Source organism: Oncorhynchus gorbuscha, unplaced genomic scaffold (genome assembly GCF_021184085.1).
Source record: "Oncorhynchus gorbuscha isolate QuinsamMale2020 ecotype Even-year unplaced genomic scaffold, OgorEven_v1.0 Un_scaffold_360, whole genome shotgun sequence".
NCBI classification, from domain to species: domain Eukaryota; kingdom Metazoa; phylum Chordata; class Actinopteri; order Salmoniformes; family Salmonidae; genus Oncorhynchus; species Oncorhynchus gorbuscha.
Genome location: NW_025745215.1, coordinates 538,714 through 780,676, shown reverse-complemented (window position 1 = coordinate 780,676; position 241,963 = coordinate 538,714). Strand labels below are relative to the sequence as shown.

The 241,963-nt window shown below is 48.3% G+C and overlaps 6 protein-coding genes across 7 annotated transcripts; 3 read left to right on the top strand and 3 right to left on the bottom strand.

Annotated features, from left to right (window-relative positions):
• Positions 1-39,272: 39,272 nt before the first annotated feature.
• Positions 39,273-108,505, bottom strand: LOC124017976 (centrosomal protein of 192 kDa-like). Its single transcript, XM_046333220.1, is given in 39 exon segments — positions 39,273-39,946; positions 43,095-43,153; positions 43,258-43,384; positions 43,469-43,951; positions 45,924-46,039; positions 48,559-48,678; positions 52,046-52,218; positions 58,435-58,654; positions 59,426-59,531; positions 61,465-61,591; positions 61,754-61,935; positions 63,054-63,219; positions 65,229-65,255; positions 65,258-65,337; positions 65,563-65,684; positions 66,863-67,123; positions 69,652-69,831; positions 70,397-70,487; positions 70,819-71,019; positions 76,104-76,222; positions 77,190-77,282; positions 77,463-77,602; positions 78,228-78,291; positions 78,389-78,529; positions 80,175-80,300; positions 82,088-82,318; positions 90,599-90,747; positions 90,895-91,804; positions 96,667-96,835; positions 96,952-97,078; positions 98,622-98,820; positions 98,906-100,001; positions 100,264-100,516; positions 101,048-101,189; positions 101,431-101,720; positions 104,278-104,421; positions 107,013-107,250; positions 107,980-108,129; positions 108,390-108,505. Coding segments are annotated over 39 exon segments (7,860 nt in total). The 5' UTR covers positions 108,495-108,505; the 3' UTR covers positions 39,273-39,813.
• A 4,574-nt stretch (positions 108,506-113,079) lies between these two features.
• LOC124017975 (centrosomal protein of 192 kDa-like) lies at positions 113,080-123,244 on the bottom strand. The gene is made up of 8 exons (XM_046333218.1): positions 123,054-123,244; positions 122,341-122,560; positions 121,528-121,638; positions 120,618-120,772; positions 116,179-116,240; positions 114,263-114,404; positions 113,523-113,643; positions 113,080-113,089 (listed from the first exon to the last, which is right to left on the bottom strand). Exons 2-8 carry the CDS (start codon positions 122,505-122,507, stop codon positions 113,080-113,082), a joined length of 768 nt encoding a protein of 255 aa, XP_046189174.1. The 5' UTR covers positions 122,508-122,560; positions 123,054-123,244.
• A 4,559-nt stretch (positions 123,245-127,803) lies between these two features.
• LOC124017991 (nucleoporin SEH1-like) lies at positions 127,804-143,223 on the bottom strand. Its single transcript, XM_046333241.1, is given in 11 exon segments — positions 127,804-128,361; positions 131,947-132,100; positions 136,706-136,860; positions 137,100-137,240; positions 137,938-137,978; positions 140,427-140,444; positions 141,270-141,281; positions 141,720-141,959; positions 142,143-142,289; positions 142,580-142,630; positions 142,979-143,223. Coding segments are annotated over 11 exon segments (1,293 nt in total). The 5' UTR covers positions 143,090-143,223; the 3' UTR covers positions 127,804-128,138.
• A 3,384-nt stretch (positions 143,224-146,607) lies between these two features.
• LOC124017988 (tyrosine-protein phosphatase non-receptor type 1-like) lies at positions 146,608-162,889 on the top strand. The gene is made up of 8 exons (XM_046333239.1): positions 146,608-146,815; positions 153,966-154,056; positions 154,182-154,282; positions 155,571-155,669; positions 159,130-159,267; positions 159,357-159,566; positions 162,534-162,773; positions 162,852-162,889. The coding sequence occupies exons 1-7, from the start codon at positions 146,759-146,761 to the stop codon at positions 162,729-162,731; spliced, it is 894 nt and encodes a 297-aa protein (XP_046189195.1). The 5' UTR covers positions 146,608-146,758; the 3' UTR covers positions 162,732-162,773; positions 162,852-162,889.
• Positions 162,831-166,446, top strand: LOC124017974 (tyrosine-protein phosphatase non-receptor type 2-like). The gene is made up of 3 exons (XM_046333217.1): positions 162,831-162,851; positions 164,198-164,352; positions 166,116-166,446. The coding sequence occupies exons 1-3, from the start codon at positions 162,831-162,833 to the stop codon at positions 166,303-166,305; spliced, it is 366 nt and encodes a 121-aa protein (XP_046189173.1). The 3' UTR covers positions 166,306-166,446.
• A 10,506-nt stretch (positions 166,447-176,952) lies between these two features.
• LOC124017980 (centrosomal protein of 76 kDa-like) lies at positions 176,953-212,253 on the top strand. Of its 2 annotated transcripts, none has more exons than XM_046333229.1 (12): positions 176,953-177,216; positions 177,522-177,677; positions 178,572-178,659; positions 178,750-178,974; positions 181,447-181,632; positions 181,982-182,079; positions 198,500-198,625; positions 200,984-201,178; positions 202,471-202,637; positions 208,440-208,773; positions 211,178-211,395; positions 212,007-212,253. In XM_046333229.1, the coding sequence occupies exons 1-12, from the start codon at positions 177,154-177,156 to the stop codon at positions 212,143-212,145; spliced, it is 1,995 nt and encodes a 664-aa protein (XP_046189185.1). In that variant the 5' UTR covers positions 176,953-177,153; the 3' UTR covers positions 212,146-212,253. The 2 variants fall into 2 exon arrangements, with proteins under 2 accessions (XP_046189185.1, XP_046189184.1); XM_046333228.1 differs by having other exon boundaries at positions 198,497-198,625.
• Positions 212,254-241,963: the final 29,710 nt, after the last annotated feature.

Here is a 241,963-nt window from a genome sequence, read left to right as displayed (position 1 = left end):
TATTCTGCCACTCTCTGTTTAGGGTCAGTCACAGTGGTCAGGTATTCTGCCACTCTCTGTTTAGGGTCAGTCACAGTGGTCAGGTATTCTGCCACTCTCTGTTTAGGGTCAGTCACAGTGGTCAGGTATTCTGCCACTCTCTGTTTAGGGTCAGTCACAGTGGTCAGGTATTCTGCCACTGTGTACTCTCTGTTTAGGGTCAGTCACAGTGGTCAGGTATTCTGCCACTCTCTGTTTAGGGTCAGTCACAGTGGTCAGGTATTCTGCCACTGTGTATTCTCTGTTTAGGGTCAGTCACAGTGGTCAGGTATTCTGCCACTCTCTGTTTAGGGTCAGTCACAGTGGTCAGGTATTCTGCCACTCTCTGTTTAGGGTCAGTCACAGTGGTCAGGTATTCTGCCACTCTCTGTTTAGGGCCAGTCACAGTGGTCAGGTATTCTGCCACTGTGTACTCTCTGTTTAGGGTCAGTCACAGTGGTCAGGTATTCTGCCACTCTCTGTTTAGGGTCAGTCACAGTGGTCAGGTATTCTGCCACTCTCTGTTTAGGGTCAGTCACAGTGGTCAGGTATTCTGCCACTCTCTGTTTAGGGTCAGTCACAGTGGTCAGGTATTCTGCCACTGTGTACTCTCTGTTTAGGGTCAGTCACAGTGGTCAGGTATTCTGCCACTGTGTACTCTCTGTTTAGGGCCAGTCACAGTGGTCAGGTATTCTGCCACTCTCTGTTTAGGGTCAGTCACGGTGGTCAGGTATTCTGCCACTGTGTACTCTCTGTTTAGGGCCAGTCACAGTGGTCAGGTATTCTGCCACTCTCTGTTTAGGGTCAGTCACAGTGGTCAGGTATTCTGCCACTGTGTACTCTCTGTTTAGGGCCAGTCACAGTGGTCAGGTATTCTGCCACTCTCTGTTTAGGGTCAGTCACAGTGGTCAGGTATTCTGCCACTCTCTGTTTAGGGTCAGTCACAGTGGTCAGGTATTCTGCCACTCTCTGTTTAGGGTCAGTCACAGTGGTCAGGTATTCTGCCACTGTGTACTCTCTGTTTAGGGTCAGTCACAGTGGTCAGGTATTCTGCCACTCTCTGTTTAGGGTCAGTCACAGTGGTCAGGTATTCTGCCACTCTCTGTTTAGGGTCAGTCACAGTGGTCAGGTATTCTGCCACTGTGTACTCTCTGTTTAGGGCCAGTCACAGTGGTCAGGTATTCTGCCACTCTCTGTTTAGGGTCAGTCACAGTGGTCAGGTATTCTGCCACTGTGTATTCTCTGTTTAGGGTCAGTCACAGTGGTCAGGTATTCTGCCACTGTGTACTCTCTGTTTAGGGTCAGTCACAGTGGTCAGGTATTCTGCCACTCTCTGTTTAGGGTCAGTCACAGTGGTCAGGTATTCTGCCACTGTGTACTCTCTGTTTAGGGTCAGTCACAGTGGTCAGGTATTCTGCCACTGTGTCCTCTCTGTTTAGGGTCAGTCACAGTGATCAGGTATTCTGCCACTGTGTACTCTCTGTTTAGGGCCAGTCACAGTGGTCAGGTATTCTGCCACTGTGTACTCTCTGTTTAGGGTCAGTCACAGTGGTCAGGTATTCTGCCACTCTCTGTTTAGGGTCAGTCACAGTGGTCAGGTATTCTGCCACTCTCTGTTTAGGGTCAGTCACAGTGGTCAGGTATTCTGCCACTCTCTGTTTAGGGTCAGTCACAGTGGTCAGGTATTCTGCCACTGTGTATTCTCTGTTTAGGGTCAGTCACAGTGATCAGGTATTCTGCCACTGTGTACTCTCTGTTTAGGGTCAGTCACAGTGGTCAGGTATTCTGCCACTCTCTGTTTAGGGTCAGTCACAGTGGTCAGGTATTCTGCCACTCTCTGTTTAGGGTCAGTCACAGTGGTCAGGTATTCTGCCACTCTCTGTTTAGGGTCAGTCACAGTGGTCAGGTATTCTGCCACTCTCTGTTTAGGGCCAGTCACAGTGGTCAGGTATTCTGCCACTGTGTACTCTCTGTTTAGAGTCAGTCACAGTGGTCAGGTATTCTGCCACTGTGTACTCTCTGTTTAGGGCCAGTCACAGTGGTCAGGTATTCTGCCACTCTCTGTTTAGGGTCAGTCACGGTGGTCAGGTATTCTGCCACTGTGTACTCTCTGTTTAGGGCCAGTCACAGTGGTCAGGTATTCTGCCACTCTCTGTTTAGGGTCAGTCACAGTGGTCAGGTATTCTGCCACTGTGTACTCTCTGTTTAGGGCCAGTCACAGTGGTCAGGTATTCTGCCACTCTCTGTTTAGGGTCAGTCACAGTGGTCAGGTATTCTGCCACTCTCTGTTTAGGGTCAGTCACAGTGGTCAGGTATTCTGCCACTCTCTGTTTAGGGTCAGTCACAGTGGTCAGGTATTCTGCCACTGTGTACTCTCTGTTTAGGGTCAGTCACAGTGGTCAGGTATTCTGCCACTCTCTGTTTAGGGTCAGTCACAGTGGTCAGGTATTCTGCCACTCTCTGTTTAGGGTCAGTCACAGTGGTCAGGTATTCTGCCACTCTCTGTTTAGGGTCAGTCACAGTGGTCAGGTATTCTGCCACTCTCTGTTTAGGGTCAGTCACAGTGGTCAGGTATTCTGCCACTGTGTACTCTGTACTCCTGTTTAGAGTCAGTCACAGTGGTCAGGTATTCTGCCACTGTGTACTCTCTGTTTAGGGTCAGTCACAGTGGTCAGGTATTCTGCCACTCTCTGTTTAGGGTCAGTCACGGTGGTCAGGTATTCTGCCACTGTGTACTCTCTGTTTAGGGCCAGTCACAGTGGTCAGGTATTCTGCCACTCTCTGTTTAGGGTCAGTCACAGTGGTCAGGTATTCTGCCACTGTGTACTCTCTGTTTAGGGCCAGTCACAGTGGTCAGGTATTCTGCCACTCTCTGTTTAGGGTCAGTCACAGTGGTCAGGTATTCTGCCACTCTCTGTTTAGGGTCAGTCACAGTGGTCAGGTATTCTGCCACTCTCTGTTTAGGGTCAGTCACAGTGGTCAGGTATTCTGCCACTGTGTACTCTCTGTTTAGGGTCAGTCACAGTGGTCAGGTATTCTGCCACTCTCTGTTTAGGGTCAGTCACAGTGGTCAGGTATTCTGCCACTCTCTGTTTAGGGTCAGTCACAGTGGTCAGGTATTCTGCCACTCTCTGTTTAGGGCCAGTCACAGTGGTCAGGTATTCTGCCACTCTCTGTTTAGGGTCAGTCACAGTGGTCAGGTATTCTGCCACTGTGTACTCTCTGTTTAGGGCCAGTCACAGTGGTCAGGTATTCTGCCACTCTCTGTTTAGGGTCAGTCACAGTGGTCAGGTATTCTGCCACTGTGTACTCTCTGTTTAGGGTCAGTCACAGTGGTCAGGTATTCTGCCACTATGTACTCTCTGTTTAGGGTCAGTCACAGTGGTCAGGTATTCTGCCACTCTCTGTTTAGGGTCAGTCACAGTGGTCAGGTATTCTGCCACTCTCTGTTTAGGGTCAGTCACAGTGGTCAGGTATTCTGCCACTCTCTGTTTAGGGTCAGTCACAGTGGTCAGGTATTCTGCCACTGTGTACTCTCTGTTTAGGGTCAGTCACAGTGGTCAGGTATTCTGCCACTGTGTACTCTCTGTTTAGGGTCAGTCACAGTGGTCAGGTATTCTGCCACTCTCTGTTTAGGGTCAGTCACAGTGTTCAGGTATTCTGCCACTGTGTACTCTCTGTTTAGGGTCAGTCACAGTGGTCAGGTATTCTGCCACTCTGTTTAGGGTCAGTCACAGTGGTCAGGTATTCTGTATTCTCTGTTTAGGGTCAGTCACAGTGGTCAGGTATTCTGTATTCTCTGTTTAGGGTCAGTCACAGTGGTCAGGTATTCTGTATTCTCTGTTTAGGGCCAGTCACAGTGGTCAGGTATTCTGTATTCTCTGTTTAGGGTCAGTCACAGTGGTCAGGTATTCTGTATTCTCTGTTTAGGGCCAGTCACAGTGGTCAGGTATTCTGTATTCTCTGTTTAGGGTCAGTCACAGTGGTCAGGTATTCTGTATTCTCTGTTTAGGGTCAGTCACAGTGGTCAGGTATTCTGTATTCTCTGTTTAGGGTCAGTCACAGTGGTCAGGTATTCTGTATTCTCTGTTTAGGGTCAGTCACAGTGGTCAGGTATTCTGTATTCTCTGTTTAGGGTCAGTCACAGTGGTCAGGTATTCTGCCACTCTCTGTTTAGGGCCAGTCACAGTGGTCAGGTATTCTGCCACTGTGTACTCTCTGTTTAGAGTCAGTCACAGTGGTCAGGTATTCTGCCACTGTGTACTCTCTGTTTAGGGCCAGTCACAGTGGTCAGGTATTCTGCCACTCTCTGTTTAGGGTCAGTCACGGTGGTCAGGTATTCTGCCACTGTGTACTCTCTGTTTAGGGCCAGTCACAGTGGTCAGGTATTCTGCCACTCTCTGTTTAGGGTCAGTCACAGTGGTCAGGTATTCTGCCACTGTGTACTCTCTGTTTAGGGCCAGTCACAGTGGTCAGGTATTCTGCCACTCTCTGTTTAGGGTCAGTCACAGTGGTCAGGTATTCTGCCACTCTCTGTTTAGGGTCAGTCACAGTGGTCAGGTATTCTGCCACTCTCTGTTTAGGGTCAGTCACAGTGGTCAGGTATTCTGCCACGGTGTACTCTCTGTTTAGGGTCAGTCACAGTGGTCAGGTATTCTGCCACTCTCTGTTTAGGGTCAGTCACAGTGGTCAGGTATTCTGCCACTCTCTGTTTAGGGTCAGTCACAGTGGTCAGGTATTCTGCCACTCTCTGTTTAGGGCCAGTCACAGTGGTCAGGTATTCTGCCACTCTCTGTTTAGGGTCAGTCACAGTGGTCAGGTATTCTGCCACTGTGTACTCTCTGTTTAGGGCCAGTCACAGTGGTCAGGTATTCTGCCACTCTCTGTTTAGGGTCAGTCACAGTGGTCAGGTATTCTGCCACTGTGTACTCTCTGTTTAGGGTCAGTCACAGTGGTCAGGTATTCTGCCACTATGTACTCTCTGTTTAGGGTCAGTCACAGTGGTCAGGTATTCTGCCACTCTCTGTTTAGGGTCAGTCACAGTGGTCAGGTATTCTGCCACTCTCTGTTTAGGGTCAGTCACAGTGGTCAGGTATTCTGCCACTCTCTGTTTAGGGTCAGTCACAGTGGTCAGGTATTCTGCCACTGTGTACTCTCTGTTTAGGGTCAGTCACAGTGGTCAGGTATTCTGCCACTGTGTACTCTCTGTTTAGGGTCAGTCACAGTGGTCAGGTATTCTGCCACTCTCTGTTTAGGGTCAGTCACAGTGGTCAGGTATTCTGCCACTCTCTGTTTAGGGTCAGTCACAGTGGTCAGGTATTCTGTATTCTCTGTTTAGGGTCAGTCACAGTGGTCAGGTATTCTGTATTCTCTGTTTAGGGTCAGTCACAGTGGTCAGGTATTCTGCCACTGTGTACTCTCTGTTTAGGGTCAGTCACAGTGGTCAGGTATTCTGCCACTGTGTACTCTCTGTTTAGGGTCAGTCACAGTGGTCAGGTATTCTGCCACTCTCTGTTTAGGGTCAGTCACAGTGTTCAGGTATTCTGCCACTGTGTACTCTCTGTTTAGGGCCAGTCACAGTGGTCAGGTATTCTGCCACTCTCTGTTTAGGTCAGTCACAGTGTTCAGGTATTCTGCCACTGTGTACTCTCTGTTTAGGGTCAGTCACAGTGGTCAGGTATTCTGCCACTGTGTACTCTCTGTTTAGGGTCAGTCACAGTGGTCAGGTATTCTGCCACTCTCTGTTTAGGGTCAGTCACAGTGGTCAGGTATTCTGTATTCTCTGTTTAGGGTCAGTCACAGTGGTCAGGTATTCTGTATTCTCTGTTTAGGGTCAGTCACAGTGGTCAGGTATTCTGTATTCTCTGTTTAGGGTCAGTCACAGTGGTCAGGTATTCTGTATTCTCTGTTTAGGGTCAGTCACAGTGGTCAGGTATTCTGTATTCTCTGTTTAGGGTCAGTCACAGTGGTCAGGTATTCTGTATTCTCTGTTTAGGGTCAGTCACAGTGGTCAGGTATTCTGTATTCTCTGTTTAGGGTCAGTCACAGTGGTCAGGTATTCTACCACTGTGTACTCTCTGTTTAGGGTCAGTCACAGTGGTCAGGTATTCTACCACTGTGTACTATCTGTTTAGGGCCAGTCACAGTGGTCAGGTATTCTGCCACTGTGTACTCTCTGTTTAGGGTCAGTCACAGTGGTCAGGTATTCTGCCACTCTCTGTTTAGGGTCAGTCACAGTGGTCAGGTATTCTGCCACACTCACAGTGGTCAGGTATTCTGCTCTCTGTTTAGGGTCAGTCACAGTGGTCAGGTATTCTGCCACTCTCTGTTTAGGGCCAGTCACAGTGGTCAGGTATTCTGCCACTGTGTACTCTCTTTTAGGGTCAGTCACAGTGGTCAGGTATTCTGCCACTGTGTACTCTCTGTTTAGGGCCAGTCACAGTGGTCAGGTATTCTGCCACTCTCTGTTTAGGGTCAGTCACAGTGGTCAGGTATTCTGCCACTGTGTACTCTGCTGTTTAGGGCCAGTCACAGTGGTCAGGTATTCTGCCACTCTCTGTTTAGGGTCAGTCACAGTGGTCAGGTATTCTGCCACTGTGTACTCTGTTTAGGGCCAGTCACAGTGGTCAGGTATTCTGCCACTCTCTGTTTAGGGTCAGTCACAGTGGTCAGGTATTCTGCCACTCTCTGTTTAGGGTCAGTCACAGTGGTCAGGTATTCTGCCACTCTCTGTTTAGGGTCAGTCACAGTGGTCAGGTATTCTGCCACTGTGTACTCTCTGTTTAGGGTCAGTCACAGTGGTCAGGTATTCTGCCACTCTCTGTTTAGGGTCAGTCACAGTGGTCAGGTATTCTGCCACTCTCTGTTTAGGGTCAGTCACAGTGGTCAGGTATTCTGCCACTCTCTGTTTAGGGCCAGTCACAGTGGTCAGGTATTCTGCCACTCTCTGTTTAGGGTCAGTCACAGTGGTCAGGTATTCTGCCACTGTGTACTCTCTGTTTAGGGCCAGTCACAGTGGTCAGGTATTCTGCCACTCTCTGTTTAGGGTCAGTCACAGTGGTCAGGTATTCTGCCACTGTGTACTCTCTGTTTAGGGTCAGTCACAGTGGTCAGGTATTCTGCCACTATGTACTCTCTGTTTAGGGTCAGTCACAGTGGTCAGGTATTCTGCCACTCTCTGTTTAGGGTCAGTCACAGTGGTCAGGTATTCTGCCACTCTCTGTTTAGGGTCAGTCACAGTGGTCAGGTATTCTGCCACTCTCTGTTTAGGGTCAGTCACAGTGGTCAGGTATTCTGCCACTGTGTACTCTCTGTTTAGGGTCAGTCACAGTGGTCAGGTATTCTGCCACTGTGTACTCTCTGTTTAGGGTCAGTCACAGTGGTCAGGTATTCTGCCACTCTCTGTTTAGGGTCAGTCACAGTGTTCAGGTATTCTGCCACTGTGTACTCTCTGTTTAGGGTCAGTCACAGTGGTCAGGTATTCTGCCACTCTCTGTTTAGGGTCAGTCACAGTGGTCAGGTATTCTGTATTCTCTGTTTAGGGTCAGTCACAGTGGTCAGGTATTCTGTATTCTCTGTTTAGGGTCAGTCACAGTGGTCAGGTATTCTGTATTCTCTGTTTAGGGTCAGTCACAGTGGTCAGGTATTCTGTATTCTCTGTTTAGGGTCAGTCACAGTGGTCAGGTATTCTGTATTCTCTGTTTAGGGTCAGTCACAGTGGTCAGGTATTCTACCACTGTGTACTCTCTGTTTAGGGTCAGTCACAGTGGTCAGGTATTCTGTATTCTCTGTTTAGGGTCAGTCACAGTGGTCAGGTATTCTGTATTCTCTGTTTAGGGTCAGTCACAGTGGTCAGGTATTCTGCCACTCTCTGTTTAGGGCCAGTCACAGTGGTCAGGTATTCTGCCACTGTGTACTCTCTGTTTAGAGTCAGTCACAGTGGTCAGGTATTCTGCCACTGTGTACTCTCTGTTTAGGGCCAGTCACAGTGGTCAGGTATTCTGCCACTCTCTGTTTAGGGTCAGTCACGGTGGTCAGGTATTCTGCCACTGTGTACTCTCTGTTTAGGGCCAGTCACAGTGGTCAGGTATTCTGCCACTCTCTGTTTAGGGTCAGTCACAGTGGTCAGGTATTCTGCCACTGTGTACTCTCTGTTTAGGGCCAGTCACAGTGGTCAGGTATTCTGCCACTCTCTGTTTAGGGTCAGTCACAGTGGTCAGGTATTCTGCCACTCTCTGTTTAGGGTCAGTCACAGTGGTCAGGTATTCTGCCACTCTCTGTTTAGGGTCAGTCACAGTGGTCAGGTATTCTGCCACTGTGTACTCTCTGTTTAGGGTCAGTCACAGTGGTCAGGTATTCTGCCACTCTCTGTTTAGGGTCAGTCACAGTGGTCAGGTATTCTGCCACTCTCTGTTTAGGGTCAGTCACAGTGGTCAGGTATTCTGCCACTCTCTGTTTAGGGCCAGTCACAGTGGTCAGGTATTCTGCCACTCTCTGTTTAGGGTCAGTCACAGTGGTCAGGTATTCTGCCACTGTGTACTCTCTGTTTAGGGCCAGTCACAATGGTCAGGTATTCTGCCACTCTCTGTTTAGGGTCAGTCACAGTGGTCAGGTATTCTGCCACTGTGTACTCTCTGTTTAGGGTCAGTCACAGTGGTCAGGTATTCTGCCACTATGTACTCTCTGTTTAGGGTCAGTCACAGTGGTCAGGTATTCTGCCACTCTCTGTTTAGGGTCAGTCACAGTGGTCAGGTATTCTGCCACTCTCTGTTTAGGGTCAGTCACAGTGGTCAGGTATTCTGCCACTCTCTGTTTAGGGTCAGTCACAGTGGTCAGGTATTCTGCCACTGTGTACTCTCTGTTTAGGGTCAGTCACAGTGGTCAGGTATTCTGCCACTGTGTACTCTCTGTTTAGGGTCAGTCACAGTGGTCAGGTATTCTGCCACTCTCTGTTTAGGGTCAGTCACAGTGGTCAGGTATTCTGTATTCTCTGTTTAGGGTCAGTCACAGTGGTCAGGTATTCTGTATTCTCTGTTTAGGGTCAGTCACAGTGGTCAGGTATTCTGCCACTCTCTGTTTAGGGTCAGTCACAGTGGTCAGGTATTCTGTATTCTCTGTTTAGGGTCAGTCACAGTGGTCAGGTATTCTGTATTCTCTGTTTAGGGTCAGTCACAGTGGTCAGGTATTCTGCCACTGTGTACTCTCTGTTTAGGGTCAGTCACAGTGGTCAGGTATTCTGCCACTGTGTACTCTCTGTTTAGGGTCAGTCACAGTGGTCAGGTATTCTGCCACTCTCTGTTTAGGGTCAGTCACAGTGTTCAGGTATTCTGCCACTGTGTACTCTCTGTTTAGGGCCAGTCACAGTGGTCAGGTATTCTGCCACTCTCTGTTTAGGGTCAGTCACAGTGTTCAGGTATTCTGCCACTGTGTACTCTCTGTTTAGGGTCAGTCACAGTGGTCAGGTATTCTGCCACTGTGTACTCTCTGTTTAGGGTCAGTCACAGTGGTCAGGTATTCTGCCACTCTCTGTTTAGGGTCAGTCACAGTGGTCAGGTATTCTGTATTCTCTGTTTAGGGTCAGTCACAGTGGTCAGGTATTCTGTATTCTCTGTTTAGGGTCAGTCACAGTGGTCAGGTATTCTGTATTCTCTGTTTAGGGTCAGTCACAGTGGTCAGGTATTCTGTATTCTCTGTTTAGGGTCAGTCACAGTGGTCAGGTATTCTGTATTCTCTGTTTAGGGTCAGTCACAGTGGTCAGGTATTCTGTATTCTCTGTTTAGGGTCAGTCACAGTGGTCAGGTATTCTACCACTGTGTACTCTCTGTTTAGGGTCAGTCACAGTGGTCAGGTATTCTACCACTGTGTACTATCTGTTTAGGGCCAGTCACAGTGGTCAGGTATTCTGCCACTGTGTACTCTCTGTTTAGGGTCAGTCACAGTGGTCAGGTATTCTGCCACTCTCTGTTTAGGGTCAGTCACAGTGGTCAGGTATTCTGCCACTCTCTGTTTAGGGTCAGTCACAGTGGTCAGGTATTCTGCCACTCTCTGTTTAGGGTCAGTCACAGTGGTCAGGTATTCTGCCACTCTCTGTTTAGGGTCAGTCACAGTGGTCAGGTATTCTGCCACTGTGTACTCTCTGTTTAGAGTCAGTCACAGTGGTCAGGTATTCTGCCACTGTGTACTCTCTGTTTAGGGCCAGTCACAGTGGTCAGGTATTCTGCCACTCTCTGTTTAGGGTCAGTCACAGTGGTCAGGTATTCTGCCACTGTGTACTCTCTGTTTAGGGTCAGTCACAGTGGTCAGGTATTCTGCCACTCTCTGTTTAGGGTCAGTCACAGTGGTCAGGTATTCTGCCACTGTGTACTCTCTGTTTAGGGCAGTCACAGTGGTCAGGTATTCTGCCACTCTCTGTTTAGGGTCAGTCACAGTGGTCAGGTATTCTGCCACTCTCTGTTTAGGGTCAGTCACAGTGGTCAGGTATTCTGCCACTCTCTGTTTAGGGTCAGTCACAGTGGTCAGGTATTCTGCCACTGTGTACTCTCTGTTTAGGGTCAGTCACAGTGGTCAGGTATTCTGCCACTCTCTGTTTAGGGTCAGTCACAGTGGTCAGGTATTCTGCCACTCTCTGTTTAGGGTCAGTCACAGTGGTCAGGTATTCTGCCACTCTCTGTTTAGGGCCAGTCACAGTGGTCAGGTATTCTGCCACTCTCTGTTTAGGGTCAGTCACAGTGGTCAGGTATTCTGCCACTGTGTACTCTCTGTTTAGGGCCAGTCACAGTGGTCAGGTATTCTGCCACTCTCTGTTTAGGGTCAGTCACAGTGGTCAGGTATTCTGCCACTGTGTACTCTCTGTTTAGGGTCAGTCACAGTGGTCAGGTATTCTGCCACTGTGTACTCTCTGTTTAGGGTCAGTCACAGTGGTCAGGTATTCTGCCACTCTCTGTTTAGGGTCAGTCACAGTGGTCAGGTATTCTGCCACTGTGTACTCTCTGTTTAGGGCCAGTCACAGTGGTCAGGTATTCTGCCACTCTCTGTTTAGGGTCAGTCACAGTGGTCAGGTATTCTGCCACTGTGTACTCTCTGTTTAGGGCCAGTCACAGTGGTCAGGTATTCTGCCACTCTCTGTTTAGGGTCAGTCACAGTGGTCAGGTATTCTGCCACTCTCTGTTTAGGGTCAGTCACAGTGGTCAGGTATTCTGCCACTCTCTGTTTAGGGTCAGTCACAGTGGTCAGGTATTCTGCCACTGTGTACTCTCTGTTTAGGGTCAGTCACAGTGGTCAGGTATTCTGCCACTCTCTGTTTAGGGTCAGTCACAGTGGTCAGGTATTCTGCCACTCTCTGTTTAGGGTCAGTCACAGTGGTCAGGTATTCTGCCACTCTCTGTTTAGGGCCAGTCACAGTGGTCAGGTATTCTGCCACTCTCTGTTTAGGGTCAGTCACAGTGGTCAGGTATTCTGCCACTGTGTACTCTCTGTTTAGGGCCAGTCACAGTGGTCAGGTATTCTGCCACTCTCTGTTTAGGGTCAGTCACAGTGGTCAGGTATTCTGCCACTGTGTACTCTCTGTTTAGGGTCAGTCACAGTGGTCAGGTATTCTGCCACTATGTACTCTCTGTTTAGGGTCAGTCACAGTGGTCAGGTATTCTGCCACTCTCTGTTTAGGGTCAGTCACAGTGGTCAGGTATTCTGCCACTCTCTGTTTAGGGTCAGTCACAGTGGTCAGGTATTCTGCCACTGTGTACTCTCTGTTTAGGGTCAGTCACAGTGGTCAGGTATTCTGCCACTGTGTACTCTCTGTTTAGGGTCAGTCACAGTGGTCAGGTATTCTGCCACTGTGTACTCTCTGTTTAGGGTCAGTCACAGTGGTCAGGTATTCTGCCACTCTCTGTTTAGGGTCAGTCACAGTGTTCAGGTATTCTGCCACTGTGTACTCTCTGTTTAGGGTCAGTCACAGTGGTCAGGTATTCTGCCACTCTCTGTTTAGGGTCAGTCACAGTGGTCAGGTATTCTGTATTCTCTGTTTAGGGTCAGTCACAGTGGTCAGGTATTCTGCCACTGTGTACTCTCTGTTTAGGGTCAGTCACAGTGGTCAGGTATTCTGCCACTCTCTGTTTAGGGTCAGTCACAGTGGTCAGGTATTCTGTATTCTCTGTTTAGAGTCAGTCACAGTGGTCAGGTATTCTGCCACTGTGTATTCTCTGTTTAGGGTCAGTCACAGTGGTCAGGTATTCTGCCACTGTGTACTCTCTGTTTAGGGTCAGTCACAGTGTTCAGGTATTCTGCCACTGTGTACTCTCTGTTTAGGGTCAGTCACAGTGGTCAGGTATTCTGCCACTCTCTGTTTAGGGTCAGTCACAGTGGTCAGGTATTCTGCCACTGTGTACTCTCTGTTTAGGGTCAGTCACAGTGGTCAGGTATTCTGTATTCTCTGTTTAGGGTCAGTCACAGTGGTCAGGTATTCTGTATTCTCTGTTTAGGGTCAGTCACAGTGGTCAGGTATTCTGCCACTGTGTACTCTCTGTTTAGGGTCAGTCACAGTGGTCAGGTATTCTACCACTGTGTACTCTCTGTTTAGGGTCAGTCACAGTGGTCAGGTATTCTGTATTCTCTGTTTAGGGTCAGTCACAGTGGTCAGGTATTCTGTATTCTCTGTTTAGGGTCAGTCACAGTGGTCAGGTATTCTGCCACTGTGTACTCTCTGTTTAGGGTCAGTCACAGTGGTCAGGTATTCTGCCACTCTCTGTTTAGGGTCAGTCACAGTGGTCAGGTATTCTGCCACTCTCTGTTTAGGGTCAGTCACAGTGGTCAGGTATTCTGCCACTCTCTGTTTAGGGTCAGTCACAGTGGTCAGGTATTCTGCCACTCTCTGTTTAGGGTCAGTCACAGTGGTCAGGTATTCTGTATTCTCTGTTTAGGGTCAGTCACAGTGGTCAGGTATTCTACCACTGTGTACTCTCTGTTTAGGGTCAGTCACAGTGGTCAGGTATTCTACCACTGTGTACTATCTGTTTAGGGTCAGTCACAGTGGTCAGGTATTCTGCCACTCTCTGTTTAGGGTCAGTCACAGTGGTCAGGTATTCTGTATTCTCTGTTTAGGGTCAGTCACAGTGGTCAGGTATTCTGCCACTCTCTGTTTAGGGCCAGTCACAGTGGTCAGGTATTCTGCCACTCTCTGTTTAGGGTCAGTCACAGTGGTCAGGTATTCTGCCACTGTGTACTCTCTGTTTAGGGCCAAATAGCATTCTAGTTTGCTCCGTTTTTCACATTCTTTCCAATGTGTCAAGTAATTATCTTTTTGTTTTCTCATGATTTGATTGGGTCTAATTGTGCTGCTGTCCTGGGGCTCTGTAGGGTGTGTTTGTGACCAGAGCCTAGGGACCAGCTTGCTTAGGGGACTCTTCTCCAGGTTCATCTCTCTGTAGGTGATGGCTTTGTTATTGAAGGTTTGGGAACTTGTCTTGTCTGGATATTTATAATTAGTGGGTATCGGCCTAATTCTGCTCTGCATGCATTATTTGGTGTTCTACGTTGTACACAGAGGATATTTTAGCAGAATTCTGCGTGCAGAGTCTCAATTTGGTGTTTGTCCCATTTTGTGATTTCTTGGTTGGTGAGCGGACCCCAGACCTCACAACCATAAAGGGCAATAGGCTCTATGACTGATTCAAGTATTTTTAGCTAATTGGTATGTTGAATTATAATATATATCTCATATCCATGCTGCAGTGTGGTGCAGTAGTCCAGTATTCAGGCCTCTCTCTCTCAATTTCAATTTAATTTAAAGGCCTTTATTGTCATGGGAAACATATGTTAACATTGCCTGAGCAAGTGAAATAGATAATAAACTAAAGTTAAATAAACAATAAAAATGAACAGTAAATATTACACTCACAGAGGTTCCAAAAGAATAAAGACATTTCAAATGTCATATTATATATATATACAGTGTTGTAACGATGTGCAAATAGTTAAAGTACAAAAGGGAAAATAAATAAACATAAATATGGGTTGTATTTACAATGGTGTTTGTTCTTCACTGGTTGCCCTTCTCTCGTGGCAACAGGTCACACATCTTGCTGCTGTGATGCACATTGTGGTATTTCACCCAGTAGATATGGGAGTTGCTTTGTGGATCTGTGTAATCTGAGGGAAATATGTCTCTCTAATATGGTCATACTTTTGGCAGGAGGTTAAGAAGTGCAGCTCAGTTTCCACCTCATTTTGTGAGCACATTGTGAGCACATAGCCTGTCTTCTCTTGAGAGCCAGGTCTGCCTATGGCGGCCTTTCTCAATAGCAAGGTATTTCACCTGATCTCTCTGTGATGTCACACTGTGGTATTCCACCTGATCTCTCTGTGATGTCACACTGTGGTATTCCACCTGATCTCTCTGTGATGTCACACTGTGGTATTCCACCTGATCTCTCTGTGATGTCACACTGTGGTATTCCACCTGATCTCTATGTGATGTCACACTGTGGTATTCCACCTGATCTCTCTGTGATGTCACACTGAATGGTACTCAGACAGGCTACATCATCTCCTAATGTGACCGACCCACTGAATGGTACTCAGACAGGCTACATCATCTCCTAATGTGACCGACCCACTGAATGGTACTCAGACAGGCTCCTAATGTGACCGACCCACTGAATGGTACTCAGACAGGCTCCTAATGTGGCCGACCCACTGAATGGTACTCAGACAGGCTCCTAATGTGGCCGACCCACTGAATGGTACTCAGACAGGCTACATCATCTCCTAATGTGGCCGACCCACTGAATGGTACTCAGACAGGCTCCTAATGTGCCCGACCCACTGAATGGTACTCAGACAGGCTACATCATCTCCTAATGTGACCGACCCACTGAATGGTACTCATACAGGCTACATCATCTCCTAATGTGACCGACCCACTGAATGGTACTCAGACAGGCTCCTAATGTGACCGACCCACTGAATGGTACTCAGACAGGCTCCTAATGTGACCGACCCACTGAACGGTACTCAGACAGGCTCCTAATGTGGTTTCAGCGTTGTTGTGGACATACAGAGTCATATCCCTAGACTTAGTCCATATTTTATTGTATTACAGCCTGAGTTCCATTCTTGGCCATGTTCTGTTATAATCTCCACCCGGCACAGCCAGAAGAGGACTGGCCACCCCACATAGCCTGGTTCCTCTCTAGGTTTATAATCTCCACCCGGCACAGCCAGAAGAGGACTGGCCACCCCACATAGCCTGGTTCCTCTCTAGGTTTATAATCTCCACCCCTCATAGCCTGGTTCCTCTCTAGGTTTATAATCTCCACCCCTCATAGCCTGGTTCCTCTCTAGGTTTATAATCTCCACCCCTCATAGCCTGGTTCCTCTCTAGGTTTATAATCTCCACCCCTCATAGCCTGGTTCCTCTCTAGGTTTATAATCTCCACCCCTCATAGCCTGGTTCCTCTCTAGGTTTATCCTCTCTACCAGGCACAGCCAGAAGAGGACTGGCCACCCCTCATTGCCTGGTTCCTCGCTAGGTGTCTTCCTAGATTCCTGCCTTTTTCTCAGGAGTTTTTCCTAGCCACTGTGCTTATACAGCTGCATTGCTTGCTGTTTGGGGTTTTAGGCTGGGATTCTGTACAGCACTTTGAGATATCAGCTGATGTAAGAAGGACTTCATAAATGATTGATTGAATTCAAAATGACAAAAATGTAAAACTAAAATGTCCTGGACGGGTGGGAGCAGGATGGCAGGATGTGACTGTAGACAGGCAGGATGTGACTGTGGACAGGCAGGATGTGACTGTAGACAGGCAGGATGTGACTGTAGACAGGCAGGATGTGGCTGTAGACAGACAGGATGTGACTGTAGACAGACAGGATGTGACTGTAGAGAGGCAGGATGTGACTGTAGACAGACAGGATGTGACTGTAGACAGACAGGATGTGACTGTAAACAGACAGGATGTGACTGTAGACAGACAGGATGTGACTGTAGACAGACAGGATGTGACTGTAGACAGGCAGGATGTGACTGTAGACAGGCAGGATGTGACTGTAGACAGGCAGGATGTGACTGTAGACAGGCAGGATGTGACTGTAGACAGGCAGGATGTGACTGTAGACAGGCAGGATGTGACTGTAGACAGGCAGGATGTGGCTGTAGACAGACAGGATGTGGCTGTAGACAGACAGGATGTGGCTGTAGACAGACAGGATGTGACTGTAGACAGACAGGATGTGACTGTAGAGAGGCAGGATGTGACTGTAGACAGACCGGATGTGACTGTAAACAGACAGGATGTGACTGTAGACAGACAGGATGTGACTGTAGACAGACAGGATGTGACTGTAGACAGGCAGGATGTGACTGTAGACAGGCAGGATGTGACTGTAGACAGACAGGATGTGACTGTAGACAGACAGGATGTGACTGTAGACAGACAGGATGTGACTGTAGACAGACAGGATGTGACTGTAGACAGGCTGCATCATTGTTCAATGTGAGGAGGGAGACAGACCTTCCACCGGAGACTCACATTGAAGTGGAGAGTTTCACAGCCCCCGCCTCTCACCCCTCCCACGGCTGTTTGTTCATTTCTGCCTAGCGTCTCCCATGGCGATGGTGGAGTGTGAGACTGGATGTCTGTGCTCACCTTCCAACCAATCAATGAGCAGAGCAGCAGGGTAACCGTTGTTGCCTGTCTGCCTGTCTAATACAGCTCCTGAGAGTGGGGGACACCTCACCAGCCTGAGACAGGACTCACTGCAGCTGCAGAGTGGAACAGAACAGTGTCCTGCTCTGACTTCACATAACCAGGACAGGGCCAGCTGCAGAGTGGAACAGTGTCCTGCTCTGACTCCACATAACCAGGACAGGGCCAGCTGCAGAGTGGAACAGTGTCCTGCTCTGACTCCACATAACCAGCACAGGGCCAGCTGCAGAGTGGAACAGTGTCCTGCTCTGACTCCGCATAACCAGCACAGGGCCAGCTGCAGAGTGGAACAGTGTCCTGCTCTGACTCCACATAACCAGCTGCAGAGTGGAACAGTGTCCTGCTCTGACTCCACATAACCAGGACAGGGCCAGCTGCAGAGTGGAACAGTGTCCTGCTCTGACTCCACATTGCCAGCACAGGGCCAGCTGCAGAGTGGAACAGTGTCCTGCTCTGACTCCACATAACCAGCTGCAGAGTGGAACAGTGTCCTGCTCTGACTCCACATTGCCAGCACAGGGCCAGCTGCAGAGTGGAACAGTGTCCTGCTCTGACTCCACATAACCAGCTGCAGAGTGGAACAGTGTCCTGCTCTGACTCCGCATAACCAGCACAGGGCCAGCTGCAGAGTGGAACAGTGTCCTGCTCTGACTCCGCATAACCAGCACAGGGCCAGCTGCAGAGTGGAACAGTGTCCTGCTCTGACTCCGCATAACCAGCACAGGGCCAGCTGCAGAGTGGAACAGTGTCCTGCTCTGACTCCACATAACCAGCTGCAGAGTGGAACAGTGTCCTGCTCTGACTCCACATAACCAGCACAGGGCCAGCTGCAGAGTGGAACAGTGTCCTGCTCTGACTCCGCATAACCAGCACAGGGCCAGCTGCAGAGTGGAACAGTGTCCTGCTCTGACTCCACATAACCAGCTGCAGAGTGGAACAGTGTCCTGCTCTGACTCCACATAACCAGGACAGGGCCAGCTGCAGAGTGGAACAGTGTCCTGCTCTGACTCCACATTGCCAGCACAGGGCCAGCTGCAGAGTGGAACAGTGTCCTGCTCTGACTCCACATAACCAGCTGCAGAGTGGAACAGTGTCCTGCTCTGACTCCGCATAACCAGCACAGGGCCAGCTGCAGAGTGGAACAGTGTCCTGCTCTGACTCTGCATAACCAGCACAGGGCCAGCTGCAGAGTGGAACAGTGTCCTGCTCTGACTCCACATAACCAGCACAGGGCCAGCTGCATAGTGGAATAGCGTCCTGCGCTGACTCCACATAACCAGGACAGGGCCAGCTGCAGAGTGGAACAGTGTCCTGCTCTGACTCCACATAACCAGCACAGGGCCAGCTGCATAGTGGAATAGCGTCCTGCGCTGACTCCTTAAGGAAGAGCACTGCATCATACGTGGGTGACGACATGTTTCCTGTTGCCTTGCTTATATAGTTGAAGGGTGATCCTGGCTAATGGTACCACACTACAGAACGAAGACAGAACTACAGACAGACAGGCGCTGGAGCTCGTCTCTGTGGGTGCCCACACACCACAATACAGTCACTTCCCCTTGGCAGGGATGTCACATGCCTCTCCCCTTGACCAGGCTGAGACACAGCCTCCTGCAGGGATCAGCCTCTCCCCTCTAGCAGGGACCACAGCCTCTCCCCTCTAGCAGGGACGCACAGCCTCTCCCCTCTAGCAGGGACGCACAGCCTCTCCCCTCTAGCAGGGACGCACAGCCTCTCCCCTCTAGCAGGGACGCACAGCCTCTCCCCTCTAGCAGGGACGCACAGCCTCTCCCCTCTAGCAGGGACGCACAGCCTCTCCCCTCTAGCAGGGACGCACAGCCTCTCCCCTCTAGCAGGGACGCACAGCCTCTCCCCTCTAGCAGGGACGCACAGCCTCTCCCCTCTAGCAGGGACGCACAGCCTCTCCCCTCTAGCAGGGACGCACAGCCTCTCCCCTCTAGCAGGGACGCACAGCCTCTCCCATCTAGCAGAGACGCACAGCCTCTCCCATCTAGCAGAGACGCACAGCCTCTCCCATCTAGCAGAGACGCACAGCCTCTCCCCTCTAGCAGAGACAGCATCCCAAGCCGCGTCCTCAGAGAATGAGCAGACCAGCTGGGGTCCAGCTAACTGGAGAGTTAAACCACAGCCTCTCCCCCTAGCAGAGACTGCATCCCCATTTGCGTCAAGATGTCCACCATTTACATGTAAAGGGGAAGGTTCAGCACCAGGGTGGTTCAAGGTGCCATGCTTCAGGATCAAATCTAAAGGGGAAGGTTCAGCACCAGGGTGGATCAAGGTGCCCTGCTTCAGGATCAAATCTAAAGGGGAAAGTTCAGCACCAGGGTGGATCAAGATGTCCACCATTTCAAATCTAAAGGGGAAGGTTCAGCACCAGGGTGGTTCAAGGTGCCCTGCTTCAGGATCAAATCTAAAGGGGAAAGGGGCCAAATCGTCACACAGTGTCTCCTGACCCCTCCTGTCTCAGCCTCCAGTATTTATGCTGCAGTAGTTTATGTGTCGGGGGGCTAGGGTCAGTTTGTTATATCTGGAGTACTTCTCCTGTCTTATCCTGTGTGAATTTAAGTATGCTCTTTCTAATTATCTCGGAGGACCTGAGCCCTAGAACCATGCCTCAGGACTACCTGACATGATGACTCCTTGCTGTCTCCAGTCCACCTGGCCGTGCTGCTGCTCCAGTTTCAACTGTTCTGCCTGCGGCTATTGAACTCTGACCTGTTCACCGGACGTGCTACCTGTCTCAGACCTGCTGTTTTCAACTCTCTAGAGACAGCAGGAGCGGTAGAGATGCTCCTAATGATCGGCTATGAAAAGCCAACTGACATTTACTCCTAAGGTGCTGACCTGTTGCACCCTCGACAACCACTGTGATTATTATTATCTGACCCTGTTGGTCATTTATGAAAATTTGAACATCTTGGCCATGTTCTGTTATAATCTCCACCTGGCACAGCCAGAAGAGGACTGGCCATCCCTCATAGCCTGGTTCCTCTCTACCCGGCACAGCCAGAAGAGGACTGGCCCACCCCTCATAGCCTGGTTCCTCTCTACCCGGCACAGCCAGAAGAGGACTGGCCACCCCTCATAGCCTGGTTCCTCTCTAGGTTTATAATCTCCACCCCTCATAGCCTGGTTCCTCTCTAGGTTTATAATATCCACCCGGCACAGCCAGAAGAGGACTGGCCACCCCTCATAGCCTGGTTCCTCTCTACCCGGCACAGCCAGAAGAGGACTGGCCACCCCACATAGCCTGGTTCCTCTCTACCCGGCACAGCCAGAAGAGGACTGGCCACCCCTCATAGCCTGGTTCCTCTCTACCCGGCACAGCCAGAAGAGGACTGGCCACCCCACATAGCCTGGTTCTTCTCTAGGTTTCTTCCTAGGTTTTGGCCTTTCTAGGGAGTTTTTCCTAGCCACCGTTTCTGTACAGCACTTTGAGATATCAGCTGATGTACGAAGGGCTATATAAATGAATGTGATTTTAAGTGTGATATGGATTTGCAGTAGAATACACATGTGACATGTGGTCAGGTTGATGTGGTCAGGGTGATGTGGTCAGGGTGATGTGGTCAGGGTCATGTGGTCAGGGTCATGTGGTCAGGGTGATGTGACATGTGGTCAGGGTGATGTGGTCAGGGTCATGTGGTCAGGGTGATGTGACATGTGGTCAGGGTGATGTGACATGTGGTCAGGGTGATGTGGTCAGGGTGATGTGGTCAGGGTGGTGTGGTCAGGGTGGTGTGGTCAGGGTGATGTGACATGTGGTCAGGGTGATGTGGTCAGGATCATGTGGTCAGGGTGATGTGACATGTGGTCAGGATGATGTGGTCAGGGTGATGTGGTCAGGGTGATGTGGTCAGGGTGATGTGGTCAGGGTGATGTGGTTAGGGTGATGTGGTCAGGGTGATGTGGTCAGGGTGATGTGGGTCATGTGGTCAGGGATGATGTGGTCAGGGTGATGTGGTCAGGGTGATGTGGTCAGGGTGATGTGGTCAGGGTGATGTGGTCAGGGTGGTGTGGTCAGGGTCATGTGGTCAGGGTGATGTGACATGTGGTCAGGGTGATGTGGTCAGGGTGATGTGGTCAGGGTGATGTGACATGTGGTCAGGGTGATGTGGTCAGGGTGATGTGACATATGGTCCGGGTGATGTGGTCAGGGTGATGTGACGTGGTCAGGGTGATGTGGTCAGGTTGATGTGGTCAGGGTGATGTGACATATGGTCCGGGTGATGTGGTCAGGGTGATGTGACATGTGGTCAGGGTGATGTGGTCAGGGTGATGTGGTCAGGGTGATGTGACATGTGGTCAGGGTGATGTGGTCAGGGTGATGTGGTCAGGGTGATGTGACATGTGGTCAGGGTGATGTGGTCAGGGTGATGTGGTCAGGGTGATGTGACATGTGGTCAGGGTGATGTGGTCAGGGTGATGTGGTCAGGGTGATGTGACATGTGGTCAGGGTGATGTGGTCAGGGTGATGTGGTCAGGGTGATGTGACATGTGGTCAGGGTGATGTGGTCAGGATGATGTGACATGTGGTCAGGGTGATGTGGTCAGGGTGATGTGTCATGTGGTCAGGGTGGTGTGACATGTGGTCAGGGTGATGTGGTCAGGATGATGTGACATGTGGTCAGGATGATGTGGTCAGGGTGATGTGGCCAGGGTGATGTGGTCAGGGTGATGTGACATGTGGTCAGGGTGATGTGGTCAGGGTGATGTGACATGTGGTCAGGGTGATGTGGTCAGGGTGATGTGACATGTGGTCAGGGTGATGTGACATGTGGTCAGGGTGATGTGACATGTGGTCAGGGTGATGTGGTCAGGGTGATGTGGTCAGGGTGATGTGACATGTGGTCAGGGTGATGTGGTCAGGGTGATGTGACATGTGGTCAGGGTAATGTGGTCAGGGTGATGTGGTCAGGATGATGGACATGTGGTCAGGGTGATGTGGTCAGGGTGATGTGGTCAGGGTGATGGACATGTGGTCAGGGTGATGTGGTCAGGGTGATGTGACATGTGGTCAGGGTGATGTGACATGTGGTCAGGGTGATGTGACATGTGGTCAGGGTGATGTGGTCAGGGTGATGTGGTTAGGGTGATGTGGTTAGGGTGATGTGGTCAGGGTGATGTGGTCAGGGTGATGTGGTCAGGGTGATGTGACATGTGGTCAGGGTGATGTGACATGTGGTCAGGGTGATGTGGTCAGGGTGATGTGTCATGTGGTCAGGGTGATGTGTCATGTGGTCAGGGTGATGTGGTCAGGGTGATGTGACATGTGGTCAGGGTGATGTGGTCAGGGTGATGTGACATGTGGTCAGGGTAATGTGGTCAGGGTGATGTGGTCAGGGTGATGTGGTCAGGGTGATGTGACATGTGGTCAGGGTGATGTGGTCAGGGTGATGTGGTCAGGGTGATGTGACATGTGGTCAGGGTGATGTGGTCAGGCTGATGTGGTCAGGCTGATGTGGTCAGGGTGATGTGGTCAGGGTGATGTGACATGTGGTCAGGGTGATGTGACATGTGGTCAGGGTGATGTGGTCAGGGTGATGTGGTCAGGGTGATGTGGTCAGGGTGATGTGACATGTGGTCAGGGTGATGTGTCATGTGGTCAGGGTGATGTGGTCAGGGTGATGGGGTCAGGGTGGTGTGGTCAGGGTGATGTGTCATGTGGTCAGGGTGATGTGGTCAGGGTGATGTGGTCAGGGTGATGTGGTCAGGGTGATGTGGTCAGGGTGGTGTGGTCAGGGTGGTGTGGTCAGGGTGATGTGACATGTGGTCAGGGTGATGTGGTCAGGGTGATGTGGTCATGGTGATGTGGTCAGGGTGATGTGGTCAGGGTGATGTGGTCAGGGTGATGTGGTCAGGGTGGTGTGGTCAGGGTGATGTAGTCAGGGTGATGTGACATGTGGTCAGGGTGATGTGACATGTGGTCAGGGTGATGTGATCAGGGTGACGTGGTCAGGGTGACGTGGTCAGGGTGATGTGGTCAGGGTGATGTGGTCAGGGTGACATGGTCAGGGTGATGTTACAGACCCTGTAAACCTTCACAATGTGTTGACACCAGCTATAACACAAGGCTTGTGATAGACAAGGAAGTCTCATACAGATGAAGATGGCTGACTGTTGTGTTCAGTACAAGCTGAGTCCCGGTACAGGGGGGGGGTGATGTAACAAGCTGAGTCCCGGTACGGGGGGGGGGTGATGTAACAGCCAGGCAGAAGAGAGACTGTTCACACTACATTTCATCTGCCAGAGCAGAGAGAACAAAACAGCACTCAGAATGGGAATGAATGTGGAGCTGCTTACAAACAGGGGAACAGTGTAGTCTAGCAGACTGGGTAGTCTAGCAGACTGGGCTGAGGGGTACTGGGCTGAGGGGTAGTAGTCTAGCAGACAGACTGGGCTGAGGGGTAGTCTAGCAGACTGGGCTGAGGGGTAGTCTAGCAGACTGGGTAGTCTAGCAGACTGGGCTGAGGGGTAGTCTAGCAGACTGGGCTGAGGGGTAGTCTAGCAGACTGGGCTGAGGGGTAGTCTAGCAGACTGGGTAGTCTAGCAGACTGGGCTGAGGGGGCTAGTCTAGCAGACTGGGCTGAGGGGTAGTCTAGCAGACTGGGCTGAGGGGTAGTCTAGCAGACTGGGCTGAGGGTCTAGCAGACTGGGCTGAGGGGTAGTCTAGCAGACTGGGTAGTCTAGCAGGGGGTCTAGTCTAGCAGACTGGGCTAGCAGACTGAGGGGTAGTCTAGCAGACTGGGCTGAGGGGTAGTCTAGCAGACTGGGGAGGGGTAGTCTGAGGGGCTAGTCTAGCAGACTGGGCTGAGGGGTAGTCTAGCAGACTGGGTAGTCTAGCAGACTGGGCTGGGGGGGCAGTCTAGCAGACTGGGTAGTCTGCAGACTGGGCTAGTCTAGCAGACTGGGCTGAGGGGTAGTCTAGCAGACTGGGCTGAGGGGTCTAGCAGACTGGGCTGAGGGGTAGTCTAGCAGACTGGGCTGAGGGGTAGTCTAGCAGACTGGGCTGAGGGGTAGTCTAGCAGACTGGGCTGAGGGGCAGTCTAGCAGACTGGGCTGAGCTAGCAGACTGGGCTGAGGGGTAGTCTAGCAGACTGGGTCTAGCAGGGGTAGTCTAGCAGACTGGGCTGAGGGGTAGTCTAGCAGACTGGGCTGAGGGGTCTAGCAGACTGGGCTGAGGGGTAGTCTAGCAGACTGGGCTGGGGGGTAGTCTAGCAGCTGGGTAGTCTAGCAGACTGGGCTGAGGGGTAGTCTAGCAGACTGGGTAGTCTAGCAGACTGGGCTGAGGGGTAGTCTAGCAGACTGGGCTGAGGGGTAGTCTAGCAGACTGGGCTGAGGGGTAGTCTAGCAGACTGGGCTGAGGGGTAGTCTAGTCAGACTGGGCTGAGGGGTAGTCTAGCAGACTGGGCTGAGGGGTAGTCTAGCAGACTGGGCTGAGTCTAGCAGACTGGGCTGAGGGGTAGTCTAGCAGACAGACTGACTGCTGAGGGGTAGTCTAGCAGACTGGGCTGAGGGGTAGTCTAGCAGACTGGGGGTAGTCTAGTCTAGCAGCAGGCAGACTGGGCTGAGTCTAGCAGACTGGGTAGTCTAGCAGACTGGGTAGTCTAGCAGACTGGGCTCTAGCAGACTGGGTAGTCTAGCAGACTGGGCTGAGGGGTAGTCTAGCAGACTGGGGGGCTGGGTAGTCTAGCAGACTGGGCTGAGGGGTCTAGCAGACTGGGCTGAGGGTCTAGCAGTCTAGCAGACTGGGCTGAGGGGTAGTCTAGCAGACTGGGCTGAGGACTGGGCTGAGTCTAGCAGACTGGGCTGAGGGGTAGTCTAGCAGACTGGGCTGAGGGGTAGTCTAGCAGACTGGGCTGAGGGTAGTCTAGCAGACTGGGCTGGGGGTAGTCTAGCAGACTGGGCTGAGGGGTAGTCTAGCAGACTGGGCTGAGGGGTAGTCTAGCAGACTGGGCTGAGGGGAGGGGTAGTCTAGCAGACAGGGTAGTCTCTAGCAGACTGGGCTGAGGGTAGTCTAGCAGACTGGGCTGAGGGGTAGTCTAGCAGACTGGGCTGAGGGGGTAGTCTAGTCTAGCAGACTGGGTAGTCTGACTGGGGTAGTCTAGCAGACTGGGTGAGGGGTCTGGACTGGGCTGAGGGTAGTCTAGCAGACTGGGCTGAGGGGTAGTCTAGCAGACTGGGCTGAGGGGTCTAGCAGACTGGGCTGTCTAGACTGGGTAGTCTAGCAGACTGGGCTGAGGGGTCTATCAGACTGGGCTGAGGGGTAGTCTAGCAGGCTGGGTAGTCTATCAGACTGGGTAGTCTAGCAGACTGGGCTGAGGGGTAGTCTAGCAGGCTGGGTAGTCTATCAGACTGGGTAGTCTAGCAGACTGGGCTGAGGGGTAGTCTAGCAGGCTGGGTAGTCTAGCAGACTGGGCTGAGGGGTAGTCTAGCAGACTGGGCTGAGGGGTAGTCTAGCAGACTGGGCTGAGGGGTAGTCTAGCAGGCTGGGCTGAGGGGTAGTCTAGCAGGCTGGGCTGAGGGGTAGTCTAGTAGACTGTGCTGAGGGGTAGTCTATCAGACTGGGCTGAGGGGTAGTCTAGCAGACTGAGTAGTCTAGCAGACTGGGTAGTCTAGCAGACTGAGTAGTCTAGCAGACTGGGTAGTCTAGCAGACTGGGTAGTCTAGCAGACTGGGCTGAGGGGTAGTCTAGCAGACTGGGCTGAGGGGTAGTCTAGCAGACTGGGCTGAGGGGTAGTCTAGCAGACTGGGCTGAGGGGTAGTCTATCAGACTGGGCTGAGGGGTAGCCTAGCAGGCTGGGTAGTCTAGCAGACTGGGTAGTCTAGCAGACTGGGTAGTCTAGCAGACTGGGGGGCTGAGGGGTAGTCTAGCAGACTGGGTAGTCTATCAGACTGGGCTGAGGGGTAGTCTAGCAGACTGGGTAGTCTAGCAGACTGGGGGGCTGAGGGGTAGTCTAGCAGACTGGGTAGTCTATCAGACTGGGCTGAGGGGTAGTCTAGCAGGCTGGGCTGAGGGGTAGTCTAGCAGACTGGGTAGTCTAGCAGACTGGGCTGAGGGGTAGTCTAGCAGGCTGGGTAGTCTAGCAGACTGGGGGGCTGAGGGGTAGTCTAGCAGGCTGGGTAGTCTAGCAGGCTGGGTAGTCTAGCAGACTGGGCTGAGGGGTAGTCTAGCAGGCTGGGTAGTCTAGCAGGCTGGGTAGTCTAGCAGACTGGGCTGAGGGGTAGTCTAGCAGACTGGGTAGTCTATCAGACTGGGCTGAGGGGTAGTCTAGCAGACTGGGTAGTCTAGCAGACTGGGTAGTCTAGCAGACTGGGCTGAGGGGTAGTCTAGCAGACTGGGTAGTCTATCAGACTGGGCTGAGGGGTAGTCTAGCAGACTGGGTAGTCTAGCAGACTGGGGGGCTGAGGGGTAGTCTAGCAGACTGGGCAGTCTATCAGACTGGGCTGAGGGGTAGTCTAGCAGACTGGGTAGTCTAGCAGACTGGGGGGCTGAGGGGTAGTCTAGCAGACTGGGTAGTCTATCAGACTGGGCTGAGGGGTAGTCTAGCAGGCTGGGCTGAGGGGTAGTCTAGCAGACTGGGTAGTCTAGCAGACTGGGCTGAGGGGTAGTCTATCAGACTGGGCTGAGGGGTAGTCTAGCAGGCTGGGTAGTCTAGCAGACTGGGGGGCTGAGGGGTAGTCTAGCAGGCTGGGTAGTCTAGCAGGCTGGGTAGTCTAGCAGACTGGGCTGAGGGGTAGTCTAGCAGGCTGGGTAGTCTAGCAGGCTGGGTAGTCTAGCAGACTGGGCTGAGGGGTAGTCTAGCAGACTGGGTAGTCTATCAGACTGGGCTGAGGGGTAGTCTAGCAGACTGGGTAGTCTATCAGACTGGGCTGAGGGGTAGTCTAGCAGACTGGGTAGTCTAGCAGACTGGGTAGTCTAGCAGACTGGGCTGAGGGGTAGTCTAGCAGACTGGGTAGTCTATCAGACTGGGCTGAGGGGTAGTCTAGCAGACTGGGTAGTCTAGCAGACTGGGTAGTCTAGCAGGCTGGGTAGTCTAGCAGGCTGGGTAGTCTAGCAGACTGGGCTGTGGGGTAGTCTAGCAGGCTGGGTAGTCTAGCAGGCTGGGTAGTCTAGCAGACTGGGTAGTCTAGCTAGCAGACTGGGCTGTGGGGTAGTCTAGCAGGCTGGGTAGTCTAGCAGACTGGGCTGTGGGGTAGTCTAGCAGGCTGGGTAGTCTAGTAGACTGGGCTGAGGGGTAGTCTAGCAGGCTGGGTAGTCTAGCACACTGGGTAGTCTAGCAGACTGGGCTGAGGGGTAGTCTAGCAGACTGGGTAGTCTATCAGACTGGGCTGAGGGGTAGTCTAGCAGACTGGGTAGTCTAGCAGACTGGGTAGTCTAGCAGGCTGGGTAGTCTAGCAGACTGGGCTGTGGGGTAGTCTAGCAGGCTGGGTAGTCTAGCAGGCTGGGTAGTCTAGCAGGCTGGGTAGTCTAGCAGACTGGGCTGTGGGGTAGTCTAGCAGGCTGGGTAGTCTAGCAGACTGGGCTGTGGGGTAGTCTAGCAGGCTGGGTAGTCTAGTAGACTGGGCTGAGGGGTAGTCTAGCAGGCTGGGTAGTCTAGCAGACTGGGTGGTCTAGCAGACTGGGCTGTGGGGTAGTCTAGCAGACTGGGTAGTCTAGCAGGCTGGGTAGTCTAGCAGGCTGGGTAGTCTAGCAGGCTGGGTAGTCTAGCAGACTGGGCTATGGGGTAGTCTATCAGACTGGGTAGTCTAGCAGACTGGGCTGAGGGGTAGTCTAGCAGACTGGGTAGTCTAGCAGGCTGGGTAGTCTAGCAGGCTGGGTAGTCTAGCAGACTGGGCTATGGGGTAGTCTATCAGACTGGGTAGTCTAGCAGACTGGGCTGAGGGGTAGTCTAGCAGACTGGGCTGAGGGGTAGTCTAGCAGACTGGGCTGTGGGGTAGTCTAGCAGACTGGGCTGAGGGGTAGTCTAGCAGACTGGGCTGAGGGGTAGTCTAGCAGACTGGGCTGAGGGGTAGTCTAGCAGACTGGGCTGAGGGGTAGTCTAGCAGACTGGGTAGTCTAGCAGACTGGGCTGAAGGGTAGTCTAGCAGACTGGGTAGTCTAGCAGGCTGGGTAGTCTAGCAGACTGGGCTGTGGGGTAGTCTAGCAGACTGGGTAGTCTAGCAGACTGGGCTGAGGGGTAGTCTAGCAGACTGGGCTGAGGGGTAGTCTAGCAGACTGGGCTGTGGGGTAGTCTAGCAGACTGGGCTGAAGGGTAGTCTAGCCGACTGGGCTGAGGGGTAGTCTAGCAGACTGGGCTGAGGGGTAGTCTAGCAGACTGGGCTGTGGGGTAGTCTAGCAGACTGGGCTGTGGGGTAGTCTAGCAGACTGGGCTGTGGGGTAGTCTAGCAGACTGGGCTGAGGGGTAGTCTATGGGCTGAGGGGTAGTCTAGCAGACTGGGCTGAGGGGTAGTCTAGCAGACTGGGCTGAGGGGTAGTCTAGCAGACTGGGCTGAAGGGTAGTCTAGCAGACTGGGCTGTGGGGTAGTCTAGCAGACTGGGCTGTGGGGTAGTCTAGCAGACTGGGCTGTGGGGTAGTCTAGCAGACTGGGCTGTGGGGTAGTCTAGCAGACTGGGCTGTGGGGTAGTCTAGCAGACTGGGCTGTGGGGTAGTCTAGCAGACTGGGCTGAGGGGTAGTCTAGGGCTGAGGGGTAGTCTAGCAGACTGGGCTGAGGGGTAGTCTAGCAGACTGGGCTGAGGGGTAGTCTAGCAGACTGGGCTGTGGGGTAGTCTAGCAGACTGGGCTGAGGGGTAGTCTAGCAGACTGGGCTGAGGGGTAGTCTAGCAGACTGGGCTGAGGGGTAGTCTAGCAGACTGGGCTGAGGGGTAGTCTAGCAGACTGGGCTGAGGGGTAGTCTAGCAGACTGGGCTGAAGGGTAGTCTAGCAGACTGGGCTGAGGGGTAGTCTAGCAGACTGGGGGCTGAGGGGTAGTCTAGCAGACTGGGGGCTGAGGGGTAGTCTAGCAGACTGGGGGCTGAGGGGTAGTCTAGCAGACTGGGGGGCTGAGGGGTAGTCTAGCAGACTGGGGGGCTGAGGGGTAGTCTAGCAGACTGGGGGGCTGAGGGGTAGTCTAGTAGACTGGGGGGCTGAGGGGTAGTCTAGCAGACTGGGGGGCTGAGGGGTAGTCTAGCAGACTGGGGGGCTGTGGGGTAGTCTAGCAGACTGGGCTGTGGGGTAGTCTAGCAGACTGGGCGGCTGTGGGGTAGTCTAGCAGACTGGGCTGTGGGGTAGTCTAGCAGACTGGGCGGCTGTGGGGTAGTCTAGCAGACTGGGCTGTGGGGTAGTCTAGCAGACTGGGCGGCTGTGGGGTAGTCTAGCAGACTGGGCGGCTGTGGGGTAGTCTAGCAGACTGGGCTGAGGGGTAGCCTAGCAGATAAGAACATTGGTCCAGTAACTGATAGGTCACTAGTTCGAATCCCTGAGTTGACTTGGTGAAAAATCAGTTGATGTGCCCTTGAGCAAGGCACTTATCCAGAGCAACTTACAGGAGCCATTATGGTTAAGAGTGTAGTTGGCTTGACTGTGCCTGGCTGCAACAACACAGATCATCAGTCCTCGACTTGTGCCTGTCTGCAACAACACAGATCATCAGTCCTCGACTTGTGCCTGGCTGCAACAACACAGATCATCAGTCCTCGACTTGTGCCTGGCTGCAACAACACAGATCATCAGTCCTCGACTTGTGCCTGGCTGCAACAACACAGATCATCAGTCCTCGACTTGTGCCTGTCTGCAACAACACAGATCATCAGTCCTGTTCTTTCTAGAACTGGGAATTACAAGGGACTTCACCATACTTTAGGTGCCGATAAGATTGAAACATTGAATTGCAGTACCTAACATATTGCTCACCATATTGTACGTCTGCTGCAGAGGGACAAGAGAGAATCAAAAGGTCATGGACATAAAAGTGCTGACAACGTTTCCCTATTTAAAAAGATGGAGAACAAGCTTTGAAGGGAAATACTGGAGTTTGGTACAAGTACTAGAGCAAAAAAATAATAATATTGAGATTACAGGATACATCTTCAAAAATAATATCACTAGTCTGCTCCCTCTCCTCATTTAGTCATGGCCTCAGCTAACTACAGAGCGGGGGCTGGATGAGGCCCCAGCTAGCTACAGAGTGGGGCTGGTCGTGGGCCTCAGCTAGCTACAGAGCGGGGGCTGGTTGATGCCTCAGCTAGCTACAGAGTGGGGCTGGTTGAGGCCTCAGCTAGCTAGAGCTGGGGCTGGTCGTGGCCCCCAGCTAGCTACAGAGCGGGGGCTGGTCGTGGGCCCCAGCTAGCTACAGAGCGGGAGCTGGTCATGGGCCCCAGCTAGCTACAGAGCGGGGGCTGGTCGAGGCCTCAGCTAGCTACAGAGCAGGGGCTGGTCGTGGCCCCAGCTAGCTACAGAGCAGGGGCTGGTCGTGGCCCCAGCTAGCTACAGAGCGGGGGCTGGTTGAGGCCCCAGCTAGCTACAGAGCGGGGGCTGGTCGTGGGCCTCAGCTAGCAACAGAGCGGGGGCTGGTTGAGGCCCCAGCTAGCTACAGAGCGGGGCTGGTCGTGGGCCTCAGCTAGCTACAGAGCGGGGCTGGTCGTGGGCCCCAGCTAGCTACAGAGTTGGGGCTGGTCGTGGGCCCCAGCTAGCTACAGAGCGGGGCTGGTCGTTGGCCCCAGCTAGCTACAGAGTTGGGGCTGGTCGTGGGCCCCAGCTAGCTACAGAGCGGGGGCTGGTTGAGGCCTCAGCTAGCTACAGAGCGGGGGCTGGTTGTGGCCCCAGCTAGCTACAGAGTTGGGGCTGGTCGTGGGCCCCAGCTAGCTACAGAGCGGGGGCTGGTTGAGGCCTCAGCTAGCTACAGAGCGGGGGCTGGTTGTGGCCCCAGCTAGCTACAGAGCGGGGGCTGGTTGTGGCCCCAGCTAGCTATAGAGTGGGGCTGGTTGTGGCTCCAGCTAGCTACAGAGTTGGGGCAGGTTGTGGCCCCAGCTAGCTACAGAGCGAGGGCTGGTTGTGGCCCCAGCTAGCTACAGAGCGGGGGCTGGTTGTGGCCCCAGCTAGCTACAGAACGGGGCCAGGGAGAAGCAGTCAGATGATCATGACAGCCAAAGGCTAGGAGCTCTGCCTGAACAGTGTTGGACAGAGTTCCCTGTCTGATACCACATGGAACTCGCTACAGAGCGGGGCCAGGGAGATGGAACCAGCCCTATGGGCACAGGTCAAAAAGTAGTGCACTATATAGGGAATAGGATGGATCCTGATCTATAGTAGTGCACTATATAGGGAATAGGGTTCCATTTGGTCCTGGGCTGTAGTAGTGCACTATATAGGGAATAGGGTGAGTCCTGGTCTATAGTAGTGCACTACATAGGGAATAGGGTGCCATTTGGTCCTGGTCTAAATTAGTGCACTACATAGGGAATAGGGTGCCATTTGGTCCTGGTCTAAATTAGTGCACTACATAGGGAATAGGGTGCCATTTGGTCCTGGACTAAATTAGTGCACTACATAGGGAATAGTGTTCCATTTGGGACACAACTGTCCTCTCCCCGTAGAGGACTCTGCGCTGCTCTCGGTGCCGCCTGGCGTGGCAGTAGGTCTGGCTGTTAAATATCAGCACCGTCCAGCTGACTAGACTACAGGAGCAGACTGGTGATTAACTGTACTGTTCACAGCTATAGTCAGAGAGAAGACTGGCGGGAGGATTGTTGTACCAATGACAGGGCTCCTGACTGTGGTGGGTCCATAAAGAAAGGAACATTCCCACAACACAACAGGACCCTATTTAATAGCTGCGGGCCTCATGTGTGAAGGGAGTTGATGGACACAGCGCGACGACTTCGTGGTTGAATCAGACACGTCGCGCATCATCCAGTGTAAGACGTCACATGACAGAGGTACTCAAACTCACAAGGTCAATCAATAATAATAAATATTTAGGTTTCCTAGAAATTGAATTTATATTTTCAAACTGCACCTACAGACATGGATAATGTGAATTATGAGCGAGACAGCTGGCTGGATAACAGAGAAATGATGTATTCAATGGAGCGTTGCTATTTGCACGAGATCGCTGAGCTCGCTGGCTGTCTGTTATCACCCTCCATACTGGCCAATGGCCTGCTACAGTAGTGCAACACGATCCCACAAAGGCTATCCCGTGTATCTGGAACAGTTGTTGAAGTACTGTGTGAATTTCACCTGGTTCATGTATTGATTATTCTATTCGAAAACTATTTTTGATGCACTGAGAGAGAAAGAGGCGACGATTCTCGGAACATTTGTGGCTCTACAAAGGTTTAATTTCCTTCTGGATGCAGAGAGCGCGTTCTGCTTGATTAAAACTGATCTGATCTCCAACGTCCACGTCTATAGTCTCAATCACCCACACACAACGCAGAGTTACAGATCAACCGGCTAGTAGCAGGATCAATTATTATAAACATATTTACAAACGTCGATTAAATCTGGCCAACCGTTAGCGAGGAAGAGAAAAGGCGTATCCTAATTGACCCTGCAACCTCCGCAGCCGCTAGTGCGCTGAGCAGATCTAGTGAATCAGATTCTAGTGCGCTGAGCAGATCTAGTGCATCAGATTCTAGTGCGCTGAGCAGATCTAGTGCATCAGATTCTAGTGCGCTGAGCAGATCTAGTGCATCAGATTCTAGTGCGCTGAGCAGATCTAGTGCATCAGATTCTAGTGCGCTGAGCAGATCTAGTGCATCAGATTCTAGTGCGCTGAGCAGATCTAGTGCATCAGATTCTAGTGCGCTGAGCAGATCTAGTGCATCAGATTCTAGTGCGCTGAGCAGATCTAGTGAATCAGATTCTAGTGCGCTGAGCAGATCTAGTGAATCAGATTCTAGTGCGCTGAGCAGATCTAGTGCATCAGATTCTAGTGCGCTGAGCAGATCTAGTGCATCAGATTCTAGTGCGCTGAGCAGATCTAGTGAATCAGATTCTAGTGCGCTGAGCAGATCTAGTGCATCAGATTCTAGTGCGCTGAGCAGATCTAGTGCATCAGATTCTAGTGCGCTGAGCAGATCTAGTGCATCAGATTCTAGTGCGCTGAGCAGATCTAGTGAATCAGATTCTAGTGCGCTGAGCAGATCGAGTGCATCAGATTCTAGTGCGCTGAGCAGATCTAGTGCATCAGATTCTAGTGCGCTGAGCAGATCTAGTGCATCAGATTCTAGTGCGCTGAGCAGATCTAGTGCATCAGATTCTAGTGCGCTGAGCAGATCTAGTGCATCAGATTCTAGTGCGCTGAGCAGATCTAGTGCATCAGATTCTAGTGCGCTGAGCAGATCTAGTGCATCAGATTCTAGTGCGCTGAGCAGATCTAGTGAATCAGATTCTAGTGCGCTGAGCAGATCTAGTGCATCAGATTCTAGTGCGCTGAGCAGATCTAGTGCATCAGATTCTAGTGCGCTGAGCAGATCTAGTGCATCAGACTCTAGTGCGCTGAGCAGATCTAGTGAATCAGATTCTAGTGCGCTGAGCAGATCTAGTGCATCAGATTCTAGTGCGCTGAGCAGATCTAGTGCATCAGATTCTAGTGCGCTGAGCAGATCTAGTGCATCAGATTCTAGTGCGCTGAGCAGATCTAGTGCATCAGATTCTAGTGCGCTGAGCAGATCTAGTGCATCAGATTCTAGTGCGCTGAGCAGATCTAGTGAATCAGATTCTAGTGAGCTGAGCAGATCTAGTGAATCAGATTCTAGTGCGCTGAGCAGATCTAGTGCATCAGATTCTAGTGCGCTGAGCAGATCTAGTGCATCAGATTCTAGTGCGCTGAGCAGATCTAGTGAATCAGATTCTAGTGAGCTGAGCAGATCTAGTGAATCAGATTCTAGTGCGCTGAGCAGATCTAGTGCATCAGATTCTAGTGCGCTGAGCAGATCTAGTGAATCAGATTCTAGTGCGCTGAGCAGATCTAGTGTATCAGATTCTAGTGCGCTGAGCAGATCTAGTGTAGCAGATCTAGTGCATCAGATTCTAGTGCGCTGAGCAGATCTAGTGTAGCAGATCTAGTGCATCAGATTCTAGTGCGCTGAGCAGATCTAGTGCATCAGATTCTAGTGCGCTGAGCAGATCTAGTGTAGCAGATCTAGTGCATCAGATTCTAGTGCGCTGAGCAGATCTAGTGCATCAGATTCTAGTGCGCTGAGCAGATCTAGTGCATCAGATTCTAGTGCGCTGAGCAGATCTAGTGCATCAGATTCTAGTGCGCTGAGCAGATCTAGTGCATCAGATTCTAGTGCGCTGAGCACATCTAGTGAATCAGATTCTAGTGCGCTGAGCAGATCTAGTGCATCAGATTCTAGTGCGCTGAGCAGATCTAGTGCATCAGATTCTAGTGCGCTGAGCAGATCTAGTGCATCAGACTCTAGTGCGCTGAGCAGATCTAGTGAATCAGATTCTAGTGCGCTGAGCAGATCTAGTGCATCAGATTCTAGTGCGCTGAGCAGATCTAGTGCATCAGATTCTAGTGCGCTGAGCAGATCTAGTGCATCAGATTCTAGTGAGCTGAGCAGATCTAGTGCATCAGATTCTAGTGCGCTGAGCAGATCTAGTGCATCAGATTCTAGTGCGCTGAGCAGATCTAGTGCATCAGATTCTAGTGCGCTGAGCAGATCTAGTGAATCAGATTCTAGTGAGCTGAGCAGATCTAGTGAATCAGATTCTAGTGCGCTGAGCAGATCTAGTGCATCAGATTCTAGTGCGCTGAGCAGATCTAGTGAATCAGATTCTAGTGAGCTGAGCAGATCTAGTGCATCAGATTCTAGTGCGCTGAGCAGATCTAGTGCATCAGATTCTAGTGCGCTGAGCAGATCTAGTGCATCAGATTCTAGTGCGCTGAGCAGATCTAGTGAATCAGATTCTAGTGAGCTGAGCAGATCTAGTGAATCAGATTCTAGTGCGCTGAGCAGATCTAGTGCATCAGATTCTAGTGCGCTGAGCAGATCTAGTGAATCAGATTCTAGTGCGCTGAGCAGATCTAGTGTATCAGATTCTAGTGCGCTGAGCAGATCTAGTGTAGCAGATCTAGTGCATCAGATTCTAGTGCGCTGAGCAGATCTAGTGTAGCAGATCTAGTGCATCAGATTCTAGTGCGCTGAGCAGATCTAGTGCATCAGATTCTAGTGCGCTGAGCAGATCTAGTGTAGCAGATCTAGTGCATCAGATTCTAGTGCGCTGAGCAGATCTAGTGCATCAGATTCTAGTGCGCTGAGCAGATCTAGTGCATCAGATTCTAGTGCGCTGAGCAGATCTAGTGCATCAGATTCTAGTGAGCTGAGCAGATCTAGTGCATCAGATTCTAGTGAGCTGAGCAGATCTAGTGCATCAGATTCTAGTGCGCTGATCAGATCTAGTGCATCAGATTCTAGTGCGCTGATCAGATCTAGTGCACTAGTATCCTTGGAGACGCACTTTCCAACTTTCCAACAGTGGTGAGACCACCCCCATCTAGCTTGCTGGCTAGCTACAGTACATCATTAAAAGGGGGCAACTTTAAACCCTAACAGTAAAAACTGTAGCTACCTATCCCCAAAGCAACGTTAACTACACATTTTACAGTAAATCAGTCTTACCTGAAAATGGAGCCAAATCAGAGGAACACAACACACCAAGATGAGAAACGGGAGCTGTAGCGCCCCCTGCTGAGAAGTGGCGGTAGCTGCTTTGAGTCCGTTTCCATGCGCAGTAATAATTAGTAGTGATGGACCAGTATAACATTTGTCTGATACCATATCCAATATTTAGCCTACATGGAGGAGTCTCTGCACTCTACTGTATTATAGTCTGACTACATGTAGGAGTCTCTGCACTCTACTGTATTATAGTCTGACTACATGTAGGAGTCTCTGCACTCTACTGTATTATAGTCTGACTACATGGAGGAGTCTCTGCACTCTACTGTATTATAGTCTGACTACATGGAGGAGTCTCTGCACTCTACTGTATTATAGTCTGACTACATGTAGGAGGAGTCTCTGCACTCTACTGTATTATAGTCTGACTACATGGAGGAGTCTCTGCACTCTACTGTATTATAGTCTGACTACATGTAGGAGTCTCTGCACTCTACTGTATTATAGTCTGACTACATGGAGGAGTCTCTGCACTCTACTGTATTATAGTCTGACTACATGTAGGAGTCTCTGCACTCTACTGTATTATAGTCTGACTACATGTAGGAGTCTCTGCACTCTACTGTATTATAGTCTGACTACATGTAGGAGGAGTCTCTGCACTCTACTGTATTATAGTCTGACTACATGGAGGAGTCTCTGCACTCTACTGTATTATAGTCTGACTACATGTAGGAGTCTCTGCACTCTACTGTATTATAGTCTGACTACATGTAGGAGTCTCTGCACTCTACTGTATTATAGTCTGACTACATGGAGGAGTCTCTGCACTCTACTGTATTATAGTCTGACTACATGGAGGAGGAGTCTCTGCACTCTACTGTATTATAGTCTGACTACATGGAGGAGTCTCTGCACTCTACTGTATTATAGTCTGACTACATGGAGGAGTCTCTGCACTCTACTGTATTATAGTCTGACTACATGGAGGAGTCTCTGCACTCTACTGTATTATAGTCTGACTACATGGAGGAGTCTCTGCACTCTACTGTATTATAGTCTGACTACATGTAGGAGTCTCTGCACTCTACTGTATTATAGTCTGACTACATGTAGGAGTCTCTGCACTCTACTGTATTATAGTCTGACTACATGGAGGAGTCTCTGCACTCTACTGTATTATAGTCTGACTACATGTAGGAGTCTCTGCACTCTACTGTATTATAGTCTGACTACATGTAGGAGTCTCTGCACTCTACTGTATTATAGTCTGACTACATGGAGGAGTCTCTGCACTCTACTGTATTATAGTCTGACTACATGGAGGAGTCTCTGCACTCTACTGTATTATAGTCTGACTACATGGAGGAGTCTCTGCACTCTACTGTATTATAGTCTGACTACATGGAGGAGTCTCTGCACTCTACTGTATTATAGTCTGACTACATGGAGGAGTCTCTGCACTCTACTGTATTATAGTCTGACTACATGGAGGAGTCTCTGCACTCTACTGTATTATAGTCTGACTACATGGAGGAGTCTCTGCACTCTACTGTATTATAGTCTGACTACATGGAGGAGTCTCTGCACTCTACTGTATTATAGTCTGACTACATGTAGGAGTCTACTGTATTATAGTCTGACTACATGTACTGTATTATAGTCTGACTACATGTAGGAGTCTCTACTGTATTATAGTCTGACTACATGTAGGAGTCTCTACTGTATTATAGTCTGACTACATGTAGGAGGAGTCTCTGCACTCTACTGTATTATAGTCTGACTACATGTAGGAGGAGTCTCTGCACTCTACTGTATTATAGTCTGACTACATGTAGGAGTCTCTGCACTCTACTGTATTATAGTCTGACTACATGTAGGAGTCTCTGCACTCTACTGTATTATAGTCTGACTACATGTAGGAGTCTCTGCACTCTACTGTATTATAGTCTGACTACATGGAGGAGTCTCTGCACTCTACTGTATTATAGTCTGACTACATGGAGGAGTCTCTGCACTACTGTATTATAGTCTGACTACATGGAGGAGTCTCTGCACTCTACTGTATTATAGTCTGACTATATGGAGGAGTCTCTGCTTTTTGTTTGAAGTTTTAGCTAAAACAAAGTCTCAGAATACATATAAAATATAAATATTCATCTCTGTCCAGTTATTTAACATCTACATTGCAAAAACATAAAAAGCGAGCAAAATGTTTGACAAATCTTTATTTGATCAAGTTCATTTAAAAATCACAATAACATAAAATATAAACCATGTGCTTTTTAAAAGCGTGTGCCATTTCTAATAGAAAACCAAAGTAGGGAACAACGATTGAGTTGATGGTGGAAAACCTCCTCTTGGCCCAGCACAGAGATTACTCTGAAAAGTTCATCAGTAGGTCCACTGACCAAAACCCCATGTAAACCCTGTCACATGACATCAGCCATGCCAACTCTCTTCAAGTTGTACTGGGCATCAAATTCAGTCAAATGTTTCTAGTCTGCTAGCTCTATGCAGACCCCCAGAGGATAGGCTATAGAGCTGTAGTCTGCTCTACGCAGACCCCCAGAGGATAGGATATAGAGCTGTAGTCTGCTCTATGCAGACCCCCAGAGGATAGGATATAGAGCTGTAGTCTGCTCTACGCAGACCCCCAGAGGATAGGATATAGAGCTGTAGTCTGCTCTATGCAGACCCCCAGAGGATAGGATAGAGCTGTAGTCTGCTCTACGCAGACCCCCAGAGGATAGGCTATAGAGCTGTAGTCTGCTCTACGCAGACCCCCAGAGGATAGGCTATAGAGCTGTAGTCTGCTCTACGCAGACCCCCAGAGGATAGGCTATAGAGCTGTAGTCTGCTCCATTCAGACCCCCAGAGGATAGGATATAGAGCTGTAGTCTGCTCTATGCAGACCCCCAGAGGATAGGATATAGAGCTGTAGTCTGCTAGCTCTACGCAGACCTCCAGAGGATAGGATATAGAGCTGTAGTCTGCTAGCTCTATGCAGACCCCCAGAGGATAGGATATAGAGCTGTAGTCTGCTAGCTCTATGCAGACCCCCAGAGGATAGGATATAGAGCTGTAGTCTGCTAGCTCTATGCAGACCCCCAGAGGATAGGATATAGAGCTGTAGTCTGCTAGCTCTATGCAGACCCCCAGAGGATAGGATAGAGCTGTAGTCTGCTAGCTCTACGCAGACCCCCAGAGGATAGGATAGAGATGTAGTCTGCTAGCTCTATGCAGACCCCCAGAGGATAGGATATAGAGCTGTAGTCTGCTCCATTCAGACCCCCAGATAGGATATAGAGCTGTAGTCTGCTCCATTCAGACCCCCAGAGGATAGGATATAGAGCTGTAGTCTGCTCCATTCAGACCCCCAGAGGATAGGATAGAGATGTAGTCTCCTAGCTCTATGCAGACCCCCAGAGGATAGGATATAGAGCTGTAGTCTGCTAGCTCTACGCAGACCCCCAGAGGATAGGATAGAGCTGTAGTCTGCTAGCTCTACGCAGACCCCCAGAGGATAGGATAGAGCTGTAGTCTGCTAGCTCTACGCAGACCCCCAGAGGATAGGATAGAGCTGTAGTCTGCTAGCTCTACGCAGACCCCCAGAGGATAGGATAGAGCTGTAGTCTGCTAGCTCTACGAGACCCCAGAGGATAGGATAGAGCTGTAGTCTGCTAGCTCTACGCAGACCCCAGAGGATAGGATAGAGCTGTAGTCTGCTAGCTCTACGCAGACCCCCAGAGGATAGGATAGAGCTGTAGTCTGCTAGCTCTACGCAGACCCCCAGAGGATAGGATAGAGCTGTAGTCTGCTAGCTCTATGCAGACCCCCAGAGGATAGGATAGAGCTGTAGTCTGCTAGCTCTACGCAGACCCCCAGAGGATAGGATAGAGCTGTAGTCTGCTAGCTCTACGCAGACCCCCAGAGGATAGGATATAGAGCTGTAGTCTGCTAGCTCTATGCAGACCCCCAGAGGATAGGATAGAGCTGTAGTCTGCTAGCTCTACGCAGACCCCCAGAGGATAGGATATAGAGCTGTAGTCTGCTAGCTCTACGCAGACCCCCAGGAGTGGAACCAATGAGACGTTGCCAGGAGTGGAACCAATGAGACAGTGCACTGCTTCAGGTCCGGCATCATCTTGAGATTAGGGTGCTATATTGGACAAAGGCTTCATAGTTCATTCTTCCGTATGACCTTCAGCAGTGCTCCAGTACGGGCCACACTACAGATGCAGTGACCCAGCAGTCCTCACTGACCCAGAGCAGCAGTCCTCACTGACCCAGAGCAGCAGTCCTCACTGACCCAGAGCAGCAGTCCTCACTGACCCAGAGCAGCAGTCCTCACTGACCCAGACCAGCAGTCCTCACTGACCCAGACCAGCAGTCCTCACTGACCCAGACCAGCAGTCCTCACTGACCCAGACCAGCAGTCCTCACTGACCCAGTCAGGGCAGGGCCTCACCAGTCAGCTGGATAGCGATGTTTCCACTGGTATCCGTCTGAACCAACAGCAGGCTGGAGTGGTTTCCAGTTACAACCGGCTTGAACTGGACTGGCAGGTGGATGTAGCGTTGGGATCTGGAGGGCAGAGAAAAACAGGAAGAAATCAAAACATGGACTAAGTATGTACGGGTTCGCAGACGACACGGACAGAGAGGCAGACGACACGGACAGAGAGGCAGACGACACGGACAGAGAGGCAGACGACACGGACAGAGAGGCAGACGACACGGACAGAGAGGCAGACGACACGGACAGAGAGGCAGACGACACGGACAGAGAGGCAGACGACACGGACAGAGAGGCAGACGACACGGACAGAGAGGCAGACGACACGGACAGAGAGGCAGACGACACGGACTGAGAGGCAGACGACACGGACTGAGAGGCAGACGACACGGACAGAGAGGCAGACGACACGGACAGAGAGGCAGACGACACGGACAGAGAGGCAGACGACACGGACAGAGAGGCAGACGACACGGACAGAGAGGCAGACGACACGGACAGAGAGGCAGACGACACGGACAGAGAGGCAGACGACACGGACAGAGAGGCAGACGACACGGACAGAGAGGCAGACGACACGGACAGAGAGGCAGACGACACGGACAGAGAGGCAGACGACACGGACAGAGAGGCAGACGACACGGACAGAGAGGCAGACGACACGGACAGAGAGGCAGACGACACGGACAGAGAGGCAGACGACACGGACAGAGAGGCAGACGACACGGACAGAGAGGCAGACGACACGGACAGAGAGGCAGACGACACGGACTGAGAGGCAGACGACACGGACTGAGAGGCAGACGACACGGACAGAGAGGCAGACGACACGGACAGAGAGGCAGACGACACGGACAGAGAGGCAGACGACACGGACAGAGAGGCAGACGACACGGACAGAGAGGCAGACGACACGGACAGAGAGGCAGACGACACGGACAGAGAGGCAGACGACACGGACAGAGAGGCAGACGACACGGACAGAGAGGCAGACGACACGGACAGAGAGGCAGACGACACGGACAGAGAGGCAGACGACACGGACAGAGAGGCAGACGACACGGACAGAGAGGCAGACGACACGGACAGAGAGGCAGACGACACGGACTGAGAGGCAGACGACACGGACAGAGAGGCAGACGACACGGACAGAGAGGCAGACGACACGGACAGAGAGGCAGACGACACGGACTGAGAGGCAGACGACACGGACTGAGAGGCAGACGACACGGACTGAGAGGCAGACGACACGGACTGAGAGGCAGACGACACGGACTGAGAGGCAGACGACACGGACTGAGAGGCAGACGACACGGACTGAGAGGCAGACGACACGGACTGAGAGGCAGACGACACGGACTGAGAGGCAGACGACACGGACTGAGAGGCAGACGACACGGACTGAGAGGCAGACGACACGGACTGAGAGGCAGACGACACGGACTGAGAGGCAGACGACACGGACTGAGAGGCAGACGACACGGACTGAGAGGCAGACGACACGGACTGAGAGGCAGACGACACGGACTGAGAGGCAGACGACACGGACTGAGAGGCAGACGACACGGACTGAGAGGCAGACGACACGGACTGAGAGGCAGACGACACGGACTGAGAGGCAGACGACACGGACTGAGAGGCAGACGACACGGACTGAGAGGCAGACGACACGGACTGAGAGGCAGACGACACGGACTGAGAGGCAGACGACACGGACAGAGAGGCAGACGACACGGACAGAGAGGCAGACGACACGGACAGAGAGGCAGACGACACGGACAGAGAGGCAGACGACACGGACAGAGAGGCAGACGACACGGACAGAGAGGCAGACGACACGGACAGAGAGGCAGACGACACGGACAGAGAGGCAGACGACACGGACAGAGAGGCAGACGACACGGACTGAGAGGCAGACGACACGGACAGAGAGGCAGACGACACGGACTGAGAGGCAGACGACACGGACTGAGAGGCAGACGACACGGACTGAGAGGCAGACGACACGGACTGAGAGGCAGACGACACGGACTGAGAGGCAGACGACACGGACTGAGAGGCAGACGACACGGACTGAGAGGCAGACGACACGGACTGAGAGGCAGACGACACGGACTGAGAGGCAGACGACACGGACTGAGAGGCAGACGACACGGACTGAGAGGCAGACGACACGGACTGAGAGGCAGACGACACGGACTGAGAGGCAGACGACACGGACTGAGAGGCAGACGACACGGACTGAGAGGCAGACGACACGGACTGAGAGGCAGACGACACGGACTGAGAGGCAGACGACACGGACTGAGAGGCAGACGACACGGACTGAGAGGCAGACGACACGGACTGAGAGGCAGACGACACGGACTGAGAGGCAGACGACACGGACTGAGAGGCAGACGACACGGACTGAGAGGCAGACGACACGGACTGAGAGGCAGACGACACGGACTGAGAGGCAGACGACACGGACTGAGAGGCAGACGACACGGACTGAGAGGCAGACGACACGGACTGAGAGGCAGACGACACGGACTGAGAGGCAGAGACACGGACTGAGAGGCAGACGACACGGACTGAGAGGCAGACGACACGGACTGAGAGGCAGACGACACGGACTGAGAGGCAGACGACACGGACTGAGAGGCAGACCAACACAGTGACCTGCTGTCCAGACACTCTCAGACCCAGAGCCTGACCTACACAGTGACCTGCTGTCCAGACACTCTCAGGCCCAGAGCCTGACCTACACAGTGACCTGCTGTCCAGACACTCTCAGGCCCAGAGCCTGACCTACACAGTGACCTGCTGTCCAGACACTCTCAGACCCAGAGCCTGACCTACACAGTGACCTGCTGTCCAGAGCCTGACCTACACAGTGACCTGCTGTCCAGACACTCTCAGGCCCAGAGCCTGACCTACACAGTGACCTGCTGTCCAGACACTCTCAGGCCCAGAGCCTGACCTACACAGTGGCCTGCTGTCCAGACACTCTCAGACCGACCCCTCTGAGTTTCCACAGCATTAGCAGCAGGAAGTCACACTCAGGTTACACACACAGCACCAATCACAGCCTTTCAGTACATCATAGCCTGGTCTCAGACCTGGTTGTGCAGTCTTGGTCAACTTCTATGGTCATTGTCTAGCTCTGTGGCCAGGCTAACCAGGACACTGATTACAGAAGAGGAATGACAGGCACAAAGCGGCGTGGACTCACCTTAGGGAATATTTGGAATGCTTGATGTGGAAGGGCTCTTTAGGGGTTAGGAACATCAGCTGCAACATCAGACAAGCTCAACATCAAATCCATGCAATGCAAAGCATTCTGGGTAGTTATCACATCAATCACAGTTCATGCAATTATTCTGTGTGTTGCTCACCGCATGCGTTTCCAAGGAGTTGTTTCTCATGTTGACCTTCAGTGTGCTGGTCTCCCCTACCCTGGTAGGGGGGAATGAGTAGTGGTCCTGGGGGGCGTATACCCCCCTACACAGAGCCTCCTCCTGACTGGAACACACAACATCATCCACACATTTAACATCTACCTGAACCTTCCTCCTCCATGGGGCTCTGAGCTTCCTGACCATCTACCTGAACCTTCCTCCTCCATGGTGCTCTGAGCTTCCTGAACCTTCCTCCTCCATGGGGCTCTGAGCTTCCTGAACCTTCCTCCTCCATGGGGCTCTGAGCTTCCTGAACCTTCCTCCTCCATGGGGCTCTGAGCTTCCTGAACCTTCCTCCTCCATGGCGCTCTGAGCTTCCTGAACCTTCCTCCATGGGGCTCTGATCTCCCTGAACCTTCCTCCTCCATGGGGCTCTGAGCTTCCTGAACCTTCCTCCTCCATGGGGCTCTGAGCTTCCTGAACCTTCCTCCTCCATGGGGCTCTGAGCTTCCTGAACCTTCCTCCATGGGGCTCTGATCTCCCTGAACCTTCCTCCTCCATGGGGCTCTGAGCTTCCTGAACCTTCCTCCTCCATGGGGCTCTGAGCTTCCTGAACCTTCCTCCTCCATGGGGCTCTGAGCTTCCTGAACCTTCCTCCTCCTTGGGGCTCTGAGCTTCCTGACCACTTATCCTTCAGAACAAATCAAGAGCTATATCTGAATGTTAACCAGATAGCCAGCTAGTTAGCCAGCTGACTGAATAACTAGCTGGTTAACTAGCTGGCTAACTAGTGCTCCCTGTTTTGTGATTCATCCTCCACTGTGCTCTGGACTGGAGGGTCAACCTTGTTTTTCTAGTCATCCCTAGTGAGACCTGACTGCCAGTCATCCCTAGTGAGACCTGACTGCCAGTCATCCCTAGTGAGACCTGACTGCCAGTCATCCCTAGTGAGACCTGACTGCCAGTCATCCCTAGTGAGACCTGACTGCCAGTCATCCCTAGTGAGACCTGACTGCCAGTCATCCCTAGTGAGACCTGACTGCCAGTCATCCCTAGTGAGACCTGACTGCCAGTCATCCCTAGTGAGACCTGACTGCCAGTCATCCCTAGTGAGACCTGACTGCCAGTCATCCCTAGTGAGACCTGACTGCCAGTCATCCCTAGTGAGACCTGACTGCCAGTCATCCCTAGTGAGACCTGACTGCCAGTCATCCCTAGTGAGACCTGACTGCCAGTCATCCCTAGTGAGACCTGACTGCCAGTCATCCCTAGTGAGACCTGACTGCCAGTCATCCCTAGTGAGACCTGACTGCCAGTCATCCCTAGTGAGACCTGACTGCCAGTCATCCCTAGTGAGACCTGACTGCCAGTCATCCCTAGTGAGACCTGACTGCCAGTCATCCCTAGTGAGACCTGACTGCCAGTCATCCCTAGTGAGACCTGACTGCCAGTCATCCCTAGTGAGACCTGACTGCCAGTCATCCCTAGTGAGACCTGACTGCCAGTCATCCCTAGTGAGACCTGACTGCCAGTCATCCCTAGTGAGACCTGACTGCCAGTCATCCCTAGTGAGACCTGACTGCCAGTCATCCCTAGTGAGACCTGACTGCCAGTCATCCCTAGTGAGACCTGACTGCCAGTCATCCCTAGTGAGACCTGACTGCCAGTCATCCCTAGTGAGACCTGACTGCCAGTCATCCCTAGTGAGACCTGACTGCCAGTCATCCCTAGTGAGACCTGACTGCCAGTCATCCCTAGTGAGACCTGACTGCCAGTCATCCCTAGTGAGACCTGACTGCCAGTCATCCCTAGTGAGACCTGACTGCCAGTCATCCCTAGTGAGACCTGACTGCCAGTCATCCCTAGTGAGACCTGACTGCCAGTCATCCCTAGGGAGACCTGACTGCCAGTCATCCCTAGGGAGACCTGACTGCCAGTCATCCCTAGGAGACCTGACTGCCAGTCATCCCTAGGGAGACCTGACTGCCAGTCATCCCTAGTGAGACCTGACTGCCAGTCATCCCTAGTGAGACCTGACTGCCAGTCATCCCTAGTGAGACCTGACTGCCAATCATCCCTAGTGAGACCTGACTGCCAGTCATCCCTAGTGAGACCTGACTGCCAGTCATCCCTAGGGAGACCTGACTGCCAGTCATCCCTAGGGAGACCTGACTGCCAGTCATCCCTAGGGAGACCTGACTGCCAGTCATCCCTAGGGAGACCTGACTGCCAGTCATCCCTAGGGAGACCTGACTGCCAGTCATCCCTAGGGAGACCTGACTGCCAGTCATCCCTAGGGAGACCTGACTGCCAGTCATCCCTAGTGAGACCTGACTGCCAGTCATCCCTAGTGAGACCTGACTGCCAGTCATCCCTAGTGAGACCTGACTGCCAGTCATCACTAGTGAGACCTGACTGCCAGTCATCACTAGTGAGACCTGACTGCCAGTCCTTACCCAGTCATCACTAGTGAGACCTGACTGCCAGTCATCACTAGTGAGACCTGACTGCCAGTCCTTACCCAGTCATCACTAGTGAGACCTTACTGCCAAGTCCTCACTAGTGAGACCTGACTGCCAGTCCTTACCAAGTCATCACTAGTGAGACCTGACTGCCAGTCCTTACCAAGTCATCACTAGTGAGACCTGACTGCCAGTCCTTACCCAGTCATGCCCCCATCAGCAACCGGGTCAGGTCTTCTCCTGGTCTTAAAGGCTTCAGTCTTCACCAGAGAACAGTCTGCTTCCTGAGGAGCCACTGCTGGACCAACCTTCACACCCTGAAACACACCATCATCATCATCATCATCATCATGACCACCCTCCACGCCACCGCCACCCTCCAGCCACCGTCACCCTCCAGCCACCCTCCACGCCACAGTCACCCGCCACGCCACAGTCACCCGCCACGCCTCCCTCCACGCCACAGTCACCCTCCACGCCACAGTCACCCGCCACGCCACAGTCACCCGCCACGCCACAGTCACACCTCCCTCCACGCCACACCTCCCTCCACGCCACACCTCCCTCCACGCCACACCTCCCTCCACGCCACACCTCCCTCCACGCCACACCTCCCTCCACGCCACACCTCCCTCCACGCCACACCTCCCTCCACGCCACAGTCACCCTCCACGCCACCGTATCCATGAGGGGACACCGTATCCATGAGGGGACACCGTATCCATGAGGGGACACCGTATCCATGAGGGGACACCGTATCCATGAGGGGACACCGTATCCATGAGGGGACACCGTATCCATGAGGGGACACCGTATCCATGAGGGGACACCGTATCCATTAGGGTCGTATTCATTATTCATGATGTCCTGTATCAGTCTCCTGGCAGTATAATGATGTCCTATATCAGTCTCCTGGCAGTATAATGATGTCCTATATCAGTCTCCTGGCAGTATAATGATGTCCTATATCAGTCTCCTGGCAGTATAATGATGTCCTGTAACAGTCTCCTGGCAGTATAATGATGTCCTGTAACAGTCTCCTGGCAGTATAATGATGTCCTATATCAGTCTCCTGGCAGTATAATGATGTCCTATATCAGTCTCCTGGCAGTATAATGATGTCCTATATCAGGCTCCTGGTAGTATAATGATGTCCTATATCAGTCTCCTGGCAGTATAATGATGTCCTATATCAGTCTCCTGGCAGTATAATGATGTCCTATATCAGTCTCCTGGCAGTATAATGATGTCCTATATCAGTCTCCTGGCAGTATAATGATGTCCTGTAACAGTCTCCTGGCAGTATAATGATGTCCTGTAACAGTCTCCTGGCAGTATAATGATGTCCTATATCAGTCTCCTGGCAGTATAATGATGTCCTGTAACAGTCTCCTGGCAGTATAATGATGTCCTGTAACAGTCTCCTGGCAGTATAATGATGTCCTATAACAGTCTCCTGGCAGTATAATGATGCCCTATATCAGTCTCCTGGCAGTATAATGATGTCCTATATCAGTCTCCTGGCAGTATAATGATGTCCTATAACAGTCTCCTGGCAGTATAATGATGTCCTATAACAGTCTCCTGGCAGTATAATGATGTCCTATATCAGTCTCCTGGCAGTATAATGATGTCCTGTAACAGTCTCCTGGCAGTATAATGATGTCCTGTAACAGTCTCCTGGTAGTATAATGATGTCCTATATCAGTCTCCTGGCAGTATAATGATGTCCTATATCAGTCTCCTGGCAGTATAATGATGTCCTATATCAGTCTCCTGGCAGTATAATGATGTCCTATATCAGTCTCCTGGCAGTATAATGATGTCCTATATCAGTCTCCTGGCAGTATAATGATGTCCTGTAACAGTCTCCTGGCAGTATAATGATGTCCTGTAACAGTCTCCTGGCAGTATAATGATGTCCTATAACAGTCTCCTGGCAGTATAATGATGTCCTATATCAGTCTCCTGGCAGTATAATGATGTCCTATATCAGTCTCCTGGCAGTATAATGATGTCCTATAACAGTCTCCTGGCAGTATAATGATGTCCTATAACAGTCTCCTGGCAGTATAATGATGTCCTATATCAGTCTCCTGGCAGTATAATGATGTCCTATATCAGTCTCCTGGCAGTATAATGATGTCCTATATCAGTCTCCTGGCAGTATAATGATGTCTCCTGGCAGTATAATGATATCCTATAACAGTCTCCTGGCAGTATAATGATGTCCTGTATCAGTCTCCTGGCAGTATAATGATGTCCTATATCAGTCTCCTGGCAGTATAATGATGTCCTATATCAGTCTCCTGGCAGTATAATGATGCCCTATATCAGTCTCCTGGCAGTATAATGATGTCCTATAACAGTCTCCTGGCAGTATAATGATGTCCTATATCAGTCTCCTGGCAGTATAATGGTGTCTCCTGGCAGTATAATGATGTCCTATATCAGTCTCCTGGCAGTATAATGGTGTCTCCTGGCAGTATAATGATGTCCTATAACAGTCTCCTGGTAGGATAATGATGTCCTATATCAGTCTCCTGGCAGTATAATGATGTCCTATATCAGTCTCCTGGCAGTATAATGGTGTCCTATAACAGTCTCCTGGCAGTATAATGGTGTCCTATAACAGTCTCCTGGCAGTATAATGGTGTCCTGTAACAGTCTCCTGGTAGTATAATGATGTCCTATATCAGTCTCCTGGCAGTATAATGATGTCCTATATCAGACTCCTGGCAGTATAATGATGTCCTATAACAGTCTCCCGGCAGTATAATGATGTCCTATATCAGTCTCCTGGCAGTATAATGATGTCCTATATCAGTCTACCCACAGTGCCACAGAGCTGGAAGCGTATCCTGGTCTTGTGCTGAGGCTCAGCCACTGGGTGACACTCCAGGTCCCAGAACTGAGCATAGTCCCCTCGGTCCCTGGGCAGGAAGGTGATGGGCACCTGGAGGAGGAGGAGGAGATCAACACGAGGAGATCAACAGGAGACACCAACAGGAGGAGATCAACGGGAGGAGAGGAGGAGATCAACAGGAGGAGATCAACAGGAGGAGAGGAGGAGACACCAACAGGAGGAGATCAACAGGAGGAGAGGAGGAGACACCAACAGGAGGAGATCAACAGGAGGAGACACCAACAGGAGGAGATCAACAGGAGGAGAGGAGACACCAACAGGAGGAGAGGAGGAGACACCAACAGGAGGAGATCAACAGGAGGAGACACCAACAGGAGGAGATCAACAGGAGGAGAGGAGACACCAACAGGAGGAGAGGAGGAGACACCAACAGGAGGAGAGGAGGAGACACCAACAGGAGGAGATGAGGAGACACCAACAGGAGGAGATCAACAGGAGGAGAGGAGGAGACACCAACAGGAGGAGAGGAGGAGACACCAACAGGAGGAGAGGAGGAGACACCAACAGGAGGAGAGGAGGAGACACCAACAGGAGGAGAGGAGGAGACACCAACAGGAGGAGAGGAGGAGACACCAACAGGAGGAGATCAACAGGAGGAGAGGAGACACCAACAGGAGGACACCAACAGGAGGAGAGGAGACACCAACAGGAGGACACCAACAGGAGGAGATCAACAGGAGGAGATCAACAGGAGGAGAGGAGGAGACACCAACAGGAGGAGATCAACAGGAGGAGATCAATGGGAGGAGAGGAGGAGACACCAACAGGAGGACACCAACAGGAGGAGAGGAGACACCAACAGGAGGACACCAACAGGAGGACACCAACAGGAGGAGATCAACAGGAGGAGAGGAGGAGACACCAACAGGAGGAGATCAACAGGAGGAGATCAATGGGAGGAGAGGAGGAGACACCAACAGGAGGACACCAACGGGAGGAGATCAACAGGAAGAGAGGAGGAGACACCAACGGGAGGAGATCAACAGGAAGAGAGGAGGAGACCCCAACAGGAGGAGAGGAGGAGACCCCAACAGGAGGAGAGGAGGAGACACCAACAGGAGGAGAGGAGGAGACACCAACAGGAGGAGAGGAGGAGACACCAACAGGAGGAGAGGAGGAGACACCAACAGGAGGAGAGGAGGAGACACCAACAGGAGGAGAGGAGGAGACACCAACAGGAGGAGATCAACAGGAGGAGAGGAGGAGACACCAACAGGGAGGAGGAGACACCAACAGGAGGAGATCAACAGGAGGAGAGGAGGAGACACCAACAGGAGGAGATCAACAGGAGGAGAGGAGGAGACACCAACAGGAGGAGATCAACAGGAGGAGAGGAGGAGACACCAACAGGAGGAGATCAACAGGAGGAGAGGAGACACCAACAGGAGGACACCAACAGGAGGAGAGGAGACACCAACAGGAGGACACCAACAGGAGGACACCAACAGGAGGAGATCAACAGGAGGAGATCAACAGGAGGAGAGGAGGAGACACCAACAGGAGGAGATCAACAGGAGGAGAGGAGGAGACACCAACAGGAGGACACCAACGGGAGGAGATCAACAGGAAGAGAGGAGGAGACACCAACGGGAGGAGATCAACAGGAAGAGAGGAGGAGACACCAACGGGAGGAGATCAACAGGAAGAGAGGAGGAGACCCCAACAGGAGGAGAGGAGGAGACCCCAACAGGAGGAGAGGAGGAGACCCCAACAGGAGGAGAGGAGGAGACCCCAACAGGAGGAGAGGAGGAGACACCAACAGGAGGAGAGGAGGAGACACCAACAGGAGGAGAGGAGGAGACACCAACAGGAGGAGATCAACAGGAGGAGAGGAGGAGACACCAACAGGAGGAGATCAACAGGAGGAGAGGAGGAGACACCAACAGGAGGAGAGGAGGAGACACCAACAGGAGGAGAGGAGGAGACACCAACAGGAGGAGAGGAGGAGACACCAACAGGAGGAGAGGAGGAGACACCAACAGGAGGAGAGGAGGAGACACCAACAGGAGGAGATCAACAGGAGGAGAGGAGACACCAACAGGAGGACACCAACAGGAGGACACCAACAGGAGGAGATCAACAGGAGGAGATCAACAGGAAGAGAGGAGGAGACACCAACAGGAGGACACCAACGGGAGGAGATCAACAGGAAGAGAGGAGGAGACCCCAACGGGAGGAGACCCCAACAGGAGGAGAGGAGGAGACCCCAACAGGAGGAGAGGAGGAGACCCCAACAGGAGGAGAGGAGGAGACCCCAACAGGAGGAGAGGAGGAGACCCCAACAGGAGGAGAGGAGGAGACCCCAACAGGAGGAGAGGAGGAGACCCCAACAGGAGGAGAGGAGGAGACCCCAACAGGAGGAGAGGGAGGAGACCCCAACAGGAGGAGAGGAGGAGACACCAACAGGAGGAGAGGAGGAGACCCCAACAGGAGGAGAGGAGGAGACCCCAACAGGAGGAGAGGAGGAGACACCAACAGGAGGAGAGGAGGAGACACCAACAGGAGGAGAGGAGGAGACATCAACAGGAGGAGATCAACAGGAGGAGAGGAGGAGACACCAACAGGAGGAGATCAATGGGAGGAGAGGAGGAGACACCAACAGGAGGACACCAACGGGAGGAGATCAACAGGAAGAGAGGAGGAGACCCCAACGGGAGGAGACCCCAACAGGAGGAGAGGAGGAGACCCCAACAGGAGGAGAGGAGGAGACCCCAACAGGAGGAGAGGAGGAGACCCCAACAGGAGGAGAGGAGGAGACCCCAACAGGAGGAGAGGAGGAGACATCAACAGGAGGAGATCAACAGGAGGAGATCAACAGGAGGAGAGGAGGAGACACCAACAGGAGGAGATCAACAGGAGGAGAGGAGGAGACACCAACAGGAGGAGATCAACAGGAAGAGAGGAGACATCAACAGGAAGAGAGGAGACATCAACAACACCATCATGTTCAAAGCCCTACAGGACATCCTATTGACCAAAGACGCACTGTTCTGGGACCAGGGGTGTGACTGGGTAAAGCTGGGTGGTCAGTAACCCCCCTAATAAAGATATGTTCTGGGGACCAGGGGTGTGACTGGGTAAAGCTGGGTGGTCAGTAACCCCCCTAATAAAGATATGTTCTGGGGACCAGGGGTGTGACTGGGTAAAGCTGGGTGGTCAGTAACCCCCCTAATAAAGATATGTTCTGGGGACCAGTGGTGTGACTGGGTAAAGCTGGGTGGTCAGTAACCCTAATAAAGATATGTTCTGGGGACCAGGGGTGTGACTGGGTAAAGCTGGGTGGTCAGTAACCCCCCTAATAAAGATATGTTCTGGGGACCAGGGGTGTGACTGGGTAAAGCTGGGTGGTCAGTAACCCTAATAAAGCCATAGGTAGGGGTAGAGATGGAGTAATCACCTGCATCTTGTGGTATGCTCCCAGGGTTCCAGAGACTCTGGGACATCTGAAGGCTGTGTAGGTGGCCCGGTACACATCCCCACTGCTGTCCACCCCCTTTACATAAGGAGGGGCGAAGGAAGACAGGTACCACCTCACCTGCTCTCCTCTGTTCTCCACCTCCACAGAGGACTCTGACGAAGGAAGAGACGGCTTTACATCAAAACACTGGAAACAGGAACATTCTCCAAGAACATACACAGCATTTTGGTATTATCTAGAGGGGAAATAGGGCTATTGACTGGCAACTGCAAACTCCAGAGATTATAGATATGTCCCAACGCTGAGATTATAGATATGTCCCAACGCTGAGATTATAGATATGTCCCAACGCTGAGATTATAGATATGTCCCATAGCCGAGATTATAGATATGTCCCATAGCCGAGATTATAGATATGTCCCATAGCCGAGATTATAGATATGTCCCATAGCCGAGATTATAGATATGTCCCATAGCCGAGTCAGATTATAGATATGTCCCATAGCCGAGTCAGATTATAGATATGTCCCATAGCCGAGTCAGATTATAGATATGTCCCATAGCCGAGTCAGATTATAGATATGTCCCATAGCCGAGTCAGATTATAGATATGTCCCATAGCCGAGTCAGATTATAGATATGTCCCATAGCCGAGTCAGATTATAGATATGTCCCATAGCCGAGTCAGATTATAGATATGTCCCATAGCCGAGTCAGATTATAGATATGTCCCATAGCCGAGTCAGATTATAGATATATGTCCCATAGCCGAGTCAGATTATAGATATATGTCCCATAGCCGAGTCAGATTATAGATATATGTCCCAACGCCGAGATTATAGATATATGTCCCAACGCCGATTCAGATTATAGATATGTCCCAACGCCGAGTCAGATATTATAGATATGTCCCAACGCCGAGTCAGATATTATAGATATGTCCCAACGCCGAGTCAGATATTATAGATATGTCCCAACGCCGAGTCAGATATTATAGATATGTCCCAACGCCGAGTCAGATATTATAGATATGTCCCAACGCCGAGTCAGATATTATAGATATGTCCCAACGCCGAGTCAGATATTATAGATATGTCCCAACGCCGAGTCAGATATTATAGATATGTCCCAACGCCGAGTCAGATATTATAGATATGTCCCAACGCCGAGTCAGATATTATAGATATGTCCCAACGCAGAGTCAGATATTATAGATATGTCCCAACGCCGAGTCAGATATTATAGATATGTCCCAACGCCGGGAGTCAGATTATAGATATGTCCCAACGCCGGGAGTCAGATTATAGATATGTCCCAACGCTGGGAGTCAGATTATAGATATGTCCCAACGCTGGGAGTCAGATTATAGATATGTCCCAATGCTGGGAGTCAGATTATAGATATGTCCCAATGCTGGGAGTCAGATTATAGATATGTCCCAATGCTGAGATTATAGATATGTCCCAAAACTGAGATTATAGATATGTCCCAATGCTGAGTAACGTTGGGAGTCAGAGATTATAGATACGTCCCAATGCTGAGATTATAGATACGTCCCAATGCTGAGATTATAGATATGTCCCAACGCTGAGTAACGCTGGGAGTCAGAGATTATAGATATGTCCCAATGCTGAGATTATAGATACGTCCCAATGCTGAGATTATAGATACGTCCCAATGCTGAGATTATAGATACGTCCCAATGCTGAGATTATAGATACGTCCCAACGCTGAGATTATAGATACGTCCCAATGCTGAGATTATAGATATGTCCCAATGCCGAGTCAGAGATTATAGGCATGTCCCAACGCTGGGAGTCAGATTATAGATATGTCCCAATGCTGGGAGTCAGATTATAGATATGTCCCAATGCTGGGAGTCAGATTATAGATATGTCCCAATGCTGAGATTATAGATATGTCCCAAAACTGAGATTATAGATATGTCCCAATGCTAAGTAACGTTGGGAGTCAGAGATTATAGATACGTCCCAATGCTGAGATTATAGATACGTCCCAATGCTGAGATTATAGATATGTCCCAACGCTGAGTAACGCTGGGAGTCAGAGATTATAGATATGTCCCAACGCTGAGTAACGCTGGGAGTCAGAGATTATAGATACGTCCCAATGCTGAGATTATAGATACGTCCCAATGCTGAGATTATAGATACGTCCCAATGCTGAGATTATAGATACGTCCCAATGCTGAGATTATAGATACGTCCCAATGCTGAGATTATAGATACGTCCCAATGCTGAGATTATAGATACGTCCCAATGCTGAGATTATAGATACGTCCCAATGCTGAGATTATAGATACGTCCCAATGCTGAGATTATAGATACGTCCCAATGCTGAGATTATAGATACGTCCCAATGCTGAGTAACGCTGGGAGTCAGAGATTATAGATATGTCCCAATGCTGAGATTATAGATACGTCCCAATGCTGAGATTATAGATACGTCCCAATGCTGAGATTATAGATACGTCCCAATGCTGAGATTATAGATACGTCCCAATGCTGAGATTATAGATACGTCCCAATGCTGAGATTATAGATACGTCCCAATGCTGAGATTATAGATGGTCCCAATGCTGAGATTATAGATACGTCCCAATGCTGAGATTATAGATATGTCCCAAAACTGAGATTATAGATATGTCCCAATGCTGAGTAACGTTGGGAGTCAGAGATTATAGATACGTCCCAATGCTGAGATTATAGATACGTCCCAATGCTGAGATTATAGATATGTCCCAACGCTGAGTAACGCTGGGAGTCAGAGATTATAGATATGTCCCAATGCTGAGATTATAGATACGTCCCAATGCTGAGATTATAGATACGTCCCAACGCTGAGATTATAGATATGTCCCAATGCTGAGATTATAGATACGTCCCAATGCTGAGATTATAGATACGTCCCAATGCTGAGATTATAGATATGTCCCAACGCCGAGTCAGAGATTATAGGCATGTCCCAACGCCGAGTCAGAGATTATAGGCATGTCCCAACGCTGGGAGTCAGATTATAGATATGTCCCAATGCTGAGATTATAGATATGTCCCAAAACTGAGATTATAGATATGTCCCAACGCTGAGTAACGCTGGGAGTCAGAGATTATAGATATGTCCCAATGCTGAGATTATAGATATGTCCCAATGCTGAGATTATAGATACGTCCCAATGCTGAGATTATAGATACGTCCCAATGCTGAGATTATAGATACGTCCCAATGCTGAGATTATAGATATGTCCCAACGCCGAGTCAGAGATTATAGGCATGTCCCAACGCTGGGAGTCAGATTATAGATATGTCCCAATGCTGGGAGTCAGATTATAGATATGTCCCAATGCTGGGAGTCAGATTATAGATATGTCCCAATGCTGAGATTATAGATATGTCCCAAAACTGAGATTATAGATATGTCCCAATGCTGAGTAACGTTGGGAGTCAGAGATTATAGATACGTCCCAATGCTGAGATTATAGATACGTCCCAATGCTGAGATTATAGATATGTCCCAACGCTGAGTAACGCTGGGAGTCAGAGATTATAGATATGTCCCAATGCTGAGATTATAGATACGTCCCAATGCTGAGATTATAGATACGTCCCAATGCTGAGATTATAGATACGTCCCAATGCTGAGATTATAGATACGTCCCAACGCTGAGATTATAGATACGTCCCAATGCTGAGATTATAGATATGTCCCAATGCCGAGTCAGAGATTATAGGCATGTCCCAACGCTGGGAGTCAGATTATAGATATGTCCCAATGCTGGGAGTCAGATTATAGATATGTCCCAATGCTGGGAGTCAGATTATAGATATGTCCCAATGCTGAGATTATAGATATGTCCCAAAACTGAGATTATAGATATGTCCCAATGCTAAGTAACGTTGGGAGTCAGAGATTATAGATACGTCCCAATGCTGAGATTATAGATACGTCCCAATGCTGAGATTATAGATATGTCCCAACGCTGAGTAACGCTGGGAGTCAGAGATTATAGATATGTCCCAACGCTGAGTAACGCTGGGAGTCAGAGATTATAGATACGTCCCAATGCTGAGATTATAGATACGTCCCAATGCTGAGATTATAGATACGTCCCAATGCTGAGATTATAGATACGTCCCAATGCTGAGATTATAGATACGTCCCAATGCTGAGATTATAGATACGTCCCAATGCTGAGATTATAGATACGTCCCAATGCTGAGATTATAGATACGTCCCAATGCTGAGATTATAGATACGTCCCAATGCTGAGATTATAGATACGTCCCAATGCTGAGTAACGCTGGGAGTCAGAGATTATAGATATGTCCCAATGCTGAGATTATAGATACGTCCCAATGCTGAGATTATAGATACGTCCCAATGCTGAGATTATAGATACGTCCCAATGCTGAGATTATAGATACGTCCCAATGCTGAGATTATAGATACGTCCCAATGCTGAGATTATAGATACGTCCCAATGCTGAGATTATAGATAGGTCCCAATGCTGAGATTATAGATACGTCCCAATGCTGAGATTATAGATATGTCCCAAAACTGAGATTATAGATATGTCCCAATGCTGAGTAACGTTGGGAGTCAGAGATTATAGATACGTCCCAATGCTGAGATTATAGATACGTCCCAATGCTGAGATTATAGATATGTCCCAACGCTGAGTAACGCTGGGAGTCAGAGATTATAGATATGTCCCAATGCTGAGATTATAGATACGTCCCAATGCTGAGATTATAGATACGTCCCAACGCTGAGATTATAGATATGTCCCAATGCTGAGATTATAGATACGTCCCAATGCTGAGATTATAGATACGTCCCAATGCTGAGATTATAGATATGTCCCAACGCCGAGTCAGAGATTATAGGCATGTCCCAACGCCGAGTCAGAGATTATAGGCATGTCCCAACGCTGGGAGTCAGATTATAGATATGTCCCAATGCTGAGATTATAGATATGTCCCAAAACTGAGATTATAGATATGTCCCAACGCTGAGTAACGCTGGGAGTCAGAGATTATAGATATGTCCCAATGCTGAGATTATAGATATGTCCCAATGCTGAGATTATAGATACGTCCCAATGCTGAGATTATAGATATGTCCCAATGCTGAGATTATAGATATGTCCCAATGCTGAGATTATAGATACGTCCCAATGCTGAGATTATAGATACGTCCCAATGCTGAGATTATAGATACGTCCCAATGCTGAGATTATAGATATGTCCCAACGCCGAGTCAGAGATTATAGGCATGTCCCAACGCTGGGAGTCAGATTATAGATATGTCCCAATGCTGGGAGTCAGATTATAGATATGTCCCAATGCTGGGAGTCAGATTATAGATATGTCCCAATGCTGAGATTATAGATATGTCCCAAAACTGAGATTATAGATATGTCCCAATGCTAAGTAACGTTGGGAGTCAGAGATTATAGATACGTCCCAATGCTGAGATTATAGATACGTCCCAATGCTGAGATTATAGATACATCCCAATGCTGAGATTATAGATACGTCCCAATGCTGAGATTATAGATACGTCCCAATGCTGAGATTATAGATACGTCCCAATGCTGAGATTATAGATACGTCCCAATGCTGAGATTATAGATACGTCCCAATGCTGAGATTATAGATATGTCCCAACGCTGAGTAACGCTGGGAGTCAGAGATTATAGATATGTCCCAACGCTGAGATTATAGATACGTCCCAACGCTGAGATTATAGATACGTCCCAACGCTGAGATTATAGATACGTCCCAACGCTGAGATTATAGATACGTCCCAACGCTGAGATTATAGATACGTCCCAACGCTGAGATTATAGATACGTCCCAACGCTGAGATTATAGATACGTCCCAACGCTGAGATTATAGATACGTCCCAACGCTGAGATTATAGATACGTCCCAACGCTGAGATTATAGATACGTCCCAACGCTGAGATTATAGATACGTCCCAACGCTGAGATTATAGATACGTCCCAACGCTGAGATTGTAGATACGTCCCAACGCTGAGATTGTAGATACGTCCCAACGCTGAGATTGTAGATACGTCCCAACGCTGAGATTGTAGATACGGCCCAACGCTGAGATTATAGATACGTCCCAATGCTGAGATTATAGATACGTCCCAATGCTGAGATTATAGATACGTCCCAATGCTGAGATTATAGATACGTCCCAATGCTGAGATTATAGATACGTCCCAATGCTGAGATTATAGATACGTCCCAATGCTGAGATTATAGATACGTCCCAATGCTGAGATTATAGATATGTCCCAACGCTGAGTAATGCTGGGAGTCACAGTGTCTCCTACCTGAGGTTTCTCCTGAGGGCGTGGCAGGAAACACGATGGTACGGTTACTGATCTCTACCGTGGCTGGAGCTGTCCTGGTCAGGGGGGGTTGGCCTGCAGGGGGCAGCATGGCGGTGGGCATGGCGCTAGCAGTCTGAGGAGGAAGGGGGGCTAGGCTCCGGTCTGCTGGGGCCGTTGATACATCCAGAGCCAGGTCCTGACGGATCTGGACCTTGATGAACTGGACAGCAGGAGGAGAGAAAATAACATCATTAAGGGGGGCCACCACATCAAGACATTGAGGGGGGCACCACATCAAGACAATGGGGGGGGGGGCACCACATCAAGACATTGAGGAGGGGTCCCCACATCAAGACATTGAGGGGGAGCACCACATCAAGACAATGGGGGCGCCACATCAAGACATTGAGGGGGGTGCCCACATCAAGACATTGAGGGGGGTGGCACCACATCAAGACATTGAGGGGTCCCCACATCAAGACATTGAGGGGGTCCCCACATCAAGACATTGAGGGGGAGCACCACATCAAGACAATGGGGGCGCCACATCAAGACATTGAGGGCGCCACATCAAGACATTGAGGGGGTGGCACCACATCAAGACATTGAGGAGGGGGTGGCACCACACAAAGACATTGAGGGGAGAGGCACCACATCAAGACATTGAGGGGAGAGGCACCACATCAAGACATTGAGGGGGGGCACCACACAAAGACATTGAGGGGGGGGCACCACATCAAGATATTGAGGGGGGCCCACCACATCAAGACATTGAGGGGGAGGGGCACCACATCAAGACATTGAGGGGGGAGGGCACCACATCAAGACATTGAGGGGGAGGGGCACCACATCAAGACATTGAGGGGGAGGGGCACCACATCAAGACATTGAGGGGGGCACCACATCAAGGCATTGAGGGGGGCCCACCACATCAAGATATTGAGGGGGGGCACCACATCAAGACGTTGAGGGCCCACATCATCATCACTACCTTCTGTTGATTGTCACACTGGACATATATTTGGCCACTCCATGGAAACATGGATGTCCTGGTTGCTAGGGACGGATTAGGACTGATGAGGATCTGGAGGTGGCACCTGGGAACAAAAACTACGGTGAAACACGCCGAGTACTACAGTCACCTGGTGAAACAGTCACCTGGTGAAACACCCCTAGTAATATAGTCACCTGGTAAAACACGCCTAGTACTACAGTCACCTGGTGAAACACGCCTAGTACTACAGTCACCTGGTGAAACACGCCTAGTACTACAGTCACCTGGTGAAACAGTCACCTGGTGAAACACCCCTAGTAATAGTCACCTGGTAAAACACCCCTAGTAATAGTCACCTGGTAAAACACCCCTAGTAATACAGTCACCTGGTAAACCACCCCTAGTAATATAGTCACCTGGTAATATAGTCTCCTGGTAAAACACCCCTAGTAACAGTCACCTGGTACTATAGTCACCTGGTAAAACACCCCTAGTAATACAGTCACCTGGTAAAACACCCCTAGTAATACAGTCACCTGGTAAAACACCCCTAGTAATACAGTCACCTGGTAAAACACCCCTAGTAATATAGTCACCTGGTAATATAGTCACCTGGTAAAACACCCCTAGTAATACAGTCACCTGGTACTATAGTCACCTGGTAAAACACCCCTAGTAATATAGTCACCTGGTAAAACACCCCTAGTAATACAGTCACCTGGTAAAACACCCCTAGTAATATAGTCACCTGGTACTATAGTCACCTGGTAAAACACCCCTAGTAATATAGTCACCTGGTAAAACACCCCTAGTAATACAGTCACCTGGTAAAACACCCCTAGTAATACAGTCACCTGGTAATATAGTCACCTGGTAAAACACCCCTAGTAATATAGTCACCTGATAAAACACCCCTAGTAATATAGTCACCTGGTACTATAGTCACCTGGTAAAACACCCCTAGTAATATAGTCACCTGGTAAAACACCCCTAGTAATATAGTCACCTGGTAAAACACCCCTAGTAATACAGTCACCTGGTAAAACACCCCTAGTAATACAGTCACCTGGTAATATAGTCACCTGGTAAAACACCCCTAGTAATATAGTCACCTGGTAAAACACCCCTAGTAATATAGTCACCTGGTAAAACACCCCTAGTACTATAGTCACCTGGTAAAACACCCCTAGTAATATAGTCACCTGGTAAAACACCCCATGTAATATAGTCACCTGGTACTATAGTCACCTGGTAAAACACCCCAAGTAATATAGTCACCTGATAAAACACCCCTAGTAATAGTCACCTGGTAATATAGTCACCTGTGTGTGTGTGTGTGTGTGTGTGTGTGTGTGTGTGTGTGTGTGTGTGTGTGTGTGTGTGTGTGTGTGTGTGTGTGTGTGTGTGTGTGTGTACATACTGTGGTTCTATAACTCCATGTTGAGGGGTAACAGTGAGACAGTGGGCTGGCCAGGACAACTCAAAGCTGTGTGTGTGTGTGTGTGTGTGTGTGTGTGTGTGTGTGTGTGTGTGTGTGTGTGTGTGTGTGTGTGTGTGTGTGTGTGTACATACTGTGGTTCTATAACTCCATGTTGAGGGGTAACAGTGAGACAGTGGGCTGGCCAGGACAACTCAAAGCTGTGTGTGTGTGTGTGTGTGTGTGTGTGTGTGTGTGTGTGTGTGTGTGTGTGTGTGTGTGTGTGTGTGTGTGTGTGTGCATACTGTGGTTCTATGACTCCATGTTGAGGGGTAACAGTGAGACAGTGGGCTGGCCAGGACAACTCAAAGCTGTGTGTGTGTGTGTGTGTGTGTGTGTGTGTGTGTGTGTGTGTGTGTGTGTGTGTGTGTGTGTGTGTGTGTGTGTGTGTGTGTGTGTGTGTGTACATACTGTGGTTCTATGACTCCATGTTGAGGGGTAACAGTGAGACAGTGGGCTGGCCAGGACAACTCAAAGCTGTGTGTGTGTGTGTGTGTGTGTGTGTGTGTGTGTGTGTGTGTGTGTGTGTGTGTGTGTGTGTGTGTGTGTGTGTGCATACTGTGGTTCTATGACTCCATGTTGAGGGGTAACAGTGAGACAGTGGGCTGGCCAGGACAACTCAAAGCTCAGCTCTCTGGATGATGAGTGGTTCTGGATCAGGACATGTCTGGTGTTGGAGGCTCCGTCTGGACAACACACATTATAAACCAAAGGAAAGGGTTTAATTATATTCTATTAAAAACTACAAAAAAAACAGTTTTATGAACAGAAAATGTTCTGTCCTGAGAGACCTTGCTCAGGCTGCAAAGAGCACAGTTAGTCTCAAACAGTGACATGATAATACTCACTGATAGTGGGAGAGGTGAGGACCAGCTGTTCAGGCTGGAGGCTCCAGGAGTCCCTGTGGTCCCCTGGTTCTGTCCCCGTCCCAGAGGCCTCTGTCCTGGGTAACGCGGGGCCTTGAGGACCCTTCACAGGCAGTACATCCAGAGACACGTTGCTGATGTGACGGTCTGAGTTCCCAAAACCACTACAACATGATAAGACAATGTTATATAACCATTAACACCATAATGTTAGTATAACACCCCTACTACAACATTATATAACCATTAATACCCTAATACGTTATATAACCATTAACACCACTACTACAACATTATATAACCATTAACACCCCTACTACAACATTATATAACCATTAACACCCCTACTACAACATTATATAACCATTAACACCACTACTACAACATTATATAACCATTAACACCACCACTACAACATTATATAACCATTAACACCACCACTACTACAACATTATATAACCATTAACACCACCACAACAGTATATAACCATTAACACCACCACTACAACATTATATAACCATTAACACCACTACTACAACATTATATAACCATTAACACCCCTAATACATTATATAACCATTAACACCACCACTACAACATTATATAACCATTAACACCCCTACTACAACATTATATAACCATTAACACCACCACTACAACATTATATAACCATTAACACCCTACTACAACATTATATAACCATTAACACCACTACTACAACATTATATAACCATTAACACCACTACTACAACATTATATAACCATTAACACCCCTACTACAACATTATATAACCATTAACACCCCTACTACAACATTATATAACCATTAACACCACTACTACAACATTATATAACCATTAACACCACTACTACAACATTATATAACCATTAACACCACCACTACAACATTATATAACCATTAACACCCCTACTACAACATTATATAACCATTAACACCCCTACTACAACATAATATAACCATTAACACCACTACTACAACATAATATAACCATTAACACCACTACTATAACATTATATAACCATTAACACCACCACTACTACAACATTATATAACCATTAACACCACCACAACAGTATATAACCATTAACACCACTAATACAACATTATATAACCATTAACACCACCAATACAACGTTATACCATTAACAGCCTGTATGTTCTAAGCAGAGCGAAACACTCTAGAAACCAAATGAGGTGTGAGATGAAAACATTCGTATGATTACGTTCTTTCCTAAAGGTATGATATTCAGTCCCAGTACCTGTCAGCCTCCGAGCCTCTCCTGGTGACAGCTAGGGGGGGCTGGACATGGAGGTCAGCCCTTCCAGAGTCCAAGGTCTCTGTGCTGCCCAGCACTGACAACACCACCTTACTCAGGTTCCCATAGAACAACTGGGCCTGGTTGGGGCTCTGGGGCAGGTCGTAGGCTGGAGACAACAGCATGGGAAACCATGAGCTAAACATACTGAGTCAAGTCAACACATATTATATATATATAATATATATTATATAAACACACACACACACACACACACACACACACACACACACACACACACACACACACACACACACACACACACACACACACACACACACACACACACACACACACACACGTCAGAAGTGTACATACACCTTAGCCAAATACATTTAAACCCAGTTTTTCCATAATTCCTGACATTTAATCCTAGTAAAAATCCCTGTCTTAGGTCAGTTAGGATCACCACTATTTTAAGAATGTGAAATGTCAGAAAAATGGTAGAGAGAATGATTTATTTCAGCTTTTATTTCTTTCACCACATTCCCAGTGGGTCAGAAGTTTACATACACTCAATTAGTATTTGGTAGCATTTCCTTTAAATTGTTTAACTTGGGTCAAACGTTTCAGGTAGCCTTCCACAAGCTTCCCACAATAAGTTGGGTGATTTTTGCTCCATTCCTCCTGACAGAGCTGGTGTAACAGTCAGGTTTGTAGGCCTCCTTGCTCGCACACGCTTTTTCAGTTCTGCCAACAAATATTCTATCCGATTGAGGTCAGGGCTTTGTGATGGCCACTCCAATACCTTGATTTTGTTGTCCTTAAGCCATTTTGCCACAACTTTGGAAGTCTGCTTGGGGTCATTGTCCATTTGAAAGACCAAGCTTTAACTTCCTGACTGATGTCTTGAGCTGTTGTTTCAATAAATACACATTTTACTTCTCATGATGCCATCTATTTTGTAAAGTGCACCAGTCCCTCCTGCAGAAAAGCACCCCCACAACATGATGCTGCCACCCCCGTGCTTCACAGTTGGGATGGTGTTCTTCGGCTTGCTAGCCTCCCCCTTTTTCCAAAAACATATCGATGGTCATTATGGCCAAACAGTTCTATTTTTGTTTCATCAGACCAGAGGACATTTCTCCAAAACGTATGATCTTTGTCCCCATGTGCAGTTACAAACCGTAGTCTGGCTTTTTTATGGTGGTTTTGGAGCAGTGGCTTCTTCCTTGATGAGCGGCCTTTCAGGTTATGTTGATATAGGACTTGTTTTACTGTGGATATAGATACTTTTGTACCAATTTCTTCCAGCATCTTCACAAGGTCCTTTGCTGTTGTTCTGAGATCGATTTGCACTTTTCGCACCAAATTACGTTCATCTCTACTATTGTTTGTACAGATGATCGTGGTACCTTCAGGCTTTTGGAAATTGATCCCAAGGATGAACCAGACTTGTGTTGGTCCCTCAAAATTCTGGTCTTGGCTGATTTCTTCTGATTTTCCCATGATGTCAAGCAAAGAGGCACAGAGTTTGAAGGTAGGCCTTTAAATACAACCACAGATGCACCTCCAATTGACTCAAATGTTAATTAGCCTATCAGAAGCTTCTAAAGCCATGACATCATTTCCTGGAATTTTCCAAGCTGTTTAAAGGCACAGTAATCTTAGTGTATGTAAACGTCTGACCCACTGGAATTGTGATAAGTGAAATAATCTGTCTGTAAACAATTGTAGGGAAAATGACTTGTGTCCTGCACAAACTAGATGTCCTAACTGACTTGCCAAAACTATTGTTTGTTCACAATAAATTTGTGGAGTGGTTGAAAAATGAGTTAATGGCGCTAATTTAAGTATGTAAACTTCCGACTTCAACTGTGTGTGTGTGTGTGTGTGTGTGTGTGTGTGTGTGTGTGTGTGTGTGTGTGTGTGTGTGTGTGTGTGTGTGTGTGTGTGTGTGTGTGTGTGTGTGTGTGTGTGTGTGTGTGTGTGTGTGTGTGTGTGTGTGTGTGTGTGTGTGTGTATGTATATATATATAAACATTTCCATAACAAACAAGTTTTTGCAAATAATTATGAATAACAAGTTGTCCAGAGTAGGAAATCCTCCACCGAAGCTCCCAGCTCCTATTGCATCAAAGCAACATTATCCCACCTCTGTTCTAGAAAGACCCCTTACCCTCCAGGACTTGTTCCTCCCCAGGAACCTCTCGTTGAAGTTGAGTCCTTTCAGCAGACTGTTCTCTGACAGAATCTTCCTGCCTGCATCAGGCTTCGACAGCAGCAACCTGGGGGACAGGAGATGGAGGTGAAATCAGTCTCCTTACAGTGTTGTAAATCAAACTAGAGGGCCTGGACAACAAAACAAAAACAGACAGTAGTGGACCAAACGGTTCTGTCTGACAGCCCGGATCAACCTCCTCAAAGCCTCTAATGCTATTGCTTCACAAGATGGCTGTTTAAAAGTCAGGTTAATGACAGCCCATGTAAGAAACAGAGGGACAAGTCCTCACCTCCTGAACTGTTGTCGTGAGACCTCGTCTCCACAGAAGAGACAGACTGTGGCCAGGACGGCATTAGCTGACTGACACAGAGTCTGCTCTCTCTGGGTCACCTTCATCAGAACCGTGATCACCTGGAGAAAGAACCGGTTCAAACCAACGATTAATGATAGAAACATCTCTCCAGTTAGGTAGTCCAGTTCACACCAACTATTAATGATAGAAACATCTCTCCATCTCTCCAGTCAGGTAGTCCAGTTCACACCAACTATTAATGATAGAAACATCTCTCCATCTCTCCAGTCAGGTAGTCCAGATCACACCAACTATTAATGATAGAAACATCTCTCCAGTCTGGTAGTCCAGTTCACACCAACTATTAATGATAGAAACATCTCTCCATCTCTCCAGTCAGGTAGTCCAGATCACACCAACTATTAATGATAGAAACATCTCCATCTCTCCAGTCAGGTAGTCCAGTTCACACCAACTATTAATGATAGAAACATCTCTCCATCTCTCCAGTCAGGTAGTCCAGATCACACCAACTATTAATGATAGAAACATCTCTCCAGTCAGGTAGTCCAGATCACACCAACTATTAATGATAGAAACATCTCTCCTGTCAGGTAGTCCAGATCACACCAACTATTAATGATAGAAACATCTCTCCATCTCTCCAGTCAGGTAGTCCAGTTCACACCAACTATTAATGATAGAAACATCTCTCCATCTCTCCAGTCAGGTAGTCCAGATCACACCAACTATTAATGATAGAAACATCTCTCCAGTCAGGTAGTCCAGATCACACCAACTATTAATGATAGAAACATCTCTCTCTCCAGTCAGGTAGTCCAGATCACACCAACTATTAATGATAGAAACATCTCTCCATCTCTCCAGTCAGGTAGTCCAGATCACACCAACTATTAATGATAGAAACATCTCTCCAGTCAGGTAGTCCAGATCACACCAACTATTAATGATAGAAACATCTCTCCATCTCTCCAGTCAGGTAGTCCAGATCACACCAACTATTAATGATAGAAACATCTCTCCATCTCTCCTGTCAGGTAGTCCACTTCACACCAACTATTAATGATAGAAACATCTCTCCAGTCAGGTAGTCCAGTTCACACCAACTATTAATGATAGAAACATCTCCATCTCTCCAGTCAAGTCCAGTTCACACCAACTCCATCTCTCCAGTCAGGTAGTCCAGTTCACACCAACTATTAATGATAGAAACATGGAAGGAAGTCCAGATCAAACCAGAACCTCCTTTCTGACCACAACAAGTCATGTGACCTACCTCCTGTGTCCTCTCCTTCAGGACGAACTGAGACGGAGAGAGGCTGATGTCCGAGGAGTCCATGACAGAGCGTGTGTGTAGGTCAGAGTAGAGAACAGCCTTAATGAAGGCAGCCCTGCACCCAGTGTTTCTCACACAGACACACAGCTTGGAGACCTGGCCTGCTGCCACCCCCATTAGCATAGCCACGTAGCCATCTGAACGCTTCCTGTGGTCTTCCAGAATAATGTTACTGGTCCCTCCATAGCCTGATAGGGGGATCTGGGGGGGGCGAGAGAGAGACAGAGGGCTGTTTGTATATCTCTATTAATATGTGAGGCATATAGCCAGACTCACACAACCCATACGCCAGACTCACACAACCCATACGCCAGACTCACACAACCCATAGGCCAGACTCACACAACCCATACGCCAGACTCACACAACCCATACGCCAGACTCACACAACCCATACGCCGCCACAGACTCACACAACCCATACGTCGCCACAGACTCACAACCCATACGTCGCCACAGACTCACAACCCATACGTCGCCACAGACTCACAACCCATACGTCGCCACAGACTCACAACCCATACGTCGCCACAGACTCACAACCCATACGTCGCCACAGACTCACAACCCACACGTCATCACAGACTCATTGTGAAGTCTGAAAACATTAGACAAAGGGACATTACACTTTAAAAAGTGTAATGTCCCTTTAAGATCAGAAACCACCACTGAAAACCAGTCACTTCAATAAGTAGCTAGATCCTCGGAACCCGTAGATTTTCACGTTTCTGTTGTTGGCCTTGCACTACAAACCGGACTCACATAACCACGTCATCATCAAGCCTTTGATTCGTGGAATCAGGAGTGTAGTGCTAAGGCAACAACTACGGCCCAGGATGAAGAAACATTGGTCTATAGGATGGTTAGGGTAGAGTGGGCCAGACAGTAAACCAGGATGGTTAGGGTAGAGTGGGCCAGACAGTAAACAAGGATGGTTAGGGTAGAGAGGGCCAGACAGTAAACCAGGATGGTTAGGGTAGAGAGGGCCTCACAATAAACCAGGAAGGTTAGGGTAGAGAGGGCCTCACAGTAAACCAGGATGGTTAGGGTAGAGAGGGCCCAGGATGGTTAGGGTAGAGAGGGCCTCACAGTGAACCAGGATGGTTAGGGTAGAGAGGGTTCACAGTAAACCAGGATGGTTAGGGTAGAGAGGGCCTCACAGTAAACCAGGATGGTTAGGGTAGAGAGGGCCCAGGATGGTTAGGGTAGAGAGGGTTCACAGTAAACCAGGATGGTTAGGGTAGAGAGGGCCTCACAGTAAACCAGGATGGTTAGGGTAGAGAGGGCCCAGGATGGTTAGGGTAGAGAGGGCCTCACAGTAAACCAGGATAGTTAGGGTAGAGAGGGCCTCATAGTGAACCAGGATGGTTAGGGTAGAGAGGGCCTCACAGTAAACCAGGATGGTTAGGGTAGAGAGGGCTCAGGATGGTTAGGGTAGAGAGGGCTCAGGATGGTTAGGGTAGAGAGGGCTCAGGATGGTTAGGGTAGAGAGGGCCCAGGATGGTTAGGGTAGAGAGGGCCTCACAGTAAACCAGGATGGTTAGGGTAGAGAGGGCCTCACAGTAAACCAGGATAGTTAGGGTAGAGAGGGCCTCACAGTAAACCAGGATGGTTAGGGTAGAGAGGGCCAGACAGTAAACCAGGATGGTTAGGGTAGAGAGGGCCCAGGATGGTTAGGGTAGAGAGGGCCCAGGATAGTTAGGGTAGAGAGGGCCAGACAGTAAACCAGGATAGTTAGGGTAGAGAGGGCCCAGGATGGTTAGGGTAGAGAGGGCCCAGGATGGTTAGGGTAGAGAGGGCCCAGGATGGTTAGGGTAGAGAGGGCCCAGGATAGTTAGGGTAGAGAGGGCCCAGGATAGTTAGGGTAGAGAGGGCCCAGGATAGTTAGGGTAGAGAGGGCCCAGGATAGTTAGGGTAGAGAGGGCCCAGGATAGTTAGGGTAGAGAGGGCCCAGGATAGTTAGGGTAGAGAGGGCCCAGGATAGTTAGGGAGGGCCTAGAGGGGGTAGAGAGGCCCAGGATAGTTAGGGTAGAGAGGGCCCAGGATAGTTAGGGTAGAGAGGGCCCAGGATAGTTAGGGTAGAGAGGGCCAGACAGTAAACCAGGATGGTTAGGGTAGAGAGGGCCCAGGATGGTTAGGGTAGAGAGGGCCCAGGATGGTTAGGGTAGAGAGGGCCCAGGATGGTTAGGGTAGAGAGGGCCCAGGATGGTTAGGGTAGAGAGGGCCCAGGATGGTTAGGGTAGAGAGGGCCCAGGATGGTTAGGGTAGAGAGGGCCCAGGATGGTTAGGGTAGAGAGGGCCCAGGATGGTTAGGGTAGAGAGGGCCCAGGATGGTTAGGGTAGAGAGGGCCCAGGATGGTTAGGGTAGAGAGGGCCTCACAGTAAACCAGGATGGTTAGGGTAGAGAGGGCCTCACAGTAAACCAGGATGGTTAGGGTAGAGAGGGCCTCACAGTAAACCATGATGGTTAGGGTAGAGAGGGCCAGACAGTAAACCAGGATAGTTAGGGTAGAGAGGGTCAGACAGTAAACCAGGATGGTTAGGGTAGAGAGGGCCTCACAGTAAACCAGGATGGTTTGGGTAGAGAGGGCCCAGGATGGTTAGGGTAGAGAGGGCCTCACAGTAAACCAGGATGGTTAGGGTAGAGAGGGCCAGACAGTAAACCAGGATAGTTAGGGTAGAGAGGGCCAGACAGTAAACCAGGATAGTTAGGGTAGAGAGGGCCTCACAGTGAACTTGATGCCAGGCTGTGAGGGCCGTACTCCAGACTGTTTGATCTCCAGCTTGGACAGGGTGCAGGCCACCCGGGTTGGGGCAAACAGCAGGTGGACAACAACATCCTCCCTGGGCCGGATAGACAGCTCTCTGTGTCGGGTCAACCTCTCCTCCTGTCCAAAACTACTCTGGAGCTGGGAGAGAGATATTACATTAATAGAGGAGAGAGAGACACAGGAGACACACAGATGGAGACACACAGATGGAGAGAGAGAGACACACAGATGGAGAGAGAGAGAGACACCACAGGAGTCTCCAGGCAGAGCTGTGGTGATTGGTATCTGAAGAGTAGCTGGAGAGGGTTAAGGAGCCGTCTGACACAGAGCTGTGGTGATTGGTATCTGAAGAGTAGCTGGAGAGGGTTAAGGAGCCGTCTGACACAGAGCTGTGGTGATTGGTATCTGAAGAGTAGCTGGAGGGGGTTAAGGAGCCGTCTGACACAGAGCTGTGGTGATTGGTATCTGAAGAGTAGCTGGAGAGGGTTAAGGAGCAGTCTGACACAGAGCTGCTGTGATTGGTATCTGAAGAGTAGCTGGAGAGGGTTAAGGAGCAGTCTGACACAGAGCTGTTGTGATTGGTATCTGAAGAGTAGCTGGAGAGGGTTAAGGAGCAGTCTGACACAGAGCTGTTGTGATTGGTATCTGAAGAGTAGCTGGAGGCCACATGGAGCTGGACAAGTCAAGGAGGTTTGGTTCTTACCTGGAAACAGCTGTGGTCTTGTCCTCGGATCAGTAGACGCAGGTGATGTGTTGTGTTGGGGGAGTTATTACGAAGAACCAGCTTCTGTTGTCTGTACAGGTAGAAGACCACATTCAGAGCTCTAACACCACCACAACACCGTCAAAATATATTCAACCTTTATTTAATTAGGCAAGACAGTTAAGAACAAATTCTTATTTACAACGACGGCCAAACCCGAACAACGCTGGGCCAATTGTGCGCCGCCCTATGGGACTCCCAATCACAGCCGGGTATGATACAGCCTGGAATCGAACCAGGGACTGTAGTGACGCCTCTTGCAGTGAGATGCAGTGCCTTAGACCGCTGCGCCACTCGGGAGCAACTATGTAGGGATGAATCATTATGCCTAACATGGAAGAGTAGCGTAAAATGTCCCTTACACAGCCCTGCCCAGCGTGACCCCTCCCCAGGCCACAAACTGCTTGTTGGAGAGGATGGGGGGCACCTCACTGTGGGGCAGCATGCCCAGGGCAGAGACAGGACCAGGGGCAGCAGGGTTCACCCCCTCCTCTGGTACCACCTGTCCCTTCAGAACCACCTCATACTGAGGACCAGACGGCAGCACCAGGATGGTCAGAACACTGGAGGGTCAAGCACAGAGAAACATCAGAACAGGAAGTATCATGGAAACACAAGGACACAGAACAACCACCCAGGGAGAAGGCTGCCGGGACAAGGATCTTAGAGCAACAGATAGATTACACAGATAGAGTTGTACTTCAGAGTTTAATCTGAGTAATGTCATGAGGACACAGAACAACCACACAGGGAGAAGGCTGCCGGGACAAGGATCCTAGAGCAACAGATAGATTACACACTTTTCCGGTTTTCCGGTTCCGGTTGGAGCGAGTGGTCGCATCTGCACGTCGCTCCAACGGGTAGTATAACTTTTTCATTATATTTCATTATATCACAACGGTTTGATTTGTCTTATCTTAGCAATTTCTTCTCAGCTAGCTACATAGCCGTCTTTGTATCAAAGATAATTGCGTAATTATCGTATTTCGCCGTCCTAACGTAGTCTTCACTAGCCAGCTAGCTAACGTCCACTGATTAGCTGCACTGGAGAAACTATTACTATTACACTCAACTGAACGACTTGATTAGTTTAGTGTTAGCTACCTACATAGCTGTCTTTGCTGTCTTCGTATCATCGTATCATCGTATCCAAGATAATTGTGTTGTTTAGGTTTAGAGTGTGTAGTCTTAGAGTGATTAACTTAATTTACCGAGGTTAGCTAGCCAGCTATTTGTCGTCCTTAACGTAGGTGACTCTGCTAGCTAGCCAACTCTGCTAGCTAGCCAACAGCTAGCCAACGCTAGCCAACGTCTTCTGTATAGAACTCAACTACCCGGTCGCATTCACAGGTTGTATCACTTTTTCACTTCATTTCATTACAGTACAACGGTTTGATTTGTTTGATCGTAGCTAGCTACTTAGCTAGCTACATAGCCGTCTTTGTATCAAAGATAATTGGGTAGTCTAGAGCGATTTTCTAGGTTCGCTAGCCATCTATTGTCGTTCTTTTAACGCAACGTAACGTAAACAACACTGCTAGCTAGCCTGCTAGCCCCGAATAGCAACACTGCAGAAACTATTACACTCAACGGAACGACTTGATTAGTGTAGTGTCAACAACGCACCCACTGCCAGCTGGCCTACTTCAGCAGTACTGTATCATTTTAATCATTTTAGTCAATAAGATTCTTGCTACGTAGCTTAACTTTCTGAACATTCGAGACGTGTAGTCCACTTGTCATTCCAATCTCCTTTGCATTAGCGTAGCCTCTTCTGTAGCCTGTCAACTATGTGTCTGTTTATCCCTGTTCTCTCCTCTCTGCACAGACCATACAAACGCTCCACACCGCGTGGCCGCGGCCACCCTACTCTGGTGGTCCCAGCGCGCACGACCCACGTGGAGTTCCAGGTCTCCGGTAGCCTCTGAAACTGCCAATCTGCGGTCAACAAGGCAGAGTTCATCTCAGCCTATGCCTCCCTCCAGTCCCTCGACTTCTTGGCACTGACGGAAACATGGATCACCACAGACAACACTGCTACTCCTACTGCTCTCTCTTCGTCCGCCCACGTGTTCTCGCACACCCCGAGAGCGTCTGGTCAGCGGGGTGGTGGCACCGGGATCCTCATCTCTCCCAAGTGGTCATTCTCTCTTTCTCCCCTTACCCATCTGTCTATCGCCTCCTTTGAATTCCATGCTGTCACAGTTACTAGCCCTTTCAAGCTTAACATCCTTATCATTTATCGCCCTCCAGGTTCCCTCGGAGAGTTCATCAATGAGCTTGATGCCTTGATAAGCTCCTTTCCTGAGGACGGCTCACCTCTCACAGTTCTGGGCGACTTTAACCTCCCCACGTCTACCTTTGACTCTTTCCTCTCTGCCTCCTTCTTTCCACTCCTCTCCTCTTTTGACCTCACCCTCTCACCTTCCCCCTACTCACAAGGCAGGCAATACGCTCGACCTCATCTTTACTAGATGCTGTTCTTCCACTAACCTCACTGCAACTCCCCTCCAAGTCTCCGACCACTGCCTTGTATCCTTTTCCCTCTCGCTCTCATCCAACACCTCCCACACTGCCCCTACTCGGATGGTATCGCGCCGTCCCAACCTTCGCTCTCTCTCCCCCGCTACTCTCTCCTCTTCCATCCTATCATCTCTTCCCTCCGCTCAAACCTTCTCCCACCTATCTCCTGATTCTGCCTCCTCAACCCTCCTCCCCTCCCTCTCTGCATCCCTTGACTCTCTATGTCCCCTATCCTCCAGGCCGGCTCGGTCCTCCCCTCCCGCTCCGTGGCTCGATGACTCATTGCGAGCTCACAGAACAGGGCTCCGGGCAGCCGAGCGGAAATGGAGGAAAACTCGCCTCCCCTGCGGACCTGGCATCCTTTCACTCCCTCCTCTCTACATTTTCCTCCTCTGTCTCTGCTGCTAAAGCCACTTTCTACCACGCTAAATTTCAAGCATCTGCCTCTAACCCTAGGAAGCTCTTTGCCACCTTCTCCTCCCTCCTGAATCCTCCGCCCCCTCCCCCCTCCTCCCTCTCTGCAGATGACTTCGTCAACCATTTTGAAAAGAAGGTCAACGACATCCGATCCTCGTTTGCTAAGTCAAACGACACCGCTGGTTCTGCTCACACTGCCCTACCCTGTGCTCTGACCTCTTTCTCCCCTCTCTCTCCAGATGAAATCTCGCGCCTTGTGACGGCCGGCCGCCCAACAACCTGCCCGCTTGACCCTATCCCCTCCTCTCTTCTCCAGACCATTTCCGGAGACCTTCTCCCTTACCTCACCTCGCTCATCAACTCATCCCTGACCGTTGGCTACGTCCCTTCCGTCTTCAAGAGAGCGAGAGTTGCACCCCTTCTGAAAAAACCTACACTCGATCCCTCCGATGTCAACAATTACAGACCAGTATCCCTTCTTTCTTTTCTCTCCAAAACTCTTGAACGTGCCGTCCTTGGCCAGCTCTCCCGCTATCTCTCTCTGAATGACCTTCTTGATCCAAATCAGTCAGGTTTCAAGACTAGTCATTCAACTGAGACTGCTCTCCTCTGTATCACGGAGGCGCTCCGCACTGCTAAAGCTAACTCTCTCTCCTCTGCTCTCATCCTTCTAGATCTATCGGCTGCCTTCGATACTGTGAACCATCAGATCCTCCTCTCCACCCTCTCCGAGTTGGGCATCTCCGGCGCGGCCCACGCTTGGATTGCGTCCTACCTGACAGGTCGCTCCTACCAGGTGGCGTGGCGAGAATCTGTCTCCTCACCACGCGCTCTCACCACTGGTGTCCCCCAGGGCTCTGTTCTTGGCCCTCTCCTATTCTCGCTATACACCAAGTCACTTGGCTCTGTCATAACCTCACATGGTCTCTCTTATCATTGCTATGCAGACGACACACAATTAATCTTCTCCTTTCCCCTTCTGATGACCAGGTGGCGAATCGCATCTCTGCATGTCTGGCAGACATATCAGTGTGGATGACGGATCACCACCTCAAGCTGAACCTCGGCAAGACGGAGCTGCTCTTCCTCCCGGGAAGGACTGCCCGTTCCATGATCTCGCCATCACGGTCGACAACTCCATTGTGTCCTCCTCCCAGAGCGCCAAGAACCTTGGCGTGATCCTGGACAACACCCTGTCGTTCTCAACTAACATCAAGGCGGTGGCCCGTTCCTGTAGGTTCATGCTCTACAACATCCGCAGAGTACGACCCTGCCTCACACAGGAAGCGGCGCAGGTCCTAATCCAGGCACTTGTCATCTCCCGTCTGGATTACTGCAACTCGCTGTTGGCTGGGCTCCCTGCCTGTGCCATTAAACCCCTTCAACTCATCCAGAACGCTGCAGCCCGTCTGGTGTTCAACCTTCCCAAGTTCTCTCACGTCACCCCGCTCCTCCGTTCTCTCCACTGGCTTCCAGTTGAAGCTCGCATCCGCTACAAGACCATGGTGCTTGCCTACGGAGCTGTGAGGGGAACGGCACCTCAGTACCTCCAGGCTCTGATCAGGCCCTACACCCAAACAAGGGCACTGCGTTCATCCACCTCTGGCCTGCTCGCCTCCCTACCACTGAGGAAGTACAGCTCCCGCTCAGCCCAGTCAAAACTGTTCGCTGCCCTGGCCCCCCAATGGTGGAACAAACTCCCTCACGACGCCAGGACAGCGGAGTCAATCACCACCTTCCGGAGACACCTGAAACCCCACCTCTTTAAGGAATACCTAGGATAGGTTAAGTAATCCCTCTCACCCCACCCCCTAAGTTTTAGATGCACTATTGTTAAGTGACTGTCCCACTGGATGTCATAAGGTGAATGCACCAATTTGTAAGTCGCTCTGGATAAGAGCGTCTGCTAAATGACTTAAATGTAAATGTAAAAACACTGAAGTACAACTCTGAGTAATGTAGAAGGCTTTCTACAAGGCTAGATGTTCAGAACTGAGTAACATAGAAGGCTTTCTACAAGGCTAGATGTTCAGAACTGAGTAACATAGAAGGCTTTCTACAAGGCTAGATGTTCACAACACTGAGTAATGTAAAAGGCTTTCTACAAGGCTAAATGTTCACAACACTGAGTAATGTGGAAGGCTTTCTACAAGGCTAGATGTTCACAACACTGAGTAATGTAGAAGGCTTTCTACAAGGCTAAATGTTCACAACACTGAGTAATGTGGAAGGCTTTCCACAAGGCTAGATGTTCAGAACACTGAGTAATGTAGAAGGCTTTCTACAAGGCTAGATGTTCAGAACACTGAGTAATGTAGAAGGCTTTCTACAAGGCAAAATGTTCAGACCACTGAGTAACATAGAAGGCTTTCTACAAGGCTAGATGTTCACAACACTGAGTAATGTAGAATGCTTTCTACAAGGCTAGATGTTCACAACACTGAGTAATGTAGAATGCTTTCTACAAGGCTAGATGTTCACAACACTGAGTAATGTAGAATGCTTTTTACAAGGCTTGATGGTAAGAGCACTGAGTAACGTAGAAGGCTTTCTACAAGGCTAGATGTTCACAACACTGAGTACTGTAGAAGGCTTTCTACAAGGTTAGATGTTCAGAACACTGAGTAACGTGGAAGGCTTTCTACAAGGCTAGATGCTCACAACTCTGAAGTGTGTCAAAAATAAATAAATAAATAATAAAAAGTACCTCTCTCGGTTCTTCCTGCCGCCCTGAGAGGTGAACGAGACCACAATGCCTTGCTCCTCCCCGGCACGCAGACACAGGTCAACAGGACTCACAGAGAAACAGCCATCACCACCGCTGTTCTGTAGACAAGCACCACCCAGGAGGTCACCACACAGGAGGTCACCACACAGGAGGTCACCACACAGGAGGTCATACCAACAGTCAGCACCACCCAGGAGGTCATACCAACAGTCAGCACCACCCAGGAGGTCATACCAACAGTCAGCACCACCCAGGAGGTCATACCAACAGTCAGCACCACCCAGGAGGTCATACCAACAGTCAGCACCACCCAGGAGGTCATACCAACAGTCAGCACCACCCAGGAGGTCATACCAACAGTCAGGCTTATCCAAACCACAACACATCCCCCAGGCTTATCCAAACCACAACACATCCCCCAGGCTTATCCAAACCACATCCCCCAGGCTTATCCAAACCACATCCCCCAGGCTTATCCAAACCACATCCCCCAGGCTTATCCAAACCACATCCCCCAGGCTTATCCAAACCACATCCCCCAGGCTTATCCAAACCACATCCCCCAGGCTTATCCAAACCACATCCCCCAGGCTTATCCAAACCACATCCCCCAGGCTTATCCAAACCACATCCCCCAGGCTTATCCAAACCACATCCCCCAGGCTTATCCAAACCACATCCCCCAGGCTTATCCAAACCACATCCCCCAGGCTTATCCAAACCACATCCCCCAGGCTTATCCAAACCACATCCCCCAGGCTTATCCAAACCACAACACATCCCCCAGACTTATCCAAACCACAACACATCCCCAGGCTTATCCAAACCACATCCCCCAGGCTTATCCAAACCACATCCCCCAGGCTTATCCAAACCACATCCCCCAGGCTTATCCAAACCACATCCCCCAGGCTTATCCAAACCACATCCCCCAGGCTTATCCAAACCACAACACATCCCCCAGGCTTATCCAAACCACAACACATCCCCCAGACTTATCCAAACCACATCCCCCAGGCTTATCCAAACCACAGATCAAACAGGGAAGTAAAAGGGACAGAATACCTTGAGTTTCAGCTGAACATCAATGTTGCCTGCGTTCTTCAGAGGCAGAGTCTGCGTGCTGGATTGACCCAACACTGCCGAGAGGTTAACATTCTGCCCCCCCCCCCAAAAAATGATATGAGGAAAGAATGACAGAAATATGAACATCACACAAAAGGTCAACCCGAACTCTGATACGGAATGTGTTAAGGCAATACAACACACTGGTTTCCCAGTTAAACCCTGAATATAAAGACTAGTCTCATGTCAGCAGTGCTGTGGGTCAGTTCCTACCTGCAGGTCTTTAGGGGCGTGTACTCTGGCTGTTCCAGACCTGGCTCTGAGAGGGACGCTCCTGATCACATGACTGGGGCCTGGACAGTCCACCTCGATGTCCACCCGCGCACTGTACTCATCCGCTGGACCTAGATCACCTGTATGACATCACTGTAGTCATCAGCTGGACCTAGACCACCTGTATGACATCACTGTAGTCATCAGCTGGACCTAGACCACCTGTATGACATCACTGTAGTCATCAGCTGGACCTAGACCACCTGTATGACATCACTGTAGTCATCAGCTGGACCTAGACCACCTGTATGACATCACTGTAGTCATCAGCTGGACCTAGATCACCTGTATGACATCACTGTAGTCAACAGCTGGACCTAGATCACCTGTATGACATCACTGTAGTCATCAGCTGGACCTAGATCACCTGTATGACATCACTGTAGTCATCAGCTGGACCTAGATCACCTGTATGACATCACTGTAGTCATCAGCTGGACCTAGATCACCTGTATGACATCACTGTAGTCATCAGCTGGACCTAGATCACCTGTATGACATCACTGTAGTCATCAGCTGGACCTAGATCACCTGTATGACATCACTGTAGTCATCAGCTGGACCTAGACCACCTGTATGACATCACTGTAGTCATCCGCTGGACCTAGACCACCTGTATGACATCACTGTAGTCATCAGCTGTGATTGGTGGCTGAATGGCATCTTCGTTTATTAATATTCATGGAGCCAGGACAGGGGTCATACCTGAACAGGACTGGTACTTCTGTGGAGCGTGGAAGTGGACCCAAACCATGAAGCTCTCTGGATTCTGAAACACACACAACATTACCAAAACATCCCTCAAACAACTCGGCTATTGAAGTCACAAGTCACTGAGACTAGGTCCACTCCAGGGGTTTACTCACCTCTCCGTAGCTGGCGTGCATCACGTGGTTCATGACGGACGGAGCGGCCAGTGATGTCAGAGTTCCCGCCTGCAGCAGGCCCTCGGCTGTCATGGCAACGGGACTCTTGGAGAAGGTGAAGCAGCGCCAGGCCGTGGCGTTCTAGAAATACGACAACACAAAAGACGATATCTATCAAAGAGGGCTTGTGCATCGTACTGCACTGCATCGTACTGCACAGCATCGCACTGCACAGCATCGTACTGCACAGCATCGTACTGCACAGCATCGTACTGCACAGCATCGTACTGCACTGCACAGCATCGTACAGCATCGTATTGCTCTGCACGGCACCGTACTGCACAGCATCGTACTGCACAGCATCGTACTGCACAGCATCGCACTGCACTGCACGGCATCGTACTGCACGACATCGTACTGCACGGCATCGTACTGCACGGCACGGCATCGTACTACACTGCACGGCATCGTACTGCACGGCATCGTACTGCACTGCACGGCATCGTACTGCACTGCACGGCATCGTACTGCACTGCACGGCACCGTACTGCACTGCACGGCACCGTACTGCACTGCACGGCACCGTACTGCACTGCACGGCATCGTACTGCACTGCACGGCATCGTACTGCACAGCATCGTACTGCACTGCACAGCATCGTACTGCACTGCACAGCATCGTACTGCACTGCACAGCATCGTACTGCACAGCATCGTACTGCACTGCACAGCATCGTACTGCACTGCACAGCATCGTACTGCACTGCACAGCATCGTACTGCACTGCACAGCATCGTACTGCACTGCACAGCATCGTACTGCACTGCACAGCATCGTACTGCACAGCACAGCATCGTACTGCACAGCACAGCATCGTACTGCACAGCACAGCATCGTACTGCACAGCACAGCATCGTACTGCACAGCACAGCATCGTACTGCACAGCACAGCATCGTACTGCACAGCACAGCATCGTACTGCACTGCACAGCATCGTACTGCACTGCACAGCATCGTACTGCACTGCACAGCATCGTACTGCACTGCACAGCATCGTACTGCACAGCACAGCATCGTACTGCACAGCACAGCATCGTACTGCACAGCATCGTACTGCACAGCACAGCATCGCACTGCACTGCACAGCATCGCACTGCACCGCACTGCACAGCATCGCACTGCACAGCATCACACTGCACAGCATCGCACTGCACTGTGCTGCACAGCATCGTACTGCACTGCACAGCATCATACTGCACTGCACTGCGCTGCATAGCATCGTACTGCACTGTAGTGTATTGCATCGTAATGTACTGCATAGCATTGTATTGTACTGTATTGTACTGCATGGTAATGTAGCACAGCACATAGCATTGTACTGTATTGTGTTGTAATGTACTGTACTGCATTGTAATGTACTGTATTATACTGCATGGTAATGTAGCACATAGCATTGTACTGTATTGTGTTGTAATGTACTGCATGGTAATGTAGCGCATAGCATTGTACTGCATTGTAATGTACTGCATAGCATTGTATTGTACTGTATTGTACTGCATGGTAATGTACCGCATAGCATTGTACTGTATTGTGTTGTAATGTACTGAACTGCATTGTAATGTACTGCATAGCATAGTATTGTATGGTAATGTAGCACATAGCATTGTACTGTATTGTGTTGTAATGTACTGCATGGTAATGTAGCACATAGCATTGTACTGTACTGCATTGTAATGTACTGCATAGCATTGTATTGTATGGTAATGTAGTGCATTGTATTGTCTTACAGCACTGATAACCAGTCTAATAGGTACGGTGGCCTGAGTCCTGTTCAGCAGCTTCAGAGGGAGAGCTTTGGCACTGCCACCTGCCAGGTCTCCGAAGTCCAGACTGCCACACTTCCCCACATCCACCTGGAGAGGAGAAACCACCCAGAATACAGTGTGTTATAGTGGAGAAACCCCCCAGGACACAGTGGAGAAACCCCCCAGGACACAGTGGAGAAACCCCCAGGACACAGTGGAGAAACCCCCCAGGACACAGTGGAGAAACCACCCAGGACACAGTGGAGAAACCCCCAGAACACAGTGGAGAAACCACCCAGGACACAGTGGAGAAACCACCCAGGACACAGTGGAGAAACCACCCAGGACACAGTGGAGAAACCACCCAGGACACAGTGGAGAAACCACCCAGGACACAGTGGAGAAACCACCCAGGACACAGTGGAGAAACCACTCAGGACACAGTGGAGAAACCACCCAGGACACAGTGGAGAAACCACCCAGAACACAGTGGAGAAACCACCCAGAACACAGTGTGTTACAGTGGAGAAACCACCCAGGACACAGTGGAGAAACCACCCAGAACACAGTGGAGAAACCCCCCAGAACACAGTGGAGAAACCCCCCAGAACACAGTGGAGAAACCCCCCAGGACACAGTGGAGAAACCCCCCAGAACACAGTGGAGAAACCCCCAGAACACAGTGGAGAAACCACCCAGAACACAGTGTGTTACAGTGGAGAAACCACCCAAAACACAGTGGAGAAACCCCCAGAACACAGTGGAGAAACCACCCAGAACACAGTGTGTTACAGTGGAGAAACCCCCAAAACACAGTGGAGAAACCCCCAAAACACAGTGGAGAAACCCCCAGAACACAGTGGAGAAACCCCCAGAACACAGTGGAGAAACCCCCAGAACACAGTGGAGAAACCCCCAGAACACAGTGGAGAAACCCCCAGAACTCAGTGGAGAAACCCCCAGAACACAGTGGAGAAACCCCCAGACCACAGTGGAGAAACCCCCAGACCACAGTGGAGAAACCCCCAGACCACAGTGGAGAAACCCCCAGACCACAGTGGAGAAACCCCCAGACCACAGTGGAGAAACCCCCAGACCACAGTGGAGAAACCCCCAGACCACAGTGGAGAAACCCCCAGACACAGTGGAGAAACCCCCAGACACAGTGGAGAAACCCCCAGACACAGTGGAGAAACCCCCAGAACACAGTGGAGAAACCCCCAGAACACAGTGGAGAAACCCCCAGAACACAGTGGAGAAACCACCCAGGACACAGTGGAGAAACCACCCAGAACACAGTGGAGAAACCACCCAGAACACAGTGGAGAAACCACCCAGAACACAGTGGAGAAACCACCCAGGACACAGTGGAGAAACCACCCAGGACACAGTGGAGAAACCACCCAGGACACAGTGGAGAAACCACCCAGAACACAGTGGAGAAACCACCCAGAACACAGTGGAGAAACCCCCCAGGACACAGTGGAGAAACCACCCAGGACACAGTGGAGAAACCACCCAGGACACAGTGGAGAAACCACCCAGAACACAGTGGAGAAACCACCCAGGACACAGTGGAGAAACCACCCAGAACACAGTGGAGAAACCACCCAGAACACAGTGGAGAAACCACCCAGGACACAGTGGAGAAACCACCCAGGACACAGTGGAGAAACAAAATAACTGATATCAACCAACTAGAACAGAAACCATGAGGTTTTTCACAACTGTTATATCAAAACACTGAAATATAAGAAGTAAAACCAACCAAACAGGAAGTATGCCCGCGTAGTAGGTGTCCTTCCTGTCCTGACATGGACTCAAAGCTAACTAATGATCGACATTAGTCAATCTTGGGACTCAAGCCAACAACTGATCAGCCACACCCCCCTTACCTCCAGAGCAGGGTTCTCTGCCATGGCGACGAGGACCACCCTCTTGGCGAACACCTCGGCGCGGGCGACAGCCTGGGCCTCAGCGGAGGCAGGCCAGGAGGAGACACTGAGGACAGCTTGGTACACCCCGGCCTGAGGTGGGATGAACAACACCTTCTGCTCCTCCGTGCTCTTAGGGCCAATGATGGTCTTGTTCTTCACCATCAGCCACTGGTACGGGAATGACTCAACCTGGGTGGGACAGGAAGTGGTCATTACGGTTCGACAGCAGTTCCTAGTTCTATCAACCACTGGTACGGGAATGACTCAACCTGGGTGGGACAGGAAGTGGTCATTATGGTTCGACAGCAGTTCCTAGTTCTATCAGCCACTGGTACGGGAATGACTCAACCTGGGTGGGACAGGAAGTGGTCATTATGGTTCGACAGCAGTTCCTAGTTCTATCAGCCACTGGTACGGGAATGACTCAACCTGGGTGGGACAGGAAGTGGTCATTACGGTTCGACAGCAGTTCCTAGTTCTATCAGCCACTGGTACGGGAATGACTCAACCTGGGTGGGACAGGAAGTGGTCATTACGGTGTGACAGCAGTTCCTAGTTCTATCAGCCACTGGTACGGGGATGACTCAACCTGGGTGGGACAGGAAGTGGTCATTACGGTGTGACAGCAGTTCCTAGTTCTATCAGCCACTGGTACGGGAATGACTCAACCTGGGTGGGACAGGAAGTGGTCATTACGGTTCGACAGCAGTTCCTAGTTCTATCAGCCACTGGTACGGGAATGACTCAACCTGGGTGGGACAGGAAGTGGTCATTACGGTTCGACAGCAGTTCCTAGTTCTTCACTATCAGCCACTGGTACGGGAATGACTCAACCTGGGTGGGACAGGAAGTGGTCATTATGGTTCGACAGCAGTTCCTAGTTCTATCAGCCACTGGTATGGGAATGACTCAACCTGGGTGGGACAGGAAGTGGTCATTACGGTTCGACAGCAGTTCCTAGTTCTATCAGCCACTGGTACGGGAATGACTCAACCTGGGTGGGACAGGAAGTGGTCATTACGGTTCGACAGCAGTTCCTAGTTCTATCAGCCACTGGTACGGGAATGACTCAACCTGGGTGGGACAGGAAGTGGTCATTACGGTTCGACAGCAGTTCCTAGTTCTATCAACCACTGGTACGGGAATGACTCAACCTGGGTGGGACAGGAAGTGGTCATTACGGTTCGACAGCAGTTCCTAGTTCTATCAGCCACTGGTACGGGAATGACTCAACCTGGGTGGGACAGGAAGTGGTCATTACGGTTCGACAGCAGTTCCTAGTTCTATCAACCACTGGTACCGGAATGACTCAACCTGGGTGGGACAGGAAATGGTCATTATGGTTCGACAGCAGTTCCTAGTTCTATCAACCACTGGTACGGGAATGACTCAACCTGGGTGGGACAGGAAGTGGTCATTACGGTGTGACAGCAGTTCCTAGTTCTATCAGCCACTGGTACGGGAATGACTCAACCTGGGTGGGACAGGAAATGGTCATTATGGTTCGACAGCAGTTCCTAGTTCTATCAGCCACTGGTACGGGAATGACTCAACCTGGGTGGGACAGGAAGTGGTCATTATGGTTCGACAGCAGTTCCTAGTTCTATCAGCCACTGGTACGGGAATGACTCAACCTGGGTGGGACAGGAAGTGGTCATTATGGTTCGACAGCAGTTCCTAGTTCTATCAGCCACTGGTACGGGAATGACTCAACCTGGGTGGGACAGGAAGTGGTCATTACGGTTCGACAGCAGTTCCTAGTTCTATCAGCCACTGGTACGGGAATGACTCAACCTGGGTGGGACAGGAAGTGGTCATTATGGTTCGACAGCAGTTCCTAGTTCTATCAGCCACTGGTACGGCAATGACTCAACCTGGGTGGGACAGGAAATGGTCATTACGGTTCGACAGCAGTTCCTAGTTCTATCAGCCACTGGTACGGGAATGACTCAACCTGGGTGGGACAGGAAGTGGTCATTATGGTTCGACAGCAGTTCCTAGTTCTATCAACCACTGGTACGGGAATGACTCAACCTGGGTGGGACAGGAAATGGTCATTACGGTGTGACAGCAGTTCCTAGTTCTATCAGCCACTGGTACGGGAATGACTCAACCTGGGTGGGACAGGAAGTGGTCATTACGGTGTGACAGCAGTTCCTAGTTCTATCAGCCACTGGTACGGGAATGACTCAACCTGGGTGGGACAGGAAGTGGTCATTACGGTTCGACAGCAGTTCCTAGTTCTATCAGCCACTGGTACGGGAATGACTCAACCTGGGTGGGACAGGAAGTGGTCATTACGGTTCGACAGCAGTTCCTAGTTCTTCACTATCAACCACTGGTACGGGAATGACTCAACCTGGGTGGGACAGGAAGTGGTCATTATGGTTCGACAGCAGTTCCTAGTTCTATCAGCCACTGGTACGGGAATGACTCAACCTGGGTGGGACAGGAAGTGGTCATTATGGTTCGACAGCAGTTCCTAGTTCTATCAACCACTGGTACGGGAATGACTCAACCTGGGTGGGACAGGAAATGGTCATTACGGTTCGACAGCAGTTCCTAGTTCTATCAACCACTGGTACGGGAATGACTCAACCTGGGTGGGACAGGAAATGGTCATTACGGTTCGACAGCAGTTCCTAGTTCTTCACCATCAACCACTGGTATGGGAATGACTCAACCTGGGTGGGACAGGAAGTGGTCATTACGGTTCGACAGCAGTTCCTAGTTCTATCAACCACTGGTACGGGAATGACTCAACCTGGGTGGGACAGGAAGTGGTCATTACGGTTCGACAGCAGTTCCTAGTTCTATCAACCACTGGTACGGGAATGACTCAACCTGGGTGGGACAGGAAGTGGTCATTACGGTTCGACAGCAGTTCCTAGTTCTATCAGCCACTGGTACGGGAATGACTCAACCTGGGTGGGACAGGAAGTGGTCATTATGGTTCGACAGCAGTTCCTAGTTCTATCAGCCACTGGTACGGGAATGACTCAACCTGGGTGGGACAGGAAGTGGTCATTACGGTTCGACAGCAGTTCCTAGTTCTTCACTATCAACCACTGGTACGGGAATGACTCAACCTGGGTGGGACAGGAAATGGTCATTACGGTTCGACAGCAGTTCCTAGTTCTATCAGCCACTGGTACGGGAATGACTCAACCTGGGTGGGACAGGAAATGGTCATTACGGTTCGACAGCAGTTCCTAGTTCTTCACTATCAACCACTGGTACGGGAATGACTCAACCTGGGTGGGACAGGAAATGGTCATTACGGTTCGACAGCAGTTCCTAGTTCTATCAGCCACTGGTATGGGAATGACTCAACCTGGGTGGGACAGGAAGTGGTCATTACGGTTCGACAGCAGTTCCTAGTTCTATCAGCCACTGGTACGGGAATGACTCAACCTGGGTGGGACAGGAAGTGGTCATTACGGTTCGACAGCAGTTCCTAGTTCTATCAGCCACTGGTACGGGAATGACTCAACCTGGGTGGGACAGGAAGTGGTCATTACGGTTCGACAGCAGTTCCTAGTTCTATCAGCCACTGGTACGGGAATGACTCAACCTGGGTGGGACAGGAAGTGGTCATTATGGTTCGACAGCAGTTCCTAGTTCTATCAACGTGGGACAGGAAATGGTCATTATGGTTCGACAGCAGTTCCTAGTTCTATCAGCCACTGGTACGGGAATGACTCAACCTGGGTGGGACAGGAAGTGGTCATTATGGTTCGACAGCAGTTCCTAGTTCTATCAGCCCCTGGTACGGGAATGACTCAACCTGGGTGGGACAGGAAGTGGTCATTACGGTTCGACAGCAGTTCCTAGTTCTTCACTATCAACCACTGGTACGGGAATGACTCAACCTGGGTGGGACAGGAAGTGGTCATTACGGTTCGACAGCAGTTCCTAGTTCTATCAACCACTGGTACGGGAATGACTCAACCTGGGTGGGACAGGAAGTGGTCATTATGGTTCGACAGCAGTTCCTAGTTCTATCAGCCACTGGTACGGGAATGACTCAACCTGGGTGGGACAGGAAGTGGTCATTACGGTTCGACAGCAGTTCCTAGTTCTATCAGCCACTGGTACGGGAATGACTCAACCTGGGTGGGACAGGAAGTGGTCATTATGGTTCGACAGCAGTTCCTAGTTCTATCAGCCACTGGTACGGGAATGACTCAACCTGGGTGGGACAGGAAATGGTCATTACGGTTCGACAGCAGTTCCTAGTTCTATCAGCCACTGGTACGGGAATGACTCAACCTGGGTGGGACAGGAAGTGGTCATTATGGTTCGACAGCAGTTCCTAGTTCTATCAACCACTGGTACGGGAATGACTCAACCTGGGTGGGACAGGAAATGGTCATTACGGTGTGACAGCAGTTCCTAGTTCTATCAGCCACTGGTACGGGAATGACTCAACCTGGGTGGGACAGGAAGTGGTCATTACGGTTCGACAGCAGTTCCTAGTTCTATCAACGTGGGACAGGAAATGGTCATTACGGTTCGACAGCAGTTCCTAGTTCTTCACCATCAACCACTGGTATGGGAATGACTCAACCTGGGTGGGACAGGAAGTGGTCATTACGGTTCGACAGCAGTTCCTAGTTCTATCAACCACTGGTACGGGAATGACTCAACCTGGGTGGGACAGGAAGTGGTCATTACGGTTCGACAGCAGTTCCTAGTTCTATCAACCACTGGTACGGGAATGACTCAACCTGGGTGGGACAGGAAGTGGTCATTACGGTTCGACAGCAGTTCCTAGTTCTTCACTATCAACCACTGGTACGGGAATGACTCAACCTGGGTGGGACAGGAAATGGTCATTACGGTTCGACAGCAGTTCCTAGTTCTATCAGCCACTGGTATGGGAATGACTCAACCTGGGTGGGACAGGAAGTGGTCATTACGGTTCGACAGCAGTTCCTAGTTCTATCAGCCACTGGTACGGGAATGACTCAACCTGGGTGGGACAGGAAGTGGTCATTACGGTTCGACAGCAGTTCCTAGTTCTATCAGCCACTGGTACGGGAATGACTCAACCTGGGTGGGACAGGAAGTGGTCATTACGGTTCGACAGCAGTTCCTAGTTCTATCAGCCACTGGTACGGGAATGACTCAACCTGGGTGGGACAGGAAGTGGTCATTATGGTTCGACAGCAGTTCCTAGTTCTATCAACGTGGGACAGGAAATGGTCATTATGGTTCGACAGCAGTTCCTAGTTCTATCAGCCACTGGTACGGGAATGACTCAACCTGGGTGGGACAGGAAGTGGTCATTATGGTTCGACAGCAGTTCCTAGTTCTATCAGCCCTGGTACGGGAATGACTCAACCTGGGTGGGACAGGAAGTGGTCATTACGGTTCGACAGCAGTTCCTAGTTCTTCACTATCAACCACTGGTACGGGAATGACTCAACCTGGGTGGGACAGGAAGTGGTCATTACGGTTCGACAGCAGTTCCTAGTTCTATCAACCACTGGTACGGGAATGACTCAACCTGGGTGGGACAGGAAGTGGTCATTATGGTTCGACAGCAGTTCCTAGTTCTATCAGCCACTGGTACGGGAATGACTCAACCTGGGTGGGACAGGAAGTGGTCATTACGGTTCGACAGCAGTTCCTAGTTCTATCAGCCACTGGTACGGGAATGACTCAACCTGGGTGGGACAGGAAGTGGTCATTATGGTTCGACAGCAGTTCCTAGTTCTATCAGCCACTGGTACGGGAATGACTCAACCTGGGTGGGACAGGAAATGGTCATTACGGTTCGACAGCAGTTCCTAGTTCTATCAGCCACTGGTACGGGAATGACTCAACCTGGGTGGGACAGGAAGTGGTCATTATGGTTCGACAGCAGTTCCTAGTTCTATCAACCACTGGTACGGGAATGACTCAACCTGGGTGGGACAGGAAATGGTCATTACGGTGTGACAGCAGTTCCTAGTTCTATCAGCCACTGGTACGGGAATGACTCAACCTGGGTGGGACAGGAAGTGGTCATTACGGTTCGACAGCAGTTCCTAGTTCTATCAACGTGGGACAGGAAATGGTCATTACGGTTCGACAGCAGTTCCTAGTTCTTCACCATCAACCACTGGTATGGGAATGACTCAACCTGGGTGGGACAGGAAGTGGTCATTACGGTTCGACAGCAGTTCCTAGTTCTATCAACCACTGGTACGGGAATGACTCAACCTGGGTGGGACAGGAAGTGGTCATTACGGTTCGACAGCAGTTCCTAGTTCTATCAACCACTGGTACGGGAATGACTCAACCTGGGTGGGACAGGAAGTGGTCATTACGGTTCGACAGCAGTTCCTAGTTCTATCAACCACTGGTACGGGAATGACTCAACCTGGGTGGGACAGGAAATGGTCATTACGGTTCGACAGCAGTTCCTAGTTCTATCAGCCACTGGTACGGGAATGACTCAACCTGGGTGGGACAGGAAGTGGTCATTATGGTTCGACAGCAGTTCCTAGTTCTATCAACCACTGGTACGGGAATGACTCAACCTGGGTGGGACAGGAAGTGGTCATTATGGTTCGACAGCAGTTCCTAGTTCTATCAGCCACTGGTACGGGAATGACTCAACCTGGGTGGGACAGGAAGTGGTCATTACGGTTCGACAGCAGTTCCTAGTTCTTCACTATCAACCACTGGTACGGGAATGACTCAACCTGGGTGGGACAGGAAATGGTCATTACGGTTCGACAGCAGTTCCTAGTTCTATCAGCCACTGGTACGGGAATGACTCAACCTGGGTGGGACAGGAAATGGTCATTACGGTTCGACAGCAGTTCCTAGTTCTTCACTATCAACCACTGGTACGGGAATGACTCAACCTGGGTGGGACAGGAAATGGTCATTACGGTTCGACAGCAGTTCCTAGTTCTATCAGCCACTGGTATGGGAATGACTCAACCTGGGTGGGACAGGAAGTGGTCATTACGGTTCGACAGCAGTTCCTAGTTCTATCAGCCACTGGTACGGGAATGACTCAACCTGGGTGGGACAGGAAGTGGTCATTATGGTTCGACAGCAGTTCCTAGTTCTATCAACGTGGGACAGGAAATGGTCATTACGGTTCGACAGCAGTTCCTAGTTCTATCAACCACTGGTACGGGAATGACTCAACCTGGGTGGGACAGGAAGTGGTCATTACGGTGTGACAGCAGTTCCTAGTTCTATCAACGTGGGACAGGAAATGGTCATTACGGTTCGACAGCAGTTCCTAGTTCTATCAACGTGGGACAGGAAATGGTCATTACGGTTCGACAGCAGTTCCTAGTTCTATCAACGTGGGACAGGAAATGGTCATTACGGTTCGACAGCAGTTCCTAGTTCTATCAACGTGGGACAGGAAATGGTCATTATGGTTCGACAGCAGTTCCTAGTTCTATCAACGTGGGACAGGAAATGGTCATTACGGTTCGACAGCAGTTCCTAGTTCTTCACTATCAACCACTGGTACGGGAATGACTCAACCTGGGTGGGACAGGAAGTGGTCATTATGGTTCGACAGCAGTTCCTAGTTCTATCAGCCACTGGTACGGGAATGACTCAACCAGGGTGGGACAGGAAATGGTCATTACGGTTCGACAGCAGTTCCTAGTTCTATCAACGTGGGACAGGAAATGGTCATTATGGTTCGACAGCAGTTCCTAGTTCTATCAGCCACTGGTACGGGAATGACTCAACCTGGGTGGGACAGGAAATGGTCATTATGGTTCGACAGCAGTTCCTAGTTCTATCAGCCACTGGTATGGGAATGAATCAACCTGGGTGGGACAGGAAATGGTCATTATGGTTCGACAGCAGTTCCTAGTTCTATCAACGTGGGACAGGAAATGGTCATTACGGTTCGACAGCAGTTCCTAGTTCTATCAGCCACTGGTACGGGAATGACTCAACCTGGGTGGGACAGGAAATGGTCATTACGGTTCGACAGCAGTTCCTAGTTCTATCAACGTGGGACAGGAAATGGTCATTACGGTTCGACAGCAGTTCCTAGTTCTTCACTATCAACCACTGGTACGGGAATGACTCAACCTGGGTGGGACAGGAAATGGTCATTATGGTTCGACAGCAGTTCCTAGTTCTATCAACGTGGGACAGGAAATGGTCATTACGGTTCGACAGCAGTTCCTAGTTCTATCAACGTGGGACAGGAAATGGTCATTACGGTTCGACAGCAGTTCCTAGTTCTTCACTATCAACCACTGGTATGGGAATGAATCAACCTGGGTGGGACAGGAAATGGTCATTACGGTTCGACAGCAGTTCCTAGTTCTTCGGAGTGGTTACATTTCCGGGACTATTTATTGGCTCTTAATTTGCTTAAAATATTCTCTAGCATTTTTTACATTTTCACATGTTGACACTATTTCAGACCATACAATTCTCTCTAAATCATTGTCCTCTTTACAAATGTATTAGAAAACAAAATGACACCTTCTCTCCGTTGATGGCCAGACTGGTGACGGTGATGGAGACCTGCTGCCAACGCTCGGAGGGGTTGAAGATGCCCAGTGAGGTCTGAGAGGAGATGCCCACACAGCAGGCATGGGGGAAGCTCAGCTCCTCAGGGATCACGACCTGGGCTGGAGGATTGGAGAGGGAGAGAGGGGTCCGGGGTTATCTCAAAGCTTACAAGAGTGAGATGAACCGTTTTGAACTCTTCCCACTACAACACACCCTCTTATCTCGAGTGATTCAAGAGAACATTCCAGAATTGATTGAAGACTTACCTGTGGGTTCAGGAAGGCTGCCGTCAGACCACGAGGCTACACAGTGCTGGTTGTAGGGGTTCCCCTCCATCAGTCCTGGGTCCAAGGGATTGAGGTGGGGGTTAGAGCAGGGGTACAGACCCCCGGGACCTCCTGGTCCACCTGGCCCAGAGACGCCCAGACCCCCAGAGCTGTGGAGGTGTCTGACTGAGGGGTCAATGTTGGGTCCTAACCGCGAGGACATAGCGTGACCATACAGGCCGTTCCCTACTATTGCCATGTGGTGGTAGGGAGCAGGCAGAGGGAGACCAGGGTGAAGAGCTCCATCCGAGCCCAGGTTCTGCTGTGCCAGCTGGGAGCTGAAGAGGGAGCGCCCCGTCAGGAGGCTAGGGACCCCTGGAGGCAGGTCCACCATGGAGCCCTGGGGCTTGAAGCTGGAGATGGGCATGTAGCACAGGTCCTCGGAGGAAGGCAGGCCGAAGCCCGTCCTGGCCCCAGGATAGACCTCACTCCCCTGGGCTGAGACCCCAGACCACTGCTGGTTACCCTGGCCCCCCATACCGCTGGGCTGCTGGATATTCAGGTTGCTGGAGTAGCCAGAATCCAACTTGTTGAGAAGGTGCGAGTTGGGTTCGGAGTGGCGTTTCTGCTGGTTGAAGTCTCTATGGTTCCCACAGTGATAGTTACACTCACTCTGGCTGCGTGTAAAGCCCAGACCTGAACCACTCCGCAGGTCTACCGAGCCACTACGAGGACCGTTCGAGTGGTGAGGAGACTCTGGGCTCTTGGACTGTCTAGGAGGACAGAGGACGTCTGTAGAGCGGTGAGGAGGTAGCTCCTGACCTGTAGGACTCTGGGTATCAGCCCCTTCTACTAGCGGGGTGGGACTGGCCCTGATGATAGTGGTGCTCAGAGACATGGTGCCATGACTCTGGGGAAGGGAGAGAGATATCACACAGTCAGTTGGTTATTCCTTCATGTGGTAACTCCACGACATGACAGAGCTGAGTATTTCCAGGCAGGTGACAGTCATTCAACTTAACATTGTGCAACAACAAGCAAGACAAGCACCCAAAACTCAAGGTTACTTCACCTCGGTTCTCTGATGAGAGATTCAGCGCCCGTCAGAAAATATTCACATCCCTTTGACTTGAATGAATCACTAATATATGTTGCCCTTGACAAGTCTTCAACCCCCTGAGTCAATACATGTTGACAGTGATTACTGCGGAGTATTTCTGGGTAAATCTAAGAGCGTTCCACACCTGGATTGTGCAACATTGGTCCATTCTTCTTCATGTTCTGTCATATGGGTTTCTGATCATTGCCAGACAACCATTTTCAGGTCTTGGTCTTAACTGTTTTGAAATCACCATTGCAACTGAGTTAAAAAGGAAGCCTGTATCATTTTAGTGACTGGGTGTATTGATACACCATCCAAAGTGTAATTAATAACTTCACCATGCTCAAAGAGTTATTCAATGTCAGATTATTTTTTATTTTGACCCATCTACCAACAGGTACCCTTCTTTACGAGGCATTGAAAAACCTCCCTGGTCTCTGTGGTTGAATCTGTGTTTGAAGTGCGCTGCTTGACCGAGGGACCTTAGATAATTGTATTTGTGAGGTACAGAGATGAGGTAGTCATTCAAAAATCATTTGAAACACTATTGCATACGGAGTCCATGCAACTTGTGACTTAAGGGCATTGATAATCATGACCTAGACTTGCCATAACACAAGGGGTTGAACACTAGACTTGCCATAACACAAGGGGTTGAACACTAGACTTGCCATAACACAAGGGGTTGAACACTAGACTTGCCATAACACAAGCGGTTGAACACTAGACTTGCCATAACACAAGGGGTTGAACACTAGACTTGCCATAACACAAGGGGTTGAACACTTAGACTTGCCATAACACAAGGGGTTGAACACTTATCGACTCAAGACATTTCAGCGTTTCATCGTTTATTCATTTGTACATTTTGTGTAGGACAGAGACAAATCGCATGTAATTTATTTTAAATTAAGGCCGTAACACTGAAGGCACTGCATCTCAGTGGGATTCGCTCACGAAGACAACCAAATCACACAACATCTGTCGGAGACCTGTCCATCATTCTCAAGCCTCTACTCCTTTCCCCCTTGCAAGCCGGGAAACGCGGTGAGATCTCTCGCTCATCATCAGCGAACCGGGCTTACACAAGTAACAGTTCACTTTCAAAAAGTTGTTTTCGACATCTCACCGTGGGAAAGAGGAAGCCTCCGTATCATAGACATGCTCTCCGAAGCCAGGGTAGCCTGACAGAGGACCGTATGAGGGAAAGCCCAAAATACTGAAATCGCAAACAGATGCCTTTGACAGTGCCCATGAGGTACCCACACCTCTGGTGGAATGAGCCATCAAGCCCTCTGGGGTAAACCCTTTCCATTATAACACAACATAACAGCCTGCAGTCCCAATCCAGTGGTTAGCCGTTGACAGGAGGGACCTCCCTTTGGCAGGGTTAGGTAACAAGCTCACCATGGATAACCGCTAGTCTGTTAGTGGAGCAAGAGGGCCTTCTGGGAGGTGACATGTTGTATTTTCACTGAGTCCTCCAAGACACTGGTCTGTTAGTGGAGCCAGAGGGCCTTCTGGGAGGTGACATGTTGTATTTTCACTGAACCCTCCAAGACACATGGATGCAACAGATACTTGTTGTTGATATGGGCAGTGTTAACACACGGTGGTTTGGGGACAGTGCTTGGTGGCGACTGATAATGTGTCCTCCTGCCCTGGCTACTTGAACGAGAGTTGGGGGATGAGCTGCGGTACGGAGGGCACTTCGGGGTTGAGTGAACTCCCATTTTACCTGCGTATGGAAATGAGCCGCTGCACGCCAGGCAGGGTTTTAGGAGCACAGAGGTGCTCTCGGTTTCCCCTTTGCAGGGATAACAGTCTGTGGTTGGAGTGGCTAGCTTGCCAGCTGGCTAGCAAGGATAGCTTTGCAAGAACAAATTCTTATTTTCAATGACGGCCTAGGAACAGTGGGTTAACTGCCTGTTCAGGGGCAGTACGACAGATGTGTACCTTGTCAGCTCGGGGGTTTGAACTTGCAGCCTTCCGGTTACTAGTCCAACGCTCTAACCACTAGGCTACCCTGCCGCCCCACATTACTATCCCCAGTTGTAGCCATAAGCTAGCTAGCATTAGTCTAATCATGGGCTAATCGTCTAGTTGGCTAGTTGGCTAGCACAAAGCTATTCAGAGAACGTGTGTGCTTTCCCCGGTCACCGTAGCGATTCCACCTCTCCAGGTATGGAAAGCTAGCCAAAGGGAACAGCGCGTTGGCAAATGTAGCGTTCCAGCTGGCTAGCCAAAGGGAACAGCGCGTTGGCAGATGTGGCGTTCCAGCTGGCTAGCCAAAGGGAACAGCGCGTTGGCAGATGTAGCGTTCCAGCAGGCTAGCCAAAGGGAACAGCGCGTTGGCAGATGTAGCGTTCCAGCAGGCTAGCCAAAGGGAACAGCGCGTTGGCAGATGTAGCGTTCCAGCAGGCTAGCCAAAGGGAACAGCGCGTTGGCAGATGTGGCGTTCCAGCTGGCTAGCCAAAGGGAACTGCGCGTTGGCAGATGTGGCGTTCCAGCTGGCTAGCCAAAGGGAACTGCACGTTGGCAGATGTGGCGTTCCAGCTGGCTAGCCAAAGGGAACAGCGCGTTGGCAGATGTGGCGTTCCAGCTGGCTAGCCAAAGGGAACAGCGCGTTGGCAGATGTGGCGTTCCAGCTGGCTAGCCAAAGGGAACTGCACGTTGGCAGATGTGGCGTTCTAGCTGGCTAGCCAAAGGGAACTGCGCGTTGGCAGATGTAGCGTTCCAGCAGGCTAGCCAAGGGGAACTGCACGTTGGCAGATGAAGCGGTCCAGCTGGCTAGCCAAGTTAGCTTAAACCTCACGGCATGGGTTAACCCGGTCGGGATGGCTAGCCAAGTTAGCTTAAGCCTCACGGCATGGGTTAACCCGGTCGGGATGGCTAGCCAAGTTAGCTTACGCCTCACGGCATGGGTTAACCCGGTCGGGATGGCTACCACCGGAGACGGAAGCAGAAATCACATTTTCCTTTCGCTAAGTACCGAACACTATGGACTCCATTGACCTCACGGTTTTGCCTGTGAACTGTTAAGCAAATGATTGCCTCGCCTGGTTCACCAACTACTTCTCTGATAGAGTTCAGTGTGTCAAATCGGAGGGTCTGCTGTCCGGACCTCTGGCAGACTCTATGGGGGTGCCACAGGGTTCAATTCTTGGACCGACTCTCTTCTCTGTATACATCAATGAGGTCGCTCTTGCTGCTGGCGAGTCCCTGATCCACCTCTACGCAGACGACACCATTCTGTATACTTCCGGCCCTTCTTTGGACACTGTGTTAACAACCCTCCAGGCAAGCTTCAATGCCATACAACTCTCCTTCCGTGGCCTCCAATTGCTCTTAAATACAAGCAAAACTAAATCCATGCTCTTCAACCGATCGCTACCTGCACCTACCCGCCTGTCCAACATCACTACTCTGGACGGCTCTGACTTAGAATACGTGGACAACTACAAATACTTAGGTGTCTGGTTAGACTGTAAACTCTCCTTCCAGACCCATAAACATCTCCAATCCAAAGTTAAATCTAGAATTGGCTTCCTATTTCGCAACAAAGCATCCTTCACTCATGCTGCCAAACATACCCTTGTAAAACTGACCATCCTACCAATCCTCGACTTTGGCGATGTCATTTACAAAATAGCCTCCAATACCCTACTCAACAAATTGGATGCAGTCTATCACAGTGCAATCCGTTTTGTCACCAAAGCCCCATATACTACCCACCATTGCGACCTGTACGCTCTCGTTGGCTGGCCCTCGCTTCATACTCGTCGCCAAACCCACTGGCTCCATGTCATCTACAAGACCCTGCTAGGTAAAGTCCCCCTTATCTCAGCTCGCTGGTCACCATAGCATCTCCCACCTGTAGCACTCGCTCCAGCAGGTATATCTCTCTGGTCACCCCAAAACCAATTCTTTCTTTGGCCGCCTCTCCTTCCAGTTCTCTGCTGCCAGTGACTGGAACGAACTGCAAAAACCTCTGAAACTGGAAACACTTATCTCCCTCACTAGCTTTAAGCACCAACTGTCAGAGCATCTTACAGATTACTGCACCTGTACATAGCCCACCTATAATTTAGCCCAAACAACTACCTCTTTCCCAACTGTATTTTATTTATTTATTTTGCTCCTTTGCACCCCATTATTTTTATGTCTACTTTGCACATTATTCCATTGCAAAACTACCATTCCAGTGTTTTACTTGCTATATTGTATTTACTTTGCCACCATGGCCTTTTTTGCCTTTACCTCCCTTCTAACCTAATTTGCTCACATTGTATATAGACTTGTTTATACTGTATTATTGACTGTATGTTTGTTTTACTCCATGTGTAACTCTGTGTCGTTGTATCTGTCGAACTGCTTTGCTTTATCTTGGCCAGGTCGCAATTGTAAATGAGAACTTGTTCTCAACTTGCCTACCTGGTTAAATAAAGGTGAAATAAAATAAAATAAAATAAAAAAGCAGGAAGACAGGAATTAAAGTCATACTGAGGAGAGCTTCAGGAGCCGTCCCTGATCACTTCCGGCCCTCGGTCAGACGACGTGTGATTGATCTCTTGGTCATTTGTAAACTGCCCGATGGGAGTCTCACTGAGACATGGAAAGGAGTATTTGAAAGAGAAGCCCGTACGAGGTCCAGTCCCTGCCTACCATACCTTGTGTCTGTCAGGAGTTGGGACGCCGGTTGTGTTGACAGCCGTGCTGTCATTCAGAGAGATGTATGTCAGTCTGCTGAGGCTGGAACAGCTCCACTCAGACTGGGGAGGAGTGAGATCACTGGGACGTCTCCTGTCCCCTATACTGGGGGAGGGGGGCGACACAGTCCTGTCGGGGCACCAGAGAGAAAGAGAAGATTTAGGAAGTAGAGTTACACAGTAGAGGGCAACAACCTGACACATCGGATTGATTGAATAATTGATTGATTTGAAGCAGCCGTGTACCCTTCTTGGCTGGGGAAGGAGGTCTGTGAGGGGGAGGAGTGGGTGAGAGGAGAGGTGGAGGGTCTGAAGGTGCACTGGCTCTGCTCTGGTCCTCCGGCATGATGCACAGGAGTACCTGGAGACACATCTACAGAGAACAACACATTACTATCCATCACCTGACCAGGACATTAATACAACACATTACTATCATCACCTGACCAGGACATTAATACAACACATTACTATCATCACCTGACCAGGACATTAATACAACACATTACTATCATCACCTGACCAGGACATTAATACAATCTAACCAGAGAACATCACCTGACCAGGACATTAATACAACACATTACTATCATCACCTGACCAGGACATTAATACAACACATTACTATCACCACCTGACCAGGACATTAATACAACACATTACTATCATCACCTGACCAGGACCTTAATACAATCTAACCAGAGAACATCACCTGACCAGGACATTAATACAACACATTACTATCATCACCTGACCAGGACATTAATACAACACATTACTATCACCACCTGACCAGGACATTAATACAACACATTACCATCACCACCTGACCAGGACATTAATACAACACATTACTATCATCACCTGACCAGGACATTAATACAATCTAACCAGAGAACATCACCTGACCAGGACATTAATACAACACATTACTATCATCACCTGACCAGGACATTAATATCATCACCTGACCAGGACATTAATACAACACATTACTATCATCACCTGACCAGGACATTAATACAACACATTACTATCATCACCTGACCAGGACATTAATACAATCTAACCAGAGAACATCACCTGACCAGGACATTAATACAACACATTACTATCATCACCTGACCAGGACATTAATACAACACATTACTATCACCACCTGACCAGGACATTAATACAACACATTACTATCATCACCTGACCAGGACATTAATACAATCTAACCAGAGAACATCACCTGACCAGGACATTAATACAACACATTACTATCATCACCTGACCAGGACATTAATACAACACATTACTATCATCACCTGACCAGGACATTAATACAATCTAACCAGAGAACATCACCTGACCAGGACATTAATACAATACATTACTATCACCACCTGACCAGGACATTAATACAACACATTACTATCACCACCTGACCAGGACATTAATACAACACATTACTATCATCACCTGACCAGGACATTAATACAACACATTAATATCACCACCTGACCAGGACATTAATACACTCCTTAGCCAATGAACATCACCTGACCAGGACATTAATACAACACATTAATATCACCACCTGACCAGGACATTAATACACTCCTTAGCCAACGAACATCACCTGACCAGGACATTAATACACTCCTTAGCCAATGAACATCACCTGACCAGGACATTAATACACTCCTTAGCCAATGAACTAAATCCTCCTTTATCATTATCTGCAGAACACAAGACCAGGAAATCACCTCAAACTATAATCAACATTGAAAAACCAGATGTCCCAATCCGGCCGGAAGGACCAGGAAAAGAATGGGATCGAAACTAAGCTAAGCTTAACAAACATGTTTATTCCTCTCTTAAATGAGTTGAAGAGCTGAATAAGGTTGTTGATTGGACCAGAGACTGACCGTACGTCCTGTGTGCAGCAGCAGGCTGGGGGCTGTGACACGAGGAAGTAAAACCAACATGTTTGGCCACAGCGTTGGGAGGAGCTTCTCCAACACTCTTCTCCAGGCCACTGGGTTTCTCCTGCTGGGTTGTACTGCTCCCTGTAGCGTGGGTCTTCACTGTGCTCCTCCTGGTTCTCTGGGAGGGGATGTGATGTCTCTGAGGACAGCGGCCCTGACAGACCCTTCCTCAGACCAGGGGAGGTCTTAGGGCCTGGGGCAGGAGATGCGGAGGGGTCCTCTACCTTCTGGGCTGGGGTGTTGTTGGGTGTTGGACGGACTGCTCCTAGTTCAGGCCCACCACTCTCTGTTTTGCTCCTGCTTAGTACACCAGCTGGCTGGGGCTCACTGTTATTCCCTACAGCCTTCCTGTTAGCAGCTGGTTTGGCTGGGGAGATGGTGGTTGAGGAGAACTGACCAGAGCCCACAGACCTCCTCCCTGGTTTGCCAGAGGCTGTAGGGATGGAACTGGCCCTGGGACGGGGGATGGAACTTCTCCTCCTCACCTCCATCTTGTTAGCTGGGCCTACTCCACTCTGACCAGAACCTGGATGTAGCCCAGCAGAGACTGGACGGGTCATAGCAGCAGGGTAACCTTGTGTCAAACCCGCCTTCGCCTCTACGCCAGAGGAGATTTCTCCCTTGGTGCTAGCCTGGTATTCGGTAGCCTGGTGTTGATAACCCGAGCTCTCGTTCTCCACAGTAACAACAAGTGATGCAGCCTGGGACTTCCTGTGGGAGGAGTTGAGGCTGTCGGCCCAGCCGAGGAAGTCAAAAGTGTAGTGGGAGGAGCTTGACTGGTCGCTGTCGCTGCTGGCGGATACCTCGGTCTGCTTCAGGTACTTTTCAATGTCGAAGGCACTCAGGTCCCCGGCACACTGGCTCCTCTGTAGAGTCTCCAGTAGGTCCCCGGCACACTGGCTCCTCTGTAGAGTCTCCAGTAGGTCCCCGGCACACTGGCTCCTCTGTAGAGTCTCCAGTAGGTCCCCGGCACACTGGCTCCTCTGTAGAGTCTCCAGTAGGTCCCCGGCACACTGGCTCCTCTGTAGAGTCTCCAGCAGGATTCTCTGGTCCAGTTGAACCTGGTTAGGGCCGGGCTGGTCCAGTTGAACCTGGTTAGGGCCGGGCTGGTCCAGGTCCAGCACACCTTTCTGGTGTTGCCTCTGTAACCTACTCCTCTTTGACAGCTCCATGATCATGGCAGCCAGCTGGGAGGGCTCGGAGGAGATGGAGGCATCTGCGATGGCCGAGGCAATGGTGCTGATAGACAACATGAGGCTAGACTGGTCTGTGTCGGGGCTGGGGCCCAGGCTGCCGGGGGAGGCTGAGGGAAGGGTCTGGCTGGGGAGAGCAGGGCCTCAGGGAGGGGGAGGCTGAGGGAAGGGTCTGGCTGGGGAGAGCAGGGCCTCAGGGAGGGGGAGGCTGAGGAAGGGTCTGGCTGGGGAGAGCAGGGCCTCAGGGAGGGGGAGGCTGAGGGAAGGGTCTGGCTGGGGAGAGCAGGGCCTCAGGGAGGGGGAGGCTGAGGGAAGGGTCTGGCTGGGGAGAGAGGGCCTCAGGGAGGAGGCTGAGGGAAAAATGGGTCTGGCTGGGGAGAATGCAGGGCCTCAGGGAGGGGGGAGGCTGAGGGAAGGGTCTGGTTGGGGGAGAGCAGGGCATCAGGGAGGGGGAGGCTGAGGGAAGGGTCTGGTTGGGGGAGAGCAGGGCCTCAGGGAGGGGGGAGGCTGAGGGAAGGGTCTGGCTGGGGGAGAGCAGGGCCTCAGAGAGGGGGGAAGAGGCTGATTCACAAGGCTCTGGCTCGCCATCTCCTGTAGGTGACACCCTGTCTGGATCTGCCTCCACAGTCTTGTCCAAGTCCTCTACAAAAACACATTGGAAGTATCAGTCACCGTACGTGATACTCTGATTATGACTCATGACTTTAAAATGAGGAATAAAGATGACTGATCAAGTAAGAAAAATGATGCCAAAACAAGTCAGAATGTACTGGGCTGACCTCACAGTGAGAATCAGGAATAAGTGTCTTACTGCCTGGCCGGCCTCACAGTGGGAATCAGGAATAAGTGTCTTACTGCCTGGCCGGCCTCACAGTGGGAATCAGGAATAAGTGTCTTACCGGCTGGCCGGCCTCACAGTGGGAATCAGGAATAAGTGTCTTACTGCCAGGCCGGCCTCACAGTGGGAATCAGGAATAAGTGTCTTACTGCCTGGCCTCACAGTGGGAATCAGGAATAAGTGTCTTACCGGCTGGCCAGGCCGGCCTCACAGTGGGAATCAGGAATAAGTGTCTTACTGCCTGGCCTCACAGTGGGAATCAGGAATAAGTGTCTTACTGCCTGGCCTCACAGTGAGAATCAGACAAGTGTCTGGGACGTCCAGACGGTTCGTACCTGTGTTCATGGTGCGGTCGTGGTCAGTGTGTGTGAGGGTGTCGTTGTGGACCGAGCTGTCCTGAGACAGGAAGTCTGATGGGTGAATCAGAGGAAACGGTTCCCTCTTCTCTGGAGAGGTGATGACGTAACCAAACGACGGCTGGAGAGAAGATACAACAACAAACTGGTCAGAAGGGCGATGGGGAAAACCCTCAGTGGTATTCTCAAACATGGCTTCCCTACTGTCCCCTACGCACCGCGGGTAGGTTTCCCAGACCGAGATGAAGCCTCGTATTCCTGAACTAAAAGGACACCAAACGCTAAGAGACTAGGTGAATAGTGAAAGAGTAGAGCAGCGGCCTGCAGAGCGGAGTCAACAGGACACTGAACAAGTCCCATACCCGTTTGACTGCATCGTCCTCCCGGTCGTCCCCTAGACAGCCCAGGGCCTCAGAGCGCTGCTGGAAGAAGGTCCCGAGAGACAGACGGAGGTAGCTCTGGTTCCCTCTGTCCAGCTCCTGGGACACCTGGCTGGCCCTCATCAGGATGTGGCTGCTGGCTGGGAGTCTCCAGGACGTGTCAGATAGGAGACCTGGACTGGTGAAGGCAGGCTCCATCACCTCCTCTTGCATGAACTGGTTCTCCTTCTCAAACTCCTTCTGGTCTTCTATGATCTTCTCTATGGCGTTACCTGGAACACAAAACAGGACAACTCCAGCACACTGCTGATCTGAATTCTTCCAAACACTGAATGAAGCCATAAGGCACGCGAGGCAGTGCTGTACGGTGAATACAGTCCCTGGTAAATGGGGTTCGGCCCGTCTCAACAGCGTAGGGCCAGTCAACCCATTTACCTGGGGTTCGGCCCGTCTCAACAGCGTAGGGCCAGTCAACCCATTTACCTGGGGTTCGGCCCGTCTCAACAGCGTAGGGCCAGTCAACCCATTTACCTGGGGTTCGGCCCGTCTCAACAGCGTAGGGCCAGTCAACCCGTCTCAACAGCGTAGGGCCAGTCAACCCATTTACCTGGGGTTCGGCCCGTCTCAACAGCGTAGGGCCAGTCAACCCGTCACAACAGCGTAGGGCCAGTCAACCCGTCACAACAGCGTAGGGCCAGTCAACCCGTCACAACAGCGTAGGGCCAGTCAACCCGTCTCAACAGCGTAGGGCCAGTCAACCCATTTACCTGGGGTTCGGCCCGTCACAACAGCGTATTATATAATATTAAACAACGATAACATCTTTTCATTGAAATGTTATTTTGATTATTTCACAGGAAGAGAAAATCTGGTTGTTCGTGATTTGGGTCACGTTGCTACAGACCCGACCCAGTCGTTAATTATTTCAGCATAGTTTCTATGAAAAAGGACGACGTTCTGGTCGCTTGCTAGCCAGACATTTTTCAGCTGACTCAGTCACGTCAAACATTGAACCTGGAATGACAGGACAGTAGCTGCATTCGTTTGAGCTTGTTTTCTATTGGCATTTACTTGGATAAGTCCAAGATGATGACATTGATGCGTGATTTCGCCTGACTCAGGAAAAAACGTTATTCTGGGCACCGTTCATGTCTGGTACTAAAGTGAGCTAAATTCCAAAGTGAAACATTGTTTCCGAGGTCAGAAAGGCAGACAGCTTGGCTGATACTAACGCCCCGGCTATAGCAAACCAAATGCTAGGCTGATATTAACCCCCAGCTGTAGCAAACTAAACGCTAGGCTGATACTAACCCCAGCTGTAGCAAACTAAACGCTAGGCTGATACTAACCCCCAGCTGTAGCAAACTAAACGCTAGGCTGATACTAACAAAACTAAACGCTAGGCTGATACTAAGCCCCAGCTGTAGCAAAAAACGCTAGGCTGATACAACCCCCAGCTGTACCAAACTAAACGCTATTGATACTAACCCCGGCCCAGCAAACTAAACGCTATGATATTAACCCCAGCTGTAGCAAACTAAACGCTAGGCTGATACTAACCCCCGGCTGGACCAAACTAAACGCTTGGCTGATATTAACCCCCGGCTGGACCAAACTAAACGCTAGGCTGATACTAACCCCCAGCTGGACCAAACTAAACGCTAGGCTGGAAGAGAAAAAATCATGTGCAACATGATATTCTGATGAGGCACAGCAACATGATATTCTGACGAGGCACAGCAACATGATATTCTGACGAGGCACAGTGCCCATTCGGGACAGCAACATGATATTCTGACGAGGCCCAGCAACATGATATTCTGACGAGGCACAGCAACATGATATTCTGACGAGGCCCAGCAACATGATATTCTGACGAGGCACAGCAACATGATATTCTGACGAGGCACAGCAACATGATATTCTGACGAGGCACAGCAACATGATATTCTGATGAGGCACAGCAACATGATATTCTGATGAGGCACAGCAACATGATATTCTGATGAGGCACAGCAACATGATATTCTGATGAGGCACAGCAACATGATATTCTGATGAGGCCCAGTGCTCATTCGGGACAGCAACATGATATTCTGACGAGGCCCAGCAACATGATATTCTGATGAGGCACAGTGCTCATTCGGGACAGCAACATGATATTCTGCCGAGGCACGGCAACATGATATTCTGCCGAGGCACGGCAACATGATATTCTGCCGAGGCACGGCAACATGATATTCTGCCGAGGCCCAGTGCTCATTCGGGACAGCAACATGATATTCTGCTAAATGGCATATGCTCATTACAGCAACATGATATTCTGCCGATGATATTATTATATTATGATATCTGACGAGGCCCAGTGCTGATATTCTGACAGGCACCATGATATTCTGACGAGATATTCTGCAGGGTCATGATATTCTGGGGCCCCATGATATTCTGACGAGGCCTGATGATATTCTGACGAGGCCCCATGATATTCTGACGAGGCCCCATGATATTCTGACGAGGCCCCATGATATTCTGACGAGGCCCCATGATATTCTGACGAGGCCCCATGATATTCTGACGAGGCCCCATGATATTCTGACGAGGCAGGGTGATCATTTTCAGATGGAACTTAACGGCCAATAGAGCACGGTTTGGAACACTGTTTGTTCAATCAGCATTCAGGATCCAAACGAGCTGTTTTAATAATGGATCTTTGGTACCAACATTACGGTGCGGAACACCAACCCCTAGTTAGAACCAAAATAACAATACACAAATCCCTATTTCCACGTACAGCTGAAAGAACAGCTTGACAATAGCCCCTCTACTTACTGCCTGGAACGAAGTCCTCAGCCTGGAACTGGTCTGCTACTTCCGGCAGCTGGTGTCCATCCACCTCCTTCTCAAAGGACGAGTAGTACGCCAGATCAGTCACCCATTTCCCCTCCTCGTTCTGGTAGACCACACTGTGAGAGGCTGGAACACAGACACACAGGGAGGACAATGAGCCACACAGACCTGATGGAGACCCTGTTCTATAAACCAGGGTACCAGTGAGGATTTACTACAGCTGGACAACTTGGTACAGCTGTTAAGTCATTAACAATAAAAAAAATAAGACAATTGTTTTCAAGTCATTAAGATGAGGGTGGATGATAGCGATATTCAATCAAATTCACCCGTTGATTTAAAACCTGTTTCACCCTTTATCGTGGTTGGCGTCTTGACGGATCGGTCCAAAATCAAGTCACACAAAACATTAATTTTCTGTCCATGAATTTATAGCAGTGTAAGTTGTTACATCAGACATTAATCATGACCCCTGTAAGGATCCTGGGTCTAGTTGTTACATTATATATTAATCATGACCCCTGTAAGGATCCTGGGTCTAGTTGTTACATCAGACATTAATCATGACCCCTGTAAGGATCCTGGGTCTAGTTGTTACATCAGACATTAATCATGACCCCTGTAAGGATCCTGGGTCTAGTTGTTACATCAGACATTAATCATGACCCCTGTAAGGATCCTGGGTCTAGTTGTTACATCAGACATTAATCATGACCCCTGGGTCTAGTTGTTACATCAGATATTAATCATGACCCCTGTAAGGATCCTAGGGTCTAGTTGTCAGACAGTAGTTGAATAGAGAGCTCAGAAATGCAGTGTAGCATTTAGTGTCTCCTTATGTTACGGGGTGAAAACACTTCTCCTGGGCAGAAAGAGTCACCTTACGTTGATAGTTAACTAAATCTATACTGTCATTAACATGATTATGCATAATACTTGATGGATGCTAATCTGGTGTTAAGCTGATAATTTACACATCATCATCAGATCCAGGTACTTCCTGGATGACAGTGGAGTGACTAACAGCTGTTGTGATCATGTGATGCAGCAACAGCCCAAGGGTCAGAAAAAGTTGTTCAGAGAACATTTGTTATCATTTGTTACACCGGTGAAGACCGTTGTGCACGGGGTCCAGTACCTGAAACACTACACAGGGAGCCGTTAGACGGGGTCACACACAGGGAGCGTTAGGGGGACACTACACAGGGAGCCGTTAGTACCGGGGTCTACACCCGTTAGGGGGACACTGACCGTTAGGGTCCACCGTTAGTACCGGGGACACTACACAGGGAGCCGTTAGTACCGGGGACACACCAGGGAGCGTTAGGGGGACACTACACAGGGAGCCGTTAGTACCGGGGGTACACAGGGAGCCGTTAGTACGGGGGGGAGCCGTTAGTACCGGGGTCACACCCGTTAGTACCGGGGACACTACACAGGGTCCAGCCGTTAGGGGGACACTACACAGGGAGCCGTTAGTACCGGGGACACTGGAGCCGTTAGGGTCCACACTACACAGGGAGCCGTTAGTACCGGGGACACTACACACCGTTAGTACCGGGGACACTACACAGGGAGCCGTTAGTACCGGGGACACTACACAGGGAGCTTAGTACCGGGGACACTACACCCGTTAGTACCGGGGACACTACACAGGGGTCCACAGGGAGCCGTTAGTACCGGGGACACTACACAGGGAGCCGTTAGTACCACACTACACAGGGAGCCGTTAGGGGGACACTACACAGGGAGCCGTTACCCGGGGACACTACACAGGGAGCCGTTAGTACCGGGGACACTACACAGGGACTGACGGGGACACTACACAGGGTCCGTTAGTACCGGGGACACTACACAGGGAGCGGGGGGACACCACAGGGAGCCGTTAGTACCGGGGGACACTACACAGGGAGCCGTTAGTACCGGGGACACTACACAGGGAGCCGTTAGTACCGGGGACACTACACAGGGAGCCGTTAGTACCTGAAACACTACACAGGGGCCGTTAGTACCTGGGACACTACACAGGGAGCCGTTAGTACCGGGGACACTACACAGGGAGCCGTTAGTACCGGGGACACTACACAGGGAGCCGTTAGTACCGGGGGACACTACACAGGGAGCCGTTAGTACCGGGGACACTACACAGGGAGCCGTTAGTACCGGGGACACTACACAGGGAGCCGTTAGTACCGGGGACACTACACAGGGAGCCGTTAGTACCGGGGGGGAGCCGTTACCTGAAACACTACACAGGGAGCCGTTAGTACCTGAAACACTACACAGGGAGCCGTTAGTACCTGAAACACTACACAGGGAGCCGTTAGTACCGGGGACACTACACAGGGAGCCGTTAGTACCTGAAACACTACACAGGGAGCCGTTAGTACCGGGGACACTACACAGGGAGCCGTTAGTACCTGAAACACTACACAGGGACAGTACCTGAAACACTACACAGGGAGCCGTTAGTACCGGGGACACTACACAGGGAGCCGTTAGTACCGGGGACACTACACAGGAGCCGTTAGTACCGGGGACACTACACAGGGAGCCGTTAGTACCTGAAACACTACACAGGGAGCCGTTAGTACCGGGGACACTACACAGGAGCCATTAGTACCGGGACACTACACAGGGAGCCGTTAGTACCGGGGACACTACACAGGGAGCCATTAGTACCGGGGACACTACACAGGGAGCCGTTTGGGACTTACCCGGTTGGAAGTCCAGGTTATCAGGACAGTGGTTCCAGTCGCTGTCAGAGGAGTCCTCCTGGTGGAAGCTCTGAGAGAGGTACTTCGCTTCCAGAGAGATGTAGAGGAGATCCTTCTCTCCCTGACTCGTGTCTGACAGGCCAGGAGGACCAGAGGAGTCCCCACATGGACCTCCTCTTGGCCCCAGGGCAGCAGGCCTCCCCCTCCCCTCCTCCTCATCGCTAAGTGAAGGAAGCACCTGGTACAGAAGGAGAAAACTCACTAACACCGTATAATGGTGTACCTTTACCTTTAACTAGGAGATGCTGGGATTCTTAAAATGTTTAACCCCAAGGGGCAGCATGTCCTAAATGTATTGGTTAACCCCGAGGGGCAGCATGTCCTTTAACCCCGAGGGGCAGCATGTCCTTTAACCCCGAGGGGCAGCATGTCCTTTAACCCCGAGGGGCAGCATGTCCTTTAACCCCGAGGGGCAGCATGTCCTTTAACCCCGAGGGGCAGCATGTCCTAAATGTATTGGTTAACCCCGAGGGGCAGCATGTCCTTTAACCCCGAGGGGCAGCATGTCCTTTAACCCCGAGGGGCAGCATGTCCTTTAACCCCGAGGGGCAGCATGTCCTAAATGTATTGGTTAACCCCGAGGGGCAGCATGTCCTAAATGTATTGGTTAACCCCGAGGGGCAGCATGTCCTAAATGTATTGGTTAAACCCGAGGGGCATCATGTCCTAAATGTATTGGTTAACCCAGAGGGGCAAGCATGTCCTAAATGTATTGGTTAACCCCGAGGGGCATCATGTCCTAAATGTATTGGTTAACCCGAGGGGCAACATGTCCTAAATGTATTGGTTAACCCAGAGGGGCAGCATGTCCTAGATGTATTGGTTACCCCGAGGGGCAACATGTCCTAAATGTATTGGTTAACCCAGAGGGGCAGCATGTCCTAAATATATTGGTTTGTCAGTGTACCTGAGAGAGGTGGAAACTGCTCTGTGTGGTCTGGAGGTGAGAGGTCATGTCCTGAGGTCTCCAGTGTCCAGCACCAGCCCTCAGATATATAGAATCCAAGACACCCTGACCCTCCCCTGCCACCGTAGACTCTGTGCTGTCCATGGCATCCTGCAGAACCAAACCACACACACATTAATGGAGGGGACAAGATTATCCAAGTGTCTGTTGTATGTAACAATACCAGTTCAGGTGACCATATTACATCCGGTAAATAGCACAGAACACGGGGTAGTGGGCGGCCAGGAGTTTATCCTGACAGCTTGACCTGACCTGGAGGAACTCCTGGCCTCTTAGGTACAACTCCTGCCACGTACACAGTCTCAGTACACACTGGTGTTGTAATGGAAAAGGACCAACAGAAGACTCACCAGCACCTCCTGTCTGTCTAAGGCCATACTCCAGTTGACAGGGGACATCCTCTGGGGCCCAGCGCTGGTCTCTCCAGTCCCCACCGGCCCCACACGGTCCCCCATCAGGCTGCCCGGCTCAGCCCCAGTAGAGAGTGAGGGTCCTGGGCATTCTCTCCCGGCACGCTGGCCCCCAGGATCCCCAGCCCCCGCAGCACATCGTAGGTGGTCTGGGCCGAGGAGGAGGAGGGTAGAGTGGACACGCCATCGTTCCCTCCCTCCTCACTCCCACTGCTCCCATCTCCTCCTCCTCCTGGCGAAGGACAGATGACCGGTTACCAACATCCACTCAGAGGTCAGCACGTTCATATAAGGAAATCAGTCAATTTAAATAAATTAATGAGGCGCTAATCTAATCTGTTGTTCAGACACCTTAAAAATAAGAAAGGTAGTGGCGTGGACCAGGAAACCAGTCAGTATCTGGTGGGACCACCTCATGCAGTGAGACATCTCCATCACATAGAGTTGATCAGGCTGCTGACCGACGACCGGGCTGCTGACCGACGACCGGGCTGCTGACCGACGACCGGGCTGCTGACCGACGACCGGGCTGCTGACCGACGACCGGGCTGCTGACCGACGACCGGGCTGCTGACCGACCGGGCTGCTGACCGGGCTGCTGACCGGGGCTGCTGATTGTGGCCTGTGGAATATTGTCCCATTCATCTTCAACGGCTGTGCGAAGTCGGTGGATATTTTGGCGGGAACTGGAACACGCTGTCGTACACGTCGATACAGAACATCCCAAACAACAATGGGTGACATGTCTGGTGAGTATCCACACCATGGAATAACTGGGACATTTTCAGCTTCCAGGAACTATGTACAGATCCTTGAGACATGGGGCCATTATCATGCTGAAACATGAGGTGATGGAGGAGGATGAACAGCCTCAGGATCTCATTATCATGCTGAAACATGAGGTGATGGAGGAGGATGAACAGCCTCAGGATCTCATCACGGTATCTCTGTGCATTCATTATGTTGAAACATGAGGTGATGGAGGAGGATGAACAGCCTCAGGATCTCATTATCATGCTGAAACATGAGGTGATGGAGGAGGATGAACAGCCTCAGGATCTCATCACGGTATCTCTGTGCATTCATTATCATGCTGAAACATGAGGTGATGGAGGAGGACGAATGGTGCGACAACGTACCTCAGGATCTCATCACGGTATCTCTGTTCATTCATTATCATGCTGAAACATGAGGTGATGGAGGAGGATGAACAGCCTCAGGATCTCATTATCATGCTGAAACATGAGGTGATGGAGGAGGATGAACAGCCTCAGGATCTCGTCACGGTATCTCTGTTCATTCAAATTGCCATCGATAAAATGCAATTGGTGTTCGTTGTCCGTAGTTTATGCCTGTCCATACCATAACCCCACCATGGGGCACTCTGTTCACAACGTTGACATCAGTAAACACCATACCATAACCCCACCATGGGGCCCTCTGTTCACAACGTTGACATCAGCAAACACCATACCATAACCCCCACCATGGGGCCCTCTGTTCACAACGTTGACATCAGTAAACACCATACCATAACCCCCACCATGGGGCTCTCTGTTCACAACGTTGACATCAGTAAACACCATACCATAACCCCCCACCATGGGGCTCTCTGTTCACAACGTTGACATCAGTAAACACCATACCATAACCCCCCACCACCATGGGGCACTCTGTTCACAACGTTGACATCAGCAAACACCATACCATAACCCCCCCCCCCACCATGGGGCTCTCTGTTCACAACGTTGACATCAGCAAACCGCTCACCCACACAACGCCATACACGCCGTCTGAGGTTATGAGGCAAGTTGGACGAACAGTCAGATTCTCTAAAATGGCATTAGATGCAGCTTATAATAGAGAAATGAACTTTCAATTATCCGGCAACAGCTCGTGAAGATTTCTGCAGTCAGCCAATTGTAACCTTCCTCAAAATTTGAGAGATCTGTGGCATTGTGTTGGGTGAGAAAACTGCACATTTTAGAGTGGCCTTTTATTGTCCCCAGCACAAGGTGCACCTGTGTAATGGCCATGATGTTTAATCAGCTTGTTGATATGCCACACCTGTCAGGTGGATGGATTATCTTGGCAAAGGAGAAATGCTCACTAACAGGGATGTCAACAAATTTGTGCACAGAATTAAGAGAGAAATAAGCTTATTGTTCGTATGGAACATTCTTGGGATCTTTTATTTCAGCTCATGAAACACAGGGACCAACACGTTCTATTTTTGTTCAGTGTATGTTACCTGTTACAGTGTTGATGACTTGGCCCTCGGCAGAGTATCTGTGTTCTAACCCAGGTAGAGGGTTACGACCAGAGTAAACTTCTTCGTCAGAGCTGCCTCCCTCCAGCCCAGGTCTGAAGCTGGGACGGTAGCTCTCCCCCACCTAACCCAGACAGACATAATGACCTCTGGTCCGACAGGCTAAAACAGGGCTGTGTTCAGTAGGACTATTTGGGAGAAAACATTTTGAAAACCAAACGCTACATCAACTTATAAAAACACTGGTTTGGTTGAAAATGATTCGTACATTCTGTTTTGTAACTTTGTTCAGCTTAGTGTTTTCTACTGAAAACCACCCAGGTCAACCAGAAGCAGTGAGATAGAGAAACAAACAGAGACATTATCATACCAGCTGTCGGGAGGTGCTGGACAGCAGGAGTCTGTGTCTGGTAGAAGTGTGTCTCCTAGCTGCCTCCAGCTCATCCTCGGTGTCCTCCTCCTCATCACTGCCGGGACACGAGTCCATCCCTGTAGCAGCCAGCCTCACGTCAGGCATCTGGAAACCCTCAGGACAGGACAAACAATCCAATCTTAGTGAAACCAGGCTGAAATACAATACTAATATCCTGTTTAGTTTGTACCGGAAGATGAATAAAGAATACTAGTTGTGAACCAGATCCATAGGCTGACAGAGCTAACTCTTAGTCTTCATAAATAAGGTTTCAATATACCAGTGTTTTCCACTACATTGAAATAGCCAACAAAATAGAAGACGGAGCCAACCAGGCCGCGCCCAGCCAGAGCCGGAGCCAACCAGGCCCGCCCCCCCCCGAGCCAGCCGGAGCCAACCAGGCCCCCCGGAGCCGGGGCCAGCCAGGCCCCCCAGGCCCCCCCCCCCGAGCCGGAGCCAACCAGGCCCCCGAGCCAGAGCCAACCAGGCCCCCGAGCCAGACGGAGCCAACCAGGCCCCCCCAGAGGAGCCAACCAGGCCCCCCCGAGCCAACCCAGGCCAGGCCCCGAGCCAGGGAGCCAACCAGGCCCCCCGAGCCAGAGCCAACCAGGCCCCCCGAGCCAGAGCCAACCAGGCCACCCCGAGCCAGAGACGGAGCCAACCAGGCCCCTCCCAAGCCAGAGACGGAGCCAACCAGGCCCCTCCCAAGCCAGAGGTGGTCGAAATTTGTGGAATCTGGGAAATCCTGCCTTGATTCCATCCAAAACACTAAATTATTCAATACTTTATCGAGTTCACCTCCCAGATTGGAAGCATAAATTATTGTGCAGAAAGACATTACAATTTAAATTACTGAACATGAATTCAGCGTTAGTTGTTTTGAAAATATGATCAGGATGAAGAACATTAAAACATTTAATCGATCTTCTTTGATATTGACCATAACCTGTTGGTGGGGGAAACCTGTGTTTTCGCTTTTCAACCCCAGCTCTGAATCCACAATCTGGCATTCTTTCATGGAAGCTTCTCTAAAGTAAAACAGGGTGGTGTACCCCAGGGCAGCTCTCTAGGCCCTCTACTCTTGTCTATTTTTACCAATGACCCGCCACTGGCATTAAACAAAGCAGGCTGATGATTCAAACATAAATGCAGCTAATGAAGTTACTGAAACCCGCCTGTAACCGGCTGATTAGTCGATGCTAAATGGGAGACACAGTCCGACTGCCTGTCCGACTGCCTGTCCGACTGCCTGTCCGACTGCCTGTCCGACTGCCTGTCCGACTGCCTGTCCGACTGCCTGTCCGTCTGTAACCGGCTGATTAGTCGATGCTAAATGGGAGACACAGTCAGCCCGACTGCCTGTCCGCCTGTGTTACCGGCTGATTAGTCGATGCTAAATGGGAGACACAGTCATCCGACTGCCTGCCTGTCCACCTGCCCGTCTGTAAAGTAATAAAAGTAATAGTGTCATGGAGGAGTTGTATCCACCTGATCATACTCCCCTGCCTGTCCGACTAACCTGTCCGACTGCCTGTCCGACTGCCTGTCCGACTGCCTGTCCGACTGCCTGTCCGACTAACCGGCTGATTAGTCGATGCTAAATGGGAGACACAGTCTGTCCGACTGCCTGTCCGACTAACCGGCTGATTAGTCGATGCTAAATGGGAGACACAGTCTGTCCGACTGCCTGTCCGACTAACCGGCTGATTAGTCGATGCTAAATGGGAGACACAGTCTGTTCGATGTGCCTGTCCGACTAACCGGCTGATTAGTCGATGCTAAATGGGAGACACAGTCTGTCCGACTGCCTGTCCGACTGCCTGTCCGTCTGTAAAGTAATAGAGTCATGGAGGAGTTGTATCCACCTGGTCATAGTCATCCAGGAACTGGTATCTGGATCTTCTGTGGTTCTGTAGAACCGGGCTGAAGAAAGCAATAGTCTTGGTTGGCTAGCAGGTCCTGAAAATCAATACAATATTATTATTAATGAAGAAACAGATATAAAATATAAATAACAGATGTGTTGAGACGAGAGGACAGGAGAGGAAGAAAGCAGGATGAGAGAGCGAGGAGAGGGGAAGAAAGCAGGATGAGAGAGCGAGGAGAGGGGGAGAAAGCAGGGAGAGAGCGAGGAGAGGGGGAAGAAAGCAGGATGAGAGAGCGAGGAGAGGGGGAGAAAGCAGGATGAGAGAGCGAGGAGAGGGGAAGAAAGCAGGATGAGAGAGCGAGGAGAGGGGGAGAAAGCAGGATGAGAGAGCGAGGAGAGGGGAAGAAAGCAGGATGAGAGAGCGAGGAGAGGGGGAGAAAGCAGGATGAGAGAGCGAGGAGAGGGGAAGAAAGCAGGATGAGAGAGCGAGGAGAGGGGGAGAAAGCAGGGAGAGAGAGAGGTTGCCTTACAGCATCAGGTATCTCCTGTCCCTCCACCCGTCCTCTCTGCATGGCAGGGTTCACCAGCTGGTTTAAGTACAGGTCCAGATCTTCATCCTGCAGGTCGTTCACGTCGACATCGTCATCTGGGGATCAAACAGATCAATAATCAATAGAAGGACAAACAACACACAGCTATAACCCCCACCAGAGAGGAGTTCAGACAATACACAGCTATAACCCCCACTAGAGAGGTGTTCAGACAACACACAGCTATAACCCCCACCAGAGAGGTGTTCAGACAACACACAGCTATAAGCCCCACCAGAGAGGTGTTCAGACAACACACAGCTATAACCCCCACCAGAGAGGTGTTCAGACACAACACACAGCTATAACCCCCACCAGAGAGGAGTTCAGACACAACACACAGCTATAACCCCCACCAGAGAGGTGTTCAGACACACATATAACCCCACCAGAGAGGTGTTCAGACACAATACACAGCTATAACCCCCACAAGAGAGGAGAGGTGTTCAGACACAACACACAGCTATAACCCCCACCAGAGAGGTGTTCAGAAAGGTGAACGTTCAATGTTGTAGATAGAAATTAAATGCATAGAGCTGGCCCAATTTCCTATTCCTTTTGACAACAACCCCCCCCATGTCTGTTCTACCCTATCCAGTTCTATGTGAATGATCAGTAACGTTGCATCTTCCTGAATAAGCCTCATGCTGTGCTACGAAAGGGGCGGGGCCTCACCTGTGACATCACTGTTCATGCTGTCCACACACATGAGCTTCTCATTGGCCAGGAAGCTGGAGACACTCCCACTGAAGCGGTCGCTGTCGGCTCCGTCACTGGCCAGACTCTGGTCGTCCACGGTGCCTGGGAGGGATCGGACCTGGATCACAGAGACAGAATTACAACTACATTCTGGTATCATGTACTGGACTCTAAAGGTCTGGACAGGGGAGGTCTGGAGGGGGAGGTCTGGACAGGGGACCCTAAAGGGGTGGCTACCACCCATACTGGACCCTAAAGGGGGGAGGGCTACCACCCATACTGACCCTAAAGGGGTGGCTACCACCCATACTGGACCCTAAAGGGGTGGCTACCACCCATACTGGACCCTAAAGGGGAGGCTACCACCCATACTGGACCCTAAAGGTCTGGACAGGGAGAGGCTACCACCCATACTGGACCCTAAAGGGGTGGCTACCACCCATACTGGACCCTAAAGGGGTGGCTACCACCCATACTGGACCCTAAAGGGGTGGCTACCACCCATACTGGACCCTAAAGGGGTGGCTACCACCCATACTGGACCCTAAAGGGGTGGCTACTGGACCCTAAAGGGGTGGCTACCACCCATACTGGACCCTAAAGGGGTGGCTACCACCCATACTGGACCCTAAAGGGGTGGCTACCACCCATACTGGACCCTAAAGGGGTGGCTACCACCCATACTGGACCCTAAAGGGGGCTACCACCCATACTGACCCTAAAGGGGTGGCTACCACCCATACTGGACCCTAAAGGCTACCACCCATACCCTAAAGGGGTGGCTACCACCCATACTGGACCCCATACTAAAGGGGTGGCTAAAGGTGGCTACCACCCATACTGGACCCTAAAGGGGTGGCTACCACCCATACTGGACCCTAAAGGGGTGGCTACCTAAAGGGGGGTGGCTACCACCCATACTGGACCCTAAAGGGGTGGCTACCACCCATACTGGACCCTAAAGGGGTGGCTACCACCCATACTGGACCCTAAAGGGAGGCTACCACCCATACTGGACCCTAAAGGGGAGGCCACCACCCATACTGGACCCTAAAGGAGAGGCTACCACCCATACTGGACCCTAAAGGGGAGGCTACCACCCATACTGGACCCTAAAGGGGAGGCTACCACCCATACTGGACCCTAACCATACTGGGGGAGGCCACCACCCATACTGGACCCTAAAGGGTTGGCCACCACCCATACTGGACCCTAAAGGGTGGCTACCACCCATACTGGACCCTAAAGGGTTGGCTACCACCCATACTGGACCCTAAAGGAGAGGCTACCACCCATACTGGACCCTAAAGGAGAGGCTACCACCCATACTGGACCCTAAAGGAAAGGCTACCACCCATACTGGACCCTAAATGTCTGGACAGGGAGAGGCTACCACCCATACTGGACCCACCCATAAAGGGGAGGCTACCACCCATACTGGACCCTAAAGGTCTGGACAGGGAGAGGCTACCACCCATACTGGACCCTAAAGGGGAGGCTACCACCCATACTGGACCCTAAAAAGGGGAGGCTACCACTGGACCATACTGGAACCTAAAGGTCTGGACAGGAGAGGCTACCACCCATACTGGACCCTAAAGGGGAGGCTACCACCCATACTGGACCCTAAAGGTCTGGACAGGGGGAAGGAGAGGGGAGGCTACCACCCATACTGGACCCTAAAGGGAGGCTACCACCCATACTGGACCCTAAAGGTCTGGACAGGGGGAAGGAGAGGTGGCTACCACCCATACTGGACCCTAAAGGGGAGGCTACCACCCATACTGGACCCTAAAGGGGAGGCTACCACTCATACTGGACCCTAAAGGTCTGGACAGGGGCAAGGAGACCACTCTAAAAGCACATGAGACAACATTGAGAGAGTGTGATACCTTTAGATCCATAAAGTCCCTATTAACCAGGTTGGTGAAGGCCAGCCGCCCCGTAGAGAGATCTGATAGGGACATGAGAAATTCAGTTAGTTGGTTTGTTAGCTAACATAGCACACCAGCCTGATGGACATAATTATATATCAACTAGTGAAGGACAGAGACCAGCCTGATGGACATAATGATATATCAACTAGTGAAGGACAGCGACCAGCCTGATGGACATCACTGATCTATCAACTAGTGAAGGACAGCGACCAGCCTGATGGACATCACTGATCTATCAACTAGTGAAGGACAGAGACCAGCCTGATGGACATCACTGATCAACTAGTGAAGGACAGAGACCAGCCTGATGGACATAATGATATATCAACTAGTGAAGGACAGAGACCAGCCTGATGGACATAATGATATATCAACTAGTGAAGGACAGAGACCAGCCTGATGGACATAATGATATATCAACTAGTGAAGGACAGAGACCTGCCTGATGGACATAATGATATATCAACTTGTGAAGGACAGAGACCAGCCTGATGGACATAATGATATATCAACTAGTGAAGGACAGAGACCTGCCTGATGGACATCACTGATCAACTAGTGAAGGACAGAGACCAGCCTGATGGACATCACTGATCTATCAACTAGTGAAGGACAGAGACCAGCCTGATGGACATCACTGATCTATCAACTAGTGAAGGACAGAGACCAGCCTGATGGACATAATGATCAACTAGTGAAGGACAGAGACCAGCCTGATGGACATCACTGATCAACTAGTGAAGGACAGAGACCAGCCTGATGGACATCACTGATCAACTAGTGAAGGACAGAGACCAGCCTGATGGACATCACTGATCAACTAGTGAAGGACAGGGACCAGCCTGATGGACATCACTGATCTAACAACTAGTGAAGGACAGAGACCAGCCTGATGGACATCACTGATCTATCAACTAGTGAAGGACAGAGACCAGCCTGATGGACATCACTGATCTATCAACTAGTGAAGGACAGAGACCAGCCTGATGGACATCACTGATCTATCAACTAGTGAAGGACAGAGACCAGCCTGATGGACATCACTGATCAACCAACTAGTGAAGGACAGAGACCAGCCTGATGGACATCACTGATCAACTAGTGAAGGACAGAGACCAGCCTGATGGACATCACTGATCAACTAGTGAAGGACAGAGACCAGCCTGATGGACATCACTGATCAACTAGTGAAGGACAGAGACCAGCCTGATGGACATCACTGATCTATCAACTAGTGAAGGACAGAGACCAGCCTGATGGACATAATGATATATCAACTAGTGAAGGACAGAGACCAGCCTGATGGACATAATGATATATCAACTAGTGAAGGACAGAGACCAGCCTGATGGACATCACTGATCAACTAGTGAAGGACAGAGACCAGCCTGATGGACATCACTGATCAACTAGTGAAGGACAGAGACCAGCCTGATGGACATCACTGATCTATCAACTAGTGAAGGACAGAGACCAGCCTGATGGACATCACTGATCAACTAGTGAAGGACAGGGACCAGCCTGATGGACATCACTGATCTAACAACTAGTGAAGGACAGAGACCAGCCTGATGGACATCACTGATCTATCAACTAGTGAAGGACAGAGACCAGCCTGATGGACATCACTAATCTATCAACTAGTGAAGGACAGAGACCAGCCTGATGGACATCACTGATCAACCAACTAGTGAAGGACAGAGACCAGCCTGATGGACATCACTGATCAACTAGTGAAGGACAGAGACCAGCCTGATGGACATCACTGATCAACTAGTGAAGGACAGAGACCAGCCTGATGGACATCACTGATCAACTAGTGAAGGACAGAGACCAGCCTGATGGACATCACTGATCAACTAGTGAAGGACAGAGACCAGCCTGATGGACATCACTGATCTATCAACTAGTGAAGGACAGAGACCAGCCTGATGGACATCACTGATCTATCAACTAGTGAAGGACAGAGACCAGCCTGATGGACATCACTGATCTATCAACTAGTGAAGGACAGAGACCAGCCTGATGGACATCACTGATATATCAACTAGTGAAGGACAGAGACCAGCCTGATGGACATCACTGATATATCAACTAGTGAAGGACAGAGACCAGCCTGATGGACATCACTGATCAACTAGTGAAGGACAGAGACCAGCCTGATGGACATCACTGATCAACTAGTGAAGGACAGAGACCAGCCTGATGGACATCACTGATCTATCAACCAGCCTAGTGAAGGACAGAGACCAGCCTGATGGACATCACTGATCAACTAGTGAAGGACAGAGACCAGCCTGATGGACATCACTGATCAACTAGTGAAGGACAGAGACCAGCCTGATGGACATCACTGATCAACTAGTGAAGGACAGAGACCAGCCTGATGGACATCACTGATCAACTAGTGAAGGACAGAGACCAGCCTGATGGACATCACTGATCAACTAGTGAAGGACAGAGACCAGCCTGATGGACATCACTGATCAACTAGTGAAGGACAGAGACCAGCCTGATGGACATCACTGATCAACTAGTGAAGGACAGAGACCAGCCTGATGGACATCACTGATCAACTAGTGAAGGACAGAGACCAGCCTGATGGACATCACTGATCAACTAGTGAAGGACAGAGACCAGCCTGATGGACATCACTGATCTATCAACTAGTGAAGGACAGAGACCAGCCTGATGGACATCACTGATCTATCAACTAGTGAAGGACAGAGACCAGCCTGATGGACATCACTGATCTATCAACTAGTGAAGGACAGAGACCAGCCTGATGGACATAATGATATATTATATCAACTAGTGAAGGACAGAGACCAGCCTGATGGACATCACTGATCAACTAGTGAAGGACAGAGACCAGCCTGATGGACATCACTGATCAACTAGTGAAGGACAGAGACCAGCCTGATGGACATCACTGATCAACCAACTAGTGAAGGACAGAGACCAGCCTGATGGACATCACTGATCAACTAGTGAAGGACAGAGACCAGCCTGATGGACATCACTGATCAACTAGTGAAGGACAGAGACCAGCCTGATGGACATCACTGATCAACTAGTGAAGGACAGAGACCAGCCTGATGGACATCACTGATCAACTAGTGAAGGACAGAGACCAGCCTGATGGACATCACTGATCAACTAGTGAAGGACAGAGACCAGCCTGATGGACATCACTGATCAACTAGTGAAGGACAGAGACCAGCCTGATGGACATCACTGATCTATCAACTAGTGAAGGACAGAGACCAGCCTGATGGACATCACTGATCAACTAGTGAAGGACAGAGACCAGCCTGATGGACATCACTGATCAACTAGTGAAGGACAGAGACCAGCCTGATGGACATCACTGATCAACTAGTGAAGGACAGAGACCAGCCTGATGGACATCACTGATCAACTAGTGAAGGACAGAGACCAGCCTGATGGACATCACTGATCTATCAACTAGTGAAGGACAGAGACCAGCCTGATGGACATCACTGATCTATCAACTAGTGAAGGACAGAGACCAGCCTGATGGACATCACTGATCTATCAACTAGTGAAGGACAGAGACCAGCCTGATGGACATCACTGATCAACTAGTGAAGGACAGAGACCAGCCTGATGGACATCACTGATCAACTAGTGAAGGACAGAGACCAGCCTGATGGACATCACTGATCAACTAGTGAAGGACAGAGACCAGCCTGATGGACATCACTGATCCTATGGACATCACTGATCAACTAGTGAAGGACAGAGACCAGCCTGATGGACATCACTGATCAACTAGTGAAGGACAGAGACCAGCCTGATGGACATCACTGATCTATCAACTAGTGAAGGACAGGGACCAGCCTGATGGACATCACTGATCTATCAACTAGTGAAGGACAGAGACCAGCCTGATGGACATCACTGATCAACTAGTGAAGGACAGAGACCAGCCTGATGGACATAATGATATAAACTAGAGTTAATCAAGACCATGTAGTACATCAGGTTAACCTAGTGAAGGACAGAGACCAGCCTAATAATTCTGACTACTCCTAATAATACTAATAATACTACCACCACTAATAATACTACCACCACTAATAATACTACCACCACTAATAATACTACCACCACTAATAATACTACCACTACTGCTACTAATAATACTACCACTACTAATAATAATAATGCTAAAATACTAATAATAGTACTACTACTACTAAATGCTATTTATCAGAGTCTTTTATCCAAAACCACTTAGTGACGTGTGGATACCATTTGACTTATGGGTGGCCCCTGGAATCGAACCCACAACCCTGGCATTGCATGCACCATGCTCTACCAACTGAGCCACACAGAACCGCAAACCAAGGTAAATGGTACAGTGTTACCGTCTCCATGGTCAGAGTGTCTTCCAGGGAGAGGTCCAGTCTGGGTGTTGGGGCCGAGGGAGGAGGCTCTAGTCCTGGGCTCTGTCTCGTCCAGATTCACCTTCACCAGCATGTCTGAGAACCGGTGGGCTGCTATGAAGTCATCTGCATCATCTCTGAGAGGTGGAGAGACAGAGAGGGGATCCATGTGAGCAACATTTTCACTGAAGCAAACATGGAGGATATTCACATCACAAACCGCATGATAAAGCACAGGGGGACGGCAGTACGCCGTGAGGTAAAGCACTGGGGAACGGCAGTACGCCGTGAGGTAAAGCACTGGGGGACGGCAGTAAGCCGTGAGGTAAAGCAGGACGCCGTGAGGTAAAGCACTGGGGGACGGCAGTACGCCGTGAGGTAAAGCAGTACGCCATGAGGTAAAGCACTGGGGGACGTCAGTACGCCGTGAGGTAAAGCACTGGGGACGGCGGCAGGTAAAGCACTGCCGTGAGGTAAAGCACTGGGGGACGGCAGTACGCCGTGAGGTAAAGCAGTACGCCGTGAGGTAAAGCACTGGGGGACGGCAGTACGCCGTGAGGTAAAGCACTGGGGGACGGCAGTACGCCGTGAGGTAAAGCACTGGGGGACGGCAGTACGCCGTGAGGTAAAGCACTGGGGGACGGCAGTACGCCGTGAGGTAAAGCACTGGGGGACGGCAGTACGCCGTGAGGTAAAGCACTGGGGGACGGCAGTACACTGTGAGGTAAAGCAAACTGGGGACGGCAGTCAAAGCCGTGAGGTAAAGCAGGTTCCTTGTGTTGGTGAAGTAGCCAGGGGACGGCAGTACGCCAGTGAGGTAAAGCAGGACGCTGAGGCAAAGACTGGGGGTACGGCAGTACGCCGTGAGGTAAAACAAACTCTTGATACTTACAGCTCATCTTTGAAGCTGAGGGCGAATTGTCCCGGTTCCTTGTTGTTGGACTGAGAGTTAGCCAGAGAGAGCGGTCCATCCTCCAGATATGACGCCTGGACAGCATTTACTCTGGAGAGAAAGGAGATTCATGTTTAGTAGTCAGATTGTTATGAACACTGATCACAGCTACATAACAGTAACGCTGTTCTGCAGGGCCTTGTGTTCCAGTGACAGGTACTGAGCCAGAGCCCCTATAGTTCTGCAGGGCCTTGTGTTCCAGTGACAGGTACTGAGCCAGAACCCCTATAGTTCTGCAGGGCCTTGTGTTCCAGTGACAGGTACTGAGCCAGAGCCCCTATAGTTCTGCAGGGCCTTGTGTTCCAGTGACAGGTACTGAGCCAGAACCCCTATAGTTCTGCAGGGCCTTGTGTTCCAGTGACAGGTACTGAGCCAGAACCCCTATAGTTCTGCAGGGCCTTGTGTTCCAGTGACAGGTACTGAGCCAGAACCCCTATAGTTCTGCAGGGCCTTGTGTTCCAGTGACAGGTACTGAGCCAGAACCCCTATAGTTCTGTTGTGTTCCAGTGACAGGTACTGAGCCAGAACCCCTATAGTTCTGCAGGGCCTTGTGTTCCAGTGACAGGTACTGAGCCAGAACCCCTATAGTTCTGCAGGGCCTTGTGTTCCAGTGACAGGTACTGAGCCAGAACCCTATAGTTCTGCAGGGCCTTGTGTTCCAGTGACAGGTACTGAGCCAGAACCCCTATAGTTCTGCAGGGCCTTGTGTTCCAGTGACATTGCTGTTGATGTTAAGCGGTGCTGCTGACCCACCTGTTGTCGGCCCCAGCTCTAATTTTAGCCAGGGTGGAGGCAGCTACGGGCAGCCCCAGGGTGGAGGCCAGGGTGATGTTCCCCAGGGTGGCACGGCTGCTGCCCACAGAGCTCGACAGGAAACTGGGGAATGCCTCATCCTCGATGTTGCTGAAACTCTCGGTCATGATGTGGGGCTACGGTTCAGCCCGCTACCTCAGGTTCTACTGCAGACCATCAACTGAGTGGAGAGAAAGAAAGAAAAAAAACATAAATCACAATTGCTGATAAAACAGGTCAGTCAGACGAGCAACACCTCAGTTCATGGTGGAAAGTGTGTCGTAGTTAAAACAAAGACTTGACATGCAGATTCCTCCTTGTGATGTTCAAAGACTCTGAAATATCCAGTCAATTCACTCCGGTCCAAGCAACAAGTTAACCAACAACACAAAGTAAAACAAGATCCTGTCACATTGTCCCATCTAGATGAATATTAGATGGCCAGATAAATGTAGTCAATGTAGATAATGTAGTCAAATATAGATAAATGTAGTCAATGTAGATAAATATAGATAAATGTAGTCAATGTAGGCAGTCATTTTTGTCGTTGTGGCCTGACAAAAACTTACCTTGACAAACTTTCCTGTGTGTCAACACAAGTTAAGTTATAGTTAACTACAAACACTTTAACCAAAGTGGATGTACACACAAATAAACCTTTTAATCTAACTTACTGAATAGTTTAAAGGCCAGTACTTTCCCCAAAATGCCGAAAGTAAAACAGCGTTACAATGTTCACAACAAAATGAAGAAGCTTCTTCTCTCCCGGAGTGAAAACCGACGAGACGGAGCCGCAAGACACCGTAACCTTACTGTTTCTAACGTAACAACACGTTTAAGTGACTATTTCCTTACACAATTAACTAAAAGTTAAGATAATTATCTATTTTCATAGCCAGTTGAAAGTGTAACGTATTTTTTGTCGGAAACAAACCGTAGCAGGAGCCTCGGAGAAACACTGTATTCGGTTGGACCAATCACAGGAAGCCCGCGCTAAGCGACCATCACTGTGGGCGGGACGGAGACAGGAATGAGACGTTTTGATTGGACTAACCTCTCTGACCGTGTGAAAGGATGTATCACCATTGGATTGTTATCTTGTCATTTAACTATAATTAGTCCAATTGTAGAGGCCTATTCACATACATACATACATACATATATATTCTGAAAGTATAGGCCGTCATTGAAAATAAGAATGTGTTCTTAAACTGACTTGCCTGGTTAAAGGTCAAATATATATATAAATAATATATATATATAAAATATATATATATATATAGGCCGTTTTTAAGAATGTGTTCTTAACTGATAAATAAAGGTTTTTTAAATAGCATTGGATTTAAGTGCTTCTCATCAACTAATTGTTGTCATTTCGAGTTAAATTGTATATTATTTTTGCTCATGAAATGTATATGATATATATTCAAAACGTGTAGCACTTGTTGCAGATTCAATAGGATCCATACCATATGATCCATCCTAAGTCTGAGGAGTGGTCAGGAACTTGCAGGAGTAGCACATGTTCCCCACAGCAGCTGCAGCCATCACTTGGCTAGTTGACAGCTGCACAGTCAATACAACACACCGTACCAATGCTGACCGACTCCCATCTTTCTACAGACTTCAGAGAGATACTTGCTGTGATTTGTGTACAGTGTGAGAAGGACAAGACAGTTTCATGAGATAAACCCAGTATTAGAATGTAAAGTGCCCAGGGCCCTCAGTCTGATAGTTTCATGAGATAAACCCAGTATTAGAATGTAAAGTGCCCAGGGCCCTCAGTCTGATAGTTTCATGAGATAAACCCAGTGTTAGAATGTAAAGTGCCCAGGGCCCTCAGTCTGATAGTTTCATGAGATAAACCCAGTGTTAGAATGTAAAGTGCCCAGGGCCCTCAGTCTGATAGTTTCATGAGATAAACCTCTGTGGTAGAATGTAAAGTGCCCAGGGCTTCTGATAGTTTCAGAAAGATGAACAGTGAAGAATGATGAAAGTGCTCAGGCTTTGATCAGAATCCATCATGTGATGCCTCAGGATCACTATGTATTATTGTAAAGGATGATTCACATGGTAGTCTGTCATGGATGACACATTGTGAGTGATTCAAAGGATGATTCACATTGTGAGTGTAAAAGATGATTCACATGGTAGTCAGTCATGGATGACACATTGTGAGTGTAAAGGATGATTCACATTGTGTCAGTCATGTGAAATTGTGATGATTCACATGGTAGTCAGTCATGGATGACACATTGTGAGTGTAACATGGATGATGGATCACATTGTGAGTGTAAAGGATGATTCACATGGTAGTCAGTCATGGATGACACATTGTGAGTGTAAAGGATGATTCACATTGTGAGTGTGAACATTGGATGATTCATTTACATGGTAGTCAGTCATGGATGACACATTGTGAGTGTAAAGGATGATTCACATGGTAGTCTAGTCATGGATGACACATTGTGAGTGTAAAGGATGATTCACATGGTAGTCAGTCATGGATGACACATTGTGAGTGTAAAGGATGATTCACATGGTAGTCAGTCATGGATGACACATTGTGAGTGTAAAGGATGATTTTACATTGTGAGTGACACATTGTGAGTGTAAAGGATGATTCACATGGTAGTCAGTCATGGATGACACATTGTGAGTGCACACGTGCATGGGATACATGGGCTACACAGCTACATTGTATAACCGCGTTGGGTTTTAATGTTACCGTGGTGATGGCATAGTCAGTTTTGACATTTAAATGAGCATTTATTATTTCAAATCTCTCATATGCATCGACTAGCCCCCATTTCATTAATGCAACAACATTAGGCTTGAAATTAAACACACGCACAGGAATTACACCCACATTAGTTACACCCACAGAAATTACACCCACATGAATAACACCCACGGGAATAACACCCACAGGAATAACACCCACGTGAATAACACCCACGTGAATAACACCCACGTGAATAACACCCACGTGAATAACACCCACGTGAATAACACCCACGTGAATAACACAGGAATAACACACGCAAGAATTACACGCACAGGAATTACACCCTCGGGAATAACACCCGCGGGAATAACACCCACGGGAATAACACCCACGGGAATTACACACGGGAATTACACCCACAGGAATTACGCCCACGGGAATTACACGCACATGAATTACACCCACATGAATAACACACGGGAATTACACCCACAGGAATTACACCCACAGGAATTACACCCACATTCATTACACCCACAGGAATTACACCCACATTAATTACACCCACATTCATTACACCCACAGGAATTACACCCACACAGGCATTACGCCCACATTAATTACACCCACAGAGCCACGGTCTTGTAAAGACACATTCCAACACAGTGATGTGAGTTTGAACCGCCAGGCACCGTAGTAAACCAGCATGTTGGTTTTTAATTAAATAAAAACACAGATCAAATATATCTAGAGAATCATCACTCACAACTCTGGGAGACTACATCTGGGCCGACTGCCAAGGAGGCAGACTGTCAGACTGTCAGTCAGCACTAGGGCTGTTTACATATGGAGGGACTATCGTAAACAAAATGGCTAAGAAATCATTACATTTTTGCTCATGAAGATTCACTGGTTTTATGCACCAAACCAAACTGTTCTGGGAGAGGGGAAGGTCTTCTTCTGATTAGTCACTAAGAAGAAGAGTATCCTCCCAGTCAGCTGTGTTCAGGCAGGGTGTTGAGGGCTCTAGAGGGTCAGTCGTGTTCAGGCAGGGTGTTGAGGGCTCTAGAGGGTCAGCCGTGTTCAGGCAGGGTGTTGAGGGCCCTAGAGGGTCAGCCGTGTTCAGGCAGGGTGTTGAGGGCTCTAGAGGGTCAGCCGTGTTCAGGCAGGGTGTTGAGGGCTCTAGAGGGTCAGCCGTGTTCAGGCAGGGTGTTGAGGGCTCTAGAGGGTCAGCCGTGTTCAGGCAGGGTGTTGAGGGCTCTAGAGGGTCAGCCGTGTTCAGGCAGGGTGTTGAGGGCTCTAGAGGGTCAGCCGTGTTCAGGCAGGGTGTTGAGGGCTCTAGAGGGTCAGCCTTTTCAGGCAGGGTGTTGAGGGCTCTAGAGGGTCAGTCGTGTTCAGGCAGGGTGTTGAGGGCTCTAGAGGGTCAGCCGTGTTCAGGCAGGGTGTTGAGGGCTCTAGAGGGTCAGCCGTGTTCAGGCAGGGTGTTGAGGGCTCTAGAGGGTCAGCCGTGTTCAGGCAGGGTGTTGAGGGCTCTAGAGGGTCAGCCGTGTTCAGGCAGGGTGTTGAGGGCTCTAGAGGGTCAGCCTTGTTCAGGCAGGGTGTTGAGGGCTCTAGAGGGTCAGCCGTGTTCAGGCAGGGTGTTGAGGGCTCTAGAGGGTCAGCCGTGTTCAGGCAGGGTGTTGAGGGCTCTAGAGGGTCAGCCGTGTTCAGGCAGGGTGTTGAGGGCTCTAGAGGGTCAGCCTTGTTCAGGCAGGGTGTTGAGGGCTCTAGAGGGTCAGCCGTGTTCAGGCAGGGTGTTGAGGGCTCTAGAGGGTCAGCCGTGTTCAGGCAGGGTGTTGAGGGCTCTAGAGGGTCAGCCGTGTTCAGGCAGGGTGTTGAGGGCTCTAGAGGGTCAGCCGTGTTCAGGCAGGGTGTTGAGGGCTCTAGAGGGTCAGCCTTGTTCAGGCAGGGTGTTGAGGGCTCTAGAGGGTCAGCCGTGTTCAGGCAGGGTGTTGAGGGCTCTAGAGGGTCAGTCGTGTTCAGGCAGGGTGTTGAGGGCTCTAGAGGGTCAGCCGTGTTCAGGCAGGGTGTTGAGGGCTCTAGAGGGTCAGTCGTGTTCAGGCAGGGTGTTGAGGGCTCTAGAGGGTCAGTCGTGTTCAGGCAGGGTGTTGAGGGCTCTAGAGGGTCAGTCGTGTTCAGGCAGGGTGTTGAGGGCTCTAGAGGGTCAGCCGTGTTCAGGCAGGGTGTTGAGGGCTCTAGAGGGTCAGCCGTGTTCAGGCAGGGTGTTGAGGGCTCTAGAGGGTCAGCCGTGTTCAGGCAGGGTGTTGAGGGCTCTAGAGGGTCAGCTGTGTTCAGGCAGGGTGTTTGAGGGCTCTAGAGGGTCAGCCGTGTTCAGGCAGGGTGTTGAGGGCTCTAGAGGGTCAGCCGTGTTCAGGCAGGGTGTTGAGGGCTCTAGAGGGTCAGCCGTGTTCAGGCAGGGTGTTGAGGGCTCTAGAGGGTCAGCCGTGTTCAGGCAGGGTGTTGAGGGCTCTAGAGGGTCAGTCGTGTTCAGGCAGGGTGTTGAGGGCTCTAGAGGGTCAGTCGTGTTCAGGCAGGGTGTTGAGGGCTCTAGAGGGTCAGTCGTGTTCAGGCAGGGTGTTGAGGGCTCTAGAGGGTCAGCCGTGTTCAGGCAGGGTGTTGAGGGCTCTAGAGGGTCAGTCGTGTTCAGGCAGGGTGTTGAGGGCTCTAGAGGGTCAGCCGTGTTCAGGCAGGGTGTTGAGGGCTCTAGAGGGTCAGCCGTGTTCAGGCAGGGTGTTGAGGGCTCTAGAGGGTCAGCTGTGTTCAGGCAGGGTGTTGAGGGCTCTAGAGGGTCAGCTGTGTTCAGGCAGGGTCAGTGTTGAGAGCTCTAGAGGGTCAGCTGTGTTCAGGCAGGGTGTTGAGGGCTCTAGAGGGTCAGCTGTGTTCAGGCAGGGTGTTGAGGGCTCTAGAGGGTCAGCTGTGTTCAGGCAGGGTCAGTGTTGAGAGCTCTAGAGGGTCAGCTGTGTTCAGGCAGGGTGTTGAGGGCTCTACAGGGTCAGTCGTGTTCAGGCAGGGTGTTGAGGGCTCTAGAGTGTGAGTACAGTCTGTGCAGGGACAGAGGGGATTGGGGGGGCTGGCCATGGATGGCCATGGTGGACTGGGGGAGCTGGCTGTGGGGGCTGAACTGGGCATCAGAGTGCTCTATCAGAGAAGGGGGGGGCAGCAGGTGGCCGTACCTGGACCCTGCCCTGGGGGCATCCAGAGGGGGGAAGAAATACCTGAAACAAGAAACAGGGAACAGACAGGAAACAAGACAACAATGGGATACAAAGAAATAAACAAAAACAGAGAAATGAATTAAAATAGGAAAAGGGGAGACATGAACAGGCTACAGCAGCTATACAGAATAAAGAGGGGAGGTGAACAGGCTACGGCAGCTATACAGAACAGAATAAAGGGGAGACATGAACAGGCTACAGCAGCTATACAGAATAAAGGGGGGAGGTGAACAGGCTACAGCAGCTGTACAGAATAAAGAGGGGAGGTGAACAGGCTACAGCAGCTGTACAGAACAGAATAAAGGGGGGAGGTGAACAGGCTACAGCAGCTGTACAGAACAGAATAAAGGGGAGGTGAACAGGCTACAGCAGCTATACAGAACAGAATAAAGGGGGCTAGGAGAAGGCTGCAGCAGCACTGAATAAAGGGGAAACAGACACAGCTGTAAGAACAGGATACAGAGGGGAGGTGAACAGGCTACAGCAGCTGTACAGAACAGAATAAAGGGGGGAGGTGAACAGGCTACAGCAGATATACAGAATAAAGGGGAGAGGTGAACAGGCTACAGCAGCTGTACAGAACAGAATAAAGGGGAGAGGTGAACAGGCTAAGGCAGCTGTACAGAACAGAATAAAGGGGGAGAACAGGCTACAGCAGCTGTACAGAACAGAATAAAGAGGGGAGGTGAACAGGCTACGGCAGCTGTACAGAACAGAATAAAGGGGGCTAGGAGAACTAACAGAAGACACTGTATTCAGCAGAACACAGACACATTAACACAACAGAAGACACAGTATTCAGCAGAACACAGACACATTAACACAACAGAAGACACAGTATTCAGCAGAACACAGACACATAACACAACAGAAGATAAGGTACTCAGCAGAACTAACAGGAGACTATGTGGTAAGGTACTCAGCAGAACTAACAGGAGACTATGTGGTAAGGTACTCAGCAGAACTAACAGTAGACTATGTGGTAAGGTACTCAGCAGAACTAACAGGAGACTATGTGGTAAGGTACTCAGCAGAACTAACAGGAGACTATGTGGTAAGGTACTCAGCAGAACTAACAGGAGACTATGTGGTAAGGTACTCAGCAGAACTAACAGGAGACTATGTGGTAAGGTACTCAGCAGAACTAACAGGAGACTATGTGGTAAGGTACTCAGCAGAACTAACAGGAGACTATGTGGTAAGGTACTCAGCAGAACTAACAGGAGACTATGTGGTAAGGTACTCAGCAGAACTAACAGGAGACTATGTGGTAAGGTACTCAGCAGAACTAACAGGAGACTATGTGGTAAGGTACTCAGCAGAACTAACAGGAGACTATGTGGTAAGGTACTCAGCAGAACTACAGATCTGTATTGTTATATACTGCTGCTCTTTGTTTTTCTTAAAAAATATATATATTTTCTTAAAACTGCTTTGTTGTTTCAGGGCTTTTAAAATCAGCATTTACCTGCTGTATTCGGGCACATGTGACAAATACAATTGGATGTGTAATAAAGCAACACCTATTAGAAGTATTGCCGAAGCAGTGGCATCCTGGTCCATGCATGGTCACCAGCGTGCTCGCTGCTCAGCGGGCTTTAGGCTAACAGTACACAGGCTGGTGGAGTGTCTTCGGGGCAGGCAGGCTCCGCAGGCGAGGGCTAAAGGGGATCCTCTGGCCGTTCCTGTGTGCATGCAACAAGCAGCATCCCATCACGTCCAATAGACCACACAGGGATGAGTCCTTATTGAAAACGGGACAATAATGCGCAAGCAAACTTTTTCATTTTTTAAAATTAGATTGTCTGAATGAACATGTACAAAACACACAGTCGTCAACGAATCACAATACGATGCATTTTTTTTAATCAAAGATTGGACAGGAGTACAGAAAAAGGTTGTCATTAAAAACAGAGAAACGTAACACCATACAATGTAACAGGTTAGCAGAGGCCTTGCAGAACGGAGTGGATTTTAGGGCAGAATAGTCACCTCTAGTGAGGGATAATTAGGCTTTTCTTATGGACCATTATACAGTACTAGGAGTATAATGTCTGGAAACTGAATGTTGATGTACTGTACTAGGAGAGAGAGTATAATGTCTGGAAACTGGATGTTGATGTACTGTACTAGGAGTATAAACTGAATGTTGATGTACAGTACTAGGAGAGAGAGTATAATGTCTGGAAACTGGATGTTGATGTACTGTACTAGGAGTATAAACTGGATGTTGATGTACTGTACTAGGAGTATAAACTGAATGTTGATGTACTGTACTAGGAGTATAAACTGAATGTTGATGTACTGTACTAGGAGTATAAACTGGATGTTGATGTACTGTACTAGGAGTATAAACTGGATGTTGATGTACTGTACTAGTATAAACTGGATGTTGATGTACTGTACTAGGAGTATAAACTGGATGTTGATGTACTGTACTAGGAGTATAAACTGAATGTTGATGTACTGTACTAGGAGTATAAACTGAATGTTAATGTACTGTACTAGGAGAGAGAGTATAATGTCTGGAAACTGAATGTTGATGTACTGTACTAGGAGTATAAACTGAATGTTGATGTACTGTACTAGGAGAGAGAGTATAATGTCTGGAAACTGAATGTTGATGTACTGTACTAGGAGTATAAACTGAATGTTGATGTACTGTACTAGGAGAGAGAGTATAATGTCTGGAAACTGGATGTTGATGTACAGTACTAGGAGTATAAACTGGATGTTGATGTACTGTACTAGGAGTATAAACTGGATGTTGATGTACTGTACTAGGAGTATAAACTGGATGTTGATGTACTGTACTAGGGTGGAATATTGAATATAAACTCAGCCATGTGTGTTGTTAAAGCACTAGCATGGTTCAACAGCCTTCAGTCATTATTTCATTCAGATTCATTGCAGATTACCAGCAGGTTAATAGAGATTATTATCAGATTATATCCCAGATGCTCCTACAACATGCAAAGATTAGGGATTTGGTAATTGTTTTATATATTGAAAATATATTTTATTATTTATCAATATGCCATCCAAACATTCTACACATGCTATTATAAGATTACATCAAAAGAGTCAATTTATTCAATTTAGCGAGCCTGTATGTTTGGCCCTGGTATGTAAATGTATTGAAATGATTTCCAGGGCATTATGTGAGGACCACAGACATCTGTAACAATTCATCTAACATGTTTAAAAAATTATATTCTTCAAAATAACATTCATGTTCCAATCAACATAAAATGGTGTCAATAAACAATTACCATAAATTATTGTACAATCCAAACATCAGTCTGCTGTTGTACGAACATTTAAAAAACTGTAGCAAATAGCCTTCCCAAACACTCCTTTTATGACGAGCAGACAGACCTGCCACAGGGAGCAGGCCTACGTGCTGGGTCTGGCCTGCTGGGCCTTGCCACAAGCCAAGCTCTTTGCATGAGCGCAACACACAGTGTCAGTTGACCCAGGGAGGGGTCAGCGCTGCAGTGTCAGTCAGGCCCAGAGACAGTAAAGCAGTGAGGCAGGCAGTCAGTCACCAGCTCTGGCCGGCCGACAGCGGGCGCGGCCTCCTACCTTCCTGCAGCAGAGCCGTTCAGTGCATTCTGGGAGGTCTGGACAGTGGACCCCACCATGGTATTCATGGCACCGGGTTGTCCTGACGACCCGTTGACCGGACTTCCGTCTCCCTTCAGGATGCCTGTACACTTCCAGTTGTCCATATAGTTGGCTGGGGACCAGAAGATGGGAACCAATGAAACAGTGTAAATGTGTGGGGGACTTTACACAGTTCACGAGGAGACGGACACTTCTGAAACAGATCCCTGTTTTGTACACTGTCATCCATTCTGTTTTTTGTGCACTACATCATCCATTCTGTTTTTTGTGCACTACGTCATCCATTCTGTTTTTTGTGCACTACGTCATCCATTCTGTTTTTTGTGCACTACGTCATCCATTCTGTTTTTTTGTGCACTACGTCATCCATTCTGTTTTTTGTGCACTACGTCATCCATTCTGTTTTTTTGTGCACTACGTCATCCATTCTGTTTTTGTGCACTCATCCATTCTGTTTTTTGTGCACTACGTCATCCATTCTGTTTTTTTGTGCACTACGTCATCCATTCTGTTTTTTGTACACTACGTCATCCATTCTGTTTTTTTTGCACTACGTCATCCATTCTGTTTTTGTGCACTACGTCATCCATTCTGTTTTTTACGTACATTCTGTTTTTGTGCACTACGTCATCCATTCTGTTTTTTGTGCACTACGTCATCCATTCTGTTTTTGCACGTCATCCATTCTGTTTTTTGTGCACTACGTCATCCATTCTGTTTTTTGTGCACTACGTCATCCATTCTGTTTTTTTGTGCACTACGTCATCCATTCTGTTTTTTTTGTGCACTACGTCATCCATTCTGTTTTTTTTTTTGTGCACTACGTCATCCATTCTGTTTTTGTGCACTACGTCATCCATTCTGTTTTTTGTACACTACGTCATCCATTCTGTTTTTTGTACACTACATCATCCATTCTGTTTTTTGTGCACTACATCATCCATTCTGTTTTTTGTGCACTTCATCCATTCTGTGCACTACGTCATCCATTCTGTTTTTTGTGCACTACATCATCCATTCTGTTTTTTGTGCACTACATCATCCATTCTGTTTTTTGTGCACTACATCATCCATTCTGTTTATTGTGCACTACGTCATCCATTCTGTGCACTACATCATCCATTCTGTTTTTTGTGCACTACGTCATCCATTCTGTTTTTTGTGCACTACATCATCCATTCTGTTTTTGTGCACTACGTCATCCATTCTGTGCACTACATCATCCATTCTGTTTTTTTTGTGCACTACATCATCCATTCTGTTTTTTGTGCACTACATCATCCATTCTGTTTTTTGTGCACTACGTCATCCATTCTGTGCACTACATCATCCATTCTGTTTTTTGTGCACTACGTCATCCATTCTGTTTTTTGTGCACTACATCATCCATTCTGTTTATTGTGCACTACGTCATCCATTCTGTGCACTACATCATCCATTCTGTTTTTTTTGTGCACTACATCATCCATTCTGTTTTTTGTGCACTACATCATCCATTCTGTTTTTTGTGCACTACGTCATCCATTCTGTTTTTTTTGTGCACTACGTCATCCATTCTGTTTTTTTGTGCACTACGTCATCCATTCTGTTTTTTTGTGCACTACGTCATCCATTCTGTTTTTTTGTGCACTACGTCATCCATTTTGTTTTTGTGCACTACATCATCCATTCTGTTTTTGTGCACTACGTCATCCATTCTGTTTCATCCATTCTGTTTTTCATTTCTGTGCACTACATCATCCATTCTGTTTTTTGTGCACTACATCATCCATTCTGTTTTTTGTGCACTACACCATCCATTCTGTTTATTGTGCACTACATCATCCATTCTGTTTTTTGTGCACTACATCATCCATTCTGTTTTGTGCACTATGTCATCCATTCTGTTTTTTTGTACACTACGTCATCCATTCTGTTCACTACGTCATCCATTCTGTTTTTTGTGCACTACGTCATCCATTCTGTTTTGTGCACTACGTCATCCATTCTGTTTTTTCGTGCACTACGTCATCCATTCTGTTTTTTCATGCACTACGTCATCCATTCTGTTTTTTTTTGTGCACTACGTCATCCATTCTGTTTTTTGTGCACTACGTCATCCATTCTGTTTTTTGTGCACTACGTCATCCATTCTGTTTTTTGTACACTACGTCATCCATTCTGTTTTTTGTACACTACATCATCCATTCAGTTTTTTGTGCACTACATCATCCATTCTGTTTTTTTGTGCACTACGTCATCCATTCTGTGCACTACGTCATCCATTCTGTTTTTTGTGCACTACATCATCCATTCTGTTTTTTGTGCACTACATCATCCATTCTGTTTTTTGTGCACTACATCATCCATTCTGTTTATTGTGCACTACGTCATCCATTCTGTGCACTACATCATCCATTCTGTTTTTTGTGCACTACGTCATCCATTCTGTTTTTTGTGCACTACATCATCCATTCTGTTTATTGTGCACTACGTCATCCATTCTGTGCACTACATCATCCATTCTGTTTTTTTTGTGCACTACATCATCCATTCTGTTTTTTGTGCACTACATCATCCATTCTGTTTTTTATGCACTACGTCATCCATTCTGTGCACTACATCATCCATTCTGTTTTTTGTGCACTACGTCATCCATTCTGTTTTTTGTGCACTACATCATCCATTCTGTTTATTGTGCACTACGTCATCCATTCTGTGCACTACATCATCCATTCTGTTTTTTTTGTGCACTAGATCATCCATTCTGTTTTTTGTGCACTACATCATCCATTCTGTTTTTTGTGCACTACGTCATCCATTCTGTTTTTTTTGTGCACTACGTCATCCATTCTGTTTTTTTGTGCACTACGTCATCCATTCTGTTTTTTTGTGCACTACGTCATCCATTCTGTTTTTTTGTGCACTACGTCATCCATTTTGTGTTTTGTGCACTACATCATCCATTCTGTTTTTTTGTGCACTCCGTCATCCATTCTGTGCACTACATCATCCATTCTGTTTTTTGCACTACATCATCCATTCTGTTTTTGTGCACTACATCATCCATTCTGTTTTTTGTGCACTACATCTTCCATTCTGTTTTTTGTGCACTACACCATCCATTCTGTTTATTGTGCACTACATCATCCATTCTGTTTTTTGTGCACTACATCATCCATTCTGTTTTGTGCACTATGTCATCCATTCTGTTTTTTTGTACACGTCATCCATTCTGTGCACTACATCCATTCTGTTTTTTGTCATCCATTCTGTTTTTGTGCTAGTCATCCATTCTGATTTTGTGCACTACTTCATCCATTCTGTTTTTGGACACATCCATTCTGTTTTTTCATAGCACTAGATCATCCATTCTGTTTTTTTTTGTGCACTAGTCATCCATTCTGTTTTTTGCACTACGTCATCCATTTGTTTAGCATACGATCCATTTTGTTTTTTCTTACGTCATCCATTTTGTGCACTACGTCATCCATTTTGTGCACTACGTCTCCATTTGGTGCACTAGATCCATTTTGTCACTTCATCCATTTTGTGCACTACGTCATCCATTTTGTGCATCCATTTTGTGCACTACGTCATCCATTCTGTTGTTTTGTGCACTACATCCATTTTGTGCACTACGTCATCCATTTTGTGCACTAGTCATCCATTCTGTTGTTTTGTGCACTAAGTCATCCATTTTGTGTGATGTTGTTGTGCTTTAAGCTGTGATATGTAACTTTTGGGAGACCTGACCAAATACACATAGAAATAGAAGTTATAGATCTGTTATTTTCTATGCTACCGGTCTTGTGTCTTTTACCTTTGTACACCAGCTTCAAACAGCTAAAAATACAATACGCTTATGGACAATATTTCACAGTGATTTAGATGGTACCATTATTACATTAAAGTTGCTTTTTTGTGTCACAAACAGAAAGTAATCAAACTATTAGAATTTCAGCAACCAGGAAATGGAGCGATTTCTCCACAGTACATCTTTAAGATCCCAGAGTGGATCATTAATAGGATCTCTGTGTTCCAGTCTATACTAGATAGATCACCTTCTCAGAGTGGATCATTAATAGGATCTCTGTGTTTCAGTCTATACTAGATAGATCACCTTCTCAGTCTATACTAGACAGATCACCTTCTCAGTCTATACTAGATAGATCACCTTCTCAGTCTATACTAGATAGATCACCTTCTCAGTCTATACTAGATAGATCACCTTCTCAGTCTATACTAGATAGATCACCTTCTCAGTCTATACTAGATAGATCACCTTCTCAGTCTATACTAGATAGATCACCTTCCCAGAGTGGATCATTAATAGGATCTCTGTGTTCCAGTCTATACTAGATAGATCACCTTTTCAGTCTATACTAGATAGATCACCTTCTCAGTCTATACTAGATAGATATCCTTTTCAGAGTGGGAAACAGCCTTCTCAGTCTATACTAGATAGATCACCTTCTCAGTCTATACTAGATAGATCACCTTCTCAGTCTATACTAGATAGATCACCTTCTCAGTCTATACTAGATAGATCACCTTCTCAGAGATAGATCACAGCCTTTTCAGTCTATACTAGATAGATCAGCTTCTCAGTCTATACTAGATAGATCAGCTTCTCAGTCTATACTAGATAGATCAGCTTCTCAGTCTATACTAGATAGATCAGCTTCTCAGTCTATACTAGATAGATCACATTCTCAGTCTATACTAGACAGATCACCTTTCCAAAGTCGGACACAGCCGTCGTCTCCTGAGGAGGCCAGCAAGGTGCTCGTGATGTTCCAGGAGACTCTCCACACCTGGGAGTTGTGGTTGTCGAACTGGGCCACGATCTGAACCTCAAATTTAGTAGGGCCTGTTGAGCTGCTCTCCTTCCTGTCAGACGAGAGAGAGATGCAGAACAGGTCAGTATAACATATGGACACGGTAACGGCTCTGAATGGCTATGATCTGCAACTTCGACAATACAGCAAGTCTAAAAAATATATATACAGCTAATATCTATCAGAAAACTCAATATGTACATTATACTAAGTCAGAAAAAGTTTGTAAAAGTGTACAAAAAAATATATATAAAAAAATATATATTTAAAAATCGCAATTTATACACTCACCGCAAAGGTACCAACTTAAAGATCCGAACATCTTTGGTTGCTATGGCGAGCACGTGGAAGGACCGCCCCAGGTTCGGGGAGAAGGCTATGTCGTGCACCGCATCAGTCACCGTCATCAATGTCTCGGCTTTCGCATATTTCCTGATCAAAGACAGAGAATTTCCCTCTTAAGGTAGAGGAGTCTCCTACAACATGATAACGTGAACTACAAGACCAGACTCTCTCTGACAACATGATAACGTGAACTAAAAGACCAGACTCTCTGACAACATGATAACGTGAACTAAAAGACCAGACTCTCTGACAACATGATAACGTGAACTAAAAGACCAGACTCTCTGACAACATGATAACGTGAACTACAAGACCAGACTCTCTCTGTCAACATGATAACGTGAACTAAAAGACCAGACTCTCTGACAACATGATAACGTGAACTAAAAGACCAGACTCTCTGACAACATGATAACGTGAACTAAAAGACCAGACTCTCTGACAACATGATAACGTGAACTAAAAGACCAGACTCTCTGACAACATGATAACGTGAACTAAAAGACCAGACTCTCTCTGACAACATGATAACGTGAACTAAAAGACCAGACTCTCTGACAACATGATAACGTGAACTAAAAGACCAGACTCTCTCTGACAACATGATAACGTGAACTAAAAGACCAGGCTTCATGTAACCATCTGCTCCACCTGTATAATTGACCTAGTGTTTTCATTATACTAATAATGTAATAGGACTGACCTAGTGTTTTCATTATACTAATAATGTAATAGGACTGACAACATGAGTGTTTTCATTATACTAAAATGTAATAGGACTGACCTAGTGTTTTCATTATACATGATAATGTAACTAGGACTGACCTAGTGTTTTCATTATAATAATAAAAGACCAGACTGTAATAGGACTGACCTAGTGTTTTCATTCATACATGATAATGTAACTAGGACTTCTCCACATGCTAATAATGTAATAGGGTAACAGGACTGAACTACAAGACCAGTTTTCATTATAATGATAATGTAACTGACCAGAGACACTGATAATGTAATAGACCAGACTCTCTGACAACTAGTGTTTTATTATACTAATAACCAGACTCTCTGTGTAACAGACCAGACCTAGGTTTTCATTATACTAATAATGACTCTAATAGGACTGACCTAGTGTTTTCATTATACTACTCTCTGAATATGATAACGGACCAGACTCTACAACATGTTTTCATTATACCAGAATAATGACAACATGATAGACTGACCAGTGTTTTCAATACTACTAATGTAATAGGACTGACCTAGTGAAACTAAAAGACCAGGACTGACCTAACATGATTTCAAACTCTCTGAATGTAATAACTGACCTACAATACTAATAATGTAATAGGACTGACTAGTGTTTTCATTATACGTACTAATGTAATAGGACTGACCTAGTGTTGACAACATTATACTACTAATGAATAGGACTCCTAGATTAACTAATAATGTAATAGGACTGACCTCTGACAACTAATAATGAAAGGACTCCTACATTATACTAATAACTAAAGGACTGACCTAGTGTTTTCATTATACTACTAATGTAATAGGACTGACCTAGTGTTTTCATTATACTAATAATGTAATAGGACCAGACTCTAGTGTATTCATTATACTAACTAATGTACCAGACTCTAGTGAAACGTATACCAGATAATGATAATAGGACTGACCAGTGTCTAACATGATAACTAATAATGTAATATCTGCTCCACCTGTAATAATTGACCTAGTGTTTTCATTATACTAATAATGTAATAGGACTGACCTAGTGTTTTCATTATACTAATAATGTAGAGGACTGACCTAGTGTTTTCATTATACTAATAATGTAATAGGACTGACCTAGTGTTTTCATTATACTAATAATGTAATAGGACTGACCTAGTGTTTTCATTATACTAATAATGTAATAGGACTGACCTAGTGTTTTCATTATAATAATAATGTAGTAGGACTGACCTAGTGTTTTCATTATACTAATAATGTAATTGGACTGACCTAGTGTTTTCATTATACTAATAATGTAATAGGACTGACCTAGTGTTTTCATTATACTAATAATGTAATAGGACTGACCTAGTGTTTTCATTATACTAATAATGTAATAGGACTGACCTAGTGTTTTCATTATACTAATAATGTAATAGGACTGACCTAGTGTTTTCATTATACTAATAATGTAATAGGACTGACCTAGTGTTTTCATTATACTAATAATGTAATAGGACTGACCTAGTGTTTTCATTATAATAATAATGTAATAGGACTGACCTAGTGTTTTCATTATACTAATAATGTAATAGGACTGACCTAGTGTTTTCATTATAATAATAATGTAATAGGACTGACCTAGTGTTTTCATTATACTACTAATGTAATAGGACTGACCTAGTGTTTTCATTATACTAATAATGTAATAGGACTGACCTAGTGTTTTCATTATACTAATAATGTAATAGGACTGACCTAGTGTTTTCATTATACTAATAATGTAATAGGACTGACCTAGTGTTTTCATTATACTAATAATGTAATAGGACTGACCTAGTGTTTTCATTATACTAATAATGTAATAGGACTGACCTAGTGTTTTCATTATACTAATAATGTAATAGGACTGACCTAGTGTTTTCATTATACTAATAATGTAATAGGACTGACCTAGTGTTTTCATTATACTAATAATGTAATAGGACTGACCTAGTGTTTTCATTATACTAATAATGTAATAGGACTGACCTAGTGTTTTCATTATACTAATAATTTAATAGGACTGACCTAGTGTTTTCATTATACTAATAATGTAATAGGACTGACCTAGTGTTTTCATTATACTAATAATGTAATAGGACTGACCTAGTGTATTCATTATACTAATAATGTAATAGCCAGGTAATAGGACTGACCTAGTGTTTTCATTATACTACTAGATCTGAACCTGTTTTCACCGTACTAATAATGTAATAGGACTGACCTAGTGTTTTCACTTATACTAATAATGGGAATAGGACTGACCTAGAACTAAGGAGACAATGATAAATAGACAGTTATTAAACTAGGTAACATGTTAATAGGCATCTACAATAGCCCATTAGTAATCAACAGCTGCTGATAACCTTCCCACCGTACAGTTATTAAACTGCTAGGGAGGGTTAATAGGCATCAATACAATAGCCCATTAGTATCACAGCTGCAATGATAAATAGACAGTTATTAAACTAGGTAACATGTTAATAGGCATCAATACAATAGCCCATTAGTATCTACAGCTGAAGGTGAGCTCCCCTAGAGTTATTAAACAGGGAACATGTTAGAAACTAGGCATCAAACAACTGGCCCATAGATCTACAGCCCTCCAACTCAACTCCAAAAACTGCCCTTTTGAAACTCTACAGAACACTCAACATCTGAAACTCTACAGCCCTCCAACTCAACTCTAGAAACTCTACAGCCCTCCAACTCAACTCTAGAAACTCTACAGCCCTCCAACTCAACTCTAGAAACTCTACAGCCCTCCAACTCAACTCTAGAAACTCTACAGCCCTCCAACTCAACTCTAGAAACTCTACAGCCCTCCAACTCAACTCTAGAAACTCTACAGCCCTCAAACTCAACTCTAGAAACTCTACAGCCCTCCAACTCAACTCTGGACCTCGAAGCAGCGCCACTGCATTTTATCATTGTTCTAATTTAGACCTGGGACCCCAGGTGGGTGAGTCCCCCTCTAATCAGGGACTGGTTTAGACCGGGGACACCAGGTGGGTGATTCCCCTCTAATCAGGGACTGATTTAGACCTGGGACACCAGGTGGGTGATTCCCCTCTAATCAGGGACTGGTTTGATTCCCCTAATCAGGGACTGGGACCTGGGACACCAGGTGGGTGATTCCCCTCTAATCAGGGACTGGTTTAGACCTGGGACACCAGTTGGGTGATTCCCCTCTAATCAGAGACTGATTTAGACCTGGGACACCAGGTGGGTGATTCCCCTCTAATCAGGGACTGGTTTAGACCTGGGACACCAGGTGGGTGATTCCCCTCTAATCAGGGACTGGTTTAGACCTGGGACACCAGGTGGGTGATTCCCCTCTAATCAGGGACTGGTTTAGACCGGGGACCCCAGCTACGTGCAATTCATTATCAGGTAGAACAGAAAACCAGCAGCCTCTGGACCTCGTAGGGTCAGAGTTGAATACGCAATGCTATAGAGAATGTAACACAGGCGTGTAACAGCGTGTGCACTGTACAATCAGCAACACCAATGAACACTGTAGTTCATTGGACACTGTGTCCAATCAGCAACACTGTAGTTCATTGGACACTGTGTCCAATCAGCAACACTGTAGTTCGTTCATTGGACACTGTGTCCAATCAGCAACACTGTAGTTCATTGGACACTGTGTCCAATCAGCAACATCAATGAACACTGTAGTTCATTGGACACTGTGTCCAATCAGCAACACCAATGAACACTAGGTCATTGGACATTGTAAACAATTGACAAATAAAAGTGATTTAATCTTAAAAATCACTGACTGGTTTCACCTGGAGTGAATTGGGCCTAAATCTATGGACTCAGTGAAGCTGACCTGGAGGGGTTCCAGGAGATACAGGAGCAGCTGAGTTTACAGGAGATCTCGTGCTGCAGGGACCACTGGCTGAGGTTCATCACGTCTGGAGCCTCGTAGACCCTCACCACCCCGTCTGCTGAGCACGTGGTCAGCATCAGACCCATGTGTTTAGGAGCAAACTTCACGTCCGTCACCGATGTCCTGCTGTCCACCAGAGTGGTCCTCTTTATCTAAAGCAGAATGAGAGTTTGTTGCCGATACTGCACACCAAGGCACATGTCTCTTTCACCCAATAAGTTGGGTTAAAGAAATCACCTCACAGCAGTGGCTGGATAATAGCCTGGTACAAGATCGGCAGGAGAATACAAATATATGTGGGACCAGGCTCGTAGCTGAATGTCCAGGAGTCTTACCCAGTGGCTCTGCCCCCTCTGTTTATCATTAGACTCCCCAACTATCTCCTCCCACACAGCGGCTGTTCGGTCAAAGGAGCAGGAGGCCAGCACCTGTCCAAACTCAGGGTGGGCCCATGTCACCCTCCATACTGACCCGCTGTGTGTCTGCAAAGACAAGTCAATAACAAACCTTCATTCTACAGACCATTTCAGAACTGAATAAGCAAAGAAAGTCCTTTCAAAAAGGGAGAGGAGCTAGCTACAATTCAAAGCACACTTTTAAATCTTGGCGTGTAAGAACTAAAACAGACTTTTAAATCTTGGAGTGTAAAGAACTAAAACAGACTTTTAAATCTTGGAGTGTAAAGAACTAAAACAGACTTTTAAATCTTGGAGTGTAAAGAACTAAAACAGACTTTTAAATCTTGGAGTGTAAAGAACTAAAACAGACTTGCCTTCCAGCTGGCAGTGCAGTGCCACTCCCCACTTTCACTCTTGTCCCAAACCTGAAGGATGCAGAACATTGACAATGGTTCACCAAAGCAACCTCTGGTTACAGTCTGGGCATTTTGTTTACATCCTAGCTAGCATAGCAAACTAGCTGCATGGCTTGCAAACTAGCTAAGTTAGCTTAGTTAACGTTAGCTAGCTAACTGTTTTAAAACTGCAAATATTATCAGTGAATTACTTTTCTCTAAAAGTGGGTAATATTAATCAAGTAAACTAGTTAGCTGCAGTTAATTTGATTGCTGAATTAGCTGTTTAGTTCAATATCAATAAGGTAAAGAGTTAGCTAGCAAGCTAGCCTGCTACTAGCTAGTTAGCTTAGCTCACTATTTTTTTATTTTTTTTACCTTGACACTTTGGTCACTTGAACACGTTGCCATTCTCCGGCCGTGAAAATCGTAGGAAACATCGTGGATTAGATCTTTGTGATCTGCTGCAATGCTACGAGCCACAAACATGTTTATTTTAGTAGTTAAGTGATTTCCCCCACTGAGCCTCTCCTTCTCAGAACGGATGCTGCTGTCATGTGGCCTCGGATCCCAGTGTTCACATGGAGACCACAAAGAGGCGTAACATGTGCTAGACACAATCAAGAGAGTGGAGCTACGCTAAAGAAACTTCACTGGTTATGAGTACCAGTCTTTAGTACTAATTGAAAACCATAAAAACCTTGTCAATTTTTTTTTTAAAGAAACGTCCTCTCACTGTCACTGTATTTTCAGCAAACTTAACATGTGTAAATATTTGCATGAACATAACGAGATTCAACAACTGAGACATAAACTGAACAAGTTCCACAGACATGTGACTAAAAGATATGGAATAATTTGTGTCCCTATGGAATCCCTGAAAATCAAAAGTAACAGTCAGTATCTGGTGTGGCCACCAGCTGCATTAAGTACTGCAGTGCATCTCCTCCTCATGGACTGCACCGGACTTGGGAAAACACCCTTTACAATGAAGATCTGTGAAGTTATTTGGAATTTTACGAATTATCTTTGAAAGACAGGGTCCTGAAAAAGGGATGTACCTTTTTTGCTGAGTTAATTTAGTTTTCTTCTGTGCACAGGCTGAGCGAGAGCGCATGCGTATTTAAGGGTGTAGCAAACTTCTTCGGTGGGGTTTATCGGCTGTTGGCATCCAATGTTAAGGTGCATTACCGCCACCTATTGTACTGGAGTGTATGACAGAGATGGGAAGACACTAAATCCTACCTGCCAGCCCCGTTGCTCTTTAAAACAAATAAACAACTATTTGAGACTATATCTAATGATGTTCAACTCAATATACTCTTTAAACTAATTTCCTGTACCCCTCTCCACCCTTCTCCCTCATAATTGATCTCATCCTCTCTCTTTCCTCCAATAATGTCCACTCTGTATCAATACATGCTCCACTGTCTCTGTTTCCTGGCATTACTCACATCTTCCTGTTGGATGTTTTAATTTCACATATAAGGTCGTATTCACCTGGCTGTGTCCCAGCCTTAATCTTGTAAATATAGCCTCCTCTTCTATCCCTACCTGCCTTTCTCCCTCCACAACTTTCCTCTGTACTTGAAATAAATTCCTGCCCTTAGTATCTCTATTCCACTGCTCCTGCCATCTCTGCACCATCACTGTCCATATCAGGCTTTTAACCTCTGCTTTTCTCATTGAAACTACCACATCAACATCCCCCACTACTTAGTGGCTTGTTTAGCCATTCCATCAACACCCCCACTACTTAGTGGCTGTTTAGCCATTCCATCAACACCCCCACTACTTAGTGCTTGTTTAGCCATTACATCAACATCCCCCACTACTTAGTGGCTGTTTAGCCATTCCATCAACACCCCCACTACTTAGTGCTTGTTTAGCCATTCCATCAACATCCCCACTACTTAGTGCTTGTTTAGCCATTACATCAACACCCCCACTACTTAGTGCTTGTTTAGCCAGTACATCAACACCCCCACTACTTAGTGCTTGTTTAGCCATTACATCAACACCCCCACTAATCAGAGCAAATAACTACTCTTTCTGGTATACCTTCCTCCACCCACTGCAAGGCCAACAGTATGGCCATCATCTCCTCCGTATATACAGCCAGATCTGTACTACGTTTCCTGACTTTCACCCCATATTCCTGTTCTACAAACGCTGACCCACAACTTCCTGTCCTTGGATCTCCTTGAACCATCTGTGTAAATGGCCACAACATCCTGATACACAGTATCCAGATGTCTCTTAAACCAATCAGATGGATCAACACCCTCCCTTTCTTTCTGTAGTCTCTCCACCACTTCTAGATCTACTATTGGACGTGGGAGGAGCCAGGGTGGATTTACAGGAATCGCTACCGTTGGGCTAAACTCCCTTCCATACAGTCCCATCTCCTTCGCCTGGGTATTACCCACCCACCCAAAGCTTGTGTTCTGTCTTCGCTCCTGTTCCCAGCATGCCTGTAAAATCCCTTTTGCAAGATGAGATACCCCATGTCCCTGTAATCTGACCCAATAATTCATTGCCAGCTGCTGTCTCCTAATCTGCAATGGCATTTCCCCCCCATCTCCACCTGTACAGACACTAGGGATGTACGAAACACCCCACTACATATTATTCCTCTCTTCCATAAGGCCCCGTCATCTGCAAATAACGACCCCCAATATCCGTCTGTACCTGAGAGTAAACATCATTGATCGTGACTGAGAACAACAGAGGACTAATCACGCTGCCCTGTGGTGTACCATTATCCACAAGGTAGCTGCCGGAGAGACTTCCCCAGCCTCACTTGGAGAGACCTTCCAAACAGGAAATCCTTTATCCAGTTGTATGTTCTTCCTCCTACCCCCGTAATATCAAGCTTGATTTACAAACCCTGCTTCCACATCATACGCCTTCTCCACATAAAAAAAATACAGCTGCAAGTCAGTCCTGACCTCTGTTCACAGAGCACTGAGTTCCTCCCATTCCTGAATCCACTCTGCTGTGGCTACTAACCCACTGCAGGAAGTAAGCACTGGGTCCATAGTTCCCCTCCCAAGCCACTTCCTGAAAGTCACACCATAGTTCTCCCCTTCCTGAAGCCACTCTGATGTGGCGATACTAACCCACTGCTCTCCAGGAAGTAAGCACTGGGTCCATAGTTCCCCTCCCCTTCCTGAATCCACTGAAGATACCACTGCTGGATGTAAGCACGGGGTCCATAGTTCCCCTCCCCTTCCTGAAGCCACTCTGATGTGGCTGCTCTCCAGGAAGTAAGTTAGCCTCTCCGTTATCATATGCTCCATAATCTTACATACATGTGATGTTAAGGCTATTGGCCGATAGCTTATTGGCCTCGTTAGGTCCTTCCCTGGCCTCCAAATTGGTACCACTACTGCCTCCTTCCAACTGCCTGGTAGTACCCCCTCATCACTAACATGGGCCTCATCACTAACATGGGCCAACATAATATAGCACACCTCATCTTTCCCAGGTGAAGTTAACCCAGCCTTACCTATAGCCCTTTACACCTGTCATGGCGCATTCAACACATCATCTACATCCTCCCTCCTATCCAGCACTCCAGGATGCTCCGCCTCCTCTGACAAATGTACAGAGCTATGCACTGAGACTTTGGCCATCATCTCTGCTTTCTCCAGAGCTGTTACTGCCACATCCTTCCCACTCGTCAACACTGGAAAATCCCACTCCCTTCTGACCCCACTCATCCTTTTAATAATTTCCCACACTCCTCCCACAGGTGCCGCCCTTCCAATGGTGTCACAGAACCGACGCCAACATGACTGATAGTTCTCCTCTACAGGGTTCTGGTGGTTTCCCAAACTCTGTCCCGTGTGTACATTTTTGGGCTGATTTAAAATAACCAACTCATAATTACCCTTTGATGATTTGAATCAGCTGTGTAGCGTTAGAGAGCAACAACCAAAACGTGCACCCGGGACCAGAGTTTGGGCAACTCCCCCCCAGACGAGGTGAACCATCCGTCAGGCAAAGAGGTCTGGCGGATATGACGTAGATCCCCCCCACACAGTCGGCTGACTCTCCGCGGTAGATGGCTGTCAGTTGGGGCTAGCCAGCTAACTCACCTATTAACGATAACATTCAGACTATATTCACAGGACAGAAATATCAATACCTAAAATGGAAAAACAGTTTGAGGAAATAGATTCGTCTGGGCAGTGGCAAAACCTTTATAATGTAAGTTGGGCATTTAATTGTGTTATTTTCGGTTGCTAACCTAGCTAACGTCAGTTATGTTGCTAACTAAATTGGCTAGCTATCTGCCCGGTTACCAGCTAGCAATTATGCACATTTATCCATCATACTAGCTAGCACCAAACTATGTCATTTTAACGGTATATTGAATGGATAATACCAGTTAAACTGGTGTTCATCCTGAAAGATAAACTAAGCTTTTACAGGAGAAGAGTCAGACTTCCGGGAAATGTGTATCAACATTAGCTGGCTCGCCTGTTTCTGAGAAGTCGCAAACACTTCCTGAAATAATATGTGCGCATGCGTTGTCATATCTAGGAAACTGGGCAGATTTACAGCGAAGTGGATGTCTGGAGCTCAAGTTAAGAACAGCCTATATAACTACCTACTCGGCCACAAGGAACACACAGTCCTGTTTTCTAGTTGTTATGACAGTGTTATGGTTCATGTTTGAGTTTTATATCCCTGGAGTTGAAAAATGTGTGATAGTAGTGCAGCAACAGTAGCCTTCTGTGTGTTATTACAGTTGGTTTTATACCATTACTTTTTCCCATAGGGATTTTACTATGACAAACAATGTCAGTATACAACAAGGTATTGCTCACTTATACCCTTTAATCATACATAATTGGAAAGCTTATTGGAAAGACACATTTTCAGAATGTTCATGTCAACAGACCTCTAGTGTTCATATCAGAATGACTTGTATAAATGGCTTTAAAAAAGGAAACTCTATTTTACAAGTGATTCTGAAAGGTCATGAAATTACCTTTCCAATTATATATATCATGTAACCAACTTTGAATGCACCAACACCAAACACCACTGTTGTTTAAAAATCGCCCATAAAGGTGCCATTGTAATGGGGCAGCTATGTTTTTGAAATGTGACTTTGGTTATAGAATCACCAAGTTACACACACACACACACAGCTAGAACAGGGATTTGTATTTACAGGGCCATCACAGTTCACACACAGCGAGAACAGGGTTTTAAAGGGATTTGTATTTACAGGACCATCACAGTTCACACACACACAGTGAGTTAGGTAGTGTATATCCAGTAGTAAGAACAGGGTTTTAAAGGGATTTGTATTTAATTAGGAGTGTATACCCAGTAGTAAGCTCAGGTAATTAGTTCACCCACAGCTGAACAGGTTTTTGGGATTTGTATTTACAGGACCATAATTAGTTAGGTAGTGTATACCCAGTTGACCTAGGTACATTGAGTTAGGTAGTGGGATACCCAGTAGTAAGCTGACCTAGGTAATTAGTTAGGTAGTGTATACCCAGTAGCTGACCTAGGTAATTAGTTAGGTAGTGTATACCCAGTAGTAAGCTGACCTAGGTAATTAGTTAGGTAGTGTATACCCAGTAGCTGACCTAGGTAATTAGTTAGGTAGTGTATACCCAGTAGCTGACCTAGGTAATTAGTTAGGTAGTGTATACCCAGTAGCTGACCTAGGTAATTAGTTAGGTAGTGTAAACCCAGTAGCTGACCTAGGTAATTAGTTAGGTAGTGTATACCCAGTAGTAAGCTGACCTAGGTAATTAGTTGGGTAGTGTATACCCAGTAGTAAGCTGACCTAGGTAATTAGTTAGGTAGTGTATACCCAGTAGCTGACCTAGGTAAATAGTTAGGTAGTGTATACCCAGTAGCTGACCTAGGTAATTAGTTAGGTAGTGTGACCTAGGTAATTAGTTAGGTAGTGTATACCCAGTAGTAAGCTGACCTAGGTAAATAGTTAGGTAGTGTATACCCAGTAGCTGACCTAGGTAAATAGTTAGGTAGTGTATACCCAGTAGCTGACCTAGGTAAATAGTTAGGTAGTGTATACCCAGTAGCTGACCTAGGTAAATAGTTAGGTAGTGTATACCCAGTAGCTGACCTAGGTAAATAGTTAGGTAGTGTATACCCAGTAGTAAGCTGACCTAGGTAAATAGTTAGGTAGTGTATACCCAGTAGCTGACCTAGGTAAATAGTTAGGTAGTGTATACCCAGTAGCTGACCTAGGTAAATAGTTAGGTAGTGTATACCCAGTAGTAAGCTGACCTAGGTAAATAGTTAGGTAGTGTATACCCAGTAGCCAGTAGTAAGCTGACCTAGGTAATTAGTTAGGTAGTGTATACCCAGTAGTAAGCTGACCTAGGTAATTAGTTAGGTAGTGTATACCCAGTAGCTGACCTAGGTAAATAGTTGGGTAGTGTATACCCAGTAGCTGACCTAGGTAAATAGTTGGGTAGTGTATACCCAGTAGCTGACCTAGGTAATTAGTTAGGTAGTGTATACCCAGTAGCTGACCTAGGTAATTAGTTAGGTAGTGTATACCCAGTAGCTGACCTAGGTAAATAGTTAGGTAGTGTATACCCAGTAGTAAGCTGACCTAGGTAATTAGTTAGGTAGTGTATACCCAGTAGTAAGCTGACCTAGGTAATTAGTTAGGTAGTGTATACCCAGTAGCTGACCTAGGTAAATAGTTAGGTAGTGTATACCCAGTAGTAAGCTGACCTAGGTAAATAGTTAGGTAGTGTATACCCAGTAGCTGACCTAGGTAAATAGTTAGGTAGTGTATACCCAGTAGTAAGCTGACCTAGGTAAATAGTTAGGTAGTGTATACCCAGTAGTAAGCTGACCTAGGTAATTAGTTAGGTAGTGTATACCCAGTAGCTGACCTAGGTAAATAGTTAGGTAGTGTATACCCAGTAGTAAGCTGACCTAGGTAATTAGTTAGGTAGTGTATACCCAGTAGTAAGCTGACCTAGGTAATTAGTTAGGTAGTGTATACCCAGTAGCTGACCTAGGTAAATAGTTAGGTAGTGTATACCCAGTAGCTGACCTAGGTAAATAGTTGGGTAGTGTAAACCCAGTAGCTGACCTAGGTAAATAGTTAGGTAGTGTATATCCAGTAGCTGACCTAGGTAAATAGTTAGGTAGTGTATACCCAGTAGCTGACCTAGGTAATTAGTTAGGTAGTGTATACCCAGTAGCTGACCTAGGTAATTAGTTAGGTAGTGTATACCCAGTAGCTGACCTAGGTAAATAGTTAGGTAGTGTATACCCAGTAGCTGACCTAGGTAAATAGTTAGGTAGTGTATACCCAGTAGTAAGCTGACCTAGGTAAATAGTTAGGTAGTGTATACCCAGTAGCTGACCTAGGTAAATAGTTAGGTAGTGTATACCCAGTAGTAAGCTGACCTAGGTAATTAGTTAGGTAGTGTATACCCAGTAGTAAGCTGACCTAGGTAAATAGTTAGGTAGTGTATACCCAGTAGCTGACCTAGGTAATTAGTTAGGTAGTGTATACCCAGTAGCTGACCTAGGTAAATAGTTAGGTAGTGTATACCCAGTAGCTGACCTAGGTAATTAGTTAGGTGGTGTATACCCAGTAGCTGACCTAGGTAAATAGTTAGGTAGTGTACCTGTAGCTGACCTAGGTAATTAGTTAGGTAGTGTATACCTGTAGCTGACCTAGGTAATTAGTTAGGTAGTGTATACCTGTAGCTGACCTAGGTAAATAGTTAGGTAGTGTATACCCAGTAGTAAGCTGACCTAGGTAAATAGTTAGGTAGTGTATACCCAGTAGCTGACCTAGGTAAATAGTTAGGTAGTGTATACCCAGTAGCTGACCTAGGTAATTAGTTAGGTAGTGTATACCCAGTAGTAAGCTGACCTAGGTAAATAGTTAGGTAGTGTATACCCAGTAGCTGACCTAGGTAAATAGTTAGGTAGTGTATACCCAGTAGCTGACCTAGGTAATTAGTTAGGTAGTGTATACCCAGTAGCTGACCTAGGTAATTAGTTAGGTAGTGTATACCCAGTAGCTGACCTAGGTAATTAGTTAGGTAGTGTAACCCAGTAGTAAGCTGACCTAGGTAAATAGTTAGGTAGTGTATACCCAGTAGCTGACCTAGGTAATTAGTTAGGTAGTGTTTACCCAGTAGCTGACCTAGGTAAATAGTTAGGTAGTGTATACCCAGTAGTAAGCTGACCTAGGTAAATAGTTAGGTAGTGTATACCCAGTAGTAAGCTGACCTAGGTAATTAGTTGGGTAGTGTATACCCAGTAGTAAGCTGACCTAGGTAATTAGTTAGGTAGTGTATACCCAGTAGCTGACCTAGGTAATTAGTTAGGTAGTGTACCCAGTAGAAGCTGACCTAGGTAATTAGTTGGGTAGTGTATACAGTAGTAAGCTGACCTAGGTAATTAGTTGGTAGTGTATACCCAGTAGCTGACCTAGGTAATTAGTTAGGTAGTGTATACCCAGTAGCTGACCTAGGTAATTAGTTAGGTAGTGTATACCCAGTAGTAAGCTGACCTAGGTAATTAGTTGGGTAGTGTATACCCAGTAGTAAGCTGACCTAGGTAATTAGTTAGGTAGTGTATACCCAGTAGTAAGCTGACCTAGGTAATTAGTTAGGTAGTGTATACCCAGTAGCTGACCTAGGTAAATAGTTAGGTAGTGTATACCCAGTAGTAAGCTGACCTAGGTAAATAGTTAGGTAGTGTATACCCAGTAGCTGACCTAGGTAAATAGTTAGGTAGTGTATACCCAGTAGTAAGCTGACCTAGGTAATTAGTTAGGTAGTGTATACCCAGTAGCTGACCTAGGTAATTAGTTAGGTAGTGTATACCCAGTAGTAAGCTGACCTAGGTAAATAGTTAGGTAGTGTATACCCAGTAGCTGACCTAGGTAATTAGTTAGGTAGTGTATATCCAGTAGTAAGCTGACCTAGGTAAATAGTTAGGTAGTGTATACCCAGTAGCTGACCTAGGTAATTAGTTAGGTAGTGTATACCCAGTAGTAAGCTGACCTAGGTAATTAGTAGGTAGTGTATTAAGCTGACCTAGGTAATTAGTTAGTAGTGTATACCCAGTAGCTGACCTAGGTAATTAGTTAGGTAGTGTATACCCAGTAGTAAGCTGACCTAGGTAATTAGTTAGGTAGTGTATACCCAGTAGCTGACCTAGGTAAATAGTTAGGTAGTGTATACCCATAGGTAATTAGTTAGGTAGTGTCCCAGTAGCTGACCTAGGTAAATAGTTAGGTAGTGTATACCCAGTAGTAAGCTGACCTAGGTAAATAGTTAGGTAGTGTATACCCAGTAGCTGACCTAGGTAAATAGTTAGGTAGTGTATATAGTAAGCTGACCTAGGTAAATAGTTAGGTAGTGTATACCCAGTAGCTGACCTAGGTAAATAGTTAGGTAGTGTATACCCAGTAGTAAGCTGACCTAGGTAAATAGTTAGGTAGTGTATACCCAGTAGCTGACCTAGGTAAATAGTTAGGTAGTGTATACCCAGTAGCTGACCTAGGTAATTAGTTAGGTAGTGTATACCCAGTAGCTGACCTAGGTAAATAGTTAGGTAGTGTATACCCAGTAGTAAGCTGACCTAGGTAATTAGTTAGGTAGTGTATACCCAGTAGTAAGCTGACCTAGGTAATTAGTTAGGTAGTGTATACCCAGTAGTAAGCTGACCTAGGTAATTAGTTAGGTAGTGTATATCCAGTAGCTGACCTAGGTAATTAGTTAGGTAGTGTATACCCAGTAGCTGACCTAGGTAAATAGTTAGGTAGTGTATACCCAGTAGTAAGCTGACCTAGGTAATTAGTTAGGTAGTGTATACCCAGTAGTAAGCTGACCTAGGTAAATAGTTAGGTAGTGTATACCCAGTAGCTGACCTAGGTAAATAGTTAGGTAGTGTATATCCAGTAGCTGACCTAGGTAATTAGTTAGGTAGTGTATACCCAGTAGCTGACCTAGGTAATTAGTTAGGTAGTGTATACCCAGTAGTAAGCTGACCTAGGTAATTAGTTAGGTAGTGTATACAGTAGCTGACCTAGGTAATTAGTTAGTAGTGTATACCCAGTAGCTGACCTAGGTAAATAGTTAGGTAGTGTATCCCAGTAGCTGACCTAGGTAATTAGTTAGGTAGTGTATACCCAGTAGCTGACCTAGGTAATTAGTTAGGTAGTGTATACCCAGTAGCTGACCTAGGTAATTAGTTAGGTAGTGTATACCCAGTAGCTGACCTAGGTAAATAGTTAGGTAGTGTTTACCCAGTAGCTGACCTAGGTAAGTTAGGTATACCCAGTAGCTGACCTAGGTAATTAGTTAGGTAGTGTATACCCAGTAGCTGACCTAGGTAATTAGTTAGGTAGTGTATACCCAGTAGCTGACCTAGGTAATTAGTTAGGTAGTGTATACCCAGTAGCTGACCTAGGTAATTAGTTAGGTAGTGTATACCCAGTAGCTGACCTAGGTAATTAGTTAGGTAGTGTATACCCAGTAGTAAGCTGACCTAGGTAAATAGTTAGGTAGTGTATACCCAGTAGCTGACCTAGGTAATTAGTTAGGTAGTGTATACCCAGTAGTAAGCTGACCTAGGTAATTAGTTAGGTAGTGTATACCCAGTAGTAAGCTGACCTAGGTAAATAGTTAGGCAGTGTATATCCAGTAGTAAGCTGACCTAGGTAATTAGTTAGGTAGTGTATACCCAGTAGTAAGCTGACCTAGGTAATTAGTTAGGTAGTGTATACCCAGTAGCTGACCTAGGTAAATAGTTAGGTAGTGTATACCCAGTAGCTGACCTAGGTAATTAGTTAGGTAGTGTATACCCAGTAGCTGACCTAGGTAAATAGTTAGGTAGTGTATATCCAGTAGCTGACCTAGGTAAATAGTTAGGTAGTGTATACCCAGTAGCTGACCTAGGTAATTAGTTAGGTAGTGTATACCCAGAGCCTTCTCAGAAGTTGATAACCTGTTTGTTACTGCAGATGTCTGCTGGTAGTTGCTGTAGATCAGACCTGTAGATCAGACCTGTAGATCAGACCTGTAGATCAGACCTGTAGATCAGACCTGTAGATCAGACCTGTAGATCAGACCTGTAGATCAGACCTGTAGATCAGACCTGTAGATCAGACCTGTAGATCAGACCTGTAGATCAGACCTGTAGATCAGACCTGTAGATCAGACCTGTAGATCAGACCTGTAGATCAGACCTGTAGATCAGACCTGTAGATCAGACCTGTAGATCAGACCTGTAGATCAGACCTGTAGATCAGACCTGTTCACATTTCAATGAAAATCGTATTCACAGTCGCTGGCTGGTGTTTGTTCTCATTCTTTCTCAGGAAATCCGAAACCAAGCCAGCGACTATTCATATAAGGTGGCAAAACTTCCGGAGAATCAGAATCGAAACCGATATAGAGATGTCAGCCCCTGTAAGTATCTTTGTCTGTGCCATTATCATTCATGAAGTACGCTTCATTGAGTCATCAATGTGATGAATGTTTACACCTTGAACAAATAGTTTTAATTGACACATTTTAAATATATCTGGTTTCAGATGATCACAGTCGCGTTAAACTTGAAAACTCTGAAAATGACTACATCAATGCAAGTCTAGTCGTGGTGGAGGAAGCTCAAAGAGCCTATATTCTGTCTCAGGTCAGTACATACAAGAAGTTTAGTCATAGTGGACAAAGCTCAAAGAGCCTATATTCTGTCTCAGGTCAGTACATACACTATATTCTGTCTCAGGTCAGTCCATACACTATATTCTGTCTCAGGTCAGTACATACACTATATTCTGCCTCAGGTCAGTACATACACTATATTCTGCCTCAGGTCAGTACATACACTATATTCTGTCTATATTCTGTCTCAGGTCAGTACATACACTATATTCTGTCTCAGGTCAGTACATACACTATATTCTGCCTCAGGTCAGTACATACACTATATTCTGCCTCAGGTCAGTACATACACTATATTCTGTCTCAGGTCAGTACATACACTATATTCTGTCTATATTCTGCCTCAGGTCAGTACATACACTATATTCTGTCTCAGGTCAGTACATACACTATATTCTGCCTCAGGTCAGTCCATACACTATATTCTGTCTCAGGTCAGTTCATACACTATATTCTGTCTCAGGTCAGTACATACACTATATTCTGCCTCAGGTCAGTACATACACTATATTCTGCCTCAGGTCAGTACATACACTATATTCTGTCTATATTCTGCCTCAGGTTAGTCCATACACTATATTCTGTCTCAGGTTAGTCCATACACTATATTCTGTCTCAGGTCAGTCCATACACTATATTCTGTCTCAGGTCAGTACATACACTATATTCTGTCTCAGGTCAGTCCATACACTATATTCTGCCTCAGGTTAGTCCATACACTATATTCTGTCTCAGGTCAGTACATACACTATATTCTGCCTCAGGTTAGTCCATACACTATATTCTGTCTCAGGTCAGTACATACACTATATTCTGTCTCAGGTCAGTCCATACACTATATTCTGTCTCAGGTCAGTCCATACACTATATTCTGTCTCAGGTCAGTACATACACTATATTCTGTCTCAGGTCAGTACATACACTATATTCTGTCTCAGGTCAGTCCATACACTATATTCTGTCTCAGGTCAGTACATACACTATATTCTGTCTCAGGTCAGTTCATACACTATATTCTGTCTCAGGTCAGTACATACAAGTAGCTCTAGCTCAGACATTTCCATTCATTCTGTACTGATCACTAAACAGTGTACTACGGATTGTGTCCTAAGGATTGTGTACTAAGGATTGTGTACTAAGGATTGTGTACTAAGGATTGTGTACTAAGGATTGTGTACTAAGGATTGTGTATCTACATTTTAAGGGTTGGTCTGTGTTTCAGTTGGTGATGAAGCAGTGTGTTGTGTTTTAGCCCAAAGGGCCCCTTGAAGAACACCTGCGGTCACTTCTGGTTGATGGTCTGGGAGCAGAACTCCAAAGCTGTTATAATGCTGAACAGAATCATAGAGAAGGGGTCTGTAAGTAGCCTACATACATGTTATAATGCTGAACAGAATCATAGAAAAGGGGTCTGTAAGTAGCCTACATACATGTTATAATGCTGAACAGAATCCCAGAGAAGGGGTCTGTAAGTAGCCTACATACATGTTATAATGCTGAACAGAATCATAGAGAAGGGGTCTGTAAGTAGCCTACATACATGTTATAATGCTGAACAGAATCATAGAGAAGGGTCTGTAAGTAGCCTACATACATGTTATGATGCTGAACAGAATCCTAGAGAAGGGGTCTGTAAGTAGCCTACATACATGTTATAATGCTGAACAGAATCTGACTGAAGGGTCTGTAAGTAGCCTACATACATGTTATAATGCTGAACAGAATCCTAGAGCAGGGGAACAGACTGACTGATGTATTGTCCCCCCAACAGGAGAAGTGTGCTCAGTACTACAGCTGACTGATGTATTGTCCCCCCAACAGGAGAAGTGTGCTCAGTACTACAGCTGACTGATGTATTGTCCCCCCCCAACAGGAGAAGTGTGCTCAGTACTACAGCTGACTGATGTATTGTCCCCCCAACAGGAGAAGTGTGCTCAGTACTACAGCTGACTGATGTATTCCCCCCCAACAGGCAACAGGAGAAGTGTGCTCAGTACTACAGCTGACTGATGTATTGTCCCCCCCAACAGGAGAAGTGTGCTCAGTACTACAGCTGACTGATGTATTGTCCCCCCCAACAGGAGAAGTGTGCCCAGTACTACAGCTGACTGATGTATCCCCCCCCAACAGGAGAAGTGTGCTCAGTACTACAGCTGACTGATGTATTGTCCCCCCCAACAGGAGAAGTGTGCTCAGTACTACAGCTGACTGATGTATTGTCCCCCCCCAACAGGAGAAGTGTGCTCAGTACTACAGCTGACTGATGTATTGTCCCCCCCCGCCAACAGGAGAAGTGTGCTCAGTACTACAGCTGACTGATGTATTGTCCCCCCGCCAACAGGAGAAGTGTGCTCAGTACTACAGCTGACTGATGTATTGTCCCCCCCGCCAACAGGAGAAGTGTGCTCAGTACTACAGCTGACTGATGTATTGTCCCCCCCCAACAGGAGAAGTGTGCTCAGTACTACAGCTGACTGATGTATTGTCCCCCCCCCCAACAGGAGAAGTGTGCTCAGTACTACAGCTGACTGATGTATTGTCCCCCCAACAGGAGAAGTGTGCTCAGTACTACAGCTGACTGATGTATTGTCCCCCCCCCAACAGGAGAAGTGTGCTCAGTACTACAGCTGACTGATGTATTGTCCCCCCCCCCAACAGGAGAAGTGTGCTCAGTACTACAGCTGACTGATGTATTGTCCCCCCAAGCAGGAGAAGTGTGCTCAGTACTACAGCTGACTGATGTATTGTCCCCCCCCCCCAACAGGAGAAGTGTGCTCAGTACTACAGCTGACTGATGTATTGTCCCCCCAACAGGAGAAGTGTGCTCAGTACTACAGCTGACTGATGTATTGTCCCCCCCCCCAACAGGAGAAGTGTGCTCAGTACTACAGCTGACTGATGTATTGTCCCCCCCCCCCCCCCCAACAGGAGAAGTGTGCTCAGTACTACAGCTGACTGATGTATTGTCCCCCCCAACAGGAGAAGTGTGCTCAGTACTGGCCTACAGCTGACTGATGTATTGTCCCCCCAACAGGAGAAGTGTGCTCAGTACTGGCCTACAGCTGACTGATGTATTGTCCCCCCAACAGGAGAAGTGTGCTCAGTACTGGCCTACAGCTGACTGATGTATTGTCCCCCCCAACAGGAGAAGTGTGCTCAGTACTACAGCTGACTGATGTATTGTCCCCCCCCAACAGGAGAAGTGTGCTCAGTACTACAGCTGACTGATGTATTGTCCCCCCCAACAGGAGAAGTGTGCTCAGTACTACAGCTGACTGATGTATTGTCCCCCCCAACAGGAGAAGTGTGCTCAGTACTACAGCTGACTGATGTATTGTCCCCCCCCAACAGGAGAAGTGTGCTCAGTACTACAGCTGACTGATGTATTGTCCCCCCAACAGGAGAAGTGTGCTCAGTACTACAGCTGACTGATGTATTGTCCCCCCCCAACAGGAGAAGTGTGCTCAGTACTACAGCTGACTGATGTATTGTCCCCCCCAACAGGAGAAGTGTGCTCAGTACTACAGCTGACTGATGTATTGTCCCCCCCAACAGGAGAAGTGTGCTCAGTACTACAGCTGACTGATGTATTGTCCCCCCCAACAGGAGAAGTGTGCTCAGTACTACAGCTGACTGATGTATTGTCCCCCCAACAGGAGAAGTGTGCTCAGTACTGGCCTACAGCTGACTGATGTATTGTCCCCCCAACAGGAGAAGTGTGCTCAGTACTACAGCTGACTGATGTATTGTCCCCCCAACAGGAGAAGTGTGCTCAGTACTGGCCTACAGCTGACTGATGTATTGTCCCCCCCCCAGGAGACGTGTGCTCAGTACTACAGCTGACTGATGTATTGTCCCCCCAACAGGAGAAGTGTGCTCAGTACTGGCCTACAGCTGACTGATGTATTGTCCCCCCAACAGGAGAAGTGTGCTCAGTACTACAGCTGACTGATGTATTGTCCCCCCCCCAACAGGAGAAGTGTGCTCAGTACTACAGCTGACTGATGTATTGTCCCCCCCCCCAACAGGAGAAGTGTGCTCAGTACTACAGCTGACTGATGTATTGTCCCCCCCCCCAACAGGAGAAGTGTGCTCAGTACTACAGCTGACTGATGTATTGTCCCCCCCCCCAACAGGAGAAGTGTGCTCAGTACTACAGCTGACTGATGTATTGTCCCCCCCAACAGGAGAAGTGTGCTCAGTACTACAGCTGACTGATGTATCCCCCCAACAGGAGAAGTGTGCTCAGTACTACAGCTGACTGATGTATTGTCCCCCCCCAACAGGAGAAGTGTGCTCAGTACTACAGCTGACTGATGTATTGTCCCCCCCAACAGGAGAAGTGTGCTCAGTACTACAGCTGACTGATGTATTGTCCCCCCCAACAGGAGAAGTGTGCTCAGTACTACAGCTGACTGATGTATTGTCCCCCCAACAGGAGAAGTGTGCTCAGTACTACAGCTGACTGATGTATTGTCCCCCCCCAACAGGAGAAGTGTGCTCAGTACTGGCCTACAGCTGACTGATGTATTGTCCCCCCAACAGGAGAAGTGTGCTCAGTACTACAGCTGACTGATGTATTGTCCCCCCCCAACAGGAGAAGTGTGCTCAGTACTGGCCTACAGCTGACTGATGTATTGTCCCCCCCCCCCAACAGGAGAAGTGTGCTCAGTACTACAGCTGACTGATGTATTGTCCCCCCCCCAACAGGAGAAGTGTGCTCAGTACTGGCCTACAGCTGACTGATGTATTGTCCCCCCCAACAGGAGAAGTGTGCTCAGTACTACAGCTGACTGATGTATTGTCCCCCCCCAACAGGAGAAGTGTGCTCAGTACTGGCCTACAGCTGAGGAACAGCAGCTATCTTACACTGACACAGGGTTTGTCGTGACGCTAGTGAAGGAAGAGGACAAGTCCAACTACATCATACGAGTGTTGGAGCTGAGGAACACAGAGGTGAGCTCTTCGTCTCCGCGGACTCTGTGTCATGAGGGCGTTGCTGTTAGCAACAGTCACCGTAATAAGACGACATGTCCTCTATCCAGACAGGAGGAACCACAGAGATATACCACTTTCACTACACCACCTGGCCTGACTTTGGCGTCCCAGAATCCCCGGCCTCTTTCCTCAACTTCCTGGTCAAGGTGCGGGAGTCTGGCTCATTGGGGCCGGAGCACGGGCCCTCCGTGGTCCACTGCAGCGCTGGGATTGGACGTTCGGGGACCTTCTCGTTGGTCGACACGTGTCTCATCCTGGTAATATCAATACTTCCTGTTTTTACATTGTAATTTAATCCCCGAGGTTGGTATGAAAGTAGACTAGCTTCCTGTTCAGGGGCTGTCCTTGGACATTGAGCCTGTTCCCGCTACAGACAAGCCCGAGGTTAGACCAGCTTCCTGTTCAGGGGTTGTTCTCGGACATTGAGCCTGTTCCCGCTACAGATACAGGAGATTCTGTCTCGGACGAGGCTCTACTACGTGGTGTTTCACATCAGCTCCTGGTCAAACTGTATTTTTATTTCACCTTTATGTAATATACATAACCCTAACACTTTATTTAACCAGGTATTTATATATATATAACCCTAACCCTTTAATTAACCAGGTATTTATATATATATAACCCTAACACTTTATTTAACCAGGTATTTATATATATATATATATAACCCTAACACTTTAATTAACCAGGTATTTATATATATATAAATATAACACTTTATTTAACCAGGTATTTATATATATATATATATAACCCTAACACTTTAATTAACCAGGTATTTATATATATATAAATATAACACTTTATTTAACCAGGTATTTATATATATATATAACCCTAACCCTTTATTTAACCAGGTATTTATATATATATATATATATATATATATATATATAACCCTAACCCTTTATTTAACCAGGTATTTATATATATAACCCTTTATTTAACCAGGTATTTATATATATATATATATATATATAACCCTAACCCTTTATTTAACCAGGTATTTATATATATATATAACCCTAACCCTTTATTTAACCAGGTATTTATATATATATATATATAACCCTAACCCTTTATTTAACCAGGTATTTATATATATAACCCTAACCCTTTATTTAACCAGGTATTTATATATATATATATATATATATATATATATATATATATATATATAACCCTAACCCTTTATTTAACCAGGTATTTATATATATATATATATATATATATATAACCCTAACCCTTTATTTAACCAGGTATTTATATATATATATAGATATAACCCTAACCCTTTATTTAACCAGGTATTTATATATATATATATAACCCTAACACTTTAATTAACCAGGTATTTATATATATATATATATATAACCCTAACACTTTAATTAACCAGGTATTTATATATATATATATATATAACCCTAACACTTTAATTAACCAGGTATATATATATATAACCCTAACCCTTTATTTAACCAGGTATTTATATATATAACCCTTTATTTAACCAGGTATTTATATATATATAACCCTAACCCTTTATTTAACCAGGTATATATATATATATATAACCCTAACCCTTTATTTAACCAGGTATTTATATATATAACCCTAACCCTTTATTTAACCAGGTATTTATATATATAACCCTAACCCTTTATTTAACCAGGTATTTATATATATATATATAACCCTAACCCTTTATTTAACCAGGTATTTATATATATATAATCCTTTATTTAACCAGGTATTTATATATATAACCCTTTATTTAACCCGGCATTTATATATATAACCCTTTATTTAACCAGGTATTTATATATATAACCCTAACCCTTTATTTAACCAGGTATTTATATATATAACCCTAACCCTTTATTTAACCAGGTATTTATATATATAACCCTAACCCTTTATTTAACCAGGTATTTATATATATATATATATAACCCTAACCCTTTATTTAACCAGGTATTTATATATATATAATCCTTTATTTAACCAGGTATTTATATATATATAACCCTTTATTTAACCAGGTATTTATATATATAACCCTAAACCTTTATTTAACCAGGTATTTATATATATATAACCCTAACCCTTTATTTAACCAGGTATATATATATATAACCCTAACCCTTTATTTAACCAGGTATATATATATAACCCTAACCCTTTATTTAACCCGGTAATTATATATATAACCCTTTATTTAACCAGGTATTTATATATATAACCCTAAACCTTTATTTAACCAGGTATTTATATATATGTAACCCTAACCCTTTATTTAACCAGGTATATATATATATAACCCTAACCCTTTATTTAACCAGGTATATATATATATATAGATATAACCCTAACCCTTTATTTAACCAGGTATTTATATATATGTAACCCTAACCCTTTATTTAACCAGGTATTTATATATATGTAACCCTAACCCTTTATTTAACCAGGTATATATATATATAACCCTAACCCTTTATTTAACCAGGTATATATATATATATAGATATAACCCTAACCCTTTATTTAACCAGGTATATATATATATATATATATATATAACCCTAACCCTTTATTTAACCAGGTATATATATATATATAGATATAACCCTAACCCTTTATTTAACCAGGTATATATATATATATAACCCTAACCCTTTATTTAACCAGGTATTTATATATATATATAACCCTAACCCCTATTTAACCAGGTATTTATATATATATATATAACCCTAACCCTTTATTTAACCAGGTAGGCCAGTTAAGAACAGGTTCTCATTTACAACTGGGACCTGGTCAACATAAAGCAAAGCAGTGTGACACCAACAACAACACAGAGTTACACATAAACAAACGTACAGTCAATAACACAATAGAAAAATCTATGTACCGTGTGTGCAAATGTAGAAGAGTTGGGAGGTAAGGCATTAAATAGGCCCTAGAGGAGAAATAATTACAGCATTAATACTGGAGTGGTAGATGTGCAGATGCTGATGTGCAGGTAGAGATACTGGGGTACAAAAAGAGCAAAAATAAATAACAATATGGGGATGAGGTAGTTGGCTGGGCTATTTACAGATGGGCTATTTACAGATGTGCTCTGTGTCCCCAGGCTAAATGTACTGTTCAGCATTATGTAGACCAGCCGGTCTTGTCCCTGGTGTTGTGGGTGAAGTCATTCTCTCTCTCCTGTCCAGCTGGACAAGAGGAAGGACTCGTCGTCAGTGGACATTCTGAGAGTTCTGCTGGACATGAGGGAGTACCGGATGGGTCTGATCCAGACTCCTGACCAGCTACGTTTCTCCTACAGGGCTGTCCTGGAGGGAGCCAAGAGCATCATGGGAGACTGCTCTGCACAGGTAAACACCGCTAACCCTAACCACACACCTAGCTAGCTGGAGGGAGCCAAGAGCATCATGGGAGACTGCTCTGCACAGGTAAACACCGCTAACCCTAACCACACACCTAGCTAGCTGGAGGGAGCCAAGAGCATCATGGGAGACTGCTCTGCACAGGTACACACTGTAACTAGTGTAAGGGATGAGTCCTGTGTCACCGTGAAACAATTTGGGGGGTTGTGACACTGTACAGGGTCATTCTGGGGCGGCAGGTAGCCTAGTGGTTAGAGCGTTGGACTAGTAACCAGCAGGTAGCCTAGTAGTTAGAGCGTTGGACTAGTAACCAGCAGGTAGCCTAGTAGTTAGAGCGTTGGACTAGTAACCGAAAGGTTGCAAGATCGAATCCCTGAGCTGACAACGTAAAAATATGCTGTTTTGTCCCTGAACAAGGCCTAGGCCGTCATTGAAAATAAGAATTTGTTCTTAACTGATTTGCCTAGTTAAATAAAGGTCAAATTAAAAAATATTGCTGTATGGGAGTAGGGAGACTGTCAATGTGAAACTAGACATGAGCAGAACTGTGTCTTCATTAACTACTGTCCTGTCTGTCTGTCTGTCTGTCTGTCTGTCTGTCTGTCTGTCTGTCTGTCTGTCTGTCTGTCTGTCTGTCTGTCTGTCTGTCTGTCTGTCTGTCTGTCTGTCTGTCTGTCTGTCTGTCTGTCTGTCTGTCTGTCTGTCTGTCTGTCTGTCTGTCTGTCTGTCTGTCTGTCTGTCTGTCTGTCTGTCTGTCTGTCTGTCTGTCTGTCTGTCTGTCTGTCTGTCTGTCTGTCTGTCTGTCTGTCTGTCTGTCTGTCTGTCTGTCTGTCTGTCTGTCTGTCTGTCTGTCTGTCTGTCTGTCTGTCTGTCTGTCTGTCTGTCTGTCTGTCTGTCTGTCTGTCTGTCTGTCTGTCTGTCTGTCTGTCTGTCTGTCTGTCTGTCTGTCTGTCTGTCTGTCTGTCTGTCTGTCTGTCTGTCTGTCTGTCTGTCTGTCTGTCTGTCTGTCTGTCTGTCTGTCTGTCTGTCTGTCTGTCTGTCTGTCTGTCTGTCTGTCTGTCTGTCTGTCTGTCTGTCTGTCTGTCTGTCTGTCTGTCTGTCTGTCTGTCTGTCTGTCTGTCTGTCTGTCTGTCTGTCTGTCTGTCTGTCTGTCTGGTCATTAACTACTGTCCTGTCTGTCTGTCCTGTCTGTCTGTACAGAGCCAGAAGAGAGAGCTGTCCAGAGAGGACAGAGCGACAGTATGTGATTCACCGCCTGCCCCTCCTCCCAGGTGGCTCTCTGACACCCCCGCCCCTCCTCTACCCCCACCACGACCTTTAGACACCCCCACCCCACCACAGCCTTTAGACACCCCCGCCTCCCCTCTACCCCCACCACAGCCTTTAGACACCCCCACCCCACCACCGCCTTTAGACACCCCCGCCTCCCCTCTACCCCCACCACGACCTTTAGACACCCGCGCCCCCTCTACCCCCACCACGGCCTTTAGACGCCCCCTGTCCCCAGTCGGCCCTCAGAAAAGCCCAACGGCCAGCCACTGCCCAGTGTGGAGCCTGAGCCTGTGGCGTTGTCCAGAGAGGACCGGACATCAGGAGACGGGATGGATCCAGACAGCTCAGAGAAGGACCTGGCGGAGGTGCCAAGGTCAGTACACCTCCAGGTGTATTCCCCTCTACTGCTTCTCTCTATTGTCTGCTTACCTCCTCCTACTGAAGCTGGCTGTGGGCCTTCAGTGCTGGGCAGACTGTTTAGACCCTTCCAGACTCGCATGTATAGATGGCAATCAATTAGGACCCCCCCCCCAGACTCGCATGTTGAGATGGCAATCAATTAGGACCCCCCCCAGACTCACATGTATAGATGGCATTCAATTAGGAACCCCCCCCCAGACTCACATGTATAGATGGCATTCAATTAGGACCCCCCCCAGACCCACCACGGCCTTTAGACCCCCGTCACATGTATAGATGGCATTCAATTAGGACCCCCCAGACTCATATGTATAGATGGCATTCAATTAGAACCCCCAGACTCACATGTATAGATGGCATTCAATTAGGACCCTTCCAGACTCACATGTATAGATGGCATTCAATTAGAACCCCCAGACTCACATGTATAGATGGCATTCAATTAGGACCCCCCAGACTCACATGTATAGATGGCATTCAATTAGGACCCCCAGACTCACATGTATAGATGGCATTCAATTAGGACCCCCCAGACTCACATGTATAGATGGCATTCAATTAGGACCCTTCCAGACTCACATGTATAGATGGCATTCAATTAGGACCCCCAGACTCACATGTATAGATGGCATTCAATTAGGACCCCCCAGACTCACATGTATAGATGGCATTCAATTAGGACCCCCAGACTCACATGTATAGATGGCATTCAATTAGGACCCCCAGACTCACATGTATAGATGGCATTCAATTAGGACCCCCCAGACTCACATGTATAGATGGCATTCAATTAGGAACCCCCAGACTCACATGTTTAGATGGCATTCAATTAGGACCCCCAGACTCACATGTATAGATGGCATTCAATTAGGACCCCCAGACTCACATGTATAGATGGCATTCAATTAGGACCCCCCCAGACTCACATGTATAGATGGCATTCAATTAGGACCCCCCCAGACTCACATGTATAGATGTCATTCAATTAGGACCCCCCAGACTCACATGTATAGATGGCATTCAATTAGGAACCCCCAGACTCACATGTTTAGATGGCATTCAATTAGGACACCCACAGACTCACATGTATAGATGGCATTCAATTAGGACCCCTCCCCAGACTCACATGTATAGATGTCATTCAATTAGGACCCCCCCAGACTCACATGTATAGATGGCATTCAATTAGGAACCCCCAGACTCACATGTTTAGATGGCATTCAATTAGGACCCCCACAGACTCACATGTATAGATGGCATTCAATTAGGACCCCCAGACTCACATGTATAGATGGCATTCAATTAGGACCCCCAGACTCACATGTATAGATGGCATTCAATTAGGAACCCCCAGACTCACATGTTTAGATGGCATTCAATTAGGACCCCCCAGACTCACATGTATAGATGGCATTCAATTAGGACCCCCCAGACTCACATGTATAGATGGCATTCAATTAGGACCCCCAGACTCACATGTATAGATGGCATTCAATTAGGACCCCCCCAGACTCACATGTATAGATGGCATTCAATTAGGACCCCCCCAGACTCACATGTATAGATGGCATTCAATTAGGACCCCCAGACTCACATGTATAGATGGCATTCAATTAGGACCCCCCCAGACTCACATGTATAGATGGCATTCAATTAGGACCCTTCCAGACTTCTCTAACCATGTAATGAAACCCTCATCCTATTATCTTCTTCCAGTCTGAGGAAGAGACACAGGGAGGAGCGTATCGCCTGCACGGCCCAGAAGCTTCACCTGATGAAACAGAGACTGACGAACACAGAGAGGCAGAGAGAACGCTGGCTGTACTGGAGGCCTGTCCTGCTCAACATGGGGGCTGGAGCTGCCGTGGCCCTGGGGCTAGTGGTGGTTTGGCTCTTCTCCCAGTGATTTCCCTCCCTCTGTCAGAGCTGCCGTGGCCCTGGGGCTAGTGGTAGTTTGGCTCTTCTCCCAGTGATTTCCCTCCCTCTGTCAGAGCTGCCGTGGCCCTGGGGCTAGTGGTGGTTTGGCTCTTCTCCCAGTGATACCCCTCCCTCTCTGTCTTTTTTGCACCAGTACCTGGGACACGGTGCCCTCTCTCTCTCTCTCTCTCTGTAAGATACATTCTCATGGTCTGTTTGTGTATTTATTTCTACAGGTCAAAACCAAGATTGGGGTCAATTCCATTTTTGATTCCTGTCAATTCAGGAAGTACACTGAAATTCCACATTTCAATTCTCTTCAAGATTTTTTATTTAATGATTTAACATTTTGAATGTAGTTTTACTTTCTGAATTGAAATGGTATTGAAATGGTGTTGAACTCAACCCTGGTGGAAAGGTCACTAGATCAAACCGTCCCGGTGTATATTTTGTTTCCTGTTTAAAGTTCTTGGTGGTAACATCTTGGTCTCAGGCTGTTGGTGCTCCAGTTGGCAGCACCTGATGAATGTACTGTCTGAAACCCCCCCCCCCTATGCAGCGGCAACAGACATCATGTGCAAAAGGCTCAGTACGAAACAACAAACATCTTGACCTTTTTAAAAACTTTTTCTTCCGTTCATTCTTTTTATTTCATTTTAAAAGGTCAGATTGTTTACATTTTACATTGAAATATGTTTATTTTACATTTACATTTAAGTTGATGAGCGACTACAAATTGATATGGTTGATGTACAAGACAGGAAGCACTTCAAAGGCTGGGTGTCACCTCTTTTTGGGGGGATCCTCTCATAGAGCACACAGTGCAACGGGAACATAGAGGTCAGAGGTCAACAGTGGAACTGTTCTCTAACCAAAACAACATGCTTTGTTCTTCATAATGCTGATGGTGCTTTGACATGTGTTCCTGACCAGACACGGTTCTTGTGTCAGCAGGGCCCGGACCGGGCAGGTTCCCCCTGGTCCGTTAGTCTGGTCTCTACCTACCAACCCACGTTGTTGTGTACTGGGTCCATACAGCAGGTTCCCCCTGGTCCGTTAGTCTGGTCTCTACCTACCAACCCACGTTGTTGTGTACTGGGTCCATACAGCAGGTTCCCCCTGTTAGTCTGGTCTCTACCTACCAACCCACGTTGTTGTGTACTGGGTCCATACAGCAGGTTCCCCTGTTAGTCTGGTCTCTACCTACCAACCCACGTTGTTGTGTACTGGGTCCATACAGCAGGTTCCCCTGTTAGTCTGGTCTCTACCTACCAACCCACGTTGTTGTGTACTGGGTCCATACAGCAGGTTCCCCCTGTTAGTCTGGTCTCTACCTACCAACCCACGTTGTTGTGTACTGGGTCCATACAGCAGGTTCCCCCTGTTAGTCTGGTCTCTACCTACCAACCCACGTTGTTGTGTACTGGGTCCATACAGCAGGTTCCCCCTGGTCCGTTAGTCTGGTCTCTACCTACCAACCCACGTTGTTGTGTACTGGGTCCATACAGCAGGTTCCCCTGTTAGTCTGGTCTCTACCCACCAACCCACGTTGTTGTGTACTGGGTCCATACAGCAGGTTCCCCCTGGTCCGTTAGTCTGGTCTCTATCCACCAACCCACGTTGTTGTGTACTGGGTCCATACAGCAGGTTCCCCCTGGTCCGTTAGTCTGGTCTCTACCCACCAACCCACTGGGTTACAGTTCTACTGGCAGCTCATCCAGGATGTCTCTCCTGGTGGACTTCTCCAACTAGCTTGTTGCAAAGTCTGCTTATGAGGTTATATCTGATATGACAAGTTTTGCTAACCTGAGTTTATTTTATTTAGTTGTAGTATTATTCATCTGATGCTGGCTGACTGACTGACTGATTGGCTGACTGGCTGGCTGGCTGACTGACTGGCTGACTGGAAGATTGACTGACTGGCTGGCTGGAAGATTGACTGACTGGCTGACTGGAAGATTGACTGACTGGCTGGCTGGATGACTGACTGGCTGGCTGGCTGGCTGGCTGGATGACTGACTGGCTGGATGGCTGACTGACTGGCTGACTGGCTGGCTGACTGGTTGGCTGACTGACTGACTGGCTGAATGGCTGACTGACTGGCTGAATGGCTGACTGACTGGCTGAATGGCTGACTGGCTGACTGGCTGGATGGCTGACTGGCTGACTGACTGGATGGCTGACTGGCTGGCTGATTGACTGACTGACTGACTGGCTGGATGGTTGATGCCCAGCAGACAGTAAGGAGAAGTGATGTATAACAGGAGCCTTGGTCTCTGTGTTGCAGCATGGACTGTGTGTGTGTGTGTGTGTGTGTGTGTGTGTGTGTGTGTGTGTGTGTGTGTGTGTGTGTGTGTGTGTGTGTGTGTGTGTGTGCCAGTCCAAGGTTAAGGAAATGAATGCTGTTCAAAGAAAGCAAGGTGACAATATGATGTGTTTGTATATTTTACTCTGTTGCTTTTAAACTCCCCAAAATACTTGAATGTGCCTTTACGGTAGTCCCAGGGTTACCATAGTAACGTGGTAGGGAACGGAGCCCTGTTTGCTATTAGGACAGTGTGACAGAGTTGACTTCATATACCCTGAATGGTCATTGTCCTGTATACTGTTGATCAAAAATAAACCGTGTGGCTAAACTCACATAGGAATGTATGGTTGTGTTGACCCACGGTCGCGTACCCAATGTGTCGTTAGCGTGTACTGACCTAGGATGTCTTCTTTATGTCGTCCCGGGGACTCAGTCCTTATGATAGAATCACTCATTGGTTACGTTCTTAGTGGTGCCCTATTCTCTTAATAGTGCACTACTTTTGATATACTATATAGGGGAAAGGGTTCCATAGGGCTCTGGTCAATAGTAGTGCACTATATAGGGGAAAGGGTTGCATAGGGCTCTGGTCAATAGTAGTGCACTATATAGGGGAAAGGGTTCCATAGGGCTCTGGTCAATAGTAGTGCACTATATAGGGGAAAGGGTTGCATAGGGCTCTGGTCAATAAATATATAATAATATAATAAATATATGCCATTTAGCAGACGCTTTTATCCAAAGCGACTTACAGTCATGTGTGCATACATTCTACGTATGGGTGGTCCCGGGGATCGAACCCACTACCCTGGCGTTACAAGCGCCATGCTCTACCAACTGAGCTACAGAAGGACCACAGTAGTGCACTATATAGGGGAAAGGGTTCCATAGGGCTCTGGTCAATAGTAGTGCACTATATAGGGGAAAGGGTTCCATAGGGCTCTGGTCAATAGTAGTGCACTATATAGGGGAAAGGGTTCCATAGGGCTCTGGTCAATAGTAGTGCACTATATAGGGGAAAGGGTTCCATAGGGCTCTGGTCAATAGTAGTGCACTATATAGGGAAAGGGTTCCATAGGGCTCTGGTCAATAGTAGTGCACTATATAGGGGAAAGGGTTCCATAGGGCTCTGGTCAATAGTAGTGCACTATATAGGGGAAAGGGTTCCATAGGGCTCTGGTCAATAGTAGTGCATTATATAGGGGAAAGGGTTCCATAGGGCTCTGATCAATAGTAGTGCACTATATAGGGGAAAGGGTTCCATAGGGATCTGGTCAATAGTAGTGCACTATATAGGGGAAAGGGTTCCATTTGGGACTCCAACATTGTGATGACACTGGACGATCCTCCACCATTGGTTATGGTTTAGGCAGGTAATGCTGCCTCGGTAATGCTGCCTCGGTAATACTGGCCTCTGTAATACTGGCCTCGGTAATACTGGCCTCGGTAATACTGGCCTCGGTAATACTGGCCTCGGTAATACTGGCCTCTGTAATACTGGCCTCGGTAATACTGGCCTCGGTAATACTGGCCTCGGTAATACTGGCCTCGGTAATACTGGTCTCGGTAATACTGGCCTCTGTAATACTGGCCTTGGTAATACTGGCCTCTGTAATACTGGCCTCTGTAATACTGGCCTCTGTAATACTGGCCTCGGTAATACTGGCCTTGGTAAATACTGGCCTCTGTAATACTGGCCTCGGTAATACTTCCTGGCCTCTGTAATACTTACTGGCCTCTGTAATATTTACTGGCCTCTGTAATACTTACTGGCCTCTGTAATACTTACTGGTCTCGGTAATACTGGCCTCTGTAATACTGGCCTTGTTAATACTGGCCTCTGTAATCCTTACTGGCCTCGGTATTATTTACTTGTCTCTGTAATACTTACTGGCCTCTGTAATACTGGCCTCAGTAATACTGGCCTCGGTAATACTGGTCTCGGTAATACTGGCCTCTGTAATACTGGGATCGGTAATACTGGCCTTGGTAATACTGGGATTGGTAATACTGGCCGTGGTAATACTGGGATTGGTAATACTGGCCTTGGTAATACTGGGATTGGTAATACTGGCCTTGGTAATACTGGGATTGGTAATACTGGCCTTGGTAATACTGGGATTGGTAATACTGCCCGTGGTAATACTGGCCTCTGTAATACTGGCCTCTGTAATACTGGTCTCGGTAATACTGGTCTCTGTAATACTGGTCTCTGTAATACTGGTCTCGGTAATACTGGGCTCGGTAATACTGGGCTCGGTAATACTGGCCTCGGTAATACTGGCCTCGGTAATACTGTTCTCGGTAATACTGGCCTCAGTAATACTGGCCGTGGTAATACTGGTCTCAGTAATACTGGCCTCAGTAATACTGGTCTCAGTAATACTGGCCTCAGTAATACTGGCCTCAGTAATACTGGCCTCAGTAATACTGGCCTCAGTAATACTGGCCTCAGAACGGCGTGGACCATAACATTCCATTTGTTTGTTGTTTCCCATGAGATTCAGGTGAGTTTTATGTAACTGCAGTCACAACCTGACTGATAATGTTTTACAAAACAACCTGAACTTGTTCAATAAAATGTATTTTTTTAAACCGTACATGCTTATGACTGAGTTGATCCGCTTTCAATCAGTGATGCTTCAACACAGGTCTTAGAAGGAGCTGAAATCCCGTGTTCATTTAGAAGGGAGAGATGTGATTGGAGCTGAAATCCCGTGTTCATTTAGAAGGGAGAGATGTGATTGGAGCTGAAATCCCGTGTTCATTTAGAAGGGAGAGATGTGATTGGAGCTGAAATCCCGTGTTCATTTAGAAGGGAGAGATGTGATTGGAGCTGAAATCCCATGTTCATTTAGAAGGGAGAGATGTGATTGGAGCTGAAATCCCGTGTTCATTTAGAAGGGAGAGATGTGATTGGAGCTGAAATCCCGTGTTCATTTAGAAGGGAGAGATGTGATTGGAGCTGAAATCCCGTGTTCATTTAGAAGGGAGAGATGTGATTGGAGTTGAAATCCCGTGTTCATTTAGAAGGGAGAGATGTGATTGGAGCTGAAATCCCGTGTTCATTTAGAAGGGAGAGATGTGATTGGAAACAGATTGACAGCAAGAAGCCCAAACAGATCATGTTATTATTTATTTATTCTAATTTAAAGTTGTATTAAGTGATCTTGTTTGTCAACCAACCAACCAAACACATTCCACATTCACAGATGTGACAGGCTTAAAAAACAAAAAGTCCAAAATTATAATAATAATAATACATTTGAAAAAATAAAAATACAATTAAAATGAAAAATAAAGTCAAATAAAAGCACTTATTTTCACAGATAATGTTTGACTAAAATATATTTTCAGTCTACAAATGATTTGTAATGTTGTCCAACGGAGGAATCTATTTGATGATCCGTTCTCTCGACCGTGTCCCAAATGTCTACATTTAGGAAGTAGACCTAGTCTTGTTTAATCTGTGATTGACAAGAGGTTAAAGGTGCCCCCATAATTCCATCCTCCCACCCTGCTGTCTCAGGCTCTAACTGGTCTCTGGTGATCATGGTGATTTTCATTGTGGTTTATGATGTGAATCGATGCAGGTACAACTAGAGACCACTCACGCCACATTCCAGGAAGGTAATTCCAGTGTTTTCTAGAGGAGGCCTTTTGGTCATACATCCAGTCATTTAATTTCCTCCAGCAGCATCCGTTTGCCCCACGCAGGACCGCTGAGTTCTTATTATCTGGGAAGAAGTGTCATTGGATTTGCGGTAAGGCTCTGGGGAAAACACTTTCTCTCATCTAAACAAGGACATCATATTTCTTGTGAATCGTTGGTGGGGTGCGATAATGTGCTGGTCTTTTTTTATACTATGATTTATTAAAACATGAACTAGCACAGTGGAGAGGGCTTAAAGATCTTTTAAAAACAGTTATGCTATTTGATTCATTATAAGAGTCCTGACTTGGGGAGTATGAAACCGTTTTATATGTCAGTATGATATGTAGATTAACATGTTTATACACAGGGCCTTCAGAAGGTATTTCACACCCCTTGACTTTTCCTTGTTTCGTTACAGACGGAAATTTTAGACATACGGAAGTTTTTTTGTCAATCAAATATTTATATTTTTTTACAAATAGTATAATTTTCCTTCACTCTTATATTAGAGTATTTTGTGTAGATAGTTGATAAATAACAACAATTAAATGAATTTTAATCCCACTTTGTAACACGACAAAATGTGGAAGAAGTCATGTGGTCCTTCTGTAGCTCAGTTGGTAGAGCATGGCGCTTGTAACGCCAGGGTAGTGGGTTCAATCCCCGGGACCACCCATACGTAGAATGTATGCACACATGACTGTAAGTCGCTTTGGATAAAAGCGTCTGCTAAATGGCATATTTTTTTTTTTTTTTTTTAATACTGACTGACAACCAGAGATATTAGAGAAAGGAGGAGATAGGAATCCCACGACCAGAGATATTAGAGAAAGGAGGAGATAGGAATCCCACAACCAGAGATATTAGAGAAAAGAGGAGATAGGAATCCCACAACCAGAGATATTAGAGAAAGGAGTAGATAGGAATCCCACAACCAGAGATATTAGAGAAAGGAGAAGATAGGAATCCCACGTCCAGAGATATTAGAGGAAGGAGAAGATGGGAATCCCACAACCAGAGATATTAGAGAAAGGAGAAGATAGGAATCCCACGTCCAGAGATATTAGAGAAAGGAGAAGATAGGAATCCCACGTCCAGAGATATTAGAGAAAGGAGAAGATGGGAATCCCACGACCAGAGATATTAGAGAAAGGAGGAGATAGGAATCCCATGGTCAATAAATGGCAGAATGCATATAAATTCAATTCAAGGGGCTTTATTAGTATGGGAAACATGTGTTAACATTGCCAAACCAAGTGAGGTAGATAATATATCATGTGAAATAAACAAAAATTAACAGTAAACATGACACATATCTCAGTCACACGGTTGCTAAGATAATCGCCACGCAATCCCTTTTCACAGTCAGGGTATGATGCCACGTTCTAAAAATGTCCAACTTGATATCTGGTTGTAGATGTGCACGTGCCACGTTCAACCAGATAGCAAGTCGAACATTTCCTGCGTTCCAACAAGCACGTGAACGCAGCAATCAGGCCTGGAATTTAGTGGCAATTTCTGAAGGATATTTTTGTCAAATGAAACCGCTTACATTTCTGATGCGCTTTTGACAAAACAGTCTATTCCCACGAATTGCCATTTTGGAACATTTGTGCATATAGCCTTCTGCCTTGTGGGCAGAAGGCAGGGTAGCCTTCCGCTCCGTGCCTCCCCGTCACGTGACTGAAACAGGAACCCCTTACTAAAATGTACCATGGTACTTTCACTGATACCATGGTATAGTCTGAATCATGGAAATGTACCAATGGTTTTAGCCTTGAAACATGATGGTACTCCCATGATGCTGCCATTGGTCCCTAAATATTACCATGGTAGTGCATCATTTATACCATGGTATAGATGTGGATCATGGAAATGTACTGTGGTTTTAAACTGCATTATACAGTCTACCACAGTAATGCTCAATTATTATAAATGGTACTAACAATGTCTCATATGGTCCCATCTTTAGTAATGGTGCGTTACTGTAGTACAATGGCAGTATAAAGCATTAAGGTCAGAAGAGGTTGGTTGGCATTATAGTGATCTGTTGTGGAAAACGTCCCCAGTTGTCACACTTGATTCAAGTAAAGATCCTTAATAGAAAATGACTCAAGTATAAAGTAAAGTCACCCAGTAATGCTACTTGAATAAACATCTAAAAGTATTTGGTTTTAAATATACTCAAATATCAAAAGTAAAAATATAAATTATTTCAAATTCCTTATATTAAGCAGAGCAGACGGCAAAAATGTTATTGTTTTTAACATTTGCGGATAGCCAGGGGCACACTGCATTTGTGTTCAGTGAGTCTGACGGATCAGAGGCAGCAGGGACGACCAGGTGTTCTCCTGATACCTGTGTGAATTGGACCGTTTTCCCAACAAGGGAAAATGTATGGGAGTAAAAAGGACATGATTTTCTTTAGGAATGTAGGTAAGTAAAAGTTGTCAAAAAATGTATATACTAGTATAGGCAAGTTTCTGATGAAGTCAGAGGCAGGCTGCTGTTGTTGATCCTAGTTTGTCTGTAAAGTCAAAGAAAAAGTGATCATACTTATGTATTGATAGTACCGTTTTTCTTCTTCTTATATTTGGGTTCCCTGTGTTGCCAATCTGAAACGTGAGAGATACGGTAGCCTAATCTTTGGCATGTTTTAATCATTTCCACTACTTATCGTCCAGGGGTGTGGCGCTTGTTTCGGGCCGCAGATGGAGCCGGTCGCTGTAGCGGTCTCTTCCGGTTCTCTCTCTAGCCTGCCGGGGCAGCCGAATGACACACACACCAGATAAACGGAATATATTTTAAACGTTATCCCGGTGAGCGGGTTATAAAGCATATGGTATGAAACACCAAGAGGGGGGGGGTGTAATTGTATTTTTTATTTATTTAACGTTTTGATAGTTTAATTAGTTGATCCGTTAGCATAGAAGCTAACGTCGGCTAACGTTAGCTCCAGTCAAGCTAGCCTGTGGGTGTCATGGCAACAGGACCAACGAGCGGCCCGTTTCCTGTGGAAACAGGAACACATCACTTCCTGTTTTTAGGGGAAAGGTTGACAATTATATGATGAAAATGTATCTATCTATGAGATAAGATGAGGATGTATACATTTTTACAAATAGTTTTTAGTATGTTGGCCATTTAGAATTGTATATGAGTATCCAAGTCAGCTGAATAAGAGAGAGACAACTGAAAACTGTATTGAAGAGAGAAGCCCCTGATAAATTATTTTAAATCTTCAATGTTTCAGACTCCATTCATTCTTCTCACCATACCCTGTCCAGGTCCCAAGGTTTAATAGGGTACACTACTCGAACATGTGTGTTGTGGTTTTTCACTGAGTTAACAGGGTTGAAGAGGGTACTTCGCTTTGCCATTGCAGAGCTAGTAGTCAATGTTGCATTATGTGAGTACCATAAATTATTACGTTTTTTTTTGGTCACTTTACTCCAAAAACGGTGGGACACAGACCACCATAATACATTGTATACAACTACCATGCTTTCATGTTTCACCACATGCTGCTAGTACAAAACCATGGTGTTTTTTCATCGCAGTACCATGGTTCATTTTACCATGGTAGCTAATACCATGTAAAAAAAATGTTTTTGGGGTCACTACCATGGCAGTAAAATACCATTGTATTTTCCTGCTGTAGTAGTACAATGAAAAAACTACCATGGTACGATCATGTTTTTTTGGTCACTACCATGGCAGGAAAATGGCATTTGCACCAATATCAATGTATTTTCCTGCCATGGTAGTGACCCAAAAACCATAATAGTAACGTTACCATGGTATTTTTTAAATTTATTTTACTACCATGCTACATTTTCGTAAGGGACCAACTTTGCCACGATTCATGTACAGTGAAGTAATACAAATAAATGTGATTTTAGAGACTCTCTCAATGATTGATTGTAATAATGTACCCAAAATATTTCAGCTTGTGAGTGTGTGAAATGGGGGTTGGAGCTATGTTTTACTTCTAAACAATGGCAACAACGCCATGTTAATCTGAGCCTTGCTGTCGAAAAACCATATTAGTGTCCGACTTTCATCAGTTGCAGAAACACGCCCTCTGAATTAACCTTCCTCAACTTTCGTTTTCACTCGGTTGTTTTCGTTTTCAGTCGGTTGTTTTCGCCATTACGTCGATGCACGGCGCGGCCCATCGACGACGTATGGACAACGTTTTCACTCGGTTGTTTTCGTTTTCAGTCGGTTGTTTTCGCCATTACGTCGATGCACGGCGCGGCCCATCGACGACGTATGGACAACGTTTTCACTCGGTTGTTTTCGTTTTCACTCGGTTGTTTTCGTCATTACGTCGATGCACGGCGCGGCCCATCGACGACGCATGGACAACGTACACAACCTGCGTTTCACGTCTCCTGAAAAGTATCTCTGAGAAAACTACAATCAGTTCTCAAACTACAAACTGGTCCTTGTGGGTCCTTCTATAACCGAGTAGTTTATCCCTGACAATTTATAGAAATATAAAATATTGAATGAAAATAAAGCAAATACACGTTAAACAAGAGTCAGTCTTCAAAAAGTGAGGATTTTATGTAATACTTGGTGTGATTATTGTTATTTAATGGAATGGTTTTGTCCTTAGTTGAGACTTTAATTAGACGAGCCGCTTCAGGCAATGAGGAAGACACATGCCCGCTTCCTTTTCCACAGTTTAAACTGGCAGTTGTTATTGTTGTGGAGGTCTGGGATTGAAGTTTTTGCAGATGGATTTTCCCGATCCTTCGTGTTATTCAGGCAAATAAGACAACTATACGCCATTTTACATGTAGCACTTCTTACCACACGTTGCAGTGTCGTGTTCATTTAGTAAAACGGGTGTAAAGTCTACCGAGATGTCTCTGCCACCGGAGAAAGCATCTGAACTAAAGCAGATCATACACAACCATCTGATCAAGGTAGCTACTTACCGAAGCATTTAAAAATGATCATTACCAATCTGATAGCTATATGAAGTCATTAAAACTCGTTTTTTCAACCATTCCACAAATGTCTTGTTAACAAACTATTGTTTCAGCAAGTCGGTTAGGACGTCTACTTTGTGCATGACACAAGTCATGCACAGATTAATTCACTGTATCTAGCTATGTACAGGGAAACACTTCTAGTTAAAGAGAGACTGTTGCCATTGAGGGAGAACAGCCAGGAGTTGAACCATTCTGTTCTATGATTTAGTGACTCGTAGTAACGTGTGTTTTGTCAGATGAACATCCATAGGAAGATCAGGGATGTGTTGGCGGAGACCGTGAGAGAGGATCTGGACCCTGGACATAGCTCTCTGTCTGAGGAGGACTTCCTCCGGGCTCTGCAACGCAGGGGAATCGTAGACGATGTCATGAAGGATCTTCATTTCTCCAAGGTGAGTTATGGGAAATCCTCCGTTCAGCACGTTTTATTATCGGAGGTTGAATGCGGCTTTCTACAGAAGTTCAGATAGGACATGAATATACACAACAATTAATTCCCTTGTTATGTCGAGATCACAACTTATCTCATGGTCACTACATAACAAACGTTGTTTAATTGAGACCACGAGATAATCGAAAGTACCACACATCATCCATTCATTTGTTCAGATGCACCGTGCAAGGATTTAACCACCTCATCAAGGAGTCCTGTGGCTGTATTGGTCACAATGCACTCCTGGGGCATTTAAGCCCCGAACAATGCCTGACAAGCAGCCCTGTCTCCCAGGCTGTGTACCGCCCCCAAGACCACAGCCAATCACATGCAAGTTTGTAGTGTTCATGACAAGTTGTGATCTCAACATAATGAGGGGGTTTGTAGTGTTCATGACATAAGTTGTGATCTCAACATAATGAGGGGGTTTGTAGTGTTCATAAGTTGTGATCTCAACATAATGAGGGGGTTTGTAGTGTTCATAACATTAGTTGTGATCTCAACATAATGAGGGGTTTGTAGTGTTCATGACAAGTTGTGATCTCAACATAACGAGGGGGTTTGTAGTGTTCATGACAAGTTGTGATCTCAACATAATGAGGGGGTTTGTAGTGTTCATGACATAAGTTGTGATCTCAACATAATGAGGGGTTTGTAGTGTTCATGACATAAGTTGTGATCTCAACATAACGAGGGGTTTGTAGTGTTCATAACATAAGTTGTGATCTCAACATAATGAGGGGGTTTGTAGTGTTCATAACATAAATAAGTTGTCATCTCAACATAATGAGGGGTTTGTTTTATGTCCTCTCTGGTCTTCCGTACCTTCATAACGTTGACAGTGTTTTGACAGGAAGTGCCTGACACTGAGTTAGGACTCCAGAACACTCCGAAGCCTGCAACTCACTTTATTGACAAGGACCCGACGAAGCTCAAGAAAAGTAAGAAACTGTCACCGAGGAGATTGAGCGAGAACCTGACGTTCCCTTACTACTGTTCAGGGTCAAACGATTGTATTTCTGTCCTCCCAGCCAACATGGACCCAGCGAGGAGGTACCTGTACCTCCAGGTCCTGGGGGGTAAGGCCTTTCTAGAGCACCTCCAGGAGCCAGAGCCTCTACCTGGTCAGGTCTGCTCCACCTTCACCCTCTACCTGCACTTCAGGAACCAGCGCTTCCGCTCCAAGCCTGTCCCCTGTGCCTGTGAGCCAGACCTGCAGGAGGGCTTCCTGCTGGAGATACACAGAGAGGGACTGGGTAAAGACGGGTTGACTTCCTGATGTTACACAACTGGTTTACTGTAGACAACATTGTCTCCTTTAATTTATCTTTAATCCTGTTTACTAGTAGTCCTGTTTACTAGTAGTCCTGTTTACTAGTAGTCCTGTTTACTAGTAGCCCTGTTTACTAGTAGCCCTGTTTACTAGTAGCCCTGTTTACTAGTAGCCCTGTTTACTAGTAGTCCTGTTTACTAGTAGTCCTGTTTACTAGTAGTCCTGTTTACTAGTAGTCCTGTTTACTAGTAGCCCTGTTTACTAGTAGCCCTGTTTACTAGTAGCCCTGTTTACTATAGTATACTTGGCTCATTGAGCTCTAGCGACTCCTTGTGGCAGGCCAGGTGCCTGCAGGCTGACCTCGGTCGTCAGTTTGAACGGTGTTTCCTCTGACACGGTGGTGCGGCTGGCTTCCTGGTTAAACCTGGCGGTGTTTCCTCTGACACGGTGGTGCGGCTGGCTTCCTGGTTAAACCTGGCGGTGTTTCCTCTGACACGGTGGTGCGGCTGGCTTCCTGGTTTAGTGGGCTGTGTTTCCTCTGACACGGTGGTGCGGCTGGCTTCCTGGTTAAACCGGCTGTGTTTCCTCTGACACGGTGATGCGGCTGGCTTCCTGGTTAAACCTGGCGGTGTTTCCTCTGACACGGTGGTGCGGCTGGCTTCCTGGTTTAGTGGGCTGTGTTTCCTCTGACACGGTGGTGCGGCTGGCTTCCTGGTTAAACCGGCTGTGTTTCCTCTGACACGGTGATGCGGCTGGCTTCCTGGTTAAACCTGGCGGTGTTTCCTCTGACACGGTGGTGCGGCTGGCTTCCTGGTTTAGTGAGCTGTGTTTCCTCTGACACGGTGGTGCGGCTGGCTTCCTGGTTAAACAGGCGGTGATTCCTCTGACACGGTGGTGCGGCTGGCTTCCTGGTTAAACCTGGCGGTGTTTCCTCTGACACGGTGGTGCGGCTGGCTTCCTGGTTTAGTGGGCTGTGTTTCCTCTGACACGGTGGTGCGGCTGGCTTCCTGGTTAAACCGGCTGTGTTTCCTCTGACACGGTGGTGCGGCTGGCTTCCTGGTTAAACCGGCGGTGTTTCCTCTGACACGGTGGTGCGGCTGGCTTCCAGGTTAAACCGGCTGTGTTTCCTCTGACACGGTGGTGCGGCTGGCTTCCTGGTTAAACCGGCGGTGTTTCCTCTGACACGGTGGTGCGGCTGGCTTCCTGGTTAAACCTGGCGGTGTTTCCTCTGACACGGTGGTGCGGCTGGCTTCCTGGTTAAACCGGCTGTGTTTCCTCTGACACGGTGGTGCGGCTGGCTTCCTGGTTAAACCGGCTGTGTTTCCTCTGACACGGTGGTGCGGCTGGCTTCCTGGTTAAACCGGCGGTATTTCCTCTGACACGGTGGTGCGGCTGGCTTCCTGGTTAAACCGGCTGTGTTTCCTCTGACACGGTGGTGCGGCTGGCTTCCTGGTTAAACCGGCGGTGTTTCCTCTGACACGGTGGTGCGGCTGGCTTCCGGGTTAAACCTGGCTGTGTTTCCTCTGACACGGTGGTGCGGCTGGCTTCCTGGTTAAACCTGGCGGTGTTTCCTCTGACACGGTGGTGCGGCTGGCTTCCTGGTTTAGTGGGCTGTGTTTCCTCTGACACGGTGGTGCGGCTGGCTTCCTGGTTAAACCGGCTGTGTTTCCTCTGACACGGTGGTGCGGCTGGCTTCCTGGTTAAACCTGGCGGTGTTTCCTCTGACACGGTGGTGCGGCTGGCTTCCTGGTTAAACCGGCTGTGTTTCCTCTGACACGGTGGTGCGGCTGGCTTCCTGGTTAAACCGGCGGTGTTTCCTCTGACACGGTGGTGCGGCTGGCTTCCTGGTTAAACCGGCGGTGTTTCCTCTGACACGGTGGTGCGGCTGGCTTCCGGGTTAAACCTGGCTGTGTTTCCTCTGACACGGTGGTGCGGCTGGCTTCCTGGTTAAACCTGGCGGTGTTTCCTCTGACACGGTGGTGCGGCTGGCTTCCTGGTTTAGTGGGCTGTGTTTCCTCTGACACGGTGGTGCGGCTGGCTTCCTGGTTAAACCGGCTGTGTTTCCTCTGACACGGTGGTGCGGCTGGCTTCCTGGTTAAACCTGGCGGTGTTTCCTCTGACACGGTGGTGTGGCTGGCTTCCTGGTTAAACCGGCTGTGTTTCCTGTGACTCGGTGGTGCGGCTGGCTTCCGGGTTAAACCTGTCGGTGTTTCCTCTGACACGGTGGTGCGCCAGGCATTCCAGTTTAAACCTGGCGGGTGTTAAGAAGCGCGGTTTGTCGGGTCACGTTTCAGAGGACGCACAACTCATCTCCAGAGCCCGTTGGGGAGTCGATGAGACAAGATGGGAATTGGGAAAGAAAAGGGGATACAACAACAACAACAACAACGTAATAACTGATCATCTCTGAACAGGCTTATTGTCCGTGACCTTCCTTTGTCTCTGTGTCTTACAGGCGATGGCAGTAAGATGGCAGATGCCACCACGATGTTGTCTATCTGTGACCCGGTCCACCTGGTGTTGATAAAGAGAGACGCGTCCAGCGAGACCACCCTGGTCTCCTCTTACTTCCTGGACTGGAGGACCGTCCTCTCCTCTCCCTCTGGGAAGACCAGCATTGCCGTAGAGCTGCTTGGAGTCGGTAAGGACGCTAAGGGTTAAACTATTTGAGGTTTAAATTTCTGAAGGAAAATTAACCTGCATTTTCTATGAATTAGCCTGATTTACACCCAGTTAAATACATAGAAATGAAAGACTAAAGAGAGGGAACACATCCTGTCTGCTGTTCTGGGTTTCTGTTCTGTTCCAACTGTCGGTAGTGAATGTAAGGTGTTTCTGTTCTGTCCTAACAGGTAGTGAGTGTAAGGTGTTTCTGTTCTGTCCTAACAGGTAGTGAGTGTAAGGTGTTTCTGTTCTGTCCTAACAGGTGTTCAGTATATCTCCTCTGTATCCTAACAGGTGTTCAGTATATCTCCTCTGTATCCTAACAGGTAGTGAATGTAAGGTGACTGCTGGTGTACTCAACATGAGTCTTGACCTTTACCCTCCTCTGTCAGAGATCCTGTCACCTGACATCATCACCACACAGGTCAGAGACTGGTCGTAATGCTGCTATGCTCTGTCATGTTGTCACGCTATGATTCACTTCCTTCCTAAGAGGCAGACATTTATATGGTTCCTCCCTAAGAGGCAGACATATGGTTCCTCCCTAAGAGGCAGACATATGGTTCCTCCCTAAGAGGCAGACATATGGTTCCTCCCTAAGAGGCAGACATATGGTTCCTCCCTAAGAGGCAGACATATGGTTCCTCCCTAAGAGGCAGACATATGGTTCCTCCCTAAGAGGCAGACATATGGTTCCTCCCTAAGAGGCAGACATATGGTTCCTCCCTAAGAGGCAGACATATGGTTCCTCCCTAAGAGGCAGACATGTGGTTCCTCCCTAGGAGGCAGACATGTGGTTCCTCCCTAGGAGGCAGACATGTGGTTCCTCCCTAGGAGGCAGACATGTGGTTCCTCCCTAGGAGGCAGACATGTGGTTCCTCCCTAGGAGGCAGACATGTGGTTCCTCCCTAGGAGGCAGACATGTGGTTCCTCCCTAGGAGGCAGACATGTGGTTCCTCCCTAGGAGGCAGACATGTGGTTCCTCCCTAGGAGGCAGACATGTGGTTCCTCCCTAGGAGGCAGACATGTGGTTCCTCCCTAGGAGGCAGACATGTGGTTCCTCCCTAGGAGGCAGACATGTGGTTCCTCCCTAGGAGGCAGACATGTGGTTCCTCCCTAGGAGGCAGACATGTGGTTCCTCCCTAGGAGGCAGACATGTGGTTCCTCCCTAGGAGGCAGACATGTGGTTCCTCCCTAGGAGGCAGACATGTGGTTCCTCCCTAGGAGGCAGACATGTGGTTCCTCCCTAGGAGGCAGACATGTGGTTCCTCCCTAGGAGGCAGACATGTGGTTCCTCCCTAGGAGGCAGACATGTGGTTCCTCCCTAGGAGGCAGACATGTGGTTCCTCCCTAGGAGGCAGACATGTGGTTCCTCCCTAGGAGGCAGACATGTGGTTCCTCCCTAGGAGGCAGACATGTGGTTCCTCCCTAGGAGGCAGACATGTGGTTCCTCCCTAGGAGGCAGACATGTGGTTCCTCCCTAGGAGGCAGACATGTGGTTCCTCCCTAGGAGGCAGACATGTGGTTCCTCCCTAGGAGGCAGACATGTGGTTCCTCCCTAGGAGGCAGACATGTGGTTCCTCCCTAGGAGGCAGACATGTGGTTCCTCCCTAGGAGGCAGACATGTGGTTCCTCCCTAGGAGGCAGACATGTGGTTCCTCCCTAGTGTTGATAAAAGGGTATGTAGAAGGGTGAGCCGGTTAAGGATCGATTCAGACAAGGTGGTAGATTGTACGACAAGCGACAGATTTATTCAGAGTGAGAATATCTGGTACACGTATATACGGCTCTCCCATTCGCTCGCACAGAACAGCAGGAAAAAGAGAAAGAGTGAACCGTTACAATACAATTTATACAAAACAGAAAGTAGGTTGATTCTGGGAGATCGGGTCTTTGGATTGGTTCAGCTGGGCCTTCCGTCTGTAGTCTTCCGCCATTGGCTCAGCTGGGCCGTCCGTCACTCTCGAATCCCGCCGTCACATCCGTTCAGCTAAAGGGGACTGTGTGTGTGCTGGATGGGGGTGTGTGTGCGTGAGTTATCCTGTAGGGGCCCCACATCCTTTACTGTGAGTTATAGCCATGCATTTAGCAGTAGGCTGATCACTTGCATAAGAGAATAGCAATTCTTTACACTAGGAGGCAGACATGTGGTTCCTCCCTAGGAGGCAGACATGTGGTTCCTCCCTAGGGAGGCAGACATGTGGTTCCTCCTAGGGAGGCAGACATGTGGTTCCTCCCTAAGAGGCGGAACCTCCCTAAGAGGCAGACATATGGCTCCTCCCTAAGAGGCAGACATATGGCTCCTCCCTAAGAGGCGGAACCTCCCTAAGAGGCAGACATATGGCTCCTCCCTAAGAGGCAGACATATGGCTCCTCCCTAAGAGGCGGAACCTCCCTAAGAGGCAGACATATGGCTCCTCCCTAAGAGGCAGACATGTGGTTCCTCCCTAGGAGGCAGACATGTGGTTCCTCCCTAGGAGGCAGACATGTGGTTCCTCCCTAGGAGGCAGACATGTGGTTCCTCCCTAGGAGGCAGACATGTGGTTCCTCCCTAGGAGGCAGACATGTGGTTCCTCCCTAGGAGGCAGACATGTGGTTCCTCCCTAGGAGGCAGACATGTGGTTCCTCCCTAGGAGGCAGACATGTGGTTCCTCCCTAGGAGGCAGACATGTGGTTCCTCCCTAGGAGGCAGACATGTGGTTCCTCCCTAGGAGGCAGACATGTGGTTCCTCCCTAGGAGGCAGACATGTGGTTCCTCCCTAGGAGGCAGACATGTGGTTCCTCCCTAGGAGGCAGACATGTGGTTCCTCCCTAGTGTTGATAAAAGGGTATGTAGAAGGGTGAGCCGGTTAAGGATCGATTCAGACAAGGTGGTAGATTGTACGACAAGCGACAGATTTATTCAGAGTGAGAATATCTGGTACACGTATATACGGCTCTCCCATTCGCTCGCACAGAACAGCAGGAAAAAGAGAAAGAGTGAACCGTTACAATACAATTTATACAAAACAGAAAGTAGGTTGATTCTGGGAGATCGGGTCTTTGGATTGGTTCAGCTGGGCCTTCCGTCTGTAGTCTTCCGCCATTGGCTCAGCTGGGCCGTCCGTCACTCTCGAATCCCGCCGTCACATCCGTTCAGCTAAAGGGGACTGTGTGTGTGCTGGATGGGGGTGTGTGTGCGTGAGTTATCCTGTAGGGGGCCCCACATCCTTTACTGTGAGTTATAGCCATGCATTTAGCAGTAGGCTGATCACTTGCATAAGAGAATAGCAATTCTTTACAAAACCCTCTCTTCACGTCTCACCAGAGACGTGACACAACCTAACTAGATCCAGACACAAAGAGAAACTTCTCCCTAATGGACTAAGAAATAAGGCACTCCCTAATGGACTAAGAAATAAGGCACTGTATTACACAGAAATAGATATATATATACCATCATGTTCTCCGCTCAATCCCATTATGTACTAAGTTGGCTACCAGCCACCTAGGAACTTACAACCCTCATTCTACAGAGCGGAGAACAACAGCTCAAATAAAAGTAAAAATGATTGTCCACATTACGTCAAATAAAAGTAAAAATGATTGTCCACATTACGTCAAATAAAAGTAAAAATGATTGTCCACATTACGCCAACTTTTCCCAGCGGGAAAACGTTGTGATTCCCTCTCTTCACATCTCCAAAGAGATGTGACCTAAACTAAACCAGTCATGTGGAAATGACCCACATGCATAACACATACGTACAGCCATACAAGGCCACAGCAGATATAATGTAAACTTAGTAGGTACTCTCCTCCTCATCCTCGAATTCCAGTAGGTCTTTAGGAAGCAGAGGAAACATCTGGGAGGGGGAGGAAGGGTCAATAGCTTTAGAGATAACCCTAGTGGTAAGGGAACGGATACATGGAATGCAACAGCATCCACAGAGAACTAAAATAGAAGCGAACACCGAAATGGAGACCAAAATGGAGGAAACCAGGGTTTTATATTTACCAAACGCACTCATCCAAGAGTCCCACATCGAGGTATCTATCCCAGAATGAGATTTCATTTTACCATTAAGCGTCCGCAGACCCTCCAACGCGACCGTCAAACTACCATCCGAGGCTGTGTTATTAGGGATGAAAGTACAACACTGGTCCCCAAACATAGAACAAACTCCGCCCTTCTCAGAGAGTAACATATCAATAGCAATTCTATTTTGGAAGGCCATCAGGCTGGTAGCAGCCAGTTGGCCGTGTACCGCTTCAAAGCCCTGCTGAGTCCAATTGCCTAATCTTTGGACGTTGTAATGTATATAGTTGATACGATCCACATTTTTGTTAATTGTGCACCACCAACAGATGGATGATTCAAATCCTGCAGCTACCTGATCTATTAGCTTATACTCATCAGGCACTCCCCTAGGGACTCCAATAGCGTCTATGTAGGAGGGGTCTCCATTAGATGGGGTGGTGGCTCGCCTGGACCGTCCCCTATATCCGGGATTCACTCCCTGAATCCGCAGAACGAGGTCCTCGGCTCCTATAGGGTAGATAGAAACAGGCAACAAGAGAGTAACAAGTGCACAGCGTCCAGTACCGTTGGAGAGTAACTTATCAAACAGGACCGTACTACCACACCACCACCACACATCTGCTCTGGATATTGGCCTGAAACTCCCTTTAATATTAACTGTATTCAGACACCAATCCGCAGGAATCCATCCCACTTCGGTTCCTCCTCCAGTCACATTTACACAGGTAAAATTTGCCCTTGCAACCTGGTTAGAAAATACTGGGTTCCTAGTGGTGAAATCAGTAACCGGATAGACAGCATCCCAGGCAGCACAATTATCCCTGGGGTTATCTGTAGTCATAAGAGGGATCAGACATGCTAGAGTCACTACTGCTGGGACAATGCGGAGCAATGGACGAGCTCCCATGCACACCACACAACTCTGCCTCGTGGTATTTGCCGCTTCCTCGGTCAATAATAGCCAATTATTGGAAAAACCTGAGACTCCTGTAGCTGTTAAAATTACATCATCCGGACTTTTAAGCCTGGATATTGCCTCCACCGGGCCAAACAGTGGGGATATTGGGGGCCCTTTTCTGGATGTGGTCATGTCATTCCTTACTGTAACCGAATTTGGCTTAGGATTAGTAGTCACGCAAATTCGCCACAGCCAATAGCAGGACCCAGAATCCGTAGGGGCCAGAATGAAATCATAACACCCTAAGGGCTGGCCCCCTGGCCTAATGGTAAGTTTCAGTCCCGTTTTTGTCTCAATTAAAGTCAGTCGCTTCCGCCATTTCACTGCCTCCTCGTTTGTTGTCCAGTCTTCCCACCCATCACCTGTCTCCCCCACCAAATTTTTCCAAGACCAATCATCAACCTTCCCTAATGTCATATACCAGACATGACCGGAAAACCAGAGTGGATCGGGCCCTAACTGTTCCCTTCCCTTTGCCTAGAGTGCCCTAAACTCCCCAAGGGATGTCAATGATATTAGTTGCGGTGACGGGGACGCAAACAGTTGTGCTCTGTATGTCGTTTGCCATACAATTAGTGTCAGGGGTGGTGTAAAACCTTTTGTGCAAATGATTAATCAGTTCTATATGTGCCATGGATGTGGTCATGTTGGATGACCCATTAGAGGGTCCTATACCTGCTTGTGATGTAGGTGTATTGTGCTCTAATACCCACAGGAGAATCCCTACGGAGACTCCTGTCACTACAATAAAAATAACAAACCCGGGACCCACTTTCCCCAAACTCGTCCAGAGATGGCCCCTATCCCTGGATGACCGGTTAGTTGGAGTGCCGGGGAATTGCTCCCACATCCTCACCAACTAAAGGTTCTGTGTTTGGAATCAAATTTAGGTCGCTTAAATCGACCCTGACTTCAGTCAGTGTTCTGGAAGGAGTCGGTGCTGGGGTACAATGCGTCAAGTGGTGCCAAGGTGCGCCCGATTTACCTTTGACCTGGACTGAGTGTGAAGTAACCTCCTTCACTTCGTACGGTCCAGTCCACCTGGGATCCGCCCACTTTCTTTTGTGGACTTTGATCCTTACCCAATCGCCGACCTTTATCCTTGGTTGCTCTGGATCTCCCGTCAGCTCCCCCACATGGACTTTGTGTATCTGTTTGGATAGAGCTGCAGACAGTTCCGTCAATTTTCTTACATAATCAGTCATACCTATCTGGTGTACATCAAGAGGGGGCATATGACCTCCCTCTCTTGGTGGACCTGGCATTACTCTCCCTGTCATAATTTCGTGGGGTGAGAGATGAGTCCCTGCCCCAGGTGATGACCTCATGGCCATCAACGCCAGTGGCAGGGCCTCCACCCATGTCAGTTTTGTACCTGCACATATTTTGGCTATCTTATTCTTCAGAGATTGGTTGCAGCGCTCCACAAGGCCCTGGGCCTGCGGCTTATACACGGAACCAAACTTGTGGATAATGCCGAACCTCTCCTCCACCTGTCTCAGGTGTTTGTTTGCGAAGTGGGACCCATTGTCGCTTCGAATTTGCCTAGGGACCCCATATCTAGGTATTAGTTCTGACTGCAGCCACTTAATGACTGTCTTCCCATCCTCCTTAGCTGTTGGAATTGCTTCTACCCATCTAGAGAATCTATCTACCATCACTAGCAAATATCTCTTCCCGTATTTTACATTGTCCTCTCCCATGTCGGTATAGTCTATACTAATGTCTTGGAAACATGCGTTAGGCACCGGGTATGCTCCCATTGGGGTTTGGTAAGGCTTCTTTGAATTGTAGCTCCCACATATGTTGCACTCGTCACAGAATAAATCTGTCATGTCCTTCATGTGGGGGTGCCACCATATATATGAAACCTTCTGTAGAGTTCTGAGTTTTCCTTCGTGGGTGGGTCCGTGGGCTTCCCTTATCAGTTCTGGACAGAGATTCGCCGGAGCCACCAGTCGACCATCATGGCACCTCCAAATTCCGTCTGGTCCTTTAGAGCCTCCCTTCTGTGTCCACACTGAATGTTCGTAAGGGCCTGCCTCTTCCTGTAGTTCTAGTATGTGTTGGCTTGTCAATTCAGTCCTTGCTGGTTCTATTCTAAGCACCATCTGTCGGGGCTGTAGCCTCCTGCGGCCTTGGCTGCCAAGTCTGCGGCATCATTTCCATGATTGATTCTGCTGGTCAGTCTTTGGTGGCCTCGGCATTTCATTATGGCCACTGTCTTTGGTAATGATACGGCATGTATCAGACGTTCCATCTGGGCTCTGTGCTTGATGGGTAGATTACCTGTGGTGGTGAAGTTGCGCCTAACCCATTGTGGTCCGTCTATGTGCACAGCTCCGTGTGCGTAAGCCGAGTCTGTGTAAATATTTACAGTCTTTCCTTCTGCTCTTTCTAGGGCTTGAGTCAAACCCACAATTTCCGCAAATTGTGCCGATGCTGGCTGGGGGATAATTCCTGACTCCAGCGTGACATGTGTTTTGTCATGCAACTGCTGTACTACCGCATAGGCAGCTATGTTCCCTTTGTCTCCCTTGTAGCAACATCCGTCTGTGTATAGCCATAGGTCTGGTGATGTCAATGGTTCATTTTCTAGGTCTGGTCTCAGTTTGAGCTCTTGTGCTGCCCTCTCTTGGCAGGAGTGTGCTAGGCCATCTTCTGCGGTGAGTGCATCTGCCATATTCTTGTCGGTGTTCACAAAAGTGATGTGCGACTGATTGCATTTGTTCTGGATTTTGTTTTTTCTGTCCGCACTGAAGGTGAATTCTTTGCTGTTGAGGTATGCTGCCACCCCGTGGTGGGTATGTATCTGCATCTTGTGGCACATTACCAGATGGGCTGTCTTCTCAATCGCCTTGGCTACTGCCGCAACGTATCTGGAACAGTCGGTCTGGCCGGTTTCAATGTGGTCAAGTTTTGAAGAGTGGTACATGAGTACTCTTCTCTCCCCCTCATGTTTCTGGAAAAGGACGGCGGATGCAAAACCTTCCCTTTCAGAAACATCCAGGTGAAATGTTTTACTGTAGTCTGGTGCCGTGAGAGCAGCAGCCACAGACAGGTCAGTTTTCAGGAGCCCAAACGCCGTTGAAGCTTCAGGAGTCCATGTAAGAGGGGCCTGTAGGTTTCTTGGGCCAGCTTCTCTAACAATTTCTCTCAGGGGTTCAGTTCTTTCAGTATAGTCTGGGATGTGAGTGCGGCTGTATCCCGTCAACCCCAGGAAAGAGAGCATTCCTGAAACAGTAATGGGCCTGGGATGATGTAGGATTGAGTCTCGATGTGATTTGGAGAGGCCTGCTCCCTCGCTTGAGATTTCCCTTCCCAGGAACAGAACGGTTCGTCTGCATGATTGGACTTTCGACCTCTTGACTTTGTATCCTTTCACTGCCAGAAAATCTAGTAAGGTTTTGGTCATCTCCAGACAAAGGTCTGAGTTGGGAGCCCCCAACAACAGATCGTCTACATATTGTATGAGTATTACGCCTTCCGGGATCTTCAGTTCTGCCAGGTGTGTCTTCAGGATATAATTGAAGATTCCAGGGGAAGAAGTATAGCCTTGAGGAAGTACGGAATAAGTAAATTGCTGATTCTCGTAGGTAAAGGCAAACAGCGGCTGGGAAGCCTCATCCAGTGGGATGCTGAAAAAGCATTTGCCAAGTCCACCACGGTGAAGTACCGATGTTTGGGTGACAGGTTGCTCAGAGTAATGTGTGGGTCGGGAACAGGGAGATCAATGGGTGTGATAACTTCATTCACAGCCCGGAAATCCTGTACCATCCGGTATGTTTCTCCTCCTGCCTTCAGAACCGGAAGTATGGGGGTGTTCCAGGGTGACTGAGTCCTGTATATGCATCCAGCTCCCAGGAGGCCTTCAATAGTGGGTCTGATCCCCTCAGTCTGTTCATGCTTCAGTCGATATTGGGTTCGAAATATTGGTACTTGTGCTGGATTAGGTAGGGTAATGCGCACTGGTTGGACCTGTATCTTTCCCACGTCAAATGGTGTGGTTGTCCATATTGCCTTGTCAATGGAATTCAAGACAGCACAGGAGGAAGGGTGATCAGAATATGGTTTTCCGTGGTGCCTGGGGAGCGTGAGACGCTCAGGCTGGCACCGCTCTTCAGTGTCCACCATAGTCAGCCGCCACATCTCTTCGGTGGTTGCCTTCAACAGGCCTGGTGCACTAGTCGCTTCCCAAGTGAGTTTCGAGGCCCTTTTTATCATTGGACCTAGACTTCGGGCCTCATGTCCATTTCCCACTGCGAGGGTCACGTGAGGAGTAGAGTCCGGTCCCAGTTGATACCAAGGTTTAATATGTTGTGGGAGTATGACTGGGGCTGCCACCCCCTCAGGGCCACACACAATGGTGAGACACCGTATATTCGGGGTAAGATGCATCATGTTTTCATCCCAATCTTGTGTGTATGGTGTGTCTTCATCGTCAGTAACGTTGAGTGTGCAGTGTAATTCTGCCTGTGGTGTCTTGTAGGGATGAAAGGTGTATATTAGCTTCCTCCATTGGTTGAATTGAAATTGGATGGCAGGAGTGCCAGGTCCAGATGGCAGGCATTTGAACCAGTAAACCTCCTGTGTGGTGGATAGAACAGGTGCGGGCAGAATTGGGAGCATCAGGATTCGGGCCCTTGGCGGTGTATCGAGCGAAACCTCCACCCCTGATTCAGTTAGGTAGATTGCGCATCCCAATTTACAGAGCAGGTCTCGACCCAGTAGGTTAATTGGGCAATTTGGACAATATAGGAATTGGTGTTTTAAACTGGAAGGCCCCCACTGGAATAATAGTGGAGTAGTTTTGTATTGATCTTCAGGATTTCCGGAAACCCCCACCACCTTTACTTTGTCTGAAGAGAGGGGTTGATGCGAATTGATGGCGGAATGTGTGCATCCTGTGTCCACAAGGAACCTGTGAGTGACTCCCTGTATATCACACGTGATGGTGGGTTCTGTGTGGACGGGGAATCGTTGGCCATCTAACCCGACTGGTGGTGGTGGGCAGCTTCATTCCCATGAGGGTTGCCCCTCTGACATCCCCTGGAAGGTCGGGCCAGTAGGAGACGCTGGGTTGTATGCTGGTTGATATCCCTGGGCAGGGGCTGGTGGATATCCCTGGACAGGGGCTAGGTACCATGGGGCCCCTCTTCCCCTTTGTCCACCTCTCCTCCCCCTGTTAGCCAAATATGACAGGCGCTGCTGTGTGGGGGAGCGGAGCAGTCTCTGGCGTAATGGCCTTCGTGTTTACAGTTGTAGCAATGAGAGGGTCTTACTCGTGTCGGCCCCCCATGTTGGTCCCGGGGTTGGAGAACCCTGGCTGATCATAACCCCCATATCCGTAGTTGGCTCCTGGAGTTGGAGGGTACTCGACCGGTGCCTGTGCGGGGGTTGGTGATACTGGAACGGTCACCAACATCTGATTTATGGTCTGGGATACAATCTTAGCTATATCCGTGGGGTCTTCCACCACCATTTGCTTTTTTGGTTTCGCGATCTTTTGGGCTTCATTTAATTGTAGTTTGAGCAACTGGAGTTGCAGCGATTGTACTTGTGAATCAGCCGTGCCTTTGTCTTTATTGTATTGAGAGATGTGATGGTGTATATGGGAGTTGAATTGAGCAGTGGACAAGGCCATCAGCCCCACTGTGGCCCTAAGCTTGTTCTTCACCTCTGTCGGCGTCCCATTCACCACCATCTCCTTCCACATGCTGAGAGTGGTACCGCTCTGGTCATGGGGTTCAATATGCACTGATCTCCAGGTTGTCTTTGCCCTGTCCAGGTATTGAGCTGCCTTCTCCCCTTCTTCCATAGTGAATGAGGTAAGGGTGTCATAGTTTTTCTCGGTGGGATATGCCCTTCTCAGCTCATCCCACAGTGCTCCCCTATATTTTTCAGGTTCTGTTGAAGCCCCATGGGATCCCAGTCCTGCTGTGTTTATTATGGCCTTCATGGTCGTGAAGTCGGTTGACCTAGCCAATAAGGCTTTCATGTCCCCCAGGGCAAGCCGGATCCCGGAAGTTAAGGCTTGAAGCTGAAACAGCCAGGCTGAGGCCCCCCCATGTAAGCTCGGAAGCTGTTCCATCAGGGCCGTTAAATCTTGCATCTTCCAGGCAACGTATTCCTCTCGGTTAGATGTTTCATCCATCCTGAGTGGCATTTGATACAGCTCCTGTCGTTTTTTCGCTTCTTCTTCCCCTTTTCTCCTTTGTCTATCTATGATGCGCTGCGACTGTCTTACTGCCGTTTGAACGGGGGTTGATTTTCCCTTAAAAATCCCTTGTAACAGGACTGCTTCACCCGTTTCTGCTGTAACCTCTTCCATGAGTTTAAGTTGGGTTTTCGCCTCCCATACACCTGCAGACATGAGGGGAACGTCTTCCTCTGTCTCCTCTTGCAGTTCCATATCATCTTCCCCCTCTTCTTCCGGTTCGCTGAAAGACATTAGATTTTCGTCTGGTATTCTGCCACTTGTGAAATATTCCTTACGAATGTCGCTCCTTGGTTCCCCTTTATGTTCTCCATATACACTGGATGTGCGGGAGATGGGGGTATCTCTCCCCTTTGACTTCCAGCTGCTCCCGTTGCCCCCTGCTCCATCTGTGAATGGATTCCTTGTGTGGCCACTGAGGTGGAGCTGTTCTCGCATAGATCGAGGGGCATGCAGGTCAGATGGCCCTGGTGTGCACCTTTGTGCACCCCCTGGTGTGGAGTAACTCTGTGGGCCAGGTTCTAATAATTCACACTCCAGGTGGCCCCCTATGATCAAAGTATCCCCTTTTAGTACTCCTTCTTTTACAAGGAAAACAGGGGCCTGTGTTGACGCGGGCCCAGCCCTTCTCTTCTCTTCATTATAAGGTGGAGGCATATTTGACAGGATTGGGTAAAGGGGTTGGGTTGTTGAGGGCTCAGATTTTGATGGAGCAGAGGGGAATGGATTTGGCGCCATCTCCTGGTGGTAGCTCGTCTGTTCATCTGCCCCTTGTGAGGAAGTGACCAGGGCAGAGGGAAAGGGATTTGGCGCCATCTTCTGGTGGTAGCTCGTCTGTTCATCTGCCCCTTGTGAGGAAGTGACCACCCCCATTATTTCAGGATTTTTATTCAGTTGTGCTTTCTGCGCTTCTTCTATGGCCCAAGTTCCTATCTTTAGTTCCTCTTCTGCTCTCTTTCTCTGTTTGGTCCCTAGGTTCCTGAATACATGGGCCTTGTTTCTTCCCAATTCCTTGTCTCTAGCTTCCTGCAACGTCTCCCTTAACCCACATTCCATTGTTTTCAACTGGACCCCGGTTGGCAGTCCCCTCCTAGGTAACCTGCTTGCGTCCATCTTAACTTTACTCCCTCCCAGACTTTCTTTATATCCTTCCACTGTCTCTTTCCCCCTGATCTATATTCTATTTTTTTATCTAGGAACTCATTAAACTTCAGCTTTGGAGTATTGGGGGTCGCCATTGTGAATTTTAAATCGTAATTCAATTTTAATTCAATCGTAACTTAATCGGAATTTTATCAGACTACTTGAATATAATTAGAATATGCTTAGCCCGTCGTTAGTTAATAACAACGATGTATTCGAGGAGGCACTATTGCTCACACTCTGCCTTTTCCTTGAATATTCAGTTCGAGAAAACGATTGGGTTGGTATAGCTTTTGTGGAGCGCGCAACCAAGGGATCTATTCGACTATATAGTCACAATATTAATTATTATATTCAGATCTTATTTCAATTATACATCAGTCATTTTGTTCCTGATTATACATTTTACACAGAAGTTATAGATACATACAACATGGAAGTTTACATACAACATGGAAGTTTACATACAACATATAAGTTTCGGATTATCCAATAACCCTTCTTGAGTTCTCTCTCTCTCTCAAACCATCAACAATCTTGATGGAGACAATTACAACCACATTACATTTTATATGAACAGTTACAAATACACGTGTTCTCTCTAAACATTATCAGCCTATCTTTTGGACTACTTATCAGACTGGACTTCGACCGAGTCGCGGGACAAAGTTGCCAATCTTTTCCCTATCGGCGCCAGGTTTAATGAATAGTAATTAACTATCCCCTTACTGATTTTTATCCCTAATCTCTACCGTGCTGAATCCAAATCCATGTCCGACCCTATCAATCAACACCATCAGACTGGACTTCGACCGAGTCTCGGAACAAAATTACAATTTGTCCCCTCGGCGCCAGGTTTAATGAATAGTAATTAACTATTCACTTACTGACCTGTTATTAACCGCTATCGGAACTTATCTTATCCAAATCCATGTCCGTGTCCGACCCCTATCAATCAACACCATCAGACTGGACTTCGACCGAGTCTCGGAACAAAATTACAATTTGTCCCCTCGGCGCCAGGTTTAATGAATAGTAATTAACTATTCACTTACTGATCTGTTATTGACCCCTATCGGAACTAATCCAGGCCTCAAAAGTGATACCTCATCATTGAAAGCTATCAGACTGTGCTGACCGGGTCACGGGACAAAATTACAATTTATCCCCTCGTCGCCAGATTTAATGAATAGTAATTAACTACCCCCTTACTGATATCTCATCAATGATTTAATCACCCGGCCGTCGCCGGTTTGTACCACATATGTTCACTTCACTGTACTTTCAACTTGTCAGCAAATTATAAATTTACACAAGAATTCATACTTACTCGGAAATACTGATCAAAATTTAGACAGACTATACGACAATATGCAAAGTTTGATTTAACAGGTTTTGCTTACCTTATTTATGGTGCACCTTTTAGATCAGTTTCCCGAGTTGAGCAGAATTATTGTCCTCCCCCGAATTTCTTTCACCCGTCTTTTTTGGAACCGTCCTTCCGTCACTCTCCTTCTCACACCCAATCAACTCTCTTCGACCGGACCGTTATTAAACCATCCTCTGCTACCAAATTCTGTTGATAAAAGGGTATGTAGAAGGGTGAGCCGGTTAAGGATCGATTCAGACAAGGTGGTAGATTGTACGACAAGCGACAGATTTATTCAGAGTGAGAATATCTGGTACACGTATATACGGCTCTCCCATTCGCTCGCACAGAACAGCAGGAAAAAGAGAAAGAGTGAACCGTTACAATACAATTTATACAAAACAGAAAGTAGGTTGATTCTGGGAGATCGGGTCTTTGGATTGGTTCAGCTGGGCCTTCCGTCTGTAGTCTTCCGCCATTGGCTCAGCTGGGCCGTCCGTCACTCTCGAATCCCGCCGTCACATCCGTTCAGCTAAAGGGGACTGTGTGTGTGCTGGATGGGGGTGTGTGTGCGTGAGTTATCCTGTAGGGGGCCCCACATCCTTTACTGTGAGTTATAGCCATGCATTTAGCAGTAGGCTGATCACTTGCATAAGAGAATAGCAATTCTTTACACTAGGAGGCAGACATGTGGTTCCTCCCTAGGAGGCAGACATGTGGTTCCTCCCTAGGGAGGCAGACATGTGGTTCCTCCTAGGGAGGCAGACATGTGGTTCCTCCCTAAGAGGCGGAACCTCCCTAAGAGGCAGACATATGGCTCCTCCCTAAGAGGCAGACATATGGCTCCTCCCTAAGAGGCGGAACCTCCCTAAGAGGCAGACATATGGCTCCTCCCTAAGAGGCAGACATATGGCTCCTCCCTAAGAGGCGGAACCTCCCTAAGAGGCAGACATATGGCTCCTCCCTAAGAGGCAGACATATGGCTCCTCCCTAAGAGGCAGACATATGGCTCCTCCCTAAGAGGCAGACATATGGCTCCTCCCTAAGAGGCAGACATATGGCTCCTCCCTAAGAGGCGGAACCTCCCTAAGAGGCGGACATATGGTTCCTCCCTAAGAGGCGGACATATGGTTCCTCCCTAAGAGGCAGACATATGGTTCCTCCCTAAGAGGCAGACATATGGTTCCTCCCTAAGAGGCAGACATATGGTTCCTCCCTAAGAGGCAGACATTTATATGGTTCCTTCCTAAGAGGCAGACATATGGTTCCTCCCTAAGAGGCAGGGGTTGATAGTGATTGTTACTGGTGTTTATTGTTTACAGCAGTCCCTAAGAGGCAGACATATGGCTCCTCCCTAAGAGACAGGGGTTGATGGTGTTTATTGTTTACAGCAGTCCCTAAGAGGCAGGGGTTGATGGTGTTTATTGTTTACAGCAGTCCCTAAGAGGCAGGGGTTGATAGTGATTGTTACTGGTGTTTATTGTTTACAGCAGTCCCTAAGAGGCAGGGGTTGATGGTGTTTATTGTTTACAGCAGTCCCTAAGAGGCAGGGGTTGATGGTGTTTATTGTTTACAGCAGTCCCTAAGAGGCAGGGGTTGATGGTGTTTATTGTTTACAGCAGTCCCTAAGAGGCAGGGGTTGATAGTGATTGTTACTGGTGTTTATTGTTTACAGCAGTCCCTAAGAGGCAGGGGTTGATAGTGATTGTTACTGGTGTTTATTGTTTACAGCAGTCCCTAAGAGGCAGGGGTTGATGGTGTTTATTGTTTACAGCAGTCCCTAAGAGGCAGGGGTTGATAGTGATTGTTACTGGTGTTTATTGTTTACAGCAGTCCCTAAGAGGCAGACATATGGCTCCTCCCTAAGAGGCAGGGGTTGATAGTGATTGTTACTGGTGTTTATTGTTTACAGCAGTCCCTAAGAGGCAGGCGTTGATGGTGTTTATTGTTTACAGCAGTCCCTAAGAGGCAGGGGTTGATGGTGTTTATTGTTTACAGCAGTCCCTAAGAGGCAGGGGTTGATGGTGTTTATTGTTTACAGCAGTCCCTAAGAGGCAGGGGTTGATAGTGTTTATTGTTTACAGCAGTCCCTAAGAGGCAGGGGTTGATGGTGATTGTTACTGGTGTTTATTGTTTACAGCAGTCCCTAAGAGGCAGGGGTTGATGGTGTTTATTGTTTACAGAAGTCCCTAAGAGGCAGGGGTTGATAGTGATTGTTACTGGTGTTTATTGTTTACAGCAGTCCCTAAGAGGCAAGGGTTGATGGTGTTTATTGTTTACAGCAGTCCCTAAGAGGCAGGGGTTGATAGTGATTGTTACTGGTGTTTATTGTTTACAGCAGTCCCTAAGAGGCAGGCGTTGATGGTGTTTATTGTTTACAGCAGTCCCTAAGAGGCAGGGGTTGATGGTGTTTATTGTTTACAGCAGTCCCTAAGAGGCAGGGGTTGATGGTGTTTATTGTTTACAGCAGTCCCTAAGAGGCAGGGGTTGATAGTGATTGTTACTGGTGTTTATTGTTTACAGCAGTCCCTAAGAGGCAGGCGTTGATGGTGTTTATTGTTTACAGCAGTCCCTAAGAGGCAGGGGTTGATGGTGTTTATTGTTTACAGCAGTCCCTAAGAGGCAGGGGTTGATGGTGTTTATTGTTTACAGCAGTCCCTAAGAGGCAGGGGTTGATAGTGATTGTTACTGGTGTTTATTGTTTACAGCAGTCCCTAAGAGGCAGGGGTTGATGGTGTTTATTGTTTACAGCAGTCCCTAAGAGGCAGGGGTTGATGGTGTTTATTGTTTACAGCAGTCCCTAAGAGGCAGGGGTTGATGGTGTTTATTGTTTACAGCAGTCCCTAAGAGGCAGGGGTTGATAGTGATTGTTACTGGTGTTTATTGTTTACAGCAGTCCCTAAGAGGCAGGGGTTGATGGTGTTTATTGTTTACAGCAGTCCCTAAGAGGCAGGGGTTGATAGTGATTGTTACTGGTGTTTATTGTTTACAGCAGTCCCTAAGAGGCAGGGGTTGATGGTGTTTATTGTTTACAGCAGTCCCTAAGAGGCAGGCGTTGATGGTGTTTATTGTTACAGCAGTCCATAAGAGGCAGGGGTTGATAGTGATTGTTACTGGTGTTTATTGTTTACAGCAGTCCCTGGAGCGGCAGAAGACGGCGGAGAAGGAGAGGCTGTTTCTGGTTTATGCCAAACAGTGGTGGAGAGAGTTTCTAGAGATCAGACCTGCCAACCAATCCAAACTGGTCAAGATCTTTGCTCAGGTCCTCACATTGTTAATACTTGTGTATTAATATAATACTCATGTGTTAGTGTTTAATAATATTCAAAAACATTGTTTTGTGTGTGTTTTTTAGGATGAGAATGGTGTCAACCGGACAGTGTGTTAGCCGTGCTGGGTGTTAGCCGTGCTGGGTGTTAGCCGTGCTGGGTGTTAGCCGTGCTGGGTGTTAGCCGTGCTGGGTGTTAGCCGTGCCGTGCTGGGTGTTAGCCGTGCTGGGTGGTAGTCGTGCCGTGCTGGGTGTTAGCCGTGCTGGGTGTTAGCCGTGCTGGGTGTTAGCCGTGCTGGGTGGTAGCCTTGCCGTACTCTGGGTGTTAGCCATGCCGTGCTGGGTGTTAGCCGTGCCCTGCTGGGTGTTAGCCGTGCCCTGCTGGGTGTTAGCCGTGCCCTGCTGGGTGTTAGCCGTGCTGGGTGTTAGCCGTGCCGTGCTGGGTGTTAGCCGTGCCGTGCTGGGTGTTGGCCGTGCTGGGTGGTAGTCGTGCCGTGCTGGGTGTTAGCCGTGCTGGGTGTTAGCCGTGCCGTGCTGGGTGTTAGCCGTGCTGGGTGGTAGTCGTGCCGTGCTGGGTGTTAGCCGTGCTGGGTGTTAGCCGTGCTGGGTGTTAGCCGTGCTGGGTGTTAGCCGTGCTGGGTGTTAGCCGTGCTGGGTGGTAGCCTTGCCGTACTCTGGGTGTTAGCCGTGCCGTGCTGGGTGTTAGCTGTGCCGTGCTGGGTGTTAGCCGTGCCGTGCTGGGTGTTAGCCGTGCTGGGTGTTAGCCGTGCTGGGTGTTATCCGTGCCGTGCTGGGTGTTAGCCGTGCTGGGTGGTAGTCGTGCCGTGCTGGGTGTTAGCCGTGCTGGGTGTTAGCCGTGCTGGGTGTTAGCCGTGCTGGGTGGTAGCCTTGCCGTACTCTGGGTGTTAGCCGTGCCGTGCTGGGTGTTAGCCGTGCTGGGTGTTAGCCGTGCTGGGTGTTAGCCGTGCTGGGTGGTAGCCTTGCCGTACTCTGGGTGTTAGCCGTGCCGTGCTGGGTGTTAGCCGTGCCCTGCTGGGTGTTAGCCGTGCCCTGCTGGGTGTTAGCCGTGCCCTGCTGGGTGTTAGCCGTGCCGTGCTGGGTGTTAGCCGTGCCGTGCTGGGTGTTAGCCGTGCCGTGCTGGGTGTTAGCCGTGCTGGATGTTAGCCGTGCCGTGCTGGGTGTTAGCCGTGCCGTGCTGGGTGTTAGCCGTGCCGTGCTGGGTGTTAGCCGTGCTGGATGTTAGCCGTGCCGTGCTGGGTGTTAGCCGTGCTGGGTGGTAGCCGTGCCGGGTGGTAGCCGTGCCGTGCTGGGTGTTAGCCGTGCCGTGCTGGGTGTTAGCCGTGCCGTGCTGGGTGTTAGCCGTGCCGTGCTGGGTGGTAGCCGTGCCGTGCTGGGTGGTAGCCTAGCTGGGTGTTAGCCGTGCTGGGTGTTAGCCGTGCCGTGCTGGGTGTTAGCCGTGCTGGGTGTTAGCCGTGCCGGGTGGTAGCCGTGCCGGGTGGTAGCCGTGCCGTGCTGGGTGTTAGCCGTGCCGTGCTGGGTGTTAGCCGTGCCGTGCTGGGTGGTAGCCGTGCCGTGCTGGGTGGTAGCCTAGCTGGGTGTTAGCCGTGCTGGGTGTTAGCCGTGCCGTGCCGGGTGGTAGCCGTGCCGTGCTGGGTGTTAGCCGTGCCGTGCTGGGTGTTAGCCGTGCCGTGCTGGGTGTTAGCCGTGCCGTGCTGGGTGGTAGCCGTGCCGTGCTGGGTGGTAGCCTAGCTGGGTGTTAGCCGTGCCGTGCTGGGTGTTAGCCGTGCTGGGTGTTAGCCGTGCTGGGTGGTAGCCGTGCCGTGCTGGGTGTTAGCCGTGCCGGGTGGTAGCCGTGCTGGGTGGTAGCCGTGCCGTGCTGGGTGTTAGCCGTGCCGTGCTGGGTGGTAGCCGTGCCGTGCTGGGTGGTAGCCTAGCTGGGTGTTAGCCGTGCTGGGTGGTAGCCGTGCTGGGTGTTAGCCGTGCTGGGTGGTAGCCGTGCCGTGCTGGGTGTTAGCCGTGCCGGGTGGTAGCCGTGCTGGGTGGTAGCCGTGCCGTGCTGGGTGTTAGCCGTGCCGTGCTGGGTGGTAGCCGTGCCGTGCTGGGTGGTAGCCTAGCTGGGTGTTAGCCGTGCTGGGTGTTAGCCGTGCTGGGTGGTAGCCGTGCCGTGCTGGGTGTTAGCCTAGCTGGGTGTTAGCCGTGCTAGGTGGTAGCCGTGCCGTGCTGGGTGTTAGCCATGCTGGGTGTTAGCCGTGCTGGGTGGTAGCCGTGCCGTGCTGGGTGTTAGCCTAGCTGGGTGTTAGCCGTGCTAGGTGTTATCCGGGCTGTATTTGAACTTTGCTGTGTTGCTTGCAGGATGAGAACGGCGTCAACAGGCCGGTGTGTTCCTACGTGCGTGTCCTGCGTGCTGGTCGTCTCCTGGAGAGTCCCCGTCAGGCGGCCCGCTTCGTTAGCCTGCTGGGCCTGGAGAAAGCCCCTGTGGTCGGGGGAGGAGGAGGGGGCAAACAGGAGCAGTGGTGCTCCCTTCTCGCCTTCCTCTGTAGAAACAAGGTGAGGACCGGCTCTGTTCTGAACCACACACACACAGCCGTAAGCATTTAGACAGCTGTAATGCTATGATGTCTTTAACCTCTGAACTCCTCTCTCTGTGTTCTAATCCTCAGTGGTGGAATTGTAAAATAATTGATTTCTGAAACGGTTAGACGGCCTGTTATGAGAAGATTTATTTATATCCTGATGGACGGTTCTGGGATTTCCCCAGTGCAGCAGAATGAATAAATGCCTCCCCTTTTCTATCCTCTCTCCTCTCCTCTTCTATCCCCTCTCCTCTCCTCTTCTATCCCCTCTCCTCTCCTCTTCTATCCCCTCCCCTCCCCTTTTCTATCCCCTCCCCTCCCCTTTTCTATCCCCTCCCCTCTTCTATCCCCTCCCCTCTTCTATCCTCTCTCCTCCCCTCTCCTCTCCTCTTCTATCCTCTCTCCTCTCCTCTTCTATCCCCTCCCCTTTTCTATCCCCTCCCCTCTTCTATCCCCTCCCCTCTTCTATCCTCTCTCCTCCCCTTTCCTCTCCTCTTCTATCCTCTCTCCTCTTCTATCCTCTCCCCTCCCCTCTCCTCTTCTATCCTCTCCCTCTCCTCTCCATCCTCTCTCCTCCCCTCTCCTCTTCTATCCTCTCTCCTCCTCTCCCTCTCCCCTCTCCTCTTCTATCCTCTCCCCTCTCCTCTTCTATCCTCTCCCCTCCCCTCTCCTCTTCTATCCTCTCCCCTTCTATCCTCTCCTCTCCGCTTCCTCTATCCTCTGAGACATGATGACCAGCCCTGTGGGTTAGAGTTAGGAACTGAGACATGATGACCAGCCCTGTGGGTTAGAGTTAGGAACTGAGACATGATGACCAGCCCTGTGGGTTAGAGTTAGGAACTGAGACCAGACTGAGACACGATGACCAGCCCTGTGGGTTAGAGTTAGGAACTGAGACATGATGACCAGCCCTGTGGGTTAGAGTTAGGAACTGAGACATGATGACCAGCCCTGTGGGTTAGAGTTAGGAACTGAGACATGATGACCAGCCCTGTGGGTTAGAGTTAGGAACTGAGACATGATGACCAGCCCTGTGGGTTAGAGTTAGGAACTGAGACATGATGACCAGCCCTGTGGGTTAGAGTTAGGAACTGAGACACGATGACCAGCCCTGTGGGTTAGAGTTAGGAACTGAGACCAGACTGAGACATGATGACCAGCTCTGTGGGTTAGAGTTAGGAAACTGAGACCAGACTGAGACATTTTTTTTGGTCTTTCCAGGGAGACTGTGACATCTCTCTGATCTGATTGGTTGTGCGTTTCCAGGGCGACTGTGAGGACCATGCCACCCTGCTGTGCAGTCTGCTGCTGGGGTTCGGTCTGGATGCCTACGTGTGTGTTGGCACTAAGCCCAAGAGCCTGGCACACACCTGGGTGATGACCAGGGGCACTGACAGCACCATCACCTTCTGGGAGAGCCTGACCGCACACAGGTGAGACTGAAGCCCGGTTCAGATACAACGGCCCCACCTGAGACGAGACACAACCAGACTGTTTCACCATGTTGTAGCTGACCTGAGACGAGACACAACCAGACTGTTTCACCATGTTGTAGCTGACCTGAGACGAGACACAACCAGACTGTTTCACCATGTTGTAGCTGACCTGAGACGAGACACAACCAGACTGTTTCACCATGTTGTAGCTGACCTGAGACGAGACACAACCAGACTGTTTCACCATGTTGTAGCTGACCTGAGACGAGACACAACCAGACTGTTTCACCATGTTGTAGCTGACCTGAGACGAGACACAACCAGACTGTTTCACCATGTTGTAGCTGACCTGAGACGAGACACAACCAGACTAGAGACGTCACTACAGACCCTGGATCAGCGGTCTGAGCCACTGTATCTCAGTACTCGAGGCGTCACTACAGACCCTGGATCAGTGGTCTGAGCCACTGTATCTCAGTACTCGAGGCGTCACTACAGACCTGGGTTTGGTCACAGGCTGTGTCACAACCGGCCTTGACCGGGAGTCCCATAAAACGGTGCACAATTAGCTCATCGCTCTCTAGCGACTCCATGTGGCGGGCCGGGCGCCTGCAGGCTGACCTCGATGGTCAGTTGAACAGTGTTTCCTCCGACACGGTGGTGCGGCTGGCTTCCGGGTTTAGCGGGCGGGTGTTAAGAAGTGCGGTTTGTCGGGTCATGTTTCAGAGGACACACGGCTGGACCTTCGTCTCCAGAGCCCGTAGGGGAGTCGATGACAAGATGGGAATTGGGGAGAAAAAAAATAAATACCAGACACAGTTCAGACCGTTTCCATGGTAATGCTGCCTCCTTACAATGACATGATTTCTTTGAAACAGAGTTGCCACTTGTTGTAGCAGCTAGGTGTTGTAGCAGCAAGGCAACAAGGTGTTGTAGCAGCTAGGTGTTGCAGCAGCAAGGCAACAAGGTGTTGTAGCCGCTAGGTGTTGTAGCAGCGAGGTGTTGCAGCAGCTAGGTGTTGCAGCAGCAAGGCAACAAGGTGATGTAGCCGCTAGGTGTTGTAGCAGCTAGGTGTTGCAGAAGCTAGGTGTTGCAGCAGCAAGGCAACAAGGTGTTGTAGCCGCTAGGTGTTGTAGCCGCTAGGTGTTGTAGCCGCTAGGTGTTGTAGCAGCTAGGTGTTGTAGCCGCTAGGTGTTGTAGCCTCTAGGTGTTGTAGCCTCTAGGTGTTGTAGCCTCTAGGTGTTGTAGCCCCTAGGTGTTGTAGCCGCTAGGTGTTGCAGCAGCTAGGTGTTGTAGCCGCTAGGTGTTGTAGCAGCTAGGTGTTGTAGCCACGAGGTGTTGTAGCCTCTAGGTGTTGCAGCAGCTAGGTGTTGCAGCAGCTAGGTGTTGCAGCAGCTAGGTGTTGTAGCAGCTAGGTGTTGTAGCAGCTAGGTGTTGTAGCAGCAAGGCAACAAGGTGTTGTAGCAGCTAGGTGTTGCAGCAGCAAGGCAACAAGGTGTTGTAGCCGCTAGGTGTTGTAGCAGCAAGGCAACAAGGTGTTGTAGCAGCTAGGTGTTGCAGCAGCTAGGTGTTGTAGCAGCAAGGCAACAAGGTGTTGTAGCCGCTAGGTGTTGTAGCAGCAAGGCAACAAGGTGTTGTAGCCGCTAGGTGTTGTAGCAGTGAGGTGTTGCAGCAGCTAGGTGTTGCAGTAGCTAGGTGTTGTAGCCGCTTGGTGTTGCAGCTACGTGTTGCAGCCGCGAGGTGTTGTAGCAGCTAGGTGTTGTAGCAGCTAGCTGTTGTAGCAGGTAGGTGTTGTAACCGCTAGGTGTTGTAGCCACTAGGTGTTGTAGCCTCTAGGTGTTGTAGCAGCAAGGTGTTGTAGCAGCTAGATGTTGTAGCAGCTAGGTGTTGCAGCCGTGAGGTGTTGTAGCCTCTAGGTGTTGTAGCCTCTAGGTGTTGTAGCAGCAAGGTGTTGTAGCAGCTAGATGTTGTAGCCTCTAGGTGTTGCAGCAGCTAGATGTTGTAGCCTCTAGGTGTTGCAGCCGCGAGGTGTTGTAGCAGCTAGGTGTTGTAGCCGCTAGGTGTTGTAGCCGCTAGGTGTTGTAGCCGCTAGGAGTTGTAGCAGCTAGGTGTTGTAGCAGCTAGGTGTTGCAGCAGCTAGGTGTTGTAGCAGCAAGGCAACAAGGTGTTGTAGCAGCTAGGTGTTGCAGCAGCAAGGCAACAAAGTGTTGTAGCCGCTAGGTGTTGTAGCCGCTAGGAGTTGTAGCAGCTAGGTGTTGTAGCAGCTAGGTGTTGCAGCAGCTAGGTGTTGTAGCAGCAAGGCAACAAGGTGTTGTAGCAGCTAGGTGTTGCAGCAGCAAGGCAACAAGGTGTTGTAGCCGCTAGGTGTTGTAGCAGTGAGGTGTTGCAGTAGCTAGGTGTTGTAGCCGCTTGGTGTTGCAGCTAGGTGTTGCAGCCGCGAGGTGTTGTAGCAGCTAGGTGTTGTAGCAGCTAGCTGTTGTAGCAGGTAGGTGTTGTAGCCTCTAGGTGTTGTAGCCACTAGGTGTTGTAGCCACTAGGTGTTGTAGCCTCTAGGTGTTGTAGCAGCAAGGTGTTGTAGCAGCTAGATGTTGTAGCCTCTAGGTGTTGCAGCCGTGAGGTGTTGTAGCCTCTAGGTGTTGTAGCCTCTAGGTGTTGTAGCCTCTAGGTGTTGCAGCCGTGAGGTGTTGTAGCCTCTAGGTGTTGTAGCCTCTAGGTGTTGTAGCAGCTAGGTGTTGTAGCAGCTAGGTGTTGTAGCAGCAAGGTGTTGTAGCAGCTAGGTGTTGTAGCCGCTAGGTGTTGTAGCAGCTAGGTGTTGTAGCAGCTAGGTGTTGTAGCCGCTAGGTGTTGTAGCATACAAGTTTCATGAAATACATTCACCAGGAAAGTTACACAGTTTGAGACTCGTCAGAGAAATATCAACAAGCTAGGCTAGCTATTACTGCAGCAAAACAGCTAGCTATTACTGCAGCAAAACAACTAGCTGTCTGCTTGGCTAACTAGTTAGCTGCTTGTCTGAACACAGAAAGTCAGCGCACTGTTCTCTGATTTGTCTAAAGCGAGTTGCAAGGTTTTTGCTAAGTTTTGACATGTTGAATTTTGGAAGCTCCAGCTAGCCAACGTGAGATGTTCCTAAAACTGTTTCAGATCAAACAAACTGTGTTCTTCAACTGCATAAAACACATCAGAGGTGTTTTAAATGTGAACTGGGCTTAACAACACCTGCAACAATGAAGTCCTCTGTCTCTCTGGCGGAGTTTCTGATAGACATTTAAATTACATTTAAGTCATTTAGCAGACGCTCTTATCCAGAGCGACTTACAAATTGGTGCATTCACCTTATGACATCCAGTGGAACAGCCACTTTACAATAGTGCATCTAAATATTTTAAGGGGGGGTGAGAAGGATTACTTTATCCTATCCTAGGTATTCCTTAAAGAGGTGGGGTTTCAGGTGTCTCCGGAAGGTGGTGATTGACTCCGCTGTCCTGGCGTCGTGAGGGAGTTTGTTCCACCATTGGGGGGCCAGAGCAGCGAACAGTTTTGACTGGGCTGAGCGGGAACTGTACTTCCTCAGTGGTAGGGAAGCGAGCAGGCCAGAGGTGGATGAACGCAGTGCCCTTATTTGGGTGTAGGGCCTGATCAGAGCCTGGAGGTACTGAGGTGCCGTTCCCCTCACAGCTCCGTAGGCAAGCACCATGGTCTTGTAGCGGATGCGAGCTTCAACTGTAAGCCAGTGGAGAGAGCGGAGGAGCGGGGTGACGTGAGAGAACTTGGGAAGGTTGAACACTAGACGGGCTGCGGCGTTCTGGATGAGTTGTAGGGGTTTAATGGCACAGGCAGGGAGCCCAGCCAACAGCGAGTTGCAGTAATCCAGACGGGAGATGACAAGTGCCTGGATTAGGACCTGCGCCGCTTCCTGTGTGAGGCAGGGTCGTACTCTGCGGATGTTGTAGAGCATGAACCTACAGGAACGGGCCACCGCCTTGATGTTAGTTGAGAACGACAGGGTGTTGTCCAGGATCACGCCAAGGTTCTTAGCGCTCTGGGAGGAGGACACAATGGAGTTGTCAACCGTGATGGCGAGATCATGGAACGGGCAGTCCTTCCCCGGGAGGAAGAGCAGCTCCGTCTTGCCGAAGTTCAGCTTGAGGTGGTGATCCGTCATCCACACTGATATGTCTGCCAGACATGCAGAGATGCGATTCGCCACCTGGTCATCAGAAGGGGGAAAGGAGAAGATTAATTGTGTGTCGTCTGCATAGCAATGATAGGAGAGACCATGTGAGGTTATGACAGAGCCAAGTGACTTGGTGTATAGCGAGAATAGGAGAGGGCCTAGAACAGAGCCCTGGGGGACACCAGTGGTGAGAGCGCGTGGTGAGGAGACAGATTCTCGCCACGCCACCTGGTAGGAGCGACCTGTCAGGTAGGACGCAATCCAAGCGTGGGCCGCGCCGGAGATGCCCAACTCGGAGAGGGTGGAGAGGAGGATCTGATGGTTCACAGTATCGAAGGCAGCCGATAGGTCTAGAAGGATGAGAGCAGAGGAGAGAGAGTTAGCTTTAGCGGTGCGGAGCGCCTCCGTGATACAGAGAAGAGCAGTCTCAGTTGAATGACTAGTCTTGAAACCTGACTGATTTGGATCAAGAAGGTTATTCTGAGAGAGATAGCGGGAGAGCTGACCAAGGACGGCACGTTCAAGAGTTTTGGAGAGAAAAGAAAGAAGGGATACTGGTCTGTAGTTGTTGACATCGGAGGGATCGAGTGTAGGTTTTTTCAGAAGGGGTGCAACTCTCGCTCTCTTGAAGACGGAAGGGACGTAGCCAGTGGTCAGGGATAAGTTGATGAGCGAGGTGAGGTAAGGGAGAAGGTCTCCGGAAATGGTCTGGAGAAGAGAGGAGGGGATAGGGTCGAGCGGGCAGGTTGTTGGGCGGCCGGCCGTCACAAGACGCGAGATTTCATCTAGAGAGAGGGGAGAAAGAGGTCAGAGCACAGGGTAGGGCAGTGTGAGCAGAACCAGCGGTGTCGTTTGACTTAGCAAACGAGGATCGGATGTCGTCGACCTTCTTTTCAAAATGGTTGACGAAGTCATCTGCAGAGAGGGAGGAGGGGGGGGAGGGGGAGGATTCAGGAGGGAGGAGAAGGTGGCAAAGAGCTTCCTAGGGTTAGAGGCAGATGCTTGGAATTTAGAGTGGTAGAAAGTGGCTTTAGCAGCAGAGACAGAGGAGGAAAATGTAGAGAGGAGGGAGTGAAAGGATGCCAGGTCCGCAGGGAGGCGAGTTTTCCTCCATTTCCGCTCGGCTGCCCGGAGCCCTGTTCTGTGAGCTCGCAATGAGTCGTCAAGCCACGGAGAGGGAGGGGAGGACCGAGACGATGAACTCTCCGAGGGGACCTGGAGGGCGATAAATGATAAGGATGTTAAGCTTGAAAGGGCTGGTAACTGTGACAGCATGAAATTCAAAGGAGGCGATAGACAGATGGGTAAGGGGAGAAAGAGAGAATGACCACTTGGGAGAGATGAGGATCCCGATGCCACCACCCCGCTGACCAGAAGCTCTCGGGGTGTGCGAGAACACGTGGGCGGACGAAGAGAGAGCAGTAGGAGTAGCAGTGTTATCTGTGGTGATCCATGTTTCTGTCAGTGCTAAGAAGTCAAGGGACTGTTGATAGGTCAACGGAGTCCCCTGCACCAGGGTGCAGCATGGTTATGAATAGAGCTGCGATGATCTCTAGTCTGTACGTCAGTAGCATGTCTGTTCTACACAATATATTTCTACCTATTCAATCATTTTATTTCAGGTACCTCCACCAGGCCATTGACCCAGACGCCCCTCCCCTGGCCCCCCAGCCCCGCCCCTCCTATCCCTACAGGACCATCGGCTGTGTGTTCAACCACAGGTCCTTCCTGGCCAGCTGCCAGCCTTCGGACGCCGTGGAACTCTGCTCGTTCGACTTCCACAACCAATCCCAGTGGAAGGCTATGAGTGAGGAGGCTGTTGGCTCAGTCTGCTCCCCGGGCAGCACCACCTCTCTGCCCCCTCTACCTCCTCTCTGTGGCCCCTCCCTGGAGCCCAGCGCTGCCTCCAACCAGCTGGAACTGGAGCTGAGGTACCTGGTGGTGGAACACAGGAAGGTGAGAGTACGAACAACGGCGTACAGGTTGGCTCAGTTTAACCTGTAACACTTGTCAGAGCCCATACCTGTCAGAGCCCATACCTGTCAGAGCCCATACCTGTCAGAGCCCACAGCTGTCAGAGCCCACACCTGTCAGAGCCCACACCTGTCAGAGCCCACACCTGTCAGAGCCCACACCTGTCAGAGCCCACACCTGTCAGAGCCCACACCTGTCAGAGCCCACACCTGTCAGAGCCCACACCTGTCAGAGCCCACACCTGTCAGAGCCCACACCTGTCAGAGCCCACACCTGTCAGTCATGTTGTGTCTCTACAGTACAGGATATTAACATGGTCTCTCTGTGTCTAGTCATGTTGTGTCTCTATAGTACAGGATATTAACATGGTCTCTGTGTGTCTAGTCATGTTGTGTCTCTATAGTACAGGATATTAACATGGTCTCTGTGTGTCTAGTCATGTTGTGTCTCTATAGTACAGGATATTAACATGGTCTCTGTGTGTCTAGTCATGTTGTGTCTCTATAGTACAGGATATTAACATGGTCTCTGTGTGTCTAGTCATGTTGTCTCTACAGTACAGGATATTAACATGGTCTCTGTGTGTCTAGTCATGTTGTGTCTCTACAGTACAGGATATTAACATGGTCTCTGTGTGTCTAGTCATGTTGTGTCTCTATAGTACAGGATATTAACATGGTCTCTGTGTGTCTAGTCATGTTGTGTCTCTATAGTACAGGATATTAACATGGTCTCTGTGTGTCTAGTCATGTTGTGTCTCTACAGTACAGGATATTAACATGGTCTCTGTGTGTCTAGTCATGTTGTGTCTCTACAGTACAGGATATTAACATGGTCTCTGTGTGTCTAGTCATGTTGTGTCTCTATAGTACAGGATATTAACATGGTCTCTGTGTGTCTAGTCATGTTGTGTCTCTATAGTACAGGATATTAACATGGTCTCTGTGTGTCTAGTCATGTGTCTCTATAGTACAGGATATTAACATGGTCTCTGTGTGTATATATTGGCTCATGGGTCTGTGTATCCACATACAGACCCACACATACAGTCAGAGCCGGCTCTAGCCTTTTGGGGGCCCTAAGGGGCATTTTGTCCCTCAAAAACCTGGAACCTGTATTATAGTAGATCTCTGTGTCTGTGTTATAGTAGATCTCTGTATTATAGTAGATCTCTGTATTATAGTAGATCTCTGTATTATAGTAGATCTCTGTGTCTGTATTATAGTAGATCTCTGTATTATAGTAGATCTCTGTATTATAGTAGATCTCTGTATTATAGTAGATCTCTGGGTCTGTATTATAGTAGATCTCTGTGTCTGTGTTATAGTAGAGCTCTGGGTCTGTATTATAGTAGATCTCTGTGTCTGTATTATAGTAGATCTCTGTCTGTATTATAGTAGATCTCTGTATTATAGTAGATCTCTGTGTCTGTATTATAGTAGATCTCTGGGTCTGTATTATAGTAGATCTCTGTATTATAGTAGATCTCGGTGTCTGTATTATAGTAGATCTGTGTCTGTATTATAGTAGATCTCTGTATTATAGTAGATCTCTGTGTCTGTATTATAGTAGATCTCGGTGTCTGTGTTATAGTAGATCTCTGTGTCTGTGTTATAGTAGATCTCTGTGTCTGTTATAGTAGAGCTCTGGGTCTGTATTATTGTAGATATCTGTGTCTGTGTTATAGTAGATCTGTCTGTATTATAGTAGATCTGTGTATTATAGTAGATCTCTGTGTCTGTATTATAGTAGATCTCTGTATTATAGTATATCTCTGTTTTATAGTAGATCTCTGTTTTATAGTAGATCTCTGTATTATAGTAGACCTCTGTGTCTGTATTATAGTAGATCTCTGTATTATAGTAGATCTCTGTCTGTATTATAGTAGATCTCTGTCTGTATTATAGTAGATCTCTGTGTCTGTATTATAGTAGATCTCTGTGTCTGTATTATAGTAGATCTGTCTGTATTATAGTAGATCTGTGTATTATAGTAGATCTCTGTGTCTGTATTATAGTAGATCTCTGTGTCTGTATTATAGTAGATCTCTGTATTATAGTAGATCTCTGTGTCTGTATTATAGTAGATCTGTGTCTGTATTATAGTAGATCTCTGTGTCTGTATTATAGTAGATCTCTGTGTCTGTATTATAGTAGATCTCTGTGTCTGTGTTATAGTAGATCTCTGTGTTATAGTAGATCTCTGTGTCTGTATTATAGTAGAGCTCTGTGTCTGTGTTCTAGTAGATCTCTGTATTATAGTAGATCTCTGTGTCTGTATTATAGTAGATATCTGTATTATAGTAGATCTCTGTGTCTGTATTATAGTAGATCTCTGTATTATAGTAGATGTCTGTATTATAGTAGATCTCTGTGTCTCCCTCCAGGACCTTGGCCTGGCCACAGTGTGGGATGACCACCTGTCCTACGTCCTGTCCTCCGCCCTGGCGGCGTACGAGCTGGAGCGCTGCACGGGGACTTCCTGTGGTAACGAGGAGTTTCAGGATGCTGTGCGGAGGGCGGTGCCGGACGGACACACCTTCAAAGGTTTCCCTATCCACTTCCTGCACCACAACGCACGGCGAGCCTTCGCTACCTGCCTCAGGTAACTATAGCAACGCACGGCAACACACGCGATCCTTCGCTACCTGCCTCAGGTAACTATAGCAACGCACCGCAACACACGTTGAGCCTTCGCTACTTGCCTCTGGTAACTATAGCAACGTACCGCAACACACGTCGAGCTTTCGCTACTTGCCTCTGGTAACTATAGCAACGTACCGCAACACACGTTGAGCCTTCGCTACTTGCCTCCGGTAACTATAGCAACGCACTGCAACACACGCGATCCTTCGCTACCTGCCTCAGGTAACTATAGCAACGCACCGCTACACACGTCGAGCCTTCGCTACCTGCCTCAGGTAATTATAGCAACGCACGGCAACACACGTGAGCCTTCGCTACCTGCCTCAGGTAACTATAGCAACGCACCGCTACACACGTCGAGCCTTTTCTACCTGCCTCAGGTAACTATAGCAACGCACCGCTACACACGTCGAGCCTTCGCTACTTGCCTCAGGTAACTATAGCAACACTGAATTTTTCCAGCTTTTAGACACCTCACAATTGTATAAGTTGATCAGGTAAATGAAGGACAGGAGAAGTGTGTGTTGTCATGGATACTGAAGTGATGTGTGACTGTTGATGTTTGGGCAGGTCTCCGTTCTGTGACGAGATAGTGTGTTGCCGTGGGGACCACGTGAGGCTGGCGGTGCGTGTCCGGGTGTTTGCGTACCCCGAGTCTGCCTGTGCCGTCTGGGTGATGTTCGCCTGCAAGTATCGTTCTGTACTCTGACCCCTGACCTCACGCCCTCACCGTTGGAGGAACATCAAGTTAACAGTGGGGTTAACTGGTCTAGTGGGTTAACTGGTCTAGGAACAGTGGGCTAACTGGTCTAGGAACAGTGGGTTGACTGGTCTAGGAACAGTGGGTTGACTGGTCTAGGAACAGTGGGTTGACTGGTCTAGGAACAGTGGGTTGACTGGTCTAGGAACAGTGGGTTAACTGGTCTAGGAACAGTGGGTTAACTGGTCTAGGAACAGTGGGTTAACTGGTCTAGGAACAGTGGGTTAACTGGTCTAGGAACAGTGGGTTAACTGGTCTAGGAACAGTGGGTTAACTGGTCTAGGAACAGTGGGTCAACTGGTCTAGGAACAGTGGGTCGACTGGTCTAGGAACAGTGGGTCGACTGGTCTAGGAACAGTGGGTCGACTGGTCTAGGAACAGTGGGTTAACTGGTCTAGGAACAGTGGGTCAACTGGTCTAGGAACAGTGGGTTAACTGGTCTAGTGGGTTAACTGGTCTAGGAACAGTGGGTTAACTGGTCTAGTGGGTCAACTGGTCTAGGAACAGTGGGTTAACTGGTCTAGGAACAGTGGGTTAACTGGTCTAGGAACAGTGGGTCAACTGGTCTTGGAACAGTGGGTCAACTGGTCTTGGAACAGTGGGTTAACTGGTCTAGGAACAGTGGGTTAACTGGTCTAGGAACAGTGGGTTAACTGCCTGTTCAGGGGCAGAACCACAGATTTGACAGACTTACTGTAGGTACCGATACCAGATGTATTGCGATTCGATACTGTGATCTTATTGCTATTCCCAAACATGTAATGTCCTGATATGTAACTATTGATTCCCTCCTGTCACTACAATGTGTTGTCTTTCTACTGTCTTATTACAGACTTTGTTTACTCTATGAGAATGTATTTATAGCTACATATATCTTTTTCTAAATAAATTATTTACTTTTTTAAAAATTGAGTGAGTTTGAATTGTAATTTAACTAAATGTGATTGATCAGAACTTGTTTGTGTTATCTAGTCAAACAGGTTTAATTACTAGAGTTTAAACCCACCATGAAGGTATTAAACAGTAGATGTGTAATAACATTGTTCCTGTTATCTAGTCAAACAGGTTTAATTACTAGAGTTTAAACCCACCATGAAGGTATTAAACAGTAGATGTGTAATAACATTGTTCCACCACTAGATGGCGAGTGAAGACCAGCAGAGACGGTGAAGGTTGAACTGACTGAACTAAAGGCTCCATTCCTCCAGTAGTGATGCTGTTCAGTGTAATCACTGTCTAGAGAATACCGACCCTCTCGTCCTCCTCACATCCACATCTAGTGAACTGACTGAACTAAAGGCTCCATCCATACCTCCAGTAGTGATGCTGTTCAGTGTAATCACTGTCTAGAGAATACCGACCCTCTCGTCCTCCTCACATCCACATCTAATGAACTGACTGAACTAAAGGCTCCATCCATTCCTCCAGTAGTGATGCTGATCAGTGTAATCACTGTCTAGAGAATACCGACCCTCTCGTCCTCCTCACATCCACATCTAATGAACTGACTGAACTAAAGGCTCCATCCATTCCTCCAGTAGTGATGCTGTTCAGTGTAATCACTGTCTAGAGAATACCGACCCTCTCGTCCTCCTCACATCTGGTGAACTGACTGAACTAAAGGCTCCATCCATTCCTCCAGTAGTGATGCTGTTCAGTGTAATTAATCACTGTCTAGAGAATACCGACCCTCTCCTCCTCACATCCACATCTAGTGAACTGACAAACAAAATGATTCATAAAACACCAGTTAAACATTTTACAACTAAGTTGATGGTATTTGCAAAAAGCACTTTAGGATTCAAACCACAGATAATAAGTGAGAGATCTCCCAGACTTCCCAGTAGCTGGTGCTGTCCTTCCCAGTAGCTGGTGCTGTCCTTCCCAGTAGCTGGTGCTGTCCTTCCCAGTAGCTGGTGCTGTCCTTCCCAGTAGCTGGTGCTGTCCTACCCAGTAGCTGGTGCTGTCCTTCCCAGTAGCTGGTACTGTCCTTCCCAGTAGCTGGTGCTGTCCTTCCCAGTAGCTGGTGCTGTCCTTCCCAGTAGCTGGTGCTGTCCTTCCCAGTAGCTGGTGCTGTCCTTCCCAGTAGCTGGTGCTGTCCTTCCCAGTAGCTGGTGCTGTCCTTCCCAGTAGCTGGTGCTGTCCTTCCCAGTAGCTGGTGCTGTCCTTCCCAGTAGCTGGTGCTGTCCTTCCCAGTAGCTGGTGCTGTCCTTCCCAGTAGCTGGTGCTGTCCTTCCCAGTAGCCGGTACTGTCCTACCCAGTAGCCGGTACTGTCCTACCCAGTAGCCGGTACTGTCCTTCCCAGTAGCTGGTGCTGTCCTACCCAGTAGATGGTGCTGTCCTACCCAGTAGATGGTGCTGTCCTTCCCAGTAGCTGGTGCTGTCCTTCCCAGTAGCTGGTGCTGTCCTACCCAGTAGATGGTGCTGTCCTACCCAGTAGATGGTGCTGTCCTTCCCAGTAGCTGGTGCTGTCCTTCCCAGTAGCTGGTGCTGTCCTTCCCAGTAGCCGGTACTGTCCTTCCCAGTAGCCGGTACTATCCTTCCCAGTAGCCGGTACTATCCTTCCCAGTAGCCGGTACTATCCTTCCCAGTAGCCGGTACTATCCTTCCCAGTAGCCGGTACTATCCTTCCCAGTAGCTGGTGCTGTCCTTCCCAGTAGTCTCTGAAGACAGTTGGCATCTCCAGTCTCTCTTTCATTGTATGAATATTACAATAAGAGGAAAGTAATGCTGTCTGAACGGTTCTGTCATGACTATTTCATTATCTTACTGGCTGTTATCGGCCCTCAATTAAACTGATGAGTGAGTCTCATTGGCTCAGAATGAAGCTAAAACCCAGGTAGATGTTCTGTCATCCAGCTGATTACATGCTGTCTGGGTTCGTATGGACATCCGGGTAGATGTTCTGTCATCCAGCTGATTACATGTGATTTGTCGTGAATGAAAGTTGATCTCCGAAGAGACCGGGGATCGCTCCGTATAAACATTCCCTCTGATTGATATCCTGAACTCTGCTGCTGTGGAGACTGACTGGACGCTGTAATAACCGTGCCATCAATTAGTACGGACCAATCAATGAGCTGACGGAAGAATGAGCCTGATGGACTGTGGGTAGCTGCCAGCCCATATCGATTTACTTCAAACCAATTAGTGTTTTTTTGCAGAGCTGTGAAGGAGGATTGTTCTGATTGGTCCTTACACTGTCTGCTGTGAGTCGAGCAGCTCATCGACCGTCTCGTGTTACATCCTGCTCCTGTTGTTGTACAGTGCCTTGCGAAAGTATTCGGCCCCCTTGAACTTTGCGACCTTTTGCCACATTTCAGGCTTCAAACATAAAGATATAAAACTGTATTTTTTTGTGAAGAATCAACATCAAGTGGGACACAATCATGAAGTGGAACGACATTTATTGGATATTTCAAACTTTTTAACAAATCAAAAACTGAAAAATTGGGCGTGCAAAATTATTAGTACAGTTCACAGTATGAGTATGGTGCTGTCCTGTGGTGCTGTCCTGTGGCGCTGTTCTGTGGCGCTGTCCTGTGGTGCTGTCCTGTCCTGTTCTGTGGTGCTGTCCTGTGGTGCTGTCCTGTTCTGTGGTGCTGTCCTGTGGTGCTGTCCTGTGGTGTGCTGTGGTGCTGTCTTGTGGTGCTGTCCTGTTCTGTGGTTCTGTCCTGTGCTGTCCTGTGGCGCTGTTCTGTCCTGTCCTGTGGTGCTGTCCTGTGGTGCTGTTCTGTCCTGTCCTGTGGTGCTGTCCTGTCCTGTGCTGTCCTGTGGCGCTGTTCTGTGGTGCTGTCCTTGTCCTGTCCTGTGGTGCTGTCCTGTGGTTCTGTCCTGTGGTGCTGTCCTGTGGTGCTGTTCTGTGGTGCTGTCCTGTGGTGCTGTTCTGTGGCGCTGTCCTGTGGCGCTGTCCTGTGGCGCTGTCCTGTGGCGCTGTCCTGTGGCGCTGTCCTGTGGCGCTGTCCTGTGGTGCTGTCCTGTGATGTTCTGTGGCTGTGTCCTGTGGCGTTGTCCTGTGGTGCTGTTCTGTGGTGCTGTCCTGTGGCGGTGTCCTGTGGTGCTGTTCTGTGGCGCTGTCCTGTGGTGCTGTTGTGTGGCGCTGTTGTGTGGCGCTGTCCTGTGGTGCTGTTGTGTGGTGCTGTCCTGTGGTGCTGTTCTGTGGTGCTGTCCTGTGGTGCTGTGCTGTGGCGCTGTCCTGTGGCGCTGTTCTGTGGTGCTGTCCTGTGGTGCTGTCCTGTGGTGCTGTTCTGTGGTGCTGTCCTGTGGTGCTGTTCTGTGGAAAGCTACATGGATCTGTAGTTCTAATGACCTTTGTTGAAAAGGCCTGTCTGTCTGTAACTGGAAACAACCTGGAGTACAGCCAGGATGATACTGACCACATGATTCATACTGGGAACTGTTCTGTCACCTACATGATTCATACTGGGAACTGTTCTGTCACCTACATGATTCATACTGGGAACTGTTCTGTCACCTACATGATTCATACTGGGAACTGCTCTGTCACCTACATGATTCATACTGGGAACTGTTCTGTCACCTACATGATTCATACTGGGAACTGCTCTGTCACCTACATGATTCCTCATACTGGGAACTGTTCTGTCACCTACATGATTCCTCATACTGGGAACTGTTCTGTCACCTACATGATTCCTCATACTGGGAACTGTTCTGTCACCTACATGATTCCTCATACTGGGAACTGTTCTGTCACCTACATGATTCCTCATACTGGGAACTGTTCTGTCACCTACATGATTCCTCATACTGGGAACTGCTCTGTCACCTACATGATTCCTCATACTGGGAACTGTTCTGTCACCTACATGATTCCTCATACTGGGAACTGCTCTGTCACCTACATGATTCCTCATACTGGGAACTGTTCTGTCACCTACATGATTCCTCATACTGGGAACTGTTCTGTCACCTACATGATTCATTTACATTACATTTACATTTACATTTAAGTCATTTAGCAGACGCTCTTATCCAGAGCGACTTACAAATTGGTGCATTCACCTTATGACATCCAGTGGGACAGTCACTTTAACAATAGTGCATCTAAAACTTAGGGGGTGGGGTGAGAGGGATTACTTAACCTATCCTAGGTATTCCTTAAAGAGGTGGGGTTTCAGGTGTCTCCGGAAGGTGGTGATTGACTCCGCTGTCCTGGCGTCGTGAGGGAGTTTGTTCCACCATTGGGGGGCCAGGGCAGCGAACAGTTTTGACTGGGCTGAGCGGGAGCTGTACTTCCTCAGTGGTAGGGAGGCGAGCAGGCCAGAGGTGGATGAACGCAGTGCCCTTGTTTGGGTGTAGGGCCTGATCAGAGCCTGGAGGTACTGAGGTGCCGTTCCCCTCACAGCTCCGTAGGCAAGCACCATGGTCTTGTAGCGGATGCGAGCTTCAACTGGAAGCCAGTGGAGAGAACGGAGGAGCGGGGTGACGTGAGAGAACTTGGGAAGGTTGAACACCAGACGGGCTGCGGCGTTCTGGATGAGTTGAAGGGGTTTAATGGCACAGGCAGGGAGCCCAGCCAACAGCGAGTTGCAGTAATCCAGACGGGAGATGACAAGTGCCTGGATTAGGACCTGCGCCGCTTCCTGTGTGAGGCAGGGTCGTACTCTGCGGATGTTGTAGAGCATGAACCTACAGGAACGGGCCACCGCCTTGATGTTAGTTGAGAACGACAGGGTGTTGTCCAGGATCACGCCAAGGTTCTTGGCGCTCTGGGAGGAGGACACAATGGAGTTGTCAACCGTGATGGCGAGATCATGGAACGGGCAGTCCTTCCCCGGGAGGAAGAGCAGCTCCGTCTTGCCGAGGTTCAGCTTGAGGTGGTGATCCGTCATCCACACTGATATGTCTGCCAGACATGCAGAGATGCGATTCGCCACCTGGTCATCAGAAGGGGGAAAGGAGAAGATTAATTGTGTGTCGTCTGCATAGCAATGATAAGAGAGACCATGTGAGGTTATGACAGAGCCAAGTGACTTGGTGTATAGCGAGAATAGGAGAGGGCCAAGAACAGAGCCCTGGGGGACACCAGTGGTGAGAGCGCGTGGTGAGGAGACAGATTCTCGCCACGCCACCTGGTAGGAGCGACCTGTCAGGTAGGACGCAATCCAAGCTTGGGCCGCGCCGGAGATGCCCAACTCGGAGAGGGTGGAGAGGAGGATCTGATGGTTCACAGTATCGAAGGCAGACGATAGATCTAGAAGGATGAGAGCAGAGGAGAGAGAGTTAGCTTTAGCAGTGCGGAGCGCCTCCGTGATACAGAGGAGAGCAGTCTCAGTTGAATGACTAGTCTTGAAACCTGACTGATTTGGATCAAGAAGGTCATTCAGAGAGAGATAGCGGGAGAGCTGGCCAAGGACGGCACGTTCAAGAGTTTTGGAGAGAAAAGAAAGAAGGGATACTGGTCTGTAATTGTTGACATCGGAGGGATCGAGTGTAGGTTTTTTCAGAAGGGGTGCAACTCTCGCTCTCTTGAAGACGGAAGGGACGTAGCCAACGGTCAGGGATGAGTTGATGAGCGAGGTGAGGTAAGGGAGAAGGTCTCCGGAAATGGTCTGGAGAAGAGAGGAGGGGATAGGGTCAAGCGGGCAGGTTCCTCATACTGGGAACTGTTCTGTCACCTACATGATTCATACTGGGAACTGTTCTGTCACCTACATGATTCATACTAGGAACTGTTCTGTCACCTACATGATTCATACTGGGAACGGTTCTGTCACCTACATGATTCATATTGGGAACTGTTCTGTCACCTACATGATTCATACTGGGAACTGTTCTGTCACCTACATGATTCATACTGGGAACTGTTCTGTCACCTACATGATTCATACTGGGAACTGTTCTGTCACCTACATGATTCCTCATACTGGGAACTGTTCTGTCACCTACATGATTCCTCATACTGGGAACTGTTCTGTCACCTGTAAAGGAGGAACATCAAGTCAAAACACTTCAGAGTTTCAGCGTTTTTTCTCTTTTTCTTTTATTTGCCTGAACACCTGAATATTTTTGGAGCACCCCCTTCCCTCCCCAGAAAACCAAATTACTCAGCAAACTTATCGCTTGCCGTAGCAAGACTGTTATTAAAGAAAACAATCAGAGCAGCTGGATTAATCTCTGGCAGCGGCCTTATCTTCAAGCAGCACCTTTGTTATTTCCTGATGAGCGGCTGCTTTTCCTGCCACATCGCAGCACACCTCACTGCCCCCTTTCATCTCTCTATGGGCCCGTTCAGTTTATTAAAACACCTTCGTTTCTGAAGAACAGAGAGAAGACGAAAGCAAACAATAAGGTCAGGCAATCTCCTCTCCTCCAGCAGCCAGACAGCCAGGCATTCAGGGAGTCAGCCATTCAGCTAGCCAACCAGTCAACCAGCCAGTCAGCTAGCCAGTCAACCAGTCAGCCAGCCAGTCAGCTAGCTAGCTAGCCAGCCAGTCAACCAGTCAGCCAGTCAGCTAGCTAGCCAGCCAGTCAACCAGTCAGCCAGTCAGCTAGCCAGTCAGCTAGCCAGCCAGCCAGCAGGTCAACCAGTCAATCAGGTCTGATGGTGGGTTGTATCAGGTCTGATGGTGGGTTGTATCAGGTCTGATGGTGGGTTGTATCAGGTCTGATGGTGGGTTGTATCAGGTGTTGTCAGGTCTGATGGTGGGTTGTATCAGGTCTGAGGTGGGTTGTATCAGGTCTGATGGTGGGTTTGTATCAGGTCTGATGGTGGGTTGTAATCAGGTCTGGGTTGTATCAGGTCTGATGGTGGGTCTGATGGTGGGTTGTAATCAGGTTGTATCAGGTCTGATATCAGGTCTGATGGTGGGTTGTATCAGGTCTGATGGTGGGTTGTATCAGGTCTGATGGTGGGTTGTATCAGGTCTGATGGTGGGTTGTATCAGGTGGGTTGTATCAGGTCTGATGGTGGGTTGTATCAGGTCTGATGGTGGGTTGTATCAGGTTGTATCAGGTCTGATGGTGGGTTGTATCAGGTCTGATGGTGGGTTGTATCAGGTTGTATCAGGTTGTATCAGGTCTGATGGTGGGTTGTATCAGGTTGTATCAGGTCTGATGGTGGGTTGTATCAGGTCTGATGGTGGGTTGTATCAGGTCTGATGGTGGGTTGTATCAGGTCTGATGGTGGGTTGTATCAGGTCTGATGGTGGGTTGTATCAGGTTGATGGTGGGTTGTATCAGGTCTGATGGTGGGTATCAGGTCTGATGGTGGGTTGTATCAGGTCTGATGGTGGGTTGTATCAGGTTGTGGTCTGATGGTGGGTTGTATCAGGTCTGATGGTGGGTTGTATCAGGTGGGTTGTATCAGGTCTGTATCAGGTCTGATGGTGGGTTGTAATCAGGTCTGATGGTGGGTTGTATCAGGTCTGATGGTGGGTTGTATCAGGTCAGGTCTGATGGTGGGTTGTATCAGGTCTGACGGTGGGTTGTATCAGGTCTGATGGTGGGTTGTATCAGGTCTGATGGTGGGTTGTATCAGGTCTGATGGTGGGTTGTATCAGGTTGTATCAGGTTGTATCAGGTCTGATGGTGGGTTGTATCAGGTCTGAGGTCTGGTGGGTTGTATCAGGTCTGATGGTGGGTTGTATCAGGTCTGATATCAGGTCTGATGGTGGGTTGTATCAGGTCTGATGGTGGGTTGTAATCAGGTCTGATGGTGGGTTGTATCAGGTCTGATATGGGTTGTATCAGGTCTGATGGTGGGTTGTATCAGGTTGTATCAGGTCTGATGGTGGGTTCTGATGGTGGGTTGTATCAGGTCAGGTCTGATGGTGGGTTGTATCAGGTCTGATGGTGGGTTGTATCAGGTCTGATCAGGTCTGATGGTGGGTTGTATCAGGTCTGATGGTGGGTTGTATCAGGTTGTATCTGATGGTGGGTTGTATCAGGTCTGATGGTGGGTTGTATCAGGTCTGATGGTGGGTTGTATCAGGTCTGATGGTGGGTTGTATCAGGTCTGATGGTGGGTTGTATCAGGTCTGATGGTGGGTTGTATCAGGTCTGATGGTGGGTTGTATCAGGTCTGACGGTGGGTTGTATGAGGTTGTATCAGGTCTGATGGTGGGTTGTATCAGGTTGTATCAGGTCTGATGGTGGGTTGTATCAGGTGGGTTGTATCAGGTCTGATCAGGTGGGTTGTATCAGGTCTGATGGTGGGTTGTATCAGGTTGTATCAGGTCTGATGGTGGGTTGTAGGTCTGAGGTTGTATCAGGTCTGGTGGTGGGTTGTATCAGGTCTGATGGTGGGTTGTATCAGGTCTGATGGTGGGTTGTATCAGGTCTGATGGTGGGTTGTATCAGGTCTGATGGTGGGTTGTATCAGGTCTGATGGTGGGTTGTAATCAGGTCTGATGGTGGGTTGTATCAGGTCTGATGGTGGGTTGTATCAGGTCTGATGGTGGGTTGTATCAGGTCTGATGGTGGGTTGTTGGTATCAGGTCTGATGGTGGGTTGTATCAGGTCTGATGGTGGGTTGTATCAGGTGTATCAGGTCTGATGGTGGGTTGTATCAGGTCTGATGGTGGGTTGTATCAGGTCTGATGGTGGGTTGTATCAGGTCTGATGGTGGGTTGTATCAGGTGGGTTGTATCAGGTCTGATGGTGGGTTGTATCAGGTCTGATGGTGGGTTGTATCAGGTTGTATCAGGTCTGATGGTGGGTTGTATCAGGTTGTATCAGGTGGGTTGTATCAGGTCTGACGGTGGGTTGTATCAGGTGGGTTGTATCAGGTCTGATGGTGGGTTGTATCAGGTCTGATGGTGGGTCTGATGGTCAGGTTGTATCAGGTCTGATGGTGGGTTGTATCAGGTGGGTTGTATCAGGTCTGATGGTGGGTTGTATCAGGTCTGATGGTTGTATCAGGTCTGATGGTGGGTTGTATCAGGTCTGATGGTGGGGTCTGATGGTATCAGGTTGTATCAGGTCTGATGGTGGGTTGTATCAGGTCTGATGGTGGGTTGTATCAGGTCTGATGGTGATATCAGGTCTGATGGTGGGTTGTATCAGGTCTGATGGTGGGTTGTATCAGGTCTGATGGTGGGTTGTATCAGGTCTGATGGTGGGTTGGGTTGTCTGATGGTGGGTTGTATCAGGTCTGATGGTGGGTTGTATCAGGTCTGATGGTGGGTTGTATCAGGTCTGATGGTGGGTTGTATCATCAGGTTGTATCAGGTCTGATGGTGGGTTGTATCAGGTCTGATGGTGGGTTGTATCAGGTCTGATGTGGGTTGTATCAGGTCTGATGGTGGGTTGTATCAGGTCTGATGGTGGGTTGTATCAGGTCTGATGGTGGGTTGTATCAGGTCTGATGGTGGGTTGTATCAGGTCTGATGGTGGGTTGTATCAGGTCTGATGGTGGGTTGTATCAGGTCTGATGGTGGGTTGTATCAGGTCTGATCAGGTGGGTTGTATCAGGTCTGTATCAGGTCTGATGGTGGGTTGTATCAGGTCTGATGGTGTATCAGGTCTGATGGTGGGTTGTATCAGGTCTGATGGTGGGTGTATCAGGTCTGGGTCTGATGGTATCAGGTGGGTTGTATCAGGTCTGATGGTGGGTTGTATCAGGTCTGATGGTGGGTTGTATCAGGTCTGATGGTGGGTTGTATCAGGTCTGATGGTGGGTTGTATCAGGTCTGATGGTGGGTTGTATCAGGTTGTATCAGGTCTGATGGTGGGTTGTATCAGGTGGGTTGTATCAGGTCTGATGGTGGGTTGTATCAGGTCTGATGGTGGGTTGTATCAGGTCTGATGGTGGGTTGTATCAGGTCTGATGGTGGGTTGTATCAGGTCTGATGGTGGGTTGTATCAGGTCTGAGGTGGGTTGTATCAGGTTGTATCAGGTCTGATGGGTTGTATCAGGTCTGATGGTGTATCAGGTCTGATGGTGGGTTGTATCAGGTCTGATGGTGGGTTGTATCAGGTCTGATGGGTGTATCAGGTTGTATCAGGTCTGATGGTGGGTTGTATCAGGTCTGACGGTGGGTTGTATCAGGTCTGATGGTGGGTTGTATCAGGTCTGATGGTGGGTTGTATCAGGTCTGATGGTGGGTTGTATCAGGTCTGATGGTGGGTTGTATCAGGTCTGATGGTGGGTTGTATCAGGTTGGGTTGTATCAGGTCTGATGGTGGGTTGTATCAGGTTGTATCAGGTCTGATGGTGGGTTGTATCAGGTCTGATGGTGGGTTGTATCAGGTTGTATCAGGTCTGATGGTGGGTTGTAATCAGGTCTGATGGTGGGTTGTATCAGGTTGTATCAGGTGGGTTGTATCAGGTCTGATGGTGGGTTGTATCAGGTCTGACGGTGGGTTGTATCAGGTTGTATCAGGTCTGACGGTGGGTTGTAGCAGGTCTGATGGTGGGTTGTATCAGGTCTGATGGTGGGTTGTATCAGGTCTGATGGTGGGTGTATCAGGTCTGATGGTGGGTTGTATCAGGTCTGATGGTGGGTTGTATCAGGTCTGTGGTGGGTTGTATCAGGTCTGATGGTGGGTTGTATCAGGTCTGATGGTGGGTTGTATCAGGTCTGACGGTGGGTTGTATCAGGTCTGATGGTGGGTTGTATCAGGTCTGATGGTGGGTTGTATCAGGTCTGATGGTGGGTTGTATCAGGTCTGATGGTGGGTTGTATCAGGTCTGATGGTGGGTTGTATCAGGTCTGATGGTGGGTTGTATCAGGTCTGATGGTGGGTTGTATCAGGTCTGATGGTGGGTTGTATCAGGTCAGGTCTGATGGTGGGTTGTAGGTCTGAGGGTTGTATCAGGTCAGGTCTGATGGTGGGTTGTATCAGGTCTGATGGTGTATCAGGTCTGATGGTGGGTTGTATCAGGTCTGATGGTGGGTTGTATCAGGTCTGATGGTGGGTTGTATCAGGTTGTATCAGGTCTGATGGTGGGTTGTATCAGGTCTGATGGTGGGTTGTATCAGGTCTGATGGTGGGTTGTATCAGGTCTGATGGTGGGGTTGTATCAGGTCTGATGGTGGGTTGTATCAGGTCTGATGGTGGGTTGTATCAGGTTGTATCAGGTCTGATGGTGGGTTGTATCAGGTCTGATGGTATCAGGTCTGATGGTGGGTTGTATCAGGTCTGATGGTGGGTTGTATCAGGTCTGATGGTGGGTTGTATCAGGTCTGATGGTGGGTTGTATCAGGTCTGATGGTGGGTTGTATCAGGTCTGATGGTGGGTTGTATCAGGTGGGTGTATCAGGTCTGATGGGGTTGTATCAGGTCTGATGGTGGGTTGGTGGGTTGTATCAGGTCTGGGTTGTATCAGGTGGGTTGTATCAGGTCTGTATCAGGTCTGATGGTGGGTTGTATCAGGTCTGATGGTGGGTTGTATCAGGTCTGATGGTGGGTTGTATCAGGTCTGATGGTGGGTTGTATCAGGTCTGATGGTGGGTTGTATCAGGTCTGATGGTGGGTTGTATCAGGTCTGATGGTGGGTTGTATCAGGTCTGATGGTGGGTTGTATCAGGTTGTATCAGGTCTGACGGTGGGTTGTATCAGGTGGGTTGTATCAGGTCTGATGGTGGGTTGTATCAGGTCTGATGGTGGGTTGTATCAGGTTGTATCAGGTCTGATGGTGGGTTGTATCAGGTCTGATGGTGGGTTGTATCAGGTCTGACGGTGGGTTGTATCAGGTCTGATGGTGGGTTGTATCAGGTCTGATGGTGGGTTGTATCAGGTCTGATGGTGGGTTGTATCAGGTCTGATGGTGGGTTGTATCAGGTCTGATGGTGGGTTGTATCAGGTTGTATCAGGTTGTATCAGGTCTGATGGTGGGTTGTATCAGGTCTGACGGTGGGTTGTATCAGGTCTGATGGTGGGTTGTATCAGGTCTGATGGTGGGTTGTAGGTCTGACGGTGGGTTGTATCAGGTCTGATGGTGGGTTGTATCAGGTCTGATGGTGGGTTGTATCAGGTCTGATGGTGGGTTGTATCAGGTCTGATGGTGGGTTGTATCAGGTCTGATGGTGGGTTGTATCAGGTCTGATGGTGGGTTGTATCAGGTCTGATGGTGGGTTGTATCAGGTTGTATCAGGTCTGATGGTGGGTTGTATCAGGTCTGATGGTGGGTTGTATCAGGTTGTATCAGGTGGGTTGTATCAGGTCTGATGGTGGGTTGTATCAGGTCTGATGGTGGGTTGTATCAGGTCTGATGGTGGGTTGTATCAGGTGGGTTGTATCAGGTCTGATGGTGGGTTGTATCAGGTCTGATGGTGGGTTGTATCAGGTCTGATGGTGGGTTGTATCAGGTTGTATCATCAGGTCTGATGGTGGGTTGTATCAGGTCTGATGGTGGGTTGTATCAGGTCTGATGATGGTCTGGGTGGGTGTATCAGGTCTGATGGTGGGTTGTATCAGGTCTGATGGTGGGTATCAGGTTGTATCAGGTCTGATGGTGGGTTGTATCAGGTCTGATGGTGGGTTGTATCAGGTCTGATGGTGGGTTGTATCAGGTCTGGGTGGGTTGTATCAGGTCTGATGGTGGGTTGTATCAGGTTGTATCAGGTTGTATCAGGTCTGATGGTGGGTTGTAATCAGGTCTGACGGTGGGTTGTATCAGGTCTGATGGTGGGTTGTATCAGGTCTGATGGTGGGTTGTATCAGGTCTGATGGTGGGTTGTAATCAGGTCTGATGGTGGGTTGTATCAGGTCTGATGGTGGGTTGTATCAGGTCTGATGGTGGTTGTATCAGGTCTGTATTGTATCAGGTCTGATGGTGGGTTGTATCAGGTTGTATCAGGTCTGATGGTGGGTTGTATCAGGTCTGATGGTGGGTTGTATCAGGTCTGATGGTGGGTTGTATCAGGTCTGATGGTGGGTTGTATCAGGTCTGATGGTGGGTTGTATCAGGTGGGTTGTATCAGGTCTGATGGTGGGTTGTATCAGGTCTGATGGTGGGTTGTATCAGGTCTGATGGTGGGTTGTATCAGGTCTGATGGTGGGTTGTATCAGGTCTGATGGTGGGTTGTATCAGGTTGTATCAGGTCTGATGGTGGGTTGTATCAGGTCTGATGGTGGGTTGTATCAGGTTTGTATCTGATGGTGGGTTGTATCAGGTCTGATGGTGGGTTGTATCAGGTCAGGTCTGATGGTGGGTTGTATCAGGTCTGATGGTGGGTTGTATCAGGTCTGTATCAGGTCTGATGGTGGGTTGTATCAGGTCTGATGGTGGGTGTATCAGGTCTGATGGTGGGTTGTATCAGGTCTGATGGTGGTATCAGGTCTGATGGTGGGTTGTATCAGGTTGATCAGGTGGGTTGTATCAGGTCTGATGGTGGGTTGTATCAGGTCTGATGGGGGTTGTATCAGGTCTGGTGGGTTGTATCAGGTCTGATGGTGGGTTGTATCAGGTCTGATGGTGGGTTGTATCAGGTCTGATGGTGGGTTGTATCAGGTCTGATGGTGGGTTGTATCAGGTCTGATGGTGGGTTGTATCAGGTCTGATGGTGGGTTGTATCAGGTCTGATGGGTGGGTTGTATCAGGTCTGATGGTGGGTTGTATCAGGTCTGATGGTGGGTTGTCTGAGGTTGTGATGGTGGGTTGTATCAGGTCTGATGGTGGGTTGTATCAGGATGGTGGGTTGTATCAGGTCTGATGGTGGGTTGTATCAGGTCTGTATCAGGTCTGATGGTGGGTTGTATCAGGTCTGATGGTGGGTTGTATCAGGTCTGATGGTGGGTTGTATCAGGTCTGATGGTGGGTTGTATCAGGTCTGATGGTGGGTTGTATCAGGTCTGATGGTGGGTTGTATCAGGTCTGATGGTGGGTTGTATCAGGTCTGATGGTGGGTTGTATCAGGTCTGATGGTGGGTTGGTATCAGGTTGTATCAGGTCTGATGGTGGGTTGTATCAGGTCTGATGGTGGGTTGTATCAGGTCTGATGGTGGGTTGTATCAGGTCTGATGGTGGGTTGTATCAGGTCTGATGGTGGGTGTATCAGGTCTGATGGTGGGTTGTATCAGGTCTGATGGTGGGTTGTATCAGGTCTGATCAGGTGGGTTGTATCAGGTCTGATGGTGGGTTGTATCAGGTCTGACGGTGGGTTGTATCAGGTTGTATCAGGTCTGATGGTGGGTTGTATCAGGTCTGATGGTGGGTTGTATCAGGTCTGATGGTGTATCAGGTTGATGGTGGGTTGTATCAGGTCTGATGGTGGGTTGTTGTATCAGGTCTGATGGTGGGTTGTATCAGGTTGTGGTGGGTTGTATCAGGTCTGATGGTGGGTTGTATCAGGTCTGATGGTGGGTTGTATCAGGTCTGATGGTGGGTTGTATCAGGTCTGTGGGTTGTATCAGGTCTGATGGTGGGTTGTATCAGGTCTGGTCTGATGGTGGGTTGTATCAGGTCTGGGGTTGTATCAGGTCTGATGGTGGGTTGTATCAGGTCTGATGGTGGGTTGTATCAGGTCTGATGGTGGGTTGTATCAGGTCTGATGGTGGGTGGGTTGTATCAGGTCTGATGGTGGGTTGTATCAGGTCTGATGGTGGGTTGTATCAGGTCTGATGGTGGGTTGTATCAGGTCTGATGGTGGGTTGTATCAGGTCTGACGGTGGGTTGTATCAGGTCTGATGGTGGGTTGTATCAGGTCTGATGGTGGGTTGTATCAGGTCTGATGGTGGGTTGTATCAGGTGGGTTGTGATCAGGTCTGGTGGGTTGTGGGTTGTATCAGGTCTGATGGTGGGTTGTATCAGGTCTGATGGTGGGTTGTATCAGGTCTGATGGTGGGTTGTATCAGGTCTGATGGTGGGTTGTATCTGAGGTGGGTTGTATCAGGTCTGATGGTGGGTTGTATCAGGTCTGATCAGGTGGGTTGTATCAGGTCTGATGGTGGGTTGTATCAGGTCTGATGGTGGGTTGTATCAGGTCTGATGGTGGGTTGTATCAGGTCTGATGGTGGGTTGTATCAGGTCTGATGGTCTGATGGGTTGTATCAGGTCTGATGGTGGGTTGTATCAGGTCTGATGGGTTGTATCAGGTCTGATGGTGGGTTGTATCAGGTCTGATGGTGGGTTGTATCAGGTTGTATCAGGTCTGATGGTGGTTGTATCAGGTCTGATGGTGGGTTGTATCAGGTCTGATGGTGGGTTGTATCAGGTCTGATGGTGGGTTGTATCAGGTCTGATGGTGGGTTGTATCAGGTCTGATGGTGGGTTGTATCAGGTCTGATGGTGGGTTGTATCAGGTCTGATGGTGGGTTGTATCAGGTCTGTGGTGGGTTGTATCAGGTCTGATGGTGGGTTGTATCAGGTCTGATGGTGGGTTGTATCAGGTCTGATGGTGGGTTGTATCAGGTCTGATGGTGGGTTGTATCAGGTTGATCAGGTTGTATCAGGTCTGATGGTGGGTTGTATCAGGTCTGATGGTGGGTTGTATCAGGTCTGATGGTTTGTATCAGGTCTGATGGTGGGTTGTATCAGGTCTGATGGTGGGTTGTATCAGGTCTGATGGTGGGTTGTATCAGGTCTGATGGTGGGTTGTATCAGGTCTGATGGTGGGTTGTATCAGGTCTGATGGTGGGTTGTATCAGGTCTGATGGTGGGTTGTATCAGGTCTGATGGTGGGTTGTATCAGGTCTGATGGTGGGTTGTATCAGGTCTGATCAGGTGGGTTGTATCAGGTCTGATGGTGGGTTGTATCAGGTCTGATGGGTGGGTTGTATCAGGTCTGATGGTGGGTTGTATCAGGTCTGATGGTGGGTTGTATCAGGTCTGATGGTGGGTTGTATCAGGTCTGATGGTGGGTTGTATCAGGTCTGATGGTGGGTTGTATCAGGTCTGATGGTGGGTTGTATCAGGTCTGATGGTGGGTTGTATCAGGTTGTATGTATCAGGTCTGATGGTGGGTTGTATCAGGTCTGATGGTGGGTTGTATCAGGTGGGTTGTATCAGGTCTGATGGTGGGTTGTATCAGGTTGTATCAGGTCTGATGGTGGGTTGTATCAGGTCTGATGGTGGGTTGTATCAGGTTGTATCAGGTCTGATGGTGGGTTGTATCAGGTCTGATGGTGGGTTGTATCAGGTCTGATGGTGGGTTGTATCAGGTCTGATGGTGGGTTGTATCAGGTGGGTTGTATCAGGTCTGATGGTGGGTTGTATCAGGTTGTATCAGGTCTGATGGTGGGTTGTATCTGAGGTGGGTTGTATCAGGTCTGATGGTGGGTTGTATCAGGTCTGATGGTGGGTTGTATCAGGTGATGGTGGGTTGTATCAGGTCTGATGGTGGGTTGTATCAGGTCTGATGGTGGGTTGTATCAGGTCTGATGGTGGGTTGTATCAGGGTGGGTTGTATCAGGTCTGATGGTGGGTTGTATCAGGTCTGATGGTGGGTTGTATCAGGTCTGTATTGTATCAGGTCTGATGGTGGGTTGTATCAGGTCTGATGGTGGGTTGTATCAGGTTGTTGGTTGGTATCAGGTCTGATGGTGGGTTGTATCAGGTCTGATGGTGGGTTGATGGTGGGTTGTATCAGGTCTGATGGTGGGTTGTATCAGGTCTGATGGTGGGTTGTATCAGGTCTGATCAGGGTTGTATCAGGTCTGATGGTGGGTTGTATCAGGTCTGATGGTGGGTTGTATCAGGTCTGATGGTGGGTTGTATCAGGTCTGATGGTGGGTTCTGATGGTGGGTTGTATCAGGTCTGATGGTGGGTTGTATCAGGTCTGACGGTGGGTTGTATCAGGTTGTCTGATGGTGGGTTGTATCAGGTCTGATGGTGGGTTGTATCAGGTTGTATCAGGTCTGATGGTGGGTTGTATCAGGTCTGATGGTGGGTTGTATCAGGTCTGACGGTGGGTTGTATCAGGTCTGATGGTGGGTTGTATCAGGTCTGATGGTGGGTTGTATCAGGTAGGTTGTATCAGGTCTGATGGTGGGTTGTATCAGGTCTGATGGTGGGTGTATCAGGTCTGATGGTGGGTTGTATCATGGTGGTCAGGTGATGGTGGGTTGTCAGGTCAGGTTGTATCAGGTCTGATGGTGGGTTGTATCAGGTCTGATGGTGGGTTGTATCAGGTCTGATGGTGGGTTGTATCAGGTCTGATGGTGGGTTGTATCAGGTCTGATGGTGGGTTGTATCAGGTCTGATGGTGGGTTGTATCAGGTCTGATGGTGGGTTGTATCAGGTCTGATGGTGGGTTGTATCAGGTCTGATGGTGGGTTGTATCAGGTCTGATGGTGGGTTGTATCAGGTCTGATGGTGGGTTGTATCAGGTTGTATCAGGTCTGATGGTGGGTTGTATCAGGTCTGACGGTGGGTTGTATCAGGTCTGATGGTGGGTTGTATCAGGTCTGATGGTGGGTTGTATCAGGTCTGATGGTGGGTTGTATCAGGTGGGTTGTATCAGGTCTGATGGTGGGTTGTATCAGGTCTGATGGTGGGTTGTATCAGGTCTGATGGTGGGTTGTATCAGGTTGTATCAGGTTGTATCAGGTCTGATGGTGGGTTGTATCAGGTTGTATCAGGTCTGATGGTGGGTTGTATCAGGTCTGATGGTGGGTTGTATCAGGTTGTATCAGGTCTGATGGTGGGTTGTATCAGGTCTGATGGTGGGTTGTATCAGGTCTGATGGTGGGTTGTATGATGGTGGGTTGTATCAGGTCTGATGGTGGGTTGTATCAGGTCTGATGGTGGGTTGTATCAGGTCTGATGGTGGGTTGTATCAGGTCTGATGGTGGGTTGTATCAGGTCTGATGGTGGGTTGTATCAGGTCTGATGGTGGGTTGTATCAGGTCTGATGGTGGGTTGTATCAGGTCTGATGGTGGGTTGTATCAGGTCTGATGGTGGGTTGTATCAGGTCTGATGGTGGGTTGTATCAGGTCTGATGGTGGGTTGTATCAGGTTGTATCAGGTCTGATGGTGGGTTGTATCAGGTCTGATCAGGTTGTATCAGGTCTGGGTCTGATCAGGTCTGTATGGGTTGTATCAGGTCTGATGGTGGGTTGTATCAGGTCTGATGGTGGGTTGTATCAGGTTGTATCAGGTCTGTTGTATCAGGTCTGATGGTGGGTTGTATCAGGTCTGATGGTGGGTTGTATCAGGTCTGATGGTGGGTTGTATCAGGTTGTATCAGGTCTGATGGTGGGTTGTATCAGGTCTGATGGTGGGTTGTATCAGGTCTGATGGGTTGTATCAGGTCTGATGGTGGGTATCAGGTCTGATGGTGGGTTGTATCAGGTCTGTATCAGGTTGTATCAGGTCTGATGGTGGGTTGTATCAGGTCTGATGGTGGGTTGTATCAGGTCAGGTCTGATGGTGGGTTGTATCAGGTCAGGTGGGTTGTATCAGGTCTGATGGTGGGTTGTATCAGGTCTGATGGTGGGTTGTATCAGGTTGTATCAGGTCTGATGGTGGGTTGTATCAGGTCTGATGGTGGGTTGTATCAGGTTGTATCAGGTCTGATGGTGGGTTGTATCAGGTCTGATGGTGGGTTGTATCAGGTCTGATGGTGGGTTGTATCAGGTTGTATCAGGTTGTATCAGGTCTGATGGTGGGTTGTATCAGGTCTGACGGTGGGTTGTATCAGGTCTGATGGTGGGTTGTATCAGGTCTGATGGTGGGTTGTATCAGGTCTGATGGTGGGTTGTATCAGGTCTGATGGTGTGGGTTGTATCAGGTCTGATGGTGGGTTGTATCAGGTTGTATCAGGTGGGTTGTATCAGGTCTGATGGTGGGTTGTATCAGGTCTGATGGTGGGTTGTATCAGGTCTGATGGTGGGTTGTATCAGGTCTGATGGTGGGTTGTATCAGGTTGTATCAGGTCTGATGGTGGGTTGTATCAGGTCTGATGGTGGGTTGTATCAGGTCTGATGGTGGGTTGTATCAGGTCTGATGGTGGGTTGTATCAGGTCTGATGGTGGGTTGTATCAGGTCTGATGGTGGGTTGTATCAGGTCTGATGGTGGGTTGTATCAGGTCTGATGGTGGGTTGTATGAGGTTGTATCAGGTCTGATGGTGGGTTGTATCAGGTGGGTGTATCAGGTCTGATGGTGGGTTGTATCAGGTCTGATGGTGGGTTGTATCAGGTCTGATGGTGGGTTGTATCAGGTCTGATGGTGGGTTGTATCAGGTGGGTTGTATCAGGTCTGATGGTGGGTTGTATCAGGTCTGATGGTGGGTTGTATCAGGTCTGATGGTGGGTTGTATCAGGTCTGATGGTGGGTTGTATCAGGTTGTATCAGGTCTGATGGTGGGTTGTATCAGGTCTGATGGTGGGTTGTATCAGGTCTGATGGTGGGTTGTATCAGGTTGTATCAGGTTGTATCAGGTCTGATGGTGGGTTGTATCAGGTCTGATGGTGGGTTGTATCAGGTCTGATGGTGGGTTGTATCAGGTTGTATCAGGTCTGATGGTGGGTTGTATCAGGTCTGATGGTGGGTTGTATCAGGTCTGATGGTGGGTTGTATCAGGTCTGATGGTGGGTTGTATCAGGTCTGATGGTGGGTTGTATCAGGTGGGTTGTATCAGGTCTGATGGGGTGGGTTGTATTGTATCAGGTCAGGTCTGATGGTGGGTTGTATCAGGTCTGATGGTGGGTTGTATCAGGTCTGATGGTGGGTTGTATCAGGTCTGATGGTGGGTTGTATCAGGTCTGATCAGGTGGGATGGTGGGTTGTATCAGGTCTGATGGTGGGTTGTATCAGGTCTGATCAGGTGGGTTGTATCAGGTCTGATGGTGGGTTGTATCAGGTCTGATGGTGGGTTGTATCAGGTCTGATGGTGGGTTGTATCAGGTCTGATGGTGGGTTGTATCAGGTCTGATGGTGGGTTGTATCAGGTCTGATGGTGGGTTGTATCAGGTCTGATGGTGGGTTGTATCAGGTCTGGGTTGTATCAGGTTGTATCAGGTCTGATGGTGGGTTGTATCAGGTCTGATGGTGGGTTGTATCAGGTCTGATGGTGGGTTGTATCAGGTCTGATGGTGGTTGTATCAGGTTGTGGGTTGTATCAGGTCTGATCAGGTCTGATGGTGGGTTGTATCAGGTCTGATGGTGGGTTGTATCAGGTCTGATGGTGGGTTGTATCAGGTCTGATGGTGGGTTGTATCAGGTGGGTTGTATCAGGTCTGATGGTGGGTTGTATCAGGTCTGATGGTGGGTTGTATGGTCTGGGTTGTATCAGGTTGATATCAGGTCTGATGGTGGGTTGTATCAGGTCTGATGGTGGGTTGTATCAGGTCTGATGGTGTATCAGGTGGGTTGTATCAGGTCTGATGGTGGGTTGTATCAGGTCTGATGGTGGTCTGATGGTGGGTGTATCAGGTCTGATGGTGGGTTGTATCAGGTCTGATGGTGGGTTGTATCAGGTCTGATGGTGGGTTGTATCAGGTCAGGTCTGATGGTGGGTTGTAGTATCTGATGGTGGGTTGTATCAGGTCTGATGGTGGGTTGTATCAGGTGGGTTGTATCAGGTCTGATGGTGGGTTGTATCAGGTCTGATGGTGGGTTGTATCAGGTTGTATCAGGTCTGATGGTGGGTTGTATCAGGTTGTATCAGGTCTGATGGTGGGTTGTATCAGGTCTGATGGTGGGTTGTATCAGGTCTGATGGTGTATCAGGTCTGATGGTGGGTGTATCAGGTCTGATGGTGGGTTGTATCAGGTCTGATGGTGGGTTGTATCAGGTCTGATGGTGGGTTGTATCAGGTCTGATGGTGGGTTGTATCAGGTTGATGGTGGGTTGTATCAGGTCTGATGGTGGGTTGTATCAGGTGGGTGGGTTGTATCAGGTCTGATGGTGGGTTGTATCAGGTCTGATGGTGGGTTGTATCAGGTCTGATGGTGGGTTGTATCAGGTCTGATGGTGGTTGTATCAGGTCTGATGGTGGGTTGTATCAGGTTGTATCAGGTCTGATGGTGGGTTGTATCAGGTGGGTTGTATCAGGTCTGACGGTGGGTTGTAATCAGGTCTGATGGTGGGTTGTATCAGGTCTGATGGTGGGTTGTAATCAGGTCTGATGGTGGGTTGTATCAGGTTGTATCAGGTCTGATGGTAGGTTGTATCAGGTGGGTTGTAATCGGGTCTGATGGTGGGTTGTATCAGGTGGGTTGTAATCGGGTCTGATGGTGGGTTGTTCATCAGTCCAGTACTGACTGGTTCCCTGACTGTGGTCCTTGATGAATTCATCAGTCCAGTTCTGACTGGTTCCCTGACTGTGGTCCTTGATGAATTCATCAGTCCAGTACTGACTGGTTCCCTGACTGTGGTCCTTGATGAATTCATCAGTCCAGACACCAGCCTTTCCTTAAAGCATCCCAGCCAGGTAACACTGTTAGTTTGTGTTCAGCACTAATTGTTTGGTGTAGAATGCATGATTCGGATCACATAACACACGCCTTGGCCTTTTTAATGTGCTGCAGGGGGAGAGCAGTGATACACATCGAGTAACGAGACTATGATGAATGGTGGTGCAGGTGGAGAGTGGAGAGAGAGATGTTCTCTTGTAGGTCTGTAGTAGCAGATACCTTGTTGGTTTTTCACACCACTACTCTCTCTCTTAATTGTTTTTAATTGTATTTGATATATTTTAGGGGGTAGGTCAGATTTAACATTTTAGGGTGTGGATCAGATTTAATATTTTATGGGTAATCAAAAAAGTGTTAAACAAATCAAAATATTTTTGAGATTCTTTGAATAGCCACCCTTTGCCTTGATGACAGTTTTGCACACTTTTGGCATTCTCGTAACCAGCTTCACCTGGAAAGCTTTTCCAACGGTCTTGAAGGAGTTCCCTCATATGCTGAGCATTTGTTGGCTGCTTTTCCTTCACTCTGCGGTCCGACTCATCCCAAACCTTCTCACAGAGATGAACCTGGAGAAGAGTCCCCTAAGCAAGCTAGACCCAACCATGAGAAAACAAAAAGATAATTACTTGTCACATTGGAAAGAATCAACTAAAAAACAGAGCAAACTAGAATGCTATTTGGCCCAAAACAGAGAGTACACAGTGGCAGAATACCTGACCACTGTGATTGACCCAAACATAAGGAAATCTTTGACTATGTACAGACTCAGTGAGCAAATCCTTGCTATTGAGGAAGGCCACCGTAGGCAAACCTGGCTCTCAAGAGAACACAGGCTATGTGTGCACTTTCCCATGGCAATAAAGCCCTTAAATTGAATTGAGGGAGGGAGCGAGAGAGGGAGAGAGAGAGAGAGATGGACACAGAGGGAGAATGAACTCTCAGGTTCCCTGGCATACCAGAACGACAAGTGCTGAATGTGAAAGCACAGGCTCTAAAATGGCTGTTCGGCTCTGTCTGAATTCCCCTGCCTGTGCCATATTACATATCTGTGTTCCAGTGATATTTCTCTTTGAAATGTAGGCCACCTCCGCATAGAGGGAAAAGACCAAGACCCATCTAATGTAGGCCACCTCCGGTAGAGGGAAAAGACAGCGACCCATCTAATGTAGGCCACCTCCACGTAGAGGGAAAAGACCAAGACCCATCTAATGTAGGCCACCTCTGCGTAGAGGGAAAAGACCAAGACCCATCTAATGTAGGCCACCTCCGGTAGAGGGAAAAGACCAAGATCCATCTAATGTAGGCCACCTCCGGTAGAGGGAAAAGATGGAGACCCATCTAATGTAGGCCACCTCCGGTGAGGGAAAAGACCAAGATCCATCTAATGTAGGCCACCTCCGGTAGAGGAAAATACGGAGACCCATCTAATGTAGGCCACCTATGCGTGTGGTTCTACCTGGCTGAGGATAGCTGTACTACACTAGAGATCTACTGGTGTGGTTCTACCTGGCTGAGGATAGCGGTACTACACTAGAGATCTACTGGTGTGGTTCTACCTGGCTGAGGATAGCGGTACTACACTAGAGATCTACTGGTGTGGTTCTACCTGGCTGAGGATAGCGGTACTACACTAGAGATCTACAGGTGTGGTTCTACCTGGCTGAGGATAGCTGTACTACACTAGAGATCTACTGGTGTGGTTCTACCTGGCTGAGGATAGCGGTACTACACTAGAGATCTACTGGTGTGGTTCTACCTGGCTGAGGATAGCGGTACTACACTAGAGATCTACTGGTGTGGTTCTGCCTGGCTGAGGATAGCGGTACTACACTAGAGATCTACTGGTGTGGTTCTACCTGGCTGAGGATAGCGGTACTACACTAGAGATCTACTGGTGTGGTTCTACCTGGCTGAGGATAGCGGTACTACACTAGAGATCTACTGGTGTGGTTCTACCTGGCTGAGGATAGCGGTACTACACTAGAGATCTACTGGTGTGGTTCTACCTGGCTGAGGATAGCGGTACTACACTAGAGATCTACTGGTGTGGTTCTACCTGGCTGAGGATAGCGGTACTACACTAGAGATCTACTGGTGTGGTTCTACCTGGCTGAGGATAGCGGTACTACACTAGAGATCTACTGGTGTGATTCTACCTGGCTGAGGATAGCGGTACTACACTAGAGATCTACTGGTGTGGTTCTACCTGGCTGAGGATAGCGGTACTACACTAGAGATCTACTGGTGTGGTTCTACCTGGCTGAGGATAGCGGTACTACACTAGAGATCTACTGGTGTTGGAACGCCGCCAACCAGACTGTCAACAATTACTATCTTTACAACCAGACTATCAACAATTACTATCTTTACAACCAGACTGTCAACAATTACTATCTTTACAACCAGACTGTCAACAATTACTATCTTTACAACCAGACTGTCAACAATTACTATCTTTACAAGCAGACTGTCAACAATTACTATCTTTACAACCAGACCCCAATTACTATCTTTACAACCAGACCCCAATTACTATCTTTACAACCAGACTATCAACAATTACTATCTTTACAACCAGACTGTCAACAATTACTATCTTTACAACCAGACTATCAACAATTACTATCTTTACAACCAGACCTCAATTACTATCTTTACAACCAGACCTCAATTACTATCTTTACAACCAGACCTCAATTAATATCTTTACAACCAGACCCCAATTACTATCTTTACAACCAGACCTCAATTACTATCTTTACAACCAGACTATCAACAATTACTATCTTTACAACCAGACTGTCAACAATTACTATCTTTACAACCAGACTGTCAACAATTACTATCTTTACAACCAGACTGTCAACAATTACTATCTTTACAACCAGACTATCAACAATTACTATCTTTACAACCAGACTGTCAACAATTACTATCTTTACAACCAGACTGTCAACAATTACTATCTTTACAACCAGACTGTCAACAATTACTATCTTTACAACCAGACTGTCAACAATTACTATCTTTACAACCAGACCCCAATTACTATCTTTACAACCAGACCCCAATTACTATCTTTACAACCAGACTATCAACAATTACTATCTTTACAACCAGACCCCAATTACTATCTTTACAACCAGACTATCAACAATTACTATCTTTACAACCAGACCCCAATTACTATCTTTACAACCAGACTATCAACAATTACTATCGTTACAACCAGACTATCAACAATTACTATCTTTACAACCAGACCTCAATTAATATCTTTACAACCAGACCCCAATTACTATCTTTACAACCAGACCCCAATTACTATCTTTACAACCAGACTGTCAACAATTACTATCTTTACAACCAGACTATCAACAATTACTATCTTTACAACCAGACTGTCAACAATTACTATCTTTACAACCAGACTGTCAACAATTACTATCTTTACAACCAGACTGTCAACAATGAAATAGGGTGCAGGCCAGGCAGCAGGCTATTAGCCAGCCTGCCAGCATAGTGGAGTCTGCCACTAGCATAGTTAGTGTAGTCAGCTTAGCTATCACCATTGAGACCGTGTCTGTGCCTCGACCTGGGTTGGGCAAAACTAAACATGGCGGTGTTTGCCTTAGCAATCTCACTAGGATAAAGACCACCTCCATTCCTGTCATTACTGAAAGAGATCATGATACCTCACATCTCAAAATAGGGCTACTTAATGTTAGATCCCTTACTTCAAAGGCAATTATAGTCAATGAACTAATCACTGATCATAATCTTGATGTGATTGGCCTGACTGAAACATGGCTTAAGCCTGATGAATTTACTGTGTTAAATGAGGCCTCACCTCCTGGCTACACTAGTGACCATATCCCCGTGCATCCCGCAAAGGCGGAGGTGTTGCTAACATTTACGATAGCAAATTTCAATTTACAAAAAAGAAAATGACGTTTTCGTCTTTTGAGCTTCTAGTCATGAAATCTATGCAGCCTACTCAATCACTTTTTATAGCTACTGTTTACAGGCCTCCTGGGCCATATACAGCGTTTCTCACTGAGTTCCCTGAATTCCTATCAGACCTTGTAGTCATTGCAGATAATATTCTAATCTTTGGTGACTTTAATATTCACATGGAAAAGTCCACAGACCCACTCCAAAAGGCTTTTGGAGCCATCATCGACTCAGTGGGTTTTGTCCAACATGTCTCTGGACCCACTCACTCTCACAGTCATACGCTGGACCTAGTTTTGTCCCATGGAATAAATGTTGTGGATCTTAATGTTTTTCCTCATAATCCTGGACTATCAGACCACCATTTTATTACGTTTGCAATTGCAACAAATAATCTGCTCAGACCCCAACCAAGGAACATCAAAAGTCGTGCTATAAATTCACAGACAACACAAAGATTCCTTGATGCCCTTCCAGACTCCCTCTGCCTACCCAAGGACGCCAGAGGACAAAAATCCGTTAACCACCTAACTGAGGATCTCAATTTAACCTTGCGCAATACCCTAGATGCAGTTGCACCCCTAAAAACTAAAAAAATGTCTCATAAGAAACTAGCTCCATGGTACACAGAAAATACCCGAGCTCTGAAGCAAGCTTCCAGAAAATTGGAACGGAAATGGCGCCACACCAAACTGGAAGTCTTCCGACTAGCTTGGAAGGATGGTACCGTGCAGTACCGAAGAGCCCTTACTGCTGCTCGATCGTCCTATTTTTCTAACTTAATTGAGGAAAATAAGAACAATCCGAAATTCCTTTTTGATACTGTGGCAAAGCTAACTAAAAAGCAGCATTCCCCAAGAGAGGATGACTTGCACTTTAGCAGTGATAAATTCATGAACTTCTTTGAGGAAAAGATTATGATTATTAGAAAGCAAATTACGGACTCCTCTTTAAACCTGCGTATTCCTCCAAACCTCAGTTGTCCTGAGTCTGCACAACTCTGCCAGGACCTAGGATCAAGAGAGACGCTCAAGTGTTTTAGTACTATATCTCTTGACACAATGATGAAAATAATCATGGCCTCTAAACCTTCAAGCTGTATACTGGACCCTATTCCAACTAAACTACTGAAAGAGCTGCTTCCTGTGCTTGGCCCTCCTATGTTGAACATAATAAACGGCTCTCTATCCACTGGATGTGTACCAAACTCACTAAAAGTGGCAGTAATAAAGCCTCTCTTGAAAAAGCCAAACCTTGACCCAGAAAATATAAAAACTATCGGCCTATATCAAATCTTCCATTCCTCTCAAAGATTTTAGAGAAGGCTGTTGCGCAGCAACTCACTGCCTTCCTGAAGACAAACAATGTATACGAAATGCTTCAGTCTGGTTTTAGACCCCATCATAGCACTGAGACGGCACTTGTGAAGGTGGTAAATGACATTTTGATGGCATCGGACCGAGGCTCTGCATCTGTCCTCGTGCTCCTAGACCTTAGTGCTGCTTTTGATACCATCGATCACCACATTCATTTGGAGAGATTGGAAACCCAAATTGGTCTACACGGACATGTTCTGGCCTGGTTTAGGTCTTATCTGTCGGAAAGATATCAGTTTGTCTCTGTGAATGGTTTGTCCTCTGACAAATCAACTGTACATTTCGGTGTTCCTCAAGGTTCTGTTTTAGGACCACTATTGTTTTCACTATATATTTTACCTCTTGGGGATGTTATTCGAAAACATAATGTAAACTTTCACTGCTATGCGGATGACACACAGCTGTACATTTCAATGAAACACGGTGAAGCACCAAAATTGCCCTCGCTAGAAGCATGTGTTTCAGACATAAGGAAGTGGATGGCTGCAAACTTTCTACTATTAAACTCGGACAAAACAGAGATGCTTGTTCTAGGTCCCAAGAAACAAAGAGATCTTCTGTTGAATCTGACAATTAATCTTAATGGTTGTACAGTCGTCTCAAATAAAACTGTGAAGGACCTCGGCGTTACTCTGGACCCTGATCTCTCTTTTGAAGAACATATCAAGACCATTTCGAGGACAGCTTTTTTCCATCTACGTAACATTGCAAAAATCAGAAACTTTCTGTCCAAAAATGATGCAGAAAAATTAATCCATGCTTTTGTCACTTCTAGGTTAGACTACTGCAATGCTCTATTTTCCGGCTACCCGGATAAAGCACTAAATAAACTTCAGTTAGTGCTAAATACGGCTGCTAGAATCCTGACTAGAACCAAAAAATTTGATCATATTACTCCAGTGCTAGCCTCTCTACACTGGCTTCCTGTCAAAGCAAGGGCTGATTTCAAGGTTTTACTGCTAACCTACAAAGCATTACATGGGCTTGCTCCTACCTACCTCTCTCTGATTTGGTCCTGCCGTACATACCTATACGTACGCTACGGTCACAAGACGCAGGCCTCCTAATTGTCCCTAGAATTTCTAAGCAAACAGCTGGAGGCAGGGCTTTCTCCTATAGAGCTCCATTTTTATGGAACGGTCTGCCTACCCATGTCAGAGACGCAAACTCGGTCTCAACCTTTAAGTCTTTACTGAAGACTCATCTCTTCAGTGGGTCATATGATTGAGTGTAGTCTGGCCCAGGAGTGGGAAGGTGAACGGAAAGGCTCTGGAGCAACGAACCGCCCTTGCTGTCTCTGCCTGGCCGGTTCCCCTTTTTCCACTGGGATTCTCTGCCTCTAACCCTGTTACGGGGCTGAGTCACTGGCTTGCTGGGGCTCTCTCGTGCCGTCCCTGGGGGGTGCGTCACCTGGGTGGGTTGATTCACTGTTGTGGTCGGCCTGTCTGGGTTTCCCCCCCCTTTGGGTTGTACCGTGTCGGAGATCTTTGTGGGCTATACTCGGCCTTGTCTCAGGATGGTAAGTTGGTGGTTGTAGATTTCCCTCTAGTGGTGTGGGGGCTGTGCTTTGGCAAAGTGGGTGGGGTTATATCCTTCCTGTTTGGCCCTGTCCGGGGTGTCCTCGGATGGGGCCACAGTGTCTCCTGACCCCTCCTGTCTCAGCCTCCAGTATTTATGCTGCAGTAGTTTATGTGTCGGGGGCTAGGGTCAGTTTGTTTATCTGGAGTACTTCTCCTGTCCTATTCGGTGTCCTGTGTAAATCTAAGTGTGCGTTCTCTAATTCTCTCCTTCTCTCCTTCTTTCTCTCTCTCGGAGGACCTGAGCCCTAGAACCATGCCCCAGGACTACCTGACATGATGACTCCTTGCTGTCCCCAGTCCACCTGGCCATGCTGCTGCTCCAGTTTCAACTGGCCTGGGCCCTAGGACCATGTCCCAGGACTACCTGACATGAGGACTCCTTGCTGTCCCCAGTCCACCTGGCCATGCTCCTGCTCCAGTTTCAACTGTTCTGCCTTACTATTATTCAACCATGCTGGTCATTTATGAACATTTGAACATCTTGGCCACGTTCTGTTATAATCTCCACCCGGCACAGCCAGAAGAGGACTGGCCACCCCACATATGCTCTCTCTAATTCTCTCTTTCTTTCTCTCTCTCGGAGGAC

Bases quoted from the DNA above. Each gene is read 5' to 3' on its own strand.
- LOC124017980 (XM_046333228.1), top strand. From the start codon at position 177,154: ATGTCTCTGCCACCGGAGAAAGCATCTGAACTAAAGCAGATCATACAC. The intron at 178,975-181,446 runs GTAAAGACGGGT...TGTGTCTTACAG, and splicing joins GATACACAGAGAGGGACTGG to GCGATGGCAGTAAGATGGCA. The intron at 181,633-181,981 runs GTAAGGACGCTA...GTATCCTAACAG, and splicing joins CGTAGAGCTGCTTGGAGTCG to GTAGTGAATGTAAGGTGACT.
- LOC124017974 (XM_046333217.1), top strand. From the start codon at position 162,831: ATGGGAGACTGCTCTGCACAG. The intron at 162,852-164,197 runs GTACACACTGTA...CACGGCCTTTAG, and splicing joins TGGGAGACTGCTCTGCACAG to ACGCCCCCTGTCCCCAGTCG. The intron at 164,353-166,115 runs GTCAGTACACCT...ATCTTCTTCCAG, and splicing joins GACCTGGCGGAGGTGCCAAG to TCTGAGGAAGAGACACAGGG.
- LOC124017988 (XM_046333239.1), top strand. From the start codon at position 146,759: ATGGAAAAACAGTTTGAGGAAATAGATTCGTCTGGGCAGTGGCAAAAC. The intron at 146,816-153,965 runs GTAAGTTGGGCA...ATTCTTTCTCAG, and splicing joins AGTGGCAAAACCTTTATAAT to GAAATCCGAAACCAAGCCAG. The intron at 154,283-155,570 runs GTCAGTACATAC...TTTAGCCCAAAG, and splicing joins GAGCCTATATTCTGTCTCAG to GGCCCCTTGAAGAACACCTG.
- LOC124017975 (XM_046333218.1), bottom strand. From the start codon at position 122,507: ATGACCGAGAGTTTCAGCAACATCGAGGATGAGGCATTCCCCAGTTTC. The intron at 114,405-116,178 runs GTATCACACTCT...TCTGTGATCCAG, and splicing joins GGGACTTTATGGATCTAAAG to GTCCGATCCCTCCCAGGCAC. The intron at 113,644-114,262 runs GTGAGGCCCCGC...TTTGATCCCCAG, and splicing joins CATGAACAGTGATGTCACAG to ATGACGATGTCGACGTGAAC.